Raw genomic sequence first — 288,358 nt, forward strand, 5'->3', positions numbered from 1 at the left:
ATCCAATACAGTTAAAATCTAACCCAATCTAACCTAACTAGCCATACCGAATGCGGCGTGAATTTTTATCTTTTTTTCTGTTTTTCAAACGTCCGCGGCCCGCAACAAATTGAAATTCATTAGCGCAGCGGCGCCATCAGCGGGCGTTAAGGAGAATTAACGAGGCATATATGAATTAACACGAAGTACCGTCCGGCGAGCGAGACGAACGTCGATCGATAGGATTTCGCGACAGTTTTTTCAAATAAATAATGCTGATTGGCGTTTTATTTCAGTATTTATGGATCGACTACATACAAGGTATAGTTGTGACTATTTAATTTTATCGCGTACGCGTTTTAACGTTCGAAATTAGTTCAAACATTGGTAAGATACTTGAAATGAAATTCGTTAAAAATATAAACCTTAAATCGGGGTAAACTGTCAATTATTAGTAAAGTAACAGCCTGTTAATGTCCCACTGTTGGGCTAAGGCCTCCTCTCCCTTTTGAGGAGAAGGTTTTGGAGCTTATTCCACCACGCTGCACCAATGCGGGTTGGTAGAATACACATGTGGCAGGATTTCAATGAAATTAGACATATGCAGGTTTCCTCACGATGTTTTCCTTCACCGTCAAGCAATTAGTAATTGTTGAGTTTATTGTTAGATATTATTTACATAATTCTGCTTGTAGACTAAAAAAATTCCTAATCGACTACAAGAAGTTAAGCCATTTCTCCTCAATACTATATTTGTTAGTTATAAAATAAACCAATGAACTAAATTTCAGTTTTCTAATCTCTGTAATTTTCGATGTTCGTTGATAGTCGGTAAGGACAAACGACTTTATAAGCATAAGATAATAAGTCTTATATATATTATATTTACAAAGAATATAGTAATGGTTATCAAATACAATGCAATAGAAATTAAAGTTATTTTATTCTCGAGGATAATAATTTACACTAGATAGAAGTGTTTACGCAGTTATGTCACTCCCCCAAATATCTCTTATCCCGATTTTAGTACGTAGACGTTAAGGATTAGAACCGATTTGTCTTGAGATTTTACTCGTATTAGGGGAATGTCAATCTCTTGTTGTTACTCTTGTTAATTCAAACATTTTAAAACAACAATTTATATTGCTGTTTTTGCTATAAATTAAAAATAATCTTAAGTCCTGTTGCAAAAATATTATATTATATAAAACAAAATTTAGGCTGATGTGAAATAATGTAGATAATTATACTAGAAATTGTGTAATTATATTTATTTAATTGTCAAAAATACCTAATCTTATTGATAAAGGCAGTGTTCATCACATTTTGGCAATTGCTCATTATTGTTTTAACGATCCTAAGGTTTTATAATTAAAAACTTTTCTAAGGATATTTCAACAGATATAAAAAAATCCTTTTATTCATACACATAACAGTTGTTCATATCTACTACAAGCATAATAACTGTTTACTTCATCTAATACGTGGCTAAGTGTGTTTACCTGTGTCAATGTTTGATCTGCTGGAGCCTCGCCATAATGTCACGAGGCTGACGGGCTGCAAACAGTCCTAATCTCTGATAATCGGACGTTTACATACGAATATGTCTCCGGGTAGCATAATATATTGTGTAGGGTTATTTATTAATCACATACACATACATAAATATGCTTTATTGTAAACCAAACACGTATATAAATATTCATATGATACTTATATAATAAATATAAGTTTCTACTATACAAAAGTTAACCTATTAAAATAATGTATATACTAACATTATAAAGTTACTTAAAGTGACTTCGCGTTTGTTAGATCGCGCTCTCAGAATTTACCATTCCGATATGAAAAAATAGTTTTGTTGTATATAGGCAATTTTTTGGGAACTTGTTTTCGTCCGCGGCTTAGCCCGCGTTTTTATGCAGGTGTTACATATAAATGTAGCCTACGCCCTTCCTTGAGGTTGATTTTTGCTTCATACCACAATTCATCAAAATCGGTTCAGTGACTTAGCCATGTAAGCGTAAAAAACAGACAGAGTTACTTCCCCATCTATAATATTAATCTAATTAAAATAGATCATCATAGACTTAATCAGGCTGTAATATAACATTAAGCGACGACTGACGGGGCGAAGCAAAAACGTTTAAGGTCATACATGGTAATGGAACTTAATCAATTGCGTAGGAGATATTTTAGTGTTCATGTGCATGCTTGGTGTATGCTTGCACACCACGTACTTTTCTTTTCGTGCGGGTTGCAACACTCATGTATGTAGTACTAACATGAATATGCTACTTTTATTACCTCAATAAAAAAATAAACCGGCACCCATATAAGGTAGAGCGTAGACCACTATAACAAATAAATAATACTATTAACCCGTCTCCATTTCGCTTGGATTTAATTAAGGTTTAACTCAAAATATTCTTTGAAATAATGAGAATCAAGAATTAAATATAAATATAATTGATGAAATTAGTATTAAACTTCTTCTTTTCTCAAGCTCAGACTGATATTTTACTTTATTTTTTTATACATTCTTTCAGATATCTTGTATATGAAAAAATCGCTTTTATTTCTTTTATAATACCTATCCACGGACGGCCAAATGGGTAGTGGTCTAGACTAGTGGTAGTGGGGGTACCTACCTGACGGTTAGTGGTCACTAACGTCCACAGACATTGACGATGTAAGAAACATTAACCATTTCTTATGTCGCCAATGCGCCATCTATTTAACCTTGGGAACTAAGATTTTATGTCTCTTATGCCTGCAGTTACACTGGCTCACTCACCCTTCAAACCGGATATTGTGGACCGAATATTGTGTATATTCTAAGTATTGCTGTTAAGCGGTAGAATGTCTGATGAGTGTGTGGTATCTATCCAGACGGGCTTTGCCAGTCTGCCATTGTCTTATTATGGCAATTCAAGTTTTTAATTTTGTTTTTTTTTTTATGTAAGCATATACTAAGAAGAGATAAAACAACACTACCATGTCTACTTTGACATTTATTGATATATGTATTTTTGGTATGTTTTCAAACAAACCACAAAAGGACTCGTGACTTTTTTTTTATATACTGGCAACATCGCTTAATATATCCGAGAGTGTCCAAATTGTAAAGTTTAACAATTAATTATATTTGCAGGAAAAGTTTATAATATTTATGTTATTCATATTTTTATAAGAATTCATATTGTTTCAAATAATTTATCTAATCTAAAGTTTAGGGAAGCGAGCGAACGTCAGTGACCGTTAATGTAAACTCATTTAAAAAAAAAAAACATTAATTTGCTTAAATTTTTACATGTTATAATCGAAATCAGTTTCGAAGTTATTTAGAAACAAAACAACATCCATGGAAAGCATTCAAGATTCGTCACAATTGTCAACTAGGAAATGGGCAACTGGACCACTCACCCTTTCGGAGAAAGTTCTTTGTTACTTTCATCCATACAAATAACTGCACTCTTTGTATAACTGTTACCGATATTACGGTTCCTTGTGTAATTATTCATAACTGTTCAAAGGGTTACTTGTATATAGTTCAGTTGGACGGTTATATAGCTTTATGGCGGTAACGGGATGCCGCGGGATGTCATATCGTGACGTAGTTACCGTTAATATTGTACAGTTAACTATAGACTGTACACAGTTTTGAGCAATAAGAGAAAGAAGAAAGGCTTTTGAATGTTCTGTGTAATTGTGCCGTTAGTTTTGTACGTAAATTGAAACAAACAAACAAAGTAGAGATGTACATTCAGCATCATAATGAAGTTATCACTATAAATTTACTTGAATATATATTCAAATAAATTATTTTTTGTACTTATATCTCTTATTATTCTTAAAATCTTAAGCATATAAACTATAAATAAAATGATATGTGTATATATCATGAAAATAATTATGACTTATTTTACAAGATTTCAAAGCAATTCTTTTAATAGTTCGAGGGTTTTACTAGTCGTAATTAGTCGGAACGTCACCGAATTTAAACGTTTTGTCATACATTCCCTTACTTTTTTCGCGTACATAATTGTGCTTCTGTTGCCATAAATAATATTGTCTTAGCCACTGGTGTTACTCTTTTGTTTGTTTCCCTTTGTAGGATTTGCAACGAACTTCAAGTAACTTGTGATGTAAAATTGTAACATTTGTTGGGAATAATTTATACAATTATTATTAATTCTACTATACTTATTAGTTACGAAACGTAAATTATAAGATTATAATTATAATAAATTAACTAAGTAAACTGAGTTAAAATCTTTTATTTTCGAATTGTATGTAAACCAAACACATTACACACCCAAAAAACAACAAATAAATAAAATTTTGAATTACGTATTAGCTGTTTCATGAAAAGTATTTCCACGTAAAAATTAACAACTCGATCAATTAATTTTCAAATAAATCATTCTTTTTTTTTTGCTCTGGGAACACTGATTTACTTTTGTCAAATGAATTGTAATCGAACAATACAGAAACACTTGAAGATCAAGGAACTTTAAATTAGTAACGGTTCTGCCGTTACTAATTTAAATATATATATATTATAATTATAATTATATATATATATTGATGTTATATTATTGAGAGGTTCGTCAGCAGCATATTCTTTCATTTGGCTTTCATAAATCGGGTTTCATTTATATTTCTTTATATTATAATGTCAACTGTACTGGTAACAGCAACAAAATCAAATTATCCATTTCGTTAGAAGTACAAAGTTGTCTTCGTGATCTTTAATTCTTTATAAAAAACTCAAACTAATGTTACAGCTCGGGTTATGAAGGAACCATTTATATAGCACAATGGGAACCATGTTAATATGACCATTAACAGTAGACACTGGATACCTCAATCCCATCTGACAGGTTCCTGCCGTCTCTAATAAACGAACTAATTCTACGCAACGAAAACATCCCATAGCGAGTTCGGCGCGTGAAATCTTATACAAAGACAACAAAAACGTTAACAATAGAATTAACTACATTTAACTTCCTAACAATCGTTGAAAGAGCAGAAAATGTTAAAAACAATGTTACAATGCGTTATTGAAACGTGACAAAGGAGGGAATTCTTTAAACGTTCCCAGTATCTGTATCACAATGACAGATGCCTTGGAGTAATGACATATAGCGCTGGCCGCATTGTGGCCCGTTTATTGCACCCACGCGACACCAAAATGAAATTAGTTACACTGTTTTGTCAACAGTTCTGTATTCCACGAAGCATGGAGAAATTGGGACGAAATATAGATAGTAAAAAACGGACGCGTGCCTCAGACCTTTACTTCTTATATATATACCATTAACTACGAATTGCTTTTTAGTAAGTTTTACGAGGTTTCGTATGTTATGTTTTAGTAGCGTCAGTTATTGATCTAAGAGGAATGAAATCGCTTTATTATTATTAGAAATAGAAAATATAAAACAAGGAACCAAACATTCCGGGTTCGAGTCTAGAGTGAGCGGTGCATTTTTCTAGATAAAATCTGAAGCATGAATCCTTAAACCATGAAAAAGCAAGTATTGATTTAAAGCCGAATCTTCATTGGTGAGAAATGCTTTGCACAGTAATTGAACATTCTGAGATTTTTAGATAAAATTATAACGAGAATTGCAATATTTCAATTAAAATGTATTTTACTATGTTTGATAAAAATAACTTAAGTGTAATTAATAGGATATTCAAACAAATATTAATTAAGCGAGCCAATACCGAAATAATAATTCATAAACGACAATTTCAAACGTGCAAGTTATCATATGGACAGTGAACTTGGTAGCGATCACAATGTGAGTTCCTCGTTAACCCTCGCCCGAATGTTTGTCGGGTGACGGCGACGCATGTCGAAAATACTTAGTGGGGCTGTGCTCATTATAATCCAGCAGCCCTCCGATGCGACCGATATATTAACACGTTGCTGTTATGCGCTTTCTGTGGATAATCCTCACTACTCATACATTTAATCTTTCCACGTTATAAATTATTTATCTTAAATTTTCAGTAGAAAATATTTTATAAGCTCTTTATCTCAAAGTCTATACTATTAAGCTAGCGAGAAAACAGTTATATGTACGATCATAATATATAACACATTTGATAATAATATAGAAAACAAATTAATCTGCGCTCATTTTTAATAATAGAAATACCCACGTAGAGATCAAATAAGCTATATATGATTTCGCAAATTCTCGTACCATTTTTATGTTACGGCTTACGGTGATCTGAATTTTGTATTGCTTATTCAATCGAAATAAACAGCTTATATCTTTCTCAATTTGTCAATTTTATCGTGAGACAAGTTCCTGAAGGATTGTTTGAGACGTAAAAGCCCAAACATAAATATTGGTTATAAGATTTGTAAAATGAGGAAATTATTTTTAGACTGTTTCATTAAACGCAAGACAGAATTTGTTATTATTATTTTTATTTTTATTTTATTAGGTTATAAAGATGTTTACTTTTTATTATTAATTTATTTATATTTTCTTGTACTTTATACAAAAGAAAAGATCGCTATCGACTATCATGAGAGTATATTTACAAAGAGAAAATAGTGCGCAATGGTGGTCTTATAGAACTTGTGGTAAAATAAGTTTGGCAAGGGCAGAAAAAAGTGAATTAAGGATTATTTCTAAAAATTCAAATAAAACAAAAATAATAAACAAATAAATGCTGAACCCCGACCGTATCCACACTGCATCACCGAAATCAGTGAGTGTTAAGGGCGCGGAGAGCGGTGTGCCATTGTTATAATTTTCAATAAGGGGCGCGATCGAGGGGCATCGATCGATCGTACATCTCCTGCACATCGCAGCATCCCGGTGCGTGTGCAGTCAACTATAAACGGACAAACTATTCCCAATGCTAATAATAATATCTAATATAAAATACTATAAAGAGACTATAAGTGACTTTTATTTTAATTATTCAGATATTCGTCATAATCGTCATGAAAGTCAAATATACGTTTTAAAAATATCTCATTCGCCTTTATATATAAGCAAGCAACACACAGAAATCACCAAATGTACTTTGGTAATATTCAACAAATACCATATTTTAAAACATGAAATAGAGCGATGTAATAACAGGTAACATGTGATAATAATAGGTCCAGTTCCACGAAAAGAAAGTCGTCGAATTCTTGGTTGTAATATAAAAAATATTGGTTATAGGATATCTGTTAATGTAAACTTTCGTTTTTATAACTCGATAACTTATGTCATTTAATACAATTTAGTACACTTAGTACGTTGCAAATGATTTAATTTATAATACTATAAAATAATTATTGTAGATTTTTTGTATAAAACATATGTTGTTTCATTATTTATTTTATAATAAATTTTAAATAAAGTTTTTTAAATAGTTCGTAATATATCATTTTCTTTAACTTATTTTTAGATCAAAAAGCTCAAATGTTTGTTCTGAGTCCAAAAACAATTGATACCGCATGCTCCCATACACGTGTTCGCTACGCCGTAGAACAACTACGCATATACCGTGCACCCCGGGGGCGCCGCTGGATTCTATTAAAGCACAAACAATGCCCTTTCCCCAACTAATATGTGGACTAAATCCCTAATAAGTATGCCATTGTGAGAGAGGGAAGCGGCCGAAACGACAAAGAACACGTTATAGCGATCTGTCAGATTTATTATTACGTAGTGCTGACAAACGGGCATAGAACATGCGATTTTGGACTGTATACAGGTGTACTTAGCGGATATATTGCCGTAGATAGATTACGCTTGTTATAATGTTACGTCGCTGGGTGTGATGGGTACTGTACAGGCCGGAGTGTGGTAAGCGTCTGGCCATCGAGGCTCACCGAACTTGCCACACTCCCCTTCCAAACTAGATTTGCAGACCGGTTATAATACGGTGGCGGTCATTCATTACGTTCACGCTACTGTTTCATACATAGATTAAATATAACTGATGCAAAATTTAGTTATAGTAATAAAGTAGTATTTATTCTTTCAGAGTAAAATTTAACACAATATGACTAGTAAATGAATTCGATAATCAAACGTTATGTAAAAACATATCCTTCGAAATCAAATTTTAATATAACGCAATACACACTTGTTTAATTTTGTTTAATGTTTATATATTTTAATTCTAATTGATACATAATTTAATAAGATGCGAATTCAGAGATTTAGTTCGATAATATGTCTAGCTGTCATTACGTTTAACTTCCGTAAATAATATAACATTTATATAATCTGACTGGAGGATACTGATATAAAAATAGAGCACAATGTAGGTTTACTTATTCAAATGCAGATGTAGTACAGCTTTTTTATTTTCGGCATAATAATTTTTTTTCCACGAAACACGAAAAAAAAAAATTCATTGTAATAATATTAATTTTATAGGAATATTAAATTAGCAAAATGGTTGTCTTGATAAAAAAATAAAACTAATGAGTAATGCTTTTCAGGAACACTTTTAAAACAATTAATGCAGATTGTCCCGTTGGAGGCGAGTCTGAAGTAGAATCAGTGGTAAAGTGTAGTGTCAACAGGGCTAAGTGTTTCCCTTGTTCCGCGTCTTTGTGGGGAGCGAGCTGAGCGGGAGACATGCCTGTGAGGGATAACTACGTATCAGAAAACGACAACTGTTATTTATATTTTTATTTCATGGTGAATATTTACAAAATCATTTTATTGTGTTTCCTATAACAGTACAAAGTTGACAGAATTTTACTAATAAGTTAAATGATATCGAAATACAAAAGAAAAACGTCTCTAATCGTCATTAATATGTATGTGTAGACATAATTTAATAATAACTTCATACTATTCATGAATATAGCGCCTCAATGAGCAAATTTAATTTAATTCTATATTCGACTCATGAATACTCCCAAGGTATTAGAGGAAAGTAATGGCTTAACTATTGCTCCAAATATATTTATAATACTATATACGAAAATAAAATTAAAATATTGTTGTTTACTTGGTTGTTATTGTAAAGTACCTCAATGCAACCGTATTGGGGCTGAGACAATAGCGGCTAACTACCCCTTTCTTGTAAACCGGGCGGGGAGGCGCGGGCTTAACCAAGCATACACTGCGCTTTGGGCACCCATTGTGGGGACTCTCGGGTGGAAATGTACATCATTTTATGGGATGGAGTCGTGGAGTGACACCTATAAACCAAACAACTATAAAATGTTTTATTATATAATATCTTTATACGTTCTTATATTAAAGTTCCGCTTTAACTAAATTTTATTTATATATTATTTACATTGCTACGCATTATTGATTAATATTTTTAACATTGTTTTATTTATTTATTTATTTATTTATTTATTTATGGTCCACAAAACAGATTATAACTAAAGACACATTTAATATATAAGTAAACATTATAAGCAAGCTAAGTTATAACCCAACAACTATGTGAATACAGATTGTAGACGAAATATTTCACTTATAAAAATCAAATAACATCAGCACTTGAGAATACATTGTACACTTTACAAAAAAAAATTTTGATTTGATTATTTGATTATTTTGATTTGATTATTCCCATGATGATGATTTTTGGAGGAATTGTATAAGCCATTTTTTTTTAAAAAAACAAGCGACTTTTCAGCTTTTCATAGAAGTAAGTATAATATCGTTGAATGATAATTTGAAAAGCACAAAATACAACGTACTTACGTTATGATTTAACGCGTATATAAGTCAGATATAAATTATGCAAGCTCAGTTAATCTTAAAAAGAATATTTAATGTAGAGACACGATACCATTAGTTTTATTATTTGTATAAATATTATGTGCACAAGCATACCAAATTCGTAGAAACGCGGTCCCGCAGACCCACAATGCAGATTCGAACAGGGGTCGTAACCGGATCTCCAAATTGAAATGTTTTATTTCACCCCCCAGCATTATGTGGATAATATCGACTTTTAAATTGATAACTTGAACGATTCACATGACGAATCTTTGTCACGATTATTATTTGGTTAATTTTAACCGTAACGTTTAAGTTCGTATAGCTAATTTGCATGACTGTACCGGCGGCGTTTTAAAACGTGTGTTCTCCGACGTAAATATTTTAGCCACCGACTTACACGAAGCTTTACGGTGATTGATTGGTGTGATATTTCACACGTAATATTTTTTTCAATACATATTGGGGACTTCTTCGATACTATTCTGACCGTAAGCGTCATCTATAATAATAAAAAAATATAATAGTTTATTTTTTATTTAACTCAAAAGCGCAAGCTGTTTATAGCCTATAAATAGCAATCTATTTTGTACGCTTCTGAAACCAGTGTATTTAATAAATGTAACAGCCTGTAAATGTCCCACTGCTGGGCTAAGGCCTCCTCTCCCTATTTGAGAAGAAGGTTTGGAGCTTATTCCACCACGCTGCTCCAATGCGGGTTGGTGGAATACACATGTGGCAGAATTTCGATGAAATTAGACACATGCAGGTTTCCTCACGATGTTTTCCTTCACCGAAAAGCACGAGATGAATTATAAACAGAAATTAAGCACATGAAAATTCAGAGGTGCTTGCCCGGGTTTGAACCCACGTTCATCGGTTAAGATTCACGCGTTCTTACCACTGGGCCATCTCGGCTTCTATTTAATAAGGGCATTATAAATAAAACAACACAGATTATGTTTCAATGTTTATTTATCTACACATTAACACCAAAACTATAGAATATATAATAAACTTAATAGATATATAGAATATGACCTAAATAAGAACGAAGTTTTTTTTATGATTTTTATGATTTAAATCATAGATATACCTTAGGAAAAAAAAAATTGATACAGAGTCTAACACTTTCAAGTATTGTATGTCTAACTGTGCACGCATCACATATGAATTTAGTATATTTATTGCATTGATAATACAATCACATACGTTCATGATTTTTAATGAATGAGTAACCTTGTTTTATATAAAATGTATTGGCGTATGCAGTGCAATATGCAACACAGTGTATAGCTAGACGTAATAGATATTTTATCGGGCAAGTAAAGTACACGATAGTGTACACGGTCGACTGGCAAATCCGCCATATTTCGCTTTTCCCGCGTGACGGAACCGCGCGTCGATCGCGCTGTCCCTATTATCGCAATGATATCGCGATCAATCGAAAAGGGAGACGTGGTGGGGGGTGGGGGACGTGCAAATAAATGTATCTGCCGGGCGGCGGGCGGATAAATACGCAAATAATACGAAACTACAAAAATCAAAACCCATCCGCCACTGTGGAACAAATGCAACGACGGGTTGTTTGCTCTACTTAATGGATGAAGATAGTTCTGAAACTTTAATAATTTTTAATATCCCAAAAATTACACGAGGATTACATAAAATGTCCTAAATGAACTTTTTCCTGTTATAAGTATGATTTAAAAAACGCAGTATTCAGTGTCTGTACCATGCAACATTTTTACAGTACATTTTTGTAGTAATTAACACTAACGGTAACAAACATCGTGCAGAAAGAAAACCTCGGTCCATACGTGAATAAAGCGAGCAAAGCACTTTTCCTCGTAATGGGTAAGTTCAGGAACAAATGATAATAATGATTATATTAAATATGATCTAAATTATTTCTTGATAAGTTCGATATAAGAAAGAAAGAATACATTACAAACATTTGAAATTTTATTTATATCAAACTAAAAGCATAAGTTAGTTTAAGCCTACGTAAGTTTAAATATAGTATAGAGCAATCTCCAGTCGTTTGCATGGCCCGCGAGGCCATTATCAAGCCTATAGCTATTTGCCCCGAAAAACAAACTCTCGCGGGATGCGGGGGGCACACAATGCAGCCAACTGCGCGTTCACAGCCCCCACATTTGCATGCGCAGCTGCGAACCTACCGCCTCTGATTTCGACTACTGATGAACCTGTTTTTATAATTATTAATTGTATTAAAATCATATAAAATCTTCTAATTTACACAAATACGCATTTGTTTTATTATATAAGTCCGTTTGTCGATTAAATAAGTAAATTATTTTGAACTTTTATCATAATTATATTGGTATGGTCAATTTCAATTGCGGTTGAGAAATATAGGAACCTAATTATACTACTATTAATAATGCTCGAGAATCAAAATACACGTTCAAACCTATATGTTTTTAAAACATCTATTTATTAATAATATTGTATTTTACAAAAGTAGATGCCGTTGAACATTTAATTAAAAGGCGATAAATTCAATAACAAAATGTATTCAAGGTAAATTGTTTCGAAATACAATTAAAGCGCTAATAATAGTCGGCAATTTGTATCAACGTTAATAAATAAAAAGGCTAGAGTAGAGTATTAATTGACGAAGTCCGATAGTGCCGCTGTCACTGTCAACCTGGTAGCTTGTTAGCCGTTATTAAGTAAAGCATACTATTTTCAACTTTTTGCAATAAAACTATTTAAATAAAGCTACCGATGCGCGGCGAAATAGTAATTTTTTTCCCCGTTTTTCACATTCCAAACTTTTCAAACTAAAACTAGAACATTTTCAGTCTATTGTTTAATCAATAATGTTGCTTCAGTGGAACTTCATAATGTTAATTGACATAAATATATTTTAAGGATATTAATTAGCATTATTTAAATATACGAATAATATACATATATTGTTAAAGAACCTTTTTTCCCGGCATCTTTAACTCACTTGTTAAAGTTACCAAATCAAAGGCAAAATGATACATGTCTTTATATTATTCGATATTTTAGATTTTATTGTTCTACAAGAGCAATATTTTAATATATTCATGTAGTAGTTCTATCTATAGACAGCACTGTAAAGCTTTCACCAATAAGTGTCATTTATTTTTCAGCTACCAGAGGCAGATCAGTTGTGGTCGTACAAAAAAAACATATGAATCGAGCGTTTGCATTTAAAAAAACTACTAGTAATGCAGTAGCCATCGACATTGCACGTTTTTATTACATCCGTAACAGTCTGTGAATGTCCCACTGCTGGGCTGAAGGCTTCCTCTCCTTTTTTTTTGAGGAGAAGGTTTGGAGCTTATAACACCACGCTACTCCAATGCGGGTTGGTGGAATACACAGGCAGAATTTCAAATTCAAATTTTATCACTTAATACGATTTAAAACGTTTTCTAACTATAATACATAAAAAAAAACTATATATAAAGAGAAAAAACCTATCCGGTTAAAAATATAATTGCAACACACATCATATATATTTATGACAACGATGCGTCAAAAAAGCTTAAAAACGTATCTATCAGAAGTTGACAGGTAGCAGTTATGGTGGCGTAAAAACGGTACTCGTCCGATCGCTCGGACGGCAACGATAACGCAGATCAGCCGACATATGGCCGCGTTCCTGTTGAACCAAACAGTGTGCATGACAGCGATACAATATTGATTATATTTATGTTATATACTACATAATCGAAATAAATAATAACGTTAACATTTTAAAATTTATTATGGATTATGTAATTTCTAACACTTCTAAACGATACAATCGTTCATTGTTTGACTTTATGCGAATGACTTGAGATTTATAAGCGGACGGATTTTACTTGCTTTTTATTTTGATATTATTTAATTCATAGTTATTATTATTTTGTTAATAATTATCGTAAAGTGGAAAAAAATTAATATTTAACATAAGTAACATGTTCTTAATTTCGCAGTGATAGGCAATGATCACTCTTAAGATAATAAGCTTATTACAGAATTTCCGAATTTAAACAAATAAAAACTCATTGGACATCTTCGTTCGATTGTGTTTTATCGACAAAGCTTTTAATAATATTTTATCATTTATAACAGTTTTTCTAAGTTGAATTAATAATATAAAATTAAATTAACCACATATAAGTAATGTGTATTATTTATTCAGTATCATATCAGCGCACAAAACAGAAAGAGGTCATAAAACGTCCCTCTCCACATTCAATAAAGCGCTGAGCAAACAAACATAAATCTGGTTTTACGTGCGTCCCGAATTATGCCATCAAATGACACCTCCGGTAACATTGACACCCGAGTGAGACGCTTACTCGACGTTTACTAAATTTCCATACAAATCGTTTCGCCACGGTCGCACTCCGACCCGGTGTCGGGAGTTACACTTCATAAATTTTGATTTTAATATTTATACCCCCGAGTTTGACTGCCGTGTAATATCAACAGTGGCCCATTAATATTGTTACATCATAATTTAGTAATAAGGAAAACAAATATGTAAAATTATTTTTTATATTTTCTGAATTAATTTGTAATTTGCATATAGTCCTGTTTATATAAACTAAATACTAAAAAAATAATCAAACATATTTTATTTAATAGATAGATGCGACGTTCGTTTATTCTGCATGAAAAGAAAATCGATAATTACGTATATAATTCTAGTCCACATAAAATGCCAAGGGAAATATTTTGGTTTCTGATTTCAATAACGACTTCTATCCCCAACTGAATCTCTTTACCATTCATGGATAAATCAGGCGAGGTTGTTTAAGGAGTCTTTATTTTCGTGACACCCCAGTTCATTTTCTTTCCGACCATAAGCCGCGTGCACACAGGCAATAACAGAGATAAGGCACCGGCGCGAGACGCGACGCTATCTCCGCCTTATTGCTATGTAAATAACCTCCATTGAGCCGCTCAGATCGGCCCGATACGCCGCCACTGTGGCAGCGACTTTATAGCCATCTTATTATTGTCCGCCTCGACACAGACGAACATAAACTGTTGTCATTTACACAAATTACATTATATACAATCACAAACAATTTTATACAGTATATCAATTAGCAATCTACTACCATCGAAAAATCTCTGCATTACCCTCGAAAACAGATGCTTATCGCCCAGGTACCGGTCCGATCGATGTACGAGCGATGCAAAAAGATAAAACCGTATCATTAGCTTAAAAAGCCCCATGAATTACAAACAACAATAACTCGGAATAGTACGCCGAAAAAATCGACAATGCTGTATGTTTTTTCCCCGTCCGCATTATGGGATGATCCGTCATTGTGCCGCAGGCACACAGATGGCGCTGATAAGTGCGCTCATCGCTTTATTAAAATAATACGACCGGACTATATTGAACTCCTGTACTTAATATGCGTCGTCCCGCTCAAGGACGCAAAGAAGGGCAGGTGAGATCAAAATATAATGGTTTGATCACGTGTAACACTATCAGATGTAGCAATCTAGAAGTTCATTCAGAAATATAGTGGTGTTCACTCATTCGAGATATTTAATACCTTCCCACGAGTACTTACTACGTCGGCACACGCGCCAGACGTGGGAAATCTCTAATGAGAACACTGACCAGTATTTCATATACCTTGAATTAAAATTACTTGCAGAATTATAAACCACCCTTAAATTGTTCAAATGTGAGAGCATAGAATAGATTATACATAAATAATTGTGTATAATCAAGTAATCTTGTATTATTTGAGAAGTACTGAGCTATTCAGTAAAAACTACTGTGATATAAAACTACCTGTATTATATAAAACCAACGGTCACATAATCTATGATATACCGTCAAATAGACATATATAATGAACATAATTACTCTCCCAAGTAACGCTCTAACAGAAAACAACTACTACAAGTAATATTTTATATACTGCTTTATGAACTAGAATATATTACTTTTTTTTTTTTTTTATAGAATAGGAAGGCGGACGAGCATATGGGCCACCTGATGGTAAGTGATCACCAACGCTCTTAGACATTGGCATTGTAAGAAATGTCAACCATCGCTTACATATCCAATGCGCCACCAACCTTGGGAACTAAGATTTTATGTCCCTTGTGCCTGTAATTACACTGGCTCACTCACCCTTCAAACCGGAACACAACAATATCAAGTATTGCTGTTTTGCGGTAGAATATCTGATGAGTGGGTGGTACCTACCCAGACGAGCTTGCACAAAGCCCTACCACCAGTAAATTTTTTTATTTACGCGAATAACCAGATTTTTGCTCATAATTTTTAGTCCGAACCGTAAAAAATCCATGTCAAATAATACATATATATGTTATATATCATGTAACCGACACTCTTCGAACATTTATTAAAAGTTACAGGGGTTGTAGGGAAGCCGCATGAGCCCTAATTAAGCCTTTTTCACAAAAAGGCCGAAGCGAAGGGACTTTTTACCCTTCCGACTCCTTAATGAGCTGTTGTTGCCCACCTATAGTGTGGATTACAAGAGGCATCTTTGTTTTATTGTTTTAAGCATATTTTCGATATTCTATATATTTGATAAATTGTAGAATAGATTAAAATAACAATGTTTTTTATTAAAAAGTTTAAGTATATGTTTCAGCATACGATTGTTGGCTTAAAACATCATAGTATGGTCAATTTTATCCATATATACATATTATACATCAAACAAAAATATATGGAGCCACCTGAGGACTTAGAGCATCTTAAAAAAGTAATGATATAGTTATAAAGCTTATTATAAATATTGCAAAATAGTTTTCAAAAAAACCGGATATATTTAAACAGACTGTATGGAAAAAAAGCAATAAAAAATACATTAAATTTCTCGTGTATGTATGTAATCTATTTTTATGTGACTTAAAATCAGAAGTTAGTAAATCTGGTAGGTTAAAAGTTGCTTTGAGTTTTTCTGTAAGAAATTCTCAGTAATCGCACCGAATTAGGAAATTAGCAGTCTTAAGAAGACTCACGATACACACAGGTCTTTTAGGTTACCACAACGCCTTGCGTTTGTTGTTCCGACGTATAGTTACAGGTGAGTCCGCACCAGCATGTGTACACTCTTCCAACGGTGCGTTGGTGTAAACTGACACCACACAACACAGTACATGAAATTGCCTAGAAAAACACGTTAAATCGTTGGTCTTGCATCTAACCCTTTTCCGGTGATAGTTCCTTTCGAATTACGGTCTTATATGACTATTAGAGTAAACACAGAATGCTTAATCTTATAAACAGACGATAGAATTGTTTGTCGCGAACTGAAGAAATAAATCGAATAATCACTCTGATATGTTTTCGACGACGTTTCAAATCTACCCTTTAAAAAAAATACTACTTACCGTCAACAATATCATCCTTGATTTTTAGTTATTTACCTATTTTGCTACGATTTAAGCAGTCACTGATATGGTATTTCATATAATTTTTTATGTATATAAGATGTTAATGTTTATATATAATCTACATTTAGATAGATAATAATATCAGTATATATAATAAGTATTATGTACGATTAGTTATTTTTATAACTTAAAGTAAATCAGTGGATTTAGTTAGTACATTGAATTTAATTAACGTTTGTAACTCGCTTTCTCAACGGCAATGGTCAAATCTGTTTTAGTCGTTGCTTCTAATGAGCTTGACCCACGAGTGTAGCTCAAGATCTCTTTAATTCCTCATTGGATCCCAAAAACCCCTTTTATTGCATTACGACCTATTCTACTGTGGTAAGATAGATAACGTTTAACTCAATACATTACTGTTTTTCTACATTACGTATAAAACGTACGCGCAATGAATAGTGTTGCACGTATGATCACGTTATTCTTATTTTGTTCTAAATTATAGTAGTACAGGGCACAAAAACTTCGCGGCAAACGGATTACACCGGGACCAGCTTAAATTAGACGTTATCTGATATACATGATGGCTTAATCGCATTATTTTTCAAAACCTTCTTATAACTAAACTTTTTAATTTAAATGTTTTACATGCTCAAATACAACCTTATAAAAAATAAAGCTAAATATAATTGGTTTTTATAGCAACCAAAAATTGTATCAAATGTAACAAATAATATTTCATAGTACAATTTTCACGAGCGTGACGTCAAGACCTTGAAAATATAATAGAATATAATAATACATAAGTAAATATTAAGTTTCGTTTATAACTGTACACACTCGTAAACGAGGTATTTACATACTACCAAGTTTGATTTTGTTTTTTTTTTATATTAGTTTCGTACGAAAATAATTTTGCACAAAATAAAAATCATTACGTTAAAATTCAAATTGCTATTCGTTACAGAAGAACAAAAAAATTGAGGCATATGTGTATATTTACTTTTGAATTGTATTATCTATTGGTCTATGAATATGCTATACTTTTTTACGGCCATAAAACGCATTATGCACTAACGTCAGTTTAATAAATGTTACAGTTACGCTATTTGAATTCCGTACATTTGTAGGGCAATAAAGGAGTGTAGGAGCGGGAAGGGTGCAGGACGTCTTGCGCGGTGAATGTGGCCAAATTGGAGGAACGGAAGCCAGCGCCGCCCGCGACTTGACCGGAACTGCGCCCGCCTACCCGCCTTATTACGAATCTCCATTATATAAATCGTTTCGTTACTAACACAAACATCGAAGATTGTATAAGTAATAAAACTAATTAGTTATAATTAACGAAGTTTACTTATGAACTATAAATTCGTTGACGGCAACTGATCGCTAAATTCCTCTGGAATACATAAGCTTAGTATATAACTAAAAGAAAAATAGTTCCTTTTAAAAAAAAACGAAACGATAGTGCGTGGATTTTTATAATGTAAAATGAAATATACATATTTTCATCGTTGGAATACTTTGTTTTTTTTTTATAGTAAGTTAATAGTTATAATATAGGTATAAAAGGTATAGGTATATAAATACTGTGGTATTTTTTAAAATCCGTGCCGTTGGCTACAATGGTCACGCGCACCGTTTCTGCAAAGATGCCTCGTACAGTGTTAAAAGGAACGTTTATATTCGACTCAATCCCACCTTTATTGAGGTAGGGCGTAATCACATTTTTTTTTATTTAAATTTAATTTCCAGTTTTATTAATAGGTACATTCTTCTTGGTAAGTTATTCGGTTCTATAATAAAATCCTACAAACACATTAGTCCAGTACTACGTTTAAAGCTTATATTTAAAACTAATTAATATGACCTCATGTTAACACAAAATTGAAAGAGTTATTATTATAATTCATCGTTTTTATGCAGAATATATAAATTAAATATCTAAGTTTACTTTACTAACTACCTTCAGCCGATATACTTAGGCGCCGTAAAAAATATAAACCATTCCTTGCATCATCAATGCACCACCACCAACAGAGCTTAGATATTACGTCCCTTGTGCCTGTAGTTAAGTGCCTAACACACCTTTCCAACTGAAACACAATAGTACTACATATTGCTGTTTGCCGGTAGAATATATTTGTTGAGTGGGTGGTATCTACCCAGACGGGCTCACACAAATCCCTACCACCGAGGCAATGACCTATAATGTATATGACCTGAATAACGTATATTTTGATTTCGGCGATCATTAAAATAAGACTAAGTAGGAAAACAAAAGTATAAATGTGACATAACAATAAGTCATTTCTGTACATATATATGTAATATGTGTAAGCCATTTTAGTGTCGATTTGGTAATCAAGAGATCTAAAATTCAGTTTCTCTTTTGCATTTTAATTCACCTTTGAAACTCAAATACGGCAATACAAAATTTTGCAACCTGACACAATAACCACTAATATCAGTCACTATATTTACGACACGATTCGTTTTACTATCAGATGGTAGAATCGTCTACGGGACATAATTCGTAAGCGACCTAATGAAAAGCGATTCGCAAATTTGAAGCCGCATTCGTCATCTCCCGTAACTCAAAACTATTGTTTACTGATGTTTAATAACGATTCACGAAATATTATAACCGGACATAATCTAAACCTGCACCAAATAGTATCAGTATTAATTATATAAGGTCATATATAAAAGGTCTTAAAATATTCATCACGTGCTTGGCAATCACATTTAAAGTGATCAATAAAAAAAAATTTAAATTATAATAATATTTTCACAAACGCAATAAAGCTATCAAAGTCGAGTGTAACCGTAACGGATCACAATCAGCTTTACAGCAATAAGTGTCGTTCTAAATCGAGAGCACAAAGATCGTTTAGACAAAGCCGAGGCGTACATTGAGTTAAGAGCTGTCAAATCCTTGTGCCCATTGCTCTGCGCACGATCCTGGCAGATGTATGACCACCGTCCATAGACGCTTTTGTGTGCTAACCATATCTGTAGTGCCATTGACCGATCGCTTAAGATTGAATGTGCATTATATTCGTTATAGTATTTGAATTTCAACCCCCACGAAGACAAAACTTATAGAGACCTTTATCTAAAAACTCTTATGAATATTAAATTTTATTTTAATAATCGGTATATAGAAAAAAATCTTCCATTATAACGATGTGTCACTACTTATTACATCGTTTCTTACTTATTATTAGAATGATAATATAATATACTATTAACTTATATAGTAATAGATGTTTTATGGTCGTTTTTACAAGATTTTATTGTAATATTGTTTTAGTGTAAAGGCAATACTAATTTGTGGATGAAGGTAGTTCATTGATTTTACATTTATTAAAATATATACGAGTACTTTTATTGCATAATTTGCACGTTAAATATTTCAAAAGTGAACAGACTGTCAATTTTATAGCCGCCTCGCGTCATGTTAAAAAAATATGCAAAACCTTCAATACATAACTGTGATAGTGCGTCCGAAAACCCTTTTAACGCCAACGATCGACACAAAAGCGCCTCATCAAACGTCCATCTCCCGGTCTACGCCTTTGCTTCTTCGTTTTGTGTGCCGGCGGGCGCTAGTGGCAAAAAGACCGAGACTATGTGCTGACCCGATCATTAAATAGATTGATGGCACCTGGGCGCAAGGCTCGAGCGATAAATAGTGGCGATTCGGGTAATCCTACCGGCGGCCGGTGCCTGCCGATGGGCGGCATCCATTCTCTTTATTGCACCGTGCTTTATAGCAACCCAGGCTCTCTGCCTTGATGCCTACGACGCCGTAGCGCCTAACATATTGGCTGCGTTACCCGATACGACCTCGGGGAGAATCACAGCGCAGCGTACCATCCTCCCGGCTGGCTCACGAATCAAACTGACTGTTTTGTTTTTAAAGCGATAAATCGATTCTAACTGACGCACAAATGATTAATTGCTGCATTAATTTTTCAACGTCTGTTTTCAACCAAATTCTCGGATGGCATATCACCTTAACCTTTATAATCAATTAAGGGTGTCCGCGTTACAAAAACTCTTATCTATTTTATGGTTTTCAGCAAAAAAGTTGGCGTCAGCGGGCAAAACAATGGCAAATTAGCGATGACGGTTAAAAATGACGTTCGGATTGGTCGGCTCGGTAATAAATGCGGCAGTCGAAACCCGGCGACGCGCCGGCGGCGGCCGCGTTATTAATACAACCTTTAAAATATGCACTGACACTTCGATGAATTTTTATTTTGTATACGTTTTTACAATTTTCAATGTTCGAGGTCTTTAAATACGAAAAAATCACTAATCGAATCTAAATAAGAACATAATGTCACAATATGACAAAACCTCAACGTTAAATTAAAAGAAACTGACATTCTTCATCTTTATTATATTAAGCATTATAAAGCTTGTAACTCATAACCATTATATTTACGGGAAACCGGTATAGCTATTGATACCTTTTTAATTTTTCAAAAAGTAATATTACACTAAAAATGGCTACCTGCAATTTTTTTGGTAGCAATATTGACATCCCGTTAATGTAAAACGTCAGGCTTCTGCTTAATTAATGACCATGACATAATGGTGAGTTTTTTACTAGTTTTTTAACTTTCGCAGTAACAGATTAGGAAATGCAGACATCAAGATCTTACCGTCTTATGAATGTCCGCTGTCAGCTCCCGTGTAAGTGGATATAACTTGCATTTTAAAATGGATACATTATACAACGTTAGAAAAAACATATGAGTTGGATTTTACAGATAAACAATAACAATAATTCTTAAAAAATATATACTATAAAAGTTTCCTTAACAAATTCCTTTGCTACTTTTTTTAAATGATGGCTAATCCAACGTAACTAATATTCATATTTCCATTAACATTAACATTAACTTTTTTAATTAAGTTTAGATATAGACGAACTAGTATTGAATATTAACTACATTTAGAATTCGCTACTCCTGCTTACTTATTCTTATTATTATTATATAATCCGTTACTGTTACTAAGTACGTTACTGTGTACGTAATAATAAAAAATAATAATAAGTATATGGAACAAAAAAAAAACTGATAGAATGACTGGTGTCATTTTAATGACTCATAGCGTAATCATATAAAACATTATTCATGAATAATAAAAACTGTAATATTATAAAAATTAAAAAAAAAATATTTCACAAATTTTAAAAAGTTTAAATAGGGAGTATTTAAATGCTTATAATTTGATGATAATATGAGCTTATAATTTGTTTATCTCGTTACAGTTTAATAATAAATTTGTTTTTAAAACACAGTATCAATGAATAAGCGATACATAAAAATATAGGATTATTTAAATAATATAGAAATATGTGACTGCTAAAAACCTTAGTATATGAGAAAAAAGCTATTGTTTCGAAGCAAAACATCGCAGGAAGCTCGTCCGATAGAGCCGTTGCCAAATAGATGGCTAACAATGTACGTATATAATTTTTTTTTTCGCCATGAAAAATCCCGATCGCGGTCAAAATAGTAGATACGAGTGCAAGTTTGAAAAGCCAGCAGCGGAATACATATTTTATAAGTTAGCTTCGATTGTTCCAGAGCGGTTTTAGTTTTTTTGTACGCGTATCAAGCCGCCCTCGTCGATGTCCATCGACACATGGCTGAAATTTTTTTCTTGTTTTCAAAATCCCTGCCCGGATTGTTTGTTAGTAAGTGCTTGTGAAGTGATAGCTTGAAACAGCGACGGCTTATAGGCGCGGCAATCGGTTCATGGAATTCAGAAGGACGATCAAAAGTTAACACTTTTACAAACGGTCATTTATAACTAAATTATATTAAACATTTTTGTGTGAACATTTATTACAATTGAACAAAAAATATATAGATAAAAGACGTGAAATCAACACCATCAGAGTTTACTTTGTGATACGAGAGCTGTATGAATAGCGGATGAATTTCTGAATAGTGTAAAAAATAGTATTGAATATCGATGCAAGATATCGCCGAGGGCATCGATCCCGGTTACTCCGGACCGGGCCGGAAGCTCTTCCTTCTCACACGGTATTGATGCACCAAACAAAGCTCACACTTTCATGACAAATTCGACGCGCGCGATTGTAACGATGACAACTGAATAACAGAACGCTTTGTGCGCGATACTTTTAATAAAATTTATTAACACATATATTTTTCACATCATTCCGCATCTCGAACGCATTCGAAGGAAGTTTTTACGAGTGTTTACTTTAGGTAGATCGCACAAAGACTAAATCCGGCTTTTGTAATCGCGATGTGCGAGCCAGATATTAAAAGCACGTGTGGCCAAACAAAGGTTGCGTTATGCGGGGGATTATTTGCCAATTTATGGCGCTTTTTGTAAATTCCGTTGAAAGCCAGCGCCGGAAATTTGGCTCAATTTCAACAAATAATATTTTAACTATAAATATTATGTGTAATTTATTCGCGTGACAAAAACGCTCGGAAATACGATGACTTCCACCTTACCCCTGGGAATATTCTCGCATTGATGTTATTTTATCGAATGACGTCGCTTTTGTGGTTCACTCTGCATTGCATGATGTATCGATGCGATTTAAAAAATATATTCAAGAATAACACATTGTACTGATGGAATCGATATTAAATGAGATTTTTTTAATAATACCAGGCCAGCGTAAATTTCAAAATTGGAATTTTCGGTTTAGATGACGTTATATATCTCATAAAGTCCTTGTTCAGATGATGACCGGCACCAATGCTGGTGTCACACAAATCAGCGCGAGTGCCTATTAGAGGTGATAAAAGTTTACGACTGCGCTACCTTGTGCGTTCTGCCGCTGCACGTGTGTGTGCGTGTGTGTCATCCGTCACGCGGTGCTAGGGCTACATGTCGATTGATTATTTCAAGATAGTTCAAATGCTAATATATTTAAATCAAAGCTACAAATAATTTTATATAATTAATTTCTGATTGTTGGGCTTATTCCGAGATGGCCTAGTGGTTAGAAGGCGTAAATCTTAACTGATAATCGTGGGTTCAAGCCGGGCAAGCACCACGAGTTTTTATGTGCTTAATTTGTGTTTATAATTCATGTCGTGCTTAACGGTGAATGAATACATTGTGAGGAAGCCTGCATGTATCTAATTTCACTGACATTGTATACCACCAACCTGCATTGGAGCAGCGTGGTGAAATAAGCTCCTTCTCAAAAAAGGAGAGGATGCCTTAGCCCAACAGTGAGATTTTTATAGGCTGGTGCTGGGCTTATTCATTTAAACAATAGATCTCCAATAAACTAAAAACAAATAAATAAACTTAACGGTTCAAAATTGGAAAATTAATGTATTGAAGGGATGCGCGCAAAACACTAACACCATGGATTATACAAATATTTGTCATGAGTGGGGATAGAACTCTTGATTGATAATTGCAGCAGCTCGTTACAGTTACCACTGCACCAACCAATTATTAAGTATAAGCAGCTATGTTATTATAGTTGTTACTAATGTTTATTAAATCACTTATTTAATTAATTATTAACGAAAAGAAATACACGCTAAATTACCAACAGCATAATTTAAAGATATTTCCTTTCAAAAATTATAAACATAGTAATAAGTACACTTTAACAAATTATATGTATACACTGCTCCATATAAACGCCGCATGACGTTGTTATTTCGTCACACTAATTTTAGACTGCATTAGGCGACGATTATTTTCGAAAACGTTGTAGATACACTTAATTGCCCTTGTTTACGCCATTCATCTAAATAGTTACCATTTAAATGCACTATAATGTGTAGATATTTCGGAGGTGGGCTGGAGGCGGGGCTGGATCTATGTCTTCCGTTGGTCGTAAAAATAAACGATACTAAATAATCAGTACCGGTCATTATTTGACCTTTATCAAAGATATTCTCCTTTGATAATGTAATTAAATATGCTATTAATATTGATTGTTACTGTGCATGCGTGTGGGCTGTTTTGTATTTAATATGATACATTTATTATATAATATAATATTTTTTAAGCAGTTATGGCGGTAGTTTGAAAAATAGGTGTGTTTATAACCATTACTTTTTAGAAGACTTAAAATACGAAGGAGGGTATAGATATTTTTATAAAAATAGAACAAAATTGAATATTTTTTATATTCAATTTTGAAGCAAAGCGAACGGAAGCAAAATAAAATACAGTAGAAACAAAAATAAAAAAGAGCAGCGAAAATAGCCATGTTGTAAGAACACGTGAATTGTAACTGATGATTGCAGATTTAAATGAGCAATACTGAATTTACATGTGCTTAATTTGTATTTATAATTCATCTCGTGCTTGGCGATAAAGGAAAATATCGTGAGCAGTGGCACATTTTGCCAGATGAAAATTTGCCACTTGTGTAACCACTATCCCGCACTGGGGAGAGGTAGAATAAACTCCAAGCCTTCTCATCAAAAGAAGAGGAGTTATTGTTAGGAATTATAAATTAGCCGGGCTTGAATCTGCAATCGTCGGTTAAGATTTACACGTGCCGGTATTTTTATGGCTCATTTATTTTAAATTCGTGTAATCTTTAAGTGCTATTTTTCTTTACAGCACAGTTGGATTGTATACTAAGTATATTTAAAAGTAAATAAAAAATATTCATAGAATAACAATCATTACTGTCACCAACTCGTCCATTCTAGTTTTTTTTATAGTATAGGTAGGCAGGTGGGCCACCTGATGACCAGACATTGGCACTGTAAGAAACTTTAACCATCGCTTACACCGTCAATGCGCCAGCAACCTCGAGAACTAAGATGCTATGTCCCTTGTGCCAGTAATTACACTGGCTCACTTACCTTTCAAACCGGAACACAACAATACCAAGTACTGCTGTTTTGCGGTAGAATATCTGATGAGAAGTCGGTACCTACCCAGACGAGCTTGCACAAAGCCCTACCACCAGTGAAAGTATTGCTACCTCAAAATTTAAACTTCGCTGTCAATGTTCCAAAGTTTCTTTCTCATCGGAGTGACACTTACATTATCTTTATTGCCTCGACTGTGCTCACTTACGATATATCCTGACGTTTCAATCGACAGGTTACTGGAAAACGAAAAAACTTCGTCTGTCGGTTTTGCCCCCCGCTGAAAATCCTTTGCGGTCACAAATGTATCAATCTCGAAGTATAGCGAAAAAAATTCACACCGAGCAGGTACGAGCCCCGCTGTGACGATAAATTTATTTACACCACTTATTGTCACCCAATTGAGACGTCAATTAGAAAATTGGTGTCCAACGAGAAAGCTGCTTGTATCGTTAGACAATATCTAAATCACCGTTAAAGATAAAACAATATATATTGCAAAATATAATCTTTTATGCTTAAAGTAAAAAATAAATTGTTTTTTTTTTATATAGTGTCTATTTGTCAAAACTGTTATTCGCTAAAAAAACAATGGTCTTTTTGTGCAAAATTATAGTTTTTCGCAAAACCCTCGCAATTATGAAGGGTTAGTTGGGAGAAAGCCGTCGGTAATAAAAGTAAACCTTTCGGCGGCCAACGCGCCGCCACCGAAGGGTTACTATTTATTTCTATTAGCCGACAGTTTCTGGTTCGACACTTTCCGCTTCAGGCCTCATAAAATCAGAGACCCATCTGAACGTGGCCGGTTAAGGTTGCCTTTTCAACAGTTGCATCTCGCTGCTGTTGTAAACGACATAAAAAAAAACTGCCAACTTCCCATTGAAAGCGCGCTCATAAAGTAATTTGCACAAATTCGCAAAAGGGTAAAATTCTGTCAGAACACAACTTTTTATTTAAAAAACCCGTTAACTACAAAATTACGAGTGAAATTGCATACCGTTAGCCTTTAGTTTAATAACTCTTCAGTTAACCTTTTACGTAACTGATTATTATGTACAGCTATTGTTTAGTAACGTAACTTTGCAGACAATATACAAAACAAAGTATAATCCATTGCGAATCAGTTAATTGTTTTGAACAATTCTTTAGTTCAAATAATTTCATGCTTAGCGTAATAAAGTTTCATATGGCGTATTTTCGTTCTAATATGATTCGAGGTGGTTAACTACCGTCCTGAAAGAAATAAACTGTTTTATAACTTGGGCTTCCTTAACCCCGTATAAAGCCGACCATAAAACTCATAGGAAGATCGGATCGGCGATATGAGGCGGAAATAAATCGCCGTTTAAAATCAATTTGTGTAAAGGGTGTTTGAAAGAAGTTCGGTGACGTCGGGTCAAACGAGTCCCAATGTCCGAAGTCCCCAACCAATCCGCTTATATCTCCGCTATAACACTAACCTACGAAATGGGAACACGTACGAAGTTTGTATTGACGGAGATTAGAGCTCGCCAATCGAAGAAATCTAGTAGGTTCACAGATTTTTTCGAAGAAAATTACGTTAAGTCGTATACTTTTTTAAACTACTTTCATCAAAATATAAAATAATTATATATACTAAATATAATTTTACATATTTGTGAGATACTTATTTATCGTATTTATATATAGTCTTTTTAATGAATTGAATATATAACCTACTAGTTTCCACCCGAGTCTTCGCTCGCTTGTTGAAGGAGGGGTTGTTGGTCTGGGGTTTAAGATATAAAAGTAGCCTACGTCATTTCTTGTTCAAACTTGTTTCATGCCAAATTCATGTTATTTGTAAAATTACTTTAGATGAATATTCAAGAATTGTATGTAATAAAAGGGTACGTTCAATACAAACAAACTGAGTAATTTTCATTTCCAGTAATCAGCATTTTTGTAAAACTTGTATTTTTAAGGAGTCATTGTTGATGTTCACGTGTGTTACCCACTGAGCCGAAACGACCCAGTGGATGAAACAAGTGGAATAAAACCGAAAATCGAGAGTTCGAATTCGTGCAAATATAACTGATTAAATTTGCTTAATTTCTTCTAATAATATATTTCACGTTCGGCGGTTAAAGAAACAATTATCAGTAAATGAAATGTATATGCATAATTGTATTGTATGTGGTTGCAATTCTGCCATATGCGCACCCCTAAGCCCCACAGAAGCAGCATAATGGAATAAACTCTAAAACCGCACTATAAAAGGTGAGGAGTTTTTTTATATATTAAATATATTGAAAATAATAAATGAGCCGTTTTTCTATTAAAACTTCGCATTTTACATTCCATATTTCATTTTAATTAAAAACAAAGTTCAATAGTTCTATTATTATTTTCCTATGCATGTTAAGTTAGCCTTTAAGTGAGGTATGCACTTTTTATATTTTAGTTAAGATTGTACTCTAAAAAAAAAGCCGAGATGGCCCAGTGGTAAGAACGCGTGAATCTTAACCGATGATCGTGGGTTCGAACCCGGGCAAGCACCACTGAATTTTCATGTGCTTAATTTGTGATTATAATTCATCTCGTGCTTTACGGTGAAGGAAAACATCGTGAGGAAACCTGCATGTGTCTAATTTCACTGAAATTGTGCCACATGTGAATTCTACCAACCCGCATTGGAGCAGCGTGGTGGAATAAGCTCCAAACCTTCTCCTCAAAAAGAGGAGAGGAGGCCTTTAGCCCAGCAGTGGGACATTCACAGGCTGTTACGGTACTCTAGAATAAGAAACAAATTTGTATAAAGCTTTGGTTTCCTATTTAATAAAAAATAAAAATAATTTTATAATAATATTACTGAATAAACATTTTTTTTTCCTTTATTTTACCTGGGAGTTTAGTCATCAGATTGACTATGTCACCTCCGTACAAGCAAAACACATAATAATTATACTAAATCAAAACAACTTAACACCTAATTAACTTAACATTACTTCAATAATATAATTACATCCATAATCTTTTCTTCTGAATAAACATAAAAAAATTATTAATATATTAATATTTTAAGAGTAATTTAATAACGGCTGGTGTATTTTTGCTACTTAATGAGGCGAAAGTGTGGCCAGTGTATTTGATTGGATATCTTAACCAAATAAACCAACCACTACACTAGCAGCAACAAAAACATTCCAAATCCATTCATCAATAGTAAGTGATCCGTTTGTGTTAGAATCGTTTCATTTTGAAACGATAAAAAAGTTTTACGTCAAAAATGTATGTATCCTAGACATGATTTTTGACATGAGATTGTATTATAAAAAGGAACAAGGGAAAAACGAACCAAATATCCGTTTATTCGGCACATCCCAGGATTTCGAAGGTGAACTTAAAGGGGTTATGGGGCTTAAGCGAGTGCTGCCGGCGTATTGGGGCTTACCGTGATTTACTCGTTACGTCGCCTCGCGGCCCGCGCAAGCATTCCTTTTTTTGTTTACTTAACGGATCACGGGTTACCCTTTATTGGGTAAAGTCGGAAAACTGATATCCCGCGGCATAAAGTTTCGCGGATTGCTTGTGCCGCATTTGCTTCCGATTTGTTTGTGAATAGTGCATTTCTATTTCTTCATTTGAAAGACGATTATTGAGGAAATGAAAACTATATAAATGCACTAGTGTTTATTGCGTTTATAAATATAATTATATTTAAAAAGTTTCTTGAAAACATCTCACTTACTTCACACACACAAATATGTATAAATAATTAAATTCATATAATTAAAATATATAACAATTTATTGAATAATATAAAATACTCAACTTTATTGCATATTATTGTATATAAACATGTTAAACATTAAGTTAAAAAAACACTACAAAACTTTTTCCTTCTAAATATTTCCTCGTCATGAATGGAGTTCGTACTATCGACAAACATAATTAATCATCATTTTCATCGAAATAGAAGATAAATAGCCACAAACTATTCGCTTAAATTCATTGAAATAACCCATGAAATTGTTACTCGAAACGTTTAGAAATATTTTTGTTCACACAGTATTTGATACGATCCATTCACTTGACCGCTCTATGGAGAATAGAATGCAACTGTCACAGCTGTATACCAAAATCACCTTTAATTAAATAAAAATAGAACTCATTTTCGTCCATTTCTTGTTTACATTTATATATATTTGTCGCATAAATCAACGCTGAACAAGATATTAACGTTGAAGCTCGTAAGCGATGACAAAAACGGTATTGTAGGTGGTGTGAATGGTCCCGAGATGTGGTCAAATGGCCTTTAATGTAGACTATCGCACGCTGACATTCTATTCAACCTAATCGTAAACCCTGGGGATTAGTGAGTTACTTGAATTATTACACTATAACGATTATGCAAACGTTGCTTATATTGTCAGAACAATCAAATTCATTTTATTTCAAATTTATTTATTAATTAATTTATAAATTTAAATATTTTATCGAGTCTTAGATATATATAGACTAAACGATCGTGCCCTTATTTTTTTTTTCTTACAAAAATTAAATAACTAACTATGTATACAACAAACAATAGTCTACACTAATATACCAAAATGCGATAGTAATTCTGTCCCTATGCTGTTTGTCTGTTACGGTTTCCATTAAAATTTCGTTAAGCCACTGAACCGATTTTAATGAAATTGATGATGATATATAGCAAGTTTAAACGCCAAGAAAGTCATTTAAACTAGTTGTATATGTGTAACTAATAACCTTTATTACTAGTTACCTTACCAACGCAGCATTACTTAGGAAGCTTCACTGCTTAAATTAATAACTCCCAACTACCAACGATGATCCAACGAGAGCTTCTACAAATTAATTTAAGGTACTTAGATTGACAAAGATTAGGTTATGTCTATCTATGTAAGCGTTATATCTGGGTCTATTTCATGCACTTCACCACGAGAACAGTCCCGTCGATCCCAAAACTGACTTTAACAAATGCACAATTTGCCCCTTAAACTGTATTAATGAACGATATAAAAAATCAGCATAAATATATTTCATTGAAGCAGACTTTTGCAAATTATTTTGAACCTTAATTCTACAACTATTTCATGTCCATTAAAAAAATATACAATATCTACCGTCGGTACTTATCATAGGTAAGAATCGTCAAGAAACTCAGTAGTTTCGACTTTATTATATACATATAATAAATATATTAGTAATATAATTAAAATGAAAATTCACGAATAAGCCACATCCTAGTCTAATTATAAATTAATAAAAAGATTATCACGAGTGCACAACATAATATTACATTAGGAAGTAATTTTTTTTATGTGACATCTAAAAAAATAAATGCTTTAGAAAGTTTATGGTATTTAGGTAAATTTGAATAAAACCTCATTTCAAGTATATAATTTACTTTATTCATATTATTAGAGGAGAACACCTCTAATGATATGAATAAAGAGGAGGAGACAGACAAGCTTAAAAAGCCTGTGTCACGATTGGAAGAGAAGCGCACAATCACTGAGGCAGATGTGGTACGAAGTGGCACAGCGTCCTGAACAGCCCGGCAGGCCTTGTAATAAGAAGACTCAGGAAAAGAAAAAGAGTAATTTAGAATTATATAAGGAAGAATTGAGGCAGTAAGTTTATGTTTTTGACCTTTTTAGTCTTTACAATGTCATCGGTGTGGTCACGAGTACTAAACTCTGCGAAAGAACCATCTCAGGCTCCGAATTATGTGTATCTTGAGGATGTCTTAAATGGCATCGCAGCTCGACTCACGGCATATTCGGAAATTGGCGAGCGATTTTGATCGTAACACTTGAATAAGAATACTATAGTATATTAACATGAAGACTATTGATTTATAGCAAAATTTGCAAACGTCGCCAATCCATTTATAGTGCGTATTAATAACGTATTTTGTATAAGATTATATCATATGTTATATATTGTTTCTTGATTACTTTTATTTTAATGAAGGATATCTAAAAATTATTATTATTTTATTTAAATATGCACAAAAATAATTGTAACCTGCTGTCAATTGCTTTATATTGAAATAACATAATTTATTTTGTAATATTGAGACTACTTCATTACACATTAAATGAATGACGCAGCAAATTATTATTACCATTTTCTATGATCTTGTCTATTAAAATTTTATTACATTTGATTTTAATTACGAACATCCAAAAGTTAAGTGTCACAAACTTTCTTCTAACCCTCCTTATCCGCACCGATTTGTAATAAAACCCCGTATAATTAACCCCGTGCTCTAAAACAAACTTCGAAGGGAACTTACAAGAACTGAGACAAAACAATCCGTAGCGCCATCTGTCGACACTAGCGCTTACCAGCGTCAATGAAGTTTATAACGAGCGGGGTCCCTTTAAATTCTGTTTGCACACACGGGGTACCCCGCGGTGCTATTTTTTTAAATTCAATGAACCGTGCTTCTGTATTTTGACAAAAAACTACGACATGCCTCTAAGTAGATTATTCCTTTAAGAGATTTTACGTCACATTTATCCTCCATTGTCTAGAATGTCACAATACGGCTTGTTACGTAGGTGTTGTTGCAATGAATACGTTTTAAACTTTTTTATAAGATAAAGAAGATAATTCGGACATCTGTCTCTTTGTGGAATTCCAATGTAGATGTAAGTTAAAAAGAGCAAACTTTTTATGAACACGTATAAGAGTAATCGAAATGTTTCTGAGCGCTATTTTATCAAATTCCACTCAGCGTCTTGTGAAAAAAGTCCTTGTTATGTTATTCAATAAAAATAAAAAAGAGTCTTCGAAAAACTGATGCTCAAATTATTTTGAGTTATTTATTTAATGAGTGATTGAAATAAAAATGAACTCTTGTACGAACACAATGTTATGCCAGCTATTTGAAAAATATACAGATTATTCAGAAGCTTTCCAAAAATTGCACATCAACCCAAACTTATCCTATTATGAATTTCGTTTACTTTTTTTTAACATATTTACTTTCAACTTATATACATACAACAACTTAATAAATTAAAATGATTAATAGGATACTGAGGTATTTTTTTTATTTTCAAGAATGCAATACAGGACACTGTTCATATTGAGAAACTAGCACACTCGGTATAAGTAACAAAATAAAAATATATTATAAATATAAATAAGCATTACCTTGTACGTCTTAATCGGATCAAAAATTAAAAACCGTATATTCTTAATGTCAATTCATTGTGTTAAAAGTTCTGAGATTTTTTTTTATAAAACGAAAGAATTACAACGTTGTATGGTTTTATTCGTAACAACTTTTAGTAAATAAAAGTTTTCGGACAAGTCAATATTTAGATAGCGAATCTCACAATATTTTTATGGCCATTTTTCTGGGGATGAACGCGGTCACGCCCTCTGTATGACACAATACGAAGGTTGAGCGTTACCGAACTGCAAATTGTTATTTCCACGCCATAAAGTTTTCTAAAAGTCACAAAGAATGGTATGTTCTGCAACCATTAATCTCATACCGTGAATGTAGCTGAGCAGCTGCTTGAAACAGTGTGAAAAAAAAATTAACTCTGTATCAATTTTTATGATTTTTATATCTTTGTCATTACAAATCGTCGACGCGCCTCAACAGCATTATTGTCTTCAATACAAATGTTCACTTTTTATACATGCTTTAAGAGTTTTATATATATTCCAACGATTTAAGTGATCTCTTCATTTCATAGTAGGTATATCTATCGGCCTTCATCTAAACAAACTTTGTTGGCAAAAATAGATAAATGGAACTTGTTTGATTAAAGCCAAAGAAAACAGGTTTAATATTATTATTTTGTTATTGTCTATTTTGGTTTGTGGACTAGTCACGCAGTTAGTGTCCACGTTTCGGCACCGTATGTCATGGCAGGTAAGACACATTGGTTGAAGACTTTCGTCTTCAAACATTGTGGTATAGATGACTGGAGGACTTGACGAAGGTTGCCAAATGCTGCCCATCCCAAGCGAAATTCAAAGTCGCTCAACGTGCTATCGAGCGAGCTATGCTCGGAGTATCTTTGAAGGATAAGATCAGAAATGAGATTATCCGGAAAAGAACCGGAGTCACCGACATAGCTTGCAAAATTAGCAGGCTGAAGTGGCAGTGGGCTGATCACGTATGTCGTAGGACCGATGGCCGTTGGAGCAGACGAGTCCTAGAGTGACGACCGCGGATCGGCAAACGCAGCGTAGGGCTCCCTCCAGCCAGGTGGACCGATGACCTTAAGAAGGTGGCGGGCACCGACTGGATGCGGAAGGCAGAGGACAGGGAGCTTTGGCGCACCTTGGGAGAGGCCTATGTTCAGCAGTGGACAATGTTTGGCTGTTGATGGTTAATTTCTATGTGTAAATCTTAATAGTTATCAGCTATTAAGATATAAAATTACACTCTTGCCCAGTGGTAAGAACACGTGAATCTTAACCGATGATCGTGGGTTCAAACCCGGGCAAGCACCACTGAATTTTCATGTGCTTAATTTGTGATTATAATTCATCTCGTACTTTACGGTGAAGGAAAACATCGTGAGGAAACCTGCATGGGTCTAATTTCACTGAAATTCTGCCACATGTGTATTCCACTAACCCGCACTGGAGCAGCTTGGTGAAATAAGCTACAAACCTTCTCAAAAAAGTGAGAGGAGGCCTTTAGCCCAGCAGTGGGACATTTACAGGCTGTTACGGACCTAGGCTACCCTTTCCGCGTCCACACATATATTTTAAAGTAAAATATTTTATTATATATCTTAAAATCAGAAGCCTCTAAGGCTAATTGTAAAGTGTAAAAGCAAAACTTTATTATAAAAAATCCTTAAATTTTGTGAGTTATTTACCACAATTATAAATTAGTTGTTAAAATTAAACTATTTTTATATTCATTTTTTTAAATAAAAATAATAGAAAAAAGCTAAAACAAACTTATACGATATGGTGTTTTGAACTTTCAAACTATTTATAAAATAGTTTGAAGCATTCGTTGGAAAGCGCCCTCACCAAAAACATTTTCTATCCTACTATGCAACATATAAACATTTAACAGAAAACAGAAAAAATTATCTCCTTTTAATATTAGTATGTTTCGATTTTGGATTAGCTTTGCGTATTTCTTTCTCAAGATAATTAAATGAAAATAAGAATATTGTTTTGAAATTTCCCGACTCATTATATGCATATTGATTGTTAAATTTATCTCTTGATCTCAATTTACAGCATGAAAATAATATAAATTTATTTTCACGATCGTCAAAGAGTTTTAAAGGGAAACGCAAAATATTTGTATACATTTACGAACGCATTGTTCATGAAGGTTTTTTTTATTAAATTCGCCATTTATTATCTACTATCAATGGCTTGTCGCATCGCACCATAACAAAAGTATCTGAGGTATATACTAACCATCTTAAATTGGCACTTGAGCGCATATTGCTCTAATCTTAAGAACGAAAAATATCACAGAACGAGTAAATATGAAGGGTCAACTTAAATTGGCGCTCGCATTATAAAACGTTTAATGGCCTGTAATGAATGGCATAACATCCATAAAGCGACAATAAGGCCACTCGAACAAGCCTCTTTATAATAATGCTTGATTTATAGTTGATCGCGGAAAGTGATATTGTTTCGCACGTGTTTTCAAAGCAACGCCTCCTCATTGATGTAACTCAGAAAGACAGTGCTTATACAATAAATCTTTCTATAAAATAGCGTTTGATGATATATATTATATTCCAAGAAAATATATTATCAATATTAGAATGATTCGAGCAAGATTTTATTTTCGGATTTAATTTGATTCGGATTAATTTAGAATGAAATTATATATTCTACTGTTTTATTAATACTAAAATGTATTTTGTGCGGTGTGTGTGTATGTGACATTGTTTATAAATTAGTCTCATTAATATATCAAAAGTAACATGTCAATTAATGTAAAAGTCGGTGATTTGATCGTGACTTTAATTTTAACCTGTATTTAATTACTGTAGTAAATGTTAAATCGTGTACCAACTCTACTCCATATTACAGTACCTATTATATGATCTGTGATATTACTTAAAAAATATTTATTAAAAAAATTTAAATCATGAATTTTCTGTTTTGATTTATTTTCTAACTTTCGTTATAAAAGTAAGTGTAAATATTATACTGCTATAAAAAAACAGCACTGACAGCAAAATTAATGGAAAAAGGCAAGTACATAGCGATGCTTTACAAAATTATTATATTATATTATTAAAGTAAGGTATAAGAACATATTTCTACATTTTTTTATTTTTAAGGCTGCTTTGAAGATCTGCCATCTATCGACTTATCCGGTAAACTTATCAAAATAATTCTGGTCACCATTCGGATGCATTCAGAACAACGTAGTTACTCTATATGTTGATAGATGGCGCTTCTTCGACACACTAACTTAGTTTATACTTAATTCACTAGATGGCATAATTGTAAAATTACTTATTTTTATTGGAATAATTATAATTTTAAAAATAAGGGAGAAGGGTTAATTAGCTGATAGTAAATGGTCACCATCGCTCAGAGACATTGGCGCTGTAAGAAATATTAACCGTTCCTCAATCGCCAATGTGATATGTCCCTTGTGCATGTAGTTAAACTGGAACACTTACCTAAATAAATCTTAATGATTCGAATTGTGTATGTAATGAAAATTTTATTTATTAGCAGTTAGTTCTTAATTTACAATATATATAGTTTATATTATAACAATTTGCTGGCACATAACACACAAACATAATATCAAACATGATATAAATATTTTTTGAATAGAGAACAAGGAAAAAAAATTGAGGAAGAACACATTAGGAATTTGTTACATAGGTATACAACATAGTTATTAGCAAAATAAATAAATATAATATTTAAGTAACATCGCAATTTAATATAAAATTGTGGTGATATTTTATGGAAGGAAACTTTTATGGAGGTGCGACATAAATTAAAAAATATATATAATATTTAATAAATGCGCTTACAATGCTAATTTAGTTAACACGTAGCAAATTTACTAGTACTACTATTTAAAATAAATTTAACTGTTTTTTTTTTAATTTAATTAAATAACGTTATACAGACAATAGGTATAAAAAGAGTGTGTGCTTGTGAGAAATTTCTGAAAAATTTAATATGTATACCACACTATATCGGTTCCGTACTCACCTTCCACACATTCAACAGTCCAATTATAGGTAAGTTTCCACATTCCTTTTTAAGTAAACTACTAATATTATTTTTTATGTAGAAATTATAGGTAATCTAATATTTATATTCTATAACAATAAAATGTGTCAGCTTCAAAGTAACTATTTATAAAATAGCAACATTTATTTCTCTTTTACATTTCTTATTTCTAGTAAATTTTAAGATATTTTTATTTTTTTTCAGCCTTTTCCCGTCCACTGCTGGACGAAAGCCTCCCCCATAGAACGCCAACCATCCCGATCTTGGGCAGTCCGCATCCATCCATTTTTTTTTAGTTTTTCGTTATTTGGATCTTAGATCTAAGATTCACGCGTTCTTACCACAGGGCCATCTCGGCTTTTTTTTATTGTAATCATTGTATTATTTCCCTAAAGTTTTCAAATCTGAAATACCGAATATATTTATTTAAAGCACACAGTTAAACAAGTACGAGATTTTAACAAATAAGTTTCCTATTCTACGAAGCCAAACAGTGAAAAGCGCTTTCGAAAGATCAGGAAAATACAAAACACACAGTGTTTCGGAATTACTGGAGCAATGATCAGAACACGAAGGTATAATATGGTTTGGACCACGAATCCTACGTGCACTGAAAGCGAATAGGAAATACCAGTAATTTAATACTTAATCTCCAATGAGAATTGGAAACATATGTAACAAAATATCATCCTACACCTGATTTCCTTACGATCCTATCCTATAATGACTTAGGTATATCAAATATAATACATCATCGAAACATACGTTATATTCATCGCATCGAATCGATAAGAATAATCTCAATCTATATAAAACGAGACGAAATGAGTTTCGGTAATTTGTCATTCGTTTCTTTAATTAGTTTGTGTCGCGGAAAAATATTTAAATATCTGAAGTTCTTTGAGTCACTGTTTTACGGGTATTTTAAGCAAGCGTCGAGAATACGTTTCCGTCACCAAAATGATTTGACAACAGATTAAAATTAAAAAAGCACATTTGCGAAGTATACTCTCCGCTACAAACTTCAAAGCTTATTTCTGTAACAACGAACACTCGAGTCTGTATCGTAAACGGACGCTCCGCGGAGGGAAATCGATCGCATTAATACTTAGAGAATATTCTTAATTAGAGAAAATTCTAACATCAACCTCATCCGACAATCTGCAGCACCACTCATTCCCATGGCCACTAGCGGTCAAATAACAATCCAGACCGAGTTTAGCAGTAGAACATTTTTGTTTTTGGTTATATTTTAAAACCATATTTCATAAATAATTATACATTTTTATTTTAAATCGGTAAATAATATAATTTCGCATAAACTAAATTAAAGGAGACGCTATAACCAGTCGTGGATGATGATGATTAGGAAAATTGTAAAATTTTATTTTTTATGTAAAATTACTTTTAATTTACCTGTTATAGCTGGAATTTTAGCTATGAATATTAATATTTACTATTTTATTCTTATTATACAAATTGGTCAATTATATATAATTAATAATTATATTACATCTAGCGACCCGCCCTGGCTTCGAATCGACAACATATAGCTGAAACTCATCTACATTGCAGCACGGATTTTTTAAAACGGTTTTAGAGCAACAATTTAACCTTACCCTCTCAAAAAACATCTATTAAATTTAATTTTTTCTTGTTTATCTATTAAATCACTGGTGGTAGAGCTTTGTGCAAGCTCGTCTGGGTAGGTACCTCCCACTCATATTCTGATATTCTAACGCAAAACAGCAGTACTTGGTATTGTTGTGTTCCGGTTTGAAGGGTGACAAGCACAAGGGACATAACATCTTAGTTCTCAAGATTGGTGGCGCATTGGTGATGTAAGCGATAGTTAACATTTCTTACAATGCCAATGTCTATGGGCGTTGGTGACCACTTACCATCAGGTGCTCGTTCCATTGCTATGCTCGTTCGCCTTCCTAATCTATAAAAAAAAAAAACATTTATTTCAAGTAACAATGGCTCAATTATAACGTTATTGAACAATAAATTATATATTGAAAACTTTTTAAATTAAAATAAATAATGTTAATAAAATTAAATTAATTGGAACTGGACCTGATAACATGAATTTGAAATGAAAATAAACCAATTGTTAAATTAAATTATTAAATTATATAATCCTTATATATTTATTCACTGCAGTCGCTGCAAATATATAAGGACAGTCAAGCGTACATGCAATTAGCAGTGAAGCCTGTTGGTTAAAACAGAATGAAAATCATAAAATACTGAAAATGCGCGCGCACGGACACAAAGACAAGTCATGGCGGGCGACTTCAATTTATAATTTACTAGTCTGTATGTCCTTTTCTGTGCCCCTGAACACGTGTATGCATAATTTCATGATGATCGGTTGAGTATCTTAAAGCGTAACAAACAAACTCACTTTCGCATAATTATAATTAGTTAGGGCTAGCTGCTCCATATTAGCCGCGCTCACTTCTCCGTAGATTGATATAATATAGTCTATAACAGCTTTCTCAATCTTTCCTTTCTATCTATTCTATCTATGGTCTATTTATGACAAACTTTTTTTTTTTAAATCCGATCCTTAGATAATTGGGAGGTGTCAGGTGTATGAGTTTTACCCGCACGAAGTTGGAAGGGCAGCTAGTGTACATATATAGTAACTATCGTTTGTGTTTGTATTTCAATATGTCAGAAATCACAAGGAAATTAAACATTATCTTAGAAAATGCTTAAGACATTATTTAGTAAAGAGGTCAAGGAGATGCTACAATTATTATCATGCTTTGACTAATCTCAAAGCACTTATAATAAATAATTTAGCGGCACCACCTTAATCACAGCAGATAACAATAATTAGCTTGGCAAAATCAAATACTAATATTAATATCTATCGAAAAAATCCTCTTTATTTTTTTATTAAACTTCACATGGCATTAGCAATTATTTATATATAAGTTTCCCAGGACAATTATATACATAAACTGCATATATCCAAATATTAAAATAGAAAAAATACTCTTATAATGAGTTCGGTTATTGTTGACGCACGCCATTTACTTTTCTGCATTCAACGTTCAGACATAATCCGCTTAGAGACTTCTTTAATGTCCAGTTCTTCTAATTAAATGACTGAATCGTTAATTAAATCTGCTACGAACAAAACAGAGGATTGTTTGTTTATTCGAAATAATAGCCATGTTTATTTTAAAATCACCCTTTTTCTTTTCCAAAATTTTACAACATAAGTACAACTATAAGCATTACTTGTGGCATATTAATGAGTACTACCAGTATTTAGTGCCGTTGCAAACAACACAAGACGGGATTCCTCCGGTAAGTTGATACCTAGTTATAGGTGTCTTTACTTATGATCTAAGCCATTCGCGTCTTGATTTTGTATGTATATTAAAATTCGCCCCCTGTTCTACCAACTGTGTAACTATTAATTCTGCAAGTAAAACCTTTTTAGAAGCTTTATTCAACTTATTTGTTTTAATACGCATAGGTCAAAACTGAAGCTTAAACTAGTGTAACCCAACCGATTTATTCACTCTTATTCCCGCTGATTAATTTTATTCACACTTTTGGTACTAATGATATACCACATATCAAGTAAAATATATACTTACTAAATATCCTTGTAATTGGTAACAAATAGCTACCAAATATAAGCTATAAACGGGTAAAAGTGAAACTATACAAAAAATGTTTAATATACAAATAAAGTTATTTTTTTCAAATACACGCCCGAAAAAGAAAAAGTAGATGTCATATAGAATCAGTAAAGCCTTACCATAAAAGCGTATAGCATCGTCGTTTGTTTGTAAACAATCAAGCTTGTTAGGCGCCACAGGAATTCATAGACGGCCAACGTTCACCTTCGCAATTTCCCTTACAATTTCCATAGCACGCGCCCTCGGAGGTAATAGATGTGTACATAACTATTGTTGCATTCAGTGTTAGGTATTGATATGTAAATATGTTGAACTATACTAATTTATGGTAAACAGTTAAAATAAATATTAATTTAAGTCGTGTTTTGTGATAACATATGTATGACGTGTTTTAAAATTACGTGTCTATCTATGTATATAAAAACGACAAACTAAACAGTTAAATACCTTGCCTTCCTCTGTTAGGTATCTATGGAAGAGCTTTAGTATACTAATAAAATAATGAAAATAAGAATAGAAATAAAAATGTTCAAACATGCGAATAAATAGGTTTTCTTAACAATATAAGCATTATTGTTAAGAATTAAAAGGATTTCAACCACTGGGCGCACACTACTTACTTGAAATAGCCCAATCTCCAGGATATATTTGTTGTTGTTGTTTGATGGCCTAGTGGTTAGAACGCGTGATTCTTAACCGATGATCGTGGGTTCAAACCCGGGCAAGCACCACTGAATTTTCATGTGCTTAACTTGTGCTTATAATTCATCTCGTGCTTGACGGTGAAGGAAAATATCGTGAGGAAACCTGCATGTGTCTAATTTCACTGAAATTCTGCAACATGTGTATTCCACCAACCCGCATTGGAGCAGCGTGGTGGAACAAGCTCCAAACCTTCTCCTCAAAAAAAAGAGAAGATTCCTTAGCCCAGCAGTGGGAAATTCACAAGCGGTTACTTTACTTTACTGAAAAGTTAACGTTCTATTTTACCGTAACCTCAAATTAAATAAACATAATATTCTACCACGATTATTTCTGTTATAAGAAGTATGATTACTAACGGTTTCTGCGTGCTAGAAATCATTTAACTAATTACTAAAACCATCTTCCCGTTGTGGAAAAAAACTTAAATCAATTACTTAACCCATATTTAAGCAAGAAGGTCTAATTGAAACGCCACCACGCCTCTGCGGTGCACCCTTCCTACAAAAATTGTCTAGGCTGCGGTCTTTACACGCAAACACTCAACTACCGCCCTAGTCGGTAATTATACCACGTGGTCCGATCTATTTATAACGTAAGATACTAACAGGTGTAACTATTACTTTAATAATGACTGCGATGGTCTAGTGGCTAATTCTGAGAAGTCTGCAAATTGGTAGTGTTTACAATACCGTGCCTCGAAAATTACTTAAAGACGTTGTTTCTGCGCCTGAACTCTTTCCAGTATATCGAATTTCCTGACCTTGCATCTCATCTCTCTTGAAAGTTTTTTTTAAAATGACTCTGTCTACGTCAGTTGTATAGTGGCTAGTTATAAGGCTAAAATTCCGAGGACCTGGGTTCCATGTCCAGGTTGGATTAATCAATAGTTATTGAGTTTTTCAATATGGAAATTCTCAGCGGCACTTCAGTTGGTCCTGCGGCCTGTCATGTCACAACTCTTTCCTGATATGTAGGATATGCTATCCCATCCGATTATGAGAATGAGAGAATAGAAAGTTCACTTGTGCTTGCGCACATCATTGTGAACTATTTATACCTATTATAATATTGGTGAGAACTTGGCTACTTACCAAGCGTACTTTTGTAGGTACAAATTATGAGCTCTTCTTTCAAATATAACTACAAGTATAAGTTCTAGGATATGGGTGCGGCTACGTCCTAAGCCCTGTACATAACTTTTGAAAAAATCTTTAATAATAACAAATTAATATATTATACCTGTACATGTCATCTTGTATCCGGACCAATGATAGTAATTGTCACCAGTCCCATAAAGATGTCACTATACTGTACCGTTCAAGATATTCATGTTCCCGTGCAACAAGTGCTTGTGCAATTTTTCCCGCGACGCGTCTTGCGAGCGCGGGTGGGGCGGGCCGCCACGCCCAGACAAACGCCCACCCGTCTTGAGTACTCCCCACGGAAAATATATCTCTTCTATCGACTACAGGTTATAATAAACTTAATTGACACTTACTTACACTTACAAAATAATATTACATTTACAAAATAATTAACTTGTTCATACCGCTTGTAACGACCAATTTACAAACACAACATTTCGATAGATTATTACTTACAGCTATCAGTAATGAAGTTTCATTAAACAGAATTTTGTTAACGCTAATTTAATGATGCATTATGCGCTAATGTGGTCAATGCTTGATGATGCAATTAATGATTCCAAATGCATGACTTACGCAATATAGTCGGTTGCCTCTTCACCTCGACTCTTCAATAAACTGAACTTATATTCATCTCGCTGAAACTTCATTTAATTAGAAGACTAGAGCTAATCTATATAGACGTCTCTCTCAGCACTGACCGCAGCCAACGCACTACGAGAGCGAGATACGAAGCACTGCTTCAGAATGAAAAACATCATTATATTTCCCTTTCAACAATGGAACTAAACAAAAATATTTGATAGCATAAAACTTGCGCGCTTCTCGCTCGCACTACTGAACAGTAGCAGTAGCCCGAGCGAGAGAAGAGCAGCGCATATTTTCCCGGCAAATGAAGCGTGGCCAGACCGCAGATTGACCGCAGAGAATGGAGGCAGCGAGTGACAGAATGGCGGCGGCTCAGTAGTAGAGAGTCGCGCGAGCGGTGAACACGCGTGCAGCCTCCGACACACGCTGCGTGACTCATTGCCTCGCGGTACGTACGCGGTAAATACCTGTGGCCGGCGCGGGACTTACGTTTGACTCTGTTTGCAAAAAATATAACGCTCGATTAGGAAACCGGCGCTGACGCAAAGCGCGGGGAAATATCTTGAATAATTAAATCCACTCATCGTCAGCTGATATTGACAGAGCGTGCGTATTCTTACGTCGAGATATTACGCGCGCTTCTTGGAACATAGTAGGTAGCTCGGGCTTAGTGATAGATAATATTTAGGATAGATCCGTGCTGAGCTTCTTGATTCGTGACTCACATAAAATGACGAAAGTTAAGTTGAAACAAACTTCAAGGTCTGCCCTGATTCCCGCTAGTATACGTAAATACTGAGTTAAGGAAAAAATATATTAATGTACGTGATTGTTTACATCGTTTCGTTGAATACTATATCGAACGCGAGTGAACTTGTTTGTTAAATTTGCTTAATTAAATATATTATATTGATAAATAGGCAACTAATATAACGTAAATTAAAGATCTCTTTATACGACAACATACGAACAATAACAATACTCATTATATTAAGCAACAAAATCCAACAGTGTACAGAAGTGACAGTTCAATAAATAATAAAGAGGAAAAAATTTTGGATCGTCGCCAAAAATTCTTTGAAGGATTTGAATGTGACAATAAATTACTCATCGGCATAAAGGTCATGCGCAGGCGCAGTGAAAGTGTACGCGTAGAATAAAATATTACAATCAAAATATCGTCACCAGAATTTAATTCAACATATTTCCTAACTACGGTGGATAAAAATCAGAGAGACAATTCGATTCCTGTAGAACTTTGCCAGTAAAAAGAGTAAAGAAGAGGGCGAGGGTGTGATGCTGCATTGAAGGATGCACTTGCCGTACGAGTCCAGGGGCCGTCGGCGCCGCGAGATGGCCGAGCTCGAGCCCTGGTGGCTCCAGTCCATCATCGACGAAACGCTCGGCGAACATCCTGACCTCGGTAAACAATTTCACATCTTATGTTCTTTTCAAACAGACAATAAAAAAGAAATTTTAATGACAGTTCTCAGTATGTTTATACTGAGAACTGTCATTAAAATTTCTTAATAATTATGTACGAGTACATATGTGCACAGATCGTTGAAGCTATATATTGACTTATCATGGTAAATAAAGAAAACAAATTGCCGCACATTACCTTTTGTTGTTTTGTTGTTGTAATTCGGTGTAGGAATTACGAAATAGTAAATCAGTGTGCTGCTACTACACTGTTTATACTAAGTGTAGATTGTTTGCTTATTTACTCTTAAACTAAAATGGTATCTTGTGTGTTTTTCTCCTATTAAGATTATGTTTTTTTAACACATTAAACAAAGTAATACTTACTTGTCTAAGTTATGTCTCATGTCTATTATAATACATAATGTACTTTGTAAATACAAAGACAAAGTTTTTGACTGTACGGTTTAAATCATTATGTACATATGTATGTGCTACTTAAATTTAATGTTTTAGTAATTATTTTATAAAATATATTTTTTTATTAAGCATCCTGCACAAACACTTATAAAAGTATCGGCTAGTTGAACTAGAACTAGCCTAGTCCTACCACAAAACATTAATGTTTTTATTAGTATTTTCCAGCAGGAGACAGACAATAACCTATGCCTTTGTCTCAGTGAATGAAAATTTACTCGTCTATTCCCGCATTATTATTATTTTTTAATGACTTGTGCTTGCAACAATTAAATTATTTTCTAATGCAACAGTTTTACTTATTATTTTGACATAATCGTTTGTTTTAATGACGCCCTCCACACGTGTTTGACCTGAATATTTATAACTTCATTAAAACTAATGACGTATACGAGATTGCTAATTCGTAAACGTAAATATTTTGTGCCTCCATACTTTTTAGCTAAAATTCATAATAATTCATAAAAATTCAATAAAAAAGGTAAACATTACAAAACTGTTAGAAAATTGTACATAATCATTTTTATTTTTTTATTTTGTAAATCGTTCTTTTTTAAGTATTTGTAAGTAAGTATTTGTAAGTAAGTATTTGTAAGTAAGTATTTGTAAGTAAGTATTTGTAAGTAAGTATTTGTAAGTAAGTATTTGTAAGTAAGTATTTGTAAGTAAGTACTTGTACTATTATGTATTTCCAGACGAGATTTTCCAGGGAAATTCTAAGTAGTATCGTGTCGAATTACGAAAAAACCCAGAATTAGGTTTTTTTATTTAAACAGAAAACTCAAATTTTTATAATTTATTGTGTGCTATAAATAGTTAATTAAATTATAAATAATCGAAAAAAAAGATTATATTATCTATTTTGAAATGTTAGATCCGTTTTCGGTCCGTTACTAATCGTTACTTCATGAGTCTATCAATTATAGTTTGTAGTTAACGTTTATTATTTTTCTAACGTGTTATTTAGTGTTTGAATTTAACTTTAATTCGATGTTTTAGATAATATTGCTTCTTACAAAAGACATCAACGCATATCTTTACATATAGTGATTTTACTTAACACAAAAATTCGTTCAAAGCTTTCTATTGTTATTAAAAATGCAGCATTTTTACTAGTTTCTAAAAATCAATTTTGAAAGATACTATTTTTGAGTGCATTTGTTTGAAACAAATTATTATAACCCCGTTGGTCTAGTGGCTAACTTATAACTACAAATCCCATGGTCCTGAGTTCCTTGGATATCAGTAGAACATTCCCCGGGTGACGTTTTCAAGGCTCTACCGCGAGTAGTGCCGGAGGTTCCTTTATTTGTATATCTATAAACAAATTAAAATTAAATTACTACATATTTCTTAATTAATATATTAGTTTTAATTCCAATTTCTCTTGAATTAAACAAGCTGCCACAATCTTCAAATCACGTGTAATCACATTAACAAAGCACATTACAATTAGCGACAATTTGTCGAGGAAAGGACGAAAGGCACTCATGATAATGAGTCCGTTCAATGAGAGCTAATGAGGTCAGGCTGTTCGAATTAGTGTCTCCATATCTACTCTAAAAAAATACAGTTCCAGTATCTAATGTATCACATTTTACAAACAATTCTTTAGTCCAAAATTGTGTAATGTTCAAGTTATATAACATAAATATATATAGCATTTATACCAACGCCTTAATTTTTAATTTTTGAAAATAATTTAATTTCCTGATTTATTATAATATAAGTGATGTACTGGAAACAAAATCTATCGTTACAATTATAGGCCTATTTTTATACTCCCATATTTGAATAAAATATTTTTAATCAACATCTTTTTCAATTGGAAACATCCGATTTATCTAAGGCTTTCGATTATGTAAAATATAAACCACTCTTGCAAAAGTTAAAACATACAACTTAACGGTAATGAGCTCTCAATTTAATTGCTTTATAACCAAATCAAAGACTTCACAACAAGACAAGTTCCTATTAATGGCATGAAATCTTCTGGATATGTACTTCTTTTCTATTTTAGATATGAATGTATATATATAAACTTTAATCGTATTCAATTAACGTTCCATAAGAGGAATATTCATTTCTGTAGGATACTCTGTTAGAAAAGGTATACAACCAACCCAAGGTATTAAAACTTCTCAACTAGTATATTTTGGGTATTTTCGTATTATTATTTTCATATGGCTCTATGATGTTACGGCATTTTACTTTGGGTTACTAATACGTATGTTGAAACTCTATTAACGAAATAGAGAAATTACAACAATATTATGTACATTTACAAGAGGCTAGAATGAATCTTAACCGATAATCGTGGATTCAAACCCGGGCAAGCACCACTGAATGCTAATGTGCTCAATTTGTTTTTATAATTCATCTCGTGCTTGGCGGTGAAGGTAAGCATCGTGAAGAAACCAGCATGTGTCTAATTTCACTGAAATTCTGCCACATGTGTATTCCACTAACTCGCATTGGAGCAGATGGTGGAATAAGCTAACAAAACATTCTCCTCAAAAAAGGAGAGGAGGCCTTAGCCTAGCAGTGGGACATTCACAAGCTGTTACTTACTTTTTACAATAATATAAAACATTTTGATAATCAATGTCAAAATATTTATATAATATACCTATATTAATAATATAAGTGTACCTACACTTACTTATTGACTATCAAAATTCTACGGTCGATTCGGAACGAAACTTAGCAAAATTGTACTTTTTTATAAAACATTTTTTCTTTACAATGTTATGTCGATTTATTTTTTTCTTCAACTTTGCAATAATTATTTTATTATACCATAAATTGGTCATCTATGCGAACTTTTTAAAAAATAAATAATATTGTGATAAAACGATAAATTCACTTATTAAATGATAATGTAATTGTTTATATTTGTATTAGTATTTGATGGTCTAGACGCTATGGGCCTATATTTTCATTTCCAAAGTGTGTTATCATCTAATGAGTCATTATAGGATCAAGTTTCCGACTCCACAAAGTCAATACATTCTTCCTGAAACAAAATTCTTGTTTCTATATTCAGATTCTGTAGGTATTTTAACTTTTTCTATAATTTAAATCTTTGTACTGAAAATACTACAACACATGAATAACATGAATAATTGCACAATGCAAGAATATATAGATTATAAATAGCATGGTGTTCGTAATCGTTGATTTCCATATGATACATACAAACTGAACTGTATGGAAAATAATGAATACTGACTTTATTTAAATTCAAAAATCTTTATTCAATGTAAAAGCGTTTCACTTACCTATTGATTGTTATAAATCTACCACTTATTGCCTGTTCTTCTCGGTAGAATGTCCATTATGAAAATAACATTCAATTAAATCCTATTATTTTATAAATACTACTCAAAAAAAGATTATTTTTAATTGTTTCCCTACCTAAATAAATGTGATAAATAACACTCTTCTGAAGTTTAGAACAGAGTACACCAGAATATGTAGTAACAAAGTCAAAAAGAAAAAGAAACGATTTATCTATGTTTCAGTGTGTAGCGACCTAAAAGACGAAACATCGAACCCTAGGGTTCCTACGCTAATTTTTAGTGACAGCCTTGCACGTTCATGCAAAACGAAATTGATTTTTTATAAGTATAAATATTTAGTACAACTATTAATGAAATCCTTACTAATATTATAAATGCGAAAGTGAGTTTTTTTGTTACGCTGCCACGTCTTAATTACTCAACCGGTCATCATGATATTTGGCATACACATTATCAGGGATACAGAAAAGGATATAGGGTACCTAACACCTCCCACTCCTTTCCACCCGAGCGAAGCCGCGGGCGGAAACTACTTCAAAATAATTTAAAAGGCAAAATTTTAATCTTCCTACAATATATCCACTCTTTCCTAACGCTATTAACTGTATTCAACTGAATATATTTTTGTCTTTATAATGATAATATATCTATATATACGGATGTTTATCTGCTTGGAGATATTTTTTGCCTTGCTATCAATTATGCATTTTTGCATTCGTGTTTTTTTTCTTGACGCCTGACAGCAGCGAGTATTAGAAAACTTAAGAGATGTAGAGGAAAGATATAATATCCGAAATGGTACAAAAAAATTAAAGAGTATGTCAGGGGATCGTTCAAGGTAACACCAATTGTAAAAAATTGAAGGAATGTCGACTGCGCTGGTACGGCCATATCTTGAGACGTAACGATGATCATCCTATCAAGAAAGCCTTAAATATCCCGGACCGACCGCGGGGAAGAGGGCGACCGCCCGCAACATGGTGGTCAAACATACAAAAAGAGGCCCAGAAAGAGAATCTGAGTACACAGACAACCCAAAACAGAGCTCTCTGGCGCAGATGTACAAGGAGATCCGACCCCAGCTGAACTGGGAAGAGGGTTTGAACTAAGAAAGAAGAAGGTACAAAAAAATTAACACGTAGATGTGAAGCAATCGATATGTGTTGCGTAATAAAAAACTGCCGTATGACAATACCCGCACAGAAGCAGTGTGGTGGAATATACTCAGCAATTAAAGCTTAATAGAAGACAAGAATGAGACGTTAACGAATTATTTTCTTTTTTAAATGTTTTGAATTAACCAACACTCTCGCCATAACTTAACCCTACAAAGCCTATTTGGGACAAAATATCTGTTAAACAAAAAACCCCAGTAACAGTATTCAGTTACATAAGCGACCTCAAAAGTGCATTGATTGAAAAATGGAATCTCATGCCTTAAATTTTTATTTTATTCTGGGCATTAAGTATGACCAGACGGATGCATAGAATTTGCTAGCAAGAACATAATTACTATAAATAAGCCAAAAAAATGTCCATTCGAAAAAAAAATATTTCCTTTTTAAAAGAACAATAGTATTGTTTTTCTGTTTAGAACTTCTTATTCTTTTATTAGAACTTCTTTGTTGAACAATGTTAGTTCAAGCTAAATATTTTAAGCAATCCCTCCATAAAGGCGAATAAAGCAGTTTTTAAAGTTATTTGTGCTGCTTATTTGAGTTGATGTAAATATATTTGATTGAGATTAGGCCAAATACAAAACCCTTTAGATCGTCCGTTTCTAAGTAATTAATTACAATAACTAATATGATCGTAGGTTTCACTGGTACGGCTTTGTGCAAGCTCGTATGCGTAGGTACCATCCACTCTTCAGATATTCTACCGCAAAACAGCAGTACTTGGTATTGTTGTATTCCGGTTTGAAGGGTGAGTGAGCCAGTGTATTTACAGCCAAAAGGTACATAATATCTTAGTTCCCAAAGTTGGTGGCGCATTGGCGATTTAAGCTATGCTTAACATTTCTTACAATGCCAATGTCTATAGGTGTTGGTATCCACTTACCATCAGGTGGACCATATGCTCGTTTGCCTACCTATACTATAAAAAAAAACCTTTAAACGTTAATTATTTATATAAAAATAACGGATGATTTTAAATATAAGTTAATTTAAAAAACGCATAAGATTTTTTTTAAATATATTTTCATGACTTTAATCATACAAATTGCTAGCTGTAGAAATTTTAATATAAGCACCCAATTTTTGTGGTACCTAAAAGGTATTTTCACTTTGTATGTTTGCAAATATTTTTAAACAAAACTATTTTATTGTCTCGGATTTGAATGCGTGTACAAAATAGAATATTCATTCGGAGTATGGAAGTGATTTTCAATTAATTTATAGAATAAAATGCATGCATCTTCGAAGTTGTTGAAATAAACCCAACTATATTGCAAATCTTGATAATATTTTCAAATTTATATTATACTTTCTAAAATACTCTTACTCTTACTTATTATCAGTAGAAATGCTATATGTGCATAATTGAAATGCAGTATATTTTGATTTTGTTTTTTTATTAAATAATAAATTGTCAATGAATTTAGGACTTATTTATTTATTCTACATGACTGTGTTGTAATTAATATTATTTTCCTTGCGAAACAAGAACACGTGATCATACTTCGTAGTTAAATCATAACAATTGATAATAATAGTTGATATTACGAAAATTTACAATTCCAGATTAAAATTATAAACAGTATGTTAACATGGATGTATGGTAAAACAGGGTAAAAATACATAAAATATGAACATTACGCAAACTTTTTTTGACATATATCGACTTACTCATATTACGGCCGAATATTGAACCGTGGCACAAATATTTAAGGTTATATATTGTTGATACAAATTAACATAATATATTATGTACCATATCTTTAAAATATAATGATAGACAATATTCATAATAAACAGTTTGATAGCCCTGTGTGATAAAAATAAAATGTGCATAGTTTAAATAGTTTTATAATACAAAAAATAAATTTAATTTTATCATAAACTTAACAAAAACATTAATTTAAAAAAAAACAAATTAGTTCATTGCCTTAATCTGTTGTTAGTGCAACTCCATTTACTTTCCTAACCAAGAAATATAATAGTTTTTGGAATTAAATTTTAATTCTTATTGCTAGTCGAATCCTGTAGTACCAATTACACTTAATATTTTACTATACCACGCTTAAAATAAAACAACCACAATCAAAACCAGCTTAGAGCCTGACAGGTATGCATATGGAGTTCCGTTTTAGAATTATAATTCCTTTGCCGGTATAGCAATCACAAAAATATTCGTATATTTTGTTTCGAAATTTAAACTAGCACATCTTTTTTTTTAGTAAAAATTAAAAAAGTGGTGTATCATTTTGCATTATTATATTATATTGCATACTTTGCGCCTATTATTTAACTGACTACTACGTTATAGTAATGTTTAGTAGTCTCTTCTGTTCTCGTAAAACCTTCATCTTTGTATACTTTCTCCTTCAAGTATAAATGGTGTATGGTATAAATGGTGGCATGGTGAAGGCGCAAATTATATTAATTATTATTTGAGCGCTTATTTTAATAAACGAATAGTAATCAAAACAATGGAGATCAATTAGCCGCTTTCCCTTAAAAATTGAAGATTCACTAGTGAAGAAGCAACTATAGCCCTTTATCAAGCGTCAACCGCAGTAACGCTTGCGGCCTATAATTTGTACATAGCCCGGGCTTCCGTAAATAGAGAAACCACAGTTAAACTATTAATGTTTTTTCATGCCCGATACCGCTATCTTGGTTTTTAAGAAATTCGACGGTACTGTGTTAAACCGCATACTAAAACGGTATTAGTTGTTACGTAAATTTATAATTGCTCATTTTTGCATCAGGAATTAATACTTTATAACTAAACATTTCCGGAGACAACATTTAAATATTTCTTCATCTTGCTGAAGACGTCCTCATGACAAATTTTGGCCACTCTGGAAGCCGACACGATTGGATGGAATTAGCCGTATATTACGTTCTTTCTGAGGCATCCAATAATAACTTCGTATTCGGGATGCTATGGAGATTCTTTTAGCGAAAAAACCTAATATATAAGTTTTTCCGTTAAAAGAAATCTCCATAGTATAGATATAGTAAGGTAGTATAGTAAGATAGTAAAGATAGGCAAATGGGTCAAGTATATGTAGATCACTAGACAAAGAAGGTCGTGGGGAGAATTATAATTAAGACAAACACACATCTCGAAAAAAAAACATTTGAAATAGTTTTATGCAATTTAGCATACTATTAATTTAAACTGCGACACGAAATTTTAAATGGTTTTATTTATATATATATATAACGTCTATGCAGGTAAAGTCGGATAGATAACATACGCTTGACATATTTTTATCATTAGTGGCATAACTGTCAATTTATAACGAATGTGACCTGACGATACGAGGTGCAATGAGCTATATAAATTAAATGGACATGATTTTCCTCGTTTAATCTAATTTTTATGGTATTTCCAATTAAATATGTTCCATGTGTATAGATAGGTACAACTAATTATTTAGATTAATTAATTATGTAAAAATAACGAATGATTTTAAATATAAGTTAATTTAAAAAACGCATAAGATTTTTTTTAAATATATTTTCATGACTTTAATCATACAAATTGCTAGCTGTAGAAATTTTTATATAAGCACCCAATTTTTGTGGTACCTAAAAGGTATTTTCACTTTGTATGTTTGCAAATATTTTTAAACAAAACTATTTTATTGTCTCGGATTTGAATGCGTGTACAAAATAGAATATTCATTCGGAGTATGGAAGTGATTTTCAATTAATTTATAGAATAAAATGCATGCATCTTCGAAGTTGTTGAAATAAACCCAACTATATTGCATATCTTGACAATATTTTCAAATTTATATTATGCTTTCTAAAATACCCTTACTCTTACTTATTATCAGTAGAAATGCTATATGTGCATAATTGAAATGCAGTATATTTTGATTTTGTTTTTTTATTAAATAATTAATTGTCAATGAATTTAGGACTTATTTATTTATTCTACATGACTGTGTTGTAATTAATATTATTTTCCTTGCGAAACAAGAACACGTGATCATACTTCGTAGTTAAATCATAACTATTGATAATAATAGTTGATATTACGAAAATTTACAATTCCAGATTAAAATTATAAACAGTATGTTAACATGGATGTATGGTAAAACAGGGTAAAAATACATAAAATATGAACATTACGCAAACTTTTTTTGACATATATCGACTTACTCATATTACGGCCGAATATTGAACCGTGGCACAAATATTTAAGGTTATATATTGTTGATACAAATTAACATAATATATTATGTACCATATCTTTAAAATATAATGATAGACAATATTCATAATAAACAGTTTGATAGCCCTGTGTGATAAAAATAAAATGTGCATAGTTTAAATAGTTTTATAATACAAAAAATAAATTTAATTTTATCATAAACTTAACAAAAACATTAATTTAAAAAAAAACAAATTAGTTCATTGCCTTAATCTGTTGTTAGTGCAACTCCATTTACTTTCCTAACCAAGAAATATAATAGTTTTTGGAATTAAATTTTAATTCTTATTGCTAGTCGAATCCTGTAGTACCAATTACACTTAATATTTTACTATACCACGCTTAAAATAAAACAACCACAATCAAAACCAGCTTAGAGCCTGACAGGTATGCATATGGAGTTCCGTTTTAGAATTATAATTCCTTTGCCGGTATAGCAATCACAAAAATATTCGTATATTTTGTTTCGAAATTTAAACTAGCACATCTTTTTTTTTAGTAAAAATTAAAAAAGTGGTGTATCATTTTGCATTATTATATTATATTGCATACTTTGCGCCTATTATTTAACTGACTACTACGTTATAGTAATGTTTAGTAGTCTCTTCTGTTCTCGTAAAACCTTCATCTTTGTATACTTTCTCCTTCAAGTATAAATGGTGTATGGTATAAATGGTGGCATGGTGAAGGCGCAAATTATATTAATTATTATTTGAGCGCTTATTTTAATAAACGAATAGTAATCAAATCAATGGAGATCAATTAGCCGCTTTCCCTTAAAAATTGAAGATTCACTAGTGAAGAAGCAACTATAGCCCTTTATCAAGCGTCAACCGCAGTAACGCTTGCGGCCTATAATTTGTACATAGCCCGGGCTTCCGTAAATAGAGAAACCACAGTTAAACTATTAATGTTTTTTCATGCCCGATACCGCTATCTTGGTTTTTAAGAAATTCGACGGTACTGTGTTAAACCGCATACTAAAACGGCTTTAGTTGTTACGTAAATTTATAATTGCTCATTTTTGAATCAGGAATTAATACTTTATAACTAAACATTTCCGGAGACAACATTTAAATATTTCTTCATCTTGCTGAAGACGTCCTCATGACAAATTTTGGCCACTCAGGAAGCCGACACGATTGGATGGAATTAGCCGTATATTACGTTCTTTCTGAGGCATCCAATAATAACTTCGTATTCGGCATGCTATGGAGATTCTTTTAGCGAAAAAACCTAATATATAAGTTTTTCCGTTAAAAGAAATCTCCATAGTATAAATATAGTAAGGTAGTATAGTAAGATAGTAAAGATAGGCAAATGGGTCAAGTATATGTAGATCACTAGACAAAGAAGGTCGTGGGGAGAATTATAATTAAGACAAACACACATCTCGAAAAAAAAAAACATTTGAAATAATTTTATGCAATTTAGCATACTATTAATTTAAACTGCGACACGAAATTTTAAATGGTTTTATTTATATATATGTATATAACGTCTATGCAGGTAAAGTCGGATAGATAACATACGCTTGACATATTTTTATCATTAGTGGCATAACTGTCAATTTATAACGAATGTGACCTGACGATACGAGGTGCAATGAGCTATATAAATTAAATGGACATGATTTTCCTCGTTTAATCTAATTTTTATGGTATTTCCAATTAAATATGTTCCATGTGTATAGATAGGTACAACTAATTATTTAGATTATTCAGTTTATTAGTAAATATGGGACTCCATTCGTTAAAAGTATAGAAATAACTCAATTAATTAGTTATTATAAAAATGGTTCAATTATTCAGTAATATTCAGTAGTAGTATATCATGTTGATGTAAAACATCGCCATTAGACACGTGTAGATGAATCTGCGAGTAATCTTAAAATGAGTAAGCAATTATAACCGATTATTATTTTTTAGATATAAGAACCAAATTAGATAGTGAATATTTCATGACAACTTATCACGAAATCATTTTACCAGTTTTAATTGACAGTTTGTAAATATCCCACTGCTAGGCTAAAGGTTTCTTTCGTACGAAAAGGTTGGACCTTATACCACGCTGCTCCTATGCGTTTGATGAGTGGATGTTTGTTTATTTTTAACCGCCTCCATTTTTACGAGGTTTTCCTAAACCGCCTAGCACGAGCTGAATTATAAATAAAAATTAGGCATATGCAAATTCAGTTATTCACCTGCAAGTTTCGGTTACGATAGCCACTGAGCCATCATATATTTTTTATATTAGAATATTAGACAGGTATCAAATTGCCAATGTTATTATCGTACATAGTTTCCTCTATTCACTTATGAGTTAAACGTAATAATTTTATGTTATTCTTCAATTTACAATATTTCTGTTAAATTACAAACACCCAAACATTTATCGTAATATTATAAAACGTTTTTACCAGAAACTTTTTATTAATACACTAGAAGTACAATAATTATGTTTATCAATTAATGGATAAATCTTTATTGTCTTTCCTCCTACTGACGATTTAATACAATTGTTTGTCATATATGTCGTATTAGTATATGGTCTTACACGTTGACGAAGGACGTTACAAACGATTAAAATAGCATATTATGTGTGGGATATTAATAAATATATGTTTAAAAAAAACAGACTTGATACAGCTTTTTTTTATTAAAGTCAAATGAAACGGTATCTGACCGTTTAATCTTTGTATCGAAATCTCAAATATTTTTATTTTGTGTAGGAATATATATTTTAATATTAATAAGTTCTTCTCTCTCGCAAGAGTTCTCAATATCAATAATAGTAATATTTTGTTCTCAGTACGGACCGGCAGTCCAGACTACATGTGTTCAATGCTGCCGCAACACTGGCGGTCGAATAAGACGTTGCCTGGGGGCTTCAAGGTAGTGGCCCTTGGTGACGTGCTAGACGGCACGCAGGTCACGGTGCGGGCGGGAAACGACGAGAACTGCTCCGCAGAACTGAGAAACAACACAGCTGTGATGAAGAACAGGGTTGCTAAGTTCAATGACCTCCGATTTGTCGGAAGGAGCGGGAGAGGTATGTTTTTTTAATACTCATTCATTCATATGTATTAAAACTTATTCTTATTTTTTTTAATATTTAGAACATTTGTTGAACTTTGTTGTACAAGTTACAAACAAATTTTACCCAAATGGAAATGACAACAATTTTATTTTATTCTGAACCAATTATTATTCATCCTTTACAATACAAGTATTTTGGTTAAGTTTACCTTTACTACTAACTGGAAGGTTAAATGATCAATAGTAAATGTAAGTCAATTAGGCAATGAAAATCGAAGTGCCATCCGATGGACGCTGGAACAGTACAAGTAGGACGCGACAATAAAATCCATAAGCCTGTTATTAGGCAGTAGCAGCAAATCATGGCGATCTAGCCGCTGACCAAAGGTTGACAGCAAAACCAGGGTACACAAATATTTCTATTTCTCTACAATTTTATTATAAATTAAGTTAAAAAAATCCTTTTTAATATTTACAAGAACTTATACAATGGCTAAATTACTGCGTGATTCCAAATAGTGCAATAGTGTATATGATATAAAATAAAAACGATCACGGTAATCAAGAAATTTTCAATCTTTTAATACTCATATTCGTATTTTTTTTATTTGCCGAGAAAAAAATATATAATCCTTGTAATCCTATTAATAATACATACAATTGGATGTAAAGACGATTTTCATTTGTTTGCTTAAAATTTTCATTTAAAATATGATTTTATTATCTGTTGTAAAGAGACACGTGACATGTTTCTGGCAACCCTAACAATGACCATCGCTAGATTAACCAATTATTATCCTCTACTGTATTAGTTAAGCTTGTCCGTAATAACGTTTCCACACTAAATTTAGAAATGTGTGTTATAATGCACTGGATACGTTTCATTATTTTTACGGGTGCAAGAACAGTTAAGAATGGTGAAAGAGATTTAATAATAAAATGTTTATAATAATCAAGTTAGCTAAGAGAAAGTTGAAACCTTAAAAAACAGTTAAGCGGTGTTGCGATTAATGCCTTATGATTAGCCTCTAAATGCGATAAAAAAATAACTATCGTGCGTTGAGAAACAAAGCGTTACATTATATTATATTCATTGTATATATGGAAGCTTGTATTTGTTACTTTCCTGGCATAACATTCAAAATGAATAATTATTTTATACACATATATTTTATATAATATTTTCCGCTTTATTACTTGTGCTAAACAATACGTATATTTATATTTAAATATCGTGAATCAATTAAAAACTAAAATAACTAAGATATGTCACGTGGGCTTTAAATATGTGGCCAATATTTTTAACTATCGGATTTTATGTAATGCGTGAAGACGAAGAGGTAGCAAATAACATAAGCAAACAAAATCATACATAAATAACTCTACATTGTGTTTTAAACATTTTAATAAACTTTATTTTAGTTATAGTAAGCGGTTAGACGGTAAATTAATTAATGAGCAGTTTTTATATTATATTTTAGATTTAAATTACCCTATTTAGCTGAATCCGTTTTTCAATAAACGATCACATCACACACATCCAAAGTATATTTATTTTAACGATTTGCTTGTTTTCGCAGAAAAAAAAATAACAATTTCACATTTACAATTCAACAATAATTATAGAAAAATTTAATATCAATATAGACTTGCGATTTAAATACAGCACATAAAGAGAGATATTCAATATAATTCGACTCTGAGCCAGCCCAGAACTTTCTCCATCACAGATCAGAACTTCGAATTTTAATTTCCAAACCGCAGGCAGTAAACGACGTTCGCGCTTTACTGTTCCATTGTATTGCGCGCACGCATCTCCGCCATTACCCACATGGGCTTGTAAGTTGTAAAATCACGGAGATTTTCTTAACGTCTTTGACTGGTCAGTACTATACATAAGGCTATATTTCATGACTGTCCTTGCACACTTGGATACATAAGACTTCATATATATCGTATTTCAGACGTGATACATACATTTATTAATATAACGTGACATTTGAAACTTGTTTTGATATTGCTATTTTCAAAACGTCATTTATTTCAAAAATTGTGACAATTTAGATAGTATTTGCTTAATCGAGATCTATTATCGATTGTATTTAAAAAAACTCGTTAGCAAATAGCCATATTTCTATATTTTGTAATACCTTTCAAACAAGTTAGAAATACATTTCATCCTATTACTAAAAGCTATATAAATTTGTTTCAATAAAATGATTACGCAATTAATTTGATTTGCATAATTATTAATATAGTTGGCTCATTATTCCCGCCTCTATAATGCTACTTTAGTATCGTCGATATATTTATAGTCGTACGACGGAAAGTTAAAAATAAGTTCATGATGTTATAATTAAAATATGTATTTTGGAATATAAAAATTTAATTAATTCGTTATATTACATCACACAACACACATTGCAAACTTAAAAAAAACTCAAATTTTTGATGCGTGTATTCTTGAAACGTAATAATTATTATGGTCAATGTCGCATATCGCTCTCTGACATTTCAGGACTATTCACTGCGGTGTTTCAAGTTTGTTTTTAATGAATAACCCTACTGATTGAATTTTTAGTATAATTCTAATGACGCGCTCTAGCAATATAGAAATATAACCATATTTTAGTAAGGCTTTACTATATATTTGAAAATGTGTGACAGTCAGGTGTATCTGATCTTAAATAAATAAATAAATTTCATTATGATATTCTCTAAAAGCTGTATCACAGACATATAAGACTTATAGGAATAATTGAAAAGTATGTCTAGCAAATAAAATACAAAAATTAACATCATTATTCTAATATCCCATTTCTTTAGGATCAACTTAGTCTCTTTTTGTCATGTAATGTTTTTCTTTTTTCCGCTTGGCTTTCCACGTTTACGCCTAACGTTTGTCTTGTAATGGTACTATGATAATTGGTTCCCTTTCAGATTGATATCGACAGATCGGGTGCTACATTTAAACTTTTTTTGTATACTAATTGCGTAATATATCCATAGATCTATTCGTTGACTCGTATATCTCAATTGTCCTAACTAAATGGTGTACCTTAGTGGCAAAATACTCCGATCCAAACATGACAAACAGGTCTAATGTTTCTTAATTTTCCCTTTACTTTAAAGGGAATTTGAATGTGACCTGTGACCTGAAGCCACTTCATTTAAGCACTAATTTTATTTGTCAATAGACATTACTGTTTCTCCGTCATCGAATAAAATACAAAATTAAAGTATTTTCATATACGTTATTGTGCAAAATCAGAATTTTTGCTTAATTTACTACAGTATCAGACAGTTAATGTCCCACTGCTGGGCTAAGGCCTCCTCTCCCTTTTGAGGAGAAGGTTTGGAGCTTATTCCACCACGCTGCTCCAATGCGGGTTGTTAGAATACACATGTGGCATAATTTCAATGAAATTAGACACATGCAGGTTTCCTCACTATGTTTTCCTTCGCCGTCAAGCACGAGATGAATTATAAACACAAATTATACTCATGAAAATTCAGTGGTGCTCGCCCACGATCATCGGTTAAGATTCACACGTTCTAACCACTAGGCCATCTCGGCTTTTTTATTTTACTAACATTATTAATATGACTGTGTCCCATAACAGGTTTTAATTAAAAATCTCATTTTGATTTGGATATCAAAGTATTTTTTGGTTGATTTTAGTGCATCATAGGATGCATTTTTTGTGAACTTTATCTGGTTGGATAGGAACGTAAGTCGACACCAGTAGTGAAGTGGCATGGTTGTGACATAACATCACAACAGCACTAATGCGACGAGATGCGATCAGACAGGCGGGCACTGGCGTGCACTAATTTTGGATATTGATATTGTTGTTATTAATATCGATCTAGAACAAAAAAATAATCGATATGTGAGGTATCTCCTAAAAAATTTATCTGTTACGAAGTAATGATTCATAACATTCGTTTATATTTGATCTGAAATGAATTCCTAAATACATACACACATTTTTTACTTGGAAAAAAACAACTGAAAATTTTATTACTATTTAATTTAATATTAATTAATTTGTTGCAATACAAAAGTTCGTTTTATTTTTTAGTAATTTTTATTTTTTTAATCACCAACAGGTTACTTAAATCGAACGTCATAATAACTTATCATCGAGACTAAACATTTCAAAAGAAATCAAAAAATGTTACGCAAATTCTGTCAAAAAAATCATTCCTCATTCTCGTCATCAAACTGAACACATAATTAGGAACGAGCGGTCGGCACGTAAACGTCGTGACCAGAGTGTGACCAAATCATTTTGTATAGCGGTCATCATCATACAACTTTGTCTTTTCTTTTTATTCGTGCACTCATAGTCAATTTGATGGCGAACAGACGGGATTAATGAACCTTGCCTAGACTATTCGTTGTATTTGTCTGCAACGTTTTATAATATCTGCTTTTTTGTCATAAAAGATTTATATGACTCTTATTGATTGATATTGTGAAAGTACATAATATTGGTATTATATGACGAATTTGAAGATGATCTGTCTGGAATCGTGTCATACTTGACTACATAAGCATTGGTAAGCGACTCATCTTCTCTCACAAATGTCATTTAGGATTTACGCTCGATCGTAAATCAAGATGGCTGCCATTCCCTCCCTACCCTCACTCTACGGCCCACCTGCGCCCGCGCACAATAATTGAATATTTCACGCAGCTCTCTCAACACCTCCAGGAGACGACCGTTCAAATACAATGTTATGTTTTATAGCTTCGCGCGTATTGTGTTAGGCCCTAAACTGTTGATGAGTGATCACGCGAAATGCATTAAGTTTAATAGCGATTTTAAATGCAATATTTCACATCGTTCACGACACGCCTTTGGAGTTTAGCGTCCAATGTTTTATGGTGATTTGTTTTCGTATTGAAATGTGCCGTCGCCTTCGACTCTAATGTTGCTTTGTGACGAGAAAGCGACACCGATATTGAGATCTCACACTGACGGAAAATATAAAATATCAAACTCAGAGCTTTATACAGGTCACAGATTGAGTTTAATCTTCCATTATTACAAACTTGTTACGTAAACCATTCTAAAATTAAGCACTTATAATCCAATATATATATATAATCATTTGTTCGCACAAGTTATAGATTTAAGTTAATCACGACAAGGCCAATTTTTGGCTTACTTTTTTAAATTTTATTTTGTTACCATGATTTTCCATAGAATATTTTTCCTCTTGAAAATGTTTTCTTTTAATAATATATCTAATTACAATACTGCTCCACACTTTTATTGATTCAAGAGCTGCTCAGCTGTTACTAAAACTGAATGTATTCAGAGAGACAATAGCGACAGCGTCTTGAATATAATGAAACAGAAAATAATGTTGCATGATGTTTTAAAAATCTATATATATTACAGTAATTTTATTTTTAAACCTATGATTTATAATAATTATGTCCTTCTTGAGCCAAGTTTGAACGTTTTTATAAAGCTCGACTATCTACAAAGTTGCGACTACTGGATCTGATGTAGAGGTTAATTAGATATATTTAATGGGTTTGCATATTTAAATGATTTTTCGAAAATAGAACAACCACTAAACTTATTTCCAGTCTTATCGATATTCCATAACAGGAGTGCCTAACGGTTGACGATGACGACATAAGGATCTTGGAAAACTCAATTTTAATGAAAATATATATGTATATTGGATTTAATTTAAGTCATTGATTATAGATGCAATAATTATATAAATAAATTAATTCAGAATATATGTCACGTATAGCAATATTATAATTACAAGTCTTAACTCGCGTCGTATATCAGGAAATAGTGTGCACATGTATCGTTATCGGTGGAAACCGCAATGAAATTTAACAAATCGATGTAGTTATCAGCTATCTATTATTTGTATGTAGGTATGATAATTTATTTTAAAAATAGTATTATATAAAATGAGATAAGAAATAAAATATCAAAATAATTGATATTTAATTATAATGTTAAAGATAATTTTAAAAAGAATTAAACCTGTTTTAGTTTTACTTTACGAATATTTTACGTTATTATGGATATGTATTTTTTGGCCCTGTGATGATTTAACTTTCAATATCAGATCTATAATAATTAATTTTGCCGTAGTATTAATAAGTTAATGCTGAACTGACCACTTTATCCCCCACAGAGGGTCTCATCGTACAATTACGTCAAAGCAACTTATGTTATAATAGGAATAAAAGGATAGGCAAATGATACCTGATAGTAAATGATCACCACCACCCACAGACATTGACGTCGTAAGAAATATTAACCAGTCCTGACATTGCCCATGCGCCACCAACCTAGGGAATTATGATGTTATTTCCCTTGTGCCTGTAGTCTACCGGTACCCTTCCGTACCTACCAAGACAGACTTGCTACCACATATTAATGTTCTACATTGTCTTGAATCTATTTTTTGAGCTCCAAGATTGTCTGGAAGAGATAGTTCTTTAGTTCTTCTTCTTCTTCTCCTTCTGCCTAGCGTTTTCCCGGCCTAGTAACGCCAGAGTCTGCTTTCCTGCATCTATGCCTCCACTTTGCCCGATCTAAAGCGATATTGAATATTTTCGATTTATAGAGATTTTTTTTTTCGATTCTTAACTATCATCATGGATATAGCGTTCTATAAAAAGAAAGACAATTTTGTTAAGATTATATTTTATGCTTTAATTTCAATATTCAATTCCATTATAAAAATTGTTCATAGCTTACACAGATTTAATCGATCATAAAAAAATATTTTTTTTCCATAGCATATATAACTTTCAAGCAATGTAATGATGAGAAATATTTTTATTACAAAGCAATAAATAAATAAATAATAAATATAATTAAAATTTGAAATAATTAAAATATCAGAATTCATATTGACGATGATATTCCTTATTAAGCACGTTTCTAATCTGAAAAGGAATACATAAATAGTACGAGCGGCTCGGCCGATCAATCATTTATACTAAATCGAGTGCGCTACACGCGAATTATCTGCATTAGACATGTTAATCCACTCATTTTAACTGTAATTTTATTCCGTATTTATCGGTGCATTCATTACTGGCGACCGCAAATCGGGCGCCCAAAAAGCTCGCTATTTTCCATCGGCTGATCATAGGGCTGTCACTTGTAAGATATACACTTCACCTACTGGAAGAAGTAAAAATCATCTTTATGTATCTCTAAATAAGTGATATATTGCACATTTTGTTAAATTTCACGAATTATATTCACGTTATATAAACATACAATCAGTTATTGTTAAAACATATACCATATGTTAATATAATATATATATTACTTCAGATGTATACTTAACATTCGTCATCATCATATGCGTACATTAGGTACGCATATGATGATTAAATGTTACAATCAAATTTCTTTACTAAAGATTAAAATCAAACTTACGCAAAAATACCAACTCGGTCCGCATTTACAAGTCAATATACAATATACGTATGAAAATGAGAGACACGTTTTTGTGGAGGTCGGCGACCCAACCACAGCCTTACCTATGTTGGAGATGGACATCGATGATCTATCACAATCAAAAGGATCGTTTATTTATTGCCGATCATATACATAAACTAAAAAAACAATAAACCTAAAACTCATAGATGCAATATGTATCTAGATTGTATGCGATATAAAAATATTAAACATGTTCATAATTTTAGGACCTAAACTTCCTTTTTTATTACATTATTGATTAAGTATACTATTAGTACGCCATAACATATTTTTAAAGTATTTATTAAACTTTTTTTCTAAAATTGATTTTTGAATTAAAATTCGTTGACAACCCTATCGGTTTTGCAATAGTTCGGGATGTGCAACACACGTGAGGGTGTCATTCAACAATATTTAACATACATCAACCTATTTTGAATTTGTTACTGGCTTGCCTAAATAGTGACATTGTTAATTTAATGTACATTTAAATTAGATAATTTCAATGTCTCGCTAATTTCTCGGTAAATAAAATTTTGGATGCTGAAAACCTCAAATTATATTTACCGCATTTTTTTACTTGCTTTGTGGCAAAGTAGACCGATTATTTAAAAAAAGGTAACAGGTACGGGATGGATGAAACTGCACAAGATCGGGATGGTTGGCATTCTATGGGGGGAGGCTTTCTTCCTGCAGTGGAGGGCAAATGGCTAAAAAATTTTATTTTTTTTAGTTTCTTGTTACGTTCAATAGTACCTCGTATTTATTGATAGGTTTTATGGAGAACATAATCATACCTTCAAACAAATAAAAAATATACATTAATATATATATACTTACTTTTTTTTTGGTAACTAAACCAGCTGGCTCTACATTTTTCTGCATATCGCTAGTTAAGTTACTGATACAAAATGTTATATATACAATAAAGTACATAACTAAGATCCTATCTTATATAAGCTTTAGTCTCTTTATTATTAGTTTATCGTTATTATAATAGTTTTAAATTTAAGCACTTTTTATTGAATCGTGAAATCGGGTTGAAACCCCTCTCCTTATTTTTAATGTTTGTTAGTCTGTTTTTTATCTGTTTTTCTTTTTCTAGTTTTTTTTAATGAGTTTGCCAGTTGTCATAAATATGGTAAATACCATCTATTAATAAACACAGAATGTTTTAGATATTTATGTAGGATTTATAAATGTCATCCGTTTGTGTCTTAAATAAATTAATAATAATTAATTATTGAACATATACTTTAACGTAATTTTTTACTTGGTTACAGGGAAGAGTTTTTCGTTAACAATCACAGTATCAACGACGCCACCTCAAGTAGCAACATACCAAAAAGCAATCAAAGTAACAGTTGACGGCCCAAGGGAGCCCCGATCTAAAACAAGTAAGTTTAAAAGAAACGAGATATACTATTTTAATACTTAAGCTTATTTCGAGAGCTAATCGACTATAAATACCTATATCTATCTAGGGTGCATATTATATTTTTATATATTTTAGATGTCCTCTTGACCGATGTTGGCCAAGGCGGCCAATCTCAAGAGATTAGTCAACTGCGAAGGACATATTATAATGCACAAGTGTATGCACAAACGCTCTTTATTCCCTCACTCTCAAAATCTGGTGGGACTGTAATCCGACTCTTTCGAAAATAATTTAGTCACAGGACCAACCGTTTAACGTACTTTCCGAGGTACGGGAGCGTACGCACTTCCATCTTCCATACTCCGGGCTAATACTGAGATTCTTCGACAGAAAAACCCAATAACTTTTATTTTCTCGACCTGAGGCTTGAATACAGAACCTCAGAATCTGCGGTCGTATATCAAGCCACTAGACCCACGAGGCAGTTAAATATTATTTGTAAAACGAATCCAAGCGTTGCCTCGACTATTCGCTTGTATCGCATGAAGATTATTAATTCCTAGAATAATATTTTGTTACTTACATCATCCTCAAAAGAACAATTCATGATTTCAAAAAAAAATTACACTAAATATACATACGAAATATATATATTTAGTAGTAACATATTTATTTAATTCTATTATAAAAATAAGTAGCGTAAATAGTGATTAACTAATCATTTAATTACGCAAATTATTAAACGATAATCATGCGTATTTAACATAAAACTAAATTAAACATAAATCGATGAACATGTCATTGCCCGGAGCAAAATTTGTTATTATTCGATGCCCTGTTACAAAAACCGCACGAGAGACGTAAACAATTAAAATATTTTATGGACAGTTCTATTATTATCATACATAAATTTCATACGCGATACAGTGGTTGCGGCGTTGCTATCTACGAGTAGATAACTGTTTTCTTCCCACGGGACCTGGTATGGTGATATATCGTTGGGTCATTCGGCGAAGGACACTCAGGAATTAATAATAGTATTGACGTTGTTTTTTTTTATCGAAACGATTATATTCACTTTATGTTTTTAATAGTCATTACTTCATTAAGCAGCTGTTATTAAAAAAAGCAATGTATGAATAATCGTTTGTTACATTTCCTTTTATCTTACCTAGTCTATCTACAATCAATCTCAAAAAACAATTTTCTTATAATATATATTTGTATCGTATAATATATAATATATCTAACTCTTGACTGCCTCGTTGGTCTAGTGGCTTGATGTAAGGGCGCAAACCCGGAGGTCCTGGGTTCAAAAAGTTATTGAGTTTTTCTGTCAGAAAATTCTCACTAGCATCCCGGAGTCTGGAAGATGGAAGTGTGTACACTCGGAAAGCACGTAAAGCCGTTGGTCCTCTGCCTGAACTCTTTCCGGTCGTGTCGGATTGCCGTCCCATCCGATTATCAGAGTGAGGGAAGAGAGAGTGCACCTGTGTTTGCGCACACACTTGTGCACTATAATATCCCAGTTGGCTAATCTGTCTTGAGATTGGCCGCCGTGATCGAAATCGGCCTGGAGGACATATTATTATTAATATATCTAAATTATTATATATTTTTTTCAATTTTGTGTTATGAAATAAAATAATAATAAGATGTTGATGAAAATTATAATACATGCCTTCCGCTATCGCAATCCACGCAGTCACGCGAAACTAAGGACTTGTTTAAAAGGCTCGAACTATCGAAATTGGCTGTCGGGTGAAAAAAAAGCACGTTACGCCATATGGAGTAGCAGAGCCGGCGGCAAACAATAGTGAAATTATACCAGTAATAAGCTGCACGCACGCAACGCAACTGCTCTGGATCACCTTTGTACTTACGAAAACGAATGGTCGAGACAAACTTCAAAAACATCTTACATATCCGATAATAATACACATGTTATTGAACAACTAAATGCGCATTTATCAATATAAGATATTTCATCTTAAGGTTTACTAATTATGGATCGACAAAATCTTAAAATTAAAAGAGTTTTGAGCTTAGCCAAAAAAAAACAATTACGGAACGATTTCTTAATGGATAAAAAATCGGCCATATTTGATTTCAGATGACGTCATATATTTTGTGACATACTGTTAAAAAATCATTCTGATCTAATTAAGAAGCATAAAATAAGCGTTTCATTAAAAAAAAACAAAGTCAGCTGAGTTATATCGGAACACCAATGTGCGCTAATACAAATCTATAAAAGCACTTTTTATCAGTTAAAGATCAGCAGAAAAAAGTTTATACATGCGTTACTTTCCTTTGAATCAAATGAGTCGGTTAACAATAACCGACAATCGTCTCTTAAGACGATTGTCGGTTATTGTTAACGGTTACGGCTGAAGAAAGCGGCTGCTTACAGCCGCTTTCTTCAGCCGTAGCTAGGTCAAATCGAATTCGTAAAATTATATTAGTTATTAACTTATTTATTAATTTAACTTCTTTGTTTTAAATATATATTTAACATATCGTCATACATGATTTGTCAGGATATTCAGGTCGTACATGATTTGTTAAATCATCAATATTTATTAATTCTTTGTAATCGTTTTTACGCCGCAGGCATGTCAGTTTTCAATGATTAGTACAAAAAAATGCAGTGGCCAGGCGTCAAATCCGTTTAGAAACTAATGAATTAACATATAAATGTGCTTAATAATCTGGGAAAACATGAGAAATCTCTAGGACGAAGAAAAAACCAAGTACTTAATTGCAGAATTACATGTTGGAAATACCAAATACCTTCAATAATCATTTTAGGTTATATTTTTATATTGACAAGTCAAGTTACCGTCCGAACATTACCGGCCTTGACTGATATGAGCGTAAAGTGGATTTAACATATTTTTTGTATCTAAAAATAATATGTTCATTGAATGTTATAACGATTTTATGTCTATGAATAAAAAAAAAAATAAGTTAAAATATTATATGCTCGTGATTTTGTTGATTTGAACTAACTTTATAAAGTTTTTTGACTATTTCTTGATCTTGCAATCATACAATAATAGGTAAAACTACATAATAAGCTACTTATTATTATACTACGTTTATTTAATGCGTATGTATTAGTTACATCACATTATGAGCACAAATAGAGAATGATATAATAACCTTTACCGATTTTCAAAACTTTTGAACTTGTGTGTGTAATATGTATACCATTGTTGGTAATCGATTTTTTTATTTTATCACTTCATCTTAATGACCTATATAAGATATAATCTGTACGCTAGTATCCAATTTTTTACAAAGTATATAAACTAAATTACACCTTGAACATATTTAATAATTTCAATCAAATCACACAAATACCTAAAAAAATGTTTTTTTTAAAAACATATTTATTATTAGCTTGCAAATTCATAATCTTTGTAAAATATAAAAACTCATGGATTTATAAAATAATTCAAATACAATCAAGGTCAATTATGACTTTTATTCTGTCAAAGACAACTACAGTAGACAAAGTCACCCTCGCTTGCATTAAATACTCAACATCGTGCACATGATTAAACAGGAAAAGGAAAATCCTGCTCACAGAACTGATATCCGAAACAAAGAGTTGAGAACAAAAGAGGTACTTAGCGTATAAGCCTCAAACTCCGCTGGACAAGAAAGGAAGACCTCGCACAAGGGACTTAAAAGTTTGCGTTAATAGACTTAATTTGTAGATGCCCCGATGTAAGCGGCTTCAGACTGACCCTCTTTTATTGTGATGTCCTTTCGTCTAGTATACTATACAGTGTGTTACTATATAGCTATGGTTAATATTGGCGGAATTAAATTAATAATTACCTTCCTTAAAACTTTAGGTGACCATTTCTTTGCTATATATAATTAATACTTATCCAATTATTTCTTTCTTTTATCCTCCAATAATAAATAGTTATAGGTTACCGTCTTTGTATCCTACTGCTTTCTGTCATATTGATTAAATTATTGCCGCAAAAATAAAAATATTTGAGGTGATCAAATTAAAATTCTGAAAATTAAAACGTATAAAAAACTATCGAGTAAAATAATTGTAAAGACACACAGAAAATCACCAATAGCCACCAAAGAAAATCACTTTTTGTCTAATAATATAATTAGACCCACATTTGTTTGAGTCGATTTCACAGCTTAATTGCGGCGTATTTCGTTACATTGTGTAAACTCATAAACTAATTATGTGCACATTTTTTTAATCTACGGGTATCGATATAATTATGTCGGTGCCTTTCAAATGGCGGCGCTAGGGATTTCGGCGTGCAACCTGTCATTTTTTGGTTTAGAAAAAACAACTTTTGTTCCTAATAAGGTGACTGACACATGGCTATTTATTTCGAACCCAGGAAATGTAATTTTAACTTTTTTTTGCGTTCGGAAGTTGATTTTTGTTGTATTGTGAGACCAATATTTTACATTTAGTGTTAAAGAAAAAATTGAAGAAATAAGAAATCTCATTTTTCTAACCCTTTTTTATAATTATGATAACAGTATAACACTCAATATTATTCTCTGTTTATGTAGAAAAAAATATACATAATAAAATATATATACAAATATGTATAGCAATAAAAATTACTAGGTAAATATGTCTATAAAATAAGTATTTTTACTAGCACTTACAATTTCCTATTTCATTGAAAATGTTAGTTATTTTAGGTACAAATGCATCGACTCATCAAATCCGGACGATCGGTTTCCAACGACCCTTCATCTCCGGATCATCCATCGCTCTCCGCGAGATGGAATACAAATCGTCTACAAGATCGCTGCGGTCACTATCACACGAGGAGCGAGAGTACAAAACCAATGCCAACTTGCCAACTGAAGGTAGGATTTTAATGAATATTTTAAAACTTACTTGTTATTGAGTTCAAGTTTCGACTTGTGATATTCGTTTAAATTTTAAATATAAAAGATAGTTTACATGTTAGGTCAAGATATTTATAATCTCTAGTAGATTATGTGTTCTGCGGTGTACCCCGCGTGAATTTCATTTTGTGACTACATTTTGTGAGTACATGTACATACTGAAATTTTATATTGCTGCCCTATATTGCTGCATAAAATAGTTTCCTAATGATAACCAAATTATTAATATAAGTTTATCGATTATAAACAAACAAATCTTTACTCTTTATAATATTCTATCTCATAATTATATATTATCTATAATCTACAACACGAAGTTTAGGTATATTTCTACCTTCGTCGATATATTCAATTAATTAGCAATATTTAGTTTATTATTGTACTACGAAAAGTTTTGTCAGTAAATATATATTTTTAGCAATGATAAATTGTTTTTGCAAATACCCAAATTAGATCAAAATATACTTAGTACGTACATCCACACTACGAACAGGTCGAAATGCACATTCGGTAGGTAAGCAACACACAATCAATAGGCTTGACTCTTTTAACTAATTATAATATATATTCCTATAATTCAGATATTTATTAAGAACAAATAACACAAATAAAATGAATAACAATAATCATACAATCACAAAATAACAAAATTGAAAAAAATGAACTTAAAACAATTCAGTTGTCCAAAAAGCTACTACAATATTTTCTTAGTAAAACTATCGTTATACTAAAACTAATTTCAACGTAATTATTTCCTAAATAACTATGCAAGTGTCCCGAGCCGCTAAATGTATTAACATCAGCGCTTATTGCATTCACAATCACAACCCTAAATGTCTGCCGCCTTATTTACCGAGCGACGAGCAGAGGACGAACTATAATCTTCTAGACCTGACAACGAAAAATTCACTTAAAGTGGATGTTCTATTTGCGTTTTCTTAATTATTTTGAATTAAATTATATATTAATATATTGCAATTATAATAAACAAAGCTACCCATCCTAATAATTTTATAAAATAATCATTATGATTCTAAGCTATCTTAATGCTAATACATGTTATTTGCGTCTCTTTTTCTTATTCTTTGTTTTGAATACTTTAACTCCAAATGTACAAATTCAATAAAACTAAAAATAGTAATAAGTTTTGTCGTCATTAAAATCGGTTTTTATTTTCTCTTATTTTATTAAAGAAAAAATAGTTACGGTTATTTAAGTTTATATAAAATATTTATTTTCTCAACCATTTAAAAGATATTAATCTCATTTTATTGACACATTTATCGTGTATCGGTTTTTTCAACACTATTCGTTTGGAAATATCCTTGGTCGACAACTTTCTCTCTAAATTAGTTTAAGTATATATAGTAATCTTTTTAACAACAGTATACGGCTGGCTATGTCGAACTACAATATCAATACCGAAACTTGATACAATGTATCGCTTTCACATAAAAGTCGCTTATACAAATGAATAGTTTTAAAGTGCGCTACATTTGTATAACGAAAAATCATCTCAATTCCTTTTAATCCTTCATAAATATTTAATTCTAAATGTTTTAAGTTTGCCGTTTAAAACTTTATTGATTTGATTTTAGAAAAACGTATATTCGTAAACTTTTTATTCTTACATATAATAATGAATACAAATAATGATAGTTATTTCAAACAAATAGATACTAACTATAAAATAAGATACTTGAGTTTATATATGCGTAATTTGTATTCATAATTCATCTCGTGTCCGGTGGTGAAAAAAAACATCGTGAGGAAAATTCTACCATATATTAATTCAGCAACTCGCATTGGAGCAGCATGGTGGAATACTTTTTAAATGATCTCCTTAAGAGCAGAGAAGGCCATTGCCCAGCTCAATGAAATGTATATATTTTTTTATGAAACAGAGTTACCAATGATTTTCGTGTGTGTCTCGTGTGGTTTTCACAAAAAAATTTAGTTTGTACATTATAATTTTTTTTTATATTAACAAATATAGTTGATATAAGTACCACACGATTATGTTATATAATTTGTATTGATAAAATATAAAAGTTAAACTATTAATTACTTTATACTCTTCATTTTCTTGTCGAGTCTATTTATTCTTAAGTCTCGTTTATATTCTCTGGGGCGTTTACAAGGCAATCCCAGGAGCAGCTTTCATCAGCACGCGGCAATCTGCGCGCGCGCAACTAATGACGGCCATTACGCAGCACATTATTAGCCTCTCCGGTTCATGTCAACTGGTGTTTTTTGATTAGGCAATTTGTATTAGTATAGGAAAATATTTTTATTTTGACATTTTTTTTAATGTATATTAATTTGGTTCCGTATAACAAAACAATAATAACACCAAAACACGAAACCCTATTTAAACATTAAAGCCATATATATTGTATACCTTATTGGTAATACAAACTCATTATTATTATAACTAAGTATGACAAACAAATTGTTATGTTAATATATATTTTTAAATACATATAAAAATATAATCACAAAAACTGAGTGAATATTACGTGTATCATAAATTTTTATATTGATACAAAATTGATCGAATACGGTCACATAGTTCATACGGCAAAGTAATTCAAACTAGCCTACTACAATTTAAAAAGTTATTATCTATAATTCAAGGTTATTCCAGTAGCTAGTTCAGTTTCTTGGCAATAACACGCATTTATAATGATCTATTTCCTACCAATATACCCAATAACAAATGATTGCTATAATATTTAAGCTGTAATATTTCAATTCAAAATCGTCATATGTGATTTTTATAGCGCAATATAGATAAACCTTATTAAACTCGACCTAATAAAGTTATTACGCATTAACAATAATATATAATATTTAATTATACGTAAAGTCAAAATGGTGGACATTTGGGGACAAATATTATAATTATTAAATTTAAATATAAAAAATTACGCTAAAAATCAGGACAAAATTATTGATATTGCATAATATTCAGCTGAAAAGAATAATTTATTAAACTAAAAGATAAAAAAGAATTTTATCTAGCCCATAAAAGTACATTTTATCGTTTACTGCTTAATCTCATCTCCCACTAATACAGTAGTCAGAAGAATCGATACGTGCGTATTATATTCCAATGATCAAGTCGGGGTCTGCAATCGGAACGGGCCAATTACAAGCTGATGGAACACCTTGCTGTGTCCAGCGTAATCGGCGCCGATGTACGACCAGATAAACAATCGTAATATCGTACCAATCATAATAACTATGGAACTAGAATGTTATGTTTGCTGCTATGAATTTGGATTCACTATATTTATAATGATAATCATTTCTTTATTAAAGGTTTACATAAGACAAATACAAAATAATATAATTATAAACACTAAACAAAAGTCAAATAAGTCCGGGTACCGGGTCTATTTTTTATTTATGAATCCGTACATGTCTCTTAGAGTGATCAATATTTATTTATAGGATTTTAATTATGTGGAAGAATCGATTCTTAATAATAATTGAAACAATAAAATTTCCATTTTTTTTAATTAAAACAAATTTTCATCTCTATAGTCTTTTTTTCTCACGGAAATATTTTACATTTTATAAATCGCCTGATCTTGTGTACATCAAGTCAATGCCCTCGGGATGGCCAACCAGAGAAAATAATAACAATAACTCCAAACGCGATCCAGAGAAAAAACAGACGCCGGCACAATGTCATTACGGCAGCGTAACATCGCTCACAGAACTAGGAAACCATTAGACGTGCATAGATTTATTCTTGTTTTAATATTTTAAAACAAAGGTACATATCGTTGTAGTGAAACAGGAAAAATAATATTTGAATAAAATAAAATTATATGTATTGTAAATTTAAAAAACAAATTATACCAAACAATTTCACATTTGAGTTTTCATAATTATTACTATTAACATTGCAGTATTTATCTAAATATTTTATATTAAGCCTATTGTAAAAATACTTTAAAATAAATCTTATTCGCTTACAACATGGCATCACGTATGCTCGAACATGAAACCAATTTAAGGAAAGTTATTATATAATAATTATTTATATATTAATACCTACGGAAGTCGTTACCAGTAGGCAATATCGAAAATTATTTAAGCATTTATTCCAATAGCAATTTCACGCATAATATAAATAAATAAAATATTAAAAGAAAGTCTATTTTGGAAACATTCAATTCAGTGAGCAAAGTAAAATTACATCGCACCTCATTTCCGGTACAATATTTTCGATTTGATTGATCAATTTCGATGATCAATATCTCGGGTGCTATGATTGACTACCGAGCGGCTGCGTACCAAAGATCGTTACAATGCGTTTGTTTCGTCTATTTCATACTACAACACTCGCTAAGTGCAGATGGTTAGACCATTTTGTTGAAAAAAACCGAACCGACCGAGCTTTGTATTACAGAACGTTGAACAATCGAATACCGATGGTAACGTCGCCTGCGCGTATTTCTGCGGTTACACTTACTCAAATAAAGTCAATCTTGGTGCGAGCGAGGGTCCGTGTGAAAATTTGATAACGAAACTATAGATCGATGGGGCTGCAGAAATCGAGGGGCAATAGCTGCGGTTTCAATCCGTGTGCTACTGTGGGATGTAATGGCGGGCGTGGGCACGAATTAGCCTTCGCCCGGCGCTGTAGCACGCGCCCAACTACATCACATTCGTATCATTGAATCTATCAGCTCGTGCCGAATACACTTACTCTTCTCTTTTATTTTATTATTTTCTTTAACATTAAGCGAAATAAAGATAAAAATAATTATAACATAGTTTCATGAATATTTGTATGAAGAAAATATTAGTTGTAATCTAAGCTTACTTTTTTCTTGGTTCGTTTTCAAAACATTAATATTTTTTTAATTATATAGCATCATACAATTATGCATGAAACTATGTTATTTTTATCTTAATTTCGCTTAATGTTAAAGAAAATTATTAAATAAAAGAGAAGACAGCCTGAAGACGCATCTTAGGAGCATTAAAACTATTAAAATGCACGCTGGGCGGGGCGCTGCGGGCAACATTAACTTCTCTAGCCACAAACCACAGCTCCTGGACAAACTGGACAGACGGACGTACATTATCTTTTGCGTACATCACTTTTATAATTTGACATTTAACTGAAAGAAAATAAATAAACCATATTAGCTTCATCAACAAAGATATATTATGAAATATATGATGTGTCAAATGTCAGAGAGACGTTTGTGAACAAGTGGATATTTTTAATTAACATTTATGTTTTATTAATTTTTTATTATCACTTTACCCGCGTCTTATGTAGAATGGACTTAACGTCTACACTCTCATTAAAATCAATCCTCTGACGCTATAGAGCTAGCTTGCAAAATATTAAAAAAGAATCCGTTGCTTGATAAATAGTTATCTACATAAGCTTATTAAAATAAAGAAATGTAAAATTTCACACTACAAATTTTAAATATTTTATAAATTTTAAAGTGATTTCTATTTTCGTACTCATTACGACAGGAAAACTGTCTCGCCATGTTAACAGTCCTTAGTATATTATTCAGTTTATTAAGCCTTTCCCCCAACTCGTTACAATCGGCCACTATTTTCCGTCGCCATCTTTCCGCACTTGCAATAAATTTGTAAATACGCGGTCAAATGAACCAACCGCAAAACTTCGAGAGGAAAACGATCTTCTTAGTTTAGCAGAGTAGCCACCACGTCACAGATAATTGACAAAGAGTATTTTATTTTTGCACAGAATGGATAAAAATAATTATTAAGTAAATATTGTCTACACTTATAAAATCGTTTATCCTGACTGACTGTTATGGCAAGAAAATCAGGCAAAACTACTTCTGGTATAGAAAGTTGAAATTTGGAATATATGATTGTTTTGGTTACGGTATGCTAGCGCAAAAAGATTAAAAAAAAAATAACTTTAAGGGAGGACAATGGTAGGACCCTTACGAAGTCAGAATGGCCAGCTAATAATTTATAATAATGTAATAAAAAAGTAGCGACAATTTTTTTTTAACCATAAATGTTTAATATTTACTAGAAGATCATAGCCAGCTCGTGTCTTGATACTTTATAGAAGTCTGAAACCGCAGAGCGAACTATTTGAGTCCACATATCACTTCACAGCATAGCTTTCGTTATTCCAACTAGCTCAGCCAATTAAAGCCTAGAATGCTAACTATTTTTTCTTCGTTACTTTTTCTTGTTATTTATATAAAGTTGGTTTAAATATATTATGTAATTTTAAGAATTTGTATTAGATCTTTGTACTATACCACCAATTTCACAATTGATTGAGCTATGTAACATTATTATAACCCTTTTAACATCAGAGCCGCGGTAAATTCAAGAGGATGAAGCCACAAGAAAGGCCCAGTCGCATATAAAAAAATATTACTTATAAAACCAACTTGACTTTACAAAAATATTGACTTAAAAGGCTTCCATTCCATACACCTATTTCTTCAACATACAATTTTTACTAATCTTAGCTATGTATTTATTTATACGATTGCCTCCATGTATCTCAATGGTAATATTAAAGTAGTGTACTCCATCTTCGAGGGCCGAGGTTGAAGCTCAGCGTAATGTCTCGCATTTGCGGTCGCTGCCGGCAGGATACGAGCGTGTAGCGTAATGAGCAACACATAACGAAACCTTACAAATAATGCAACCCACGAAAAAAACTCACCGAATCACGTACACCTATCCTTCAAAGGAAAAAGCGTATCAGATAGCACCGTGTAAACTCTTTTCTCTTTCAACCGTGAACGAGTGAGCGAGATGCAAATTTCATAATCGCCATCGACATTGTCTGATACAATTTTGAGGTGTTCATCGTACTCAATACAATCAATTATTGTTCTACGTGTTGCTCGGCTACCTTCTGTCGGTACTGTGTTTATAAAAAAAGAATCATTAAAATTATTCGCCCCAATTTGTCTTCCAAACCGAAACGCAACAAATAACCGAGTAAATGCATACCTACGAAACAGTTGATTCATGAAGAGGTCGTAAAAAGACATTGAAAGCTTAGTCCTAAATAGGTGCACTGGTGTTTGGTGATGCAACACTAATTTGATTATCCTTGCGAAAGAGCATGAGCGCTGGTCTGCACAGAAATGTTGATGAGAAGCTCGTTCGTGGCCATGGAGTCACTGTACATTTTCTACTGGTATTTCGCCACAATCTTTTTAATTACTTTTTAAGTAATCTATTTACATACAACTAATTTACTTATAAATGTTATTTAGGGGTTATTTATTAATTTAACAATGCTGTGTTCTTCTTTTGAGTGTGAAATTAAACAATAAAACAGTGTTTTACTAAACATCCGCTAAACAATGCATATACATATAAGTAAGGCCTCACCGGCCTTGTTTTTTTTAACTTGATTTCTATTTTACAACTAACCAAAATTATTCAAATAAACAAGAAGGTACGTATAATTTCTTATTATGTATGTACCTAAAATTCATCTAAAATATACCAACGAATTACCACTATATAATATTATTATAGATACTTTAGTTTGTTAAAGAACAGCATCATTACTGGTAGGTATGTATATGCTGACTGCCGAGATGTGATAGGTAACGCTAGCCCGCGGGTCTCGTGTTCAGGGTATAGTGTTACGCGAGCGACCGGCTGTATCAACGGTCGTCAATCGGCCAGATCCATTCCCTGTAACAATACCTTCGGTGTGGTTATAACACGAGCGAGTATATAAAAGCCAGCGGTAGCGGAAGCGATTAAATGCTAATTTATATTTATTCGTAGTGTTAATTGATCCATCTTAGGTAATTTATTTGGTGTAGATAAGCTTGTATCTACATTTAATTGTAATTGGAAAATAATTGTTTAGCATTAGAATTCATTTTGTTAAAATTAGCCATTCTAATTGACATTTGGTTTATTATTGACTATCCAATAACTCAAAATTACTGCTTTTGTACTTAATTTAAATAAGCTTATTTATGTAATTTCATCGTTTAGAAATTTTAATGACTACATTAAAATAAATAATAAAAAATATATGATATACTACATAATATTACTACTATACTATACTACACTATATAATGTATAATAATTAAAAATATACGAATAATTGAAAATATATGAAAAATCAATCCTAACTTCATCTAAACAATGCTGCTTAGAAATAAAAAGATGCAAATATATCAAACCACGAAACACAATCATATTAATAGAAAGACACATCGAAGGCATAAACAACACATCCCTGTAGAATGCTTAGTTTAAAGGAAAAAAACTTCGGCGAATATATTTCCGTCACAAACATGTTTCTTGGCCGCTCTACAACTTACATTACCCGCAGTGAACGCGTCTTAGAACTGGACGCAATGAACCGCGCAATTTTACCGTTTGTACTTTGTAAAGCCTTACTTATGTATTTACTCGATCATTAGCCATGACATCTGTCATTATACGCTAATTAATATTGGATCAATGCAGCTGAACTCTGTAATACTTACTACGATCACAATAGATTGTAATATATCGATAGTACGTTGAATAATACCAAATGTTACGTATTATTGTTTATGTAAAAAACTAATTTAATAATTACTAATTTGTTAATATTCAATTCCAATCATATATTTCTCTACATAAGTAGGCAAACACAAAAGAGTTTAGTATAGAGTATGTTTCTCCAGTGTATGTCTGATTTTCTTTTTTTTGGTTTGGTAACTATGACTGACCTTTATTTTATTGATAACATCTGATCAAAATATTGATCCTATGAAATAACAAAGCAGATGCATGTTTCGTCTCTTATAATAGGCATGTAACTGGATTAAATGTTGTTTAATTTTAAAACTAATTTATAACAATATCATATTTTAATTTTAAAATCATTTTCTCATGGATTATCTAAAAAAGCTAAGGATTATTCTGATTGGGCATTTTAAAATAAAAATCGAGCCTTCATCGAGGGCCGTCAAGCACAGGATGTATCGAATTACGCCGCGTTACGATGTAAATGATCAGTAACAAAAACTTAACAAAACAACGAGTGAATCTCGGCGGGCGAGGGGTGAGAAATATTCTTATGGGAGTTTCATGTGATTTATAAAGCTTCAGGGAAGTATGCGCGGCTATTGGTATTGCTCTTTTGTTTTTACTTATAATGTATCATATCACTGACGTACAAAAATATCATGAGATATTAATATGTGGGGAACTGACTCCAGACAACATTTCTAGAAATTGTATTACAATTTAAATTTAGAAGACGTATAAGTAAAAAAACCCAGTAATAATATTAATAGTAAAAATACATAGTTCCCTTGATTGACTTCACTTGATTATAAAATCGTAGCGTGGGTTGAGCGCAAGGACGATATAACCTAAAATGGCGCTCTCGTTCTACGCAATAACCGAGTAATTTTTCTACGAACTTATTTATCTGATTTGTAATTCGTATAATTTATTTACCTTGAGTATCTCAGTTAGTGAGTAACTATTTAATTCTACGTTTATCTAAGTATAAGAAGGTTATATATGTGTTATATCTTAATTAATACAAATAGAGGGACAGTTGTGTTAATAATTTGACTAATTATTTAAAGAATACAGAAAATAATAAATTATTTTATCTTATAACACTTTTAGATAGTTATGTAATATTACCGAAGAATGTTTCTTATTAGACAGTATTTTCCAAGTTTGTAAGCGTTATGTTGGCTTTTGTGCAAGTAATATGATTGAGATTGAGATTATATATGCAAAATAAATAATGCAATTTAATTATTATAATTCTATATATAGTTTGTTTACAGTCAAGGAGATTTTAACGATATTTGCTTTATTGTTTTAAACATTATGATAATATAGCCAAGCAGAATAATAAAAAAATTATAGCTGTCACAGATCGCCAGGTAAATATGGTAATTAAAATAATTTATAATTATTAAATTAAAATCGAAGAAGTCGAGATGGCCCAGTGGTGGGAACGCGTGAATCTTAACCGATGAACGTGGGTTCAAACCCGGGCAAGCACCTCTGAATTTTCATGTGCTTAATTTCTGTTTATAATTCATCTCGTGCTTTTCGGTGAAGGAAAACATCGTGAGGAAACCTGCATGTGTCTAATTTCATCGAAATTCTGCCACATGTGTATTCCACCAACCCGCATTGGAGCAGCGTGGTGGAATAAGCTCCAAACCTTCTCCTCAAATAGGGAGAGGAGGCCTTAGCCCAGCAGTGGGACATTTACAGGCTGTTACTTTACTTTTACTTTACTTTAAATTAAAATCATTAAATTTATATAGTATGACTACATAGTATGTGAAATATATAGTATCATGCCACGTATATGAGAGAGTAGAGTGCGATGGCGGAGAGGGGGAATGATGGCATAACAGAATATCATACCGTTTGCCGTCACGGCATACGAGCCATTTTTACTTTTTATTTAGATGTTACCCATCAAAAAAATTTAAGTTTTCATTTTGTTACCTTGCATTAAATTTGCATATAATTTTGTAAGTCATATATCAAAGGTAATTTAGGTCAATATTAGTAATTTACCACAAAGTTTGCATGTAATGTATGTAACAAGAACTGATCAAAGGAAGCTAATTACCGCCGCCCTAATCAACGCCCTTGATTGCTTCATGTGTTTGCGTTCGACGCGACGCGCCTGACGACCTATTGTAATTTTGCTCATAAATAACTATTTGACAACTAAACAACAATGCTTCAACGAAACACCAGTTTGAAAATTCGATCGTACGTTATACGTGGCATACGCACTGGATCTAGATAACATGTTTGTTACTAACTATTATATTTATATTTAACAATATATAATATGACGCTGAAATTCAGATTATTTCTGAAAATCGTTTTCCGGGTGTTTTTAAACATTTTCAAAACTACATCTCGCGATAATCCTCAGAATGGTTTTGCTATCAGCTAATAACTTATTATCCTTTCTTATTTTTACAAAATGTAGCAGCGTAGGACTTTAATTTACTGAACTGAATCGATTTGTATTGACCTTAACTTTAATCGTTATCAATATGAAGTATGAGGAAATCGTATACCGAAATGCTCGCCAGTTGCTTAGCCATATCGTTCTTTATAATTATTTTAGTTACTTTTAATAATTAAATATACATTTGATATTGAAAATATTTGATAACTATTACTAACTATTTAAACAAATAATTTCCACCGAGCTAAATCCTAACTATATCATAATAATAAAAAAGACCGCCTAACATTATACAAATATAAATTTGAAGTTTTTTAAACATAATATAAAGATTGTGGCAGTAGTTTCATACTATAACTATACTTTGATCAGCAAGGTTGAAAATATTAATTTTTCATAACGAAATGTTTCCGAAAGTATCGTATTATTTATAATGAATTTCATTTAATCGTTTCCATTCGGTGCAATTTCGTTAAACAGCTCCGTTGGATGTTTTGACAGTTCCACGCGTTGAGGGTGTTAATGTGACATTACCTACAGGGTGGGGTCCGAGGGGAGGCGGTAATTATCCCACGTCAGCGGCAGGCCTAGGCTCCCTGTCCGTGCCTATGACTGTATGTTAACAGCTAGCTGCTTTCATAACTACCAAGCACCAACTGAAGTAATTATCACCACGACATGATTTCATATTCTATAAAAAATACCAGGACATTTCGAACGATCACTTTTAATGAATACGGAAAACAATGGTATTGTAACATGATAATAATATCCAATCGGCAGCACAAATTAATTAGCAACATATATAAAACATAATTTGCCAATATTGCGGGTAGATACACATTATATAATGTAGGTACACAAAGAGCCGCGGTTTTTCTCTATCACGAACTACATTATTTTACATGACGTTTTATCGGGAACCGCAACCCGAATGCGCCGAACGCTTTTATTTAGACACCTAATTAAATATTTATTAAGTGCATATCTCATTTATACATTAACCCGATTTTAATTTCATGTCCGAGCGCACAAAATTAGGAACAGTGGATAGTTGGACCGCAAAATGAAGTGGGTTGTTCGGCTTCGGAGCGAGCTGCGAGCACGACTGCATTCGACGCTCGTGAAAATCATTATCGGATACTTTTCATAAACGCTAATACATTTTCAATTACGGCTCAAGCTGAACTCTATTTCAGTTGGCCGGTCGATTAAACTTTATATAAATAATATACTACACCGTTATAAAATGTTTGTCAAACAATCTCATATTTTATTTATTACTAGCGGCCCACCCTTCTTTGTCTTCGACTTCGTCTGGCTTAAACAATTATCCTTTTTGCGTCAATAATGACTTTCATACGAAAAAAATTGATACCTTGGGTATACAATATTGCAATTTCCGTAGGAATCTCCTTTTTTGAAAATAAAATATGGCCTATTTTATTCGCTTATAATGTAGCTTTCTATTTATAATATTAGTATAAATATTTTATCCATTTATCATTAACTATTCTATAAGAACGAACTCAAAACTTACCGCAAAACACAATGGTTGTCGGAATGTGATATGCGACATTGCTTATAATAGTTATCAAATTAAAAAAATACAAAGTAAAATAGCGTATCTGTATTAGTTTAACATTAGATAAAAATACGAAGTGAATACCTATATAGCATTACTTGATAGGATAACAAAACAATACAGTTTTCACAACATCTATTCATTTTGAATATCAAAGATTATACCAGAGAGTATCACGTGTGTTACTGTTGTCGTGTTCGCTGCTTAGTTACATTTTCTTGTAACTTGTCATGTCTTTTTTATGTATATAAATGTGACACATTAAACGCATTACGTAAATTGACTTACCATATAAATACAAGTATATATATTAAACCCAATAAATTATAGTAAACCGTCTCGTAACCTGTGACTCATAATAATATGAAGAGATAATACTACAACGTATTATATTATTATTAGTCACGCCGGAGTTTACGTGTCAATGGCTTACAAAATGGGAGCAGATTTTTACAAACGACGCTTACGTACTTCACACTCTGGACTCCTCAATGAATTCATATACAATTTATATGTATGTTTTAATATATTATTTTGCCTTTGTCATTGATGGTGAAAAATACCCGGTACATATCTGAGTGGGTAAACGATATTAAATACTATTTAGTCATCCTTTATTTTATCCGTCAAAATTTTCTAACGTCTTTTTTTTCATCTCATCTCGTCTCATTCCAAATAAATTATAAAACTGATAATGTTGAATGTTGCTATAACAATATTGCTAATAATTAGCTATTTGACCAGGAAGACTAATAATAAAATAGTAATAATAAAATAGTAGGAAGACTAATAAAAAAACATAATTAATTTAAAAAATTCTTCAAAAATAAAAATAAAAAATAAATGCACGTGATGATAATTTTGATTAGTTCCTTTTCTCGAATCATATCACAATAAATTGATGAAAGATTGAACGTCTTGAGAAAACTGCAAAATAAATCCGTTTTATAATTACAGAATATTTATTTCAGCTACATTTCACAAGTAATTATTTATACGATACGCAAGGGCGTTAAAAATAATTGACTGCCAAATAGATTCGCTTATTAACCCTCTTAGGTTTCTAATATTGCGTCAATAAACAAGATCTCAATGCATTTTTAACTTTCTTAATGTTCGTTAATGCGTAAATGAATTCTGGATTTTTCATTTTTTATATAAAAAATGCATGTCTTTCGACTAACTACTATCAAACATTAAGTTTTTCTAGAACGGTGGTTTCATTAAAACTCGGGAAATACCAGAACCTTTCGTTTACGTCATTCGGTGAGGTAAAGACAAGTTTATAATAATTATTTAAATTAATACTTTAAATTGAATTACTCGATACATTATACATATCAAGTAAATCTATCTTACATAGAAACCATGTTATTACTATTACGCATTTTGTTAAATTAAACCACACTTTATTTGATAAGAAGACACTCTTTATTGAAATGAGCTTTGACTAGGTATATTATTTTTAAACTCTTTGGATTAATTATTTTACACACATTACTATTAAACAAACCATGAGGTGGATTTAAAAAAAATAAATGACTTAAAGAAAATAAAAAATTATCTCAGTAAAATATTACATTTTTTACGCTTCATAGAACTTCAAAAAATATAAACTTCGAAAAAATTAATCAAAAAATGATTAAGTGGTATATTGCGAAGTGCAAAAAAAAAACAAAGCATGTTTGTATTAAACCTCGCTATATGAATCTTTAGTGTCTTCTAAGAAATAGTAGTCTTTATACAAATGCCAATATTGATTTTATTTTTATATTCGAATCTGTGAAAATTTCTGATATTTCGTTTAAGTAGAGTTCGAGCGTAAATTTGTTTAGTTCTTTAATATTTCGCGTATTATCTAAGTATATAAATATTCAATGTGTATGCTACCGCTGTACCTAATTATAATTAAGAACCTGGACGATCAAGTTTCACTCGGCTCTAATAATTACTTATACATATGTTTTTTTTGTGAGTCAGTGTGAGTTATAAGTGCGTGGTAGGGCTTTGTGTGAGCCCGTTTGGGTAGGGTACGACTCACTCATCAGATATTCTACCGCCGAATAGCAATATTTAGTATTGACATTGACATATCATCTTAGTTCCCGAAGTTGGTAGTGCGTTGACGATGTACGAAATGGTTAATGTTTCGTACATCGCCAATGTCTACGGGCGATGGTGACCACTTACCCAACAGGCAGCCTATTTCCGCCATTACAAAAAAATACATTAAAAAAAGTCTTTTTATGACAGACATAGATGTCTTAGCAGATGTCAATATTATAACATAGATATACTTAAAAAGCAAAACCTTATCTAAATACAAAATTGGAGCGTAGTCTTTAGAGACGCTTCCGAGATACACGAAATAAATCCAAGAATTATCATTATCATTAATATTTAATGTTAGCAATTATTATTTAATTACAATTAACGTAGTGGCTTCCGTTTATGATAGGGAGACGATATTACCATAAATTATTTCGTATACCAATTATAGATCTATCACTCATTAAAAGCGATAAATACATTTTGCAAGACCATAAATCACTCATGATCATAACAATTATGAGATTATGTATTATGTCTCTGTACCATTTACCACCTAATTTTGTATATGTATGTAGCGTATCGAATTTGCGTAAGTAAGTGAGATTCTAATCTAAAACTAGCTGGAGGAGTTAAAAAGAAGTTTTAAAAACTAGCAAAGTGCAATGCAAACTCAAACATCGACAAAAAAATTTAACATAAAAACTTAAGTATGTTAAACTTTAAGTTTCAATGTTGCATAAACTTGAATGTCTGTATCCCGACCACAATGTGCAATTGAGTTGATATTGGAAAAAGTTTATAATACTGTAGCTGCAAAATCTTGCAGAAGTTTAGTCGAGTATATATATGCCAATTTTAATGGCGACTGACAAAACGGTATAGAAGATGAGTGCTAAAGCGCGATTTAGTGGCGATGTTGAAAATGTAAAACGTAAAAAAACCTTCTGTGGAAAAATACATTATTATACTTTTTAACTAAGATTTTATAGCCCTTGTGCCTGTAACTGGCTCACTCACCCTTCAAACCGGAACACAATAACATCAAGTACTGCTGTTTTGCGGTAGAATATCTGATGAGTGGGTGGTACCTACCCAGACGAGCTTGCACAAAGCCCTACCACAAGTGTATACATGCGCGCGCTAATAGTAATATAGTCAAACGATGTTTAAATTTAATAATAACAGATATAAGAAACTAGTACTCCTAATTGTAATTAGTACATGCATGCAATACTAGAAAATTTACACCAGTGGGGGCGGAAAAGCACAGCGACAGATTATTAATATCTCCAACTAAAATATGTTTTGTTTAAAAAACATAACAATTGCCTTGAAACATTTTCATATTTCACAATATTGATCAATATTCATTTGTTGCTATTTCTCTTATTTATTAATTATATCCATTTAAGGTTTGTTAATATTCAGAAACTAAACTTTAACATGATATCGCAATTATAATAACATATTTTCCTCCATGTAACATTTTGACTTTTTTATAAAAAAAGTGTATATTAGATTCTTCGTCGAAGGGCGTGTATACGTGTCACACCTCGCGTGGCCCTCGAATATACATACAAAGCTGACAGAACAAAACTATAAGAATTAACATAACGATTTGTTTTATCAGCAATGAGTCAATCGTTCGTTGTACAAGCGTTAATAACGTAAACTGTTCACGTAGGCTGTTTTGTGAACATGTATCAATCAAATGCAAATACTGAAATACTGACAGCTTAAGTTTTGCCATAAATTAAATTTAAATTCTTACGATATCATTACAGCTATTATTTATACATGATAATTGGAAACTCATGGGGAAATTCTTATAAGTACCTAATACAACACTCTACATTAACTTAGTCTGACTTTACAAAAGAAAATAAAACTTTAAATCGCTTAATTAAGATGTCTTATTGTAAATTCGATTTTAAGTGAGAAAAACGTGATTAATCCATCAAACTTTCATTGCTATTAAATTATAAATGTGTTATATTAGTATAACGCAAAATAGGGGAATGTGTTGATAGAAATAATCTACTTTTAATAAAAATGTGCTATCTGTAAAGAAGTCTATAAGCCAAGCTGCAGTCAAAAGTCGTAACGTGGCATGGTAGTATATCAGCCGACCGAACTTTCGTTGACATATTGCTCCGTATGAATCAGCCGGCAATCCCAACACGAACGATCACAAGTTCCGCGCGCGTGACCTCCATGATTAACACCTGTCATTGACAATGGGCGATTGATTTAATAATCGACTGACATTATTAACTTGGTCACTTGTCATTAACACGCATATAAAATAGCTAGCGTAAAGGTATTCCCGTTATATAAACTACTAATCATATGGCATAATTAAATAATTAGTAATGTAGATGCATATTGAACATTTCTTAAAATGAATATTTATAATTAGTAAAATCTTAAAGATAAACTTCTGCGAAACAAGATAGACGAAAGGGTTTTTACAATACTTCTCGTATTGATTACTTCTATTATTTATGTAGGTACCTATACTTCTATAATGACTGTTTATGAAGTCGTGGAGGATTGTACTACAAACGCAAATCATTTTGCAAATGTTTGCAAATTACCAGTATGGAAGATTCCATAACTGTTGATGCTAACATTGGTGTTTACAAAAATCATATTTCTAATTTTTATGGACTTTCCAAATCGAATGTAGAATAATGTCTGTTCTAAAAATAAATTGTTAATTGTATTATTGTTGCTACTTTTGTAATCATATAAAATTATTTTCCAGAAAACACTGGAAACATCCTCGGAGCGAGTGAGTGGAACACAGGATACCCTTCATCAGCATCCGTATACCCGTCCTACGGACCCCTTCAACCCGCCTACTACAAACCAGACCCGACGATACACATACCTGCAGGTAGCTATAAAATAACGGAACCACAATCAAAACATTATCACATATTTTCTTCTTAGAATTATTGACTATACTACTAAATTTAACTTTTCTGAGAACAGCATTCTATGAAAAAGTCACATTTTGTCTATTAGTACCCCACTTGTGTCGTCACGCAAATAAAAAGTATCAAGCATAACATATTCATTCCTCTTTATATCAATATATTTTTTATTCTTCTACAGAATTAGTATTTTTTGCGAACAACATAAATGCCGCGTAAGGCCTCATGAGAGAAAAACTTAAATAATACCATTAATTTGATCACGTCGCGTCGTCAAGTGATTGAAATCATTAGACGTCAATTACGTTATCGTTTTTTTTTAACTTTATAATATACTATGCATTATTTAATTTTATTAAATGTATTTAAATTATGAAAGAAAACAATTACTAACTTCGTTACATTTTAAAAAGTTCTTTTAATAAAATTGTTTAAAAACTTTTGAAAGATCAATGACGTTTATATTGAGTTAATATGCACTAAGCTTATCAGAATTAATGTAATATAACTTTTATTTGTTTGTTATAATTACAGTCCTTCCTGAAATACCACTTGGTCATACGACTGACTACAGCGGTTTCCAGTCTGGCTCAACGGGCTTCGTGAAGGGGAGTCCCAGCGGCGCAAGTGGCACTCTCACCGATCTTAACACTCCCGCAATGACTACGCAAAGATACGACCCCAATTACTATAATTCTTGGCCGGCGAACAGCTACAATTATCAATACAACAACATTAATAATAACCCCGCTTGTCTACAATCTCATACCCCTTATATCAATCCAAATCCACAAATGATTCTACCGAATTTAACGTACTCAACTGTCAATCAGAATCAAATACATGTCCATTTGCACAGTTCATCAGACAAATACAACCTCGAACAGTATATGCCAAGTGAAATTAAAATAAACGACATAGATGGCGGTATCTCTATCACAACCGATTTACCCGGTGCGGGGGAACCGAGCGGTCTAGTGCAAACTTGTGAATCCGCCGACGATGTGAAAAATGGACTTTATGGAGCCGGAAGTCAAGAAGTTTGGCGACCCTATTGACAGTTCGCTACACCTCTCCACGATAGTAATCAACATTCCATTGTACATATTGTGATATAGTTATGTGAAATAAACTCGTTATAAGTAATAATTGTATAAAAATCAATTAATGTAAAACATTAATTAGATACTAAGTGTTAATAAATGTATTCAAATAAGATAAATTAACATTCCAAGTTATTACGTTTTTTATTGTAATTTAATTTGATGATTTTAAATTAAAAAATAATAAAATACCAACTACTTCTTGAGACCAAATAATTATGTGTAATTTTTTTTAAATCGAACCCCTACACCCTTTCGCCCTCCCTTTCTAATTCAACATAAATTTAAATAAAAGAAGAAAAGTATCTTCAGACAACCTTTGTTGGAATAACTTGTTTATTTTTTATAATAAAGTATTTGCAAAAAAATATAAACTCTTATTTTTTATTTATATAAGTATATTAGGAAGCCTCACCACCAACTTCATCACTAATAACGATTTAGTAAAGGTTTACTTTGAATAATTGATAATTTTAGATTTGTATATAAATTTCGAACTAAGCGGTACGCATGTGTTTCAGTCAAAATAATTAACTACGTAATGGTTATTATTTATTTTTTTAACGCTGGATAAACGCGTTACGCCTTTCCCCCACGGGAACAGTGGTGGGGGGGGTTATGTGGGGCTCGTTAAGTGCGCCGCGAACATGGGAATTCCCACTAAAAAACCAGCGGTACCCTTTCCTTCTTAGCGAGGAGCGCCACGGGATCGCTTTCGCATGCTACCGTGACGCTCTTAGCTAATCGTCCCGGCTTAACTGTGTCAAATTTCAAGTCAATCTGGTGGACAGTTTAGAAGATCTCGTGATGAGTGGTATTTAGCATTTAGGTTCTCCTTTCGCGACGTTAGCGCTCATTAAGAACGGATTTTACGCAAAAGCCTAAAATATTATCAATCTATAGTGGTTGCAGGCTTGTTACCACTTACCACCAGGACTCATTTCTCGTCTATTATTGAAACGTTGGATAAGCGAGTAACTTATACTTAGTTTCTTGTCGGTTTTTCGCGAGAGAATCTACATTCCGAACTGTTGGGAGTTTTACGGTCATTAATACAATCCTGTTAAAAATACGATTCAAAAGTGCTTGTAAAAGTCTACTTGAATAAATTATATTTTTATGTTGAAATCTACAACGAACGATGATCGCTCTTACATTGGTATATCGTGGTTTTTTTTTCTTTTCTGGTGTGTATCTACGTTATTTGAGCGCAAAATATATAAACGTGTTATTGTCTTTTAAGTTTTAAAGTTTGACATGTACTTACTATTAATGTACTTTGACATTGGCAATGTGCGCATAAATATTATATTATACATGTTTTATTTTATTACAACACTAGCTGTTGTACGCGGTTTCGCTCGCGCTTAACTATAGGGAAAGGATAAATGATAGTTTGGAAGTCATTGATTTTAAAGTAAGAAGCATGAAACGTCATTCTAGTCAGAAAAAAGTAAGGTTAATGAGTTTTTTAGATCGATGATTATTCTTTTAATAATCATCAGTGAACTAACTGTGAATCCCTGTAGTTTCACTTAATATATTTTATAATGACTTAAATGGCTTGAAGAAAAAAACATTTTATATAAATTTTCCGATCTACGAGTCTAGTGCTTAAATACTCCGGCATCTACCCACGCCGTTGGATATACTTAATACTGTAAATAAGCAAGCATACCATTTTTTTTTAATTCTATCAAAATCAAATATTCTACAGCTAAACAGCAATACTTAGTATGGTTGCGTTCCGATTTGAAAGATGAATGAGTAAGTCAGTGTAACTACAGGCACCAAGGACATAACATATTTTTTCCCAAGATTGGTGGCGCATTAGCGATGTCAAGAATGGTTAATATTTACATCGCCAATGTCTAATAACGGCGGCGATCACTTAACATCAGGCGGCTCATTTGTCCGTCCGGCTACCTATAAAACAAATAATAATAATAAATTTTATTTACACCCTAAAACATGTACACAATTTTAGTTGGTAGATTTATCTAAATCTAGGGTTTTTACATAAGCAACATAGGTGGACCTCTGACTCCGAACAAACACAAAATTGTAATATCAGAGTTAGCGATTCGGATATTACAATTTATATACATATATATTATTTACATAAAAAAACGACGTTTTAGGTATTTCCTTTTGGGACTAAAATTACTAAGTTACTCGGAGAGCTCACTCTGGAGCATGCAACATAAAAACTGTCCATGTGATAACAATTCTCACTAAAATCAGTGCCGGCCAAGTTCAACGACAGGCAAAGGGACTTTTGATTGTCATGGGGAAGCACACTTTAAGAGGGAACTATATACTTTCAAATTCGAATGATATATTCTCCTGGATGGTATTCTTGGAATGATAACTACCTCTCCTCGAGCACATCCTCAAATAAATGTGTAGGAATTGAGGGTCATGTTGAGGTAAAGCTTCGAGACTATCAATTAAATGGTGCACATGGCAATAATGGAATACGTTTCCTTTATACAAACTTCACTAACATGTTGAAGTTCGTTTAAAAAAAGTATTACTTACACCTCCCTAGAAGATATTGATACTAAGACATTGTGTATTTTGCATTTCGTTATTACACCCAGAGATATTTGAATGAAGTTTTTTAAGCTAAAATGTACATACGACAGTTCTAACGATTAAAACAAAAAACTAAAAAAAATTGCCACCCGTTTGAGTGGAATATCAATTCAATCAAGAAACACGAATAGTAAATTTCAACAATAATGTTTCAATTTTCCATTTCTCCCGTTTGGGGTTGAATTTCTAAAAACGACGAAATATGTATTTTTACATTTATTTTTAAACAGAAGCTTTTAATTTAAATATCATTCTTGGTACATCAAAAATGATGGAACTCTCATACAAACTTTGAACCCCTATTTGACCCTCTTAGGGGTAAATTTTCAAAAGCACTTAATTATATATTTACTTATTTATAACCAGAAGCTTGTATATGAAATTGCATGCCTTAGAACTTCAAAAATAACGGGTTTCCATACAATCGTTCATCCCTTATTTTAACCAAAATTTCAAGTTTCTAACCCCTGTAGCTCTGCGTTGATGAATCAATCAGGAAAAGTAATTATATTTTTATAAATATAACAACAAAAATACGTATGTTTTTATAACTTTTGATAGAATAAACCGATTTTGATGAAACAAAGACTAAAGGAAACCTCGAAATACTTCTTATAATAATTTAATTATTTCAATTAGTAATTTTTAGCCGTTTCCGAGATTACCCTGGACAGAGATTAAACAGACAGACAAAAATAAAAAAAAGATTGTTTTGGTTTTGATAAATCGCAAATACCCATATTAACTTTAAAAAGGTCAGTTATTTTTAAATCACAAACAGACACTTCAATTTTATTTATATGTATAAGTGTATAGATATAGGTAGGTATTATTCATACATTTTAGACTTATGCACTTTTTTTCTTTAATAAATATGCCAAATTTTAATTAATTCTCTTTACGTATTAATGTATTTAGCTCTAATTGAAGTATTTTATATAATATTATTTGTAGTATGTATAGTATTTAAGTACTAACTCCTAAAAATCCAAATAACACATTTGAACAAATTCAACAAATCACAAGTCGCAGGAATAATTAATAAATTACCTACTTTGTCCACCAACAAAATGGTGGTTTATAAATTATTTTTTAACAACGTCGTTGTATGGTTCAAGGAACCTCCCGAACTATTTATTATTATTATCAATAATCCGAAGGATTTGCTCTTCTTTTTCCAAATTATATAAACTGAGATGAGCTTATTTTTTATGATCTCAAAAAATCTTATTTAAAATATAAAAAATACTGGCGAAAGAATTTTTACGATATCTGTATAAATGATTTTTTCACAATATTTTAAAGTTACGAGTTATTATTAAATTATTTTCTGGAGCGACCGATCGACGCGTGACGTCACATCGCCGAACGTCGCTCGCTCGCCCCTACAATTTCGCCTATATTTTCGCGTTATAATGCAATGAATCACCAATTTTGCCAGATCGGACCATCAAGGTCATTGTCGACGGTGCATGCTCTTACATAAAATTCGTCAATTCTGATGTTCCACAAGGCTTTGTGTTATCACCTACTCTGCTTCTTCTGCAAATTAATGACATGTGCAAATTAGCAATATTCAAAGTTGGCAGACGACAGCAATGTAGACGCCTTATACACCGGCCGCGCTTATATTTTTCGGGAACACGTCGATGAGTATAAACTTGTGTCTGAAATCACAGAACACAGTAACAGCCTGTGAATGTCCCACTGCTGGGCTAAGGCCTCCTCTCCCTTTTTGAGGAGAAGGTATTTTTTTTTTATATGCCCCGGGATGGCAAATGACTCTACTCCACGTTGAATATTGCTCGCACCTTTGGGATGGCTCCGCTAAGTACCTACTGGAGGCCTTGGACCGGTTGCAGCGACGTGCGGTCCGCATTATTGGCGACGTAAAGATCACAAACACCCTCGAGCCTTTACAATTGCGTCGCGAGATAGCAGCACTGAGCGTTTTCTATCGACGGTATCACGGCGAATGCTCTGAGGAATTATTCTCTCTAATTCCTGTTTCCCCCTCCCTTCTTAAGTCCACGCGAGCGGGTTCTCGATGTCACCGCCTAACTGTGACATCAATTCCATCGCGCACAAAGAAATTTGGCAACTCCTTTCTTTATCGCACTTCCAAAAAATGGAATTCCTTACCAGCTCACGTGTTCCCCTCCTCTTACAACCCGGGTTCCTTCAAACGAGACGTGAAGAGGCATCTTGCGGGCCGGCAAGGCGAAGGCGGCTAGTGCAGAACGTTTTTCCCGTCTGTACTGGCCGTCGTCGCGTTTGGACTCTACTACCACTTACCATCAGGTGGAGTAGAGTCATTTGCCCTCCCGGCGAATATAAAAAAAGAACCTTCAAGAAAAGAGCCTACTCATTGCTAAAAAGGCCGGCAACGCACCTGCAAGTAATTCGGTGTTACAGATGTCCCTGGACAGTGGTAATCACTTTCCATCAGGTGAGCCTCCTGCTTGTTTGCCTCCCTTTTACATAAAAAAGGTTGCTTCCAGTAACAATTTATTTCATTACAAGTAGACTCCTGACATCGCTATGTGACCAATGCTGTAGTATGCTTGCATCCTTCACATTTGAGATTGTTAATTTTATTTGCACTTTCATCAAAAGCAAATTTACGATAATATGCCGTGACTCTGTAGCGTAACTATCGCGCCCCGAATTGTGTATGTAAATTTAAAATATAGGAAATATATATTATATTCTATATCGATAATATCTTCTATCGAAAGCGGAAAGCACTAGTATATCTACATGAAGAGTATGGAGTTATTGCCGATCACAGTTATGATCAATCTGCATTAACAAAATATTAAAATAAACAATAATAATAAGCTCACTAATATATTTCCTGATTCATGATTTGTGAAATAATCCGCAATCATAAGATCGACTTTGGTAGATTATTTGTTTATCTACGTGAAAATACTGCTCTTATTTTAGCATAAAATAATATATTAATAATCGTTCTAATATTATTATAAGTGAAAGAACGTATTTGGGGCATCAAATCACAAAGAGGTATAAAATAAATACGAAATTATCAACGCGCGTATCGCATAAGAGTCACCCGCGATAACGAATGGGCGAAGTGACGTCACAGTCAAAACTCGGACGGAGCAGGAATTATACGACAGCGCCCAAATTGATTTGCTTATAAAAAAAAAGTTTACATTATATAATCATATTTTTTTTTTCACACATGTTATTATAATCATTTAAAGATTATATTAGTACAATTTTTTTTTTAATTTACATCTTCCTAATTATTAAAATAACAAAAAATATAAAAAATATTTTTCAATCTGAAACTAAATTACATAATAAAATTTTCTTACTCCATACAGATTCTCAATCCCATATAAATTGTTCTGATTGTGAATGTAAATTTTTAAAAGAATATGATAATGCGTCTTTTAAATTTTAAAATGCAGAATGTGGGTCGCATGCCTTATTATATTGACAATAATATTAAATAGTGTTGCCTGTTGAACTGTTAACTTGTTAGTTGTTATGTTAGTAATGAAATGACAACACCAGTGCAATCTGGCTACGTGATAAGATGGCGTCTCTTAAATAGCATTAGCTTACATTCTAAAAAATATTTCTAAAGTGATCGTTATAGTGTATTTATTTATCTAATAAGTATAGTTGTATATTGTTTTATTGTATAACAACAAATTAAAGATGTAAGTATCTCTTATTTTTTTGTTATTTATGTGCTAGCTGCGTCATTGTTGCAGGTTTCTGAAAACGGCGGGTGACAGCAAACAAATCATATTGCTCGATTTAATCGTGACTGTTTATTTTCAGTTGAAAGAGCCTCTTAACCTATTAGTGAGAAGGCAATGTCCGAAGAGTCGGAACGTCACGGGGAGTCGGCGAGTGACGGCGTCTCCGGCAGCGGCGTCACAAACGTGGCGCGCGTGTTGTTGACCTCGCTTCAGCTCGACACCGCAACCGCGGAGTCACTGCGCGCCTCGTGGAGAACCCAGGACTTGTACATTGATCACCTCGAAACATTGAACAAACAGTTGGAAGGTATTTACGAAAACGTTACATCGGCTTGGTAGTGGTCACGGTCGGCGATCTCCGACCCGCGTGCTGATTACGTGCAAACACTCTTTAGTTACTCTATATCGACAATGCTTTAACTAAAATTAGTGATACTGTTATGATAAAATGTTCAATAAAATGATGCTGTGAAATTCAAATGTTAGCAATAAAATATGTGGTACGGGGTGTATTTAGGTGTTTAATTATAATGAATAAAGAAGAATGGTGTAATGCTGTGTAAGAGCGGTGCCAGTGGAAGTGATCTGTGGAAGTGCTTACATCGTGTCAAGGCAACAAGTAAAGTGATTCTCCAACTTGTCTTGGAGCTGTGTTAAAGTTCAGTGTAAAAAAATATAACTAATAATGACAGAGTCAGGAGGTGATGCCAGTACATCGTCTTTTTGTCTACATAAAAAAGTAAATATGCCTATTTCTTACTTATGCTGTTATAAACATAATAAAATTCCTTATACATGCTTCTTTATGTTAATGCTTCACTGTATAGATTAATGGCACATGTAATAAAGTCATGTGAAAGAATGTATTAATAATACTATAGTGGAATTCTTTTATAATGACTCATTATTGTAATAACTACCAATTCTATTATTACAAACATTTTGTAGAAATAATGAATTAATATAACAGCTTAAGAGCATAATATAGCTGATATAAATTTATTTAAATTAAACTGTGTCTTATAATGTATCTACGAAACATTTGATGTAAATGCATTTGTAACAAAATAAATGTCATTTAGTATATAGTCTTCACAATTATCATAAAAATAATTTACTAAAATTGTACTCAACCTTTTTGTTTATCTCATAGCAAGTGTCATAAATTACTTTTAATTTCTTTAGATCATAGAAGTAATGAATTTCATGCAATCTGCATAAATAAAGCTATGATATAATTAGATATTCTGTTTGAGAGTTAAATTAATAGAAAAACGACATTAATATTTGTTAGTACATTAAATTCTAAATGTACTTATAAATAAACTTAAAAACTACTATATTACTATATAAAATAATATTTGCCTTATTTGAATAAATATTATAATCTGATATTTTCCATTAAAGAGTCATGACTTAAATGTCATTATAAATGAACTCCATTGTATGATAATATAAATTTTTTAATTAAGTTTGGCCATTACTATAGCCTATTTCAATCACAGGAGTAAAGGCAGTATAACTTGCATCGACAGATCTTGAACTATGGTATTTATTATGGATTTAGGAAAAAACAGTATTTTGTATGTTTCCGAATTTGTTATTGAAACTTTGAAGGTAAAATTAAAGCGAATACAAGTATAAAGTGGATAGTGTTTCTATTATAAACAAAGATATAATAATCAAGAACAGTTTTCAGTGCATAATAAACCAGGGCTAAGGTTGTCTTTACCTCTTCGTTTGGAATAGGGTATAGGTGTTGACAGTGGTGTATGAGCGATGTAAAATAATTTTATTTAATTTTATGCTTTTAAAATCATATTGCATGATATTTATCTACAACTAATAAGCTTTACACATGATATTATATTATTCTTAAATAATCACATTTGGTACTGCTAATAAGTAGAAAAATGGTATTGTACAATTTATTGTAGCTCCTAATAAAATGATATATTTGAATGAATAGTATAGACTTCACGTGTTCAGCTACAAAACTATTTAGCTGGTAATCAAACACATTGCAAATATTGTTTTATTATTTTAGCTATTATTATTTAAATCATTAACTTTTTATAACCATTGCTAGCAGATTTTTTTATTATTTTTATTTATAATTTATAATTTTTTCTTTGCAATAAGTGAAACAATGGTAACATAATCCTTATTGTATTGAATATACTATAAATATGTTCCTTAAATGTTTGTTAATGCATTTAATGCTGGTAAAGAAGAAAATTTATTTTGTATTAAAGATTTACTAATAGCATATTGATGAAATTATAAATTCTACAAAATATTTTGGATGGCAAAAGAATGTCAATAACCCTATTGTGTATGAAAATAACAGATTCTATAGTACACAATCTCTATTATTACAATACGACCAAAGTATTTGGTCATATAAACTATATCTAGATTATTAATTTTCTGTAAATGTTAAATGAACTGTTTTGACAGGAGTAATAGTATTACTATTTACTTCTCAGGTGTTGGTGTCAGAATGATAGTAATAATTCATTCAAATTTACTTAAAAAAATTTGTTCTACAGAATCACACTTATTTATGATTTATGTAGCACACCATGTTGCTTACTTAGGAACTGAACTTAGGTTCAATATGCATCCTCAATACATTTTATTTGTATTAAAACAACATATTGCTACTTATGCTCCGTAATGCACAATATATGTGATCCTAAACAGTGACTACTGAGGTTGTGTTAATTTGTAATAAACTCATATTTTTATATGTAATACAGCCATATTTTATTCAAAATATTGACAATTTATTATAGTGATTTGAAAATAACTCAATTATTTTTTAATCAAATGTACATTTAAATATTAAAATGACCGTTGCTGTTAAGAAACAGCTGGATGAAGTTCAGTTGCAATTAGAAATATGAAACCTTCCTATGCATAATATAATAAAGATCTACATGTGATTTTTTTGTAAAAAAAAAGTACCAGACAATAATAGGATCTCCTTTTTAATAAAATATTTAAAAAAATAAGTTATAGTAGGGCACTATCATGCTACTTCTCGTTCTAGGTGAAGAGTACTTTAATGAATGTTCGAAGTATTTATTTTTAATATGGGCGCAAACATATTTATTGTAACTATATTATTAACTTATAAATAAAAATATGTTTCAAGGCATTAAGCCACAAATCCAAAGCTTAAATATTCTTTAATAACTACTATTTTTAAAATAAGGTAAAAAAAAATAAGTATTTCAAAATAATGTACATTTTATTGTTTAATTCTTAGTTAAGGTATTGTCGATTAAAACAATTATTGTATATTAGAATGTAAGATTCTTACTGTCGGTTTTATAAACATCTGTCACAATGATATCATGATAAATTATAAAATCATGTCCAGGATTTTTCACTATTCTACAATTATAAGAGGTTTCAAATAATCTCTAGGACATAATAGAGATAGTAATTGTTAATTTATCTGTATAGGAAGCTTGGAAAAGGCGAAAGAGGTAGAAGATAGGATAAAACAACAGTATGCTGAATCACAACATAGAGAAAAGATTCTTGTCAGAAGGCTTGCGGCAAAAGAACAAGAAATACAAGATTATGTAGTAAGTTCAAAGTTTTGTTATATAAGTAGATAATGTTTATCAAGAGTTGTCTTAAAATAGATTGTATGATAACAGTTTAAGTACTCACATATAGTGAAATAAGACTTAAAACACTGTACAAATTAATTTTAAGATACAAATACAGTATAATTTTTAAATTATATGATTAAGTATGGGGAAGTAAAAAATTATATGTATTTTATATTTCAGAGTCAAATTACTGAATTAAAATCATCACATGCAAGTCTCAATGGAAGACCATCACTCTTAGATCCAGCTGTAAATATGCTAATATTGAGATTAAAACAGGAATTAACATCAACTAAAGCAAGACTCGAGGAAACACAAAATGAACTATCAGCGTGGAAGTTCACACCTGACTCTAATACAGGAAAAAAGCTTATGGCAAAATGCAGATTGCTACATCAAGAGAATGAGGACTTGGGACGAATGACATCAAGTGGTCGGATAGCAAAGTTAGAGGGTGATCTAGCATTACAAAAGAGTTTTAGTGAGGAAGTTAAGAAATCACAATCAGGTTTGTTACTTAATATTAAAACTTATAAAAGTATACAACTTATATAAGTATATATAGTACAGTAACAGCCTGTTAATCTCCACTGCTGGGCTATTTTATGTGGAGCTTATTCCAAAATGCTGCTCCAATGTGGGTTGGTAGAATACACATATGGCAGAATTTCAATGAAATTAGACACATGCTGGTTTCCTCACGATGTTTTACTTCACCAAAAGCACAATATGAATTATAAAAACAAATTTATGTTTGTTGTTTAAAAGTAACACTCATAGTCAATAAAAAATACACCCAATCTTGCATATCTGAGATGAGTAAGTATATTTACTAACTAATTTGAAATTTTATCCTTTCAATGTTAAAAGCCTGTTTTTTTCCATTTTATTATTTATTACGTTTTACAACTACATTATAACTTGGCATTTTGGTGGTGAACGAAATTTGTTTATACCATTCCAGAGTTGGACGAGTTTCTACAGGAATTAGATGAAGATGTAGAGGGTATGCAGAGTACAGTGCTATTCCTGCAACAGGAGTTACGTGCGACACATGCCACTGTGAATGGCAATAGGCCATCTACACCCGCTGACAAACGGACTTATTCGGGCAGTGATTGTAGCGACCCGCCAGTGGGTAAGCGGAGACGGGCCTCAGTCCTGTCCCTGGACTACAACGAGGACGAGGAACCGCTCACAGTGACCAACGGTGAGGCTGAATAGCCCAGGACGCGAGTGTTCTATAGAACACACTTCTTAAATATGAACTAGTGAAATTTTGTGAACCACTATCGTTATCTGTCTAGCCAACTCGGCCCGTATTTCACGAAAATGTTTTTTTAATGAATCCTTATGTGAGTGATTATCGGCAATGTCAATATTTTAAATAAGGCTATTTCGGTGTCACTCGTTACGAACATACAGAATGCTTCTGTATTAGGACATATTGAAGTGTATTCTATTAAAACTATGTACTTTGTTAGAAGAAAAAAAATATATATTAACGAGTCTGTGTCATTCCCATTGACAATTAAATTGGTGATGATTGTGTCAAAGGTGAAAATGAGATAAAAACATTTGGGTTAAAACTATAGTTTGCGTTTTATGCACAAGAGTGGACCACGTGATCAGATATAATAGTGAAAATCGTTTTTGACATTGTTTTATACTTATGATGAATATTAAGAAAAACACTCAGTTGACAATTTTATAATTTATTTATGTAAAGTGCATTACTTAATTGTGATATATATTAGAGAAATCCAATGATATATATATGTATATATATATGAGGAATAATATTGTGTTTTGTTGCCAAGTTTCATTGTTTTAAGGCATTTGTTTTTTTTATGTGCCACAGTTGATGAAATGACAATGAAGTTGAGTCCATGATGTGTAAGAAATAATGTCAACACCAGCCTAATATTATAAAATGCCACATTTTTATTGAATTTGTGATTTTCTACATAAAATGTTTCTATTTTCAAATTACAATTAATGTACATATAGAGCTATGTTAATAAACGTATTACAGGCATCTATTTATTTGTATCATTTGTTAACTCTTATTGTAATAAGAAAGAAATCAATCCCGAAAACGGGAAATCAACCTCCCTGCAAAATATGTACTATCCATTGTAAGTTATTTATTTTATATAATAAAAAAATAGCGCTCTGGACTAAGATTAAAATGATATTAACGAAACGAGGGTGAATTAAAAATATCAATTGTTGCATAACTATATATAATAGTGACACTAATATTATGAAGAGGTAAAATTGTTATTTCCCAGAAGAAACTTCCCTACAGAAATTTCATGTAATCATATTTTATTGCCACTTTATAATATTGGTATGATGTGAACTACTACAATAGGTGAAATGTAATGCTTGTTATATTAAGACACGCAGTTTTTTTAGACTTCAGTTGCAACAGATATACTATTTACTTCTAGATTCTGGATTATTACAATAATAATGTCCTCCAGATAAATTTCGGCCATAGCGGAAAATCTCAAGAGAGATTAGCCAACTACGTAGGAGATATTATAGTTCACAAGTGTGTGCGCAAACACAGATGCACTCTGTATTCCCTAAGGGTCCGTTCACACAGACCGGCTCGGAGAGGAGAGCAGATTTTTATCACGTTGGAAACAGTGTTTTGAGTGATTGTAGTAAAGTTTATTTTTGCATTTGCACCTTTTTTGTCATTAAAAATGCCTGAACGCGCTTCGTGTGAAGTAATAAAAGGAGCCGACCGGCTCCGCTTGCGTGCTCTTTCTCGCTCGCACCCGCTTTCAGATCTCTTCCAGCCGGTCGATGTGAAATAGTTGGCGGCTCCGCTCCGGCCAATTCCAAGCGTATACGACCCGGTCTGTGTGAAAAGAAAAAAGCAGGCCGATGCTCTCCGAGCCGGTCTGTGTGAACGGACCCTAACTCTCATAATTCGATGGGACGGCAATCCGACACGATCGGAAAGACATCAGGCGTAATGACCAACGGCTTTATACTTATGAGCACTCCGAGGCGCGGGAGGGTACACAATTCCGGCTTACATTTCGGAGTATTTACATGCTTGTTCCTAGCTATATCTATATTCTTTAAAGATTCAGATTAAGTAGCTATAAATAGCTTATATTAACAAGTTTAGACAAATTAAGTTCTTATAACAAGGATTATTTTATTACTAGCACCACTATTAGAGCTACTTCCAGTGTTATAGCCTAGCTTTCAGTTTCACCTTAAAATATACGTATACATACAAACTCATGTTTATTCATTACAGCATTCGAATTCGTGATTTCGTAATATTATGATACTTGTCATCTGTCGAAAACCAGTAGGCAACCTCAGCTCTCTGCCTGTCGCCCAATTCTATTATTTTTATAATTTCCTATGTGTATTTCTACTACTGACAGATAACTTACAACCTGTATCACTACACTTGCCTTGTATACTTTACCTTACACAATACCCCTACGAATTTAATATTACTATTTATATATATTACAAACATTTTGCTATGTAAGAGAATTTGAATGAACAGCTTGAGTTGAATCTTTAGTGAGCACCACCAATCGTCGGTCATTATATGATTGTCCCGCCGTCCTTGATAACGATTATCCATTGTTTATATAACTTTAAATGGTAGTTTTACCTTGCCCTTTACTAGATTGCCTAGATTTTCTTTTTTTATTATTTACATATACACAGAATTAATCTAATTCATTATTTTGAAATTGTTGAGTGTATGTCGTGTTATTTAAATTTGGCTTATTTATTGTAGTGATGAAATTATTAATCACCAATTGCAAATAATCAGCACAGTTAAAACACTTGTGTGACAGATATGTAAAAACAAGTCATTTTGTTAATAGATTCTACGAATACGTTTCGCACATTGTGACCATTCATAAAGGACAATAGTCAACAGGGGCGTAGCTACCGCCGTATCAGCCGTATCAAAGATACGGAGCCACCAACCCGACTAAGCAAAAACTCGTAAAATGTTATTTAAAACCTCACTTGAACTTTAAGGCCGTACGCTAAATGACCTGGGAAACAAGGAAAATATTATACACATAAAAAAAGTCATCACCGCAGTTAAGGTTAACCCTCCTTAAAACCCTCACCAAATTTTGATACAGGGCCCATCAAAAGTAAGGCACGCCCCTGCTAGTCAACTAACTACGTAGGAAATATTAATGTGCACAAATGCTTTCGTCAATCCACGTGTGCTCTTAAAAATCAATAGGCAATAACGACACAATGATAGGAACACGTAGGACAAAGTCTTTACGTGCTTTTCGAGGCATGGGTGTGTAAAAACTGCTCACTTGTAAAAGCCGCGTTGTAATTGAGAATTTCTTAACGCAAAATGTTGGGTAGTAAACCCGGGAACCCTCAAGCAACTTGAAAACATTTTTTTTAATCAATCAACCCGTCCACTCTCACCGGTGAATTTAGTTGTCATGGCTGTCTCATAAACATGGCAACTTATCAGACCAAATAGTGCCAGGACACAAATTACTCATTTGTTATCTCGGTATAGATAATATATTGACGTATTCGCCACAAATATAACAACTATTCTGATTATGTAAATACCGTCTAGAAACAACAACGTGAATAACGTCAGTGGATAAACGAATGTCTAATTTGAAATGTAAAATGAGAGAGAAAAAAATGTTTTTATTGAGTTGGGAATCGAACCAGAATGCAAATCTATAAGAACTTAACAATTTTTGATCATCATTGCTAAACCACAACAAAGCGTTTCATCTGACATATTTATATAATACTTACGGGAAAACTTAAGATTACTAACGGCATATTAAATGAGGAACAGTTCTATATTAATTAAATCCAAGTCAGTATCTCTATATATAGGAATATTATACCGTCAATATTTTATTTATCTTGCTAACGGGTTTAATCCATTAACAAAGAGACCGGTTGCCACTGCCCACTGCGGATGATGACCCTTCAAATCTAACCTGCGGAACTTGTATATGTTTATCAATATATACAATATGATTACATTTTAAGGTGAACTGACTCAAGAGTTTAACCCTTCGATCAATGACCTCACTTTAGTCACGAATAACAATAATTAGCAGTTATTAGGAAAAACAACAAATAAAACATCTTAATTGCACAAAAACTTATTTTATTAAGGCTTTGAAGGCACCAAGTTCAGTATAAAATCGGTGTATCGATTTCACTTAATACATATTTAATAATTCACTAAAAATATATGACTAGATACATCGAACAATAAATTTCTTGTATACATTACTCTTAAGCTCAACAAGAGCGAAGTATTTAGAGTAAGTATTTATTCACTCAAGTATTTGTATTTTTATATAATAATCACAGTTAATATCGAACAATGTATAGACAGCACTACGATATATTTATTATCTATGTTTACTAAGCCATAAGAAAAGCTTATGCCCGTTTTCTGAAATACTTTTTTTGCCGCTTATCGATTCAACTCGAAAGAACGTTTCCGAGCAACGGAATTTAAGCTATGATTAACTTGACTGACTAATGTTAGCAGTTAATATCGGTTTCATAATTTTAATTGACGCCTTATATGACAAAACTACATCAAGTTAAATTTAATACGTGAGTGAAAATTAATATAAAACGAAAACAAAAAAAAAAGCAAAACCAACGAATTACATATGTAAGCAGAGTCTGATTCGAATGTAGGTACCTATACTAACTACATATACGAATTTACCTCAATAACAGTTATACATTTTAAGGCTAAGAAGAAATGATTTTATAATTGTTACGGACGAAGAAATTTAAACTTAGACATTATAACTTCGATAAGCACTGCGACATGCCAAACAAAAATAATGATACGTTTTCTTTTTTAAATATTTAACTGTAATTTGTTAATACAATAAACTATTTTTTTCTAATAATTATTAACTCTAAAAGAAAATAATGTTCTTAACAGTAAATCGTAAGTAAAATCAATATTCTATTACATGTGTATATCTTTTTCATAGATATTATAATAAATTGAGAAATTATCTGCAAACTTCAGAAACGGGGCATCAGTCAACATTTCTTACTTTTTACACAAGTTGCTACATCTTATAATTCGGCACACACAGACTTATTTGCGCGATCAACACGATATTTCGTTCTACTACATGTAAGTGCACATTAATGTATAATCATATACTTATTTATTTTAATATATAATTTGCATCAATATGGCAATAAGCTGCAGCTTATCATCTGATCTACTAGGCTGTTGGATATGTCCGAGTAACTGTTTAACTTACCGTATACACGCAGACTTATACGAAAAAAACTGGTTTGTATTTAGTACCTACGCGATATATTGAGAAAGTAAGTATAGCCTATTCCAATCAAAGAAGAACAGATAAAAAATTTTATTTACATATTCCATAAAATTTACTCCCGTATATCATTATATATCAATATATATTAGCTATGCTGAATTATGTTCTACAAACAGTTCTTGATGAAAATATCTTAATTTTCTATTACAACACTATTCCACTTATAAACAGAACAAACATATACGTTAACTTTACTTCCATATATTCGTTAAAAAATTTTTTTTTTTTTTTTTTTCGCCGGGTGGGCAAATGACTCTACTCCACCTGTTGGTAAGTGGTAGTAGAGTCCAAACGCGACGACGGCCAGTACAGACGGGAAAAACGTTCTGCACTAGCCGCCTTCGCCATGCCGGCCCGCAAGATGCCTCTTCACGCCTCGTTTGAAGGAACCCGGGTAATTCATCATGAAAACCATAGATTCAAAATCTCGAAGAATATCGTGATAAGAGGAATCACGTCAATTCAATTTCGAAGTTGTTTATTTTTCTTTTCTCTTGTGATCAGGCTACATATTTAGTCAGTCAACTCTTTAAGCAGCAGTAATTAAGCAAACATTGTCACACATCTTGCAACACAGCTACTTTATCATATACTAATGTTGCCAGTAACATAAAAAATCCTAAACAAAACTAAACAATATAATTTCAATTATTCATACTGAAATAATTACACACTTAATAAGTATTATCAAATATAAACAAATAATTATTTTGAAAATCTTAAATTAAAACTTTTAGGTACATGCTAAATAATAAATTTAACATTACAATTAACAACGACGCTATTAAATCCATTCCAACATAATTTCAGACTAGTTCTGCTTTAGATAAAATACGATGAAAATCCTTATAGAAAGGATTTTAGCATTTATCTCGATATTCACCAATCCATTCATCAATTTATACTTTAAAACTGTTATGTAAAAGATATTTTTTTTTAAATATATAGTAGGACTCGAAAATGGTGCCACCAAATGGTAAGTGGTAACCACCACCCATACATCGGCGCTGTAAGAAATATTAAACATTCCTTACATCGCCAATCCATCACTAACCTTGGGAATTAAACGTCATGTTCCTTGTGCCTTCAATTACAGTGGCACACCCACCATTTAAATCAGAAAATAACAATCGGATGGACTTGCGCAAAGGCCTACCACCAATCAATATAGCAGTATAATGTTTTAAGACAAATTATTTTAATCTATATATCAAGCACAACCGCTCCAACTCGTTTAAAAAAAAGCTTTGGTTTCTTAAGCTCTATTCAAATTTAACAATATTTATCTCTTAATACCAATAACCGTACTGATTAAGAATGACGCAACCAAGCATAGCGACGCGGGCGAAGTATGAATAGCTATTTCTTCTTTTACTTATTTATGATCTCGCATAATATCTCATACAATTTTGTATATTATGCTTAATTAATATCAACTAATTACCATTCTGATGACTTAATATTATTAACTATGCAAGCTTTACTATTGTTACGCACATTTGCGCTTATGTGTTATCAATTCCGTTTTTACCCACAAAAGATTTTACATCATCCCGAGCGACACTTGCTATAAAATTATTTTAGTTTTTTAATTTATGACAACGTCATAATTAGTCATTTGAAAAGTTTCAAAAGTTTGATGCCTAATAAGATAATCAAGGACTTCCCAAAATATAATATAGCCGACTAATATATAACATATAAAAAAATATATATTAATATAGGTATGTACCTACGTATGTTTTCGTCTTTTTGATTCAGATTTTGAAGTGGACATTTTCGAACTGTGTTTATATACCCCAGTATTATTTTAAATAATATATACTTTGTGGACGATATTCCTTAAAATATGTGCTAAACTTTTAGCTAAGCCACAAAACATAATATACAATCACTCTGCCAAAGAGGAATCTTGTAAAAAAGTATATATACCTTATTCCACTCATAAGCACTCATAAGTCCGGGCGACTTAGAGATCTAAGGCACATAGGCACAGACAGACATTTGAGGCTCCCCTATTTCTAAGCGGTTAGAGGAAAAGTATATTATTTTTGGCTGGGTCGGGCCCTATAGGCCTAGTCATAAATCCGAGGCAGGTCTGGTAATGTGAAACATAATACAAAATATCGGCTTTTATCTATTTTAACGGTTTGTGAAAATTTTTGAAAAGTAAAAAAATACCGCTCGTTTTGCACACAAATCAACACGGAAAATTTTCAACGATTATTATTCTTACACAGTGGGTTATCTCCACCGGCCTGTGGGTCGTTTTTAATATCACTTTGATTCCTAAGAACTTTATCTTCTGCGGCCCTCACTCGATCCTGAAGAATTTCAACAGTTCGATTGAGTAGCTTGATTTCTTCTTGTAGCGGATACAATTGCATATTCATCTGCATCAGTTCCTTTTCATGGGCCAATTGAAGAGTATGGAGCTGGAAAATCAAAACAGTTAAATTTATATTCTTATACAACAAGTAACGCCAAATAAGGAAACATCCAATTATCAATAAAATCGATATGGTGGTTGTGAAGGTTTTTTTATAGAATACGAAGGCGGACGAACATATGGGCCACCTGATTGTAAGTGGACACCAACGCCCATAGACATTGGCATTGTAAGAAATGTTAACCATCGCTTACATCACCAATGCGCCACCAATTTGGCTCACTCACTAAGATGTTACATCCCTTGTGCCTGTAATTACACTGGCTCACTCACCCTTCAAACCGGAACACAAAAATACCAAGTACTACTGTTTTGCGGTAGAATAACTGATGAGTGAGTGGTACCTACCCAGACGAGCATGCACAAAGCTCTACCACCAATGACTGAACTGACTGAATGCCGAACTAAAAAATGATATTTCGCCGCGCGGGGTACACAGATGTCAATACAACGAGACACAAAATAATTAGTAAAAAAAAATGTAGTTAGGCCTAGGCTACGGTAGTAAAACCTGGCAGGGACAGGATAAGCCGATTGGTCTAGGACGAACTATTTCGGCCTGAAATCCAGTTAGACCGGTAACATATACACGAATATATCTTGTAAATAATGTATTAATTTACGGGAGGTGTTAAATATAGAAAAAAAATGTCCCTTTTTAGGATCCGAGCTTGTTTTATATCAAATTTCATCAATTCAATAATCAATTTATACGTAAAAGCGTAACAGACAGACGACAGAGTTACTTCCGCATTTATAATGTTATTGTTAGTATAGACATTTCTCGGTGGTTGTGCCTTGCACAAGCTCATCTGTGTAGATACCACCAACTCAAAGAAAATACCACCAAACAACAATGCTTAGTATTGTTGTGTTCCGGTTTGAAGGGTGAATAAGTGTTGTGTTGTCTACATGCAACATCGGCGTTAAAGGATTACTAATAGTTCTTACAACTGTCTATGGGCTAAGCGACTTAATATCAGGTGGCCCGCTCGTCAGTGTGCCTAACTAAACAATAAAATAAAATTGAGATAAATCTCCAGAAAACTATGGTAACCCTATTACTACGAATACAAACGGTAATAAAAAACGGTAAGAGTTACTACGAATTGCGCTCACAACAAATGCTGCAATATAACACGTCAAAGACGATTTTAATTATTGTATATTACACGTCATACACTTTACGTAAATATAGGAATGAATAAGGACAATAGTAAATAAAATTATAACAAATTCCATGTTATTACAATTTAATAAAAAAAAAAAAATCTTTAAAAGTATTTTAATTTTTTTTATATAGTATAGGTAGGCGTACGAGCATATAGGCTACCTGATGGTAAGTGGTCACCACCGCCCATAGACATTGGCATTGTAAAAAATGCTAACCATCGCTTACATCGCCAATGCGCCACCAATCTGGCTCACTTTCCCTTCAAACCCGTACACAACAATACCAAGTACTGCTGTTTTGCGGTAGAATATCTGATGAGTGGGTTGTATCTAAGTTAATTTTATTTACGCTAATACAGTAATTGAATATAACTAATAACTTAATATATATATATTTTTTACCATTTCTTTATTTTTTCATTATGTATGTATAAATTATCTATATACTAGAAAAAAAAAACATTTCCTGTGAAACAAGAAAACGTATGTATTAATATGCGACTAGTTTATGCCTAGCGTGTAGGATTATGGTTATTTATTTATTTTGTAAACAACTGTCCAATAATTGGCTGGAGCATATATTTGAATTACTTGTAATTGAAATACAAAAATATATTTAGTACTTGTATTTCAAATACTCGCAATCTTTTGTTTAAGTTTTAAAAATGACAATTTCGATACAGAGCTCTTGTATGTAGTATTTTATGTAATATCTTCAAGCGTATAAGGTATTTAGTTCTTAGAACACTCGCACTAACGACAATTTACTGCAATCAAATAGTTCTAAATGTATTTTGTAATTTATATTTTAAATAAATATATTTGAAATGCTGTATTTTATTACTTTTTATTTTAATTAAAGCATATGTATTTTTAGCAGCCGAGATGGCCCAGTGGTAAGAACACAATCTTAACCGATGATCGTGGGTTCAAACCCGAGTAAACACAACTGAATTTTCATGTGCTTAATTTGTGATTATATTTCATCTCGTGCGTTACGGTGAAGGAAAACATCGTGGGGAAACCTGCATGTGTCTAATTTCACTGAAATTCTGCCACAGGTGTATTCCACCAATCCGCATTGGAGCCCCGTGATGAAATAAGCTCCAAACCTTCTCCTCAAAAAGGGAGAGGAAGCCTTAGCCCAGCCGTGGGACATTCACAATCTGCTACCTAAAATATGTATTTTACCCAGCCCTGCGAATAATACTCTTGTGACCGACAACTATACCTACTGAACAAATTCGTCAAAAAAAAGTTCAAATAAAAAGTTTCTGAACGAATAAAATACGACAAAAACAATAATTAGGTTTTGTTATAATTAATCCATAACGATAACTTACATCTTGAATCCTTTTCTTTTTAAGCAATATCAAATCTTCGTTTGAGCGTTTAAGCGATGCAAATAATCCTGCCCTTTCTTGCATAAGGTTTTCTTTCTGCTTCCTAATCTCACTTAACTCCGCTTCCATTTCACTATTCACTCTTGCCAATATATTTTCAGCTGACTTCGCTGGCTTACAAACTATTTTCTTTTGGGGATTCAAGTTCATTAAAACTGAAACAAATATATTTAAAATTAAATGTAACAAACAATAATAAAATTTAAAGAAAATAAAGATTAACAGGTAAATTATCCACCTTCCTTTTCCTTTTGTGAATTCCGTAAATTCTTCTTAAGCTCTTCTGTTTCTCGATTGATCTTAGAAATAGTACGTTGTTTGACAGTTAGTTCAGCTTGTAGTCCTTTTATTGTTGCTACCAAATAGCTATCCTCTTTTAATTTATTAAATATCAATGCGGAATTTTGTGTCAATCGACTCACCGCTGAAGTAGCTCGATCGGTTTTAATGAATGTTTGCGTGGATACAGTGTGTTGATATCGTGGGATTGTTTGAACGGACGCATCAATTGAATTACCTTTATTTATTTTTATCTTTAAATCATTATTTAATTTACGATCTTCCATCAACTGACGTTCTACGTCGATTATATGTTTTTCATACTTTTGCTTCATATCGCCAAATTTTTCTTGTAAAGTTAACAGTATGCTCTGAAAATGATTCTCCTTGTCTTTAAGTTCCTGTTCTAACCTTGAAATACGTTCTTCTAATAATTTCTTCTTATTGTCTTCAATTGACGATGTTTTTGAAGCGACTAAGTAAATTAATTAAAATGTATTAACTATCTTTTAAAAAACGATTAAAACAAAAAAAGTCACTGTTCAAGCGATCAACTCTTTAAAATAATGATTTAACCTATGATAATCAGCGGACCGACTAAATCGACTCATAATATATAATGTGAACATATGTTTATGCTCCTTAAATATTGTGTTAAAAAGGAAATGAAAAGTGTTAATGAAAAAAAATGTGTACTCGTTTAGCAATTAGCATCAACAATTTCTTTTACTCTCAATTTACATCTACGACTACTGTACTGGTGGTAGAGCTTTGTGCAAACTCGTCGGGTAGGTACCACTAGATATTCAACCGCAAAACAGTAGTACTTGTTATTGTTGTGTTCCGGTTTGAAGGGTGAGTGAGCTAGTGTAATTACAAGCGCAAGGGACATAACATCTTAGTTCCCAAGGTTAGTGGCACATTGGCGATGTAAGCGATGGTTAACATTTCTTACAATGCCATTGTCTATGGGTGTTGGTGCCCACTCACCATCAGGTAGCCCATATGCACGTCCACCAACCTATACTATAAAAAATAATAATAAAATTGACAGTTAAAATTCTACCTATCAAAGCCGATACTGAATCGGGATGTTTTCTTTTCAGTATCATTTCCATCTCCTTCACTTGTCTTTGCAGATCTTGAATAACAACTGCATCCTTATCACGCTGTATTGCTATATTTTTTCTTTCATTTCTTTCTTTATTCAATTCATTCATTAAATTTGTCTCATTTCGCTTAGAAGTTTGAAGTTCCGAATTTCTATTTTCATATTCTTTTGACAATCGATGAACAAATTTCTCACATTCAGTAACTTTTAATGAGGCTACATATTTTTCTTCATTTACCTGGTCTAATTTTTTACGTAATATTTTATTGTCGTCTGTTAATTGAACATTAAGCAACTCTAAACTTTTTATTCTTTCATTCGTGTCCTTTAATTCTTCTACTAAGGACTCGTGTTTACAATTCGTAATTTTTTTCGGTGTGTTTGATGTAAATTTCGCTACTTTCGCGGCCTCTTTTTTCTTCGTATCGATGACGCCAGCAGAGAAAGGTCTTAGCTTTGGTTTACGTCGAATTTCGTTTACCTCTTTACTCCCCTGTTTTGTATTTTGGTTATTCTACAAAGTTATAATTAAGATAAACATATAGTTATAATAAAAAAACCGAGATGTCCTAGTGGTTAGAACGCATGAATCTTAACCGATGATCGTGGGTTCAAACCCGGGCAAGCACCACTGAATTTTCATGTGCTTAATTTGTGATTATCATCTTGTGCTTGACGGTGAAGGAAAACATCGTGAGGAAACCTACATGTGTCTAATTTCATTGACATTATGTCACATGTGTATTCTGCCAACCCGCATAGGAGCAGCGTGGTGGAATAAGCTCTAAACCTTCTTCTCGAAAAGGGAAAGGAGGCCTTAGCCCAGCAGTGGGACATTAACAGGCATGTTACCGTATAATACGTGACAATAACTCCTGTTGAACTCTTGTAAATGTCAATGACTTCAAGTAGCAAATCGAAATGACCAGACATTAAATACTTCACAATTAGAGTAACTGTAAATGAAGCTTTCTTGAATCGAATCGAAACTAATCGCTATAAAAGGTACTAAGCGAAGAAAACATGTTTACAGTAAACACAGTTTGTCGTTATTATTAAATAACTGCAACTTAGAGGCAATGACCGGGCATGGCGCCTCTGCTACAAGCAGGTTGTCATACTGGTTCCAAAACAAATATAACTGCCGTGGTGATTTTACCTATTCAAATATAAACTGGACACCATTCTCTGACCCTAATCTGTTACTTAATAGATTCATTTATAAATCGCAACTTGTTTGGGTAGTTATTCTCTCTATTTACAATATTCGCAACATATAAACACTGATAGAAGCTAAATACCGCAAATCACTGACTCATCAAAAATACATTGGATCAGAACTCGTATGCTCTTCAAATTAAATTGTTTTCACTCAGGGTTTTACCTAAGCATGACCTATGGAAAATGACTTTAAATATCAAAGGTCTGGTGAGAAGAAGTATTAAAAATCTGTGACGTATACGAGCAAGGTAGTAGCAATAAATAGACTTTAGTTTTTATTAAAAAAAAAACTCAAAACCATAAGAATGGTCGTGTTTGTTTTAATATTTTAAATAATTTTGATATTTTGCATGAATCAATTAAATTATTTACCATTGTGTAAATACGTAGGAGCTTTTAAAAGGCTTGGAGCCGTGAACAGATCGTGAAGTGCATAGATGCGGTTTGTTTTATGCGTGGGTCAGTAACGGTCGACATCAGTAACCATGAAGATGTGGTTGTGGACGGTCGCGCTCCTAGCGGTCACCACACTGACGTTCTGCACACCACTTATAAATGATCTTGAACCGGGAAAAGGTAATGTATTTATTTATAAATTTATCTATTTCTTATATTTATTAGGCCTTTTTCTTTATTATTTTTCAAGAAAAATTAAACCACTGTATATGGTACTAAAAGTTTGTTACATTTGCGGTTATTATAAGTAGACACTATTATATATTATTGATAACATAGAATATTATTTAATATTGTCTTTAATTTAATTCTCATTATAAAATTATATCAAAATATATTATAATAATGAGTAGGTAAATATTTGTTGATTTAAAAAAATTAAGAGGTGAGATCATTAGACTTTTTCCGCACTCATAGATCGTATAACGACACAAAAGAAAATTTGGATACAGGATATATGGTCACCTTCGACACTGCGTGAGCAAAATCATAGATTTAGACTTGCGGAAAAGCGCTACACAAATCGAGAAACACAATAAAATAACAATCAATGATCATTTATAAAGGACTATTCGTCATTATTATTTAATAAATTTTAAATTAAAAATAATATTAACAATAATTATTTCAAACTGGAATTCAACCATTATTAAAAAAAAAAATATTAAGGACTACGAATCTGTATATATGTAAGATACCTACTATGTATTACTTTTTCATAACGTACATTATGTTAAAAAATTAATAGACATTTTTGTATAAGAAATAATATTTAAGCCGTTATTTTAAATGAGCTACTTGTTCCAACAATAAATATGTAGCAATGAAAACAAGGCTCAAGCAGAGAAAGTAAAATTAACGTGTCAACGATAAACAGGGACAGCATTCTAATCAACGTAGTCCTTTTTTAAAATGCGTCATTTGATGTTTGATTGTAACCATAATACCAAGCGAAGTAATTGTCGGCTATAAATCAACCAAGAAGTGACGACCTCTGAATTTTTTAAATTTCTATGCATTTCTATTTTGATAAGAACTATTTCAATTAACTGGAATTCATAATGTACATTATGAATTAAAATAATATAGTTTGCAGTTTTTTTTTTACTTTTGCACACAATTGTAATGAATTGTGTAAAACAATAGTTAGATTGCTATCGTTTAAATTTATGTATTCAGAATTCAGTGTGCACATCCTCTTACACAAATAAACAAAGAATAACGCACCAGTAGGATCATGGATAACAATATTAATGATAATTACTCACTTTTATTACAAGGCTGTACCAACATAGAAGAGGTAAAATATAATCGAATATTATGGCATCTGCTATTATACATTTATATTAACATGTGTAGTGTAAAAATATAAGCCTAAATAATTTAATTTTAGATTGGCCGAAGCGTGGTTCAGTGAAACAGCCACAAGATGAGCCAGAAATTTCAGAGATCACAACAGAAGTACCATCAAATACTGATTTTAAAGAAACTCCAGTTGAATTTGGAGATGAAATCGAAGAAGAAATTGCAATACTTGCGAAAGCGGCTGAGGTTGCCGATACTAAAGTAGACTATTCGGGCGCACAGGTATGGAAAGTTTCTACGGAGAAAACTGGTGTTCGAGCAATTCTAGGAAGACTGCGTCGGAGAAACCGTGAGCAAAGTTTTATATTTCATTCTAAATCATAAAGATTACAATGGAAAAACTAACTTCTTTGATTTTCTTGAACTCAAAAAAATATAAAAATGTGCACGTACTTAATTATGCTTTTTTTAAATTTAGAGGCTATACTTTAAACGAAAAACTCGTTTTAATATTATTGGGTATTTTGTTTAAATTCGTTTAAATCTTTCTTTATTGACTTTTGTTATTTTTTCAATAAATCGCACATTCAAAATTTAAAAAAAAATAATGATTTTTCGGCAGTTATATCTACTTGGTCCGGTAACCAGACATACTTGGATGTATTAGTAAAACCACATGCAGTACAAAATGTGACAAAAGTAATGAAAAGAGAAAACATAACATTTGACGTTATAATTGACGACTTGCAAAAAAGAATTAACGAGGAAAATCCACCACTCGATGAGAATGAAATCGAGCTTCAGGACAGGCGAGGTTTGTGATTTGACTTAAGTATTCATTGAATATCCTTGCGCATAGAACCGACAACAATATTCCAAGGGTTGATGTAATTTTGTTACAGCGAGAGCTTACAATTTTTGGCGTTACAGGGCCAGCCAGCGACGTTTAGGTTTGATAAGTGCCTACATGGGTTACAATTCTGTAAAAATGCCCATGGAGTATTGGCCGTATGCGAATTGGGGTTCGTTGTTGTTTAGGCATTAGCTAAATTGCACGTTTATGTTTTAACTTGTGTTGGGGTTTTCAATATTTGTTGTCCTCTTTTTGGTAAAGGATTCGCCATACGTTTTCTTCAATACGAACTGCGATTATTGTGTGACTAACGTTCTTATTCGTATAGTTTGTGTAATAAATGGTGCAAAATATTCGTGATTCATAAAATAGTACATTGGCCGTAATGTGAATTATACTAAACTAAACCTCAATGTTTTAAAGCGTAATGTAATCATCAAACTAATTTAATAAGTACTAAATAATGTCAGTGTAATACTATAAATATTTACTAAACGCGTTTCAAAAATGTCTATTTAAAATATTTTCCTTATAATAAGGAAAACATTTTAAAGACTTCTTCTTTTTTCCTCACATCAAATACTGTCTATATATATTTCATAACAAATTACTTTTTATCAGGTCATCGTATGACGTGGAAACAATATCATAGACTCGAAGATATTCATGGTTTTATGGACTACCTAGCCAAAACATACCCAAAAATTATCAGCGTTAATACTATCGGCAAGTCTTATGAAGGAAGAGATCTCAAGGTTTGTGTAATAGCCTAAAATTTTATGTAAATCGAATAAGTACATAATTGAAGTAAGAAAACCTGTGCTCATAACTAAATATGGGCAAACATGTTTGCCAAGTTGCCAACAATTATTATACAAGTATTTTACCTCTGCCTCCTTTTTTCAGGTGTTACGTATATCTGATGGGAAACCGACAAATAAGGCGGTGTTCATTGATGGAGGAATTCATGCGCGTGAATGGATAAGTCCAGCTACCGTTACGTATTTAATTAATCAAATTGCTGAGAACTTTGATGAAGAGTCTGATGACATTAGGAACATTGATTGGTAATCTGTTAGCTTGAATACATATACAAAAAATACATTGAATTCGTATATTTCTAACAATTATTAATATTCAGGTATATCCTTCCGGTTGTCAACCCCGATGGATATGAATACACGCATGTTAAAGATCGCTTATGGCGGAAAAATAGAAAACCAACTATTGGAACAAGGGGATGTGTCGGCGCCGATCTCAACAGAAACTTCGGGTAAAATATTAATCATTTTTTTATTGTCAATTGTAATATTCGAAATTCAAGTTACATTACGTTCCCCCCTCCCTAATTAAATACCCAAAAATCAATATAGAGCATGATAGTTATCTTTTTTTATTTTCTTTTGCCTTCAAATAAGAATTATGTATCATCCTACATAGAACTGATTTTTTTAAACCATATATGAGGAGAAATACACAATGAGTATAATTTCTAGATTAAAATAATTACATGACTTTTTATAATAAATTGTTGATTTCTAGTTATCGCTGGGGCGGAAAAGGGGCATCTAGTAATCCTTGCAGTGACATTTATAGGGGTGTCAGAGCTTTCTCAGAACCTGAATCAAAGGCTGTCTCAGTAAGTGTTAAAGATAATCTTAAATTTATTGTTAACTATGTGAATGTGCAACATACTTAGGAAAAAATATGAAAAGAAAAACAAATGCAAATGGATTATATATATGAATCACTTTGAAAGTATATTTGTTATTTTGATAACCAAGAATACAAAAAAGTACTATTGAAAATATGAAGAATATCATTCTGAGAACTTACAATGCAACAATATACTATACAATAACAAACAACAAATAAATAATAATATTTTTTCAGGAATTCATCAAAAACAGTGCCGCTAATTTCTCAGCATATTTGACATACCACAGCTACGGGCAATACCTACTTTATCCATGGGGCTATGACAATGCTGTCCCCCCAGATCACAAAGACTTGGATATTGTGGGAAAAAGCATAGCCTCAGTAAGTAAAAAAATTAACACAAAGTATGTTTACTTACTAATATGTGACATTTTTCTTAAAGTTATGACAATGATGACTATTTTTATTACGAGTTTGTTTGTCTGTCTAACAACTGAGACTTAGCTAAAATATATGAGTATAAATCTTGAAAATGTTGCAAAAAATCTTGTCATCTGGAAGCTTTACTGACAAGTGCCATAAACCATTAGAGTTATATGTTTGATATTAACATTTCTGTGCACACATTTATTTACCCGCGCGAAGCCAGGACGATTAGCTGGTATGGATTAATTTAAAGCTTATTTAAGTCATGATTTACTGTTTCACAGGCTATTGAAAATACAGGAGGTTCAAAATATTCAGTAGGGTCATCCAGTGGACTTCTATATCCTGCATCCGGGGGCTCAGATGATTGGGCTAAAGCTCAAGGAATAAAATATGCTTTTACAATTGAACTGAGTGACACAGGCCGATATGGTTTCATCTTACCTACATCCTTTATTGAACCTGTTGCCCGAGAATCCCTAGCTGGAGTAAGAGTGCTTGCCAATCAAATTCATAAGCTCTAAATATTAGGATTAATCCTATTTATGTATTTATTTTAAAATAAGTTGTGATATCATGTTTGATAACAAATTTTAAAACCTTAATTTATAATTAAATTAAATAAAATGTACTTAAGTTTTAAATATAGAATTTTTGATAATCTCACCTTTTCATTAAAAAGTGTTTTATACTCTCCTATGCGGATTTCTTTATCACTAGGCTTGGTAACTTTTATTTGTGGTATGTTACCGGAATCGATATAAGGACGAATGCCATTCACCACCGTCGCTACAGGGCTACTTTTTAAAATATTTTCAGTCTCATGGGCAATATCCTCTGCCCTTTTTAAAATTAAGTCCACATCCTCAACATCTTCGCCGATTTCTGTATCCTTATTTTTAGAAACCGAGAGTTTTTTAATTTCTTTAAATATCATTTTAATCTCATCGTCACTATCCTTATATGCTTCGCAAGTTTTCTCATGAAGCAAAAACTCCTTTGTACTGTTATCGTTACAAATCAATTCATGAGTAAACATATCTGATTCTGCCATTATATTTTAATCTTATTAAAGTAAATTAGTTGCAAACTGTTCAATTCAACTTATTATCGATTGACTTTTATATTATTAAATATAATTTTAGTTGTTATTATTCAATCAAAATGGTTCGTTGCTAAGCAACCTGGATGCATTATTCAAACTTTCGCTTTCAAGTTTAAATCTATGTCAATGTCACACACAGATATATATTAAATCACTTATATTAAGTGTATCTTGCATATTTATTTACAAATGTTATAAAAAAATTCACGGCACTTAACAAAGAAAAAAAAATTAAATGAGTTTTTAGAATAAAAAACAGTCTATAAAGATGAAGATTTAAGCATCATTATAAATACATTATATTTAAACGTTTGACTTTCAAAAATAAAGAATTTTTATATTTTTCATGTAAAATAAGTCCCAATTCGTACGTTTTTTAATATTTTACTATGAGTCCGTAGACAGAGAAACAAATAGACCAAGGGGCCGTGAAACCGCGATTGGTCAGAGATAGTTTGTCAATGTCGCACACATTGACAAACTATCTCTGACCCTATAATGCTGCCATAGTAACTGCATTCCCTGTTTTGGGAGATAAAAAGTTTCAGATTCATAATTAAAACAAATTAAGATTATTACGTTTTACTTTTTAATATTTATTATAAAATTTTTTATTAAAACATTTTTTTGTCTTCCAACTACACCCAAAAACCGTTGCATTGTTTGTTCTTGTTTCCGTTATCAATAGTACTTCAGCATCTTTATATGGTACTGGATTAGCATTCTCCTCAGATGTTGAAATCTAAAACACATAATTAAATTATTAATAAAGAACGATTGCCACATATATTTCTATGTTAACCTCTTGGCTCTTAAATATAATTATATTATAAATTCATGAAGAATGTTAAATAATATTGTCATTAGGAAATTATAAATAGGAGAACGAATAAATTAAAATAACATATTTACATATAACGAAGCACTGTAGGTTATTATTGGACTCCGTATTTATTTGTTTACATTGTCAACGAATTGACATTTTTTATCGAAAATCGGGACATTTTTTAGCTGACGCTGGCAGCACTTTCATGATAAATAATTATAGGTTATGAATGATGGAAAATCCTATTATCTTTAGGATTTTAATGCAATAGAAGGTTCCGTCATGCTATGGCATAAATAAACATCACTGAGAAACTATATTTAGGGACAAAATAGTCGTACTTACGCGTGAAAACACACGCCGACAATTTTCTTCTTGATATCGCTTTAACATGAAATAATACGACAATGCACCATTGTATAACCTTCAATATTACATAGGAATTGTTTCACGGCCTTTTCACTGAATTAGAATCGTTTTCTAACATAAAAATAAGCGAAAATTGAACAAAAAACACAATGAACGAACCAACTGTCAACTTTGTTTCGCTACTTAAGTAGCTAACTAATACTATACTAGTAACGTAATTTTTGTTTTCTTCCTTGTGTAAGTGAGAAGGAACTCGTCATTACGACTATTAGTTTCTCTGTCTACGTATGAGTCGCTAATAATCTTGCGTTCATTAATGATTGTATAAATACCCTATGCAGACTTGGGAAAATAAAAGAAAAGCATACAATTTAAAAGTTGAATTCTCCGCTGCAGGCATAATCTTATGAAAACATTAAATTAAAATTTGATTTGAAATTACATTGGAAATATTTCCATAGATTAAACAAATTCAACTATCAACAATCATAAGTTCCTATTAAGTTAATGGTAAGTTAATTCTATCTACTGAAAAAAATAACGTACTATTACTTCGGTAATCGCTTGATTATCTAAACATTGTTATATTAATATTTAAATTGTATTAGATTACTGAATAATTTGGACTATTATACACATTTATAATATGTTCATAATTTCTTTGCAATAAAAACCATTAGTAAAACTATAGTAATGCTGGTCTCGTGCTATTTGCAAATGTCACTGTGTAGGTGCGCCTTAGCATCGTATCATGTTATAAGCTAACGAATTAAAATAATTTACAAATAAAACATTTTATTTTTAATTTATTGCAATTAATAATTGACTAAAAATTACAACTAGATATTTGAATCTTTAATTATAACTAGTAATGCAAATATTATATTTATTTACTAAACAAATTCAAGTATGTTAATATATTAATGTATATAAAATGATTTTTTATGCACATTTAGTTTCAAAATATTAGTTATAACTATCAAATTTGTAGCGAATATTATTGTGTATTCAAACGGCAAAAATCGATGATTTCAATGAGACTTCATTGATCAATGTACAGGGCAACAATTGTATTTTTTTTTATCAATTATTATTAATTTGTCAAATGAGGACTGTCTATCAATGTCAATGTAGCAAGATTAGTTATAAAACAAATATTTATAATATTTATCACAACTAAGTGTATGTGGCTTTGCAGGTTTATTTTAATTGATCACAAATATTTTTTTTACTTAGTTAACGTGTACAACAAGTAATATGTCTGTGCCGCCTCAAGCTTTTGTCAATAAAAATAAAAAACATTTCCTGGGGATTCCGGCTCCCTTAGGTTATGTTGCTGGTGTTGGTAGGGGGTATGTTTTATCTTATTTGTAGTATATTTTCTGAAATAAGAAACAACAGGTAATTTTTTTAATTTGACAATTTTATGTTACAGTGCTACTGGCTTCACAACTCGGTCTGATATTGGTCCAGCTAGAGATGCGAATGACATATCGTAAGTAGTTTTTATTTATCTGAGTATATTTTTAGCCTATTGTGCAAATATTATATTAAAAATATCGTGTTATATATTACAGTGATGATCGACATGCGCCACCAGCCGCTAAACGCAAGAAAACTGAGGAAGAAGATGATGACGAAGACTTAAATGACTCTAATTATGACGAATTTTCAGGTTACAGTGGCTCATTATTCTCGAAGGTACTTAAAATTAACCATAATTCCTTAATTGATTTTGTTTTTGATAATTAATTAGATAGAAGTTCGTAAATAGTTATATTATTTGTAGGATCCTTATGACAAAGATGACGCAGAGGCTGATGCTATTTATGAATCAATTGATAAAAGGATGGATGAGAAAAGAAAGGAATACAGAGAAAAACGCCTTAAAGAAGATTTAGAGAGATATCGTCAAGAAAGGTAAGAAGTTATACGTTAGTTAGTAGTTATTATTTATATAGTTATACTATATTCATTATAAATTTATCATGAAGATGCGTGGGAGTAGTATAACTAAAGATTAGTTAACTTGCTTAAGAGCCTATATTTCCGCAACCCTAATAGTAATTTTCTCACCGATGCACAATAGTAGCAATCTTGCATACAGGTATTTTTTTTATTATTCAAGGTAATTTTGTGATTTTTTTATGTCGAGAATTTGTTTTATGAAACATGTTTTCAAAATGTATAAGTAATTATAGCTAACTTATATATCCCTAACTTTACTATATTTTAATTAATTTTTTTAATTTTATTTGTTAATATAAAGAAAAATAATAAATAATAATATAAAAATTATATATGTAGGAATTATATATAATATATTATTTTATTTTCAATATCACATTTACATTTTTAATCTTTTTTCTATCCATTTTTGTTATAGTATGTTTAATAGTTATAACTTACTTGCTGTGACTACTTGTAAATGTTAATCATACATAACCTAGTAACCTACAGCTCTCCTCATGTCATTTAAAAATATGTGTAATTGTTTGTTCTATGAAAATTAATAAATAATATGTAATGTACATATTATGTAACAAAGCTTTAATAAATTATCAACTTAAGCTAAATATGATCAAATAGGATTTCGAAACAAAGAAACAAATGTGTTTGAATGTTTATCTAATGTAATTTAATTTTCACAAAAATTGCAAACACTTTTAGTCACTACCAAACATTGAAATAAATGTAAGTATTGCTATGGCTATTTAAAAATGCTTAAGTATAAGACGTGACATATTTATAGGCCAAAGATTCAGCAGCAGTTCTCAGATCTGAAACGTGAATTAAAAATGGTATCCGAAGATGAATGGGCAGCTATACCAGAGGTGGGTGATGCAAGAAATAGAAAGCAACGTAATCCCAGAGCTGAGAGGTTCACACCTCTACCTGATAGTGTGCTGTCTCGCAATCTAGGTGGTGAATCCTCATCAACAATTGACCCTAGCTCTGGTTTAGCTTCTATGATGCCTGGTGTCATGACACCCGGAATGTTGACTCCTTCAGGTATTAATGATTAATTTTTTACATATTTATAGATAAGCAAAAGTTATATAATTTGAAAATAAGTTGCACAAACAAAAAAAATAATTTCAGCTGGTTATCTATGTACTGCGTTTTGGTATATCATGTTTACTGTTTGATTAATGTGTGATTAACTTAAGACGTTAGATTTTATTTTTTGTATTAGTTTGTGGTTAATCACAATTCAACTGTACATATTAATTAAGGTATTTAACATCTTCTGTATATTAAAGACAGAAACATTAATGATTTTTTTTATTTCATAGGCGATTTAGATCTCAGGAAAATAGGTCAAGCAAGGAACACACTTATGACAGTAAAGCTATCCCAAGTTTCTGATTCAGTAACAGGTCAAACCGTAGTGGACCCGAAAGGTTATCTCACCGATTTACAATCAATGATACCTACGTATGGGGGTGATATAAATGATATAAAGAAAGCAAGACTGCTATTAAAGTCTGTGAGAGAGACTAATCCCAACCACCCTCCGGCCTGGATCGCTAGTGCTAGGTTGGAAGAAGTCACAGGTAAATAATAAAAATTATATGTAAGCCTTTTTGTAGATGAAAATAATGTTTATTAGACTATTGCACAGCAAAGGTGTACGATGTAGCTGTTTTGTTTGCTTTTTATGTGCATGTTCAATATAATAATGTGTTCTTTTTTGACAATTAGTAAGGTTCACAATGTGGGTATAAAAATTTCAATAAAGTGAATTGTAACAGCTAAAATTCTCATCTGCGCGCCCCACCTTAGAATGTATCATCACTTTCCATCAGGTTTGATAACAGTCAAGCCCTAGCTTATATATTTATAAAAAAATAGGTTACTGGACATTTAATAATTTTGTTTTAAATTTTTTTTCTTTGACCATTTTATAATAGCATATTATATATTTAATGTATACCGTAACCGTAATAGCCAGTGAATGTCCCACAGGAGGCCTTTAGCTCAGCGCTAAAGGCCTCCTCTCCTCTTTTGGAGGAGAAGATTTGGAGCTTATTCCACCACGCTGCTCCAATGCAGGTTGGTGGAATACACATGTGGCAGAATTTCAGTGAAATTAGACACATGCAAGTTTCCTCACGATGTTTTCCTTCACCGTAAAGCACGAGATGAATTATAATCACAAATTAAGCACATGAAATTTTAGTGGTGCTTGCCCGGGTTTGAACGTCATCATCGGTTAATCATATATATATATTGGTTTATAGCGATCAAATAAAATTTCAGGTAAAATTCAATCAGCACGGAATCTTATCATGAAAGGCTGTGAAGTAAATCCAAGTAGTGAAGAGCTGTGGCTGGAAGCAGCTCGCCTGCAACCGCCCGATACCGCCCGCGCTGTGATCGCACATGCGGCTAGGAATTTGCCACACAGTGTTCGAGTTTGGGTGAAAGCGGCTGATTTGGAACAGGAGACAAAGGTAAAACTTAAGTATTTCAGAAAATTCATCCAGTAATTAGGTCTCACTTACTTAGTAGAAGGCACTTACTTATTTTATATAATGCGAAAGCGATTGAATGATTTGGATCGTCAAGCTCCTAAAATTTAGTATAGAATTGACATTTCATATTTTTTTTAATAATTAGTGAATGCTAAGCGAAACGGAGCGAGCGAATGCCTAACAGTTAGAAGATTTTTTTTTTATTTTAATCTTATTCCCTATTTCGTTATAAAACAAAACTGTCTTATACTTGGTGGCTCGGTACAAGCGCGTCTGAGTAGATACCACTCACAGATTGCATATTCTACCATACTTAGTATTGTTGTATTCTGATTTGAAGGGTGAGTGAGCCTGTGTAACTGGCACAAGAGACATAAAAACTATAAACTTAATTCCCGTGATTGGTACATTGGAGATTGTAAGGGATGGTTAATATTTCTCACAGAACCAAAGCATGGGTTGTGGTGGTGACCACTTACCATCAAATGGCTCAATTTGCCAGTCTACATACCTATTTTATAGACGTTTTTATAGACGTTTGAGGAAAACCGCCTTCACGCACTAGACGAAAAGCGCCAGTTAAGAAAAGAGAGACCTAAGCCATCCTACACATACACATACAACTCTGTGGGCCAACTGTATTGTAACACGTGTCGTAGGGTTTTTAAAACCAAATTTGGTCTAGCGAGCCACATTAGGGCTCATGCTAGAAATAACAATTAATTTCTAGGGTCGCCGTCATCGAAATCGATGAGGAGGACTATATATATACATATTTTAATCAATCTCAGATCGCGTCTGATTAGTTTTAATTTACTTTGTCCCGTCTATACTTTCTACGCCAATAGATCTTGTTACGAGTGTTAAAATTTAAACGTTATAAATTAAAATTAATGCTTATTCAGATTTCTTATCTATCTATAATAAGAAGCTATCACTTACAAATATTATTGTAATGACTTATGATATCCGGCGGGTGTTGCCGTGCAGTTCAAATAAGGCGTACGCAGCGTCCATTTCATAAGACGTAGACATTTTAACGAGAAATTAACTGCAATTTAAAATAAATAAATATTTCTTAATAAAAGCTCACTAAGAAACAGTAAAACTATTTATGGACTCGATTTTGTTTAGTAGTTACAGTTCAAATATAATTTTTTTTTATTTGTTTTATGTATGGCCTAGTATTTCCCTATGCACAATTGACTCAAGTATCTTACCGCAATTAGATATTAATGATATAGGACGATAAGCAGTTACATCACCTACATCACCCCCTTTGTGGATTTTTTCAAAAATAATGGAGGTAATCCATCAGGACCGGATGATTTGTTCGTATTCAAAGACTGAAGACATCTCAAAACGTCGACTTCTTCTACGAACAATTTACTGAGTGACATAACGTTGCCATATGGATTAGTAATATCTGGTGTTGGCAGTACCGAGTATTCAGGGCTTAAATTATATGTATTCTGGAAATGCTTGGCGAAAACGTTAGCTAAGTCCTGCCCACCCACTGCTTTATCGATTCCTAGGGTCATTTCATTGGGAATTGAAGTACAGTTACTTATTTTACTTTTAATAAAATACCAAAAATACCTTGGATTTCGACGTAAATTATTAGGTGTATTATTTATATGGTTAGTATAACATTCTTTTACCAAAGCCTCACATCGTTCTTGTAACAAAGAGTAACTAAGTTTATCCATTTCATTTCCGTAAGTTTTGTATCGTTTATGGTATTTCGCTTTTTCTCTAAGAGCTTTAATAAGGGATAAGGAATACCAGACAGGCAATCTCTCATTCGTCGGCAATTTAACTGGAGTAAGTTCATGAATAATTGACATTAATTTCGAGTAAAATACTTCAACCATTTCATTAACATCCCAGCATCCTAACCATATAACTGTCCAATCTATATTTTCTAAGGCAGTATTCAGCGCTTCATAGTCACATTTTGTATAATTGTTTCTTAGGATTTTATTATACTTGACAGTGGCATATGAGGACTTTTGAATTAATATTTTGAGAGGGGGATGATGAATGTCAGACTGTACGTGAGGTGCTGATACTTTGGAAATAGCTATGCAAGCTGGGTCAGTAGAAAAAACTAGGTCTAATATTTTTCTATTTTCATTCAAAACACTGTTACATTGGTACAGATTATTGAATGTAATGGTGTCTACAAATATATTTACTACGTAACCATCTGAAATCGATGGTAATAGAAAAATAGATTCAGCATTGTACTCCCACAATACGTCACTTAAGTTAAAGTCCCCCAGCAACATAATAGATGACTTTTATAAGTTATATAAAACGATAAGTTATATAAAAACGTGTCAACATAATTCCCATCTAAAGGTGGTGGCAGGCAGGCAACACACATATGAACACTGCTGCTCCCTCCTAATTTCAAACTAATCCTTATGGATTAGTCCTCACACGCCGACTCCCAATCATACTTTCGAGTAACTTCAAATTTCTTAGAGACAGCAATCATTACGCCGCCCCCATCTTTTTTGTGAGAAGAAAATGAGAAGGAATATCTATCACGCCTAAATATGTTATATCTCTGATCAATTACTTCGTAATCATATACAGTATCGTTTAGCCACGTTTCGGTCAAAATTATCATATCATAATCATTAGCCAATACGGATAAATGAAAATTTTCTACCTTCATCTTAAGCCTCTCACATTTTGGTAATAAATACTTAAATTGAATTTTATAATGAATTAAAACATAAATACGCATGGTTTACATTGATTAAATGAATAAAGTTTATAGATTTTGTAAAAAGCCTTTATCCTTAACTATTTTAGCCTCCGACTTAATATTCTTACGCACGAAGATTTTCCCATTGCGTATCCAAACAAACTCGTAATTCTTCTCTTTTGCGACTATCCTGGTAGCTGCATGCAATTGTTTATTCACAGGCGAAAGATGTTCCATCGCATAAATGGGCCGATTGACTTCAAATCCAAGGTGTGTTGTATTGAGCTTATTATCTTTATTCTTAAGGTTGTATAATTTGACAGCTGCTAGAAAATTGTCACGAACTCTTGGGCTAATCATTTTTATAATAATGCTGCGAGGTCTTTTGCTCCCCGAGTTGTATTTAGCAACCCTGTGGCAATTTAACACATCTTTATCTGATAATTGGTACGACACAGTGCTTGCAAGTTGCTTAATGTGGGTAAACAAATTTTCAGATTTGCTTTCTGGTATGCATTGAAGTTCAAGGTTGGAGTCTCGGGATCTCTGCTCTATTTCCGCGAGCTCCGCTTTTACTTCATGTAGTTTTGTTCGCAGAGTATTGTTTTCAGCTACAACATTCGAAATCATCTTTGAGTTTTCTTTATTAAAATTCACTTGATCGTCATGGACTTCCGATAAGAAACTCACAGTCTTTGTAACCTCATCAAGTTCTGTACGCATTTCAGAAACTTTTGTGCCAAGTTCTTAGATATCCTTTCGGAGATTACATAAAGATGAGTCGAATTTATTTAAACATGCCTGTTGCTCTTTAAATTTGTCATTCATCTCACTCCTTAAGCTACGAATTTCATCAAGAATCATATCCTGAATAGATGATGTATTAAGAGTACAAGCATCCGGAGATTTATTGGAGCCAGTAGGAGACTTTTTCTTTGTATTATATTTTAAACTATTGTCTTCCGCCTTCAAAGTGTGTTTATCGCAGCCTGGACACATCCACTTGGATCGTGAAATCGCAGTCGTTTCATTATATTTCACGCATTTTTGATGATAATGGTTAGAGCAATTTGTTGACGAACATCTTATACGCTTTTGAGTTACCAGAATATTCGCAGTACACAAAGAGCATAACACCATTGTTAAAAAAAAAAAAAAAGATAAAATATATATATATTATTAATAGTACTTCTTGGATTTGAACCCAGCGTGTTACGGCTTTAAATGTATAGACGATACCGTTCGGCCAACGTTGAGTTTTGTCAAAGAAGTGAAATTACTCTACTGGTTATTAAACGACTGTTGTTTGTTATTTTTTGTTTTCTATTTGTAAGTTGCACGTAGGTATTCACTCAATAGTAAACTTGTGCCCACCGGCATTCACTTCATTACTAAATGTATTTTAACACATATCACTTAAGTTTTTATTAAATATTTTTACACTATATGTAGATTGTCCTTTAGTAAATAAAGTAAAAATTATATACTATTTAAATTACTAAAACTAAACTAACAAAAATTAAAATAAAATAATTACAGGCGCAAGGGACATAAAAAAGGCCCATATGATCGTCCGCCTTCCTATTCTATAAAAAAAAATAAGCCGATAACAATTGTCAGCAGTTACTCAAAGTACCATTCTTTTCAATTGTCCATTCCAGGTATAAAAGATAAGGTACATGTTTCCGGCTAAACTCGGCCGCTAAGCATTACTTTGTAAGACAAGGCAACCTCAATAAACCTATTGTTTATTTTCCTTATGCTTATTGAATGCTCTTTTCAAAAACGAATGTTTCTACCTGAATCTTTTTAAACTATTATACTAAAGTTGTACTAAACAATATAACCGATTAAGTCCAAATACAGTTGAATAAAAACATTTTCTGAAATGTTTGTTAACTCTTATTATAAAAATTTCATTATTTAGTATTAATATTTTATCTGAAAAAATACATGTTTAATATAATATTTTCATTAAATCTCTTAACAATAAATTTGAATGTAAATAATAATTAATTAAAAAAAAATTAAACAGGTGGCCTAGCCTATAAGATCATGATTATTTTAATGTTATGTATCGGATTGCCGGAGAGAATACTGTAGTCTATTGAGCTATCTTTTTCATTAAATTAATTAATTTTAAATAAAAGTCACATAATTGATTGATAATCACACATACCGGTAACTTGTGTCCCGGTTCCCCTGACCCCAAATAACTAATTCTAATTTTTAGTTTACTATTAATTAGATGAATTCGAGCAATCGGATTTATAGGGAGAAATATTTTCTTTCTCAACTATTTTGCGCTTCTTCTTATTTTGTTCGCGTGTTCTAAGCATTTTGCTTTCGTCAGAACATTTTGTGGTAATACTGGTTCTAAACACAAATTTAATTTTAAAGTTCTTTCTTTAAAGTCGAGATGGCCCAGTGGCAAGAACGCGTGAATCTTAACCGATGCAACCGGGCAAGCACCTCTGAATTTTCATGTGCTTAATTTCTGTTTATAATTCATCTCGTGCTTTTCGGTGAAGGAAAACATCGTGAGGAAACCTGCATGTGTCTAATTTCATCGAAATTCTGCCACATGTGTATTCCACCAACCCGCATTGGAGCAGCGTGGTGGAATAAGCTCCAAACCTTCTTCCCAAAAAGGGAGAGGAGGCCTTAGTCCAGCAGTGGGACATAAACAGGCTGTTACTGATGTTATATTCTTTACGAGCTCTCATGTTACTGTTTGTGAAGTCATCGCGTTCTTTTGCAAATGTTGAATCATAGCCTCCAAGAGGACTCTAAAAATAATTATAAACAGAAGTTATTTAGTAATGTCTAATCATTAACATTAATAAATGCTTTCAATAGTACTTACTATGTTTAATTACTAATTTTCTTTAATTAACGATTCCTTTAATTATTTCTTACGTAATCTTTAATCCTTTCGTTATTATATTAAATTGTAATTTCTATTATATGAATATTTTCAAAAAAAATGATGAATTATATTTTCATCTTCTTGGAATGATCGTTTAAAGCGTCGATTAAAGCGATCGTATGTTTGTTATATACAAATAATATGTATAAGTATATTTTAATATCTCGTCACTAGGCGAAGCGCCGTGTATATCGCAAGGCATTAGAACATATACCCAACTCCGTGCGTCTTTGGAAAGCAGCAGTCGAATTGGAAAATCCGGAAGATGCTCGAATATTACTATCCAGAGCTGTCGAGTGTTGTCCCACCAGCGTTGAACTTTGGCTAGCATTGGCAAGATTGGAGACGTATGAAAATGCAAGGAAGGTGTTGAATAAAGCTCGTGAAAATATACCCACTGATCGGCAGATTTGGGTAACGGCTGCCAAACTCGAAGAAGCTCACGGTGAGTTTTTTTACTTTTATTTATGTAACGTGCACTTACATTACGGTGTTAATTAAAAGTTAATATACACTCAAGCATGGTCTTATAATATTATACTATAAGCTTATCGGAGAAAAATAATAATCTTTATGTCAGAAAATTGTATTTACCTTTTTAACGTTTCAAAGAATATTTAGTCAGAGACATTTAGACAATGGAAATAAAATTATCCAAATAACAATAAATAAATATGCGCGCTAGCAGAGCGAAGACGTTATATGCAGTTAGTAGTATTAATGTATTGAGTTACAATGTTCATATGAATACAAAATAAATAATCCTTGCTACTGTTTTACCAATAAATTGCTGGTTCACAGACTGAACTTTCTTTTTATAGTATAGGAAAGCGGACGAGCATATGGGCCACCTGATGGTAAGTGGTCACCAACGCCCATAGACATTGGCATTGTAAGAAATGTTAACCATCGCTTACATCACCAATGCGCCACCAACCTTGGTAACCAAGATGTTATGTCCCTTGCGCCTGTAATTACACTGGCTCACTCACCCTTCAAACCGGAACACAACAATACCAAGTACTGCTGTTTTGCGGTAGATTATCTAATGAGTGGGTGGTACCTACCCAGACGAGCTTGCACAAAGCTCTACCACCAGTAAACTTCGTTACTTTCTTTTGCCTCCAATTATATCTCGTCAGTTATTAGTTTTCATCGTTTGTACGTTAATTTTGTAAATATCTTAGCTCAAACCCTCTATTCATAAAACTAAACTATTTTTGGTCCTATTCAATGAATAAAGATGAAATATTAACGTCTGTTTCTAAAGGTGAAACTGGCAATTATCACAATTTATCCCGTTTGTTATAGGGATTGTTCGTTATTATCTTGTTCTTATATTAATTGACAAAAAATATCCAAAATAATTTTAATGCCAAATTATTTAACATTAACTAGGCTTAACTTGTATCCTGTGAATTTCCGTAAGTTATAGTCTTACATATAAACTTCTTCTTTCGAATCAGAATCAAGAATAATATCTAAATAAATAAATATATATAATAATAATCAAGAATAATATAAAATTAAGGATCAGAAAGAGATAAATTAGTGTTTGATTAAACAGTTGCTAAGTAACGTTTATAAATAATGCCGCTAATGCTCTGTAACGTGAAATATAAATGAACACGTAATTTTGTTGGTATTTCTATTAAAATAAAATTATCAATATCGTAGAAACTACCTGAAGTTAAATAACTATAAAAAAAATTAAACTTAATGATATATTAATTTATGTCAATCGATTTTTAAATGTAATACAATCGTGTAAGACTCATTTTCCTGTGGCTACAAATTTTAAGGTATGCCTTGGTGCCCTATTTTAAATTAGAATCTATATTCTACATCTCTATTTCTCTATTCTATATCTCTATTTTACTGTACACAGGCAACACTCACATGGTGGAGAAGATCATAGACCGTGCTATAACTTCTCTTAGTGCAAATGGTGTGGAAATTAACAGGGAACATTGGTTTAAAGAAGCAATGGAAGCTGAGAAATCGGGGGCAGTTCACACGTGTCAGGTAAAATATATAAACGTTTATGTTATTATTAAAATTACGATTATTAAGAATCACTCATACTCGAACTTATCTTAAAGGCAATCATTCGCGCGGTGATAGGAACTGGAATCGAAGCAGAAGATCAAAAGCATACTTGGATGGAAGACGCTGAGGCGGTAAGTTGAAAAGTTTTCTATTATTTTAATAATTAAGAGCCGAAATGTTTTAAAAAAATTACCAAGGTATATTATTACAGTGTGCGAACGACGGCGCATATGAATGCGCACGCGCAGTGTACGGTTACGCTCTATCCGTATTCCCATCCAAAAAGTCTATATGGCTAAGGGCTGCATATCTCGAGAAACAGCATGGAACTCGAGCTAGTCTTGAAGCTTTGTTACAACGAGCGGTTGCCCATTGCCCCAAGAGCGAGGTGCTTTGGCTGATGGGAGCAAAGTCCAAGTGGTTAGCAGGTAAGAAACTGTGTATTTTTTTTTCTCATTTCGTAGGAAGACAAACAAACGAGTTTCTTATCGATAACTGGTCAGGCCTTTGTTGTTTTATTGCTTTAGCAATGTTAAGAATGGAAAATATTTTACAAAATATTGCTATATCGACTTTTGTTTTATGATATAATAAAAAAAAAAACAATTAATTATATTTACCGTGACATTTCATAACTTATGAGATGGCTATAATAAAAGATACACTCGTCTGTTTGTTTGCTTTCTAAACGAAACTGGAAACTACAGTTAAAATAAGAATAATAATGAGTAATATTTTCAGGTGATGTACCGGCCGCCCGAGGTATTCTGTCACTGGCCTTTCAAGCAAATCCCAATTCTGAGGAAATTTGGTTGGCTGCTGTTAAACTGGAGAGTGAGAACAAAGAATACGACAGAGCCAGGCGACTCTTAGCCAAGGCTAGGGCTTCTGCTCCCACACCACGGGTAATGTTATAAATTTCATAAAGACAAAACTTACATAAAATATTAATTTTTTGATAAAATTAGAATGTTGAGATGGCCCAGCGTTAAGAACGCGTGAATCTTAACCGATGAACGTGGGCTCAAACCCGGACAAGCACCTCTGAATTTTCATGTGCTTAATTTCTGTTTATAATTCATCTCGTGCTTTTCGGTGAAGGAAAACATCGTGCCTCAACCTGCATGTGTCTAATTTCATCGAAATTGTGCCACATGTGTATTCCACCAACCCGCATTAGAGCAGCGTGGTGGAATAAGCTCCAAACCTTCTCCTCAAAAAGAGAGAGGAGGCCTTAGCCCAGCAGTAGGACATTTCCAGGCTGTTACTGTTAAAAATATAGTTTCATTTAAAATTATACACCAAAGTAAAATCATGTAAACAACAGCTTTTGTCCAAAATAATAAATACGTTATCGTCAAAAACATACACAAACTACGAACATCAAATAACTTTAATAATCTATAGGTAATGATAAAATCAGCAAAATTGGAATGGGCTTTAAATAACCTCGATGTTGCTTTGAATCTATTGGAAGAAGCAATCAAAGTATTCAGCGATTATGCGAAGTTGTACATGATGAAGGGGCAGATAGAGGAGCAAATGGAAAAAGATGATGAAGCACACAACACTTATTCCCAGGGTGTAAGTACAGTTGTTTTTAAAATCTATGATTTTAAACTATGCTAGCAATAGACAATACTGTTTATTGCTAGCATACACTCTGTGTACGATATTACTTATATAAAAAAATTGTTAAATCATTTAAAATAAATAAATCATTCAGCATAATAATGTCCTCCAGACCGATTTCGGCCACGGCGGCCAATCTCAAGAGAGATTAGCCAACTACGCAGGAGATATTATAGTGCACAAGTGTGTGCGCAAACACAGGTGCACTCTCTCTCTCTTCCCTCACTCTCATAATCCGATGGGACGGCAATCCGACACGACCGGAAAGGGTTCAGGCGCAGGACCAACGGCTTTATGTGCTTTTCGAGGCACGTGAGTGTACATACTTTCAACTTCCAGACTCCGGGCTGCTAATTAGAATTTTCAGAGAGAAAAACCCAATAACTTTTTATTAGTCCGACCTGGGGGAATTGAACCCAGGACCTCCGGATCTGCGGCCTTACATCAAGTCACTAGACCTACAAGGCAGTTAAATTCAGCATAATTCGTGTTTATAATTCATCTCGTGCTTGACGGTGAAGGGAAATATCGTGAGGAAACCTGCATGTGTCTAATATCATTGAAATTTATCACATGTGTATTCTACCAACCCGCATTCGAGCGGCGTGGTGGAATAAGCTCCAAACCTTCTCAAAAGGGGAAAGGAGGCCTTAGCCCAGCAGTGGAACATTAACAGGCTGTTACTGTTATATAAGTAATATAATTTGATAATATGGACGATGCAAAAGCAAAAATTTAAAAGGAGTTTATTCTACACTATAGTATAAGAATACTATAAAGCATCATGTTTTATAGTAAGGGAACAAATTAGCAATTTACAAATAAATATAGTAAAGGCAATATTTTACATTACCCTATAATATATTGCTTTCTTTATTGTGTAAGAACATATTAATTATTATGCTTATTTAGTATTACGTCATTAAATCGTATCAATAAAATGATGAACATTGTCAAACATTAAAAAAAACATATTTGTAATTATTTGTTAATATGTACTCTACGATTTTAGTTGAAAAAATGCGCAACTTGTGTCCCAATGTGGATCTTATTGTCAAGGCTAGAAGAGAAATTAAAGCACGTCACAAAAGCCAGATCGGTTTTGGAGAAAGCAAGACTTAGAAATCCTAAGAATCCAGACTTGTGGTATGTATTCTTTTTTTAAATCAATATTTTTTTTAATTTTCTATGATACATTTGGCAAAAAGTAAATCAAGTACAAAAACTGATCCTTACTCGAAATAACTTTATAATATATTATTTAAATTAAAACTCATCGGGGGATTGCATATCCTGTACATGCAACATGGTGAAGTGGTCATAATGTTGGTGGTCGCTACAACTCATGAGCTTATGTATCGGTGTGGTGAGTTGACGTAATGACACGGGCGTCCGCCGCGCAGGCTGGAGAGCGTTCGTCTGGAGCGTCGAGCGGGCTGCGCCGAGGTGGCGGGCTCGCTGCTGGCCAAGGCGCTGCAGGACTGTCCCACCGCTGGGCGACTGTGGGCCGACGCCATCTTCATGGAGGCGCGACCGCAGCGCAAGACCAAGAGTGTGAGTACACCCGTGCCAGTTACGCGCTACATGCACCAGCAAAACACTTGAATAGGTGGTGGGAGGAGGCTCTTGAATAGTGTTGCCATATGTCAATGACGTCATAGCAGTGTACACTGACAATTTTTTTTTCTGTAAGCATTTTGGTATTGTATAAAATGCATTTAAAATAGTTTACGTTAGATTTTAACAAGTTTTATTGTACACACTTTCGCATTAATTAATATTAACTTATATTAATAAATACGAAGACAAAAGATTAGTAAGGATTGATTTAAAAATTAATCAAAATTGTTTAAAGAAAATATTATTATTGTCTATTGAGTTTAGTTACATGCAGTACCAACTTAGATAGACAATTGATGCAGAAAAAATAAGAGGTATTACAAACTTTCATGATAAAAATTGGATAGTCATGTTTTGAAAAAACTATATGCTTGCGTTAAGTAAAAGCGTAGCTATCCATACTAAGCGGGTTTGTTTTGAATTGTTATCTCGAAGTGATCGGCGAGTATCATCTACCTGTATTGGTATTTGAAATAAACTTTCAGCATTGGAGATCATTTATTGAGATGGGGGGGGGGAGCACTAACGTAAAATGTATTTGTGAATTTTTGCGTGCAGGTGGACGCGTTAAAGAAATGCGAGCACGACGCGCACGTGCTGCTGGCCGTGTCGCAGCTGTTCTGGACGGAGAGGAAGCTCAACAAGTGTCGCGAGTGGTTCAACCGGACTGTGAGTGTATTGTACAACGTTATAACTGAACTATTATACGACAAGCCGGTTGGCGTGGTTGATGGATGCTTGCCTTTCACGCCGAAGGTTGTGGGTTCGATTCCCACCCAGGACAGATATTTGTGTGCATGAACATGTCTGTTTGTCTTGAGTCTGGGTGTAATTATCTATATAAGTATGTATTTACAAAAGAAAAATAGTATTTGTAGTATATCAGTTGTCTGGTTTTCATGGTACAAGCTCTGTATAAGCTTAATTTAGGATGAGATGGCCGTGTATGAAAAATGTCCCAGGGTATTATTATTATTATTTTAATATCATTCATTTCATTATTATTATTAAAAGCTATTATATATAATACTTGTTTACAATAAAAAAAGCCGAGATGGCTTAGTGGTTCGAACGCGTGAATCTTAACCGATGACCGTGGGTTCAAATCCGGGCGAGCACCACTGAATATTCATGTGCTTAATTTGTGCTTATAATTCATCTCGTGCTATACGGTGAAGGAAAACATCGTGAGGAAACCTGCATGTGTCTAATTTCATTGAAATCCTGCCACATGTGTATTCTACCAACCCGCATTGGAGCAGCGTGGTGGAATAAGCTCCAAACCTTCTCCTCAAAAGGGAGAGGAGGCCTTGGCCCAGCAGTGGGACATTAACAGGCTGTTACTGTTACTGTTACTGTTTACACTCGGTACTGAGAACTGATTCATGTTTGTAACTTGATCATAGCTGTCTCACTGATCTAGTGGCTAGCTTATTATTATGAAGCTTCAGATTCCGAGGTCCTGTCATGTCCTGAGGTTTTGTCATTATGATGATAAATCAATATTATGATATAATAAACATTCGTGGTGTTTTTCAGTCATATTTTATTTTCATGATATAAACATATCAAATAATAAAAAAATATAAATATTTTCCGTTTAAAATCTCAATTTCAAAATTTAATTTACAATATAAACTTTCCGTTTAATTTATAAGCATGATAACATAAGTTTTTCTTAATACCATTTTTTAATTATCATGAAGGCAATGGAATTTCTAAACATTGTAATCATGAATAATTGATTGTCCGAGTCCGAAAATTAGATTTAAAAAAAATACAATTTTGTTACTATCGCTAATATTTTTTTTTAATTTATGAATAGGTTAAAATCGACCCAGACCTAGGCGATGCTTGGGCATTCTTCTATAAATTCGAGTTAATACACGGCACCGAACAGCAACAAGAGGACGTAAAGACTCGCTGCAAAGCTGCGGAGCCGCATCACGGCGAGCACTGGTGCAAGGTCTCGAAGGATATCGCCAACTGGTGCTTCAGTACCGAACAAATACTTCTGCTTGTTGCGAAAAATCTACCCGTTCCGACATAGATTATAAACAGGTAGAAGTGCATTTTATTTTATCTGTAGCTATTGTATACGATAAAGCACAGAGTTATATGTTTGATGTTTTTATATAAAAGTAAATGCAATTTGTGTTGTAATTACTACATAAATATTAACATTGATTGTTAAGTCCAGTGGTCCATCGTTTTTTTTTTTAGGTTAAAATATTGGTATTTTTAATCACATTAAAGATTTGTCAAACCTTGTAATAATCCAAACAATGTGACTTATTTTAAGAACTGTAGACCAAAAGGACTTTAAATACCTGATAATATGGATTTTCTATGATTTTTAAAATTATAAGAATGACTGCACTTATAGAAAATATGTACAACTTCTGGTATTATAATGCCTATATACATATGTATATAAGCAAATAAATAATTTAATAGTATGCATTTTAACTATTCCTCTTTTGTAATAGTTTTTATTATTTAAATATAAGTTTTGTCATTTCTCTTATATACATGTATCGTAAGATGTCGTCGTTAATTTACGTCACTGCCGAACATTATAATATAAACACACGAATATCTTATCTTCTTCTTCTTTTTCGTCGTGTCACTCTTGTCAGAGCGGTCGTGGTCGCCATGAAGTATTATAAATTATTCGGCGCAGATGTTATTCGCCTTACGAGCCTGCGCCATATGTCCCTGTAAGCCTCGTGCATTCATGCAAAGGACCGCCAACAGTTGTTTTTATTTGGTCGGTCCATCGCATGGGCGTCCTTCCACGTGGTCTGATGCCATCCACCTTGTCTTGAATAACAAGGCGTTCAATGGAGTCATTTCCTAGCCGGGAGACGTGTCCAAAAATGTTAATATGTTATCTTGATAAAGAATAATAACGTTGAAGAATTAATTTAGAATAACTTATAAACCTGAGAATAGTTTATTGAGTAATTATCCTTGGAAAAAGTTTTTTTCGGACCGTTTAATGGAAGCCTAATAAATGATTATTAACAAATAGACCAAATTAATCCGACTATACATTTCCTCGCCACCAATTTGACTTTTACGAGCCGCAACTTCAAAACGGCAAAGTTAGAATTTTCGTACATATTTGTATTAATTTATTCTTATCAAAAATTTTTATTTCATTCTCTATTTGTATCAATGTAGATATATATGTTGGTCCCCAAAATATAATGAAAATTAAATTGTTTTTTAGATAAGTAATTTGTATGTGTATTTTATATGATGGCTCTTCAAAGAGCTGGTTTAAGGTAAACCCTGGAATATAATTAATGTAAGCAATTACATTGTCGTACATAGTTTTATGTCTTCTGTAAATTAATGTATTTCACTATACAATATAAACTAGAGTACAAATTGTTGTTTTTCTTTTGGAAATTAATTAATTAATTTCGGGGATGGTCTAGTAGAAAAAGATTTTTTATGTCAAGCGTACATATTAACTATTCGCAATTATAAAATTGCTCTCTCTATATATAACACGCGTAGTTCAATAAATCATTTATGTAATATGTATTTTGATATTACAAAATTAGATTGTCTATTATGCACAGTGTAAGCTGTAAACACGTTTTGCATATAAAAGTTCTATTAATAAAAGTAGGGTTTGTGTGAGTTTGAATTATACAGTGCTGGCGCGCTGCCAACAGCGGGATGCGCATGCGCTAAATAGCTTCACGAATTTTTCATTTCTTTCTGTTCTTAAAATCCAAAGTTGAAACACTATATTGTAATGCTTATAATATAATTAAAAAAGTTGTGTGATTTTATTTAAAAGTGAAAGTGATATTTTTATTTATAAATAAAGTGAAGTGAAAATGTCGCCGAAATGTCCTGTTGCGCCATTGCAAGAAATAACTTTATCATTAGTAGCTAGACAATTAATCCACACATTGACGCAAGTGACTGCCGATGAAGATGTAGCCCTACCGTTTGCAATGGTGTCATCTTACTACGAAAGTATGGGAGCAACAAGTGATATATTTCAAGATCTTCTCAATTTAATTTTAGGCTCGGAGTACCTGGATCCCTCTATCAGATATTATACAATGAAATTACTCTTGAAGGAGAACGTAAAGAGTTTAGCTACGGGCATGTTTCCCTGTCAATATTACAGGAAAGTTCTTGAACTGATTGCAGAACAAGGTCGCCACCTGACAACTCTCAATTTAAAAGGTGTGTGGGTAAAAGATGAACAGCTCTCGCTGTTATACGATATAATAAGAAATCTAGTTAATTTAACTGCTTTAAACATACCTTACATAGCGAATGACGAAGTGCTCAAATTTATAGGTGAAAACAATAAGGTTTTAAAGTTACTCGATGTATCAGGTGAAACTGATATCACAGAAATTGGTATCGATGCAATGTTGACTGGTAATCCACAGCTGACTCAGAGTTTGACGGTTTTAAATATAGGTATGTACGGAGAGGAAAACATAGATCACACAGATGTAGCTCTCTTAATTCGTAAACTACCTAACCTAACGAATCTCGGAAGCTACTCGTTTGTGGGAAAGGCATTGTATTATTTATATAACAATGATTGTCCGCCGCGTTTTAAAACAAAATTACAATATATACACGACTATCAAACAAACACAAGAACAATGAAAGCTATAATCGCATTATGCCCAATTGTAGAAACAATTTACTTAGAAGAGCCTGATCAAGGAGTACTGCAAATGGTTAAAGACTTAAGTTGTATAAATAAGATTAAATTAAATAAATTTCAATGTCACGAACTACACCAACTACTGGATAAGATAGGTTATAAAATTGTTACACTTATGCTTTCTGGTTCTCTCGGTTCGTTTAATTTCACGAGAATAGCGGAAACTTGTCAAAATTTACAAAGTCTTGAATTCTACGCGATTCAGACTGCGACACACGAGGAAGAAGTTCCGTTTAATAAGCTTGAACATATTGAGATCATACAGGGAAATTTGTCAGCGTCCTGTTTAAAATATCTTATGACAGGAAGTCCTAAGCTGAAAAAGTTAATCATCGGAGATGAGATTAAATTAGACGATCAAGATATGGCGCGGTAAGCCGTACATTGTTTACTTATTTTTGTATATAGCAGTTGGTTTTTAGTATATAGTTTAGTTATACAATGAACCGAGGTACATTGGTAAATGACTAAATATTTGCCCTGTAATTAATTATTTTTATTTATTTTTACCTTCCATATATTTTGTCATGTACAGAACTAGAGATCTGATTCTGATTCTATTTTAAAATTAAACCGTTATTAATATATATTACAGGATGCTCCGACGGTACAGGTTCGATAACTTGGAGGCGATTTGGTTCCCTAACGCGCCTCGTTTGACCCAAGACACGGTGGAACTATTAATGGAAACGTGTCCAAATTTAAAAAGCCTTGGTCAACTCAGCGGTTGGAGATATACACCGGATGACATGATGCTGATGAGAGCCATCATCGCCAGCACCAACACGGATCTGATTCTTCTACCACTTGGCATTTTCCAACAAGGAAATTAATAAGCATTTCACTGTTAAGTTTACTTCATATAGATACTTTATTATATTTTGGTAACTTAATATAATAATAACTGTTTAATTTCTTTCTTTTATAATATAGTTCTATATTTAAAAATAATAAAATCAAATACGTTATTGCAAATCTTGTTTATTAATGAGTGCAATGCATTAAAAATTGAATACATAAAATTACTTATAATATATAAATCATTGTTCGAGTTAAACAATATTCAGTATTAATGGTACTACGTAATGGTGGACAAAAAAATTAACTTTACTAAATGTTCACACGATACTTAACATTATTCAATCGACAAAGTTACATAAATCGCAATAAGTGTCCTATGTTACATAAAGTAAATTTGTTGACGTTAATTATTAAAATATCCTTTGGTGGACAAAAAAATTAACTTTACTAAAGTGTTCACACGATACTTAACATTATTCAATCGACAAAGTTACATAAATCGCAATAAGTGTCCTATTTTACATAAAGTAAATTTGTTGACGTTAATTATTAAAATATCCTTTGGTGGACAAAAAAATTAACTTTACTAAAGTGTTCACACGATACTTAACATTATTCAATCGACAAAGTTACATAAATCGCAATAAGTGTCCATGTTACATAAAGTAAGTTTACTGACGATAATTAATTAAATATCATTGGTCACTCTTAAAAAATTTATCAACTAGTTATTACTCCTTCTTAGACTCTTCGTTGAGTTTTCTTTGGGTTATTTCCTTCAGTCATTTTAATTGTTTTTTTTTTTATTTTTCATCCTCATTTTAAGCATTTTGCACTCATCGGCGCATTTGGTCGTGATTATTCCCCTGAAACATATGTTATTTATGTCAAAAAAAGTATTTACAATCATGCCTACCTACCATACCTACCATAACCATAGACAAGGTTAATCAATGTAGTTAATGTTTATATCTAAAAGTGATTGAAATAAGATTTGATTGCGACAGCAAATTTGTGGTATTTATCCTATCTTAGATAACAATGAAATGATAAAAATGATATAAATAAATGGTGAAGGAAAACATCGTGAGGAAACCTGCATGTCTAATTTAACTGAAATTCTGCCACATGTGTATTCCACCAATCCGCATTGGACCAGCGTGGTGGAATAAGCTCCAAACCTTCTCCTCAAAAATAGGAGAGGAGGCCTTTAGCCCAGCAGTGGGACATTCACAGGCTGTTACGGTAGATATCAATAGATATAGGTTTTACTACGTATATAATATCTTAATATGTTTATAATATTACAGTGTCTCATTAGAATACTTAAGAATACTTACCTAACTAAGTTTTCCTTAACATTAAATTTAGAAGTTACTTCAATGATTATGTCGGAAACGATCTTCGGATCAAGGCACATTTTTGCTGGTTTATTTAGAAATGCCGGTGACCGCTTGCCGGTTAGCGAATGTGTGGCCAATATCCTGAAAGAAATACATTTGTCAATATTAATATGATGATTAAATATGGCAAAACAAATAAAAATATATATACAAATTTTGAAACGTTTAGAAAATGAGTCCATGCATTTACAAAAACATATTTTTGAACAATTTAATTGTTAAAATAAACAATATATGGGACGAAAAGCAATAAAAATTTCTGGCAGCCTTTACATTCAATACAATACAAATATTACAATAAACTAAACAATGATATCTATATAAAAAAAAAACTAAACAATGAAGACGCAGTTCGCATTTTATAAATGCATAGACCCAACGCGGTTGTAAAAGTTTTAAAGAAAAGCCTAATTATGAAAACAATAGACGTTTTAATACCAAGAAACTAACTAACAATACATTTGTACCTGACTTAAAATGGGGAAATGTGTCAAAAACAAAAGGTGCCACTAAAAAGGCAAATAATAATATAAAAAGACATTTTAAAGATGTAGAGGCATGTTATGTCTGTAATTTTTTACAGGCTTAACTTCTAGCCAACTTATACCCTACTTTTGGAATATAAAATCTAATAATGTCAGACAATTTTCCAATTTTAATTGTATGTACAAGCGATAATTACGGCCCACTTGCTTTCCCAATCATGGATTTGTCAAAATATATAGAGGTGATAGATAGTTTTGACTATTAACTTCACTCGATTTCGAAAGTTATAATTCCTCGTGACCCCTTCGGTGTATCAGCAAGTATCATGTACATAAAAAATATTTCCTATACTAAAATAACGTAACATAATTTACCTTCTGGAGAATGTGGCTAGTAATAATGATCGAGTTGCCATTGTATATGATTTCCAATTTAGTTTTCTGTATTTGTCTTTATGGATCACTGTTTTACCACTTCCAATTGGTATCTGAAAATATATTCTAAATTTAACTAGAACCTTAAGGCAGTAAATATATTTATTATTATATATATACTCATTACTTACCCATTCATTTCCTTTATGAGAATCGCTAATCTGTTGGTTTTCTGGTGACAAGGCACGAGCCGTGTGATATTTATTGGTAATAAGAACATTATCTTCTGAACGATTCGATTCTTCACCGAGGCTTCTTTCGCCATGTTCAACGTTATTCACATTACCTACTACTTCGTTTTCGTCCTGGATTTTTGTTTTACTAATGTCGTCCGGCGGTTCTGTATGAAGTACTTTAAATGCGCCTTCGAGACACGTCTTTAAATTTATTATTAACATTTTATGAACTATTATGTTTTCACCATCGGCATCGTTTAGCGGTGATATATTTTTTCGTGTAGAGTCAGGTTTGCTACCTGACTCTACACCAAAACCTTTCTTATTAGTTTGTTGTTTATTGTTTTTTCTTTTAGGAGTGTCATTAACACTTCTATTGTTTTTAATACTCTTGCGTTCTTGCAAAATCATAACAGCGTTAGGCTTGTGCATTGTCTTCGCGACATTTTTACCGTTTCTTCTCTTAGTATATTGACGCATGTATTTTTTCATTTTGGAAGTTCTATTTGAACGTGCCACTTCCTGAAAATAATATGATTAAACAAAAATAACTATTTAAAATCTATTAATATAATTTTGAATAATTGCACGTGTATTCAAGTGTATTAAATTATATATATATTAATTTTAATTTAGTATCACTCATTAAATAATAGTAATAGTATTCTTTTTTAAGAAAAAAATACAAGAACATCTTAATAATAATGAAATTTTTCCATTTTTTTTCATTTCAATTATATTAAGAGCTAAACTATACGTTCATACCATATCTGAATCCAATGATGAACTATCATCTGTTGGTTTCCAAGATGATGCACTCGGTGAAAAATCTTCACCGTCTTGGGATTTTTTATTTTCTGCCTCCAAATGTGCAAATGAAGTTGACGGAATTGGAGCTACAAGTGAAACAATAAATTTAGTATTTAAACTCTTTACATTACTTCCTATTTAATAAGAATAACGTACATATCTTTATCACAGAGACATTACGCTAATTAATTAATAATCATTGATTTAATAATCGAAACACGCCTAAAATTAATGTGCAGTACCATGAAAATTAGACGGATATCTATGTAATTGCACAAAAAGAAGTCTTAAAAACTTTAATGGACACAAAATACTCGAGGTCTTACCAGGTTCTGCTGTTTGTTCGACATTCTTCTTGTCAGCAGTTTCTACGTCACTAGTTTTTGGCGCTTCTTGATTATTTTCTCCGGAGTTCCATTCCGATACCAATTTCTCTATATTATCTCTTGAATTCATCAGGAAGTTTAACTGAACTAACCGAACACCGAGAGGTACAAAATAATACTGCGGCCCTCGTTGCATTACTCGGATCTCAGGTAAAACTTTCATTGCACCCTTACTGTAGTCATTATTCCCAGACCCCACCCTATTCCGCCCGGAACAATACGGTTTTCGCTAACCGCCTGCAAGCCGACAAAAAAGATACCTTTTTGCAATCTATTACTAAGTAAGGGATATTCTTCTAAATAGAATGCCGATGCTATCTTCGTAAGCTGTAAACGTATGAAATTAGACTTGTTTGTTATTATTAATGTTTGAAATATTTCATTTTCTTGAGTTAGAATCGATTTCAAGTTATTAGTCATAGAAGAAATTTGCAAAAATTCGACATAATTTATAAGGTATATGTTTTTGTACGGACTGCAAAATATGAACGATTTAAATATAATGATAAATACAAGTTACAAGTCGAAAAATATTGTCGTATAGCATATGAGCTATGAGATACTCTATTTAAGATTTATAAGAAGTATATAATAAAGTAAGAGTTTTAAATGTATTTTTGGTCACTTCATAAAACATTCACCCACATATATAAATAATATATACGTGTATAAATAAAATAAAGAGGAAGTGTTTATAGTAGGAGTGCATATCTCGAACGTAATATAGTTATTCACATTTACGTCTGAGAGAAATAACGAAAACTATTGTAAATCTAAAATTTATATTTTGCAATTGTATTTCAATAACGGTGATCACTAGTAAGTCGGTATCGTTTTTTAAATAAATTTTAACGATTTTTACTATTATTTACAGACAAAATCGCTGTGTTTGGGGCCAGTATTATTAAACTGTTGTGCGGCGAACGGTAAGCAGTATTAAATTTAGCATTGGATACTTAGTCTGGATGCTGATTGCATGATTATATTCTTATGAGCTCACCTTTACTTAAACGGACAGAGGAGTTATACCTATTTGTATTCTGTTAAATTTTTTTTTTAAGTATTACAACTACCTATATTGAAATTCGTATTAATCATCACATAAAAGTCAGTCTTATTGTTATTATTAGTTATTTCTTGATAAAGTGAACTTACTAAATTAAGATTTAATGTAGTCTTTAAAATTATGCTTGCCAAATTACTTACGACATATTTTTCTATCTAATAATCTATGTCACATTATACATTAGCTGATATTATAAATTCAACATTGTCTGTCTGTTTATGACCTTATCATTAAGCCATTATAACGATCATAATAAAAATAGACGAATATCGATTAACGAAAAAAATAATAATAAAGTCAGTTATGAAAGAAACAGTAGACTTATACATATATGTGGGTGTATATTGTTTCAATCACAAATAATATGTCTGCTTGAAGTTCTAGTGGCAAAATAAATAAGGCTGTTGTTCCCAAAGTCAAACCCTGACAGTTCTCTCGTGCTTACGCCCATATTTGGGCATCTAAATACTTTAACTGAGTTGATAATAATGAATCTTCCTTTACTGAATTTGTTTACGAAACGAAAACGAAACGGCATTGTTTTATATTGGTAGTTATGTAATTAAAATTTTGTATTGCACAAGTTTTGTATTTATTTTTAACGTAGAGAAAATGATACAATGTTCCTACTAATATTCTTAGTAATAATCGAACTAAATTAAAGAGACGATATGACTTTACGTGGCAACGATTATTAAAATCCCGATATAAAATCCCAAGTCTTTTTTAAGATAACTGAAATATCTAAAATATATCTGTATTTATGTAGAAACGTACTGCAGGAAATAAAAATATACGAATTATTTTATTGCGCCTTATAATAATATTAGAAAAAAGGTTTTAAAAATAATATTTAATGTCTCGTAAAATTTTCGACAGACAATTGAATCTTAAACTTATGGAATTTAATTAATTGACTCCATGTCATGGTCTTTTTGACGTTTGTTACTTGTGTTGATATTAACAGTTGACACTTTGAATGTTATTATTTCGTGTGTGGATTTGAGGTTATGTTCACAAATTATGATCGTAAAATGTAATTAAACGTAAACTGAGCATGTTATTTAGAAAATAACTTTACTCCATAAAATTGAATATTCTAGAAAAACATTTCGTTTATGAAATTACAATGGAAGCAAAGAAATTAAAGACGAAGAAAGGTACAATTAATAAGGGAAAAGTTAAAAAGACTTTAAAAAATGTTATATGTCGCCCCGATCCTGTATTTTGGTATGAATCTTATATATTAATCCAGATGTTATTATTTTAATCTATTACTTATAGTATGTAACCTTATAGGCCAGCAGTGTCGGAAGCTGAAGCAACTTCATTAAGTAACATTCTTATGGAGCATCGTATCGCTATTCCTGATATTAAAAAACCTCACTGGAATGAACTGAAATTGATACCGAAAAATGAAAGACCGAAACCTTCGCCACTGAAGTAAAAATAAAATAAATATATCCTTATTCATGCTCTTCAAGTGCTGTAATCTTTTTTTACTATTTCTAGGAAAATAGATGGATTTTTGTTTGGAATATCAGTGTGCCACAATGCTATTGAAAAAAATGAATGCTCTGCAGTGTTAATAGAGGCATTGGTTGAACCCCAAATGATTGTCCAGTCAATTATTGAAGCATGTAATTCTTCCGATATTCCAGTTATTTGCTTAAAAGATTTAAAAATCATAACCAAAAAAAACTTTGGTATACAGACAAGCTGCTTAGGAATAAAAAAAGATAACTTACTAAAAATCAGTAGTAATGTCAAGCAAATATATCAAAAATATCAAGTTCAGAAGAAGAATGTTAATGAAAGTAACTCCTCGAGTGTTAATCTTGAAAGTAAAAAAGTATTAGAAAAAGAAGATTCCCAGATGGATATAGACATAGATCAAACCTACAACCCATATCTTTTTAGAATTGATAAGAAAACTAGAGTGTTTGTGCCGAACAATAAGCACACAAATGAAGAAAGTAACAAGTTTGTGGGACAAAACTTTATTAAATTGTCAGTTCAGAAAATTGAAAATAATACCGATAGTAAGGAATACATGAGAATGATGTTGAAAAAAATTACTAATAACCCTAATAGAAAAAAAAATAATAAGCTTAAGTAATTTTATTAAACTAGTATATTTACCTGTATAATAAATGTATTTTATAGAAAATAATTTATTTATTTCTTACAATTTTACTACACTTAAAGAAATAAAGCTATGGAAATCAAAGGAAATGGGTACATTTTAATAGAAATTAGTTTTATTTTGTTGTTAGAGTAATAAAAAAATTAAAATAAATAGAACAATTTCTAATCAGATACTTTATTCTTAAGACAATCTATTTTATAATGTCATTATAGACACATTTTAGTATTCCTTAATGGAATTTTTCAGTAGTACTTGATAATAATTGTCAGTTGTTGTTAGTATTTTTTACTAGACTATATTTATCATAATATAATTATGAGTACGAAAAATATAATCAAACTTTGTCAGGATCATGTAAAGGTTATTAACTAATTGACAAAATTTGAGTATAAAATAATAACTAAGATAATATTTTATACTTCACATAATTGTAAAAATAAAAATTATATGAAGTATAAACAAGCAGATAAAATTTATCTTACATTTGATGCATTGCATTTAAGGTTTTTTAACAGTTCAATTTAATAAAAATCAAACAACAAATAGTGTATATATAACTACATAATATGATATTATTTCACATCTGACCAACAGGAATGACTCGCACAAATCAATTATATTAATCAATTTGGACATTACCATTAGGTTCATTTCAGATGTTGCAAAAACAGGGATATGGAAAATTCATTATTCCATATTCTATTTTCATTTAAAATATAAAAATATTGTTTACTTAACTCTAAATAAAAAAGCTATATTATTAATAAACTATCAGATATTTAACCTTTTACTTGGTACACAGTACCAAATATAATTATACCATCACAAAATTAATATTATTGCAATCCAAAAAACAACCTACCTAGTATATTTTCCTAATTTAACACTACTTTTAGAATTTACGTTAGTATCATATCACACTCGATATCTTTATTACTTGAGAATTAATTATTTAATTAAATCAGCAATGATAAGTTTCTAGTCAAATTTTCTATTAAATTAATCATGGATGGATTGAAATCCATAAAAATTTTTATCTATGGAAATAACCTAAAATACCTTTTTCATATAGATGGTTAAAACAAGGTAAAAAAAATTAGTCAAAACTTTAAAACAAGAAAATATATAATGTTTTTAAAGTTATATTTCTACAAAATGAAAAGCAAATTAATTTATTCAATTATTATATGTTTTTGTTATTAGTCAGTTAAGCTGTTATAAAGGGTAAGTCTGTAAATATTTTTAGAACTGTTTATTTGTACATCTTTAAATCTATGCTTAGTCAATAATTAAATAAGGACGTACACTTCGCAGAAGCGCTTATCCATTACACTGAATTTACAGAGTTAAATGCCTTATCCGACCTTATTTTTAGTAGAACCAAGCAAAGCTTTCGCAAAAAGGTCTTATATTCTTCTCCTAACCTCATTTATATTCATTTAAAAGGATATAAAGATTTCATTATTCAAATCTAAGGCTTTGATTATTTTTTCAATTAACATTATTTATTACTTTATGTTAGAATTAATTATGAGGTTACGATATCGATTTTCTTTTAATGTGTGCTAATAGCGTGTTGGCTCAAATATTCTTCTTATAAGAAATAGGAACAATCGGCATCGCTACCGATTTATTTCCTCGTTTACCCGCCTTTTCGACCTTGCGAATTTAAAATCTCAATTTCAAAAAGAAATCGAGAATAATTCTTAGATCAGATAAAGATGAAAATAGGATGCAAAATATTTACAAGCAACATTTCTCAAAACATCAAATGTTGTGTAAGGAGTGTCAATCAATGGTTTGGACGCGGTAACGTCGCCTCGCTCGGTCTGTATCTATCTAAAATTATCGCACACATTTTTTGGGGGTCCGTTTCTTCCGGGTAATTGGACATCGCCTCGGCTACTTGTGCTTCGGGGAATATGCCTGCTAAGTGAAAGTGCATTCTTCGTCTCGCCTCCCAATGCTGCAGGGCGCCCTCCGACGCGCAAGGAGACAAAGACACTGCCGCCATCTGCGGGGCCAAGGCCGCAGCCGCGCCGACGGGAGCCGACGACATCCGAGCGGCCGACGCATGAAGTCTGGGGTCGCACGCCGGGTTGAGCGTGAGCTGTCGGGCCAGCTTGCGGTGCGGGTTGGGGTCGGGGGGAGGCTGCGAGGGTCCGGGTACTTGCGCTCTGTCGAAGTGCGTCACCAGCGAGGAGTCTGCTAGTCTCGGAGTGGCGGAATGTGCCCTCGCCAACGGCTTCTTTGTGTCTGTGGGTCGTCCGCTGGGAGGAAGACTTAGCGTATGCAGATCGCGTGCCTTGCGAGCGGCCCGCTCCGACAGTTTCTCTGCTACCGATTTGTGTGGTCGTCCCGCACGCTCCGGGTGATGGAATTTACATTTATTTCCGTAAGTGCATTTTCGACCGTATGGACATGCGGGGGGCGGATCGGCACGGGACGGCGGCGCGCGTAGGAAAGCGTCCAGCGTGGGGCCCGACCGACCGAGCGGATCGTCGGGCGGCATAAACCTATCGTTAACAAAGGAGAACATCAAGAGCCTTTCCTCGACGACTTTTCGAAACTCCGGGCTCTCGGCGGCCAGGTCCCTATAGTTGTCGTTGGAGACGACTATACCGTCCGTTTCAGCTGCTAGTTTTAAAATGTATCGGTCATCGTAACATATGAGACGTTTGCCTCCGAGGAGACGACTGGGCGTGTAGACGAGAACACGATTACGTTCGAGTCGCTCGAGAGCGTCACGGTCGGCCACGGGGTTGTCTGGCCGCGACGCTTCCTTTCGCCATTTCGGCACAAAAACTGTGATTTCTTTGTGACCTCGTGCACGAAACCAGTCGACACATATTTCTATTCCTCGACAGGAAAACACTTCTTTGTTTCCATGGCTGTAATAAGACATAAATTCAATATTATCGTTTGTCTCCCATAATTCTGAAATATTAATCATTTAAAACAAATTTATTAATTACCTCATGGCGACGTTGCTTCCGTCAATTACTATGTGTCGTAAGGGTGCCCGTTCAAACGGCGGGTCGGGCTCTGTTGGCGGTGGTGGAGAAGGCATTCGAGGCGGTCTTTTCGAAGCGAGCTTGATAAGTTCCGCCAGCAACTCATTGCGAGGCGGGTCTGGCCCTAATCGCTGTAACGCCGTCCGAGCGAGTCGTTCAGAGTAACCCAGCTTTACGGCAAACTCGATCTTAGCCTTAAAAAAAAAATTCATTTTAACCAATACACAATCTAAATGTTTTAAGGTTCTCAAGTGATTTGATTTTTATCAGTAGTTTTCGGAGATGTCCCATTTCTCATAGTCCATACGTTACTAAAATTCTAACATCCGCAATATTAGAATTATATTATATTTATAATTATATTATACATATAACCACAGCTCTCAAACAATACAACGTATGTCTACATGTAAGACAAGACGCAGATTTCATTTAGTACAACGTTCCATACCATCCATTAATCTAATTTGAATGAAATATTTCTGAAGCAAAGAGTTTTTAGCATCGGTGACGTGAACTGACGTAAACGCTCTTTATTGTAAACAAAGTAGGTATATTTAAAACGTAACTTATCATATATAATTATGTGATATTATTTAGCCTAAGATTTCATATTTCGATGCTCAAATATTCTATCGAGTTATTGTTGGCAAGTTAAAACTGTTTAACTACTGATTAAGAACCGCGTAATACACCTGTCTACGTAAAACTTAGATGTTCAATAGGTTAATTATACGTCGGTTTTAATTTAGAGTCAAGATTATCATTTATACTCAATATATGCGCGGTACAAGAAATGTTTCAAGTCTTACCTGTAATATAAAATGATCAATTTTTTTGTATATAATTTTTATTCGTGTATTTCGGAAACGGCTCTAACGATTGGACTCAAATTTTGTGTGTTAACAAGGTTCCGCTTTTTAAGTTTATATATAAACGTGTATTTTCAACAAAACGCAATTTTTCACACACAACAATAAAATGTGATTAATAAATAGAGCCGAGCGCGCTTGGTACCAGGTACATACTAAACATACACACAGATATAAATAATAAAATCCGAGGTCCTGAGAACAAAAAGAATTAACAAAATTGACGTAAAAAAGAACTTCAATCAATCATTACTTTCAGATAACTATTCATTTTTTTATAAATATTGACGGCAATAAATCATTAAAGTGTAGCGATTAATTCCATACATTTAATAACTTGACTAATCACAGATATTGCTGGTCATAAAATTACTTATCAAATATCACATGTTATGCGCTTAAACGACAATTAAGTCTAAACGTCCCATACATTTTAAAGATAATAGAGACCGATTTATAACTGAAATTACGAAAATTAAACTAATTTATCTTAGCATTAGTAAGTAGTTATATGATACTGCTTTACTTTTAGATTACTTAAGCGATTAGAACGATAATTTATAATATATCAATTAGGGGAATTCAAATAAATCCTACTAAAAGCTAAAGTTCTTTCTTCTGTAATATTAAAATCATTTTCACTTAAATTTGATCGGGAAATGACCCAAACGAACTAAAGAGTTTTCAAATAAATTCTAAATAAAGATCCAAAACAGACTGTGTTATGAAATTCATAGTTACCTGATTCGGCGGAGGTGGTGCGTGGGTGACATACTCCGCGAACTCCGCAGCGAGAGTGTCGGATGGTGTGCGCGAAGCAGTGCGGTGTCCTCCGTCATCGTCGCACTCAGAATCGTAGCTCGAGTCCTCTCCGCGCTCCCCTGCCCATCCCAGTGATGACTCCACATATTTCTACAAAAAGAAAACAAAGATAAGATGCGTGTTACAAACATTATAAATAGGAGTTCAGCATGCGATTTTCTTCCTGTGAGATTTTGGGAATTTCGTAAGTGGGACCCAAGAAACATGTAATCAGTTATTTTAAAGTCAAAACATTGAAATAGTGTTCCGCGTGAAGCGAAAACAGAGACAGTTAGAACAGAGTAGACCTCATTTTCGAAGTCCATAATAATTATTAACTCAATATTAAAATGAATAATTACAAATATTATCATCTTCAAATATAAGTACCTATGGTTGATCCGAGTTAATAAGCACATTATATAATTTATAGATATATGATCATACATGGTTTAGATATTTATTTACTTTTTAGTAGATTTTTTACTAGATTTTATATTAGCAATCTCCTCCTGCTATTGGTGTGATAATCTGAGGACTTCAAACATGGAATAGCGATCATATCAAATACGTTTGACATTCTACAGATGAAGAGTATCAGGATCACCTTCAAAATTTTGCAGTCCGAATAGAAAAAAATAAATTTGCTTTAGATATAGGTACCTAGGAGAAATTATGGATTATTATAATAATAATATCATACGATTTACGACGCAAGGGCGGAGCAGTAATGTTTAACGTGTGTGAAACCGCGTAGAGTAGCTAGTACTACTACTTTAATGATATTCGATTTTTTTTTAATTTAAGGCTCACATATGGCCAGTATTATCACAACCACACTTCAACCAATATTAATTATGTTACGTTCCTTTTAAACAATAGGACACTATTTTCCATCATTTAATTATACATATATTTTTATTAACTGATTAATTTATTCTGACTAACATATGTATTTTTTATATTAAGCATTAGTTATTACGTTTTTTTAAATATTTAATTAAAAGCATTTGACACGAGAACTGAATGCACTGCGCAACTTATTTCGACACATGCATTTATTTCAAAACATGTTAATATACGTGTCATAATAAATTTAATATTACGAATAAAAAACTCGTGACCTAACATGTTGTAAACATTATAAGAATGCCATTTATGGCATCATTTCCCAAAATCGCTATCACTCTGGATAACAGTTATTTTAATATCTACTTATCAGAAGTAAGCGTTGTCAAAAAATTAGAAATAGTGTCTAACTTAACACATTTGAAATCATAGTTCAACACATTCATAATCCATTATTATGCCTCAGCCTTGTACATTACAAACGAACGCTTTAAATTTGAGACCCCGGATCTATTATGAATACGTATTTTCGGTAGATCAAAGAGCAATAATTTGCAATTAAAATAAAACTATTAATAGTTAATACCTGTATTTTTTCTCAAATATGAAGTTAAATTTTCCATCAAATAGATGCACTTTACGAAGAGGTTTCTTCAAGACCAAAAAAACGACTGAAATGTCATTGAATAATATTATGAAGAAGTGGGTTTTGTTTGTTTTATCCGGATTTACGGAACAAATTCGCTTAATATGGAAATTTAATATACGGTATATTAAAAGATAATTAAATAAACGCATGGGGAAATTAATTGGACGTGCGAATTACACTACCTGCGTATACGTCTGTCTCGATTCGAAATAAATTGTATTAAGACATTTGTTTATATCTTATTTTATAAAACATATAATATGTAAATATTTAATTTTACCCGAGAGGAGTAAAACCCGGATATAAGATAGTACCCGGATATATGATAGTTAGTTTTCCAACTATTCTTTATGTTGTAAGCACTAAGCACATTTAGTGCTGTTAAAGCGGCGCCAGCGCAGGACAGGGTCATGAGGGCGTCGAAGCGGATCTACGGATGATCATTGACCTTTACCGCGTGCGCAAATCCTGAGCATACCGGTTGTAATTCATTATTCACGCGAACATCAAAACGCACCCACAACGAAACGTCATCTAAAAACATTTAACAACTGTCAAAATCGATACGTTTCACTTTTCCAAAGTCTAAAACCAGTTACCGTTTTAACTAAAATGAAACTAAATTCGTTTCTTAGTCACGGCTACATCCGCGTTGGGGTTGGCTTATTCCACTTGGCCGTCTTTTGGATCTAAATTCTGATCGCAGATTACGTTACTGTAGCCGAGTTAGTGTCCCATGTTGCAACGAATAACTACTCGACTTTATAAAATATCGACGTACAGCATTCCTTAAGCGTTCAAGATATATTAGGTATGTATACCGAACCGGTAGACCTCATTATTTACAAATTACAATCTTAATGTTGAAATAATTCAATTATTCATATCATAAATTCAAATCATTCACAAAAACGAGTGTATAATCATAAATACTTCAAAGATAAATGATATAAGCGATTGTTTATAAATATTAATATAATGCGCAAGTATCCCCGATGAGGCCACACACTAAGAGGTTTCTACACTAATCTCGTACGCTGAAATGCTGCAGAAATAGTGTTAACTTATCACTTAAAGAACATTCGAAGCAGGTTTTTAAACTGGTTGCATTTACATAAGTTTACATAAAATCATATTGTTACTACCGTTCATTAGTCCTTTGATATTTACATTCAAGAAGGTAAAATGACATCGTCATCACTAAAGGTGGACCAGGTATCTATTACGAGCAATGCATATATTTATATTTCAATGACTTCAACTTTTAGGCATGTTATGTTCTCTTAGTACTTACTTACGGTTTCGAGATTACTACACATTGATAACTTATAAAAACCATTTACAAGGAATTCGCTATTATTATTACAGAAAACATTAAAGACTCGTAATACACACGATTTTAATCTGTTTAATATAGTTTTATTGCTATTTTATAATTTTCATAAAGTATGAAACAGATTTAGGTGGTTTTTGTGCGGCTTACATCCAAACATTGTACACGGAAGTCGTCCGCCTAGCGCGAAGCCGGATGCAACTTTCTAAAAAAAATATGGTTCGCGAGAAACACCGCTACGTCTCAAGATAAAAATATTATCCCGCTATTTATGAAAAAAAAACCATTTAGTTATTCATTTTGCGTAATCATATTATTAACAAAATCAGTTACGAAATAGGTACTTCAGTTTCATAAATAAAATAGATACTCAAAAAGTAAATGAAGTACTTAATTTATGAATACATCACAGAACACCTACTTTGTACTTAGATAGGTTCAATGGTGTAGTATACATAGGCTATATGCTCATACTATTCTGAATAAATATACCCTATGTCTATATAAATCACATTATACATAAAACCATCACAATAATTGAGCCTCGTATCGATACCACATTTTTTTTACAATTTACGAGTTGAGCCGTTAAACTTATCGATCGAACCACTTGAAAGTATCAAAACAATAATTATTTTATTGGTTTACTTTAGCTGCCCTGTAAATTTTAAATGACATAACATATATACTTGATTAATTCAAATTTATATGAACCTGTTATATAAACACCTACATTATATGTACTTATATTATCAAGAACGCTAAATGGTCTTTTTTTATATAAGCATCACCATTAAAACAAATACAGCTGACAATTTCCTCGTGCTTGATAAATGTTTAGAATAAAATAAAAAACCCACCGGATTCTCCCGCTTTAGCTTCGGTCGTATACACACGACTTATCGTATTTGTTTACGTTTTTTCCTGTTTGGACTTTGCTCCTACGTAAGAAACGGGCTGGCTACTATTTATGCTGCATGAAATCTTAGAAACAACAAGGTCGGATATATAATAGCTTCGCGGTATCTATTATATTGAAATACTACCGCTTACAAGGAATTCATTTTGATCGGATATTAATAATAAATTAAGTTAAATGAACTTAATACTTATTACTTTGTGAGTCTAAACCGATTATTGCAGTTTCAAATCTTATTATTGCGAGGGAAAACGTGAAGAAACCTGCATATTGTGTCGGTTAAAGCCAAATGTGTGAGTAGGTCGCAGCACATCGGTGGGACATTTACAGGCCGTTTCTTATAGTATATTTTAATCATTTAGTTAATATCTTAAGTTGTTAAAATTTTATATTCATAATAGAGCACTAACACGATTCGCTTCTAAGTGTGCATAATAATATACTAGAACAAAGATTGTAAATTAGTCTGTAATACAATCGAGATCATTTAGAATTTGATATTTCCGACAATTCATATGACATCAAGTCTTGTTCAGTATCTAAGGTAAGCATAAATTATATTAGTTTATAAGCATTTATAGCGTTGATAAAATAAAAAACAAGCCTTGGCAGCAATTGACAAAAAGCCGCTGTGCCATAACAATTAAGCGCCTTGATTTCTTCGCGACCCAGTTAATTTTCGAGGCCAGACACATAATTTAGGATACAAGCTGTTGTGCAATGCTACATGCACATATTAAGAACTAATTTTTAAATGAATTAATTTATTAATTAATTCATTCAAAAAATATTTCTAATCTAACACATATAATATGTGATCAGATTTCATTGGAAATTCTTATATTCAATAAATCCGATGAATATAAAGAATATATATATATATAAAGAAATGATAATAAGATTGTATAAAAAAAGTTAAAGATTGTAATAAATTTAATAGAAATAGATATAAAACTATGACTGGGATTTCAAGGAAATAAACACACATTTCGCATTTATAGTTCGCAAAAAAAACACAAAACAATAAAACGTCCAATAACAATAACGAATAACAAATGAAATCGAAGAAAATATTTTTATTTAAATAGACTTTTACAAGTACTTCGGTTCCGAATGTGTATTCTACCAAGAATATACAGCAAGAAAGTTAGTAGTTACTCATTTAAAAATATATACAAATTTGTTTCAATTCCATAAAAATAGTTAATTTCTACACGAGATCCAGCAATGGTTCAATCCATGCATTTTTGTCATATATTTTCTAAAACAGAGTAATAGATTTAATAATAAAATTATTTTTAATTGGGTTTAAATTACAAGCCTGCTTGACGGCAGCTAAAGTAGAGACTGGAATTTTATTAAAAATGCGTATACTCAACCTGATTAAATAAACGATTTATTAGCTTTATTAAGACCGAAGATCGGGGTTATTATTTTATTTATATTTCATTAAATGTATGTTATATATTTTTTATAAGAATTAATATTGTTACAAGTAATATATCGTGATGCAACTGTTATAATACCGGTTTTCTTAATGTCTGAGAAAAACTAGCAAATTAATTATAAATAGTCCCTATGGTTCTTGTTTGAAGAATAAAAATCGTTCCTGAAACATCTGCTTTTCCCCATATAGGGAATAACACTATGAAAATATCTACAATAAAAGATTCTAGCGGTTACGATATCAGTCAGATAAGTAATTTTTGCTTATGGCATTAAACGCATTGCTTGCATTGCGTCTCATATCAACGAATACATTTGTTTATGATTATTGAATCTCATAACTAGTTACTATGTATAAAATACATCTTATCTTCAAATTGTCACAACTATATTAGCAATAAACAAACAAATGATTAAGTTTAAGAGATTGCAAATATATAGCACTGATCTAGTGACATAAATGTTTACGTGCGTAATCAAACTAATAGAAATGAGAGGTTATCAAAAACACGTCATACTATCCTAGTGACGAACGTCTGTAATTATTATTGTCATTTTATTGTCAATAGGCACATTATACAAGTATCATTTGTGGTCGAATTTTTATGATTGAAATTCGACATTTTTTTTTCTTTGCACATCAATTTTTACCTTCCTAATGAATTAAATGATATAATTTCTTTCCTTTTATATTTAAAAATAGTAAAAAAAATTTGCTCCATTAATATATTTATAGATGACCTGTTTCGATTTATTTTAATAGCTTTTATTTTACTTTTAAATTATATTCTCATTAATCCGGATATTCATCACATTTTCGTTAAATATTTTAGTATGTCGTGTCTAAAAATAACTCTGACAATAAATTTCAATAAAGTTTATAGCATATCAAGGTAATACTTCGAGTTATCAACAACGAGTAACAGTGCATTTTAATCGCAACTTAATACGCGCTGTCTTTGACAAACAAAGTCATAAATCTGTATATTGATTACATATCGGATACAATTAGTTCCGTTTACTACTGGAGAAATTCTATCGCGCGTTTGTCGAAGAGATAACAGCGTCCAATCGGATAGGAGTACGCGGGCTACGTCGGCTCATGCGATGTGTCGTCACCTCCAAACAGGATGCGAGCACGCGACATACTTTGTACACAACATACGCAAGTCGGCACACATAACCGCCATGCGCTCTTTTGTTTTCATATCTATATGTATTCAATGCTAATGTTAGATGCTTTAATATTATAATTGATGAGGTTAGCGAGATTATAACATCTTTTTATACATTTCTTAGTATTGATTACAAAGCGACGTGCTGACTCGAATTTGAATTCTACGTCTCCATTCGTTATGAAATTTGAACATTCGAGTATCTTTACTCTTGTTAAATGGTATAGTTCCAGGAAGTATACCTAGTTATCTACTTACCTGCTACATCTTTGTAAACTTATATCAGCATTTCAAAGTTAAACGATTGTTGTTGTTGAAAATTTTAAGCTTCAGATAATACGTAAAAGCCTTGTCGAGCTCAATTGTTACTACTTAATAGTTCTGGGAAGAGTATCATTAACGCTTGGACTATTGATTGTTAAAGTCGATTTATTTATTGATGTATACATTTTAGTTAACATTTGTAACTGCAAACTCTTTGGTATACCAACTGTTATATTTATCAGATTACTTTCCGGGTACTGATTATAATCTCTACTATTATCTATGTTTAAAGCATCTTGTCAAGGTTTTAACCTTTGTTTCAGAATCCTGGTGGCTTACAAGTACACAATAAATTAAAAAAGTGTGTTAAACTATCCTTTGTAATATTATAAGGAAATGTTAAGATGATTGATATCATAAATCAAATACTAATACTCTCCGGGAAACCCTTATTATCTGTTATTTTATTTCCCGCGACATGCTCTCGACCATGACATTTTTTTATTATTTATTTTACAGTAATCTATACTATATATGTATATAATATACTGCTTTATGAAAGCACAGTTGTGTAATGACTAAAGAGTAGGTAACCAAGTAAAGAATAAGCACACCGTACAATGCCAATTTACTGCCAATCTCATTCCCCAAATTGTTACATTCCATACGCCTCTAAATACATTGGCTAAATGAATATGTAAACTATAGAAGTAGCAAAATAAAAGAGATAGATAGAAATATAAGATAAATTTAATTTAACAATATTTAAAAGGAACACCCTCCCACCTATATATATATATATGCAAAAACGACTCATTGAATAAAACCATTACTTTATTACGAACTTGTAGTCGCTCGTATTAGAAGGTGAGGGGTATTAGATACAAAAGCCTATGTCAGTCCACGGGAGTTTAAGCTCGCTTTATACCAAATTTTATCAAAATCGATTCAATGGTTTAAACAGTTATTATTGCAATTATAATATGAGTACAGATAACGTCTTTACAACCCTCATTGGCAATATTACGTACTCAATAGAGGTGGAGCAGGCCATCAAAAAACAGCCTTCACACATCATTAAGATACAACATGTTCAAATTTACGACCATGTCCAATTATCTTTTAAGGATCTAAAATATCAAATCAATAATCGCACAACTCATTCTGCTCCGTGAGGATTACTAGCATGAATAATTATTGATTTTACGACATATTATCATTTATTCAGTACTGGTGGTAGGGCTTTGTGCAAGCCCGTCTGGGTAGGTACCACCCACTCATCAGATATTCTACCGCAAAACAGCAATACTTGATATTGTTGTGTTCCGGTTTGAAGGGTGAGTGAGCCAGTGTAATTACAGGCACAAGGGACATAAAATCTTAGTTCCCAAGGTTGGTGGCGCATTGGCTATAAGCGATGGTTGACATTTCTTACAATGCCAATGTCTAAGGGCGTTTGGTGACCACTTACCATCAGGTGGCCCATATGCTCGTCCGCCTTCCTATTCTATAAAAAAAAAAATTTCATTCAATTTTGCTTTCATGTATACTTGCATAAAATAGTTAAAATGCAACGTCATTTCTAATTTATTGTTGGTGAAAATTTGTTAATTTTTATGTTTATTTATTTTATAAGTACATATTTTATGTACTTTATATTCTATATATAAGAAGATGAATAATTTTAATAAAAATAATTTTTAAACTATAAATTTAAAGCACATTAAAAATATGGGTTTAATATTGATATATAAAAAAACCCTTTTTTTATATATCAATGGGTTAAAACGATTAAAGCATAAAAAAAATAAAAAATAAAACGTTAATTACTATTTTGTGAATATTATTATAATCATAATTAATTAGTGAAATCATTACATAACAAGAATAATTTAAGAAGATTATCTAAATTTTCACTACGAAATTTCAAATAATAAATTTTCTATGTTATTTAAGTTTTTTGTAATATATAATACTCAACCATGTAGTAAATTAATAAAACTGTAACGGGATCATGATTTTATATAACTAATAACATAAATGTCAATTTGTATGTTTGGATACTCAGTCATTATAAGATTTACCCCCCAAATGTCTAACGGACGCAATAGAAAGTTGCTATTAAAGTACATAATATATTAATAAATGTATACGACAGGTAAACGTTACGTTATTATTATTTAACCCTTTATTACTTTATCCATGTTCAAATGGAATAGATTGGAATCAGAATCAAGAAGTCGCTACCTACTATGTATGAGAGTAACGTTAAGGGTCTCAATTAGAAAGTTACGTTATTTAGACAGACTCTCTTTGATCTACTAGCTAGTTTACAAGTATGCAAATCCCGATTCTTGGGTTCAAATAAAAAAAATTAGATGCAAATGAGATATTAGAAGCAGTCTAGAAACGAGAATTCGTATTCGAGAAGCAAATGAAGTCGTTGGTCCAATGGTTCTGCACTCAAAATCTTTCGGGTCTTGTAGGATATCCTTCACGTATGATTAAGAGTGTAAGGCAATAGATGAAACACATTTGTGCATTATAATATTTCCTGTGAAGTTAGCTATTCTTTGAGATTAACCATATCGCTCAAACCGCTTTGGGCAAAGTAACAGCTAGCATGAAGTGATTTGATTATCGTGCTAGGTAATTATAAGTTATTAAAAATAAACTATTGTCATGACACGAAGACTTTAGGACGAGTTTTACTGTAATTCTGTATAGTAAAATACCATATTCTAAATCAACATATATAACATATTTAATAAAGTCTGATTTAAATATGATTTATTTTATATATTTTATTATTGTGGTTTGATGTAAGTGATGTACATATGTGGTTTGATGTAGATGTACGGAGATCGGGCAATAAAAAATATTGGGGATTTTCTGTCAGAAAATTCTCAGTAGCATCCCGGAATCTGGAAGTTGGAAGTGTGTACACTCCCGTGCCTCGAAAAGCACGTAAAACCGTTGGTCCTGCGCCTGAACTTTTTCCGGTCGTGTCGGAATGCCGTCCCATTGGATTATGAGAGTGTGCACTATAATACCTCCTGCGACGGTGGCTAATCTCTCTTGAGATTGGCCGCAGTGGCCGAAATCGATCCGGTGGCGGTCATTATTATTATTTTAGGTATCGTATCCTAATAAAAAATCAATGAAAATCAAATCCTTATTTCTATATTTAAATTTTTGCGTTATTATCAGCCATTATTTTACACCGTTCAAATACCTTTGATCCGCAGTTTACTCAAAATTCAAATTTATTTATTCTATACCCAATCATTACGCTTAATTATTGACTGTAAAACTAAAACAACTACAGGTTCGTAAAAGAAAATATGACCAAACCTGAAGAAAATCGGTGAAAGAAACTCGGCAGGTACATAAAATTGGAATATTACTTTCTAGGGACAATTTCTCGGTGGTAATACAATAATTATTGCTACCTTGTAGGCTAAGTACTTCCGGCGCAGCGCCTGAACTTGATGAGAATAGCCGTCGTGGCCTACATACTGTCAGGACCTCATCATAATAAGTATAAAAGTACTCTCGTATATATGTTAATATTTTATTTATATATTATATTAATTTTGTTTAATTATCATAAATTAAGTAAAGTTACAGCCTATATAATATCCCACGAATGGGCTGAGGCCTCCTCTAATATTGAATAAAGATTTTGACGATTTGAAGATTTTGACTTTAACTTTCTCCGTTTGAGAAGCTTATTCCACCACGCTGCTACAATGCGGATTGATGGAATACACGTGTGACAGATTCCCATTCAATACATAGAGGTTTTTTCATATAAATCTCAGGTCAATTATAAACACAAATTAAGCACATGGAAATTCAGTGGTGCTTACCTGGGTTTTAAGCCACAATCTTCGGTTAAGATGCAGGCTTTCTAACCACTGAGCCATCTCTTTATAATTATCATATCAATACAAATTTATTTTGCCTAAACACTGAAAGAGATTTGTATTCGTTTGAAGACAATTTCTAACCAATCTCTTTTCAAGTTATAATAAACCACATCTGTATAAATATTTGTTACATCAGAGTCAGAGCGTTCCATATTATCCGATACGATTTCGGTGTAACATTCCGATATACGATATACAGAAACAACGATAATTCAAAACAAAAATACTTTTATCTTCAATAAAAATCGTTCCGATTTCATAATTTAAATAACATTTGAAAAAACTTCTTGAACGTTGATTTAAGACATTTTCTTCTGAGAGACTGCGTGTTTCGTGCTTTATCGACTTCGTATCCTAAACCTTGATTGTATGTTATCGTGTAATATCGTACATAATATCGTATCGGTGATTATGAAAACGCTCTTAAAATGGTACCGGATACACCTAATACGTTCCAACAAACATTAGAAGGTTGCCGCACCACTATTTATTTAACCAGACGTTTACTCATTTGCATGTATTCACTTGGTATAAAAAATGCTTTGCCAGTCACAAATAATAAGATAAAATGTAATTCATAAGCCAATTGATTCATATGGCCTTACGAAAAAACTATTAATAATAACTATTAACTACTAGCTTTCTCAAAAACATGATTGAAGCTCTAAATGTGATACTGATGTACCATTTCTACAATTATACAGTTTACTACTGAACTAACTTCAAAGCTTTTAAATGGTTCGTTTACATATTCATAAGTACGTTTTCGATTTGAAATTGCCTATTAGTGAGAGAAAATGACGTATCCGGTTGTATCGGGTACTCGATTATTCTACCCAACTTTGTTTATATACAAGCTTAATGCAATCACTTTCTAGGGGAAATGTTCTATGTATGTAAGAAAAAAACCTAACTTTTTAATTTTATCAATTATTCATGGAACTATATTTTAAATATATAATATAAGCAGTATCATACAAAACATAGTATACAGGACAATTCTCAGACGTCAAAAATAATTGATGATTAAAATCCGTAATCATAACCGACGAAAAAAATACATTCTCTTGTATGACCTATTTGGACTTAGAGATAAAACTATGCTCAAGTTATACATGCGATTTAAATCCGTAGTCGGATGTCGTGGATAACGAGTGAATATAAATTACTAGAGCTCACTGTGGTCAAGTGAAAGTCTGCAATAATATACAAGTTCCGTCCAACTGTCGCAGGTAGGTGAGGCATCGAGCCAGATCGAGATAGATTTATATACCATCAATTGTAACCATCTACAAAAATATCAAGATAAAAATAACATACGGAAAATATTGGAGTAAAATCGACAATTTAAATTCTCAAGCGTATATTGAAATAATAGTTTAAGTTGCCATTTCGTTACATATCCGGCTTTCATTTCGGAAAGTGGATAAAATTCAGTAGCGACTCTTGTGTAACTTAATGCTTGGACTAAGCTATAAAAGATTAATTTCATGGTTGGCTCACAATGACGCGTCAATTATATTGTTTTACGGACTATTCTTGTGTTCTATTTTTCATTGTACATTTCATAGATACGTACTGTAGATTATTTTTGAAAACAAATATCAGCAGCGAAGTAATATAATGAATTAAATTTGACTGATCACGTTTGAAAGATTTGAAACGAGACAAAATAGTTGAGAAAACTTTTTCCTTTATTATAAAAATAGCGAGAGAATGACATAACGTTATCTCGCAATCATATTACGTGATAAAATTATTTATATTGACATGGCACCTTTTGTATGGATGTGATTTTCCACTTTTTAGTGGATATTGTGTTGTTTATAACTTTGAAATTCGTCAGACACTATGTTCTTTTACGCTTTGCACTCAGTTGTATCTTACGCTCTACATAACAGCTTGCTTACCAAAACATGTATCCAGTTTTATATAATGTAAGAATGTAAAATAATGAACACCTTACGTGCTTATCAATATTTACACAATGTCGATGTTAATTAGCATACCTAGATGACGTTAACGAACCGGCTCTACTTCCGGGATCGTTATTCGTGAGATCGTGAATGAACATCATTACATTGCGAAGTTGCGTACATCGGTTTGTGAAACTCGCGCTACTCAGAATATCTGTGACGTGAAATTTGTTAAGTACAGGCGCTTAGGAGGGATAAGACGTTAGACGTCGCTAGACTACGCGCTCACCTGGGAGTTGTCAATCGCGTACATAATAAATACGAATTAGTGTGCGCACACGTCGCATGGCATGACGCGCGAGTGCGAGCGCGGCGTGTTTCGCGGCAAGACTAGCGAGTGTAGCGACTAGCGAGTATCGAGCGACGGCGGGCGCATACGCACACCTCCACGCATGGGCCCGCTGAGTGAAGGGGAAGCGGGGCACACGAGATCCGGGTTGCGACTCGCGGCCTGCGCGCCCACTGCAGCGGGCGGCCCCCAAGCAAACCGCGCACTGTTGACCTCTGTCACTCACACAAATACAGCTGTCGCTCATCCAACTTTAATCATGTCAAATCCGGAAATAACGAATACCACGAAAATTTAAGACTCATCAATCATTTGGACTCATACCTTATTTATCAGCTGTTTTGTCTTTATTTAATTTACACATTGATACAATTTATTTTAAATAAAGTAGACACTTGACACATAACTAACTCAAATTATAAACTATAATAGGAAATGAGCAGAAACTTATTTTTTTTTACTTTTGTCAATATACTTTATAAAATGACACAGCCATCATCAAAATCTTAACTTAAATAAAATAACCTATAGATAATACCTCAGTAACATTGAACACAAATGAGTTATCTATGTATCAAGAAAAATTGATGAAAAAATAAATGCTAATGCTATTGATTACACATTTATACATTTATCCATATGTATATAAACGGTAGGATTAGCACAATATTATTTTATTCTATATTTAGACCATTATTGTTACTATTATCACCATACAGGATATTTTGATAAATACATAAGATAAAAACAGGAAGGCCTGCACTGTGTATTAGCAGTAGGTATAGCGCAAATTAATGATCGATTTTTAAGAAATTGACTTAATTTTAAATTACAAATTGCTGTTTTTTTACAATTCTCATTCTACTAACCGTACCGTACAGTAATAGCATGTGAATGTCCCACTGCTGGGGTAAAGGCCTCCTCTGCCTTTTTTGGGGAGACGGTTTGTAGCTTATTCCACCACGCTGCTCCAGTGCAGCTTGGTGGAATACCCATGTGGCAGAATTTCAGTGAAATTAGACACATGCAGGTTTCCTTACAATGTTTTCCTTCAATGTAAAGAATGAGATGAATTATAATCATAAATTAAGCACATGAAAATTCAGTGGTGCTTGCCCAGTTTTGAACCCACAATCATCGGTTAAGATTCACATGTTCTTATCGCTGGGCCGTCTTGGCATAGTAGCATCTATTAAGTACAGCACTTGCCAAAACTATAATAATGCCTCCCTCTGATTGTATATATGTATTTGATTGATATGTAAAACAGCTTTCTTAGTCCACAACTACTACTTTTTTTTTTTTTTTTATAGAATAGGAAGGCGGACGAGCATATGGGCCACCTGATGGTAAGTGGTCACCAACGCTCTTAGACATTGGCATTGTAAGAAATGTCAACCATCGCTTACATATCCAATGCGCCACCGACCTTGGGAACTAAGATTTTATGTCCCTTGTGCCTGTAATTACACTGGCTCACTCACCCTTCAAACCGGAACACAACAATATCAAGTATTCCTGTTTTGCGGTAGAATATCTGATGAGTGGGGGGTACCTACCCAGACGAGCTTGCACAAAGCCCTACCACCAGTGACACTTACTTGACAAAAAGTTAAAAAAAAAATAACCAAACTTCAAAAATGATAGTATATAATATAAAAATTCATTGGGAAAATTATAAGTATGTACAACTAGACAACAAAATTCTATTTAGAGTTTCTAGGAATCCCTCGATGAGTATTGAACTCATAAACTATTGTTGTTATTATTCAGTATTATAATTTATAAATACTACATTATAATTATTTTCATTATTGATAAAATACATTTATTAAATTGGTAAGTGATACATTGATGAATATTGTTTGGTTTTGGCACTGAATTCAGTAGTTAATATTTAACATTAACAAAAATTATTGATGATGAAAAATTATATGATGATGAAAAATTGCTTGAGTATTTATAACTCAGCAATCACAATGATTTACTTCCAAGATTACTATATTTTTAAGTATAAATAAAAGTCATATTTTTCAAATACTTGTATAACATTAAATAAAAAAAATAGAAACTAAAATTAGGTGATAATTAAGTGATACAAGAAAAACTAGAAATCTTACAAGTGATATAATATATAAAATATATTATTATCAATACATAAAATAAAATATAAAATACGGCATGTTTTTGCTTTAAATTTGTAATGTGTATTTTGTTCTTTTTATTTTAATTTTGTATTTTATAAAAATGTGTGTACATAAATATTAATTTTAATTATAAGAAAAATAATTTAAATCAATACGAAATTATTATTTATATATTAAATAAAGATGTCAATATTACTAAACTTTGTTTATACAATCATTCATTATTTTTAATAAATTTTATGTGGTTAGGGTATAGAAACAATGTGTGCTTATAGTAATGTAAATGTTAACAAGGCGGAATTTGTAATTTATTTATATTAATTTACTAATAATTAGTAATAGTTATTATTACTTGTTTTTAGACTATACCTGTATTCTGTCGACAAGTTCTCTCGGGTTGAAGTTACCATCCACAGGGCTTAAATTAAATATAATTTTAAAACACACAAACTCTGGTTTCACTTTTGTACTTCCTAATTTCTTTTCAGAAAGCGTAACATAGTAAAAAGTTTCCACTAAATTAAGATATTTGCTATAAAATTCGTTTAGACATGAGCGAGGAACTGATATAAACAGATCCGTTTCGTTTGACATTATTTGATAAACGATGCGATCGAAATCACGCACTATAACCGCAGTATAATTGCATAATTCATATCAAAACAAATTCTTAGTTCTTAATTGCAACATATCTATCACAATCCTCAGAAGTCAAAATTCACGTTTGACGTTTCTTAGTTCCGAAATCTAAACAGAGTAGGTATTGTGGTCTGCCACCAAACTTATGACTTATTCTGACTTTTGCTATCTTAGCTAAGGTTAGAACATACTGGCGACTTTTCCTGTCAAACTACTACGTATAACCATAAATTACAATATTCTTTATTATCTGTAATAAGTTAAATGTTAATATTTTCAATTAAACTTTTTAGCTTTTATTTGATATTTTGCTCTTTTACATAATACTATGTTAAAAGAATGAATTATGATAACATATGAAGAGTTTTCTACCATTGAGATAGAGTAGGGCTGCGGCCTACCATACCAAATTTTAATTAGGAAGATGTAAATTAAAAAAAATATTTTTTTTGTACTAAAATAATCTTTACACGATTATAATAACATATGTGAATAAATTATGATTATATCATGTAAACTTTTTTTTATAAGCAAATCAATTTGGATGCTCTCGTATAATTCTTGCTCCGTCAGAGTTTTGACTGTGACGTCACATCGCCGGCTCGTTATTGCGGGCGACACTTTTGCGATACGCGCGTTGCTAATTTTGTATTTATTTTATCTAGACTAACAAATAATCTACCGAAAGTCGATCTTATGATTGCGGATTCTTTCACAAATCACTCGAAATATATTAGTGAGCTTATTATTATTGTTTATTTTAATATTTTGTTAATGCTTTGATCATAACTGTGATCGGCAATAAGTCCGTATTCTTCATTTAGATACAAGTGCTTTCCGCTTTCGATAGAAGATAATATCGATATAGAAAATAATATACACTTATTACATTTTAATTTTACGTACACAATTTGGGGTGCGATAATTACGATATAGAGCCACGACATATTTTTGTAAATTTTTCTCTAATGAAAGTGCAAATAAAATTAACAATCTCGAATGTGAAGGATGCAAACATACTATGTCATTGGTAGCGCTCATAGCGATGTGAGGAGTCTACTTTTAATGAAATAATCTGTTACTGGAAGAAATCTTTTTTATGTAAATGGGAGGCAAACAGGTAGGAGGGTTGCCCGATGGAAAGTGATTACCACTGTCCAAGGACAGCAACACCGGAGTGCTTGCAGGTGCGTTGTGGGCCTTAAAAAAATGAGTAGGCTGAGGCTTTTCTTAGAGGTTTCTGTATTATAACGGTTCGGAAAAATCGCGTAATATGGTTCCGCAGAAATGGCAGAAAACGCTTTAAAATCGCGTAGTAGTGGATTTCCAGACATCGAGATGGTATGGATGAAGAAGATGAAGTATACGAGTGCCATTCGAATAAGATGTCCAGACCATGTTCTCGAGAAGTCTAGCTGGGACTGATGGATTTTCGTCTCCAATTAAAACCTAAAAGCATTAGGTTTATATTAATTTAGTCCAGAGGGTGGATCTACCAGTTATCTGTCCGATAGCTGGTTGAAATCACTACGGGTACGCGACCCCGGACTGCTCTAGCTACTAGTGTCACATTCCTGTATCTTCCGTGATCACAGTATCCACACCCCTCTCCTTGATACGTTGTATCCCAAAATTATCCCAGCGTCACGCCAAAGAAGAAGGAAAACTAATATTAAACCCGGAGCGGTGCCTCCGTTTAGGCGTAAGCCAGTCACCTGCGGCCAAACCAGCACCACACGTATTGACTCGTCGTTCCTGCGGATCCTGCTGGGGAGGAGGAGAGGGTGGCATGGGTACTGGGCAAGCCCGTGTTGCCATAAAGTCGCCTGGCCCAGGCGTAGCAGCATCCACGGAGAGGACACTTCGCTCACCTGTCTTGCAGGTGGAAAACAACACGGAGAGTGGCAGTCACCGGTTATAAGTCAGCACGAATAGGCGTAAGTGCGGACGCCAGGGGCCACTCTTGACAGTAGGAGGATCCATCGTAGATCCATTGATCAGTTACCGCCTGCTTTAAGTCGGGCAGCCCCCGATCAATAAGGTACTGATCCGCCTCAGCGTTAACTTGTTCCGCCTGGGTGAACGGAACACAAGCCTTACAGCTAGACGTTGACGCTGTGACATTAACCACCTGCTCAAAGAAACAAAAATCTCAAAACCCACAACAACGCTGCTTACATGCGCTTTGCGACATGGAATGTTCGAACGATGAGGACAGGCTTCCCGAACACCTACGGAAGCTCCGATTGCGCCCAAAAACTGCGCAAAACTTACAGTATCGACGTGGAGCTTAAAAGGCTCAAAATCGATATCGTAGCCTTACAAGAGACCAGAACTGAAGACGAAGGGTCTTTGCGTGAAGCTAACTACACTTTTTACTGGAAGGGCAAGAGTTCCTTGGAAACACGAGAGCATGGTGTAGGTTTCGCGGTTCGAAACCATCTCATCAACGCCATAGAGACACCTGTAGGCGTTTCCGAGCGGATTATGGTCTTGCGTCTAAACACAAAAAGCGGCTTTGTCACGCTAATTTCCGCTTACGCACCGACGCTTAGTTCAAAACCTGAGACCAAGGATCAGTTCTACGGCCAGCTCGATGAGACAGTGCGCAGGGTGAATCCAACTGACAGACTGCATATTTTGGGTGACTTTAATGCCCGCGTCGGTCAGGGTACATCAGCCTGGCCTGAATGCCTCGGTGCACACGGCATAGGCAAGCTTAACGACAACGGACAACGACTGTTGGAGTTTTGCTCAAGGCACCAGCTGTGTGTTACCAACACCTTTTTTAAAGGCAAAATGATGCGGAAAGTCTCGTGGATGCACCCTCGATCTAAACACTGAGACACTCCACACGCGGGCGTTTCACAGTGCCGATTGCGACACCGATCACAGCCTCGTCGCTACTAAAGTCCGACTTGTCCCTAGAAGAGTCCATTCTTCCAAGCCACTCGGTCGAAAAAAGATAAATCTTTTCAAGACTCGTGACATGGAAGTAGTGGAGTCATTTGGGGAACTCGTCCGCGAAGAAGTTGCAACTTGGGATAGTACGGCATCAGCGCGAGTCGAATGGGAAAAAGTCAAGTCTCTTCTCACTGACACTGCAGGCAAGATTTTTGGCTATCAAAAGGCAAAATCTTACGACTGGTTTCAAGAAAACGAGAAGCACTTACTTCCCTTGATTGACTCGAAACGCCAAGCCGCTTTAAATTTTCGCCTTAACCCTTGCGATGCGACGCGTAAAGATCTCACGAAGGCAAAAGCCTCACTCCAGCGTAGCACGCGCTTCTTTGTAAATGCGTATTGGACAGAGCTTTGCCAAAGCATCCAAGCGTGCGCAATCGCGGGGGATATTGGCGGGGTGTACGCGGGCATCAAAAGAGCTCTTGGACCTACTCCAAAAAAGACGGCACCTCTCAAGGAAACCGACGGTTCTGTTATAACAGACAGCACCCGTCAGATGGCAAGATGGGTAGAATACTACAAAGGGCTCTACTCGTGCCCAGTGGATATTCAGCCAGAAGCAATGGAGCTTGTCCCGAATCTGGCAACTTGGCACGAGCTAGACGTTGCACCCACAGTAGAGGAACTTTATCTGGCCATCAAGAAGCTCAAATGTGGAAAGAGCCCCGGAAAAGACGATGTTGTCACCGAAGTCGTCAAGCTTGAGTGCCTCTTGCCCATCCTTCATAACCACCTGGCTAAGTGCTGGGAAGAAAACTACGTCCCTCAGGATATGCGAGATGCTAACATCGTCACTCTTTATAAAGGCAAAGGCGATCGTGGCGACTGCAACTGTTACCGCGGAATATCTCTTCTTAGCATCGTCGGTAAAGCCTTTGCCAGGGCCATTTTAGGCAAACTACAAAGGCTCGCCGACCGCGTATACCCTGAGGCACAATGTGGTTTTAGGTCCCAACGGTCAACTGTCGACATGATATTTTCACTCAGACAGCTACAAGAAAAGTGTAGGGAGCAACATACCCCCCTAGTCATTGCATTTGTAGACCTAAATAAGGCTTTTGACTCCGTGAGCAGAGAGGGGTTGTACTCGGTTCTTGTCAGAATTGGATGCCCCCCAAAACTCCTAAGGATAGTGCAATCGTTCCACGAAGGTATGGAAGTTACCGTCCTGCACAATGGCAACGCATCCACGCCATTCGACGTACGCCGTGGTGTTCGTCAAGGTTATGCACTGGCCCCCACCTTGTTCGGAATATTCTTCTCAGTGCTTCTGAAGGTTGCTTTTGGAGATGAACAGCAAGGCGTCCACTTACACACGCGAACCGATGGTAGGCTGTACAACATCTCAATGCTCAAGTCCAAACGCTACAGGGAGGACTTATTTGTAGATAGTCTCCTCTTCGCTGACGACGCTGCCTTCGTTGCTCATGACCAAGCTCAACTCCAGAGTCTAATGGACAAATTTGCCAGAGCGTGCGACCTCTTTTCAATGTCCATAAACTGCAAGAAGACCGTTATTTTAGCGCAAGGATGTTTAGAGCAACCAGTCATCTGCTTAACGGCGCACCTTTACAGGTGGTTAACAAATTTTGCTACCTTGGGTCGCATTTGTCGAGCGATCTCTCGCTTGATGCAGAGATCGACTTCCGCATCGGCAAAGCAGCCTCTACGTTCGGGAGGCTCTGTTCAAGGGCTTGGGATAACAGACACCTTACGGTAAAAACGAAAATGCTTGTTTACCAATCATGTGTCCTAAGCACACTCTTGTATGGAGCAGAAACGTGGACAACGTACGCAAAACAAGAACGCCGACTAAACATATTTCACTTGCGCTGTCTTCGGAGCATTCTGGGCATCACATGGCAGGATCGCGTGACAAACAAGTCTGTTCTAGGCGAGGCACAGCTGCCTAGCATCATGGCCATTCTCAAAAAAAAAACGGTTACGGTGGCTGGGACACGTGCATCGAATGGAGCAGACCCGTCTTCCAAGGCAAATACTACTGGGAGAGGTTGTGGATGCAAAGAGGTCTGTTGGGCGGCCTATGCTCCGTTACAAAGATTGCGCTAAGCGTGATATGGTTGCGTTTAACATCCCTAGCAATCGATGGGAGGAACTGGCAGAGGACCGTGCCAAGTGGCGACGCCTTATTCACGAAGGTCAATCAAAGCATGACAATGACTGGTTTAAACTACTAAAAGAAAAACGCACTAGGCGTCATGAGCGGGCTTCAAACCCCCGCCCATCTGGGGGCGCATACACTTGTCGGAAGTGCGGCCGGAGGATCCTCTCTCGCATTGGTCTATTCAGTCATGAACGCAAGTGCCTTCGCGATGCCGCTTAAATCATCTGTCAAAGATGCAGAGGCCTATATATATATATATATATTAATAATTAATATATATATATATATATATATATATATATATATATATATTAATTATTAAATATATTCCATGTAAAACAAACTAAGGTGCCAAAAACCCATACCATTTCGTTATGTCTAATAATTAACATTAAAATAAACTACTTATATTATTAAGCAAGCAGTAATATTTTCCTCACAAAGTCAGTAGAAGTAGTTTGTTTTCTTTTAAGTTTGTAGGATTTTCGGCGGTATGATAATCGGTAATAGAGGATGTTTCTGGTTTTTTGTTTTCAGCTTTGGCTTAAGTCATTCTATTTTAGCGCAAAGTTCTTTTATAATATTATCGTTCTCTTCATTTCCGGGCAAATACAAATCAAATTCAATATGAGTTTCTTTGTCACACGTCATTATATGCTTGACATATTTTAAATGATTTTTTAGAGTTTTAATTCCAACGTTTGGATGAATATACTTATTTTTGTGGGGTGCTTGTTTGAGGAAGTGGCAGTGGCCCTGGCTGCAAAAAAAAAATAGTTTGAGATCATAAATTCGATTATTTCAAAAATATTTATCTTATATAGTTCTTGTCCCGTCTATACTTTCGACGCAAACGTTATAAATATATATATATATATATATGTATGTATGTATATATTTTAGTAATATATATATATATAATAATAATAAAAAATATAAATATATATATATATTTTAGTAAGGCTTGCGCAGCGTCCATTTCAGATAATGTAGTCATTTCAACGGGAAATTAACTGCAATTTAAAATAAATAAATATTTCTTCATAAAAGCTCACTAAGAAACATTAAACGATTTTGTTTAGAAGTTACAGTTCAAATAAGCTTTCGATAGCAATTGTTAGCAGTTATTCAAAATACCATTCTTTTCAATTGTCCATTCCAGGTATAAAATATAAGGTACATGTATTCGGCTAAACTCGGCCGCTGAGCATTACTTTGTATAAAAAGGCAACCTCAATAAACCTATTGTTTATTTTCCAAACCCTATTGGATGCTTTTTTCTAGAACAAATTAGATTTATATAGATTTTCTAGAACCTGAATAGAATAGAATCTTTTTAAACTAGTATTATACTAAAGTTGTACTAAGCAATATAAACGATTAAGTCCAAATACAGTTAAATAAAATCATTTTCTGAAATGTTTGTTAATATTAATATTTTATCTGAAAATATACATGTTTAACATAATATTTTCATAAAATCTATTACCAATAAATTTGAAGGCAAATATTTATTAGTTAAAATAGAAAATTTAAACGGGTGGCCTAGCCTATAAGTTCATAATTATTTTATGTTATGTGGGTAATCGGAATGCCGAAGAGAATATAGATATCTGTTCAGTTAGTTCCTATTAAATTTTAAAGTCTATTTCTTAAATTATTTGCAAAATAAAATTGAAAATATGGCAACTTATTTCTATGTTTAAAAATACTCAATTAAATATCTTCACGGTCTAGTAAATCACTAATATAACATCAAATTTAAATAGATATTAGTTTGTTTTATAATACGTAATAACGTGTTCTTAAAACATAAATATGTTTCTATAAAGTTAACAACAATGTTTTAAGAACACGTTATTAACCGTAGGTGGAACGTTGGCTGTAAATCGTAGCAAGGTATCCACAACACTAGCTTGCTTAGTGTGGAGTCCACCGGAAATACAATTATGATATCGTTTCAGCAAACAACTCAGCTATTGTATCAAGTGTGTAATATTTGCTGTAAATTTAACTATTTTTGATTTTTTAAGTATGTATACCTACATATATATATATATGGACTTATAACAGATGTACTTAAATAATTAAAAAAACGATTTTCTGCGAAATCGTTAACAATATATTTTGTCATGCATTGATTGTGTGTAAAAAGTTAGTTCGTCGGGAAAGAAGACGTAAACCTTAACCGAAGTTTGTTAACGGGTAGGACCTTTGTATTATCAATTAGTAGCAATAGTAGTGTACGAGTGTTCATAGAATTAACTGTAATTAAATGGTCACGTAAAATGCATACTTTTAACTTAATTTATTAAGGCTTTTACGAACATTTATTCTCATTACATCGTTGTCAATAATACGTGTACCTTACTACCGATTATATATTATTATGTTATACTGATCCCGATAAGATATTTCTTGTCGAGTTGTAATTTATACCTCATTTAATAAGAGAGAGATTTAAATGCTTAGTTTACCGAGCGTGGAATTCTGATTACTAAATGGTCTTTGACAAAATGTATTGAAAAGCTGTAACATTCATTTCTATATTAAAGGTGTCGTAAAGGCCTATTAAGACAAAAAAATGCCGTCATGTTTATGGTTTAATATTTTTATTACTTATAATAAATATTGTGAACTTTTGCTAGTGTCGTTGTTATATTCTAATAATATTTTACTTCAGTTATTATAAGATATAAATCATTTGAGAAATGCATCGGTTGCCTATTGTCTCATGTGTAACGAAATGTTTTGTTTGATATTTATTGGGGGACAAATGTCAGGTACTTGGGTATCCATAGTTCAATAGAAGCCACAGTAGCCATTTTATCTTTACCTGCGTACTCACACGCATCGCACCTAACCTCTACTGTTCAGTTAATTTTTGTACAGCATCGTGTTAGGAAGAAATTGCATATTACATTTTATTATACTAGATAGATATTGACTACGCCGTGTAGATTTAAAATTAATTGAACATGGATCAAAAGTTATGGCTTCTTGTCGAATGGATAGACAAACCAAACATATTTTCTAATTACGTCGTCGTTAGCAATCACTGTTTAATGAAACACGAGAAAGATCTTCATACTGGGAAAGTGGTTTTACTTCGTGACAAGCGTAACAATAGTGCACGCAAGGCGCGAATTCTTCGGTTTTCTGGTGAGTCACTTTCGTTATTTAAATGTTAATTCTCAATGGAAAATATTGTAATTGTTAACTGTAGATAGTGGGTATTATTTTTATTTTAGATTGATGATTATTCTTTTATAATTATCAGTAAATCCCTGAAGTTTCACTTAATATACATTTAATAGTGACTTAAATGGGCGGAAGAAAAAATTATTTCATACATGTCTTCCGATCTACGATGCTGTAGTTCAGTTGTCCGTCATCTACGTCGTTGTTAAATTTGCAATTATTTTTTTAAAAAAATCTGTCTGTTCATCTGTTTGTCCAGTTTAATTTTTGAAACGGCTACATTACAAATTGACTGTACCCAAATCAGTTAAGCCGTTTCTAAGATTAGCGCGCACAAGCAGACAAAAATTCTAACAATCATTGATTTGGGTTTTATTGCGTTGATAAAGGCCCACGATAAAAGTTTTACTCAAATATCTTCCATGTACAGACAGTGATCAGTTACATTTTTATCATATGTATAGATTATTTGATTTTCAACTACCGACATGCTCTATAGGTAAAGAGAGGTAAGTACCTCCTTTTTTCATAATTATAAAGAGAGATAAAATATATCGAATGAATTTTTATGTTCATATATATATTTTTAGGAATCAAGATGAAAATAGGTTTTTTAAAGAGATAAATCGAAACAACTATTCAACAATAAAGTAAACGTATATCGACACGTACAATTTACACACAAAAATAGAACAAAGGAATCAAAACTGAGCAACTGTAATATTATTTTTGAGATATCCGCCACAACCGAGGGTCCAAGCAGAAGTGTCGTAGCGCCAGCCTGGCCGGACGATGAGCTCGGCAGGGCCAGTTCCCACCACGATGATCATCATGTGATCAAGTCGAGCCGCTAGGCCACGCCAGGAAGACATTCCTAACAATATATATTATTATATCTTTTTCTCATATAATTAAATGTAAATTTTCAGATAACAAACATTATCTCAAAAGTTTGAAAGGGATGTTGGAAAGACAAGACCATAAGGTGAAAACTGTTCTTTCAAACTGTGTGAATACTATAAAAGAGAAAGCGGGTCCAATGGTGAGTCTAAGATTAATCATTTTTCACAGATAATAATTATTTATATAGGTAGTTATTATTCCTCCGTCAATTTGTATTTATTTACAGTAATTATAAAACTATTTGCTCATACTACATACATTATCCTCTTTAGGCGTAAGCCAAGATTGTAGATACTACAGACCGCGGCCATGAATTTGGCCCGTCCGTTTGTTTAATTTATATTGTTTGAAGAAAAAATATTTTACGTAATTTTATATACATATAAATCAAACGAAACTTTGCGATTATAAAAACGAAGCGATTATAAAAATACTATCTTACCTTACCTTACTTATACTATACTAGATTCGCCTTTCGGACGTCGTTGAGCGAGGTTGTGTTTCTTAGTGCGATAAGATTGTTCGAATTGGCGAATTTTAACATCTGGCGTTGTAAACTGGTTTTGTTATCTCTAATGCGACACATCTGGACATTCTTGCTTGGTATATGGACTTTTGTTTCGCGTATGGATTGGTTTTGTTGTTTTGAATTAGGTCTTTTTTTTGTTATAGTTGTTTTTTTTTTATAGAATAGGAAGGCGGAGGAGCATATGGGCCACCTGATGGTAAGTGGTCACCAAACGCCATTAGACATTGGTATTGTAAGAAATGTCAACCATCGCTTACATAGCTAATGCGCCACCAACCTTGGGAACTAAGATTTTATGTCCCTTGTGCCTGTAATTACACTGGCTCACTCACCCTTCAAACCGGAACACAACAATATCAAGTATTGCTGTTTTGCGGTAGAATATCTGATGAGTGGGTATTACCTACCCAGACGAGCTTGCACAAAGCCCTACCACCAGTATTTGTTCTACAATTGGTCATAACATCAATTATGACTGTAATAAAGCAACGAGATATATAAGTTTATAAAAAGTTAGTATAGATTTTTTTTTCGCTGGAAAAACGCATTTACGCGTTTCCCCCACATGAAGTGCGATGCGGCCACTTTCTTATGAAAGTAAAATCAGGAAGCCTTGTATGTATATAATGCAATAGGTAAATTCTGAAACGCAGTGGAATAATATGTTAGAATGGGCTCAAGTTGAAGAAGATCTTTGAAAATGTTAAATATGGCTTATAAGAACCGACTGATATTTTACTTTTATAAATACTTACCTAACATTTTTCGTCGAGTTATTACACATTGAAATAAATAAATCTTAACAAAAGACTAAGTGTTCGAGATATACGATTATTAAGAATAGAAGATTAGCGTTAACGATTTAACAATTATGCAATTAGTTATTGATGTGTCGCCGCATAAATAAAGTCGTTTACATTATCAGCTGTCTAATCCGCATGAGTAATCTGAAAGGGAATGAGATCATGTTCAAGGATCTTGTCCGACTTAAAAAAAAATAACATGAAATAATTTATAGTATTAGTTGTTCTCAAAAATTTATTCTATATCTAGAAAATAATTTTTATCAACGAATCTACTTGTGAAATATTTTTATGGTACGGGAAGGTAGCACAAAACGTTAACGTTTATAGTATAATAAAAACGACTATCTAACAAATACACATTTTAATTTTATATGTATGTATTTAACTATAAAACTAAAAACAAACTTTAAAACAAATGATGAAAAAATAAGAAATACCTAATAATAATTTTTTGACTCGCTTTGCCCCATATGCCCAGAGGTTATATAATACATATATACGATCAATCAGTTTATTACGCTAATAAACCTTTTTAATTAGATAGATTTAAATTGACATTTTAAAATCTTCAATAACTAAACAAAGTTCACTTACTAATATAATATAATCAGTCTCTTCGTAGGATTGACATGAAAGTAACCCTACCCGCTTGGCCCAACCGGTAACCTACAAATTAAAACTAAATGGCCAACTATTTTAAAAAATATATGTATATATATAGTGAATTACTATTTAATAATCATAGAATAATAATAGACATCCAGCATACGCAGTTTTCGACTATACGTTTTTTAATAATTTTCAAATATTTTAGTGAAAATGAAATTAAAAAGTTTTTTGTTTTACCTTGAAAACTTCTAACGCTTGGCGAGCCAGCCAACTGACGATGATTGGTCGGTCGCCGACGTACAGTACTGCATTCAAACATTTACAATTATGTCAATAGGTTACGGTTAAAAGTGGTATATCCGCTTTGGGCTACCTTCCCCTATATATTACGTATTCCCTTTTGGCAATTCATTTTTAAGAAATAATAAAATTAAAAAAACTCTAAAAAAAATCCATTCCATGCCATTTAAGTCATATATTACAAAGTTTTCAGCTGCAAATCAATCATTACCCATGCCAAGTCAGAGCGCATCAAGTATGATAAGTCATATTGACGATGAAATTAATTCCACTGACAGCGATATCGACCAAGAGGTAACATTTGCAATCAATGTAAAATTGAATATGAAATTCATTCTTATAAAATAATAAACTTAAAAAAAATCTAAAAAAAATGTATATAATTAACTTTTTTTACAGATGAATCTCGATTTTACTACAGCCACGATGAATTATAACCAAAACAATCGCGCGGAGGCGATAATTAATGGCCAAATAAGACGATTATTGAACGACAAATCTATAATACGTAACCGTAGATTAGTTGTCAGCTATCCTCCTATACCCGATAGGAACGTTCAGAATCTTAAACTGACATTCGATCAAGGAACGCAGACCGATCCTGTTCTCGATTATCCTTCAAGTGTCAATTTAGAAGAACTGGAAACGGCATTAAAACGCTTGTACCAGCAGGTCCTAGCCGTATTATCTAATTTTGAAAAAAATGAAAGACGATCAATAATGGATAGGACATCTGAAGATCGAGGACTAGATGAGAATGAAGAGATTTTAGCAGTAGAAGAACCGACCGTTGTTCTTCAAAATACGTCAAGTGTTGAGCTCGAAATGGATGAGATGGCTGGTGGCTTAAAAATACGTAGAGTATCAGCGCAGACTACTAACGCATGTTTGCCATTGTCTGTTAACAATGTTGATATGGTTTGTATGTTTATATATTATTCATGTGTATACATAAGTAGTTAAGTATATAAAATTTAATTACCTCTAAAGTTTGACGTAAACTTGACCTAATGATCCAAATCGACTTTAACAGTAGCACAGAATATATAATGTATCTCTAATATGTAATATGTAATTACTATTCCTTCACTGGCGTCCAATGGGTAAAAGTAATTTACTGAAAGAGACCAGGTACAGATCTAAAGTCTTTGTGCTTTCCGAGGCAAGGGTGTTAAAACTGCTAACTTCGGAAGTCCGAGCTGCTACTGACAATTTCTTTAAAAAAATCCAGCAACATTATTATTGGTCCATCCGGGATCTTTATATATGTGCTTCCACAACTTAAAGGCTGCAAACATATTTATATTACATAGGACTCATAATCGACTGAATTATAGAATTTCTATGGTCCTAATTTGATTTCAAAATTATTAAATAAAAACAAATTGCATTAGACTAAAGTTATTTTTTATTATGAATTACGATACAAAATATTTAATAAATTATTATACTCGATTATTTTAAAGACAGCAATTATATTTATTCTATGGTCTATTTTGTATGTGGCGCTGTAATGAGGTGCTGACTATATAATACCTTAATCACCTGTTTATAGGGAAAAGATCAATCAATAAATAAAAGCCATTATTGACTAATATAAATTCTAACATAAATAAGTGAATAATGAAAAAAATTAACAACTACCTACTTATACCGACAGTGAAATCAATATAATTATTAAAGTATTTTTAATTCGTAGGTTTCAATTGGAAACGGCAATGTCACCGTGCCTGCCAGACTAATGACAGAAATCGATTGGACTTCCCACACCTCAGCGACGAGACGATTGTTGCAAGCCGTCTTTCCTAGAAGGTAATTACTAATTCCGGTTAACATTTAAACAGAAATTAATCAAATGCATTATTTCTTACATTGTCCTTGTATTATGCTCCGTTTTAATTATTTTTAGTGAAATTAAAATATATTTAAAAAATATATAGATTAATTAATAACGTATAAATAACCGAGATTAATATTTGAAAGCATTTTCCATTTAGATTAAGCCTAATAAAATATGGTGCGTAAACGAATTGCCTCGGTGGTCAAGTTCGTTTAATTCTCTGCTGATCCCGACGTCCCAGGGTAGACAATGACTGACAAACTAGCAATGTACAGTTTTTTTAATCCGATCCTATACGGGGAAAAATATAACGATTTGAGACAATACTTAAGTCGATCGTCGATTTGCGATTACCTATCTACAGAATAAATAAATGTACCTTGAGATGTAAAAACATTATTCGAAACAGATTATACACTAATTTAAAAAATGTACCTAATAAACGAAGTTGATTCTTATACACGTTTAAATATTCAAGATGTAGGATACTATTAGAGTCACTTGCCTCAAACTGAAATCTGCGGCACCAAATGTTAAAATAAAGGACTATGTCTTAATACGTTAAGTATCTTTGAAAATATTAATAAAAATGATTAAATTAAAAATAAACCTTTTTAGAATTCTAGCTACTCATTCCTTAACTGGAAAGCAGTCACCAGCGTTTGCGAATAAACCACCGAAAAAGCAATTGGACCCCAAATTAGTAGACGATATTGTCAACACCGTCGCTGAAAGGTGCAATGTTTCTAAAAGGATTGTTAGGTTGGTATTCATATTTTAATCCCATAAATTTCGTACCTTTTAACTTTTAAATTTTTAGATATTTTATTAAGAAATTGGAATATTTTTTGTATTATAACATCTAACAAAAAATCAGATAACATAAAACTAATTATTAACAGTAATTAAGCAAATGACAAAATATGTTTTTGTAGTCCGGAGACTAAGTGTTAATAAAATTACAGGAGCTCCATTACGACGAAATGTTCGGACGAAGCAAAGTTATATAGAAATCGTCAACGGTTTAGAAAAAAGCGCGAACAACAAAACCGAGAGAACGTCCCGCCATCTTCTGCGACATCGGGCGAATCCACCACTGTTTGAGATTAAGGAGACAAAGATCTAAAATCAATTTTTACCATTTATTCAATTATATATTATTCAATTGAAAATATGTAAATACTATTAAATAAAATATATTTTATAGCTTTTTTTTTTGACCAAATAATGAATCAATTATTTCTTAATAAAATCTAAGAAACACAAGAAACAGTAATCGACTATCGACAAACTATATCGATTACTGTTTATCGATTCGATTTTGTTTAGGTTATAGTTAAAATAAGCTTCCGATAGCAATTGTCAGCAGCTATTCAAAATACCATTCTTTTCATTTGTCCTTTCCAGGCATAAAATATAAGGTTTTGCGGCTAAACTCTTAATATTTCTATCTGTATCTTTTTAATCTAGCAAGTATATTAAAGTTGTACTAAATAATATAACTGATTGAGTCCAAATATACAAATTTCATTATTTAGTAATAATATTTTGTCTGAAAAAATACATGTTTAATATAATATTTTCATAAAATCAATTAAGAAATTTGAACGTAAACATTTTTTATTAAAAAAAAAATATTTAAGCGGGCGGCATAGCTGATACATTCATGATTAGTTTATGTTATGTAGGTACGATAACCCACATAACATAATGTCGGAGAGAATACTGTAAGTCTGTTCAGCTAGAGTTCCCATTACATTTTAGTCTATTTTTCAAATAATTTGTCAAAAAAAAAATCCATTAATTTTTTTTCTGTCTCATTACTTACCACTCTTTTTTAATCCCTGTACATATTTCTATATTTAAAAATAGTGAATTAAATCTTTTCACGGTCTAGTAAATCACTAATATAACATCTAATTTAAATAAATTTGTTTGCTTTATAATAAATACAAATTATATAAATAAATATTAAGTCATCTCGCATGAGTACATATAAAATTTGCGAGGCGAAAAGGTTTTCTACGGAAAGGATAACGGAACTTTGAAATCGAATCAATATAGGTGTAGCAGTACGCATAGCAACAAGAATACACACGCCACGCATGCCTCATTATACAACGTCATCGTTTGAAACAATGAATAGTTCTGAAAAGAACTGTTTATTTGAAACAAGAAGCAGCATGCAATGACGTAGTATGACGTAATGTCAAGCTCTTGAAAGAGCTATTTTATATTCATATAATAATCTTCGCTTCAATTGGCTTCACTTCTTCAACGAAAACAACTCAACTTGCTGACTTCTTGAAACACGTCTTACTCCCGCGTTTAATTCCCCACTACCGACGATGCGCGGCTGATTTTACAAATAATCGTTTTACAGCGGCGTCGCGTTCAGTCAGTTCGAGCGGCGCAAACAGTTATTAATTTTATAATGAACCAAACATTTTAGGTCTGTCCTAAATACATATGAAAGTAAAAAATAAAATATAAAATAATATGAGGAAATAGTTGAGGATCTCCTTAGCTATTTTCAAGATGCTTAAATAAATAAATAATATTTTAAATAACATTAAACACTATATAAATAAATAAATTCTCACCGATATTGCCAATTTAGTGTCTCGGTTACTCTTGCAAGAATGTCACTTGAACCTAGATAGGTAATGTTATGTACATATATAGTTATATGGGCGCTGGACCGTGCTGCCATCTGGTTTCATTGTAAGTAATAAATTAAACCAAATTTTTATATATATTTGTAAAGCGCTATCTAATTCAGAACTTAAACAACACAGGAAATATTATTAACAACTTTTTGCTATAAAGTGAGTAAAAAGTGGAATAATAAATTATAATTCATAATTTAAAGAACTTTCTCATTAAAATAATTTTGGTATGATCAATGAATTAAGCAAGTCACTAACATTTTGTACTTACGGTGTTAACACTATGATTTCCTTACAGATTATTATAAGTAACGAATTAAATTAAATAAGATTTAATAGATATTTTGGGTATGTTTTATGATTATCTAATATTGTTTTAATAATTTTGAAATGTAAATATGATTTATTTTTGTCACGACTGTGTAAACTCGATATTTCCGGTGCATGTTTTTATTATAGTGAGTAATAAATAATTAAGCTAATTGAAATATATTTCGACTTTTAATTAAGATTAAAAATAATTTAATATTGTTTTTATAATTATAAAACCTTAATATTAATTATATTTGTAATAAAGTACATATGGTATTTTTATTGCTAAAAATAAACATGTCGTAATTTAGTTATTTAAAAAGTAAGGATTTGCTGGCGGCTGGCATTCTTTTGACGATTGTTGTACTGAGTAGTTGATCAAAAATATAATTAAGTTCATTTATATTATATTGTCTCATTATTATGGATCCTGGGGACAATTCTGGCGAGTCGCTGACATACGCTATCACTCAACGTAGATGGACGAAAATTTGCAACCCGATTAAAAAATCAACTCGCTCGAGGGGCTGTTTCTTAACCAGCAGACGATCCCATTGTTTCGAAATCAGGTAAATAAGCTGGCTTTACTTTCGGCTCCTTTCTGTTATTTTCTTTTGTTTCATATTGAATGAAATTTTGTTTCACAGCGGCTTAAGGTACCAAGAACTTGCATTTATAAAAAATAATGTTTTTTAGCCTTCAGGTTTCCTATCTTCTTTCTTTGTCCAGTACCCTAAAAGGGATCATAAAATATAGGACTAAGTTATTGATTATCTTTGAAACAATTAATGCTTAAGCACTTTACTGCTGTATTATTTTAGACTTATCTTATACATTTTCTGGACAATAAGAAGTCTTTAAAATCCTAATATAATGAATAAAATGTATTAAAGTTGTAAAATGTTACTATTTCTAAAATATTTTTTTTTCATCTTCAATCGCTTTTGTTAGTTTAAGGAGATAATCTTAAAACAGGGTTAGGAGGTTTTAAACATTATTAAATAAAATTAAGATTTTGTAATTGAATGAAAACTTATCTTACCAATCGGATACCTATCGATTCCTTATTATTATTATCCACATATTTAACCCAGTAATCTTCATACACAATACAACTACTCATGTGGTCTTTGAAGAGGGTTGCTACGTTTTCTTACATGTAGGTAGATACGTTTATTTTGGTAAATTAAATTACGTCAAAACGTAAATTAACGTACTTTTTTGACATCATAAAATAATGTAATAATAATATGAATGTTGAGTTATTATACGTGTATAATATGTGTGTATGTCAGTATTAATAAACTACCCCACAAGCTCATTCCTTTGTCTCCGTTACCATGGCAACGATACTATAAATACCGACCCGAGCAGAGAGGTCAGTCGTTGTTGGACCGTGGATGGAAGCACTATTACGTCACTATACAAGAACAACGTATTATACATTGGCGACGAGGATTTAAACTTTTTTTTCTTACAAAAAAGGAAGAAGGTACCTTTTAATTCGGAATTAAACCTAGTGAGTACGTAAGTAAAGGCAATAGTAAGCAGTAGTATAGCTACTGGTCATTAAATTGACAGTCATGCGAGAATGACAAAATTAATATGCAGTAGTATAACTAGTGGTCATTAAATTGACAGTCATGCATGAATGACAAAATTAATAAGCAGTAGTATAGCTACTGGTCATTAAATTGACAGTCATGAAAGAATGACAAAGTTAATATGCAGTAGTATTAATAAACAGTGGTATATAGCCACGGTCAATAAGTTGACATATCATCAGACGTCAAACATAGTTAACAATTATAGTTAAAATACATTTATCAGTTTCAGGTTCTAAATGATGAGCTCTCAATTAACATTGGATAAATTTGATTGTGAAGGAGAGCCTACTTCGGTAGGGGCAAGATGGGAGCGCTGGAAGAGGGCACTGCTTTTTTATCTCGATGCTGCTGGTATCGAGACGAATGAAAAGAAACGAGCGTCTTTACTACATTTTGGAGGAATTGAGCTACAAGAAATATTTTATAACATACCAGGAGCAAATTTGTCACCAGATGATGGAGTTGATGTTTTTGAAGTGGCTATAGCTAAACTTGATACATTCTTTCTACCGAAACAAAGTAAGGTCATATTTTCCGATTAATAAAGCAGGAAACAAATGAGAAATTTGAAAATTTTTTGGTACGGCTGAGAAAACAAGCCGATAAGTGTCAGTTTAAAGATAAAGAAGACCAAATAATTGATCAAATAACCGAAAAATGTTCCTCAAAAGAGCTCAGGAAGAAAATACTACAAAATGGAGATACATTCTCATTAACAAACATAATAGCCGAAGCGAATACTCTTCAGGCTGTGCTGTCTCAACCATTAAGGAGGATACCTATACCACTTGAAGAAAAGGTTGAGAGGAAAATTCAGGAACTCATAGAGAGAGACATTATTGAAGAGGTTCAAAGGTCTTCGAGATGGGTATCTCCAATAGTGCCGGTCTTCAAAACCACTGGAGAAATTAGGCTTTGCGTAGACATGAGACGGGCTACTAAAACCATATTACGTGAAAATCATCCATTACCCACTATGGACAAACTGCTTCCGAAAATGAAAAATGCAAAATACTTTTCAAAACTGGACGTTAAAGACGCTTTTCATCAAATTGGACTCCATCCTACTTCTAGACATATAACTGCCTTCATAACAACTAAAGGTCTTTTTAGATATAAGCGACTAATGTTTGGGATCTCGAGTGCTCCGGAAATTTTTCAAAAGACCTTAGAACGAATATTATTAAGGTGTGAAGGTGTAATTAATTTCGTTGATGACATATATGTATATGGAAAGATTATAGAAAGTTATGGAGACTCTCAGACAAAATAATGTGGTTCTTAGAAAAGACAAATGTGTCTTCAGAGAACAAAACGTACAATTTCTAGGACATGAACTGTCCTACAAAGGAGTTAAACCTTTAGACAAATATATATCAACTATATATATATGTTCAATGGAGAATGAACACAGGTGAGCTTCAGAGCTTCTTGGGATTAATAAACTACGTTGGTAAATGGATTCCAAACTTGGCGACAACTACGGAACCGCTGAAAATGCTACTGAGAAACAAACAAAATAAAACCACAGAAATCACCACTTTATGGTGGACCAAACAGGAATATGCGTTTAACAAACTAAAAATGGCATTGTCCGACATTTCCACCTTAGGATATTATGACGTCAATGACCGAACTGTAGTCATAGCAGATGCCAGTCCAGTAGGACTGGGAACTGATTGCGAGAGAAGATATTGTCAAACAAAAAAGAAGCCTTAGCTTTGGTCTTGCCCAGACCAGTCGAACATTTTTATGTATTTTTATTTGGGAAAGAGTGAGCTAGTGACGGATCATAAACCACTATAGGTTATATTTGGCCCTAAATACAAACCATGTGCAAGAATAGAAAGATGGTTATTACGCCTTCAAGCGTATAGATTCAAAGTAGTTTATAAACCCGGAAAAGAAAACATTGCAGATTGCTTATCAATATTATACAAATCGGAAAAACTACCACAAGACGTTTCAGAAAGCTATATACATCAAGTTGTCGAAGCTAGCCGACCAATTGCGCTATCCTTCAAAAAAATTTCAGAGGCATCAAAACAGGACGAAGAAATTTTGAAAGTAAGAGAAGGCCTGTATAATAACAATTGGGAAGAAGTAAAAAATTACAAAATATTTCAAAGTGAACTATGTTTTTATGAAGATATTTTAAGAGGGACAAGGATCGTAATTCCAAAGAAACTGCGAAGTAAAGTATTGGAAGTTGCTCATGAAGGACACCCGGGAAAAGTTTCCATGAAGGCGTGGCTAAGGTCCAAAGTATGGTAGCCTGGTATGACAAGGAAACGGAAAACTTAGTAAAATGCTGCAAGGGGTGTACATTAGTCTCAACTCCCAATCCTCCTAACCCCTTAAAAAGAAGAGCATTACCAAGTGAACCCTGGGTAGATACATGTATCGATTTGCTAGGGCCCCTACCAAGCAACGATTATATATTTGTAATCGTAGATTATTTCAGCCGGTATAAGGAAGTAAAGATTCGTCGCAAAATAACAAGTATGGACATAATACGAATACTTGAGGAAATTTTTAGTAGATTAGGGAATCCAATAACAATAACAGCTGATAATGGACGACAATTTTGTAGTGATGATTTAAAAAAAAATGTTCTGAATAAACTACCATACAAGCTCATTCGTTTGTCTCCGTTACCATGGCAACGATACTATATAAATACCGAACCGAGCAGAGAGAAGTCAGTCTAAATCGATTCATAGGCGTCCTAAAGACGTCCTAGTCGCCCCCGATGATAAAATATCATCGGCCATCGCTAACTTGTTAGGGAACACAATGAACACACACCGACCCCGCCGGCGGGGTCGACGACTCTCTTTCATTACGTCCCGTCGACGCTTAGGCGTATGATGGCATTTTAACGCAGGAGTCCTCCCCTCCCGATTTCAACGGAGTCCTAAGCCGAGGTCCGGCCTCACAGGAGGCACCCTTAGGACGCCCGTCTCTCTTGAGCCCTGTGTGGCTCCCAACATCCGGCTGAGTTAATCTCGCCCATCCCGCCCGGTGACGCTGTAGAGGCCAATAAGGCCAACAGTATTACTCAATTCGAAAAAAAAAAAAAAAAAAAGAGAAGTCAGTCGTTGTTGGACCGTGGATGGAAGCACTACTATGTGACTATACAAGAACAACGTATTATACAATACGATAATAAATTAGATATAGTCGATATAAAGTCGTCGAAATGTAAATGGAACTGTGTCTGTCTGGTTCTTACGCTTTATACATGATATTTCGTATTAAGCTGAAACCCCAAGGAAGGACATAGGCTGTACTATACAATATTTATATCTAATATTGTAATAAATTTATTTAACTGTGACCAGGCTTATGGATATTAAGATTTATAAAATGTCGTATATTTTACGAATATTATAAAACAGTAAGAAGATCGTACATCGATATCGAGATCGTATATCGAATGATCGTGTCGTAGTATACATTTTTGAAGTATTTATTTTTCGACAGAAACAATCTCAAATTATTCAATACGGTTTTTTTCAATCTTTACTATATTCTCGTGTATAAAATATATATATAGGCTACCTATGTTTAATATATACCTACCGAGGTACTAGTTAGTATTTGCGTACTTCAAAAATTTGTATAAATTTACAGCTCCTGGAGCTGCACAACAACCCCCGTCAAGGTAATTACGAAAATATTTGTAAGTGATAGCTTCTTATTATAGATAGATAACAATTCTGAATAAGGATTAATTTTAATTTATAACGTTTAAATTTTAACAGTCGAAACAATATCTATTGGCGTCGCAACGCAGGTAACGATAAAACTAAAATGGTTTCTTTTGAACTAAGGATACCTAAGTACCCAACATTTGTCTCCCAATAAATATCAAACAAAAGATTTCGTTACACATGAGACAGTACGCAACCGATGCATTTCTCAAATGTTTTAGATCAATTAATAACTGAAGTAAAATATTATTAGAATATTATAACGATACTATTACTGACCGAACTATACTATATTTATAACTTATATACCTCCCTTGAATACACGGGCGAAAATTTGTAAAAAATAATTTAAAAATTTTCAAGCGAGCCACCTAGCTTAATTTAGGTGAATCGTATAAGTGAATGACCTGTACATATTCTCTAAACCTAAATTTATTTAACTATGATCAACCTTATAGTTATTAAAATTTATTAAATCTTGTACTTTTTATGAATATAATAAATTGTAAGAAGATCGTAGATCGATATCGAGATCGCACCTTAGTATACATTTTTGTCATCAGCGTTTGCGAATAAACCACCGAAAAAGCAATTGGACCCCAAATTAATAAATTATTAGTAGACGATATTGTCAACACCGTCGCTGAAAGGTGCAATGTTCCTAAAAGGATTGTTAGGTTGGTATTCATATTTTAATCCCATAACTTTTGTACCCTTAAACTTTTTAATGTTTAGATATTTTATTAAGAAAATAAAATATATTTGTATTATACCATCTAACAAAAAATCAGATAACATAAAACTAATTATTAACAGTAATTAAGCAAATGACAAAATATGTTTTTGTAGTCCGGAGACTAAGTGTTAATAAAATTACAGGAGCTCCATTACGACGAAATGTTCGGACGAAGCAAAGTTATATAGAAATCGTCAACGGTTTAGAAAAAAGCACGAACAACAAAACCGATAGGACGTCCCATTGTTTGAAATTAAGGAGACAAAGATCTAATATCAGTTTGTACCATTTATTAATTAATTAAAAATATGTAATTACTTTTAAATAAAGTATAAAATATATTAATAGCTTTTTTTGGACAAAATAATGAATCAAGTACAAATTTAAATGTCATAACCAAAAAACCGGGGTTAACTGTAGCTATATATATGAAAATAAAGCATAACGGTATGCGAGCCGAGAGAATTAAAATAATCGATTCAAACAGAACTTTCGTGTCATATAAACTTCATTCATTGGGTATTTATTTAGTGATTAGTGATTTTAGTATCGTCTATTATAAGTTAATTATCATAAAACTAAATCGATTTTAAATTATTTTCAAATTAAGCTTTTATAATTGTCCCAATGCGTAACTCTAGTACAGGTACGATACGAATAAAATAATACCTTTACAATTTTACCTTTATTTTTACAATACGTTTGCCCTCCATAGATTGAAGACATATTTGAGGCTGCAACAATGTTGGTTAAGATTTGCTTCTAGTAGGTAACCCTGTTATGAAGTTCGATGTAATAATCAGTAAGTTACAATAATAATCAATGAATCGGTAATATAAAGTTATAGTCAGACAATCATCACTGTATAAATACAATTATGGTTGTCTGACTATGCATTTCCTTCTTTTACATAGGACTTCTATGGAAAAGAAGGAAATTTATTTTCTATTATCCATTTTTTATACTTCGTCACTAGATGGCGTTGCAAAACATCGCATTTTATGCCATTCAAAAGAAGGCTAAATGACTGCCAAGATTTGGTAGCATTATATTTGAATTTATAAAAATACTTCCAATCATAAATACTATTAAAAAAACTATATAACGCAGTAAAAATCAATTGGGAACTAGAAACTGCGAGTAACTGTAATAAGAGCAAGAATTAAGATGGAAATGGCATAAAACAGAACAAAAAAACATTAACGATCAAAAGTTTGTCATAAGCCTGCGAATATATCCTCCAAATATAAAAAGAAAAAACTACTAAGTTAGTAGGATCATGATAATGAAAGTTGCGATCGTATACTATTACTATTTGCTTTTTTATTAATAAACAAATTTTATATTTACAATTTTGTTTTATTTACACAATAAATAAAATGAAATTACATTATTTAAGGAATATAAAATGAAAATAAAAAGGTGCTTAATTATGTTCTTCATCCTAATAATTACGAAATTTACCGCCCGCCGCGCCGTCAAATTTTTTAACTGGAATTTGTTTTTCGTATTAATTGAGATTTTGGCCCGCTTTGCTATCTGGCACGTTTGCTCCTTTCACTCTACCCCAACCCCAGGACCGTTCATTATTTTTAGTAAAATACGGGAGGCTATATCTACTGGCCATGTAAAAAGTGTCAACTATTATATCTTAACCGGTGACACCTGAGGATCACACTTCACATTGAAGTACTACTTATTAGCCTATTCCAACATTTATATACATATATTAAGTATTACTCCTTCCATTACATCTACCGATAGCCTATTCTAATCACTAGAGGAGTAAACCCAAATAAAAAACAAATAAACCCAGATAAGACACCGACCATTGGTCACCGATATCAATTGACGCGATAACATTGGTCGACATCTTGAATAATCTATGATATTCACTATGGAAAATAAATGTTTTAGACAGAGATAGAATAATCAAATCTTTTGTCCCTTATCGCGTAACTAGTTTTATCAAGGTCGGATACTCAAGTATGAAACAAACTTGACAGTAGGTGCGTTCATTGTGTTTATTGTTCAATTTTTGCTTATTTTTATATTAGAAAACGATTCTAACCCAGTGAAAAGTAAAACAAACATAATGATATAAGAATTTATATTATATCGAAGATTATACAATGGTGCATTGTCGTTTTATTTCATGTTAAAGCGATAGCAAGAATAAAATTGCCAGCGTGTGTTTTCACAGGTAAGAAAGACCGTTTTATCCCTATATATAGTTTCTTATTGATGATTATTTATGCCATAGCATGACGCCACCTTATATCGCATTAAAATCCTGAAGATAATAGGATTTGTTGTTATCATTCATAACCTATAAATATTTATCATGTAAGGGCTGGCAGCGTCACCTAATAAAATGTCTCGATTTTTGATTAAAAGTTGCGAAATAAATTCGGAGTCTAATAACAGCCTACAATGCTTCGTTATCTATAAATATGTTATTTTAATTTATTCTTTCTCCTATTTGTAATTTCCTAATGACAATATTATTTAATATTCTTCTTGAATTTATTATTATTATAATTTATTATATTAACATAGAATACATGTGGCAAACATGCTTTATAAATAATTTAATTAAGTATTTTAGATTGCAACATCTGAGGAAAATGCTAATCCAGTACCATATAAAGATACTGAAGCACTATTGATAACGGAAACAAAAACAAACAATGTAACGGTTTTTGGGTGTAGTTGGAAAACAAAACAAAAATTAACTAAAAAATAAAAAGTAAAATTTAATAACCTCATTTTGTTTTAATTAAATCCTGAAAATTATTTATCTCCCAAAACAGGGAATGCAGTTACTATGGCAACATTATACGCACACATTGGTATATTGACTTGGTCAAAGTGAAATCATCTCATGTCGTATCTACATTTTGACACGTATATACGACTTACCGAGGAGACCAGGACCCCCTGTTAGTGGTTAGAACACGTGAATCTTAACCGACGATCGTGGATTCAAACCCGGGCAAGCACCACTGAATTTTCATGTGCTTAATTTGTGATTATAATTCATCTCGTGCTTTACGGTGAAGGAAAACATCGTGAGGAAACCTGCATGTGTCTAATTTCATTGAAATTATGCCACATGTGTATTCTACCAATACGCATTGGAGCAGCGTGGTGGAATAAGCTCCAAACCTTCTCCTCAAAAGGGAGAGGAGGCCTTAGCCCAGCAGTGGGACATTAACAGGCTGTTACTACTACTACTACTATTGGCATATTAGGTCCTTACATATGAAATTGGCGTTTTGTACGGGAGGAATATAAAGTCAATTTTTTTTTGTAAAATGTATTTAATAAACCAACGTTTGCACCGTTGTTATCTATGCACTTTTGCCATCTCATGGCTAGTTCATTGATCCCTTTACTAAAAAAACCATGGTGGCAAGAATCAATAAACTCTATGAAGGCGGTTTGAACTACCGCATCGGAGTTGAATTTTTTCCTTGTAAGAAGTTGTCCAAATTCCGGAAAAAATGGTAAGCTGTTGGAGCAAGGTCCGGGGAGTACGGTGAATATCGCAGACATTCCAATTGTAGCTCATCTAACTTAATGGTTGTTTGTTGTGCAGTGTGTGGTCTTGCGTTGTCGTGAAGCAGCAGTGGCCTAGAGCGATTGACCAATCTCGGTTGTTTAGCAGCTAGTTCTTCCTTCATTGTTTGCAGTTGCTGACAATAGATATCTGCCGTAATCGTTTGGCCAGATTTTAGAAAGCTGAAGTGAACGACACCGGCGCTAGTCCACCAACACTCACAAGTAACTTTTTCTGAGTCAATTTTCGTTTAGCGCAGGATTTGGCAGGGTCTCCAGGGTTCAGCCATTGCGACGAGCGCTTTCGATTATCGTACAGTATCCACTTAATTAAGGTTATTTGAAAAGCCGAGATGGTCCAGTGGTTAGACACGTGAATCTTAACCGATGATCGTGGGTGAAAACTTAATTTGTGTTTATAATTCATTTCGTGCTTGACGGTGAAGGAAAACATCGCGAGGAAATCTGCATGTGTATGATTTCATTGAAATTAAGCCTCATGTGTTTTCTACTAACCCGCATTCGAGCAGCGTGGTGGAGTAAGCTCCAAACCTTCTACTTAAAAGGAAGACGAAGCCTTTGCCCAGCAGTGGGATATTAACAGGTTGTTACTGTATACTGTGTATATAACTCTAAAAACGACCTACATATATTCTCTAAACCTGAATTTATTTAGCTGTGACAAGGCTTCTAGATATTAAGATTTATAAAATGTCGTATATTTTACGAATATTATAAAATAGTAAGAAGATCGTACATCGATATCGAGATCGTATATCGAATGATCGTGTCGTCATTTTTGAAGTATTTATTTTTCGACAGAAACAATCTCAAATTATTCAATACGGTTTTTTTCAATCTTTTCTATATTCTCGTGTATAAAATATATAAATAGGCTACCTATGTTTAATATATACCTACCGAGGTACTAGTTAGTATTTGCGTACTTCAAAAGTTTGTATAAGTTTTAAGTTTATAAAGAAAGTAAAATGCTGAGTGTTCGTAATCTGTTTATTCAAAAATCTGTCTGTGTTTCGACTACAAATGTTATTAGCTCCAACGATTACAATGATATGCCAAAGCGTCGTGTTTTTAAAGCACCAGTCCCAATCGTTAATTCTTCGTTCGCTCAACGCTTTGATCCATTCATTTCGCCTTTCATGTATAATAAAGTAATCAAATTATGCGACATCAAAGTCTGCACTATAAAAAAAAGCTAAACAGGCTCTCTATATTTGGTTAGTCACACTTTCGTATGATATGACAGAAAGTATTCTTACCGTGCTATCGTGATTAAAAAAAAATATATAAATAAAATATAATATATATAAATAATGTATCTATATAGCACCCACATTATATTGTATTTATATATACATACATTTAATATTATTGACATTTTATATAGTTTTAATAGTCTTGCGTAGTTTGCTTAAAATTATATATATATCTATAAAGTTAACAACAATGTTTTAAGAACACGTTATTAACCGTAGGTAAAACGCTGTCTATAAATCGTAGCAAGGTATTCACGATACAAGCTTGCTTAGTGTGGAGTCCACCGAAAATACAATTATGATATCGTTTCAGCAAACAACCCAGCTATTGTATCAAGTGTGTAATATTTACTGTAAATTAAACAATTTTTTATTTTTAAGTATGTATACCTACATATATATCGACTTATAACAGATGTGCTTAAATAATTAAAAAACGGGTTTCTGCGAAATCGTTAACAATATTATTTTGTCATGCATTGATTGTGTGTAAAAAGTTAGTTCGTCGGGAAAGAAGACGTAAACCTTAACAGAAGATTGCTGGTTTGTTAACGAGTAGGACCTTTGATTTATCAATTAGTAGCAATAGTAGTGTACGATTATTCATAGAATTAACTTTAGTTAAATGGTCACGTAAAATGCATACTTTTAACTTAATTTATTAAGGCTTTTACGAACATTTATTCTCATTACATCACCATACTACCGATTATATATTATATTATACTGATTCCGATAAGATATTTTTTGTCGAGTTGTAATTTATACCTCATTTAAGAAGAGAGAAATTTAAATATTTAGTTTACCGAGCGTGGGATTCTGATTACTTTATGGTCTTTGACAAAATGTATTGAAAAGCTGTAACATTCATTTTTAGATTAAAGGTGTCGTAAAAGGCCTATTAAGACAAATAAATGTCATCATGTATATAAATATATATACACTGGCCTCCAAAAAAATCGACCCACCTACATTTTTTGTAAAAAAGCTATCGTATGGTTTTAAACTACCACATATTTATATTTTTAAGATTGATAATGAAAAAATGCAATTGTAGGATTGTACAAAAACAGAAATAGTGCGCAAAAAATAGGTTTTTAGGTAAATATGTGACAAAACACGAAAACACAAAATTTTACGCAATTTTATTTTTTTGTGTACAAAATGATTATGCCGTTTGTTTTTAAATTTGGGTGCCTAAATCTAACTTTAATAGGGAGTGTTTCCTCCTCTTGACCTAATCACTGCTTGCATACGCCTATTAAGTGACCTGATTAGCTTTTTAATGTCTTCCTGTGGGGTCCGTTGCCATTCTTCAGTTAGGGCAGCTTCCAGTTGATTCAGGGTTTCTGGAATTGGATTTCGTGCTCGAACCATACGTTTTAGCTGGTCCCAGAGGTGCTCTATCGGGTTTAAGTCCGGACTATTGGCTGGCCACTGCATAACTGGAATTTCGACTTCCCTGAGATAGTCTTTAACAATTCTAGCGACGTGAGGTCGTGCGTTGTCGTGCATAAGTTGGAAATTATCCCCAATATATCCAGCGTAAGGCATCACATGAGGCTCCAGAATGTCCGTTATGTAAGTTTCAGATTTACAGCACGATTACGGAAAAAAACAGCTCTGTGCGTCCCGTCAAAGAAATACCTCCCCATAACATTGTAGAGCCTCCACCAAATCGGACTGTTTCTCGAATGCAACACTGAGAGTAGCGTTCTCCTGGCCTTCGCATGACGTTACGTCGTCCATCAGAGCCTACTAGAGACATTTGGCTTTCACCACTGAACAATACTGTCTCCCATTGGTCCAGTGTCCAATCGACGTGCTGCCTAGCAAATTGTAGTCTTGCTTGTCGATGGGATTCTGTGAGTTTTGGTCCTGTTGCTGGCTTGTGAGGGGTTAAGTTTTGCTCTCGAAGTCTTCTTCTTACAGTATTTTCACTCACAGACACTCCACGACTTTCTCGGAGTCTACCTTGAACGTCAACAGCCGAAAGATGTCGGTTTCTTAAAGACGTCAAACCAATAAAACGGTCATCGGTCGGGTTCGTGACATGCCCCCTGCCAGATCCTGGTCTCCGGCGATACTCCCCAGTCTCCAAGTAGCGTTTGTACACTCTTCGCACCGCTGAACGACTTAATTTTAGTGTTCTAGCCACATTTCGCTGACTTAACCCCTCATGAATAAGAGCTACGACTTGAGCAGCTTCTGCTTCAGTAGTATCCATTTTTTATGTTTAAACTTATTAAAATTATTGTTTCAACAAAGTTTCATACACTTAATCAATAATAAACATCGAACCGAGATGACTCCGCGTTAAGAACTGGAAATAAACTAACCATGCACTTTGTGCACAAAGTAACGTTTTCTTATCAATACTTTAAAAATATTCCAAATATCCTCAATAACACTTACAACTCCTCCAAATCAATATCAAGTGGGTAATAAAATGTTAAATGTATGTCCCATAAGTAAAACAATCCACCTAGGTCGCCGCATAGTTAAGATAACAACTTTGTAAGTAAAAAAATACGGGTGGGTCGATTTTTTTGGCGGCCAGTGTATATATGGTTTAATATTTTTATTACTTATAATAAATATGGTGAACTTCTGCTAGTATCGTTGTTATAATATTCTAATAATATTTTACTTCAGTTATTAATCGATATAAAACATTTGAGAAATGCATCGGTTGCGTATTGCCTCATGTGTAACGAATTTGTTTGATATTTATTGGGGGACAAATGTCGGGTACTTGGGTATCTTTAGTTCAATAGAAGCCATTGTATGATTGTAGCCATTTTATCTTTACCTGCGTACTGACACGCACCGCACCTACCCTCTACTGATCGGTTAATTTTTGTACAGCATCGTGTTAGGAAGAAATTGCATATTACATTTTATTATATTAGATAGATATTGACTACGTCGTGTAGATTTAAATTTAATAGAACATGGATCAAAAGTTGTGGCTTCTCGTCGAATGGGTAGACGAACAAAACATATTTTACTTCGTGACAAGCGTAACGATGGTGCACGCAGGGCGCGAATTCTTCGAGTTTCTGGTGAGTCACTTTCGTTATTTAATTTCGTTTTGTCTGTCTGTTCGTCTGTTTGTGCAGGCTAATCTTTGAAACGGCTAAATACCAAATTGACCGTACCCAAATCAGTTAAGCCGTTTCTAAGATTAGCGCGCACAAGCAGACAAAAGTTCTAACAATCATTGATTTGGGTTTTATTGCGTTGATAAAGGCCCACGATAAAAGTTTTACTCAAATATCTTCCATGTACAGACAGTATCAGTTACATTTTTATCATATGTATAGGTATAGATTATTTGATTTTCAACTACCGACATGCTCTATAGGTAAAGAGAGGTAAGTACCTCCTTTTTTTCAATCAATTATTATAAAATAAGTGTATTTGACACAGCTGTTCCGACAGAAGTATTTTTTTTAGATATTATTTGGAGATTTTAGATTTTAAATATCGTATGAATTTTTATGTTCATATATTATATCTTGTTATCATATAATTATATACATTTTCAGATAACAAACATTATGTCAAAGAGTTGAAAGTGATGTTGGAAGACAAGACCATCAAGTGAAAACTGTTCTTTCATTGTGTGTGAATACTATAAAAGAGATGAAAACGGGTCCAATGGTGAGTATAAGATTATTCATTTATTACAGATAATACTTATTTATATATGTAATTATTATTCCTCCGTCAATTTGTATTTATTTACAGCAATTATAAAACTATTTGCTCATACTACATACATTATCCTCTTTAGGCGTAAGCCAAGATTGTAGATACTACAGACGGCGACCATAAGATTTGGCCCGTCCATTTGTTTAATGTATATTGTTTGAAGAAAAAACATTTTACGTAATTTTATATACATATAAATCAAACGAAACTTTGAGATTATAAAAACGAAGCGATTATAAAAATACTATCTTACCTTACCTTACTTATACTATACTAGATTCGCCTTTCGGACGTCGTTGAGCGAGGTTGTGTTTCTTAGTGCGATAAGATTGTTCGAATTGGCGAATTTTAACATCTAGTTCGAAACCGAGGGTCGCCTGTTAAAAATAAACTTTTATTGTTGAAAGTTTAGATATTCTTTTTATATACTTAGCATTATAAGAATGTAAAATCAGGAAACCTTGTATGTATATAATGCAATAGGTAAATTCTAAAACGCAGTGGGATAATATGGTAGAATGGGCTCAAAGTGAAGAAGATCTTTGAAAATGTTAAATATGGCTTATAAGAACCGACTGATATTTTACTTTAATAAATACCTACTTAACATTTTTCGTGGAATTATTACACATTGTAATAAATAAATCTTAACAAAAGATAAAAATATATACACAGAAATACAAAACCAACAATCACCAAGAAAACAAAATTTAGAAACACCAATGACGTAAAACTATCAAAGCCTCGTACTATTAACTATGCGAAGAAAAATATTATGTTTGACGGAGCGAAACATTTTTATAGTTTACCAAAAAATATTAAAGAAGCAAAAAGTATGCGTCAGTTTATGAGACTATTAAAAATATATGTTCGAAGCAATATAAAATAACACAGGTACATAAAATGAAACAAACTGTATAATTATGTACAATAATTTATTACATTTAATAAAAAAAAATTAATAAATAAAATAAAACAAATAATAATAAAGTCATAAATTCTCTCTCTTTCACTCATACCACTTCCTAGCTGTACTTAATCCGTGTATTTGCGATAAGACCAGTCTATCGACAATAATGCAGGGTTTTCACAGATACCCTCTTCGAAACTGTATTTTTTTTCATTTTTTACTAATATTCTTTATACATTATATAATTATACTTTACTACGCTGATGTTATTGTAATTATCTTATGTTCTCATGTCAGTTAATTTGATTCTTAATGAGAAATAAAGTTGCATTAACCCTTATCAATTTATTATGGTAATAAACCTTTTTAGTAAGATTTAAATTAACATTATATAATCTTCAATAACTAAACCAAGCTCGCCTACTAATATAATCAGTATCTTTTTAGGATTGACATGAAAGATTAAGGATTCTGTGCGGATTTTTTTGAATTTTAACTTTTTTAAATTCTTGTCTTGATATTCTTGCATTAGAAATAGTCGGTGATCCTGACTGCATTCAAGTTTTGTGTTTCGATTGGTTTATAATAATTTCATCCAGAAGCGTAGGATTTTGGACGAAATTCTCACCTAGACTTTACGGTCAAAATCAATTAAATCACGGGTATTTAGATCAGGCTTGTGATGAGACCAGCACACCGAGAGTCTTGGATATATTATATACGCAGGCTGATTGGCTTCAGCCACTATTTATAGGTTCTGGTCGGTCCGTCAAAATTGACGGAAGGAAGTCGGTCATCGAAAAAGTTTCTATTTTGTGTAAATTCCTGTGGAAAAAGATCTATTTAGAGCGTTGTGCGAACTAGCCAGTTTTAAATAGGGCCTCCAAATAATATTGCCACCTCATTGAGAAACTATGCGTCTAACGTGGCTTCGTTACGTTACGTTACGTTTACGTTTTTTAATAATTTTCAAATATTTTAGTGTAAATGAAATTAAAAAGTTTTTTGTTTTAATTTGAAAACTTTTAAGGCTTGGCGAGCGAGCCAACTCATGATGATTGGTCGACCGCCGAGGTACAGTACTGCATTCAAACATTTACAATTATGTCAATAGCTTACGGGTAAAAGTGGTGTGCCCGCTTTGGGCATTCCCCTATATATTCCCCCTTCACTATTACCCCTTCACTGGTGGTAGGGCTTTGTGCAAGCTCGTCTGGGTAGGTACCACCCATTCATCAGATATTCTACCGCAAAACAGCAATACTTGATATTGTTGTGTTCCGGTTTGAAGGGTGAGTGAGCCAGTGTAATAACAGGCACAAGGGACATAAAATCTTAGTTCCCAAGGTTGGTGGCGCATTGGATATGTAAGCGATGGTTGACATTTCTTACAATGCCAATGTCTAAGAGCGTTGGTGACCACTTACCATCAGGTGGCTCATATGCTCGTCCGCCTTTCTATTCTATAAAAAAAAAAAATATTACGTATTCCCTTTGGCAATTAATCGAAAATCAAAAATAAGGAAAGAAGCAATACAATGATGAATGTTCTATTAAGCCAGTCGTAATGAGTTTACTCTTAAGCCATTTAAGTCATATATAACAAGATTTAATGTTGAAATTAATCAGATGTCCTATCTATAATGGATAGGACTCTGCGGCAGCGTCCGGCCTGCGTAAGCACGTCGCCGTCGATGAGGTCTCCTTCTTCGTTGCGGGAGTGAGTACACGTCGTCCTCCCACTCCCGCTCTGCTTCCTCCTTTTGCGACATGACGCATCCGCTGAACCGGGACACTGCCACCCAGATCTCTTCGCTTCCGGCCATCTTCTCGACGACCGAACCGTGAACCGTGGCCGGTCAAAAGCTGTGTCAGGTGATACGTGGGTGGGCCATGCTTGCGCTCGACCCACTTCCTCAGCACCGGCCGAATGGCCGCAACGAGGTCCCGGCTAGCACCCAGTTTCTCCGACCACTCGGCGAATACCCTTTCGCGGGCCTCCTCCCGCCACATCCGTCCGACACCGTGCGGTACGCCCGAGCTGCTCTGAGCGCCATCGCCGACGTTACGGTTGTTCAGAGCCCTACCTAGCGCCCCGGCTGCAGTCACCAACTTTGGGGCCAAGCGCCGGAAGTGCTATTCGAACTTCCACCTGCCGTCGAGTACGAGTCCCAGGTACTTCATCGTCGACCCGACGGCGATGGAAATTCCGCCCACCGTTATCGCCGCCCCCGGAGGTGGCGCATTCCGAGGCCCGTGAAAGACGAGGGCCTCGGATTTGTGTAGGGCCACCTCGATTCCCAGCGCGCGTATTCGGTGGACCACGTGCGCCACCCCAGCCGTGGCGAGATAAGCCGCCTCCCGGTATGATCTGCCGCGGGCCGACACGAGGGTGTCGTCAGCGTAGCACGTGACGCTGACCCCCCGCAACGTGGCCCCGCGCAGCACCCAGTCGTAGCCGATGCACCACAGGAGCGGTCCTAGTACCGACCCCTGCGGAACACCGCACGACGACGACCTGACGGCCCATCCGTCCGCAGTCGGGAAGGCCACCGCCCTGCCCGAGAAGTAATCGGCCACGGTACGCCGCAGGTAGCCCGGCACAACGTGGAACCGCAGGGCCTCCATCACCGTATGGCAGGGTGTTGAAGGCATTGGAAATATCCAGCGACACTGCCAACACCACCCCGCCCCGAGACACTTCCTCCTCGGCCAGGGCCCTCACCCTGGCGATTGCATCGAGCGTCGAGCGGCCGGGACGGAACCCGTATTGCCGCTCGTCGAGTCCCGGCTCCATGCTGCCGACGAGACGGGCAGCGGGCACCTGCTCGAAGAGCTTGCTCACCTCGTCGAGCAACACGATTGGGCGGTAGGCCGACGGCTGATCGGGCGGACGCCCGTCCTTGCGGATCAGAACGAGCGTGCCCGTTTTCCACAGAGTATGTTCTAACCTTAGCTAAGATAGCAAAAGTCAGAATAAGTCATAAGTTTGGTGGCAGACCACAATACCTACTCTGTTTAGATTTCGGAACTAAGAAACGTCAAACGTGAATTTTGACTTCTGAGGATTGTGATAGATATGTTACAATTAAGAACTACGAATTTGTTTTGATATGAATTATGCAATTATACTGCGATTATAGTGCGTGATTTCGATCGCATCGTTTATCAAATAATGTCAAACGAAACGGATCTGTTTATATCAGTTCTGTTAACAAGTGTGGCTTATAATAACTACTCCCAATGATATTTATCTTCGTGATTTATTTACCTATACCTTATTATGTCTATAATTCATTATTAATAATTTCGTTAATCATCATATTATTAAATTACGATGTAAACAATAATTTAACTTTATTAGTTTGTAAACTGACTTCTGATTATTTTTTGTATAAAGTGGGTAGGACGCACGAAATGAGCTCAATCATTTTAAATAATTCCTGGCACAACGTTACGCTGTCTGAATATTATAAATTGAGTGTATTAATTATTGGACTGTTTTTCATTAACTCATTTAACCCACATAAAACACACAAGTGTTAACAGTTCCTCGGTCATGTTTAAACGTATAGTTATTTATTATTATTATTTATTTATTAAGGTTTACCAACAGTTGTTTTCACTGAATATAACACATAATACATTTTAAAATATATATATACATAGAATAGCGCAACAACTAATTATAGGTAAACACCGCTTGTAATACTTACATTACATAAAAAGAAAAAAGTAGCTACAGCAAATTCATTTAACACTAATCATAGATAAACGAAAATTTAATTACGATACACGAAAAAAAAAAATGAATAACAAGAATATGTATATCTGAAAGTGTCTTATAAAAGTAGTTATTTTACTAATCAAAGTAAGATAAGCCAGTACAAGTTGATTTCAATCATAATGTAGATCGATTTGATCACTGCAAGTATTTATCACTTTACATAATCTCGAACAGGAAGAGTTGGCACCTAACGCAGTCTTTCTAAGAGGTGGACAGAGTGGTGTGATCGAGCTGCGAGGGAGCCTAGTACCATACCAGCACCATAGTATGAGCCTATTGATGTCGCTTTGTAAACGTATAGATCTTCATTTGACTTAATTACACTGACAAACTTTAAATCATCAGCAAACATAAAACGTCAGAGAAAAGAAAACAGTTTGGAAAATCATTAATAAAGTAATTGAACAACACTGGTCCCAAATGGGAACCTTGAGGAACACCTGACGATATTTTTTGTATATTCGATTTATAACCATTCATTACCACAAAGAATTGTCTGTCTTGTAGATATGAACTCAATCGCTTTAGGAAACAACCAGAAATACCGTAAGCACGTAGTTTGGAAATTAAAATATTGTGTGGAACTTTATCAAAGGCCTTGCTGAAGTCGGTGTTTATTACATTAGCTTGATGGCCCGAGTATTGCACCAATTAATAATTCTGTAAATGGAACCAGATTTGAATCGGTGGATCGGAAATCAACAAATCCGTGCTGATGATCTCTTAATTATAATTTGAGGTGCTTATAGATGTAAGGACAAATTAATGATTCGAATATTTTTGCGAATTTTGATAAAATTGAGATTGGTCTGTAGTTGAATAAAGATTCTTTGTCGTCTGATTTATAAATAGGAACCACCTTTGCAACTTTCCACACTGATGGAAAAACCCCAGACACTAAAGACTTATTATAAATTATTGACAGTGGGTGAACTAATTCAGAGGAGCATGCAACGATAAACATCGGTGGAATTCCATCAGGAACGGCACCCTTATTGATACCTACACTTTTTAGTTTTTTAAGTATAGTATCTTCGTCTAAAACAGGCTGATTTAAACATATACTATAGACTATAATTTTCTAATAATTTAAGATAGTTTGAATTGAATAGAATATAATAATAGACAGAGGAAAAGTAATTTGAAAATAGCTTACAAATTTCTGTAGCATCTGAAGTGGTAGTTTTTCCATATCTTCTAAAGATTTTATTTAATTATTATAGCATACGGTGGCTAGTCTATCACATTTTTTACTAATATATTTTAAATCTACTTCATCTAACGGGTTTTTATATTTTCTGTAACGTATTCTTATCCTATATTTCACTTTTATTATTTTAATAAATCTGTAGTTAAGCCAGACAGTATATGTGTTACTCTTAGGCACACGAAATGGTATAAATTCTTTGATGACTGCGTTCAGTGTATCATAAAAGATCCGTAACATCCCATTCACATCAAACTGTCCCCTAAATATAGCATCCCAGTCTATGTTTTTAATTTTTCACAAATTGATAGATAATCTCCCTTCTGAAAAATTGGTCTTGCTTTAATGTTTTCATACGGAAGCCTTGTTACAATTTTCAAGGGAATTACAATATCAAGAGGTGGATACTGTTGGTCAACATTACTTAAGGGGGTTAACAGATTGCCTGATATAACATAAAGAATTCGTCGAGAGGATAAGATCTAGTATCCGATCAGCAGTGTTCTTCACAAAATTAAACTGATTGAGTCCATTGATATGAATAAAATCTAACAAAATTTCACTTGTACTGGTACAATATTATTGCTTGAACTCTCTGCTAATTGCCAATCAATGTTACTTAAATTAAAATCTCCCACAATACTCACAAGAGAGTCTGTCGATTGCTCAAAAACTGTATTGCAGTGATCCAGAAAGCATTCTAGTGTAGAACGGCGCACTGGCGGAGGGAGATACACTGCACAGAAAGCTGCATGACAAGCAGAACGTAATCCAGGAATATCTATGACCACCCAGAGATCCTCACAACTACTTTCCCAGGCTTTAACTCGTTTTGATTTAATGGTTTTCTTAATAGCAATTAAAACTCCCCCTTCCTCTTTACACTGCAAACTAGAAGTATCTCTGTCCCTCCTATAAACCAAGTAACGGTTGTCAAACAGTTCACTGCAGAGTACAGAATTATTGAGCAAGGTGTTTGTGAGAATTATAGCGTCATTGTTGGAGCGCCTGATTATTATTTAAAGCAATGACGTAAACCTGTGTACCGACAACTTAATTTTACTTATAGTTACCGCTCACCGTCACCGTTTGATGATGATTTTTATTGTTTATTAGTGCTTTACTAGACCGTGAAAAGATTTAATTCACTATTTTCAAATATAGAAGTATGTACAGGGATAAAAAAGTGGTATGCAATGAGACCTCATTATTTTTAATTTTATTTTGCAAATGATTTAAAAATAGACTAAAAATTAATGGGAAGTCAAGGTGTAGTCTCTCCGGCATTACAGTTACCCACATAACATAAAATAATCATGACCTTATAGGCTAGGCCTCCCGCTTAAATTTATTTCTTTAATTAATAAAGGTTTGCGTTCAAATTTATTGTTAATAGATTTAATGAAAATATTATATTAAACATGTATATTTTCAGACAAAATATAATTAATAAATAATGAAATTTGTATAATAAGGGTTAAACAAACATTTCAGAAAATGATTTTATTTAACTGTATTTGGACTTAATCGGTTATATTGCTTAGTACTAACTTTAGTATAATACTAGTTTAAAAAGATACAGGTAAAAACATTGGTTCTAGAAAAGAGCATCCAATAGGATAAGGAAATAAACAATAGGTTTATTGAGGTTGCCTTGTTATACAAAATAATGCTTAGCGACCGAGTTTAGCCCAAAACATGTACCTTATATTTTATACCTGGAATTGACAATTTAAAAGGCACGGTACTCTGAATAACTGCTGACAATTGCTATCGGAATCTTATTTGAGCTGGAACTACTAAACAAAATCGAATCGATAATTTTACAGTTTCTTAGTGAGCTTTTACTAAGAAATATTTATTTATTTTAAATTGCAATTTATTTCCCTATACACAACCCCCATCAAGCTGCACAACAACCCCCATCAAGGTAATTACGAAAATATTTGTAAGTGATAGCTTCTTATTATAGATAGATAACAAATCTGAATAAGGATTAATTTTAATTTATAACGTTTAAATTTTAACAGTCGAAACAAGATCTATTGGCGTCGCCACGCAGGTAACGATATAACTAAAATGGTTTCTTTTGAACTAAGGATACCTAAGTACCCGACATTTGTCTCCCAATAAATATCAAACAAAAGATTTCGTTACACATGAGACAGTACGCAACCGATGCATTTCTCAAATGTTTTAGATCAAATAATAACTGAAGTAAAATATTATTAGAATATTATAACGATACTATTACTGACTGAACTATACTATATTTATAACTTATATACCTCCCTTGAATACACGGGCGAAAATTTGTAAAAAATAATTTAAAAATTTTCAAGCGAGCCACCTAGCTTAATTTAGGTGAATCATATAACTATAAAAACGGTCATTATATATCTAAGCCTAAATTTATTTAACTGCGACCAGCCTTATAGTTATTAAGATTTATAAAATCTCGTATATTTTATGAATATAATAAATTGTAAGAAGATCGTATATCGATATCGAGATCGCGTCGTAGTATACATTTTTGAAGCATTTATTTTTCGACAGAAGCAATCTCACATTAATCAATACGGTTTTTTTAATCTTTACTATATCCTCATATATAAAATATATAAATAGAGTACCTCTGTTTAATATATACCTACCGAGGTACTAGTTAGTATTTATTTATTTATTTAACACTTTTTGCACAACATATACATTAGATGAGAGAAGTAGGAAACAATCAAAGAAAAAGAAAATAAAAAAATGGTGCGCAAAGGCAGTCTTATCGCTTATAGCGATCTCTAACAGACAACCTTTGGTGAAAGAATTTTTGTAAGAGAACAGGTAAGTGCATTTACATATAAAAAGGAGATACTAAATATTACGGGCTTAGCCCGCGGAGGCCGTATTCCATAGGATAAATAAATTAAGTCATGGTTAGAAAAGGCTTCAGCGGGAAGCTGACCATGCGCATCAACATGACTAGGCGAGGAAACAACCATTAAGTCCAACAGCGATGGCAAACAATTCGGAAAAAAATGAGTTGCGTTCGTATGAAGTACATTAAGGTTACAGCTATTAATTATATTTTTAAAACGTTTGGCGCGTTGATCATCTTTAATTAAACAAGTATTGAAAGCTCCCATAATTATTGCGTGATCAATAGACGCACTAAATTGTTCCAACAAATTTTCAAAATTATCAAAATAATTAATAGTAAGGGACGGACTATAAAAAACGCCCAGTAGTAGTTTGAGATGGCCGAATAAGACTTTAATAAAAATATATTCAGATGACTCACAGTATTGTGTAGGAGATTTATTTAAAATAGTAAAGGGGATATGACTACAGAGATATATTGCCACTCCACCACCACCTTTACCGTACATCGGTATCGGATCGTACATCATTCCGGATCAGATGAAAGCCAGGCAAACAGTGAGAAGTTGAAGGTAAGCAGGGTTTCAGGAAAGATTCGGATATAAGGACGGCATGAATATTTTTACTATCGAAGGAAGACAGCAAATCGGGGTAATGAGAAGGTATACTCTGTGCATTTATATGCACTACATTAAAGTTTCTAGTGAAACCGGAGAAAGTTGAATCTAAAAGAGAGTTTAGAGGAAGAGAAGCACTATGCTAACTATCATCACTACGTCACTAAGATACTCACTATTGTCTTTCGAGTCGATTAAACTGAGAGTATTTGAAATCATGCTGGTTATATTAACAACCAACTATTATATGTATGTATAAAATACTAAAAATAATAATAATTAAAAAATAAATATATATAAAAATTGATAAAAAGTTAAAATATATATGAATAAAAAAAAAAATAAAAAAAAAAACAAAATATATATTAGTAGATTTAGCAATTGAGTCAACAGAACTGGTACTGGGAATAGCAGCAGGAATAATAGCCAAAGTAATATCATTTTGTGTGCATTTAATTCAATTAAGTTCAGCTGTTGTGACAAAACGATGGCGCTTACCGTCTGACCCAGTAACAATAACGGCACCATCCTTCGTCCAGCATTTAGATATTCCAAACTTCCGTCTCGCAGCCATAAACAGTTCATGTCTCTCCTTAGTAAGGAATTCCGAAAGAGTCACACCCGTATTTTTGGAGATGTTTTCGAGTACCAGATTTTATTACGAAGCAACGCGTCATGGAATTTGACAAGAATAGCTCGAGGCTTATCTCGCGTGGATTGACCCAATCGCTGGCATCGGCTGAGCTTATCCATGGTAAGCTCAGGCAACTTGTGATGATCTGATAAAACCCTCGACACCACAGTTGGTACATTCTCCTTTACTTCTTCAGGAATTCCATGCAAGAGCATCTTCCTTCTACTAACTAACTCCATTTGGATGTATTGCTTTGACAGGAGTTCAACTTGCTTCTGAAGGCTCTCCAACGCAGTTAAAACAAAGACTCTAAATGTATTAAACTGAGCCGCTATGTTGGTGGTTGGACTTGATGCTGGGATAGAACTCTGAAGAGTCTTTTGAAATTCAGCCATCCGTGAGTTGAAGTGTTCAGTCAGTTCTTGAATTGAGTGCTTGATGGACTCCATAGTGCAAATGTGTTTTTTTTTTAAATATTTCAATGTTTCTGTTTCTGGGGGATTAAATCCGTGTTATGGAGATTTAGCTGGCAGGTAGGGAGAACAATTAGAACATTTGTATTAGTGTAATTATTGATCTTCCAATTTATTTAATAAAAATTAACAAGAGCTCTTATAAAACCGTGTTATCTTTTATTTGACACCTACCCAAAACCTATTTGAGTTCTTCAAAAAGTTGTATAAGTAGTAAGTATGTATACCACATACAAATACATCGACAAATAACAGATGTGCTCAAATAATTATAAAAACAATAATCTTCTGCGAAATCGTTAACAATATTATTTTGTCATGCATTGATTGTGTGTAAAAAGTTAGCTCGTCGGGAAAGAACGCTAGACCTTAAGGCCCACGATAATAGTTTTACTCAAATATCTTCCATGTACAGACAGTGATCAGTTACATTTTATTATATATATATAGGTATAGATTATATGATTTTCAACTACCGACATGCTCATACATACATATATATATATATATATATATATATATATATATATATATATATATATTATATCTCATATAATTATGTACATTTTCAGATAACAAACGGGTCCAAACGGGTCCAAACGGGTGAAACGGGTCCAATGGTGAGTGTAAGATTAATCATTTTTCACAGATAATAATTATTTATACAGGTATTTATTATTCCTCCGTCAATTTGTATTTATTTACAGCAATGATAAAACTATTTGCTCCTACGAATTATTCTCTCTTTAGGCACAAGCCAAGATTGTAGACACTACAGACGGCGGCCATATATTTGGCCCGTTCGTTTGTTTAACTTATATTGTTTGAAGAAAAAACATTTTACATAATTTCATATAGATATAATAGATCAAACGAAACTTAGCTTTTATAAAAATACTATCTTACCTTACCTATATTTTACCTTTACGTCTTATAAATTTCGTTGTTTGACTGTCATTGATGTAATAGCCAAATATAGAACAAATATTTAGTTATATTTAAAGCATACATGTAAATGGTGAATCATCAGGCGATCGTCGATTTACGTTTACCTATTTACAGAATAAATAAATGTACCTTGAGATGTAAAAACATTACTCGGAACAGATTATACATTAATTTAAAAAATGTCCCTAATAAACGAAGTTGATTTTTATACACGTTTAAATATTCAAGATGTAGGATACAATTAGTGTCACTTGCCTCAATTTGAAATCTATTCTGCGACACAAAATGTTAAAATAAAGGACTATGTTTTATACGTTAAGTATCTTTGGAAATCCCTACATACAGACATAGATACAGACACTAGTCTGCGGACCGTTGACTCAATCGAGTCAGCAGCAGGAAGAGGACGACTCTGGAGAGCCAGAAAACGGCCTAGAACTGGACCAGCTTCGTCCAGCGATGAAGATGAAGGCGAAGATACAAACCTGAAATCGTTGAAGTCGAATAGTTCAAAAACGACGTCGCGAGCAAAGAAGCGTGAAGCTGCAAGCCTAGAGGCGGAAAAAGAGCTTGAAGAGCGAACACGCTCTGCAAACGAGAACCGACAAGCTCTAGGTTTGCATACGGTGGAGGGTGACGATGCTCGAACTGCTGTTGCCCTAAATAAACAGGTTGTTGATGATGTCGATATCATACTTAAAGTAGCAACAAGGTCGAAAAACTTAAAGGGCACATTCCAACGTGCCCTAAAAGAAGCAGCGGCCTCTATCAAAGCTGCAGTAGAAGCTCTACACAGTAGGACGTCAACATCGGAGACATAAAAGCTACAGGTGGAAATCGGCCAACTTATGAGGCAAGTTAATGATCTTCGAGGGGAAAATTGTGAACTGCGGGAAGAAATCACGCGACTTAAACAGAGTTCTCCCGAATATCTTGCTTCTACCGAGATCAATCGGAAAGCAAACGATTCAACAAACGGAGAAAGCACCAAAGAAGACGCTGACAGACGAATTCGTACGTTCGATAATGATTCAAGTGGGGACCATAATGGATGCGATCGAGATAGAATCCCTAAATGACACGCTTCTACCGAGAAGACCTCTACGGCCGCCACTAGCTGCGGACCGTGCAAACAACGTGGATAAGACGGGCACGAACACTTCTTCGCAAACAAAAGGCAGAACCGAGTGCCTGATGGCTAACCTTCTTTTTTGATGGTTAGCCATCAAAAAAGAAGAAAAAGAAGAAGTTGACAAAAAAGAAAACGACCCTTGCCGCTCAAGATGCAGCTGCAGCAAGAGCCATGCAACATGGAGAGTCTTCTGTACCATCTGAGGAACCGGAATCCACGAATCAAACTTGGGCCACGGTATTGAAGAAAGGCGCTAAAAAACAAGTAACAATAGCTACAGAGAAAAACGTGGAGAGCAAGAAACGAGTGAAACTTCGCACTCCAAAATCTTCAGCGGTGGTCATAACGCTGCAACCGGGAGCAGAGGACAGAGGTATAACCTACGCAACAACACTAACCGAGCTCGAATTCTTGAGGTGCCGAGCATAGCCAGTGCCGAGCAGGCAGATGCCTTGGCCAAAAAGCTAAGGGAACACCTGAATGAGGGTAATGTCCGGATAACTACACCGACAAAGTGTGCTGATATCGGTATTTCTGGTCTGGACGACTCTGCCTCCATTTCAGAGGTAGCAGCAGCAGTAGCTCAGGCTGGGAATTGCCCAGTGGAAACCATAAAAAACCTGGTGTAATCCGGGTTATGCCAACTGGGCTAGGATCTGTATAGGTTCGATGCCCTATAAAAGCAGCGAAAACGATCGTCAATTCTGGTCGGCTACAAGTTGGATGGGTATCGGCTAAGGTCAAACTCCTAGAACCCAAGCAATTCCGTTATAGGGCACAAAGGGGCGAAATGCACAGCACAGGTTGACCGCAGTCAGTCACGCATCGGGGTGCAAAGCTTGCAATGCATCTGGTTCTGATAAGAATAGGCCTAGGAACGCTGTTACCTTGAAGCCCTCACAGACGACATGTCAGGCAAGTGACGTCATAGCCATGGAGGAAGACAATTAGCCATAAAACGGCTATGAACCTTAAGGTGTTACAAGATAACATCAACCACTGTGCCCGAGCGCAAGATCTACTCGTACAGAGTATGCTCGAGTGGTCCACACATGTGGCCGACGGTTATAATTGGGTTGGGGATGCAAATAATACGGTAGCCCTGGTCCTACAGAACCCTGGTGCCCTTCATTTTGGCAGTGTTCAAAGGTTGTGGATGGATTGCGGCATACGTCGGGAAAGTTCTAGTCATCGGGACATACTTTTCTCCGAACAAAACCGTGGCAGAATTTGAACAATTTCTGAATGGGGTCGAGGCCGTGTTCAGTCACACCAACCACATTTCCGTGGTTCTTGCGGGTGATCTGAACGCAAAATCAGTGATGTGGGGATGTCCAACTACTGACGCCCGTGGAAAACTCGTGGAAGAATGGTTGTCAGAAGTCGATCTTAGCATCAACACATGTGTGAGGCAACAAGGCGGGTCAATTGTTGATATCACATTCGCGAGTACCACTTTGATAAACCGCGTTCAGAACTGGAGGGTCGCTGAGGACATAGAAACCCTATCTGATCACCGGTATATTCTTTTCGAAATCACTGGAAGTCAAATAACAACGAATGCGCAAGCTGGAAGACTGACCAAACTTCGATGGAGCTCGAAACGTCTGAACAAGGATGTATTGATCGAAGCCGCAATTGTTCAGACATGGATATTCAGTCCGATAGAGCAACCTGTCGATATTGATGAGATAGCTAGCTCACTGCGTAGCGCTATGGCTGACATCTGTGACGCTTCTATGCCTCGGATCGAGGCAACTCCCTCCAGACAGCAAGTTTATTGGTGGTCGGACGAAATTGCCGCATTGCGTAAAACCTGCGTTAAAGCCCGACGGAGATACGCAAGACATCGCAGACGACGGCGACGACAGCAGGCTCAATTAGAAGCTGGAGAAGAACAATTCTATGCGGCCTACAAAGATGCAAAAAAGGCTCTAAAGCTTGCCAATCAAAGTGCGAAGGAGACTGCATACCATCACATGATAGACCTGCTCAATCGAGACCCATGGGGGCAGTCCATATCGATTGGTTCGAGGTAAGCTCCACCCTTGGGCGCCGCCGATATGTCGACGCCTCACATAGAAGAAAATGTAGACACATTGTTGCCTGGTTGGTTGATGGTCACTCAAGATGAGCTTGAAGCAGCTTTGTCAAGTCTGCGTTCCAAAAATGCAGCCCCTGGACCGGATGGGATCTCAGGCTGAATCTGGCTCAACGTCCTGATGTTCGAAGCATTTGCAACGAAGCTCAGGTGTATTTTTTCGTCCTGCTTAGAGCAAGGCCGATTCCCGGTGACATGGAAGGAGGGTCACTTAGTCCTACTTCGTAAGGATGGACGGCCGGCCGATAGCCCATCTGCATATCGTCCTATCGTGCTTCTTGACGAGATAGGCAAGCTTTTTGAACGAATTGTAGCTTCCCGTGTCGTCGTGCACTTAAGTACAGTTGGCCCCGGACTCTCCGATAATCAATTCGGTTTTCGGAGAGGACGATCGACGCTGGACGCAATCATGCGGGTCAAGTTTGACGCTGAACAAGCACAAGGTGATATCTGTTTGGCTGTGTCCTTGGACATAGCCAATGCATTCAACACCTTGCCGTGGGCTGGTGTTAGAGAAGCGTTAAGGTATCACCGAGTACCTTTCTATCTACGCCGTTTGATTGACTCCTACCTCACAGATCGAACAGTGTCGTATAAAGGACAAGGAGGATGGAGTCGACGTAAGCTATCTTGTGGTGTCCCCCAGGGCTCTGTTCTTGGCCCACTTCTATGGAACCTTGGATACGATTGGGTTTTGAGAGGTGACTTGACACAAGGTGTAAACCTGGTCTGCTATGCAGACGATACCCTCGTGGCAGCCCGAGGAGGTGACTTTAGAACGGCCGCTATTCTTGCTACTGCCGGAGTGTCTCAGGCGGTAGAGAGAATTCGAAATTTAGGGCTAGAGGTAGCTCTCTACAAATCCAGAGCGATCTGCTTCCATCGTCCCGCTAGTATTACAGTCGGAGGAGTTGCCATCGAAGTCGGATCGACTCTTAGGTATTTAGGCCTCGTTCTTGATAGTCGATAGTAATTCCTGGATCACTTCCGACAAGTGTGTCCTAGACTGGTGGCCACAGCAAATACACTTGGACGCCTACTCCCAAATGTCGCTGGTCCAAACGATGGATGCAGTCGCCTCTATACCGCGGTGATCAAATCGATGCCACTGTACGGGGCTCCCATTTGGGTCAACGCTCTTAAAAACAAAAGCAAAGCACTGATAAGGCGACCACAGCGAATCATGGCTACGAGAACCATCAGAGGATACCGAACAATATCCTTTGAGGCAGCATGCGTTCTCGCTGGTTCTCCTCGTTGGGATTTGGAGGCGGAAGTTCTAGCCGAGACGTATTTGTGACGGTCTGAATGCTGTAGACGTAATGGTCTCTACAACGCAGTAGAGGAAAAATAATGGAGGGCCAATAAACTTTCGATACTTATTCGAAAGTAGGAAGAGAGACTGGCGGAGCCCACTGCAGGCCACGCTACAATAGAAGCGATTCGACGGTCCTGCTCAAATGGTGTAATGCCTTTTACGTTCTCCACTGACTTTCCATTTAGTGCAGATTCTCTAAGGACACGGATGTTTCGGGAGATATCTGTGGAAAATCGCTGGAAGGGAACCAACTACAATTTGCCATGCTTGCGGAGCGCAGGAGGACACAGCGACATGTACTTTACAAGTGTGCCCTGCATGGGAGGAATCGAGACGCCATTTGATTGCAGCTGTAGGAGAAGATTTATCGCTACCAGCTGTGGTAAAGTCCATGCTAGAGAGCGAAAAGTCCTGGAAGGCGATGATAACCTTTTGCGATGGTGTCATGAAGCAAAAGGTGGCGGCGGAGAGAGAAAGGGAGAAAGATGCACTCGTAGGCCCACTCGAGAACAGGGTACAGACGGCATCGCAACGCCAACTATTTACCTCCATGAAGAGAACCTCCGGGCAATGGGGTCCTTCAGGTCGAAAAATATGTGAGCATAACCGGCACATTCCAACAGTGGTATTTAACATCGAAGGGTTCGACAAAAAGAATAGCTACAGGTGGAGGCGCGGAAGAATGCGCAAGCGTACCCGCAACTTCGCCAAGTGTGGATCGCTGGAACCGTGGTGGTTTTAGTCGGTAAGAGTCCGACATAACCCTCCATGTATCATCAAATATGGAGGGTATCCATGAGGATTTCCCCACGATAAAAAAAAAGGTTAATGATATGAGTGTAAAAACGACCTACATATATTCTCTAAACCTAAATTTATTTAACCGAGACCAGGCTTATAGATATAAAGATGTATATAAAATGTTGTATTTTTTATGAATATAATAAAATTGTAAGAAGATCGTATATCGATATTGAGATCGTATATAGGTAGTTATTATTCCTCCGTCAATTTGTATTTATTTACAGCAATTATAAAACGATTTGCTCATACGAATTATCCTCTTTAGGCGTAAGCCAAGATTGTAGACACTACAGACGCCGGCCATAAGATTTGGCCCGTCCGTTTGTTTAATTTATATTGTTTAAAGAAAAATCATTTTACGTAATTAATATACGTATAAATCAAACGAAACTTAGCTATTATAAAATTACTATCTTACCTTACCTTACCCTACTTATATTATACTACCTTCTTATAAACACTTATCTCGTTGTTTGACTGTAATTGATGTAATAGCCAAATATAGAACGAATATTTGATTATATTTCAAGCATACATCTAAATAGTGGATAAAACACTTAGTTCGAAACAGAGGGTCACCTGTTAAAAATAAACCTTTATTGTTGAAGTTGAAGAAAGTTTAGTTAGTTCTTTTTATAAATTAAGCATCATAAGAAAGTAAAATCAGAAAACCTTGTATGTTTATAAAGGAATAGGTAAATTTTAAAACGCAGTGGAACAGTATGGTAGAATGAGCTCAAAGTGAAGAAGATCTTTGAAAATTTTCAACAAGTACAAGTTCCTTGAACATTTATTTATCAATTAAAAATATGTAATTACTTCTAAATAAAGTATATTTTATAGCTTTTTTTGACAAAATAATGAATCGAGTACAAATTTAAATGTCATGACCAAAAAACCGCGGTTAACTGACAATAATGAAGATAGAATAATGAGAAATGACAATAAATCATAATGGTGTCTTAGTTTTTTTTTGCTCAAAAATATAACAACATCAAAATAACCCAATGGGAACATGTGAAGCTTAATCTAAGATCGAGGGTACATATTTGAACATTTGTAGTAGCAGGGTCAAGTAGGTATCTACCACTGAGTTTTCATGTTTAATTTATGTCTGTCGTTCGCGACTGTCAACCATGTACTTAGTTAATTAAATCAAAATCATATTAGAATTTTAATAAAGACGAGAGGATTAAAATAATTCGATTCATACAGAGTTTTCGTAATGTGTGTATATGTAATATAGTTTTTTTTAATGTTAACTATGAGACATTACTAAATAACTTCTATTTATAATTAATTTTAGAGTCCTCTTGGAGACTGTGATTGAACATTTGCAAAAGAACGCGATGTCTTTACAAACAGTAACATGAGAGCTCATAAAGAAGAGAAAGGAACTTTAAAACTAAGAAATTCGAATAAGTCAAATAACGAAATGGTATGGGTTTTGGCGCCTTAGTTTATTTTACATGGAATATATTTAATAATTAATATAAACATAATCATTTTAGGTTTTAATTGGAGACGGAAATGCATCAGTTCCAGCCAGACTTCTCGAGAACATGGACTAGACTTATACGAATGGCACTCGTAAACTTTTGACAGCTGCCTTTTCAAGAAAGTAGGTTTAAATGACATTCTTGGACATGTTCACCACTTCATGTCGATATTCATATTAACATGGCACAATATTCTTTTCAGGGTATTGGCGGCTCATTTAGCATCTCTGTTAGCGAACAGGAAAGCCTTCACCGGCTTTTCCTGACAAACCTGCTAAAAAGAAACTAGACGCAGCTCTAGTAAATGATATTGTTTAAACTGTGGTAGAAAATTATTCTGTACCAGAGAATGTAGTAAGGTAAAGTTTAACTAACTTTCATTAATGTAAAGATATATTGATTTTATATCAGTTTGTATTCATTTTTCTTATTTCTTGTGTTTAGAACCAGCATAACCACGAAATGTGCTGACGAAAGCAAAATGTTTAGAACCCGTGAACAAAATAAGAAGAAGATTTAATGAAAATATTATATTAAACATGTATTTTTTCAAAGAAAATATTAATACTAAATAATGAAATTTTTATAATAAGGGTTAACAAACATTTCAGAAAATGATTTTATTTAAATGTATTTGGACTTAATCGGTTATATTGCTTAGTACAACTTTAGTATAATACTTACTAGCTTAAAAAGATACAGGTAGAAACATTCGTTCTAGAAAAGAGCATCCAATAGGATAAGGAAAATAAACAATAGGTTTATTGAGGTTGCCTTGTTATACAAAGTAATGCTTAGCGGCCGAGTTTAGCCGAAAACATGTACCTTATATTTTATACTAGGAATGAAAAGCACGGTACTTTGAATAACTGCTGACAATTGCCATCGAAAGCTTATTTGAACTTCTAAACAATAACGAATCGATAAACAGTTTTACAGTTTCTTAGTGAGCTTTTACTTAGAAGTATTTATTTATTTTAAATTGCAGTTAATTAAGCGTTAAAATGACTACGTTTTCAGATATCGACGCTGCGTAAGCTTTACTGGAGTTGCACATAAACCCCCACCGGAGTCATCATGATAATACTTGTAAGTGATAGCTTCTAATTGTATATAGATAACGAATCTAAATAAGGATTTATTTTAATTAATTACGTTTAAATTTTTACAGTCGAAACCAGATCTATTGGCGTCGAAACACAGGTAAAGATAAAACTAAAATGGTATGGTGGATAAACTTCTATTGAACTGAGGACACCCAAGTACCCGACGGTTGTCCTCCAATAAATATCAAACAAAAGATTTCATTATGCGTGACCACAGTATGCAACCGATGCATTTCTCAAATGTTTTAGATCTAATAATAACTGAAGTAAAATATTATTAGAGTATTATAACCACGATACTATTACTGGCTGTACTCTATTTATACCTAATATACCGCTTAAAATTTTTAAAATTATTTATTACAAGTTTTCGCCCGCGTATTCGGGGAGATATATTCGGAATAAATATTTATTTATTTGTAATAGCATACTTACAACATACATATAAAGCATTAAAAATAATTATTTTATTAAACAGGAATAGTAAATCTAATATGCATGTCAATTACAATAGCACTTCCAGATTCCATCTAATCTAATTTAAATTAAAAGTAACAAAAAATCATCTGTAACTATTAAAAATGTCAAAATTAAATAATAAATAATGTCATTGTTATTATAAAGAATCAATCGTCGAAATCATAATTAAAATTATTAAAAGTAATAATTAAAACGAATCATGCATTTTATAATAATTAAGTAACTTATTTCTGAAGATTAAGGTAGAGTCATAAAAAATGTCAATCTCGGTATTGATCTAACGATATTATTATATTTACTATACAACCGTACTAAGGGAGCTTGTTTACCAATATGAGACTTACGCAAGGAGTATGAAATATTTTGTGTGTGTGAGTACTTCTGTGTGCCCTAGACGGAACTGATATCAGTATTCTCTCAATTAAGTCTGAGTTGGTTACCTTATAGTTAATATTACTGTGTAGGAATTTAAGTTCTAACATTTCGCGCCTACTCCGAAGAGAAATACTTTTCATGAAAAAGCAAGATGTTTCGTAATGGCTCGCTGAATACTCTCAATACGCTGAGATTGTACGCTATACAGTGGGTTCCATATAACACTAGCATACTCAAGACTAAGCTACGCACCAATGAATTGTACAAGAGTAATTTAGTTTTCCTTGAAAAGCCTTGAGTGTTCCGCTTGATAAAACCAAGATTTTGAGCCGCTTTAACAAATATGTTATCAACATGAGTTACAAAGGTTAGACGCCTGTCAATAGTGACTCCTAAGTCTTTAATTTGCGATAATTCTTGTAATATTTTATTTTCAATTGAGTAACTAGAAACAAGCGGTTTTTTCTTACAGGTAAATTTTATATGAAAACATTTGCCTACGTTAACAGTCATATTTTTGAGATGACAGCATGCAATAATATTGTTGAGGTCGTACAATACGACCGTATTTTACTGTTTTGTATATTTTGAGATCGTCTGCAAACACAAATGAACACATACAATACTTTATATTCTCAGTAATATCGTTTATAAAAACGAGAAACAAGAGGCGACCCAAATGTGAGCCATTAGAACCCCACTTTTAGCTAAATATATCTGAGATTCAAACCCAGTTACGGCAACTGTAAGAGATCTTTATGCCAAATATGACTGAAACCATCTAAGTAGAGTGGTTCCAAGGCCATACTGATGTAATTTATTAAGAAGTATTTGATGGTTTACTTTGTCAAATGCGCTACTGAAATCAGCATGTATAGCATCTATCTGGTCCCCCCTGTCCATTGCTAATGCCAAGTCTGAAGTAAAATGTGTTAGATTAGTTTGAACTGTGCTGCGAGTGTGTGATGATGTTGTTAAAATGTTTATTAAGCAAGGGATACACTAGGCTCTCTAACAGCTTAAAAAGATAGGAAAGGATAGAGATTGGACGGTAGTTATTCGATCGGTCTCCATATTTGTGAACTGGTACTATTCGCGCTTTATTCCATTCCTCGGGGAAAATACCGTCCTTTATAGAATTATTAAAAATTAACGTCAATGGAAAAGCTAGAGCAGAGCCGCATCTTTTTATTCAAATAGGTGGAATTTCGTCTGGACCCGCTCCTTTTTCAGGATCTAATGATTTAATTTTTTTTAACACCTCTTCGTTAAATGTTATTTTAGTAAGTGTTGTAATGTGAGTTATATGTGTGTGAAGTGTAATGTATATTATTTGGAGTTATCGTGTGTGTAGATTCATTAGGATAGACAGAAGAAAAGTGGCTAGCGAAAAGGTTGGCTATTTCTACGCCTGAACTAGCGCTAATGCCACCCAACGACATAGATGCAGGCAAAAAATTTACATTACGTTTGCTTTTAAAGTAATTCCAAAATAAAGTCTGATTCTTTTGAATATTATATTCGACGTTTCTTTTGTAGTTATTATAACAACTATCAAATAAATCATGGCAGTGACTACGCAATATTTGAAATTCAAGTTTATCCCTAGGGTTACCATATTTTCTCCTTTTCCTTGAGTAACTTAGTAAGGTTGTGTTTGAACCATTTAGTATACTTAGAATTCCGTAATTTTCGCTTAGGTACTAATCGCTCTATTATTTCATACAGAGTGCTGTAAAGTATCTCTATCATGGCATTAACATTATTACAATTGGAAAATTTGTAATACCAATCCATATCACTTAATTCGTTACCAATCTCTGCATAATCAGCCTTATAAAAATTGTATCGTATACAGACTTTGGGTCGGATGTATGATATATGAGGATACGAGAGACTTATTAACAGATTAGGATGATACAGAATCAAATACGTACAATCATCACCTGCATTCCATTCAATAAGGCCCATATTAAAACCGCCTACTACTATTACATCATCAATTTGATTAGTAACAACATATATATTTTCAAAAAAAAATTTAGTATTTTCTACTTTTACCGGAGGTGGTAGGTATACAACACAAACACCGCCTTTTTTAACAGAATAATCACTGGTTATGTCTAATTTAACCCACATCATTTCATTGTCGGTCTCCCAATGACATACTCGGCAAGAAGAAATATCTTTAGATATAGTAATTAATACGCTTCCTCCGTCTTTTTTTGAGAGTTCTGAACAAAAACGATCCTTCCTGTACACTATATAGCGTGAATCAAACAGCTCATTACTAGAGATTGCGAAGTTCAACCATATTTCAGTAAAAATTACAACTTTATAATTAGAATTTAGGAAATTTTTTAGGATATCGTACGTTTTTGTTGCCTCTTACGTTTTGATAGTATATATCTAACATTTTGCTAACCCATAATACTGGTAGAAATAATGATGTTAGCTTATAAGCTTCAGACAATCTTCATTCTTGATTTGTTTTGCCTGGCTCAATTCATCCTTACGTACAAAACTTTTTCCATTTCTCACCCAAGTGAAGCGGTATTTCATTTACTTGGCTCTAGTGTGTGTGGCTGCGTGAAGTGCTTTATTTTCTGGCGATAAATATTCCGAAACATATATAGGTTTACATGTCCCTCATTCCGAGGTGATGTGATTTAGTTTTTCTTTAGATTTTTTTTATTAAATTGAGCAACAACCGCTAACATCGCGTCTCGATGTCTTGCACTTTGTAGCTTGACGATGACTGATCGCGGTTTCTCGTTTTCGGTGTTTCGGTTAAATTGCGCAACTCTAGTAACATGTTTTATGTCGTCTTCCGTCAAAGGATTTACAATAACATTACTTATTGAACAATTACATTTGATAAATTTTCATTTCCATGCTCAGGAATACCATTTATCTCAACATTGCACTCTCTCATATGCACTTCAACAATATTTAATCTAGAGGTAAGGTCTTTTACAGAGGATTAAAGATTATCATTTTCACGTTTTAGTTGGTCAACAATGTTTAATTTTTTCTCAAGTTTTGATTTCATTTGCTCATACTGCGCATTAATAAAGTTAAGTGATTCACAAAAACCTTTTATTTGATCATTAATAGTATTTAGCTGCGTGGTTACTAAATTATGTATTGTTAAAGCTAAATCTTGCTGTATAATGTTACGAAGTTTACTTTCTGTGAGGTCTATATTATCGACTTTATATTGAGTATTGGTATATTGCGTTTGATTGATTGACTCAGCTTTTTACGTTTCGTAAAAAGCTTTCGTCCCTTTGTACTCAATTCATTTGTATTAGTTAATGATCGGTAGATAGTGAAATGCTTATAGCAAAACACCCACCACACAAAAAAGTCACACTGTTTTGTTCAGATTAGATTGTATAGTATGTTAACTTTACTAAAAACACAATTGTTTACTCTGTGAATATTGATTTAATTTATGTTATGATGTAATATTGATACAAATATATAATAATGATAATATTGGTTTCTTGGTCATGACATTTAAATTTGTACTTGATTAATTATTTTATCAAAAAAAAAAAAAACTATTAGTATATTTTATACTTTATTTAAAAGTAATTACATATTTTAATAGATTAACAAATGGTACAAATTAATAAAAGATCTTTGTCTCCTTAATCTCAAATATTCGGATTCGTCCGCTTCGCAGAAGATGGCGAGACGTTCTCTCGGTTTTGTTGTTCGTGCTTTTTTCTGTACCGTTGACGATTTCTATATAACTTTGCTTCGTCCGAACATTTTGTCGTAATAGAACTTCTGTAATTTTTTTAACACTAAGTCTCCGGACTACAAAAACATATTTTGTCATTTACTTAATTTTTTACTTTATGTTATCTGATTTTTTGTTAGATGGTATAATACAAAAAATATTCCATTTTCTTAATAAAATATCTAAAAAGTTAAAAGGTACAAAAGTTATGGGATTAAAATATGAATACCAACCTAACAATCCTTTTAGGAACATTGCACCTTTCAGCGACGGTGTTGACAATATCGTCTACTATTTACAATTAAATAATACAATTTTGCATTGAATGCAAGTATTACCTCTTGGTCGTCAGTTTGAGTTATTATATTATTATTACTTAGTGTGCTCTGACTTGGCATGGCTAATGATTGATTTGCGGCTGAAAAATAAAAGAAAATCTTGTTATATATGACTTAAATGGCTAAGAGTAAACCCATTACGACTGGCTATTGAATGTTCTATCATTCAGCATTGCATTGCTTCTTTCCTATTTTTGAAATTCTATTAACTGTCAAAAGGGAATACGTTATATTCAGGGGAAGGTAACCCAAAGCTAATATACCACTTTTAATCGTAACTTATTGACATAATTGTAAATGTTCGTCTCGTCGCTAAAGTGTGGGAAGTCCAATCGATTTCTGCCATTAGTCTGGCAGGCACGGTGACATTGCCGTTTCCAATTGAAACCTACGAATTTAAAATACTTTAAAAATTATATTGATTTCATTGTCAGTATAAGTAGGTAGTTGTTAATTTTTTTCATTATTTACTTATTTATGTTAGAATTTATATTAGTCAATACTGGCTTTTATTTATTGATAGATTATTTCCCTATAAATAGGTGATTAAGGTATTATATAGTCAGCACCTCATTACAGCGCCACATACAAAATAGACCATAGAATAAATATAATAGCTGTCTTTAAAATAATCGAGTATAATAATTTATTAAATATTTTGTATCGTAATTCATACTAAATAATAACTTTATAGTTTAATGTGTTTAAGCTTTTTAACAATACGTCAAGCGTTCTTTAAAAATAATTGCAATTCGTTTTTATTTAATCGTTTTGAAATTAAATTAGGACCATAGAAATTCTATAATTCAGTTGATTATGAGTCCTATGTAATATAAATACGTTTGTAGCCTTTGAGTTGTGAAAGCACATATTTAAAGATCCCGGATGGACCAATAATAATGTTGCTGGATTTTTTTTGAGAAATTGTCAGTAGCGGCTCGGACTTCCGAAGTTAGCAGTTTTAACACCCTTGCCTCGGAAAGCACGAAAGCCTTTAGATCTGCACCTGGTCTCTTTCAGTAAATTACTTTTACCCATTGGACGCCAGTGATAGAGAGATACGTTATATATTCTGTGCTAATATTAAAGTCTATTTGGATCATTAGGTCAAGTTTACGTCGAACTTTAGAGGTAATTAAATTTTATATACTTAACTACTTATGTATACACATGAATAATATATAAACATACAAACCATATCAACATTGTTAACCGACAATGGCAAACATGCGTTAGTAGTCTGCGCTGATACTCTACGTATTTTTAAGCCACCAGCCATCTCATCCATTTCGAGCTCAACACTTGACGTATTTTGAAGAACAATGGTCGGTTCTTCTACTGCTAAAATCTCTTCATTCTCATCTAGTCCTTGATCTTCAGATGTCCTATCCATTATTGATCGACTTTCATTTTTTTCGGAATTATATAATACGGCTAGGACCTGCTGGTACAAGTGTTTTAATGCCGTTTCCAGTTCTTCTAAATTGACAATTGAAGGATAATCGAGAACAGGATCGGTCTGCGTTCCTTGATCGAATGTCAGTTTAAGATTCTGAACGTTCCTCTGATTTGCGGCTGAAAAATAAAAGAAAATCTTGTTATTTATGACTTAAATGGCTAAGAGTAAACCTATTATGACTGGCTTAATAGAACATTCAGCATTGCATTGCTTCTTTCCTATTTTTGATTTTCTATTGTCAAAAGGGAATACGTTATATACAGGAGAAGGTAACCCAAAGCTAATATACCACTTTTAATCGTAACCTATTGACATAATTGTAAATGTTTGAATCAGTACTGTAACTCGGCGGCCGACCAATCATCGTCAGTTGGCTGGCTCGCCTAGCGTTGAAAGTTTTTTAATTTAATCGTATATTTCGAACGCTTAGTCTTTTACTATATATATATATATACATACTTAACTACTTATGTACTTTTTACACACAATCAATGCATGACAAAATAATATTGTTCACGATTTCGCAGAAGATTATTATTTTTAAATATTTAAGCACATCTGTTATTTGTCGATACATTTGTATGTGGTATACATACTTAATAATTATACAACTTTTTGAAGAACTCAAATACTAACTAGTACCTCGGTAGGTATATATTAAACATAGGTACTCCATTTATATATTTTATATACGAGGATATAGTAAAGATTAAAAAAACCGTATTGATTAATGTGAGATTGCTTCTGTCGAAAAATAAATGCTTCAAAAATGTATACTACGACGCGATCTCGATATCGATATACGATCTTCTTACAATTTATTATATTCATAAAATATACGAGATTTTATAAGTCTTACTAACTATAAGGCTGGTCACAGTTAAAGAAATTTAGGCTTAGATATATAATGACCGTTTTTACAGTTATATGATTCACCTAAATTAAGCTAGGTGGCTCGCTTGAAAATTTTTAATTTTTTTTTTACAAATTTTCGCCCGTGTATTCAAGGGAGGTATATAAGTTATAAATATAGTATAGTTCAGTCAGTAATAGTGTCGTTATAATATTCTAATAATATTTTACTTCAGTTATTATTTGATCTAAAACATTTGAGAAATGCATCGGTTGCGTACTGTCTCATGTGTAACGAAATCTTTTGTTTGATATTTATTGGGAGACAAATGTCGGGTACTTAGGTATCCTTAGTTCAAAAGAAACCATTTTAGTTTTATCGTTACCTGCGTTGCGACGCCAATAGATCTTGTTTCGACTGTAAAAATTTAAACGTTATAAATTAAAATTAATCCTTATTCAGATTTCTTATCTATCTATAATAATAAGCTATCACTTACAAGTATTTTCGTAATTACCTTGACGGGGGCTGTTGTGCAGCTCCAGCAGCGCTAGAGCGGCGTCAATATCGGCGAACATCTTGTAAAGGGAAATGAATTGCAATTTAAAATAAATAAATATTTCTTAATAAATGCTCACTAAGAAACAGTAAAATTATCGATTCGATTTTGTTTAGTAGTTACAGTTCAAATAAGAATCCGATAGCAATTGTCAGCAGTTATTCAAAGTACCGTGCTTTTAAATTGTCAATTCCAGGTATAAAATATAAGGTACATGTTTTGGGCTCAACTCGGTCGCTAAGCATTACTTTGTATAACAAGGAAACCTCAATAAATCTATTGTTTATTTCCTTATCCTATTGGATGCTCTTTTCTAGAACCAATGTTTTTACCTGTATCTTTTTAAACTAGTATTATACTAAAGTTGTACTAAGCAATATAACCGATTAAGTCCAAATACAGTTAAATAAAATCATTTTCTGAAATGTTTGTTAACCCATATTATACAAATTTCATTATTTAGTAATTATATTTTGTCTGAAAAAATACATGTTTAATATAATATTTTCATTAAATCTATTAACAATAAATTTTGAACGCAAACATTTATTAATTAAAGAACTAAATTTAAGCGGGTGGCCTAGCCTATAAGGTCATGATTATTTTATGTTATGTGGGTAATTGGAATGTCGAAGAGACTTCACCTAGTTCCCATTAAATTTTAGTCTATTTTTTAAAACATTTGCAAAATAAAATTAAAAATAATGAGGTCTCGTTGCATACCACTTTTTTATCCCTGGACATATTTCTATATTTAAAAATAGTGAATTAAATCTTTTCACGATCTAGTAAATCACTAATAAACAATAAAAATTTAATATTTGTTCGTTTCATAATAAATACAAATTATATAAATGAATATTAAATCATCTCGCATGAGCATATATAGAACTTGCGGTGAGGCGAAAAGGTTTTCTACGGAAAGCACAACGGAACCTTAAAATCGAATCAATATAGATTTAGCATGTTTTTATAGAAAATTGGCAACAGTTTATATTAAATGAGTTTTGGATTTTTTTACAAATAATGTAAAATTTTCATTAGTATTCTCAAAAAATCCACTATGGCATTTTGATTAAGCAAAAACAGTTATTAATTTTAATGTATCCAAACATTTTAGATCTGATCTAAATATATTATCTTCTTTTGTGAAATAATTTTTTATAGAATTTCAGGTAAATTCCTATCTACTTTCATTGTCCAGTACCCTAAAAGGGAACATAAAAATTACGACTATAGTTACTTATTGTCTTTGAAACAATTAATGTTTAAGCGCTTTACTGCTGTATTATTTTAGACTTATCTTGTACATTTTCTGGGCAATTAGAAATCTTTAAAATCCTAATATTATGAATAAAATTTATTGAAGTTGTAAAATGTTACTATTTATAAAATATATTTTCTTCATCTTCAATCGCTTTTGTTATCTTAAGGAGATAATCTTCAAACAGGGTTAGGAGGCTTTAGACATTATTAGACAACATTAAGAATTTTGTTATTGAATAAAGACTTATTTCTTACCAATCGAATTATTTCTTTATAAAATGGAACCTTACACATATTTTTCTGTCTCTCGATCTAGACTTTACATATAAGTTTTTTTTTAAATTATAACACTAAGATATTTATTAAAATACTGACACGCACTAAGCTCTTCGATCTTACTTCGAAAACTCTAAAGTTTGATGTAAACTTGACCTAATGATCCAAATAGACTAATATTAATTACGATACAAAATATTTAATAAATTATTATACTCGATTATTTATAGACAGCGATTTTATTTATTCTATGGTCTATATTGTGTGTGACTCTGTTATGTGGTGCTAACAATATAATACCTTAATCACCTACTTATATGGAAAAAATCAATCAATAAATAAGGCTTTTATTGCCTTATATAAATTCTAACATAAATAACGAAAAAAATTAACAACTACCTACTTATACTGACAATGAAATCACCGTGCCTGCCAGACTAATGGCAGAAAACGATTCGACTTCCCACACTTCAGCGACGAGACAATTGTTGCAAGCCGTCTTTCCTAGAAGGTAACTACTAATTCCCGTTAACATTTAAATAGAAATTAATCAAGTGCATTCCTTCTTACATTGTCCTTGTATTATGCTTTGTTTTAAATTTTGTAACCCTAAAAATTTTAATTTTTCAATATTTTAATTTTATTAAAATATTGTATTTATTTTACCTAACCTAACCGGTTTATAAAATAAATTACGGTTATCGAATCGGCATTCATTGTTTCGACATTTATTATCTATGCTGTTTGAGAGATGGCAGCACTACGTTGTTCGCCGGTCAAACATCTTTTTGATCGTTGAGCAAGCGCCGGTCGCTTACCGATGCCTGTCAGTTTAAACGATTAAATATATTCCTTTTTGTAAGTATATTCGTTGAATATACGTCATCTACTTTGTAAAACTTATTTAAGAGGTTCGAGTTACCAAGCCGTAAGTAAAACACATTGTATTCGTTTAGTCGAGGCATATTATTTGTTATTTGAGTAGTATTTAATCGATTCTTCGTTTAATTCCAGTCTTTGTATCGAAACCGTGCCTCTTGCAATATAAGTCATATATTGCCTTATTTCTACATATTTAAACACTCCTGAGGTGAGTTGATGCATAAATTACATTCAATTCAATATATCACGTGGTTCAATATTTATTTTTATCAATTTCTTAATATTTTGTTCAAAAACTGAACATAGACCTTGTCAATGTACTAGGTGACCTGGGTCGAATCCTAATGTGATTCGAATTGTTTAAAAGCTTTGTTCCATTAAATTAAGTATAGTTCATGCTTTCTAATAATATTTTATTGCTAATTAAGCAATAATTTGCCATATTCTGACACTTTAAAAGTTAACTTTAATAACCTCAATTGTTTAGGTTATTACTTGATTTTATTAACTTATTTTTCTTTGTACCTGTGTCTAGGGCATTCTTAGGACCTTCTTAGTATTTATGCAAGATAGGTAATAAGTTGTTTTGTTCACAGGGAGTGTTTATTTTTCTTTAATTTTATATATACTTTGTATATTGCATTACAAAGTAATATAATATTTTTCGGTGAACTCAACCTAGGAATTGTGGCTGATTTGGGGCTGTTGGAGGCTCCGCTGTTTTGTGAAGGAGAGGCTGCTTGTCCTGTGGCCTGCTGTTACTGCTGGTGCTTTTTGCTGCTTCGCACTGCTTTTATTTATTTGTTCACTCATTGTGACAATGCGTTCGGGGTTTGCACTATCCTGCTTATTTCTTTATTTAAGTCTATTACTTAATTTTAACCGATGCCAACTCGCCTACAACTAACTTGTAATATTTTATTGCATGAATGTTAACTTAATTGACCAGATGCTGTCAAGGGCCCACCCCCTGATTTTTTATGTTGTAAATTTTATAATTAAAATTTTATAATCTTTATGATCAGTTTTATTAATGTAACGGTAACTTGGTGGAACGAACACCGTGACAATATTCTTAGTGAAATTAAAATACATTAAAAAAATATAATTTAATTATTAACGTATTAATAATCGAGATTAATATTTGAAAGCATTGTCCGATTTATTTCCATTTAGATTAAAACTTTAATAAAATATGGTACGTAAACGAACCTTTACGTCTTATAAATTTCGTTGTTTGACTGTCATTGATGTAATAGCCAAATATAGAACAAATATTTAGGCGATCGTCGATTTACGTTTACCTATTTACAGAATAAATAAATGTACCTTGAGATGTAAAAACATTACTCGGAACAGATTATACATTAATTTAAAAAATGTCCCTAATGAAAGATGTTGATTCTTATACACGTTTAAGGCTGCCTGTCCACCGTAGCGGAGCGAGGCAGCGGAGCGGAGTAACAGAGTAATGCGGAGCGGAGTTGCAGTCTGTGTATGTCCACCAGAGCGGAGCTAGAAAGTAATGCGGAGCGGAGTTGCGGACTATTTTTCATACGCGGGGATATGAGTACGCGACGAGTTATTTCGAGCTCTCGGCGGCAAGCGATTGATTTAGTGCTACGCGAAATGTCAGTGACAGCAGACATGTTGTCGAAACAGTTAATACGTTATTACTTTACATTACTCGAGGCAGAAGAGTTGGAGTCAGAAGAAACAGAATTATATACCATTTGAACAATTCTATAAGGAAACATAGATTTTGGTTAAGAAATCATATCAAACATCGTTCAGAACACAGTGAATATTTTACCTTTTTCCAAACTTCGAAACATTCGAAAATTCTTATAGAGCTTTAAGATGTACTTTTCATGAACTTAATGAAGTTTATGAAAACTCTGATAGAACAATATATGCATTTTGTCTTTTTAAGGCATCTCGATGGTTATCTCTTAGTTGTTTCCATCGCGATTTTGCAGTTTTCACTGAAACAGTTAACATACACAATGTATTCTATGGTCTATTTATAAAAAAATAATAGATGCACATACGTTACGTATAATTAAATAGGTTTATTTTTAGGTATTTAGCAACCGGTCAGTCATTTACAACGATGGGAGAGAATTTTAAAATTGGATTGAAAAGTGTATCGAGAATAGTTGATGAGGTTTGTGATGCTTTATGGAATGTATTGCAACCTCTTGTTATGCCGCAACCAACCGAAAAGGACTGGAAAGAAATCGCAAAAGATTTTGATGAACTATGGCAATTTAAAAATTGTACAGGTGCTCTTGATGGCAAGCACGTATACATCAAGGCTCCCTCGAAAACTGGGTCCTCGTTTTTCAACTACAAAAAGAGGTTTTCTGTAGTATTGATGTGTTTAGCTGATGCCAGAAGAAAAATCATTATGATTGATGTGGGCTCTATGGGGAGATTTTCTGACGCAGGAATTTTTGATAACAGCGTTTTCGGGAAAAGTCTAAAAGAGAAGAGATTAAATTTACCTGCGCCGGCACCATTGTATCAAGGTGGCGCAAAAATTCCGTTCGTATTCATAGGAGACGAAGCTTTCCCATTAATTGAAAATTTTATGAGGCCATACCCACGTGATAAGACTAAACACAGAAAGAAAAATATTTAATTACCGATTATCTAGAGCACGTCGCATTGTTGAGGCAACTTTCGGTGTATTGACGAGAAAATGGTACGTGTATCGTAAAGACTTCGAATGCAAAATAGAAACAGTTGACAAGGCAATAAAAGCAACATGTGTTTTGCACATTTTTTTAATTCAAAGACAACCAGATTATATAAACAATATTGAAAGTAACATGGAGCAAACATTATTATCTGTTGATGATATTACAGAAACACAACATTCTAGTAACGATGGATATGAAGTTCGCGAAATGTATTGTTCATACTTCAATAATCAGGGGAAGGTTCCATGGCAAGATTCTAGAATTTTGAAAAGAATCTCTAATCAGTAATATGGTTTAGGTATCGGATATTATTTAGGTATTCTTCAGTTAAATAAAAAAAATTATAGTTTAGTTAGCATCATATTTTAACTCGACTTGTATGGCACTGAGCATCTTTTGTTTAAATGATCGAAAAAATATATGAACATACGCCTACTAGAGGGTATTATAGAATAAAGATTTATAATATTACTTACCATGCGATATTTTTGTTTCAATGATTATTTGGTTCCACGCAGCATCTTTTGTTTCATTGCATTTGTAAAATTTTGAAGACGTGTTCCAAATGCACGGAAACTTTTTCACACTATCGATAAGTTTTTCATCCATTTTCTTCACTACGTCGTCCACAAATGCACTAGTCAGACTACGCTGGTCACTGGCACACTGCGGGGCGCGAGCGCAGCCCGCACTCGCTTCCCCGCTCCACTTCCCCGCTCCGCTTCCCCGCTCCGCCACCCTACTCCGCATCTCCGCTCCGCTTACCGGTTTTGTATGAATTTTTAAACAAGTTCGCAATTCCCTGTCCACTAAAGAGGAGCGGAGATTTTGTGCAATCTTATTGGTTAATATTTATCCGTTTCTCCGCTCCGCTGCCTCGCTCCGCTCCGGTGGACAGGCAGCTATAATATTCAAGATGTAGGATATAATTAGTGTCACTTTGCCTCAAACTGAAAACTATTCTGCGACACCAAATGGTAAAATAAAGGATATTAATAAAAATGATTAAATTAAAAATAAAACTCTTTATAATTCTAGCTACTCATTCCTTAACTGGAAAGCAAGCACCGGCGTTTGTGAACAAACTACCGAAAAAGCAATTGGGCCCCAAATTAGTAGACGATATTGTCAACACCGTCGCTGAAAAGTGCAATGTTCCTAAAAGGATTAGGTTGGTATTCATATTTTAATCCCATAACTTTTGTACCTTTCAACTTTTTAATTTTAAGATATTTTATTAATGGAATATTTTTGTGTTATACCATCTAACAAAAGAAACAGATAACATAAAACTAATTATTAGAATTAATTAAGTAAATGAAAAAATATGTTTTTGTAGTCCGAAGACTGTGTTAATAAAATTACAGGAGCGCCATTACGACGAAATGTTCGGACGAAGCAAAGTTATATAAAAATCGTCAAAGGTTCAGAAAAAGCACGAACAACAAAACTGAGAGAACGTTCCGCCATCTTCTGAGAAGCGGACGAATCCACCACAGTTGAGATTAAAGAGACAAAGATCTAATATCAATTTGTACCATTTATTAATCAATTAAAATATGTAATTACTTTTAAATAAAGTATAAAATATACTAATAGCTTTTTTGACAAAATAATAAATCAAGTTTAAATTTAAATGTCATGACCAAAAAACTGCGGTTAACTGTAGCTATGTATATGAAAATAAAGCATAACGGTATCTTTTATCAAACATTGTAAAGCAGTGTGATGGATTAATCTTGAAACTTTCTCTGTATAAAAAGAGTCGTACGTACTTAGTTACTTAACTCAAAATAATATTAAAATTTTCGCAATTCGTAGCACTGGTACAGGTACGATACGAATAAAATAATAGCTTTACAATTTTACCTATATTTTTATTATACATTTGCCCTCCATAGATTGGAGACATATTTGAGGCTACAACAATGTTCGTTAAGATTTGCTTATAGTAGGTATGCCCTAGTAACCATGTTATAAAGTTCGATGTAATTATTAGTATGTTACAATAATAATCAATGAATCGGTAATCTAAAGTTATAGCCAGACAGTTGTCTGACTATACATTTTCTTTTTTACGTAGAAGGCCATTCTATTATGCATTTTTTATACTTCGTCACTAGATGGCGTCGCAGAACATCGATATCTACGCCGTTCAACCGAATTCCATCCAATTATTATATGTGTGTAAATCTTTTGTCCCTTATCGCGTAATTAGTTTTATCAAGGTCGGATACTCAAGTAGCGAAACAAACTGGACAGTTGGTGCGTTCATTGTGTGACAAACGATTCTAACCCTGTGAAAAGACAGAAATAATCCTTATATGGAAGATTATACAATCTTCGATATAAAAACGACCACGGTTTTATCCCTAAATGTAGTTTCTCAGTGATGATTTTTTATGCCATAGCATGACGCAATCTTATATTGCATTAAAATCCTGAAGATAATAGGATTTTCCAGTTTTTATCATTCATAACTTATAACTATTTATCATGTAAGTGCTGACAGCGAAACCTAATAAAATGTCTCGATTTTAGATTTAAAATTGCGACTCGATGACAATGTAAACAAATAAATACGGAGTCCAATAATAAAATTAAATGCTTCGTTATCTATAAATATGTTATTTTAATTTATTCTTTATCCTATTTAACATTCTCTTTGAATTTATTAAATATGCATTCCAACTCAAGAGGTTAACAAAGAATATATGTGGCAAACATGTTTTATAAATAATTTAATTGAGTGTTTTAGATTGCAACATCTGAGGAGAATGCTAATCCAGTACCATATATAGATACTGAAACACTATTGATAACGGAAACAAAAACAAACAATGCAACGGTTTTTGGGTGTAGTTGGAAAACCAAAAAATATTTTAATTAAAAAATAAATAAAAAGTAAAATTTAACCTCATTTTGTTTTAATTAAATCCTGAAAATTATTTATCTCCCAAAACAGGGAATGCAGTTACTATGACAACATTATATGCATAAATTGACATACTATCTTTGTTTCAATCGCGGTTGCACGGGGACTTGGTCCGTTAGTTTCTTTGTCGACGTCAAGAATCTAACGTTTTAGTTTTCCAAATATACTGTTAACCACCCATGGTGGGACAAGGAATGTTGGCATTTATGATCTGTAAAAAGTTAAATGTTAATATTTTCAATTTAACTTTTTAGCTTTTATTTGATAGTTTGCTCTTTTACATAATACTATATTTTAAGAACGAATTATGATAACATATGAAGAGTTTTCTATCAATGAGATAGGCCTGCCATACCAAATTTTAATTAATGTATTTAATATAGAAAAAAAATCAGATCAGATTTAAAAACGGCGTTATTCCCGTGCCCATAATGAATATCACAGATTATTTTATATCTCAACCGTAGGCAGACAAACTAATGCTATGATCTCAACCAATTATATCATGTCTATTGAACGTCAAAAATTGGTTATTTGTATTTACTCCTCTAGTAGTTAGATTAGGCTATCGGTAGATGTAATGTAAGGAGTAAAACTTAATATATTGAAACAGAAGGTGAGCCAGGATAGCGAAAGAAGTGTTGTGTTGTTATAAACAATATTCATTAAAGAGGCAGAGTAACCACCCTGTTCAAGTTCAACAATAATTATGATTGTTCATTGTAAATACATCGCTTTTTATACAAAAGTTAAATCATTATAATGTCGGTCGTTGTAAAAATCATATCACGAAGTTAAATAACATTAAAACAAAATTTATAATCAAATTAACTTCAATAAATATTAGGTTATTCTAAATTATATACGCGTTGGTCGTAGCGTTGTGTTTAACACTCGGCCATCCTGAAACTGCCGTGCCCCACGGCTGGTAGAGTTTTCACCGGCATCGGATATCTGGAAAAAAAATGCAGGCCAAAAGTATATCGTTTCATATTAATGTTACTAATTAGTAATATGTTATTTTTCTGTTACTTATTATTGAAGCCTTTACCAGTGACACATATTTTTAGTCACACAGACGCTTTTAGTCAAACAGACGCTTTTAGTCACGCAGACGCTTTTAGTCACACAGACGCTTTTAGTCACACAGACGCTTTTAGTCACACAGACGCCTTTAGTCTCACAGACGCTTTTTGTCACACAGACGCTTTTTGTCACACAGACGCTTTTTGTCACACAGACGCCTTTAGTCACACAGACGCTTTTTGTCACACAGACGCTTTTTTCATGAAATTTCATCATTTCATACATTAATTACTTTGATAAAACAATCTTTACAATTAATTAAACATTCTGGTATGTAATAAGATGTACCTCCTAACTCGTAATAGACCCCGTGTATCAAATACGATTTGTTCTCCGTGTATAAATAATCAATAACCCGTTAGGGTCCGTGTCTATGTCCGTTAGGACACGAAGGCATAATTACATTTTTTATATTAATATTTTCAGTTAAGAGTACAGGAAAACTATTTATAAAGTCATTTGAATCTAAATTAATACCTATAACGTCAATGTTCAATTTATTTGTCGTGCAAAACGAAACACATGCGGCGGTGGTCACTAAGCTAACATGATTTTGATTAATCAACGTATGGCCTATTATTAAATCTATGTCGGGAAGATGATATCTCAACTTGTCCATTAGTACAATATTATCAACATTTACTTCTATCTCACATTTACCTAAAGAATGTAATTGACTGCTCCCAAAGCCCAAATTATATTAGAGGGTTAAAGTTGTAGTTTTTTTTTTTTTTGCTATTGCGAGGGAAAGTAAATTTAATTTGCTGCCTGTATATATGCGATTCAACCGTGACCTTTCATAAGCAATTATCATACCATACATAACCATACATAAGCAATTTTCTTAAATAAGTCTAACAAAATATCGTAGGTACTTTGTAAAACGTTGCTGACCTTTTGTGTGGGCTGGCTTGAACCGCTTGAAGAAAACCAGCACGTCGCGATGCTGTGCCACCAGCGATGACAGTACTCGCAGCGCGTTGTCGCCTTATAATCCTTCGTCTCGTGCCCCGTTCGACGACATCTGCGAGTTCTTGTGTCCTTGAAATAGTATTCGACGAAACACCTTCAGCGCGGCCTCTTCTCCAAGTAGATCGTCTAGCGGAATTCTCTAGTGGAATTCACCATTTCAATCCACCTCTTATTATACAGGATATAGCATCTTCACCACTAATCTTGCATTTCTTAAGTAATGACATTTTTCCGTGAAAGTTCTTAGTCATTGTCTCAGATTCATTTTTCTTTCTTGCCAACATTTCTTCTTCTTCTTCAGATGATATAGATGGATCACTGTTCCTTTTTTAGTTCCCAAGACCAGATGTACGGTCCTGATATATTTTTAGGCCGATCCCAATTCTGAGATGAAACAGAAGGTGAGCCAGGATAGCGAAAGAAGTGTTGTGTTGTTATATACAATATTCATTAAAGAGGCAGAGTAACCACCCTGTTCAAGTTCAACAATAATTATGATTGTTCATTGTAAATACATCGCTTTTTATACAAAAGTTAAATCATTATAATGTCGGTCGTTGTAAAAATCATATCACGAAGTTAAATAACATTAAAACAAAATTTATAATCAAATTAACTTCAATAAATATTAGGTTATTCTAAATTATATACGCGTTGGTCGTAGCGTTGAGTTTAACAATATATAAATATTCGTATCACAATTTATAATGGTATATCACTCACACTATAGTAGTACCGTAGACAGATAAGCTTAGTTTCTCTGTCTACGAGTAGGAATAATTAATCAATTAATTATTACTAATTTCACTGCAGTCCATGTTAACCATATTAAAAATGAAGTTGTTTTGATTAATTTTATTAAGTATTTCGTAAATATTAATGTTTGATTAAAATAAAACGACAGCATCCGTGTCTGTCTTAAAAATTCAGTTGGTTGGCGAAAATATTATTCAATTAAAAAATTAAATTTTAATAGTTATGTTAAACAAATGATATCACACGTTCTCAACTATTGCATACGGCCAACTCTCCTCCTTGTTCCAAGCTTGGGACTGGCACTATGAGTCCCTATCCAGCGGCGGAGCTACGTAGCGTCCAGACGTCCACGATCCACGTTAAGAGGATACTGCATTTTATGCATTTTTTCTGAAACATTAGATACCGTAACAGCCTGTGAATGTCCCACTGCTGGGCTAAAGGCCTCCTCTCCTCTTTTTTGAGGAGAAGGTTTTGGAGCTTATTCCACCACGCTGCTCCAATGCGGGTTGGTAGAATTCACATGTGGCAGAATTTCAGTGAAATTAGACACATGCAGGTTTCCTCACGATGTTTTCCTTCACCGTAAAGCACGAGATGAATTATAATCACAAATTAAGCACATGAAAATTCAGTGGTGCTTGCCCGGGTTTGAACCCACGATCATCGGTTAAGATTCACGCGGTCTTACCACAGGGCCATCTCGGCTTATGAAACATTAGATAACATAATCGGTATTCTAAATTTTCAGAACTTATTTTTTTAAAATTATTTATTGGAGCCCGCAACTTTTCTTAAAACAAATAAAATAGTCACATAATAGATTGATAATCTCACATACCTGTAACTTGTGTCCCGGTTCCCTTGACCCCATTACCTAATTCTAATTTTTAGTTTACTATTAATTAGATGAATTTGAGCAATCGGAGTTATAGGGAGAAATATTTTCTTTCTTAACTTTTTAGCGCTTCTTCTTATTTTGTACGCGTGTTCTAAACATTTTGCTTTCGTCAGCACATTTTGTTGTAATACTGGTTCTAAACACAAGAAACAAGAAAAATTAATATAAACTGATATAAAATCAATATATCTTTTGTAAGAATACCCCAGTAAAACAATCCTTCATATTTACTTTAAACATTTTATTCTCTTCCACACGTATCTTGTTATATAATTTTTTACTAATTAATATTTTACAATTCAATTACAATTTTTATTTGAATTCCTGCAATCACCCTGGCAACCATCGAACGAGTCGATCTTCCCGTGTTTTTTCTTTTTTTATATATCGCGTAGTTTTATACGCTCAATAATTTCCAACCAGTGTTAATTTAGTTAAAAATATTACAATTATTTTCTAAAAATCTCAAAATAATTATTAAAAATCAGTCAAACCTTACACTCGACTATCCAGATAACGTGTATGACCCCATACACGTCTCAGGTGAGAACCTTACACTCGGTAAACTGACTTATCGATTGCATGAAAAATAAATAAATTAAAAAAAAAATTAAAACCACAAATTAAACTATCGTAATTCATATTACTTACATATACAAAAAAATACAATACATTACGATAAAACTTTTAGGATTCAAACTTTAGATAATTACATTACATCAAAACAACCATATCACAGTATAAACAAAAACTCATAGATTTACTAAACATTTGTCAACCATTGTCCGTAATTAACTCAATTTTATATTTTTTCTTTAACCCTTAAAACTAAATTATTATCAACAATTTTACCATAAAACAACCAACTTTTTCAACATTTTCAATCCTTAAAATTAGGTATGTACGTGACGAATACAGGTAGCGATCCATTCTCACCCATCCATTCTCACTCCCGTCTCTCGCCAGTACATACAACCATAGAAAAAAGTAAAGTCGTGAACCAATCCGAACTCCAATAGAAAATCAAAGGTCAAGTTGCGAATCCATCCATTCTCGCTCTTGACCTGTAACAATACAAACACATTTTGTAGCCAAAATATCAATCAATCAATAATATCAATTACAAATATCCGAAAAACATGGCAAAATAGAATTAATTACTCTGATTCTTCGTTGTCATCATCATCGCATTTCATATCACTATTATATCAAGTTCTAACGAAGCAATACGGCTGCATTCGATCTGGCGCTACAGCAGGTTTACCCTTGTTTTCATTCCCTTAAAACCAAGAATAGGCTATAACCAGCCTCTTTATATCAATCATCTATACATATAACAAAAATGTAACCGATCGCTGTCTCTACATGAAAAAAATAGGAGTAAAACTATTATTGGGGGCCTTTATCAATGCAATAGAACCCAAAACAATGTTTGTTTGTCTGTCCGTTTGTTGCGGCTTGATTGATTTGCATGCGGTTTTCACTAATATATTGTGGAAAACTTCACATAAAATTTAGTATTTGCTTAATTCAATCGGTTTATAAATAGATAAAAAGTTATGTCAATTTCAAGAATCACGTTGAACATTTATTCGATAAAAAATGCTACAAAACAACTGTTCAGTTGAATTAGCTGAAACTCTAGCTTAAGCTTATAAATGATAGTCTTTAAAATGGTGATGATTGAAAGTTGAAAGGAAAAAAAACAAATTAAAAAAATATATCAGTTTCAGATATTCAGATTCTTCCAATGTAACTTACATTCAGATCTATATGATCAAACACATAAAATAGCTTCATGCAGGATTCAGCTTATGCAGGTCCATTGTCGGTTAAACGCGCCTACGCTTATATATATAAAGCACGCCGATTGCCGCGCTGTAGTGTGCATCAAAATGACTGTACAAAGTGATAGATCAGCTTTAAAATACTACCAGCATGTAGTACCCATTTAGTATCTTTATTTAAATATTTGGTAGCTATGCATACTTTTTTTAACAGATCACTAACTCAAAAATAAAGATTTTGTTTATTATATATGCTGTTGACTTCAACTGTTGACGTTATTTGCATCGAACACACGTATATCGGAGACGCATGGCGTTTCCTGGTAACAGGGACCTGGTTAATCTCTGTCCGTATTCGTTGTAATACATTCTATTAGATTAGGGTAGTAGCTTATTTAAATAAACTGTATATTTATTACGAAATAAAAACAAATTATACCAATATATTTAAATTATTAGGATTTGACTTAAGAAATACCAAAGATTTTATGAAGCCGCCCACCAAAATTATATTATTTAACACACTTGTCCGTCCTATCCTTGAATACAACAATATAATCTAGAACCCACATTAAAATGGACACATTAAATGACTAAAAAGCATCCAAGAACGTTCTCTCTTCCACCTGTCATACAGTGAATCTGACCTTAAAAGTATTCCTACCTACTGAGATAGGCTTCAGCACTATAAGATGACCTCCCTAAACTCCAGAAGAATAATAACTGACATGCTTATGTTGCATAAAATAATAAATGGAACATTAGATTGTAGCAACTTTCTTCAACAAATTAATCTTAATGTATCTTCTCTCTTATCTCTCAAAAACGTCTACAATCACTTTTATATTTCTACATACAATTCAAATCTCGGACACTATGCTGCTAAGGAAGGATCTGCAGACTATATAATGCGCTTTCTAAACAGCACACTAACCTATATATATTAACCTTAGAATTATATAAGTTTAAATAATTGTTTCTCAATACATAATGTTTTGTTTAAAATTGTATTATTATTATTTTCATTATTTTAGTTTTTACAGTAACAGTACAGTAATAGCCTGTTAATGTCCCACTGCTCGGCCATGGCCTCCTCTCCCTTTCGAGGAGAAGGTTTGGAGCTTATTCCACCACGCTGCTCCAATGCGGGTTGGTAGAATACACAGGTGGCATAATTTGAATGAAATTAGTAATTTTTATTACTATTGAAATACATTTTATATTTTGTTCTGTACTTAACTCATATTTGCACAAAAACATTATTCCATGATGTAATGTACTTTTAAGTGTGTATCCTTTATTGTAGATACTTAATAAATACATAAATATATGTAATACACATTTATTTTGTTTTTCGATACTATATATTTAACTAGCTATCCTACAGGTATAGGATAAATGGTTGTATGGATGTCTGTGATTTTAAAGTAAGAAGCATGAAATATCATTCTGATGTGAAAAAGTATATTAAGGCGTTCTTTTTTATCAGGGGACTTCCAGTGATGCTTATAGTTTTACTTAATATATTTGATTGTGACCTAAATGGGTTGAACCAAAATTTATTTTATACATGATCATATGCACAATTTTTTCAAAATATTCAGGTTAAACAAAACTATTTAACCAACAAAACTTTATTTTTCTATACTAACGTAATAAGGCTTAAGAGTTTGTTTGGTCGGACGCGCTAACCTCAGGAACTGCTGGTTTTATTTAAAAAAATATTTTAGTGTTGGATAGCCCATTTATCGAGGAAAATTTTTGGGCTATAATATAACATCACGCTACGACCAATAGGATTGGAGCATCAATTAAAATGTTAAAAATACATGAAGATGTATACACTTTAGCTTCCGTTGCGTGCGCTGCGTAAACGGTTACACTCTTGAAAGAAAAAAAAAGTTGTTCTAAAAAAAGTCACGATAGCATACGTTTATCTTTTAAGGTTAACTTACTATAACCTTTTCTATAGTAACCAAATTTGTTTTAAAATAATACATTATTTGCGAAGTCATTTTTATAAACATGGCATTAATTCTTATGAAATATACCGAGGTAAAATTATAGACAGTTTTTATTACTTTTGTACGTTTTGAAATATTTCAACAGCTGGTTAAGTAAGTTGTTTGAAATACAAATTTAAATTTCAGTTTTAATATACTCAGTTTGAATAGACACAATTTTCTGCTTCTCAAAAATTCTGTTTTTTACAAGCCCAACCTTATGTTGTCCTATCTAAATCCAGGCAAAAACCAATAAATACTAATATCCTACGAAAATAAAACTAAAAATGTTGTATACCTATTCTGAAATATTAAACTTCGTAAATGAGTTCACAGTATGTGAGTATTTTAGTCTTAACGAACAGCCCGAAATGGTCGATGTACAAGCGTGGCAAGGAATTTCTATTTTGTCAATAGCTTGGAGTAAGCCTTCTCTAGTTTTAACTTTTTTTTTCATAAACACAATCTACTCAAGTCTTAACATATTCCTTTATGAAACGGGACATTTTTAGAAACTAAAAATTTTTAAAAACGCTAACTTAACCTAACCCACATATTCGATATCATCGTGATTCATTTACACACCTTATACTTCGCGCCTTTAGGAAATACCCATCAAAAATTACTTTGTCTTTGTATAAATTATTGCTCAAAATATCACAGATTCTTTGTAATTCAGTAAGCAGCCAGTTATCGTTGATAATGGCCAAGATACTAGAAGTCTGTGCTGAGATTAATTTTACCGTGTCTGTTATCATTTCTATTTCCTGTTGGATCTCTGTCTCTTATTGCCATTGATAAGACTATTCCCTAGTACTCCAACAAAACTAGTAGTTAAGTAGCTGATCAGGTTCTATGCATCGTAATAGTCTTACGCGCTTAACGCACATACATCTGTGCATTGATTGTACACCGTAGGATCGAACTCCGGCGAAATGTTTTTGTAATCAAGTTTATTGTTACTAGAATGTTCACTCTGTTGAAAAGAGCATACTCATTCCTTAAAGGCCGGCAACGCACCCGCAAGCCCTCGGGTATTTTTAACAATATCAAGTATTGCTATTTTGCGGTAGAATATTTGATGAGTGGGTGGTACCTACCCAGACGAGCTTGCACAAAGCCCTACCACCAGTGCTTATATTTTACCTTTACTTCTTATAAATCTCGTTGTTTGACTGCAATTGATATAATAGCCAAATATAGAACAAATATTTTGTTATATTTCAAGCATACTTGTAAATATTAAGTACTCGTAAATATAGGTAGTTTCAAGCATACTTTGGAAATATTAATAAAAATGATTAAATTAAAAATAAACCTTTTTAGAATTCTAGCTACTCATTCCTTAACTGGAAAGCAGTCACCAGCGTTTGCGAATAAACCACCGAAAAAGCAATTGGACCCCAAATTAGTAGACGATATTGTCAACACCGTCGCTGAAAGGTGCAATGTTTCTAAAAGGATTGTTAGGTTGGTATTCATATTTTAATCCCATAAATTACCGTACTACCGTACCGTACTATCGTATTACCGTACCATTTAACTTTTAAATTTTTAGATATTTTATTAAGAAATTGGAATATTTTTTGTATTATAACATCTAACAAAAAATCAGATAACATAAAACTAATTATTAACAGTAATTAAGCAAATGACAAAATATGTTTTTGTAGTCCGGAGACTAAGTGTTAATAAAATTACAGGAGCTCCATTACGACGAAATGTTCGGACGAAGCAAAGTTATATAGAAATCGTCAACGGTACAGAAAAAAGCGCGAACAACAAAACCGAGAGAACGTCCCGCCATCTTCTGCGACATCGGACGAATCCACCACTGTTTGAGATTAAGTTCAAATAAGCTTCCGATAGCAATTGTCAGCAGCTATTCAAAATACCATTCTTTTCAATTGTCCTTTCCAGGTATAAAATATAAGGTTTTCGGCTAAACTCTTAATATTTCTATCTGTATCTTTTTAATCTAGTAAGTATATTAAATTTGTACTAAATAATATAACTGATTGAGTCCAAATATACAAATTTCATTATTTAGTAATAATATTTTGTCTGAAAAAATACATGTTTAATATAATATTTTCATAAAATCAATTAAGAAATTTGAACGTAAACATTTTTTATTAAAAAAAAAATATTTAAGCGGGCGGCATAGCTGATACATTCATGATTAGTTTATGTTATGTAGGTACGATAACCCACATAACATAATGTCGGAGAGAATACTGTAAGTCTGTTCAGCTAGAGTTCCCATTACATTTTAGTCTATTTTTCAAATAATTTGCAAAAAAAATTCCATTAATTTTTTTTCTGTCTCATTACTTACCACTCTTTTTTAATCCCTGTACATATTTCTATATTTAAACATAGTGAATTAAATCTTCTCACGGTCTAGTAAATCACTAATATAACATCTAATTTAAATAAATTTGTTTGCTTTATAATAAATACAAATTATATAAATAAATATTAAGTCATCTCGCATGAGTACATATAAAATTTGCGAGGCGAAAAGGTTTTCTACGGAAAGGATAACGGAACTTTGAAATCGAATCAATATAGGTGTAGCAGTACGCATAGCAACAAGAATACACACGCCACGCATGCCTCATTATACAACATCATCGTTTGAAACAATGAATAGTTCTGAAAAGAACTGTTTATTTGAAACAAGAAGCAGCATGCAATGACGTAGTATGACGTAATGTCAAGCTCTTAAAAGAGCTATTTTATATTAATATAATAATCTTCGCTTCAATTGGCTTCACTTCTTCAACGAAAACAACTCAACTTGCTGACTTCTTGAAACACGTCTTACTCCCGCGCTTAATTCCCCACTACCGACGATGCGCGGCTGATTTTACAAATAATCGTTTTACAGCGGCGTCGCGTTCAGTCAGTTCGAGCGGCGTAAACAGTTATTAATTTTATAATGAACCAAACATTTTAGGTCTGTCCTAAATACATATGAAAGTAAAAAATAAAAAATAAAACAATATGAGGAAATAGTTGAGAATCTCCTTAGCTATTTTCAAGATGCTTAAATAAATAAATAATATTTTAAATAACATTAAACACTATATAAATAAATAAATTCTCACCGATATTGCCAATTTAGTGTCTCAGTTACTCTTGCAAGAATGTCACTTAAACCTAGATAGGTAATGTTATGTACATATATAGTTAGTTATATGGGCGCTGGACCGTGCTGCCGTCTGGTTTCATTGTAAGTAATAAATTAAACCAAATTTTTATATATATTTGTAAAGCGATATCTAATTCAGAACTTAGACAACACGGGAAATATTATTAACAACTTTTTGCTATAAAGTGAATAAAATGTGGAATAATAAATTATAATTCATAATTTAAAGAACTTTCTCATTAAAATAATTTTGGTATGATCAATGAATTAAGCAAGTCACTAACATTTTGTACTTACGGTGTTAACATTATGATTTCCTTACAGATTATTATAAGTAACGAATTAAATTAAATAAGATTTAATAGATATTTTGGGTATGTTTTATGATTATCTAATATTGTTTTAATAATTTTGAAATGTAAATATGATTTATTTTTGTCACGACTCTGTAAACTCGATATTTCCGGTGCATGTTTTTATTATAGTGAGTAATAAATAATTAAGCTAATTGAAATATATTTCGACTTTTAATTAAGATAAAAATAATTTAATATTGTTTTTATAATTATAAAACGTTAATATTAATTATATTTGTAATAAAGTACATATGGTATATTATTGCTAAAAATAAACATGTCGTAATTTAGTTATTTAAAAAGTAAGGATTTGCTGGCGGCTGGCATTCTTTTGACGATTGTTGTACTGAGTAGCTGATCAAAAATATAATTAAATTCATTTATATTATATTGTCTCATTATTATGGATCCTGGGGACAATTCTGGCGAGTCGCTGACATACGCTATCACTCAACGTAGATGGACGAAAATTTGCAACCCGATTAAAAAATCAACTCGCTCGAGGGGCTGTTTCTTAACCAGCAGACGATCCCATTGTTTCGAAATCAGGTAAATAAGCTGGCTTTACTTTCGGCTCCTTTCTGTTATTTTCTTTTATTTCATATTGAATGAAATTTTGTTTCACAGCGGCTTAAGGTACCAAGAACTTGCATTTATAAAAAATAATGTTTTTTAGCCTTCAGGTTTCCTATCTTCTTTCTTTGTCCAGTACCCTAAAAGGGATCATAAAAATTAGGACTAAGTTATTGATTATCTTTGAAACAATTAATGTTTAAGCACTTTACTGCTGTATTATTTTAGACTTATCTTATACATTTTCTGGACAATAAGAAGTCTTTAAAATCCTAATATAATGAATAAAATGTATTAAAGTTGTAAAATGTTACTATTTCTAAAATATATTTTTGTCATCTTCAATCGCTTTTGTTAGTTTAAGGAGATAATCTTAAAACAGGGTTAGGAGGTTTTAAACATTATTAAATAAAATTAAGATTTTGTAATTGAATGAAAACTTATCTTACCAATCGGATACCTATCGATTCCTTATTATTATTATCCACATATTTAACCCAGTAATCTTCATACACAATACAACTACTCATGTTGTCTTTGAAGAGGGTTGCTACGTTTTCTTACATGTAGGTAGATACGTTTATTTTGGTAAATTAAATTACGTCAAAACGTAAATTAACATACTTTTTTGACATCATAAAATAATGTAATAATAATATGAATGTTGAGTTATTATACGTGTATAATATGTGTGTATGTCAGTATTAATAAACTACCCCACAAGCTCATTCGTTTGTCTCCGTTACCATGGCAACGATACTATAAATACCGACCCGAGCAGAGAGGTCAGTCGTTGTTGGACCGTGGATGGAAGCACTATTACGTCACTATACAAGAACAACGTATTATACATTGGCGACGAGGATTTAAACTTTTTTTTCTTACAAAAAAGGAAGAAGGTACCTTTTAATTCGGAATTAAACCTAGTGAGTACGTAAGTAAAGGCAATAGTAAGCAGTAGTATAGCTACTGGTCATTAAATTGACAGTCATGCGAGAATGACAAAATTAATATGCAGTAGTATAACTAGTGGTCATTAAATTGACAGTCATGCATGAATGACAAAATTAATAAGCAGTATTATAGCTACTGGTCATTAAATTGACAGTCATGAAAGAATGACAAAGTTAATATGCAGTAGTATTAATAAACAGTGGTATATAGCCACGGTCAATAAGTTGACATATCATCAGACGTCAAACATAGTTAACAATTATAGTTAAAATACATTTATCAGTTTCAGGTTCTAAATGATGAGCTCTCAATTAACATTGGATAAATTTGATTGTGAAGGAGAGCCTACTTCGGTAGGGGCAAGATGGGAGCGCTGGAAGAGGGCACTGCTTTTTTATCTCGATGCTGCTGGTATCGAGACGAATGAAAAGAAACGAGCGTCTTTACTACATTTTGGAGGAATTGAGCTACAAGAAATATTTTATAACATACCAGGAGCAAATTTGTCACCAGATGATGGAGTTGATGTTTTTGAAGTGGCTATAGCTAAACTTGATACATTCTTTCTACCGAAACAAAGTAAGGTCATATTTTCCGATTAATAAAGCAGGAAACAAATGAGAAATTTGAAAATTTTTTGGTACGGCTGAGAAAACAAGCCGATAAGTGTCAGTTTAAAGATAAAGAAGACCAAATAATTGATCAAATAACCGAAAAATGTTCCTCAAAAGAGCTCAGGAAGAAAATACTACAAAATGGAGATACATTCTCATTAACAAACATAATATCCGAAGCGAATACTCTTCAGGCTGTGCTGTCTCAACCATTAAGGAGGATACCTATACCACTTGAAGAAAAGGTTGAGAGGAAAATTCAGGAACTCATAGAGAGAGACATTATTGAAGAGGTTCAAAGGTCTTCGAGATGGGTATCTCCAATAGTGCCGGTCTTCAAAACCACTGGAGAAATTAGGCTTTGCGTAGACATGAGACGGGCTACTAAAACCATATTACGTGAAAATCATCCATTACCCACTATGGACAAACTGCTTCCGAAAATGAAAAATGCAAAATACTTTTCAAAACTGGACATTAAAGACGCTTTTCATCAAATTGGACTCCATCCTACTTCTAGACATATAACTGCCTTCATAACAACTAAAGGTCTTTTTAGATATAAGCGACTAATGTTTGGGATCTCGAGTGCTCCGGAAATTTTTCAAAAGACCTTAGAACGAATATTATTAAGGTGTGAAGGTGTAATTAATTTCGTTGATGACATATATGTATATGGAAAGATTATAGAAAGTTATGGAGACTCTCAGACAAAATAATGTGGTTCTTAGAAAAGACAAATGTGTCTTCAGAGAACAATACGTACAATTTCTAGGACATGAACTGTCCTACAAAGGAGTTAAACCTTTAGACAAATATATATCAACTATATATATATATGTTCAATGGAGAATGAACACAGGTGAGCTTCAGAGCTTCTTGGGATTAATAAACTACGTTGGTAAATGGATTCCAAACTTGGCGACAACTACGGAACCGCTGAAAATGCTACTGAGAAACAAACAAAATAAAACCACAGAAATCACCACTTTATGGTGGACCAAACAGGAATATGCGTTTAACAAACTAAAAATGGCATTGTCCGACATTTCCACCTTAGGATATTATGACGTCAATGACCGAACTGTAGTCATAGCAGATGCCAGTCCAGTAGGACTGGGATCTGCTATTAGTTCAAATTAACGATCACGGACCACGAATTATAGCATATGGTCATCGGACTTTAACTGATTGCGAGAGAAGATATTGTCAAACAAAAAAGAAGCCTTAGCTTTGGTCTTGCCCAGACCAGTCGAACATTTTTATGTATTTTTATTTGGGAAAGAGTGAGCTAGTGATGGATCATAAACCACTAGAGGTTATATTTGGCCCTAAATCCAAACCATGTGCAAGAATAGAAAGATGGTTATTACGCCTTCAAGCGTATAGATTCAAAGTAGTTTATAAACCCGGAAAAGAAAACATTGCAGATTGCTTATCAATATTATACAAATCGGAAAAACTACCACAATACGTTTCAGAAAGCTATATACATCAAGTTGTCGAAGCTAGCCGACCAATTGCGCTATCCTTCAAAAAAATTTCAGAGGCATCAAAACAGGACGAAGAAATTTTGAAAGTAAGAGAAGGCCTGTATAATAACAATTGGGAAGAAGTAAAAAATTACAAAATATTTCAAAGTGAACTATGTTTTTATGAAGATATTTTAAGAGGGACAAGGATCGTAATTCCAAAGAAACTGCGAAGTAAAGTATTGGAAGTTGCTCATGAAGGACACCCGGGAAAAGTTTCCATGAAGGCGTGGCTAAGGTCCAAAGTGTTGTAGCCTGGTATGACAAGGAAACGGAAAACTTAATAAAATGCTGCAAGGGGTGCACATTAGTCCTCAACTCCCAATCCTCCTAACCCCTTAAAAAGAAGGGCATTACCAAGCGAACCCTGGGTAGATACATGTATCGATTTGCTAGGGCCCCTACCAAGCAACGATTACATATTTGTAATCGTAGATTATTTCAGCCGGTATAAGGAAGTAAAGATTCTTCGCAAAATAACAAGTATGGACATAATACGAATAATTGAGGAAATTTTTAGTAGATTAGGGAATCCAATAATAATAACAGCTGATAATGGACGACAATTTTGTAGTGATGATTTAAAAAAAAATTGTTCTGAATAAACTACCATACAAGCTCATTCGTTTGTCTCCGTTACCATGGCAACGATACTATATAAATACCGACCCGAGCAGAGAGAAGTCAGTCGTTGTTGGAGTGTGGATGGAAGCACTACTACATGACTATACAAGAACAACGTATTATACAATACGATAATAATAGTCTGTCTGGTTCTTACGCTTTATACATGATATTTCGTATTAAGCTGAAACCCCAAGGAAGGACATAGGCTGTACTATACTACATTTATACCTAATATTGTAATAAATAAGTTAAAAAAATTCAAGCGCGCCACCAAGGTTAATTGAAAAGCCGAGATGGTCCAGTGGTTAGAACGCGTGAATCTTAACCGATGATCGTGGGTTCGTACCTGGCAAGCACCACTGAATTTGAATGTGCTTAATTTGTGTTTATTAATATATCATCAGGCTGTTACTGTGTATATAAGTGTAAAAATACCTACATATATTCTAAACCTAAATTTATTTAACTGTGACCAGGCTTATGGATATTAAGATTTATAAAATGTCGTATATTTTACGAATATTATAAAATAGTAAGAAGATCGTACATCGATATCGAGATCGTATATCGAATGATCGTGTCGTAGTATACATTTTTGAAGTATTTATTTTTCGACAGAAACAATCTCAAATTATTCAATACGGTTTTTTTCAATCTTTACTATATTCTCGTGTATAAAATATATATATAGGCTACCTATGTTTAATATATACCTACCGAGGTACTAGTTAGTATTTGCGTACTTCAAAAATTTGTATAAGTTTACAGCTCCTGGAGCTGCACAACAACCCCCGTCAAGGTAATTACGAAAATATTTGTAAGTGATAGCTTCTTATTATAGATAGATAACAAATCTGAATAAGGATTAATTTTAATTTATAACGTTTAAATTTTAACAGTCGAAACAAGATCTGTTGGCGTCGCAACACAGGTAACGATAAACCTAAAATGGCTTCTTTTGAACTAAGGATACTCAAGTACCCGACATTTTACCTCCCAATAAATATCAAACAAAAGATTTCGTTACATATGAGACAGTACGCAACCGATGCATTTCTCAAATGTTTTAGATCAAATAATAACTGAAGTAAAATATTATTAGAGTATTATAACCACGATACTATTACTGGCTGTACTATACTATATTTAAACCTAATATTGAATCCTCCCTTGAATACGCGAGGAAAATTTGTAAAAATAATTTAAAAATTTTCAAGCGAGCCTATTTAGTTTAATTTAGGTGAATCATATAAGTGAATGACCTGTACATATTCTCTAAACCTAAATTTATTTAACTATGATCAACCTTATAGTTATTAAAATTTATTAAACCTCTCACTTTTTATGAATATAATAAATTGTAAGAAGAACGTAGATCGATATCGAGATCGCACCTTAGTATACATTTTTGTCATCAGCGTTTGCGAATAAACCACCGAAAAAGCAATTGGACCCCAAATTAGTAGACGATATTGTCAACACCGTCGCTGAAAGGTGCAATGTTCCTAAAAGGATTGTTAGGTTGGTATTCATATTTTAATCCCATAACGTTTGTACCCTTAAACTTTTTAATGTTTAGATATTTTATTAAGAAAATAGAATATATTTGTATTATACCATCTAACAAAAATTTTTTTACCTAAAACTAATTATTAAAAGTAATTAAGCAAATGACAAAATATGTTTTTGTAGTCCGGAGACTTAGTGTTAAAAAAATTACAGGAGTTCAATTACGACGAAATGTTCGGACGAAGCAAAGTTATATAGAAATCGTCAACGGTACAGAAAAAAGCGCGAACAACAAAACCGAGAGAACGTCCCGCCATCCTCTGCGACATCGGGCGAATCCACCACTGTTTGAGATTAAGGAGACAAAGATCTAAAATCAATTTTTACCATTTATTCACTTATATATTATTCTATTATAAGTTAGTTATCATAAAACTAAATCGTTTTTAAATTAATTTTCAAATTAAGCTTTTAAAATTGTCGCAATTCGTACCACTGGCACGACTTACACGACTACCACTGTTGCGAATAAAATAATACCTTTACAATTTTACCTATATGTTTACAATACATTTGCACTCCATAGATTGGAGACATATTTGAGGCTGCAACAATGTTGGTTAAGATTTGCTTTTAGTAGGTACGCCTTAGTAACCTTGTTATGGAGTTTGATGTAATCTAATAATCGGTAAGTTACAATAATAATCAATGAATCGGTAATCTAAAGTTATAGTCAGACAATCATCATTGTTTAAATAAAATTACTAGGTAACTAAAATTCACTAAAGATTTACGAAAAAATGGCGTATAGATTCATATCGTAGACAGAGAAAGTAATAGACGCAATGACGATTTCCTTCTTACTTATACAAGAAAGAGAACGAAAATTACGTTACAAAAGACAAAGATAGAATTATAAAATCTTTTGTTCCTTATCGCATAACTAGTGCATTATCATATATTTATATATCAATTCATTGTGTTTATTGTTCAATTTTTGCTTATTTTTATGTTAGAAAACTATTCTAACCCAGTGAAAACCATCCTTATATCATATCGAAGATTATCCAATGGTGCATTGTCGTTTTATTTCATGTTAAAGCGATAGCAAGTAGCAAATTGCCGGCGTGTATTATCACGCGTAAGAACGACGGTTTTATCCCTAATTATAGTTTATCAGTGATGATTATTGATGTTATAGTACGCAACCTTATGTCGCATTAAAATCCTGAACATAATAGGATTTTCTGTTGTTTATTAATCATAACCTATAATTATTTATCACCTAAGTGCTGGCAGCGTCAGCTAATGAAATGTCTGTGAATGCAGTTACTATGGCAACATTATACGCACACATTGACATACTAATTCTGTCTCAATCGCGGTTTGACGGCCCCTTGGTCTATTAGTTTCTCTGTCTAAGTCAAGTATCTAATGTTTCAATTTTCCAACTATGCTGTTAACCACCCTAGGTGGGACAAGGAATGTTGGCATTTATTATCTGTAATAAGTTAAATGTTAATATTTTCAATTTAACTTTTTAGCTTTTATTTGATAGTTTGCTCTTTTACATAATACTATGTTTTAAGAATGAATTAGATAACATATGAAGAATTTTCTATCATTGAGATAGGGTGGGGCTGCGGCCTATCATAGTAAATTTTAATTAATATATTTAATATAGAAAAAAAGAATCATGAAAAAATCAGATTCAAAACGCAATTTTTCCCGTACCCATAATGAATATCATAGTTTATTTTTTATCTCAACCGTAGACAGAGAAACTAGTCTATGATCTCAAACAATTATATCATGTCAATTGAATGTCAAAGTTTGTTTATTTGTCTTTACTCCTCTAGTGATTAGAAGAGGCTTTAACTATTAAAGTACATCTACATGTAATGTAAGGTGTAAAACTTAATATATATAAATATTCATATCACAATTTATAATGGTATATCACTCACACTACAGTAGTACCGCAGGCAGATAAGCTTAGTTTCTCTGTCTACGAGTAGTACCCTTAATTTCACTGCACTCAATGATTACCACATTAAAAATGAAGTTGTTTTGATTCATTTTATTGTTTTGTAAATATTAATGTTTGAGTAAATTAAAACGACAGCACCCGTGTCTATGTTTTATTGAAAATTTTCAGTTGGTAGGTGAAAATATTATTCAATTAAAAAATTAAATTTCAATAGTTTATGGTTAAAAAACGATATGACACGTTTTCAATATTGCATGCAGCCAGCTCTCCTCCTAGTTCCAGGCTTGAGACTGGCACTACGAGTCCCTATCCAGCGGCGGAACTACGTAGCGTCCAGACGTTCACGATCCACGTTAAGAGGATACTGCATTTTATCTGAAACATTAGATAACATAATCGGTATTCTAAATTTTCAGAACTTAATTATTTTTTAATATTATTTATTGGAACCCACTACATTTATTGGACAAATAAAATAGCCACATATTAGATTGATAATCTTACATACCTGAAACTTGTGTCCCGGTTCCCCTGACCCCAAATAACTAATTCTAATTTTTAGTTTACTATTAATTAGATGTATTCGAGCAATCGGATTCATAGGGAGAAATATTTTCTTTCTCAACTATTTTGCGCTTCTTCTTATTTTGTTCACGGGTTCTAAACATTTTGCTTTCGTCAGCACATTTCGTGGTTATGCTGGTTCTAAAAACAAGAAATAAGATAAATGAATACAAACTGATATAAAATCAATATATCTTTACATTAATGAATGTTACTTAAACTACCTTACTACATTCTCTGGTACAGAACAATTTTCTACCACAGTTTAAACAATATCATATCAGGTTTGTCAGGAAAAGCTGGTGAAGGCTTTCCTGTTAGCGAATGAGTTGCCAATGCCCTGAAAAGAATATTGTTCCATGATAATATGAATATCGACTTTGAAGTGGTGAACATATCCAAGAATGTCACTTAAACCTACTTTCTTGAAAAGACAGCTGCCAAAAATTTACGAGTGCGATTCGTACAAGATGTCCAGTCCATGTTTTTGAAAAGTCTGGCTGGAACTGATGGATTTTCGTCTCCAATTAAAATCTAAAAGTATTAAGTTTATCTTCTTCTTCGTCGTGACACTCTTGTCAGAGCGGTCGTGGTCGCCATGAAGTATTATGAATTATTCGGCGCAGATGTGAAAATTATTCGCCTCACGAGCCTTCTCCATATGTCCCTGTTAGTGGTAAGCCTCGTGCATTCATGCAAAGGACCGCCAACAGTTGTTTTTATTTGGCCGGTCAGACATCAGTTCATTCTTGACATATTTTAAATTATTTTTCTTAGATTTTTCATTACAATATTTGGGTGAATACTCTTTGGGGTGCTTGTATTAGGAAGTGGCAGTGGCGCTGGCTGCAAAAATGTAGTATTAGATTATTAATTCGAATATTTAAAAAAATATTTATCTTAAATATTACCTACTGTAGAGCTAATAAAGCTGCTTAAAATGCTTACCACAGTTCTTGTCCCGTGATGAAGGTCCAGTAAGGCTTGCGCAGCGTCCATATCAGATATTACAAATGAAGTAATCATTTTAACTGGTAATTAAATAAATATTTCTTTAAACAGTAATCGACTATCGACAAACTACATCGATTACTGTTTATCGATTCGATTTTGTTTAGGTTATAGTTCAAATAAGCTTCCGATAGCAATTGTTAGCAGCTATTTAAAATACCATTCTTTTCAATTGTCCTTTCCAGGTATAAAATATATGGTTTTCGGCTAAACTCTTAATATTTCTATCTGTATCTTTTTAATCTAGTAAGTATATTAAATTTGTACTAAATAATATAACTGATTGAGTCCAAATATACAAATTTCATTATTTAGTAATAATATTTTGTCTGAAAAAATACATGTTTAATATAATATTTTCATAAAATCAATTAACAAATTTGAACGTAAACATTTTTTATTAAAAAAAAATTATTTAAGCGGGCGGCCTAGCTGATAATGTCATGATTGGTTTATGTTATGTAAGTACGATAACCCACATAATATAATGTCGGAGAGAATACTGTAAGTCTGTTCAGCTAGAGTTCCCATTACATTTCGTTTGTTTTATAATAAATACAAATTATATAAATAAATATTAAATCATCTCGCATGAGTACATATAAAATTTGCGAGGCGAAAAGGTTTTCTACGGAAAGGATAACGGAACTTTGAAATCGAATCAATATAGGTATAGCAGTACGCATAGCAACAAGAATACACACGCCACGCATGCCTCATTATACAACGTCATCGTTTGAAACAATGAATAGTTCTGAAAAGAACTGTTTATTTGAAACAAGAAGCAGCATGCAATGACGTAGTATGACGTAATGTCAAGCTCTTAAAAGAGCTATTTTATATTCATATAATAATCTTCGCTTCAATTGGCTTCACTTCTTCAACGAAAACAACTCAACTTGCTGACTTCTTGAAACACGTCTTACTCCCGCGCTTAATTCCCCACTACCGACGATGCGCGGCTGATTTTACAAATAATCGTTTTACAGCGGCGTCGCGTTCAGTCAGTTCGAGCGGCGCAAACAGTTATTAATTTTATAATAAACCAAACATTTTAGGTCTGTCCTAAATACATATGAAAGTAAAAAATAAAATATAAAATAATATGAGGAAATAGTTGAGGATCTCCTTAGCTATTTTCAAGATGCTTAAATAAATAAATAATATTTTAAATAACATTAAACACTATATAAATAAATAAATTCTCACCGATATTGCCAATTTAGTGTCTCAGTTACTCTTGCAAGAATGTCACTTGAACCTAGATAGGTAATGTTATGTACATATATAGTTATATGGGCGCTGGACCGTGCTGCCATCTGGTTTCATTGTAAGTAATAAATTAAACCAAATTTTTATATATATTTGTAAAGCGCTATCTAATTCAGAACTTAAACAACACAGGAAATATTATTAACAACTTTTTGCTATAAAGTGAGTAAAAAGTGGAATAATAAATTATAATTCATAATTTAAAGAACTTTCTCATTAAAATAATTTTGGTATGATCAATGAATTAAGCAAGTCACTAACATTTTGTACTTACGGTGTTAACATTATGATTTCCTTACAGATTATTATTATAAGTAACGAATTAAATTAAATAAGATTTAATAGATATTTTGGGTATGTTTTATGATTATCTAATATTGTTTTAATAATTTTGAAATGTAAATATGATTTATTTTTGTCGCGACTGTGTAAACTCGATATTTCCGGTGCATGTTTTTATTATAGTGAGTAAGAAATAATTAAGCTAATTGAAATATATTTCGACTTTTAATTAAGATTAAAAATAATTTAATATTGTTTTTATAATTATAAACAAATATTGATTTCATTGTCAGTATAAGTAGGTAGTTGTTAATTTGTTTCATTATTCACTTATTTATGTTAGAATTTATATTAGTCAATAATGGCTTTTATTTATTGATTGATTTTTTCCATATACGTAGGTGATTAAGGTATTATATTGTCAGCACCACATTACAGCGCCACGCACAATATAGACCATAGAATAAATAAAATCGCTGTCTACAAATAATCGAGTATAATAATTTATTAAATATTTTGTATCGTAATTAATGTTAGTCTATTTGGATCATTAGCTTAGTGCGTGTCAGTATTTTAATAAATATCTTTGTGTTAAAATAAAAAAAAAAAAACTTATATGTAAAGCCTAGATCGAGAGACAGAGAAATATGTGTAAGGTTCCATTTTATAAAAAAATAATTCGATTGGTAAGAAATAAGTCTTTATTCAATTACAAAATTCTTAATGTTGTCTAATAATGTCAAAAGCCTCCTAACCCCGTTTTAAGATTATCTCCTTAACATAACAAAAGCGATTGAAGATGAAGAAAATATATTTTATAAATAGTAACATTTTACAACTTCAATAAATTTTATTCATAATATTAGAATTTTAAAGATTTCTAATTGTCGAGAAAAGGTATAAGATAACTCTAAAATAATAGAGCAGTAAAGCGCTTAAACATTAATTGTTTCAAAGACAATAAGTAACTATAGTCGTAATTTTTATGATCCCTTTTAGGGTACTGGACAATGAAAGTAGATAGGAAATTACCTGAAGGCTATAAAACATTATTTTATAAATGCAAATTTCTTGGTAGCTTAATCCACTGTAAAACAAAATTTTATTCAATATTAAACAAAAGAAGACAACAGAAAGGAGCCGAAACTACAGCCAGTTTAGGTACCTGATTATGAAACAATGGGAGTCGTGTGGTGGTTAAGAAACAGCCCCTCGACTCGAGTTGCAAATTTTCGTCAGTCTTGAGTCAGACGTTGACGTTGACGTTGTGATATTGTAAAGTGACCACCTAATTGGCAATATCAGTGAGTATATATATTGATTTATGTAGTGTTTAATCTCGAAAATAGCTAAGGAGACCCTTAACTATTTTCATATATTATTTTATTTTTTACTTTCATATGTATTTAGGTCAGATCTAAAATGTTTGGATACATTAAAATTAATAACTGTTTTTGCTTAATCAAAATGCCGTAGTGGATTTTGAGAAGACAAATGTAAAAAAATCCAAAACTCATTTAATATAAAAAACTGTTGCCAATTTTCTATAAAAACATGATAAACCTATATTGATTCGATTTTAAGGTTCCGTTGTCCTTTCCGTAGAAAACCTTTTCGCCTCGCAAGTTTTATATATACTCATGCGAGATGATTTAATATTCATTTATATAATTTGTATTTATTATGAAACGAACAAATATTTAATTTTTATTGTTTATTAGTGATTTACTAGATGATGAAAAGATTTAATTCACTATTTTTAAATATAGAAATGTGTCCAGGGAGAAAAAAAGTGGTATGCAATGAGACCTCATTATTTTTAATTTTATTTTGCAAATGATTTAAAAAATAGACTTTAAAATTTAATGGGAACTCTAGATGAAGTCTCTCCGGCATTCCAATTACCCACATAACATAAAATAATCATGACCTTATAGGCTAGGCCACCCGCTTAAATTTAGTTGTTTAATTAATAAATGTTTGCGTTCAAATTTATTGTTAGTAGATTTAATAAAAATATTGTATTAAACATGTATTTTTTCAGACAAAATATAATTACTAAATAATGAAATTTGTATAATAAGGGTTAACAAACATTTCAAAAAATGATTTCATTTAACTTTATTTGGAATTAATCGGTTATATTGCTTAGTACAACTTTAGTATAATACCTACTAGTTTAAAAAGATACAAGTAGAAACATTCGTTCTAGAAAAGAGCATCCAAAAGGATAAGGAAAATAAACAATAGGTTTATTGAGGTTGCCTTGTTATACAAAGTAATGCATAAAACATGTACCTTATATTTTATACCTGAAATGGACAATTTAAAATCACGGTACCTTGAATAACTGCTGACAATTGCTATCGGAATCTTATTTGAACTGTAACTACTAAACAAAATCGAATCGATAATTTTCCTTTTCTTAGTGAGCTTTTATTAAGAAATATTTATTTATTTTAAATTGCAATTCATTTCCCTTTACAAGATGTTCACCGATATCGAGGCGGCTGAAGCGCTGCTTGAGCTTCGCTACAACACACGTGGTAAGTGATAGCTTCTTTTATTATAGATAGATAACAAATCTGAATAAGGATTAATTTTAATTTATAACGTTTAAATTTTAACAGACGAAACAATATCTATTGGCGTCGCAACGCAGGTAACGATAAAACTAAAATGGTTTCTTTTGAACTAAGGATACCTAAGTACCCGACATTTGTCTCCCAATAAATATCAAACAAAAGATTTCGTTACACATGAGACACTACGCAACCGATGCATTTCTCAAATGTTTTAGATCAATTAATAACTGAAGTAAAATATTATTAGAATATTATAACGATACTATTACTGACCGAACTATACTATATTTATAACTTATATACCTCCCTTGAATACACGGGCGAAAATTTGTAAAAAATAATTTAAAAATTTTCAAGCGAGCCACCTAGCTTAATTTAGGGGAATCATATAACTGTAAAAACGGTCATTATATATCTAAGCCTAAATTTATTTAACTGTGACCAGCCTTATAGTTATTAAGACTTATAAAATCTTGTATATTTTATGAATATAATAAATTGTAAGAAGATCGTATATCGATATCGAGATCGCGTCGTAGTATACATTTTTGAAGCATTTATTTTTCGACAGAAGCAATCTCACATTAATCAATACGGTTTTTTTAATCTTTACTATATCCTCGTATATAAAATATATAAATGGAGTACCTATGTTTAATATATACCTACCGAGGTACTAATTAGTATTTGAGTTCTTCAAAAAGTTGTATAAGTATTAAGTATGTATACCACATAAAATAATAATCGACAAATAACAGATGTGCTTAAATAATTATAAAAACAATAATCTTCTGCGAAATCGTGAACAATATTATTTTGTCATGCATTGATTGTGTGTAAAAAGTGAGCTCGTCGGGAAAGAACGCGTAAACCTTAAGGCCCACGATAATAGTTTTACTCAAATATCTTCCATGTACAGACAGTGATCAGTTACATTTTATTATATATATATAGGTATAGGTATAGATATAGTAAAAGACTAAGTGTTCGAAATATACGATTAAATTAAATTAAAAAGTTTTTTGTTTTACCTTGAAAACTTTCAACGCTAGGCGAGTCAGCCAACTGACGATGATTGGTCGGCCGCCGAGTTACAGCACTGATTCAAACATTTACAATTATTTCAATAGGTTACGATTAAAAGTGGTATATTAGCTTTGGGTTACCTTCTCCTGTATATAACGTATTCCCTTTTGACAATAGAAAATCAAAAATAGGAAAGAAGCAATGCAATGCTGAATGTTCTATTAAGCCAGTCATAATAGGTTTACTCTTAGCCATTTAAGTCATAAATAACAAGATTTTCTTTTATTTTTCAGCCGCAAATCAGAGGAACGTTCAGAATCTTAAACTGACATTCGATCAAGGAACGCAGACCGATCCTGTTCTCGATTATCCTTCAAGTGTCAATTTAGAAGAACTGGAAACGGCATTAAAACGCTTGTACCAGCAGGTCCTAGTCTTGTTATCTAATGTTGAAATAAATGAAAGTCGATCAATAATGGATAGGACATCTGAAGATCGAGGACTAGATGAGAATGAAGAGATTTTAGCAGTAGAAGAACCGACCGTTGTTCTTCAAAATACGTCAAGTGTTGAGCTCGAAATGGATGAGATGGCTGGTGGCTTAAAAATACGTAGAGTATCAGCGCAGACTACTAACGCATGTTTGCCATTGTCAGTTAACAATGTTGATATGGTTTGTATGTTTATATATTATTCATGTGTATACATAAGTAGTTAAGTATATAAAATTTAATTACCTCTAAAGTTTGACGTAAACTTGACCTAATGATCCAAATCGACTTTAACATTAGCACAGAATATATAATGTATCTCTCTATTCCTTCACTGGCGTCCAATGGGTAAAAGTAATTTACTGAAAGAGACCAGGTACAGATCTAAAGTCTTTGTGCTTTCCGAGGCAAGGGTGTTAAAACTGCTAACTTCGGAAGTCCGAGCTGCTACTGACAATTTCTTTAAAAAAATCCAGCAACATTATTATTGGTCCATCCGGGATCTTTATATATGTGCTTCCACAACTTAAAGGCTGCAAACATATTTATATTACATAGGACTCATAATCAACTGAATTATAGAATTTCTATGGTCCTAATTTGATTTCAAAATTATTAAATAAAAACAAATTGCATTAGACTAAAGTTATTTTTTATTATGAATTACGATACAAAATATTTAATAAATTATTATATTCGATTATTTTAAAGACAGCAATTATATTTATTCTATGGTCTATTTTGTATGTGGCGCTGTAATGAGGTGCTGACTATATAATACCTTAATCACCTGTTTATAGGGAAAAGATCAATCAATAAATAAAAGCCATTATTGATTAATATAAATTCTAACATAAATAAGTGAATAATGAAAAAAATTAACAACTACCTACTTATACTGACAGCGAAATCAATATAATTATTAAAGTATTTTTAATTCGTAGGTTTCAATTGGAAACGGCAATGTCACCGTGCCTGCCAGACTAATGACAGAAATCGATTGGACTTCCCACACCTCAGCGACGAGACGATTGTTGCTAGCCGTCTTTCCTAGAAGGTAATTACTAATTCCGGTTAACATTTAAACAGAAATTAATCAAATGCATTATTTCTTACATTGTCCTTGTATTATGCTCCGTTTTAATTATTTTTAGTGAAATTAAAATATATTTAAAAAAATATATAGATTAATTAATAACGTATAAATAACCGAGATTAATATTTGAAAGCATTTTCCATTTAGATTAAGCCTAATAAAATATGGTACGTAAACGAATTGCCTCGGTGGTCAAGTTCGTTTAATCCGCTGCTGATCCCGACGTCCCAGGGTAGACAATGACTGACAAACTAGCAATGTACAGTTTTTTTAATCCGATCCTATACGGGGAAAAATATAACGATTTGAGACAATACTTAAGTCGATCGTCGATTTGCGATTACCTATCTACAGAATAAATAAATGTACCTTGAGATGTAAAAACATTATTCGAAACAGATTATACATTAATTTAAAAAATGTCCCTAATAAACGAAGTTGATACTTATACACGTTTAAATATTCAAGATGTAGGATACTATTAGAGTCACTTGCCTCAAACTGAAATCTGCGGCACCAAATGTTAAAATAAAGGACTATGTCTTAATACATTAAGTATCTTTGAAAATATTAATAAAAATGATTAAACTAAAAATAAACCTTTTTAGAATTCTAGCTACTCATTCCTTAACTGGAAAGCAGTCACCAGCGTTTGCGAATAAACCACCGAAAAAGCAATTGGACCCCAAATTAGTAGACGATATTGTCAACACCGTCGCTGAAAGGTGCAATGTTTCTAAAAGGATTGTTAGGTTGGTATTCATATTTTAATCCCATAACTTTTGTACCCTTAAACTTTTTAATGTTTAGATATTTTATTAAGAAAATAAAATATATTTGTATTATACCATCTAACAAAAAATCAGATAACATAAAACTAATTATTAAAAGTAATTAAGCAAATGACAAAATATGTTTTTGTAGTCCGGAGACTAAGTGTTAATAAAATTACAGGAACTCCATTACGACGAAATGTTCGGACGAAGCAAAGTTATATAGAAATCGTCAACGGTTTAGAAAAAAGCGCGAACAACAAAACCGAGAGAACGTCCCGCCATCTTCTGCTACATCGGACGAATCCACCACTGTTTGAGATTAAGGAGACAAAGATCTAAAATCAATTTTTACCATTTATTCAATTATATATTATTCAATTGAAAATATGTAATTACTATTAAATAAAATATATTTTATAGCTTTTTTTTTGACCAAATAATGAATCAAGTATTTCTTAATAAAATCTAAGAAACACAAGAAACAGTAATTGACTATCTACAAACTATATCGATTACTGTTTATCGATTCGATTTTGTTTAGGTTATAGTTAAAATAAGCTTCCGATAGCAATTGTCAGCAGCTATTCAAAATACCATTCTTTTCAATTGTCCTTTCCAGGCATAAAATATAAGGTTTTCGGCTAAACTCTTAATATTTCTATCTGTATCTTTTTAATCTAGTAAGTATATTAAAGTTGTACTAAATAATATAACTGATTGAGTCCAAATATACAAATTTCATTATTTAGTAATAATATTTTGTCTGAAAAAATACATGTTTAATATAATATTTTCATAAAATCAATTAAGAAATTTGAACGTAAACATTTTTTATTAAAAAAAAAATATTTAAGCGGGCGGCATAGCTGATACATTCATTATTTTATGTTATGTATTATATGTATGATTAGTTTATGTTATGTAGGTACGATAACCCACATAACATAATTTAGGAGAGAATACTGTAAGTCTGTTCAGCTAGAGTTCCCATTACATTTTAATCTATTTTTCAAATAATTTGCAAAAAAAATTAATACCGTACCGTAACCGTAACAGCCTGTGAATGTCCCACTGCTGGGCTAAAGGCCTCCTCTCCTCTTTTTGATGAGAAGGTTTGGAGCTTATTCCACCACGCTGCTTCAATGCGGGTTGGTAGAATTCACATGTGGCAGAATTTCAGTGAAATTAGACACATGCAGGTTTCCTCACGATGTTTTCCTTCACCGTAAAGCACGAGATGAATTATAATCACAAAGTAAGCACATGAAAATTCAGTGGTGCTTGCCCGGGTTTGAACCCACGATCATCGGTTAAGATTCACGCGTTCTTACCACTGGGCCATCTCGGCTTTTTTTTTTTTTTTTTAAATAATGGGGTCTCATTACTTACCACTCTTTTTTAATCCCTGTACATATTTCTATATTTAAAAATAGTGAATTAAATCTTTTCACGGTCTAGTAAATCACTAATATAACATCTAATTTAAATAAATTTGTTTGCTTTATAATAAATACAAATTATATAAATAAATATTAAGTCATCTCGCATGAGTACATATAAAATTTGCGAGGTGAAAAGGTTTTCTACGGAAAGGATAACGGAACTTTGAAATCGAATCAATATAGGTGTAGCAGTACGCATAGCAACAAGAATACACACGCCACGCATGCCTCATTATACAACGTCATCGTTTGAAACAATGAATAGTTCTGAAAAGAACTGTTTATTTGAAACAAGAAGCAGCATGCAATGACGTAGTATGACGTAATGTCAAGCTCTTAAAAGAGCTATTTTATATTCATATAATAATCTTCGCTTCAATTGGCTTCACTTCTTCAACGAAAACAACTCAACCTGCTGACTTCTTGAAACACGTCTTACTCCCGCGCTTAATTCCCCACTACCGACGATGCGCGGCTGATTTTACAAATAATCGTTTTACAGCGGCGTCGCGTTCAGTCAGTTCGAGCGGCGCAAACAGTTATTAATTTTATAATAAACCAAACATTTTAGGTCTGTCCTAAATACATATGAAAGTAAAAAATAAAATATAAAATAATATGAGGAAATAGTTGAGGATCTCCTTAGCTATTTTCAAGATGCTTAAATAAATAAATAATATTTTAAATAACATTAAACACTATATAAATAAATAAATTCTCACCGATATTGCCAATTTAGTGTCTCAGTTACTCTTGCAAGAATGTCACTTGAACCTAGATAGGTAATGTTATGTACATATATAGTTATATGGGCGCTGGACCGTGCTGCCATCTGGTTTCATTGTAAGTAATAAATTAAACCAAATTTTTATATATATTTGTAAAGCGCTATCTAATTCAGAACTTAAACAACACAGGAAATATTATTAACAACTTTTTGCTATAAAGTGAGTAAAAAGTGGAATAATAAATTATAATTCATAATTTAAAGAACTTTCTCATTAAAATAATTTTGGTATGATCAATGAATTAAGCAAGTCACTAACATTTTGTACTTACGGTGTTAACACTATGATTTCCTTACAGATTATTATAAGTAACGAATTAAATTAAATAAGATTTAATAGATATTTTGGGTATGTTTTATGATTATCTAATATTGTTTTAATAATTTTGAAATGTAAATATGATTTATTTTTGTCACGACTGTGTAAACTCGATATTTCCGGTGCATGTTTTTATTATAGTAAGTAATAAATAATTAAGCTAATTGAAATATATTTCGACTTTTAATTAAGATTAAAAATAATTTAATATTGTTTTTATAATTATAAAACGTTAATATTAATTATATTTGTAATAAAGTACATATGGTATTTTTATTGCTAAAAATAAACATGTCGTAATTTAGTTATTTAAAAAGTAAGGATTTGCTGGCGGCTGGCATTCTTTTGACGATTGTTGTACTGAGTAGTTGATCAAAAATATAATTAAGTTCATATTTCAGTGCGTGATTTCGATCGCATCGTTTATCAAATAATGTCAAACGAAACGGATCTGTTTATATCAGTTCTGTTAACAAGTGTGGCTTATAATAACTACTCCCAATGATATTTATCTTCGTGATTTATTTACCTATACGTTATTATGTCTATAATTCATTATTAATAATTTCGTTAATCATCATATTATTAAATTACGATGTAAACAATAATTTAACTTTATTAGTTCACGTAAACTGACTTCTGATTATTTTTTGTATAAAGTGGGTAGGACGCACGAAATGAGCTCAATCATTTTAAATAATTCCTGGCACAACGTTACGCTGCCTGAATATTATAAATTGAGTGTATTAATTATTGGACTGTTTTTCATTAACTCATTTAACCCACATAAAACACACAAGTGTTAACAGTTCCTCGGTCATGTTTAAACGTATAGTTATTTATTATTATTATTTATTTATTAAGGTTTACCAACAGTTGTTTTCACTGAATATAACACATAATACATTTTAAAATATATATATACATAGAATAGCGCAACAACTAATTATAGGTAAACACCGCTTGTAATACTTACATTACATAAAAAGAAAAAAGTAGCTACAGCAAATTCATTTAACACTAATCATAGATAAACGAAAATTTAATTACGATACACGAAAAAAAAAAATGAATAACAAGAATATGTATATCTGAAAGTGTCTTATAAAAGTAGTTATTTTACTAATCAAAGTAAGATAAGCCAGTACAAGTTGATTTCAATCATAATGTAGATCGATTTGATCACTGCAAGTATTTATCACTTTACATAATCTCGAACAGGAAGAGTTGGCACCTAACGCAGTCTTTCTAAGAGGTGGACAGAGTGGTGTGATCGAGCTGCGAGGGAGCCTAGTACCATACCAGCACCATAGTATGAGCCTATTGATGTCGCTTTGTAAACGTATAGATCTTCATTTGACTTAATTACACTGACAAACTTTAAATCATCAGCAAACATAAAACGTCAGAGAAAAGAAAACAGTTTGGAAAATCATTAATAAAGTAATTGAACAACACTGGTCCCAAATGGGAACCTTGAGGAACACCTGACGATATTTTTTGTATATTCGATTCATAACCATTCATTACCACAAAGAATTGTCTGTCTTGTAGATATGAACTCAATCGCTTTAGGAAACAACCAGAAATACCGTAAGCACGTAGTTTGGAAATTAAAATATTGTGTGGAACTTTATCAAAGGCCTTGCTGAAGTCGGTGTTTATTACATTAGCTTGATGGCCCGAGTATTGCACCAATTAATAATTCTGTAAATGGAACCAGATTTGAATCGGTGGATCGGAAATCAACAAATCCGTGCTGATGATCGCTTAAATATAATTTGAGGTGCTTATAGATGTAAGGACAAATTAATGATTCGAATATTTTTGCGAATTTTGATAAAATTGAGATTGGTCTGTAGTTGAATATAGATTCTTTGTCGTCTGATTTATAAATAGGAACCACCTTTGCAACTTTCCACACTGATGGAAAAACCCCAGACACTAAAGACTTATTATAAATTATTGACAGTGGGTGAACTAATTCAGAGGAGCATGCAACGATAAACATCGGTGGAATTCCATCAGGAACGGCACCCTTATTGATACCTACACTTTTTAGTTTTTTAAGTATAGTATCTTCGTCTAAAACAGGCTGATTTAAACATATACTATAGACTATAATTTTCTAATAATTTAAGATAGTTTGAATTGAATAGAATATAATAATAGACAGAGGAAAAGTAATTTGAAAATAGCTTACAAATTTCTGTAGCATCTGAAGTGGTAGTTTTTCCATATCTTCTAAAGATTTTATTTAATTATTATAGCATACGGTGGCTAGTCTATCACATTTTTTACTAATATATTTTAAATCTACTTCATCTAACGGGTTTTTATATTTTCTGTAACGTATTCTTATCCTATATTTCACTTTTATTATTTTAATAAATCTGTAGTTAAGTCAGACAGTATATGTGTTACTCTTAGGCACACGAAATGGTATAAATTCTTTGATGACTGCGTTCAGTGTATCATAAAAGATCCGTAACATCCCATTCACATCAAACTGTCCCCTAAATATAGCATCCCAGTCTATGTTTTTAATTTTTCACAAATTGATAGATAATCTCCCTTCTGAAAAATTGGTCTTGCTTTAATGTTTTCATACGGAAGCCTTGTTACAATTTTCAAGGGAATTACAATATCAAGAGGTGGATACTGTTGGTCAACATTACTTAAGGGGGTTAACAGATTGCCTGATATAACATAAAGAATTCGTCGAGAGGATAAGATCTAGTATCCGATCAGCAGTGTTCTTCACAAAATTAAACTGATTGAGTCCATTGATATGAATAAAATCTAACAAAATTTCACTTGTACTGGTACAATATTATTGCTTGAACTCTCTGCTAATTGCCAATCAATGTTACTTAAATTAAAATCTCCCACAATACTCACAAGAGAGTCTGTCGATTGCTCAAAAACTGTATTGCAGTGATCCAGAAAGCATTCTAGTGTAGAACGGCGCACTGGCGGAGGGAGATACACTGCACAGAAAGCTGCATGACAAGCAGAACGTAATCCAGGAATATCTATGACCACCCAGAGATCCTCACAACTACTTTCCCAGGCTTTAACTCGTTTTGATTTAATAGTTTTCTTAATAGCAATTAAAACTCCCCCTTCCTCTTTACACTGCAAACTAGAAGTATCTCTGTCCCTCCTATAAACCAAGTAACGGTTGTCAAACAGTTCACTGCAGAGTACAGAATTATTGAGCAAGGTGTTTGTGAGAATTATAGCGTCATTGTTGGAGCGCCTGATTATTATTTAAAGCAATGACGTAAACCTGTGTACCGACAACTTAATTTTACTTATAGTTACCGCTCACCGTCACCGTTTGATGATGATTTTTATTGTTTATTAGTGCTTTACTAGACCGTGAAAAGATTTAATTCACTATTTTCAAATATAGAAGTATGTACAGGGATAAAAAAGTGGTATGCAATGAGACCTCATTATTTTTAATTTTATTTTGCAAATGATTTAAAAATAGACTAAAAATTAATGGGAACTCAAGGTGTAGTCTCTCCGGCATTACAGTTACCCACATAACATAAAATAATCATGACCTTATAGGCTAGGCCTCCCGCTTAAATTTATTTCTTTAATTAATAAAGGTTTGCGTTCAAATTTATTGTTAATAGATTTAATGAAAATATTATATTAAACATGTATATTTTCAGACAAAATATAATTAATAAATAATGAAATTTGTATAATAAGGGTTAAACAAACATTTCAGAAAATGATTTTATTTAACTGTATTTGGACTTAATCGGTTATATTGCTTAGTACTAACTTTAGTATAATACTAGTTTAAAAAGATACAGGTAAAAACATTGGTTCTAGAAAAGAGCATCCAATAGGATAAGGAAATAAACAATAGGTTTATTGAGGTTGCCTTGTTATACAAAATAATGCTTAGCGACCGAGTTTAGCCCAAAACATGTACCTTATGTTTTATACCTGGAATTGACAATTTAAAAGGCACGGTACTCTGAATAACTGCTGACAATTGCTATCGGAATCTTATTTGAGCTGGAACTACTAAACAAAATCGAATCGATAATTTTACAGTTTCTTAGTGAGCTTTTACTAAGAAATATTTATTTATTTTAAATTGCAATTTATTTCCCTATACACAACCCCCATCAAGCTGCACAACAACCCCCATCAAGGTAATTACGAAAATATTTGTAAGTGATAGCTTCTTATTATAGATAGATAACAAATCTGAATAAGGATTAATTTTAATTTATAACGTTTAAATTTTAACAGTCGAAACAAGATCTATTGGCGTCGCCACGCAGGTAACGATATAACTAAAATGGTTTCTTTTGAACTAAGGATACCTAAGTACCCGACATTTGTCTCCCAATAAATATCAAACAAAAGATTTCGTTACACATGAGACAGTACGCAACCGATGCATTTCTCAAATGTTTTAGATCAAATAATAACTGAAGTAAAATATTATTAGAATATTATAACGATACTATTACTGACTGAACTATACTATATTTATAACTTATATACCTCCCTTGAATACACGGGCGAAAATTTGTAAAAAATAATTTAAAAATTTTCAAGCGAGCCACCTAGCTTAATTTACTTGAATCATATAACTGTAAAAACGGTCATTATATATCTAAGCCTAAATTTATTTAACTGCGACCAGCCTTATAGTTATTAAGATTTATAAAATCTCGTATATTTTATGAATATAATAAATTGTAAGAAGATCGTATATCGATATCGAGATCGCGTCGTAGTATACATTTTTGAAGCATTTATTTTTCGACAGAAGCAATCTCACATTAATCAATACGGTTTTTTTAATCTTTACTATATCCTCATATATAAAATATATAAATAGAGTACCTCTGTTTAATATATACCTACCGAGGTACTAGTTAGTATTTATTTATTTATTTAACACTTTTTGCACAACATATACATTAGATGAGAGAAGTAGGAAACAATCAAAGAAAAAGAAAATAAAAAAATGGTGCGCAAAGGCAGTCTTATCGCTTATAGCGATCTCTAACAGACAACCTTTGGTGAAAGAATTTTTGTAAGAGAACAGGTAAGTGCATTTACATATAAAAAGGAGATACTAAATATTACGGGCTTAGCCCGCGGAGGCCGTATTCCATAGGATAAATAAATTAAGTCATGGTTAGAAAAGGCTTCAGCGGGAAGCTGACCATGCGCATCAACATGACTAGGCGAGGAAACAACCATTAAGTCCAACAGCGATGGCAAACAATTCGGAAAAAAATGAGTTGCGTTCGTATGAAGTACATTAAGGTTACAGCTATTAATTATATTTTTAAAACGTTTGGCGCGTTGATCATCTTTAATTAAACAAGTATTGAAATCTCCCATAATTATTGCGTGATCAACAGACGCACTAAATTGTTCCAACAAATTTTCAAAATTATCAAAATAATTAATAGTAAGGGACGGACTATAAAAAACGCCCAGTAGTAGTTTGAGATGGTCGAATAAGACTTCAATAAAAATATATTCAGATGACTCGCAGTATTGTGTAGGAGATTTATTTAAAATAGTAAAGGGGATATGACTACAGAGATATATTGCCACTCCACCACCACCTTTACCGGTACGATCATTCCGGATCAGATGAAAGCCAGGCAAACAGTAAGAAGTTGAAGGTAAGCAGGGTTTCAGGAAAGATTCGGATATAAGGACGGCATGAATATTTTTACTATCGAAGGAAGACAGCAAATCGGGGTAATGAGAAGGTATACTCTGTGCATTTATATGCACTACATTAAAGTTTCTAGTGAAACCGGAGAAAGTTGAATCTAAAAGAGAGTTTAGAGGAAGAGAAGTACTATGCAAACTATCATCACTACGTCACTAAGATACTCACTATTGTCTTTCGAGTCGATTAAACTGAGAGTGTTTGAAATCATGCTGGTTATATTAACAACCAACTATTATATGTATGTATAAAATACTAAAAATAATAATAATTAAAAAATAAATATATATAAAAATGGATAAAAAGTTAAAATATATATGAATAAAAAAAAAAATAAAAAAAAAAACAAAATATATATTAGTAGATTTAGCAATTGAGTCAACAGAACTGGTACTGGGAATAGCAGCAGGAATAATAGCCAAAGTAATATCATTTTGTGTGCATTTAATTCAATTAAGTTCAGCTGTTGTGACAAAACGATGGCGCTTACCGTCTGACCCAGTAACAATAACGGCACCATCCTTCGTCCAGCATTTAGATATTCCAAACTTCCGTCTCGCAGCCATAAACAGTTCATGTCTCTCCTTAGTAAGGAATTCCGAAAGAGTCACACCCGTATTTTTGGAGATGTTTTCGAGTACCAGATTTTATTACGAAGCAACGCGTCATGGAATTTGACAAGAATAGCTCGAGGCTTATCTCGCGTGGATTGACCCAATCGCTGGCATCGGCTGAGCTTATCCATGGTAAGCTCAGGCAACTTGAGATGATCTGATAAAACCCTCGACACCACAGTTGGTACATTCTCCTTTACTTCTTCAGGAATTCCATGCAAGAGCATCTTCCTTCTACTAACTAACTCCATTTGGATGTATTGCTTTGACAGGAGTTCAACTTGCTTCTGAAGGCTCTCCAACGCAGTTAAAACAAAGACTCTAAATGTATTAAACTGAGCCGCTATGTTGGTGGTTGGACTTGATGCTGGGATAGAACTCTGAAGAGTCTTTTGAAATTCAGCCATCCGTGAGTTGAAGTGTTCAGTCAGTTCTTGAATTGAGTGCTTGATGGACTCCATAGTGCAAATGTGTTTTTTTTTTAAATATTTCAATGTTTCTGTTTCTGGGGGATTAAATCCGTGTTATGGAGATTTAGCTGGCAGGTAGGGAGAACAATTAGAACATTTGTATTAGTGTAATTATTGATCTTCCAATTTATTTAATAAAAATTAACAAGAGCTCTTATAAAACCGTGTTATCTTTTATTTGACACCTACCCAAAACCTATTTGAGTTCTTCAAAAAGTTGTATAAGTAGTAAGTTTGTATACCACATACAAATACATCGACAAATAACAGATGTGCTCAAATAATTATAAAAACAATAATCTTCTGCGAAATCGTTAACAATATTATTTTGTCATGCATTGATTGTGTGTAAAAAGTTAGCTCGTCGGGAAAGAACGCTAGACCTTAAGGCCCACGATAATAGTTTTACTCAAATATCTTCCATGTACAGACAGTGATCAGTTACATTTTATTATATATATATAGGTATAGATTATATGATTTTCAACTACCGACATGCTCATACATACATATATATATATATATTATATCTCATATAATTATGTACATTTTCAGATAACAAACGGGTCCAAACGGGTGAAACGGGTCCAATGGTGAGTGTAAGATTAATCATTTTTCACAGATAATAATTATTTATACAGGTATTTATTATTCCTCCGTCAATTTGTATTTATTTACAGCAATGATAAAACTATTTGCTCCTACGAATTATTCTCTCTTTAGGCACAAGCCAAGATTGTAGACACTACAGACGGCGGCCATATATTTGGCCCGTTCGTTTGTTTAACTTATATTGTTTGAAGAAAAAACATTTTACATAATTTCATATAGATATAATAGATCAAACGAAACTTAGCTTTTATAAAAATACTATCTTACCTTACCTATATTTTACCTTTACGTCTTATAAATTTCGTTGTTTGACTGTCATTGATGTAATAGCCAAATATAGAACAAATATTTAGTTATATTTAAAGCATACATGTAAATGGTGAATCATCAGGCGATCGTCGATTTACGTTTACCTATTTACAGAATAAATAAATGTACCTTGAGATGTAAAAACATTACTCGGAATAGATTATACATTAATTTAAAAAATGTCCCTAATAAACGAAGTTGATTTTTATACACGTTTAAATATTCAAGATGTAGGATACAATTAGTGTCACTTGCCTCAATTTGAAATCTATTCTGCGACACAAAATGTTAAAATAAAGGACTATGTTTTATACGTTAAGTATCTTTGGAAATCCCTACATACAGACATAGATACAGACACTAGTCTGCGGACCGTTGACTCAATCGAGTCAGCAGCAGGAAGAGGACGACTCTGGAGAGCCAGAAAACGGCCTAGAACTGGACCAGCTTCGTCCAGCGATGAAGATGAAGGCGAAGATACAAACCTGAAATCGTTGAAGTCGAATAGTTCAAAAACGACGTCGCGAGCAAAGAAGCGTGAAGCTGCAAGCCTAGAGGCGGAAAAAGAGCTTGAAGAGCGAACACGCTCTGCAAACGAGAACCGACAAGCTCTAGGTTTGCATACGGTGGAGGGTGACGATGCTCGAACTGCTGTTGCCCTAAATAAACAGGTTGTTGATGATGTCGATATCATACTTAAAGTAGCAACAAGGTCGAAAAACTTAAAGGGCACATTCCAACGTGCCCTAAAAGAAGCAGCGGCCTCTATCAAAGCTGCAGTAGAAGCTCTACACAGTAGGACGTCAACATCGGAGACATAAAAGCTACAGGTGGAAATCGGCCAACTTATGAGGCAAGTTAATGATCTTCGAGGGGAAAATTGTGAACTGCGGGAAGAAATCACGCGACTTAAACAGAGTTCTCCCGAATATCTTGCTTCTACCGAGATCAATCGGAAAGCAAACGATTCAACAAACGGAGAAAGCACCAAAGAAGACGCTGACAGACGAATTCGTACGTTCGATAATGATTCAAGTGGGGACCATAATGGATGCGATCGAGATAGAATCCCTAAATGACACGCTTCTACCGAGAAGACCTCTACGGCCGCCACTAGCTGCGGACCGTGCAAACAACGTGGATAAGACGGGCACGAACACTTCTTCGCAAACAAAAGGCAGAACCGAGTGCCTGATGGCTAACCTTCTTTTTTGATGGTTAGCCATCAAAAAAGAAGAAAAAGAAGAAGTTGACAAAAAAGAAAACGACCCTTGCCGCTCAAGATGCAGCTGCAGCAAGAGCCATGCAACATGGAGAGTCTTCTGTACCATCTGAGGAACCGGAATCCACGAATCAAACTTGGGCCACGGTATTGAAGAAAGGCGCTAAAAAACAAGTAACAATAGTTACAGAGAAAAACGTGGAGAGCAAGAAACGAGTGAAACTTCGCACTCCGAAATCTTCAGCGGTGGTCATAACGCTGCAACCGGGAGCAGAGGACAGAGGTATAACCTACGCAACAACACTAACCGAGGTAAAGAACAAAATAGCACTTTCTGAGCTTGGCATAAAATCACTTAGATTCCGTCAAGCTGCTACATGAGCTCGAATTCTTGAGGTGCCGAGCATAGCCAGTGCCGAGCAGGCAGATGCCTTGGCCAAAAAGATAAGGGAACACCTGAATGAGGGTAATGTCCGGATAACTACACCGACAAAGTGTGCTGATATCGGTATTTCTGGTCTGGACGACTCTGCCTCCATTTCAGAGGTAGCAGCAGCAGTAGCTCAGGCTGGGAATTGCCCAGTGGAAACCATAAAAAACCTGGTGTAATCCGGGTTATGCCAACTGGGCTAGGATCTGTATAGGTTCGATGCCCTATAAAAGCAGCGAAAACGATCGTCAATTCTGGTCGGCTACAAGTTGGATGGGTATCGGCTAAGGTCAAACTCCTAGAACCCAAGCAATTCCGTTATAGGGCACAAAGGGGCGAAATGCACAGCACAGGTTGACCGCAGTCAGTCACGCATCGGGGTGCAAAGCTTGCAATGCATCTGGTTCTGATAAGAATAGGCCTAGGAACGCTGTTACCTTGAAGCCCTCACAGACGACACGTCAGGCAAGTGACGTCGTAGCCATGAAGGAAGACAATTAGCCATAAAACGACTATGAACCTTAAGGTGTTACAAGATAACATCAACCACTGTGCCCGAGCGCAAGATCTACTCGTACAGAGTATGCTCGAGTGGTCCACACATGTGGCCGACGGTTATAATTGGGTTGGGGATGCAAATAATACGGTAGCCCTGGTCCTACAGAACCCTGGTGCCCTTCATTTTGGCAGTGTTCAAAGGTTGTGGATGGATTGCGGCATACGTCGGGAAAGTTCTAGTCATCGGGACATACTTTTCTCCGAACAAAACCGTGGCAGAATTTGAACAATTTCTGAATGGGGTCGAGGCCGTGTTCAGTCACACCAACCACATTTCCGTGGTTCTTGCGGGTGATCTGAACGCAAAATCAGTGATGTGGGGATGTCCAACTACTGACGCCCGTGGAAAACTCGTGGAAGAATGGTTGTCAGAAGTCGATCTTAGCATCAACACATGTGTGAGGCAACAAGGCGGGTCAATTGTTGATATCACATTCGCGAGTACCACTTTGATAAACCGCGTTCAGAACTGGAGGGTCGCTGAGGACATAGAAACCCTATCTGATCACCGGTATATTCTTTTCGAAATCACTGGAAGTCAAATAACAACGAATGCGCAAGCTGGAAGACTGACCAAACTTCGATGGAGCTCGAAACGTCTGAACAAGGATGTATTGATCGAAGCCGCAATTGTTCAGACATGGATATTCAGTCCGATAGAGCAACCTGTCGATATTGATGAGATAGCTAGCTCACTGCGTAGCGCTATGGCTGACATCTGTGACGCTTCTATGCCTCGGGTCGAGGCAACTCCCTCCAGACAGCAAGTTTATTGGTGGTCGGACGAAATTGCCGCATTGCGTAAAACTTGCGTTAAAGCCCGACGGAGATACGCAAGACATCGCAGACGACGGCGACGACAGCAGGCTCAATTAGAAGCTGGAGAAGAACAATTCTATGCGGCCTACAAAGATGCAAAAAAGGCTCTAAAGCTTGCCAATCAAAGTGCGAAGGAGACTGCATACCATCACATGATAGACCTGCTCAATCGAGACCCATGGGGGCAGTCCATATCGATTGGTTCGAGGTAAGCTCCACCCTTGGGCGCCGCTGATATGTCGACGCCTCACATAGAAGAAAATGTAGACACATTGTTGCCTGGTTGGTTGATGGTCACTCAAGATGAGCTTGAAGCAGCTTTGTCAAGTCTGCGTTCCAAAAATGCAGCCCCTGGACCGGATGGGATCTCAGGCTGAATCTGGCTCAACGTCCTGATGTTCGAAGCATTTGCAACGAAGCTCAGGTGTATTTTTTCGTCCTGCTTAGAGCAAGGCCGATTCCCGGTGACATGGAAGGAGGGTCACTTAGTCCTACTTCGTAAGGATGGACGGCCGGCCGATAGCCCATCTGCATATCGTCCTATCGTGCTTCTTGACGAGATAGGCAAGCTTTTTGAACGAATTGTAGCTTCCCGTGTCGTCGTGCACTTAAGTACAGTTGGCCCCGGACTCTCCGATAATCAATTCGGTTTTCGGAGAGGACGATCGACGCTGGACGCAATCATGCGGGTCAAGTTTGACGCTGAACAAGCACAGGGTGATATCTGTTTGGCTGTGTCCTTGGACATAGCCAATGCATTCAACACCTTGCCGTGGGCTGGTGTTAGAGAAGCGTTAAGGTATCACCGAGTACCTTTCTATCTACGCCGTTTGATTGACTCCTACCTCACAGATCGAACAGTGTCGTATAAAGGACAAGGAGGATGGAGTCGACGTAAGCTATCTTGTGGTGTCCCCCAGGGCTCTGTTCTTGGCCCACTTCTATGGAACCTTGGATACGATTGGGTTTTGAGAGGTGACTTGACACAAGGTGTAAACCTGGTCTGCTATGCAGACGATACCCTCGTGGCAGCCCGAGGAGGTGACTTTAGAACGGCCGCTATTCTTGCTACTGCCGGAGTGTCTCAGGCGGTAGAGAGAATTCGAAATTTAGGGCTAGAGGTAGCTCTCTACAAATCCAGAGCGATCTGCTTCCATCGTCCCGCTAGTATTACAGTCGGAGGAGTTGCCATCGAAGTCGGATCGACTCTTAGGTATTTAGGCCTCGTTCTTGATAGTCGATAGTAATTCCTGGATCACTTCCGACAAGTGTGTCCTAGACTGGTGGCCACAGCAAATACACTTGGACGCCTACTCCCAAATGTCGCTGGTCCAAACGATGGATGCAGTCGCCTCTATACCGCGGTGATCAAATCGATGCCACTGTACGGGGCTCCCATTTGGGTCAACGCTCTTAAAAACAAAAGCAAAGCACTGATAAGGCGACCACAGCGAATCATGGCTACGAGAACCATCAGAGGATACCGAACAATATCCTTTGAGGCAGCATGCGTTCTCGCTGGTTCTCCTCGTTGGGATTTGGAGGCGGAAGTTCTAGCCGAGACGTATTTGTGACGGTCTGAATGCTGTAGACGTAATGGTCTCTACAACGCAGTAGAGGAAAAATAATGGAGGGCCAATAAACTTTCGATACTTATTCGAAAGTAGGAAGAGAGACTGGCGGAGCCCACTGCAGGCCACGCTACAATAGAAGCGATTCGACGGTCCTGCTCAAATGGTGTAATGCCTTTTACGTTCTCCACTGACTTTCCATTTAGTGCAGATTCTCTAAGGACACGGATGTTTCGGGAGATATCTGTGGAAAATCGCTGGAAGGGAACCAACTACAATTTGCCATGCTTGCGGAGCGCAGGAGGACACAGCGACACGTACTTTACAAGTGTGCCCTGCATGGGAGGAATCGAGACGCCACTTGATTGCAGCTGTAGGAGAAGATTTATCGCTACCAGCTGTGGTAAAGTCCATGCTAGAGAGCGAAAAGTCCTGGAAGGCGATGATAACCTTTTGCGATGGTGTCATGAAGCAAAAGGTGGCGGCGGAGAGAGAAAGGGAGAAAGATGCACTCGTAGGCCCACTCGAGAACAGGGTACAGACGGCATCGCAACGCCAACTATTTACCTCCATGAAGAGAACCTCCGGGCAATGGGGTCCTTCAGGTCGAAAAATATGTGAGCATAACCGGCACATTCCAACAGTGGTATTTAACATCGAAGGGTTCGACAAAAAGAATAGCTACAGGTGGAGGCGCGGAAGAATGCGCAAGCGTACCCGCAACTTCGCCAAGTGTGGATCGCTGGAACCGTGGTGGTTTTAGTCGGTAAGAGTCCGACATAACCCTCCATGTATCATCAAATATGGAGGGTATCCATGAGGATTTCCCCACGATAAAAAAAAAGGTTAATGATATGAGTGTAAAAACGACCTACATATATTCTCTAAACCTAAATTTATTTAACCGAGACCAGGCTTATAGATATAAAGATGTATATAAAATGTTGTATTTTTTATGAATATAATAAAATTGTAAGAAGATCGTATATCGATATTGAGATCGTATATAGGTAGTTATTATTCCTCCGTCAATTTGTATTTATTTACAGCAATTATAAAACGATTTGCTCATACGAATTATCCTCTTTAGGCGTAAGCCAAGATTGTAGACACTACAGACGGCGGCCATAAGATTTGGCCCGTCCGTTTGTTTAATTTATATTGTTTAAAGAAAAAATATTTTACGTAATTAATATACGTATAAATCAAACGAAACTTAGCTATTATAAAATTACTATCTTACCTTACCTTACCCTACTTATATTATACTACCTTCTTATAAACACTTATCTCGTTGTTTGACTGTAATTGATGTAATAGCCAAATATAGAACGAATATTTGATTATATTTCAAGCATACATCTAAATAGTGGATAAAACACTTAGTTCGAAACAGAGGGTCACCTGTTAAAAATAAACCTTTATTGTTGAAGTTGAAGAAAGTTTAGTTAGTTCTTTTTATAAATTAAGCATCATAAGAAAGTAAAATCAGAAAACCTTGTATGTTTATAAAGGAATAGGTAAATTTTAAAACGCAGTGGAACAGTATGGTAGAATGAGCTCAAAGTGAAGAAGATCTTTGAAAATTTTCAACAAGTACAAGTTCCTTGAACATTTATTTATCAATTAAAAATATGTAATTACTTCTAAATAAAGTATATTTTATAGCTTTTTTTGACAAAATAATGAATCGAGTACAAATTTAAATGTCATGACCAAAAAACCGCGGTTAACTGACAATAATGAAGATAGAATAATGAGAAATGACAATAAATCATAATGGTGTCTTAGTTTTTTTTTGCTCAAAAATATAACAACATCAAAATAACCCAATGGGAACATGTGAAGCTTAATCTAAGATCGAGGGTACATATTTGAACATTTGTAGTAGCAGGGTCAAGTAGGTATCTACCACTGAGTTTTCATGTTTAATTTATGTCTGTCGTTCGCGACTGTCAACCATGTACTTAGTTAATTAAATCAAAATCATATTAGAATTTTAATAAAGACGAGAGGATTAAAATAATTCGATTCATACAGAGTTTTCGTAATGTGTGTATATGTAATATAGTTTTTTTTAATGTTAACTATGAGACATTACTAAATAACTTCTATTTATAATTAATTTTAGAGTCCTCTTGGAGACTGTGATTGAACATTTGCAAAAGAACGCGATGTCTTTACAAACAGTAACATGAGAGCTCATAAAGAAGAGAAAGGAACTTTAAAACTAAGAAATTCGAATAAGTCAAATAACGAAATGGTATGGGTTTTGGCGCCTTAGTTTATTTTACATGGAATATATTTAATAATTAATATAAACATAATCATTTTAGGTTTTAATTGGAGACGGAAATGCATCAGTTCCAGCCAGACTTCTCGAGAACATGGACTAGACTTATACGAATGGCACTCGTAAACTTTTGACAGCTGCCTTTTCAAGAAAGTAGGTTTAAATGACATTCTTGGACATGTTCACCACTTCATGTCGATATTCATATTAACATGGCACAATATTCTTTTCAGGGTATTGGCGGCTCATTTAGCATCTCTGTTAGCGAACAGGAAAGCCTTCACCGGCTTTTCCTGACAAACCTGCTAAAAAGAAACTAGACGCAGCTCTAGTAAATGATATTGTTTAAACTGTGGTAGAAAATTATTCTGTACCAGAGAATGTAGTAAGGTAAAGTTTAACTAACTTTCATTAATGTAAAGATATATTGATTTTATATCAGTTTGTATTCATTTTTCTTATTTCTTGTGTTTAGAACCAGCATAACCACGAAATGTGCTGACGAAAGCAAAATGTTTAGAACCCGTGAACAAAATAAGAAGAAGATTTAATGAAAATATTATATTAAACATGTATTTTTTCAAAGAAAATATTAATACTAAATAATGAAATTTTTATAATAAGGGTTAACAAACATTTCAGAAAATGATTTTATTTAACTGTATTTGGACTTAATCGGTTATATTGCTTAGTACAACTTTAGTATAATACTTACTAGCTTAAAAAGATACAGGTAGAAACATTCGTTCTAGAAAAGAGCATCCAATAGGATAAGGAAAATAAACAATAGGTTTATTGAGGTTGCCTTGTTATACAAAGTAATGCTTAGCGGCCGAGTTTAGCCGAAAACATGTACCTTATATTTTATACTAGGAATGAAAAGCACGGTACTTTGAATAACTGCTGACAATTGCCATCGAAAGCTTATTTGAACTTCTAAACAATAACGAATCGATAAACAGTTTTACAGTTTCTTAGTGAGCTTTTACTTAGAAGTATATATTTATTTTAAATTGCAGTTAATTAAGCGTTAAAATGACTACGTTTTCAGATATCGACGCTGCGTAAGCTTTACTGGAGTTGCACATAAACCCCCACCGGAGTCATCATGATAATACTTGTAAGTGATAGCTTCTAATTGTATATAGATAACGAATCTAAATAAGGATTTATTTTAATTAATTACGTTTAAATTTTTACAGTCGAAACCAGATCTATTGGCGTCGAAACACAGGTAAAGATAAAACTAAAATGGTATGGTGGATAAACTTCTATTGAACTGAGGACACCCAAGTACCCGACGGTTGTCCTCCAATAAATATCAAACAAAAGATTTCATTATGCGTGACCACAGTACGCAACCGATGCATTTCTCAAATGTTTTAGATCTAATAATAACTGAAGTAAAATATTATTAGAGTATTATAACCACGATACTATTACTGGCTGTACTCTATTTATACCTAATATACCGCTTAAAATTTTTAAAATTATTTATTACAAGTTTTCGCCCGCGTATTCGGGGAGATATATTCGGAATAAATATTTATTTATTTGTAATAGCATACTTACAACATACATATAAAGCATTAAAAATAATTATTTTATTAAACAGGAATAGTAAATCTAATATGCATGTCAATTACAATAGCACTTCCAGATTCCATCTAATCTAATTTAAATTAAAAGTAACAAAAAATCATCTGTAACTATTAAAAATGTCAAAATTAAATAATAAATAATGTCATTGTTATTATAAAGAATCAATCGTCGAAATCATAATTAAAATTATTAAAAGTAATAATTAAAACGAATCATGCATTTTATAATAATTAAGTAACTTATTTCTGAAGATTAAGGTAGAGTCATAAAAAATGTCAATCTCGGTATTGATCTAACGATATTATTATATTTATTATACAACCGTACTAAGGGAGCTTGTTTACCAATATGAGACTTTACGCAAGGAGTATGAAATATTTTGTGTGTGTGAGTACTTCTGTGTGCCCTAGACGGAACTGATATCAGTATTCTCTCAATTAAGTCTGAGTTGGTTACCTTATAGTTAATATTACTGTGTAGGAATTTAAGTTCTAACATTTCGCGCCTACTCCGAAGAGAAATACTTTTCATGAAAAAGCAAGATGTTTCGTAATGGCTCGCTGAATACTCTCAATACGCTGAGATTGTACGCTATACAGTGGGTTCCATATAACACTAGCATACTCAAGACTAAGCTACGCACCAATGAATTGTACAAGAGTAATTTAGTTTTCCTTGAAAAGCCTTGAGTGTTCCGCTTGATAAAACCAAGATTTTGAGCCGCTTTAACAAATATGTTATCAACATGAGTTACAAAGGTTAGACGCCTGTCAATAGTGACTCCTAAGTCTTTAATTTGCGATAATTCTTGTAATATTTTATTTTCAATTGAGTAACTAGAAACAAGCGGTTTTTTCTTACAGGTAAATTTTATATGAAAACATTTGCCTACGTTAACAGTCATATTTTTGAGATGACAGCATGCAATAATATTGTTGAGGTCGTACAATACGACCGTATTTTACTGTTTTGTATATTTTGAGATCGTCTGCAAACACAAATGAACACATACAATACTTTATATTCTCAGTAATATCGTTTATAAAAACGAGAAACAAGAGGCGACCCAAATGTGAGCCATTAGAACCCCACTTTTAGCTAAATATATCTGAGATTCAAACCCAGTTACGGCAACTGTAAGAGATCTTTATGCCAAATATGACTGAAACCATCTAAGTAGAGTGGTTCCAAGGCCATACTGATGTAATTTATTAAGAAGTATTTGATGGTTTACTTTGTCAAATGCGCTACTGAAATCAGCATGTATAGCATCTATCTGGTCCCCCCTGTCCATCGCTAATGCCAAGTCTGAAGTAAAATGTGTTAGATTAGTTTGAACTGTGCTGCGAGTGTGTGATGATGTTGTTAAAATGTTTATTAAGCAAGGGATACACTAGGCTCTCTAACAGCTTAGAAAGACAGGAAAGGATAGAGATTGGACGGTAGTTATTCGATCGGTCTCCATATTTGTGAACTGGTACTATTCGCGCTTTATTCCATTCCTCGGGGAAAATACCGTCCTTTATAGAATTATTAAAAATTAACGTCAATGGAAAAGCTAGAGCAGAGCCGCATCTTTTTATTCAAATAGGTGGAATTTCGTCTGGACCCGCTCCTTTTTCAGGATCTAATGATTTAATTTTTTTTAACACCTCTTCGTTAAATGTTATTTTAGTAAGTGTTGTAATGTGAGTTATATGTGTGTGAAGTGTAATGTATATTATTTGGAGTTATCGTGTGTGTAGATTCATTAGGATAGACAGAAGAAAAGTGGCTAGCGAAAAGGTTGGCTATTTCTACGCCTGAACTAGCGCTAATGCCACCCAACGACATAGATGCAGGCAAAAAATTTACATTACGTTTGCTTTTAAAGTAATTCCAAAATAAAGTCTGATTCTTTTGAATATTATATTCGACGTTTCTTTTGTAGTTATTATAACAACTATCAAATAAATCATGGCAGTGACTACGCAATATTTGAAATTCAAGTTTATCCCTAGGGTTACCATATTTTCTCCTTTTCCTTGAGTAACTTAGTAAGGTTGTGTTTGAACCATTTAGTATACTTAGAATTCCGTAATTTTCGCTTAGGTACTAATCGCTCTATTATTTCATACAGAGTGCTGTAAAGTATCTCTATCATGGCATTAACATTATTACAATTGGAAAATTTGTAATACCAATCCATATCACTTAATTCGTTACCAATCTCTGCATAATCAGCCTTATAAAAATTGTATCGTATACAGACTTTGGGTCGGATGTATGATATATGAGGATACGAGAGACTTATTAACAGATTAGGATGATACAGAATCAAATACGTACAATCATCACCTGCATTCCATTCAATAAGGCCCATATTAAAACCGCCTACTACTATTACATCATCAATTTGATTAGTAACAACATATATATTTTCAAAAAAAAATTTAGTATTTTCTACTTTTACCGGAGGTGGTAGGTATACAACACAAACACCGCCTTTTTTAACAGAATAATCACTGGTTATGTCTAATTTAACCCACATCATTTCATTGTCGGTCTCCCAATGACATACTCGGCAAGAAGAAATATCTTTAGATATAGTAATTAATACGCTTCCTCCGTCTTTTTTTGAGAGTTCTGAACAAAAACGATCCTTCCTGTACACTATATAGCGTGAATCAAACAGCTCATTACTAGAGATTGCGAAGTTCAACCATATTTCAGTAAAAATTACAACTTTATAATTAGAATTTAGGAAATTTTTTAGGATATCGTACGTTTTTGTTGCCTCTTACGTTTTGATAGTATATATCTAACATTTTGCTAACCCATAATACTCGTAGAAATAATGATGTTAGCTTATAAGCTTCAGACAATCTTCATTCTTGATTTGTTTTGCCTGGCTCAATTCATCCTTACGTACAAAACTTTTTCCATTTCTCACCCAAGTGAAGCGGTATTTCATTTCCTTGGCTCTAGTGTGTGTGGCTGCGTGAAGTGCTTTATTTTCTGGCGATAAATATTCCGAAACATATATAGGTTTACATGTCCCTCATTCCGAGGTGATGTGATTTAGTTTTTCTTTAGATTTTTTTTATTAAATTGAGCAACAACCGCTAACATCGCGTCTCGATGTCTTGCACTTTGTAGCTAGACGATGACTGATCGCGGTTTCTCGTTTTCGGTGTTTCGGTTAAATTGCGCAACTCTAGTAACATGTTTTATGTCGTCTTCCGTCAAAGGATTTACAATAACATTACTTATTGAACAATTACATTTGATAAATTTTCATTTCCATGCTCAGGAATACCATTTATCTCAACATTGCACTCTCTCATATGCACTTCAACAATATTTAATCTAGAGGTAAGGTCTTTTACAGAGGATTAAAGATTATCATTTTCACGTTTTAGTTGGTCAACAATGTTTAATTTTTTCTCAAGTTTTGATTTCATTTGCTCATACTGCGCATTAATAAAGTTAAGTGATTCACAAAAACCTTTTATTTGATCATTAATAGTATTTAGCTGCGTGGTTACTAAATTATGTATTGTTAAAGCTAAATCTTGCTGTATAATGTTACGAAGTTTACTTTCTGTGAGGTCTATATTATCGACTTTATATTGAGTATTGGTATATTGCGTTTGATTGATTGACTCAGCTTTTTACGTTTCGTAAAAAGCTTTCGTCCCTTTGTACTCAATTCATTTGTATTAGTTAATGATCGGTAGATAGTGAAATGCTTATAGCAAAACACCCACCACACAAAAAAGTCACACTGTTTTGTTCAGATTAGATTGTATAGTATGTTAACTTTACTAAAAACACAATTGTTTACTCTGTGAATATTGATTTAATTTATGTTATGATGTAATATTGATACAAATATATAATAATGATAATATTGGTTTCTTGGTCATGACATTTAAATTTGTACTTGATTAATTATTTTATCAAAAAAAAAAAAAACTATTAGTATATTTTATACTTTATTTAAAAGTAATTACATATTTTAATAGATTAACAAATGGTACAAATTAATAAAAGATCTTTGTCTCCTTAATCTCAAATATTCGGATTCGTCCGCTTCGCAGAAGATGGCGAGACGTTCTCTCGGTTTTGTTGTTCGTGCTTTTTTCTGTACCGTTGACGATTTCTATATAACTTTGCTTCGTCCGAACATTTTGTCGTAATAGAACTTCTGTAATTTTTTTAACACTAAGTCTCCGGACTACAAAAACATATTTTGTCATTTACTTAATTTTTTACTTTATGTTATCTGATTTTTTGTTAGATGGTATAATACAAAAAATATTCCATTTTCTTAATAAAATATCTAAAAAGTTAAAAGGTACAAAAGTTATGGGATTAAAATATGAATACCAACCTAACAATCCTTTTAGGAACATTGCACCTTTCAGCGACGGTGTTGACAATATCGTCTACTATTTACAATTAAATAATACAATTTTGCATTGAATGCAAGTATTACCTCTTGGTCGTCAGTTTGAGTTATTATATTATTATTACTTAGTGTGCTCTGACTTGGCATGGCTAATGATTGATTTGCGGCTGAAAAATAAAAGAAAATCTTGTTATATATGACTTAAATGGCTAAGAGTAAACCCATTACGACTGGCTATTGAATGTTCTATCATTCAGCATTGCATTGCTTCTTTCCTATTTTTGAAATTCTATTAACTGTCAAAAGGGAATACGTTATATTCAGGGGAAGGTAACCCAAAGCTAATATACCACTTTTAATCGTAACTTATTGACATAATTGTAAATGTTCGTCTCGTCGCTAAAGTGTGGGAAGTCCAATCGATTTCTGCCATTAGTCTGGCAGGCACGGTGACATTGCCGTTTCCAATTGAAACCTACGAATTTAAAATACTTTAAAAATTATATTGATTTCATTGTCAGTATAAGTAGGTAGTTGTTAATTTTTTTCATTATTTACTTATTTATGTTAGAATTTATATTAGTCAATACTGGCTTTTATTTATTGATAGATTATTTCCCTATAAATAGGTGATTAAGGTATTATATAGTCAGCACCTCATTACAGCGCCACATACAAAATAGACCATAGAATAAATATAATAGCTGTCTTTAAAATAATCGAGTATAATAATTTATTAAATATTTTGTATCGTAATTCATACTAAATAATAACTTTATAGTTTAATGTGTTTAAGCTTTTTAACAATACGTCAAGCGTTCTTTAAAAATAATTGCAATTCGTTTTTATTTAATCGTTTTGAAATTAAATTAGGACCATAGAAATTCTATAATTCAGTTGATTATGAGTCCTATGTAATATAAATACGTTTGTAGCCTTTGAGTTGTGAAAGCACATATTTAAAGATCCCGGATGGACCAATAATAATGTTGCTGGATTTTTTTTGAGAAATTGTCAGTAGCGGCTCGGACTTCCGAAGTTAGCAGTTTTAACACCCTTGCCTCGGAAAGCACGAAAGCCTTTAGATCTGCACCTGGTCTCTTTCAGTAAATTACTTTTACCCATTGGACGCCAGTGATAGAGAGATACGTTATATATTCTGTGCTAATATTAAAGTCTATTTGGATCATTAGGTCAAGTTTACGTCGAACTTTAGAGGTAATTAAATTTTATATACTTAACTACTTATGTATACACATGAATAATATATAAACATACAAACCATATCAACATTGTTAACCGACAATGGCAAACATGCGTTAGTAGTCTGCGCTGATACTCTACGTATTTTTAAGCCACCAGCCATCTCATCCATTTCGAGCTCAACACTTGACGTATTTTGAAGAACAATGGTCGGTTCTTCTACTGCTAAAATCTCTTCATTCTCATCTAGTCCTTGATCTTCAGATGTCCTATCCATTATTGATCGACTTTCATTTTTTTCGGAATTATATAATACGGCTAGGACCTGCTGGTACAAGTGTTTTAATGCCGTTTCCAGTTCTTCTAAATTGACAATTGAAGGATAATCGAGAACAGGATCGGTCTGCGTTCCTTGATCGAATGTCAGTTTAAGATTCTGAACGTTCCTCTGATTTGCGGCTGAAAAATAAAAGAAAATCTTGTTATTTATGACTTAAATGGCTAAGAGTAAACCTATTATGACTGGCTTAATAGAACATTCAGCATTGCATTGCTTCTTTCCTATTTTTGATTTTCTATTGTCAAAAGGGAATACGTTATATACAGGAGAAGGTAACCCAAAGCTAATATACCACTTTTAATCGTAACCTATTGACATAATTGTAAATGTTTGAATCAGTACTGTAACTCGGCGGCCGACCAATCATCGTCAGTTGGCTGGCTCGCCTAGCGTTGAAAGTTTTCAAGGTAAAACAAAAAACTTTTTAATTTAATTTAATCGTATATTTCGAACACTTAGTCTTTTACTATATCTATACCTATATATATATAATAAAATGTAACTGATCACTGTCTGTACATGGAAGATATTTGAGTAAAACTATTATCGTGGGCCTTAAGGTTTACGCGTTCTTTCCCGATGAGCTCACTTTTTACACACAATCAATGCATGACAAAATAATATTGTTTACGATTTCGCAGAAGATTATTATTTTTAAATATTTAAGCACATCTGTTATTTGTCGATACATTTGTATGTGGTATACATACTTAATAATTATACAACTTTTTGAAGAACTCAAATACTAACTAGTACCTCGGTAGGTATATATTAAACATAGGTACTCCATTTATATATTTTATATACGAGGATATAGTAAAGATTAAAAAAACCGTATTGATTAATGTGAGATTGCTTCTGTCGAAAAATAAATGCTTCAAAAATGTATACTACGACGCGATCTCGATATCGATATACGATCTTCTTACAATTTATTATATTCATAAAATATACGAGATTTTATAAGTCTTAATAACTATAAGGCTGGTCACAGTTAAAGAAATTTAGGCTTAGATATATAATGACCGTTTTTACAGTTATATGATTCACCTAAATTAAGCTAGG

At 33.0% G+C, this 288,358-nt stretch overlaps 13 protein-coding genes, 5 long non-coding RNA genes and 2 pseudogenes across 22 annotated transcripts; 12 read left to right on the forward strand and 8 right to left on the reverse strand.

The window, feature by feature from the left end:
- The first annotated feature begins 43,668 nt into the window (after positions 1–43,668).
- Positions 43,669–89,553, forward strand: LOC126771940 (protein lozenge-like). Of its 2 annotated transcripts, none has more exons than XM_050492117.1 (6): positions 43,669–44,700; positions 56,684–56,923; positions 65,678–65,791; positions 70,465–70,644; positions 88,069–88,200; positions 88,775–89,553. In XM_050492117.1, exons 1-6 carry the CDS (start codon positions 44,589–44,591, stop codon positions 89,296–89,298), a joined length of 1,302 nt encoding a protein of 433 aa, XP_050348074.1. In that variant the 5' UTR covers positions 43,669–44,588; the 3' UTR covers positions 89,299–89,553. The 2 variants fall into 2 exon arrangements, with proteins under 2 accessions (XP_050348074.1, XP_050348075.1); XM_050492118.1 differs by having other exon boundaries at positions 70,474–70,644.
- Positions 89,554–95,473: 5,920 nt separating this feature from the next.
- Positions 95,474–101,352, forward strand: LOC126771958 (pre-mRNA-splicing regulator female-lethal(2)D). Its single transcript, XM_050492151.1, has 5 exons — positions 95,474–95,636; positions 95,761–95,988; positions 99,156–99,280; positions 99,491–99,818; positions 100,275–101,352. The coding sequence occupies exons 2-5, from the start codon at positions 95,796–95,798 to the stop codon at positions 100,532–100,534; spliced, it is 906 nt and encodes a 301-aa protein (XP_050348108.1). The 5' UTR covers positions 95,474–95,636; positions 95,761–95,795; the 3' UTR covers positions 100,535–101,352.
- A 6,226-nt stretch (positions 101,353–107,578) lies between these two features.
- On the reverse strand, positions 107,579–119,137 carry LOC126771926 (centrosomal protein of 162 kDa). Its single transcript, XM_050492098.1, has 5 exons — positions 118,702–119,137; positions 112,070–112,628; positions 110,963–111,478; positions 110,665–110,879; positions 107,579–108,134 (listed from the first exon to the last, which is right to left on the reverse strand). The coding sequence occupies exons 1-5, from the start codon at positions 119,086–119,088 to the stop codon at positions 107,916–107,918; spliced, it is 1,896 nt and encodes a 631-aa protein (XP_050348055.1). The 5' UTR covers positions 119,089–119,137; the 3' UTR covers positions 107,579–107,915.
- On the forward strand, positions 113,762–118,695 carry LOC126771934 (carboxypeptidase B-like). Its single transcript, XM_050492111.1, has 9 exons — positions 113,762–113,911; positions 115,185–115,445; positions 115,719–115,910; positions 116,571–116,704; positions 116,856–117,016; positions 117,091–117,222; positions 117,492–117,588; positions 117,843–117,989; positions 118,319–118,695. Exons 1-9 carry the CDS (start codon positions 113,821–113,823, stop codon positions 118,556–118,558), a joined length of 1,455 nt encoding a protein of 484 aa, XP_050348068.1. The 5' UTR covers positions 113,762–113,820; the 3' UTR covers positions 118,559–118,695.
- Positions 119,138–121,463: 2,326 nt separating the features above from the next.
- LOC126771916 (pre-mRNA-processing factor 6) lies at positions 121,464–139,151 on the forward strand. The gene is made up of 17 exons (XM_050492086.1): positions 121,464–121,686; positions 121,770–121,829; positions 121,912–122,035; positions 122,124–122,254; positions 123,087–123,346; positions 123,631–123,891; positions 124,598–124,791; positions 130,635–130,905; positions 132,349–132,485; positions 132,563–132,640; positions 132,721–132,937; positions 133,251–133,414; positions 133,917–134,093; positions 135,154–135,287; positions 135,545–135,695; positions 136,320–136,430; positions 137,587–139,151. The coding sequence occupies exons 1-17, from the start codon at positions 121,592–121,594 to the stop codon at positions 137,809–137,811; spliced, it is 2,790 nt and encodes a 929-aa protein (XP_050348043.1). The 5' UTR covers positions 121,464–121,591; the 3' UTR covers positions 137,812–139,151.
- Positions 139,152–139,446: 295 nt separating this feature from the next.
- On the forward strand, positions 139,447–141,377 carry LOC126771933 (uncharacterized). The gene is made up of 2 exons (XM_050492110.1): positions 139,447–140,847; positions 141,071–141,377. Exons 1-2 carry the CDS (start codon positions 139,619–139,621, stop codon positions 141,306–141,308), a joined length of 1,467 nt encoding a protein of 488 aa, XP_050348067.1. The 5' UTR covers positions 139,447–139,618; the 3' UTR covers positions 141,309–141,377.
- A 467-nt stretch (positions 141,378–141,844) lies between these two features.
- On the reverse strand, positions 141,845–145,134 carry LOC126772048 (uncharacterized). The gene is made up of 6 exons (XM_050492226.1): positions 144,912–145,134; positions 144,541–144,671; positions 143,731–144,297; positions 143,540–143,652; positions 142,617–142,760; positions 141,845–142,142 (listed from the first exon to the last, which is right to left on the reverse strand). The coding sequence occupies exons 1-6, from the start codon at positions 145,132–145,134 to the stop codon at positions 142,064–142,066; spliced, it is 1,257 nt and encodes a 418-aa protein (XP_050348183.1). The 3' UTR covers positions 141,845–142,063.
- A 1,866-nt stretch (positions 145,135–147,000) lies between these two features.
- Positions 147,001–148,197, forward strand: LOC126771962 (uncharacterized). Its single transcript, XM_050492154.1, has 3 exons — positions 147,001–147,267; positions 147,337–147,480; positions 147,550–148,197. The coding sequence occupies exons 1-3, from the start codon at positions 147,167–147,169 to the stop codon at positions 148,154–148,156; spliced, it is 852 nt and encodes a 283-aa protein (XP_050348111.1). The 5' UTR covers positions 147,001–147,166; the 3' UTR covers positions 148,157–148,197.
- A 144-nt stretch (positions 148,198–148,341) lies between these two features.
- Positions 148,342–168,609, reverse strand: LOC126771929 (probable ribonuclease ZC3H12B). Of its 2 annotated transcripts, none has more exons than XM_050492103.1 (4): positions 168,222–168,609; positions 152,814–152,984; positions 151,162–151,394; positions 148,342–151,077 (listed from the first exon to the last, which is right to left on the reverse strand). In XM_050492103.1, the coding sequence occupies exons 1-4, from the start codon at positions 168,444–168,446 to the stop codon at positions 149,979–149,981; spliced, it is 1,728 nt and encodes a 575-aa protein (XP_050348060.1). In that variant the 5' UTR covers positions 168,447–168,609; the 3' UTR covers positions 148,342–149,978. The 2 variants fall into 2 exon arrangements, with proteins under 2 accessions (XP_050348060.1, XP_050348061.1); XM_050492104.1 differs by lacking the exon at positions 168,222–168,609 and adding an exon at positions 165,646–165,756.
- A 7,744-nt stretch (positions 168,610–176,353) lies between these two features.
- Positions 176,354–191,080, forward strand: LOC126771938 (uncharacterized). Of its 2 annotated transcripts, none has more exons than XM_050492116.1 (7): positions 176,354–176,742; positions 177,711–177,823; positions 180,115–180,222; positions 180,328–180,846; positions 181,628–181,740; positions 182,387–182,530; positions 190,952–191,080. In XM_050492116.1, exons 1-7 carry the CDS (start codon positions 176,559–176,561, stop codon positions 191,040–191,042), a joined length of 1,272 nt encoding a protein of 423 aa, XP_050348073.1. In that variant the 5' UTR covers positions 176,354–176,558; the 3' UTR covers positions 191,043–191,080. The 2 variants fall into 2 exon arrangements, with proteins under 2 accessions (XP_050348073.1, XP_050348072.1); XM_050492115.1 differs by lacking the exon at positions 190,952–191,080 and adding an exon at positions 182,734–182,974.
- A 1,727-nt stretch (positions 191,081–192,807) lies between these two features.
- On the forward strand, positions 192,808–193,572 carry LOC126772016 (uncharacterized). Of its 2 annotated transcripts, none has more exons than XR_007669613.1 (2): positions 192,808–193,011; positions 193,409–193,572. It is a non-coding gene; the product is annotated as an uncharacterized LOC126772016 (long non-coding RNA). The 2 variants fall into 2 exon arrangements; XR_007669612.1 differs by having other exon boundaries at positions 193,417–193,572.
- Positions 193,573–209,215: 15,643 nt separating this feature from the next.
- Positions 209,216–209,916, reverse strand: LOC126772049 (uncharacterized; annotated as a pseudogene).
- A 7,585-nt stretch (positions 209,917–217,501) lies between these two features.
- On the forward strand, positions 217,502–218,755 carry LOC126772015 (uncharacterized). The gene is made up of 4 exons (XR_007669611.1): positions 217,502–217,606; positions 217,680–217,789; positions 217,870–218,026; positions 218,688–218,755. It is a non-coding gene; the product is annotated as an uncharacterized LOC126772015 (long non-coding RNA).
- A 5,230-nt stretch (positions 218,756–223,985) lies between these two features.
- Positions 223,986–226,607, reverse strand: LOC126772050 (uncharacterized). Its single transcript, XM_050492228.1, has 3 exons — positions 226,547–226,607; positions 224,913–225,292; positions 223,986–224,105 (listed from the first exon to the last, which is right to left on the reverse strand). Exons 1-3 carry the CDS (start codon positions 226,605–226,607, stop codon positions 223,986–223,988), a joined length of 561 nt encoding a protein of 186 aa, XP_050348185.1.
- Positions 226,608–228,570: 1,963 nt separating this feature from the next.
- LOC126772051 (protein insensitive-like) lies at positions 228,571–243,999 on the forward strand. Its single transcript, XM_050492229.1, has 3 exons — positions 228,571–228,641; positions 243,484–243,627; positions 243,861–243,999. The coding sequence occupies exons 1-3, from the start codon at positions 228,571–228,573 to the stop codon at positions 243,997–243,999; spliced, it is 354 nt and encodes a 117-aa protein (XP_050348186.1).
- LOC126772008 (uncharacterized) lies at positions 228,890–230,217 on the forward strand. The gene is made up of 3 exons (XR_007669604.1): positions 228,890–229,058; positions 229,145–229,220; positions 229,609–230,217. It is a non-coding gene; the product is annotated as an uncharacterized LOC126772008 (long non-coding RNA).
- On the forward strand, positions 232,819–233,313 carry LOC126772020 (uncharacterized). Its single transcript, XR_007669620.1, has 2 exons — positions 232,819–232,888; positions 233,085–233,313. It is a non-coding gene; the product is annotated as an uncharacterized LOC126772020 (long non-coding RNA).
- On the reverse strand, positions 237,601–238,707 carry LOC126771998 (uncharacterized). Its single transcript, XR_007669591.1, has 3 exons — positions 238,599–238,707; positions 238,308–238,503; positions 237,601–237,856 (listed from the first exon to the last, which is right to left on the reverse strand). It is a non-coding gene; the product is annotated as an uncharacterized LOC126771998 (long non-coding RNA).
- A 27,307-nt stretch (positions 244,000–271,306) lies between the features above and the next one.
- Positions 271,307–272,007, reverse strand: LOC126771969 (uncharacterized; annotated as a pseudogene).
- Positions 272,008–286,105: 14,098 nt separating this feature from the next.
- On the reverse strand, positions 286,106–287,458 carry LOC126772052 (uncharacterized). The gene is made up of 2 exons (XM_050492230.1): positions 287,033–287,458; positions 286,106–286,225 (listed from the first exon to the last, which is right to left on the reverse strand). The coding sequence occupies exons 1-2, from the start codon at positions 287,228–287,230 to the stop codon at positions 286,106–286,108; spliced, it is 318 nt and encodes a 105-aa protein (XP_050348187.1). The 5' UTR covers positions 287,231–287,458.
- Positions 287,459–288,358: the final 900 nt, after the last annotated feature.

The sequence above is a fragment of the Nymphalis io genome, chromosome 11 (genome assembly GCF_905147045.1).
Source record: "Nymphalis io chromosome 11, ilAglIoxx1.1, whole genome shotgun sequence".
Lineage (NCBI taxonomy): Eukaryota > Metazoa > Arthropoda > Insecta > Lepidoptera > Nymphalidae > Nymphalis > Nymphalis io.

Bases quoted from the DNA above. Each gene is read 5' to 3' on its own strand.
- LOC126771940 (XM_050492117.1), top strand. From the start codon at position 44,589: ATGCACTTGCCGTACGAGTCCAGGGGCCGTCGGCGCCGCGAGATGGCC. The intron at 56,924-65,677 runs GTATGTTTTTTT...ACTTGGTTACAG, and splicing joins TGTCGGAAGGAGCGGGAGAG to GGAAGAGTTTTTCGTTAACA. The intron at 70,645-88,068 runs GTAGGATTTTAA...ATTATTTTCCAG, and splicing joins TGCCAACTTGCCAACTGAAG to AAAACACTGGAAACATCCTC.
- LOC126771958 (XM_050492151.1), top strand. From the start codon at position 95,796: ATGTCCGAAGAGTCGGAACGTCACGGGGAGTCGGCGAGTGACGGCGTC. The intron at 95,989-99,155 runs GTATTTACGAAA...TTATCTGTATAG, and splicing joins ATTGAACAAACAGTTGGAAG to GAAGCTTGGAAAAGGCGAAA. The intron at 99,819-100,274 runs GTTTGTTACTTA...ATACCATTCCAG, and splicing joins AGTTAAGAAATCACAATCAG to AGTTGGACGAGTTTCTACAG.
- LOC126771934 (XM_050492111.1), top strand. From the start codon at position 113,821: ATGAAGATGTGGTTGTGGACGGTCGCGCTCCTAGCGGTCACCACACTG. The intron at 115,446-115,718 runs GTGAGCAAAGTT...ATTTTTCGGCAG, and splicing joins AAGACTGCGTCGGAGAAACC to TTATATCTACTTGGTCCGGT. The intron at 117,990-118,318 runs GTAAGTAAAAAA...ACTGTTTCACAG, and splicing joins TGGGAAAAAGCATAGCCTCA to GCTATTGAAAATACAGGAGG.
- LOC126771926 (XM_050492098.1), bottom strand. From the start codon at position 119,088: ATGGCAGAATCAGATATGTTTACTCATGAATTGATTTGTAACGATAAC. The intron at 112,629-118,701 runs GTGAGATTATCA...ATAACTTTGTAG, and splicing joins AAACACTTTTTAATGAAAAG to AATAACCAAAATACAAAACA. The intron at 108,135-110,664 runs GTAAGTTATCGT...TTGATTTTCCAG, and splicing joins AAAAGAAAAGGATTCAAGAT to CTCCATACTCTTCAATTGGC.
- LOC126771916 (XM_050492086.1), top strand. From the start codon at position 121,592: ATGTCTGTGCCGCCTCAAGCTTTTGTCAATAAAAATAAAAAACATTTC. The intron at 121,830-121,911 runs GTAAGTAGTTTT...TATATATTACAG, and splicing joins AGAGATGCGAATGACATATC to TGATGATCGACATGCGCCAC. The intron at 134,094-135,153 runs GTAAGTACAGTT...CTACGATTTTAG, and splicing joins ACAACACTTATTCCCAGGGT to TTGAAAAAATGCGCAACTTG.
- LOC126771933 (XM_050492110.1), top strand. From the start codon at position 139,619: ATGTCGCCGAAATGTCCTGTTGCGCCATTGCAAGAAATAACTTTATCA. The intron at 140,848-141,070 runs GTAAGCCGTACA...TATATATTACAG, and splicing joins GACGATCAAGATATGGCGCG to GATGCTCCGACGGTACAGGT.
- LOC126772048 (XM_050492226.1), bottom strand. From the start codon at position 145,134: ATGAAAGTTTTACCTGAGATCCGAGTAATGCAACGAGGGCCGCAGTAT. The intron at 144,672-144,911 runs GTAAGACCTCGA...TTTCACTTGTAG, and splicing joins CGAACAAACAGCAGAACCTG to CTCCAATTCCGTCAACTTCA. The intron at 142,143-142,616 runs GTAAGTATTCTT...CATATGTTTCAG, and splicing joins GTTAAGGAAAACTTAGTTAG to GGGAATAATCACGACCAAAT.
- LOC126771962 (XM_050492154.1), top strand. From the start codon at position 147,167: ATGGAAGCAAAGAAATTAAAGACGAAGAAAGGTACAATTAATAAGGGA. The intron at 147,268-147,336 runs GTATGAATCTTA...GTAACCTTATAG, and splicing joins CGCCCCGATCCTGTATTTTG to GCCAGCAGTGTCGGAAGCTG. The intron at 147,481-147,549 runs GTAAAAATAAAA...TACTATTTCTAG, and splicing joins CCGAAACCTTCGCCACTGAA to GAAAATAGATGGATTTTTGT.
- LOC126771929 (XM_050492103.1), bottom strand. From the start codon at position 168,446: ATGTCAAACGAAACGGATCTGTTTATATCAGTTCCTCGCTCATGTCTA. The intron at 151,395-152,813 runs GTAACTATGAAT...TTTTTTTTTAAG, and splicing joins CACCACCTCCGCCGAATCAG to GCTAAGATCGAGTTTGCCGT. The intron at 151,078-151,161 runs GTAATTAATAAA...GTCTTATTACAG, and splicing joins GGAAGCAACGTCGCCATGAG to CCATGGAAACAAAGAAGTGT.
- LOC126771938 (XM_050492115.1), top strand. From the start codon at position 176,559: ATGGATCAAAAGTTATGGCTTCTTGTCGAATGGATAGACAAACCAAAC. The intron at 176,743-177,710 runs GTGAGTCACTTT...GTAAATTTTCAG, and splicing joins GCGAATTCTTCGGTTTTCTG to ATAACAAACATTATCTCAAA. The intron at 180,223-180,327 runs GTAACATTTGCA...CTTTTTTTACAG, and splicing joins ACAGCGATATCGACCAAGAG to ATGAATCTCGATTTTACTAC.
- LOC126772050 (XM_050492228.1), bottom strand. From the start codon at position 226,607: ATGTTCGCCGATATTGACGCCGCTCTAGCGCTGCTGGAGCTGCACAAC. The intron at 225,293-226,546 runs GTAATTACGAAA...TTTATTTTTCAG, and splicing joins GCACAACAGCCCCCGTCAAG to CCGCAAATCAGAGGAACGTT. The intron at 224,106-224,912 runs GTTTGTATGTTT...TTAAATTCGTAG, and splicing joins CGGTTAACAATGTTGATATG to GTTTCAATTGGAAACGGCAA.
- LOC126772051 (XM_050492229.1), top strand. From the start codon at position 228,571: ATGGCAGAAAACGATTCGACTTCCCACACTTCAGCGACGAGACAATTG. The intron at 228,642-243,483 runs GTAACTACTAAT...AAACCTTTTTAG, and splicing joins CAAGCCGTCTTTCCTAGAAG to AATTCTAGCTACTCATTCCT. The intron at 243,628-243,860 runs GTTGGTATTCAT...ATAAAATTACAG, and splicing joins GTTTCTAAAAGGATTGTTAG to GAGCTCCATTACGACGAAAT.
- LOC126772052 (XM_050492230.1), bottom strand. From the start codon at position 287,230: ATGGATAGGACATCTGAAGATCAAGGACTAGATGAGAATGAAGAGATT. The intron at 286,226-287,032 runs GTTTGTATGTTT...TTAAATTCGTAG, and splicing joins CGGTTAACAATGTTGATATG to GTTTCAATTGGAAACGGCAA.